Genomic DNA, 249,697 nt, shown 5'->3' with positions numbered 1-249,697 from the left:
CTCTCCTTTCTTCCCTTGGGGAACAGGTTCATGTGTGTGAGTTCACACGCCACCAGATTCAAGCACAGCTCTTTTTCTTGCTGCTATCACTCTCCAGAAAGAACATAATTCTGGTAAAATAATGTTGCCTTTTCTCTGTTTGAACTGATGTAACTTTGTTCTAACTCTGTAACTCTGGACTCTGTGCTGTGTTTTTAATTACGGTACTATGTCCAGGTTAAATGCTGGATTTCTCGCAACAAGAACATTCTCTCTCTACCATGGTACACATGACAATAAACTTGAACTTGATTTTCTTTGTTCTCAGCAACTGATTGGGGATGTCAGTTAGGAAAGGTATCTCAAGATAAAGAAACAAGTTGAAGTTAGACAAATGTTCACAAAGCACATATGCATAAAACCTATGTCTTTCTGGTACAGAATAATTCTAATTGGCTCATTGTGCTTTGGCCTGCTCTGATAGATCCATCCCGTCAGATAGTTTGGACTGAATGTTCCTATTTGTTTCATAGACCGGCACATTCATTTCTTTTTAAAGCATGTAATCTCATTTGCCTTTGCACTTAATTCCTGTCATGTTTCCTGTGGATTCTTATGGAAATACACTGAAGAATGGGGAAAAATGCAAGAAACATGAGAAGTCACAACAGGTGTTTCCTGTTTATTTGTAATTCTTCTTGGTCATGGTGATCAACTACATTGCAAGTGAAGCCACGCTTATTTTCATAAATGACATTGCTACCTTTTTTAAAAAGAGAGTGATACACGTTTAATAATATTTACAATTCGAGGGCAGGTGTCTTTTGCCACTAAGGTAATTGACAGTACAGAAATCTTGACACAGATCTTAATAAACAACAAGAGAGCAAAATTCCTTATTTTGTGATGAAATGTCTTCAGAGTCACAAAGCCATTTTAGGTCTGGCCTCCGCTTGGAGGCCGGCTACAGGGTGGATCGAAAATCTGGAACTTACCATTCAGACTGCACCCGGAAAAGGCTGCTCCAGCATCCCATTTAAAGGAGAAGCACCACGTAGCGCCCTCCAGATCCCACTGGAGGGCTGACTGGTGCCGTAGCACCACCCATCATCAATACGCGGCAGAGCAATGGCCGCCTTCCATACCCATAATCCCCCATGCAGCTGAAACTGCTCCCGCTGCCCGAGGAGGGACTTGGAGGGAGAGGGGTGAGTGGGGAGATGGGTCGCGGGGTGACGCATCATCAGCCCACCCCCAAACAGCAGCCTAACGCAGGTGTACATTCAGATTGATTGGCAGAGGTCTGCGCTGCGGAGACTATCCTTCTTGGAGAGGGGTTGGGTTATGTGGCTCGGAGACTGCCTCCCTACATTCAGAGAGGTAGGTCATTATGTGTTTTGGTGGAGTTTCTCTGCCTTTACATCCTGACTTTGAAATGGCCTAGAGAGTGACACAGCATGAAACAGGCTCTTTAGCCCACCTCATCCATACAGACCTCAATGACATTCTGGGCTCATCCTATTTGCTTACATTTTAGCCCATATCCTTCTATTTTCCTATCTGTCCAAGTGTCTTTTCAATGTCCAATCATACTAGCTTCTCTTGCTTCCTCCAGCAATTCATTTCAGAAACGGAAAGTTGTCCCCTTGTTTCCGTCTAAATCTCATACTGTCGTGTCGTCCAATTCTAGAATTTACTTGAGATTGAAAGATCATGGATGACACGGTGATGCCTTTCCATTTCCCTCCCTCCCACTGTACTTCAAGCCAAGGTCTGTATCAGTTGAAGAGGCATAACTTCTGGTCAGTGACCACATCCCACTTTCTGGAGTGTTGTATCCGCATGGCTGAGCAGTCTTCTGTTCGAAGGTAAAACCCAGCTATAATTGCAGCTTCCCCCTTTGATCTCGCACAGGAAGCAAGATTTCAGTTGTCTTTACCTCTCCCATCTATTTCAAGGAATTTAAAATATGCTGTAAAATCACATTTTTGAATTACACACCAGGTGGTCAAACACAATTTTATACGTTACAATGGGATTTCAGGTGGTAATGGAATTACGTAGATGGAGCTGGCTGCTACAAGCTATGGCTCTGCGGGGCCTATAGCACAGGAGAAGCTATAGCTGAATGCTGGTTAGCTCAGAAAGAACACGCTGTTCCCTGAAAGAATGACACAAATCCCAGTTGAGTGTAGTTTACACTGAGCTTTATTCTCAACCTGAGGGATGTGGTCAAAACCCTCTCAGCGCTGATTGGTGCGTTTGTGATCCGCTTTCTTTGATAGGCCAGTTAGGTTCCTTTAGTTGTGGCTAATTGGAGGGCAGCGCTGCGGGACTCGTGCAGCCTGCTGGATTGTCGTGTTCGTCATTCATTTTGAGAGGCAATCCTGGGGGCTGCGAGGGGTCGCCACACAGACACAATTATGTTTTATTTAGATAGGGAAAAAACCTTCAAAGTTCACTTGAGCCTCTGTTGCTAAATGCCTGCTAATTGTACCCTGACATGAAGAATCATGTGTAAACAAACAGTACCTCCAGACGCCCCTTTTATTTTTGTTTATTTAGCTTGAGTATTCATTTTGATGGTTAATTAGTCTACAGCCACTGATTATGGAATCTACATTTATAACCACATTGCAAATATTATAATTTTGTTGAGAGTCAAAAACCAGAAAGGAAGGGTCAGACATGACATGGTAAACAAGGATGGCACGGTTTGTGTAGAGGAAGGGCAGCACGGTTGGCATAGCAGTTAGCGCTACAGCTTTGCAGCGCCAGCAGTCGTGACCGGGATTCGAATACCTTGCGGTTTGTAAGGAGCTTGTATGTTCTCCCCGTGGCTGCATGGGTTTTCCCTGGGGGCTCCGGCCTCCTCCCACTGTTCGAAATGTTGTAGGTTAGTTGGGTGTAATTGGGCAGCCCGGGCTCATGGGCTGAAATGGGCTGTTACCGTGTCCTACATCTAAATTATTTTTAAAATTAAAAACTTCAGCGAATACAAGTCTGTCTGTGTCCAAATCCCTCCCTACCCCTTCGCCTTTCCCACTATCACCACACTAAACTTTACAGAGCCTTTGATTCTGTTACGAACAGTGGGATATTATAGTTTTGATCAATTTCTGGATAATGCAGATAAGCTGATGAACAAACTGAAGATCAATCTTCCAGAGATGTAGGGATGAGAAGGTTAATTGGTTGTATGCGTTTAATTGGGCAGGGTGGGTTGTGGGCTGGAAGGGCCTGGTAACCATGTTAAATAAAAATGAGGTGAACAACAGATTCAACAGATTTAGCACATACGTTCATTTTCAAAAGGCATTCAATAAGCTGCCACATAATGGTTATTGCACAACATAAAAGTGAGTGTGTGTTGGAAGCCATGCACAGGTATGGAGATGGGATTGGCTGACTCAGAGTTGTAATAAATGGGGTCATTTTTAGATTGGTAGGCCATTTGTTCTGGCCAGTGACTTTAACAGCATCACCCATACAGCTATATGATCTGGCAGTGTTGACAGCAGACCAGCCAGCTCCTGCAGATGCCCAATGGAGATGGTAAAGGATGTGCAGCAGTCTGACACCTTCAGCAACCCTGCAAATGGAGCGCAGCCTTAGCCCATCTGATCGTGATCAGACAGCTCAACTCATAGAAACATAGAAGATAGGAGCAGGAGTAGGTCATTCGACCCTTCGAGCCTGCTCCGCCATTCAACGAGATCAAGGCTGATCTTAAAGTTCAGTACCCCGTCCCCGCCTTCTCTCCGTAACCTTTAATACCCTTATACTGAAGAAATAGATCTAATTTCCTCTTAAGTATATTTAATGAACCTGCCTCTGCTGCCCTCTGTGGCAATGAATTCCACAGATTCACCACCCTCTGGGTAAAGAAATTCCCCTTCATCTTGGTCCTAAATGGTTTGCCTATTATCCTCAAACCATGGGCCCGGGTTCTGGATTTTCCCATCATTGGAAACATCCCATCTGCATCCATTCTGTCCAGTCCTTCCAGAATTTTATATGTCTCTATGAGATCCCCTCTCAATCTTCTAAACTCCAGGGAGTACAATCCCAAATTGCGCAATCTTTCCTCATAAGTCATTCCTGCCATTCCAGGTATCAGCCTGGTGAATCGCCTCTGCACTCCCTCCATTGCAAGAACATCCTTCCTTAGATAAGGTGACCAAAACTGCACACAATACTCCAGGTGGGGTCTCACCAAGGCCCTGTACAGCTGCAGTAAGGTATCCTTGTTCCTATACTCAAACCCTCTTGATATGAAGGCCAACATACCATTTGCCTTTTTAACCGCCTGTTGTACCTGCATGCTCGCCTTCAGAGACTGATGTACAAGTACCCCGAGGTCTCTCTGCACTTCCCCAAAGTGGATAACCTCACATTTATCCACATTGTAGTGCATTTGCCATGTATCTGCCCAGTCCCTCAATTTATCCAAATCACACTGGAGCTTCCTGACCCCCTCTTCCGTTCACACAACCCCTCCTAGCTTAGTGTCATCTGCAAATTTGGAGATATTACATCCAATCCCCTCATCCAGATCATTAATGTAAATTGTGAACAGCTGGGGTCTCAGTACAGATCCCTGTGGCACCCCACTGGTCACCGCCTGCCACTCAGAAAATGAGCCATTTATCCCAACTCTCTGTCTTCTACCTGCCAGCCAGTTCTCAATCCACATCAATACTTTGCCTTGATTTTGGAAGCCAGTCATTTATGCGGGACCTTATCGAAGGCCTTTTGGAAGTCCAGGTACACCACATCCACTGGCTCTCCCCCATCTATTTTACCTGTCACCATCTCAAAGAATTCCAATAGATTTGTCAAGCACGATTTACCTTTTGTAAATCCATGTTGACTCCGTCGGATCCCTTCTCTGCTAGTCATATGCTCCGCTATTCCATCCTTAATAATGGATTCCATCATTTTGCCCACTACTGATGTAAGGCTCACTGGCCTATGATTCCCCGCTTTTTCTCTACCCCCCTTTTTAAATTGTGGGGTAACATTAGCTATCCTCCAATCCATGGGTACTGATCCTGAGTCTATCGAGTTCTGGAAAATAATTCTTAAAGCATCTGCTATCTGAATGGCCACTTCCTTAAGTACCCTAGGATGTAGATTATCAGGCCCTTGGGATTTATCGGCCTTCAATCCCTTCAATTTCCCCAAGACCATGTTCTTAGAGATACTGATTTCTTTCAGCTCCTCCCTTGCATTAGTCTCTATGTTTCCCAACATCCTTGGGAGGTTATTTGTATCCTCTCTTGTAAAAACAGAACTAAAGTAAGAATTTAATTGGTCTGCCATTTCCTTATTCCCCATTATATATTCCCTTGATTCCGACTGCAAAGGACCTACTCTGGATTTCACCAATCTTTTCCTCTTGACATATTTATAAAAGCTTTTGCAGTCGGTTTTTATATTTGCCGCAAGCTTACTTTCGTAATTTATTTTTGCTCTCTTGATTAATCCCTTTGACCTCCTTTGGTGCTTCTTGAACTGCTCCCAGTCTTCGGTTGTGGTACTTTTTTTGGCCAATTGATATGCTCTCTCTTTGGACCTAATGCTGTCTCTAATTTCGTTATCCACGGTTGAGTCACCTTTTTTGGTTTATTTTTATGCCAAACCGGTATAAACGATTTTTGCAATTTCTCCATTAGATCTGTGAATGCTTTCCATTGTCTATCCACAGTCAACTCCCCCATAAACACCACCCAATCAATCTTACTGAACTCCTGTCTCATACCATCATAATTCCCTTTATTTAACCTGCTGCAACTCCTCTTTCTGCAGTCCAGAGAGGTGAATGTGACAGAGAAATGCCGAGAGGTGAAGAACTAGCAAGCAGCACTATTCCCCTTAAAGTCCTCCAGATCATCTTCCGGTCCAGAGTCTACACAGTGGAGCACGATGAGCTGTGTTCACATTTCTTCTTCCACAAGGCTAATGGAGGAAGCTCTGTGTTCAATAGCCTTAGGGGAGGATGGCTCAGTCACAACCTTGCATATGATTGATACAAAGGATCAACAAATCCTTTTTATATCAGTCTGTATGACACCAAGGCTATAGACATAATGGCCTCTCAGAACTTTCTGTCCTTTATCATAGAGACAGCAAGTGGGAGAGTCTGGACTAGCCAATTACCCTACGTTAGCTGACAGACACTCTGTCCTTCCTTTGGGTTAAGTAAAACACCCAGAAATGATGACTGATTGGCTGAGCTGGACACAGCTCTGGGATTTGGTGGGCCTGGATCTGCTGGAAGAATTTAGTGTTATGCTCCTGGCTGACAGCATGACAGACTCCATGGGGAATGACATCATCACCCTCATCTTCAAACAGAGGGGGAGAAGGAGGATACCAGGAAATGGAGACTATATCATTGTTAAACTTCGACTACAAAATCCTGCCCAAAGCCATTGTCAATTGAGTCAAGTCTGTCCAGGGGTAGAGAATCACTCCAGATCAAATTTAAACGATTCTGGCAGGGAAATCTCTGACAGCCTCACAGAGATACCATCACCTAAGTGCAGGACAGTGGTGTGGACACCTGCCTGGTCAGCTTAGACCAGGAGAAGGCTTTCCACCAGATATTGCACAAGTACAGATGGATGTGCTCTCCAAAATGGGCTTTGGGGAGAGAATCCAGAATTGGATTAAACTTCTCTACATGGACATCCATAGGACAGTCCAAATAGATGGACGGGAAACAGATAACTTCCCCATCAAGTCTGGAGTAAGGCAGCATTGCCTGTTCTTTCCAGTCTTATTTCTGTGCTGCATGGAGCCCTTTTCTGAATCCATCAGGAAGGATGATGGCATAAAAGGACTGACATTGCCAGGCAGTGGAGGCATTCATGTACTTGGATGTCCCCATTTTCTGCTCAGACTCAAGATCAATCCACAGACTTATCAGCTTCTGTGGCCAATTTGAGTCTCTGTTGGGAGACAAGGTAAATGGGAAGAAGAGCAAGTCAATGCTTTTTGGTAACTGGTCTGTTTGGTCCACTGTCCCTTTCACAGTAATATCTGACAACCTGAAAACATTGGGGATCTGATTCAGAAGGGCCAAGATGTATAACAAAAATTACTCCGAACAGATCACAAACATCCACTAGAAATTGGGTCTGTGGATATGGCACTCCCTCTCAATAACTGGGAAAAATCAGTGCACTTTGTGAGTGGCTATGTCAGGCTGTGTGTGGAAACTATGTATGAAGACACCAAGTACCACTGGGTGCTGAGGATTTACCTGTCTCAAGTGTTGCGGAGGATGGGCTTAGCAATATTCCAGTAAACTGGGGCCACAAATCCTTTGTGGAAAAGTGTTAACAAACATACACCTTTAATCACAAATCCATCAGTTATCAGACAGTGGTCAGCACAGAACATATTGGAGATACTGAGGGATAAGGTCTCGATAGACCTGTTTCCTGAGCAGACTATCCAGGTCATCTGGCAGAATGCCTCACTGCCAGTGCTCTCAAACATGCACCTGGATTTGGCCTGGCTGACGGTGAGAGGATCCCTTCCAGTCAGATTTTTCCTATACAACCAGAACATCACCCTCAATGCATGTAATCGCCAAGATTACTGCAGTGGAGAGGACACAGACACCTGCCTCTGCAAAATGCAGATGCGCTCATTGTGGATAGAGAAGGATGTAAGACTTCTTGTCATGGTTCATCCCCAGCAACAATGTGACAGAGGACGTTTTGATTTATGGGCTGTTCCCAGGGATGCACACAGAGACTGACATCCATAACTCCTGGAAGACCATCAACTCGGTGAAAGACGCACTTTAGTCTGCTCAAAATCTGTTGGTCTTTCAACACACACAGCTGCCAATGTGGGAATGCTGTCAACTGGCACATTCCAGGTGGCAGGAGTACGTGCTGAGGGACACATTGAAGCATAGTGCATCCATCATGAGGGTACTATGGGGAAGGACCACAGTCTAAAGTCCTTCCTTTACAAATCATTGAGGGGATGAAATCAAGGGGAAAGCCCCTCAAACAACAGAGGGGTGAATAATGACAAGGTGCCACGGTGGTGGCAATGCTGTTGAAATGAAAACGTATGTAACAATGTACAGTGATGGAAATGTACGGATATGACACAGAGGGTGGAGAGACTTTGAATGGTTTTGTTTGTAAATAATTTGTTGTGAATAAAGTCTACTTTTGGTTAACAAAATCTGTTGGGGGTGAGTAATTACAAGGTGCCTGTTGTGTGTGGAGGAAACATGGCCTCCTTGCTAATTGGGTATTGCAGGTGATCACATGTCCTCCCCGTCTTAAACTTATTCAGAAGTCACATCTGTCAATCAAGTTTGGACACCGGCTATACATTAGCTCACAACTGGCTGTTGGCTAATTTAAATCACCTAGGGTCATTATTGGTTGGAAGCATAGATCAGTACTGTATATAGTACCAGCACAAAGTAGATTCTCTCTCTCTCTGCCTCGTGGTCCAAACCCCAAACATCTCTCCGTGCCAGGTCACTACTGTGGACATCTCTGGAAGTGTCGCAGATAAAATGTGCACTACACTGAAGCTGAGCTGTAGTATTGCGATTGATCAATACTTGCTGAGAGCCACATCCCCATTGATACAGAGAGCTGGGTCTGTATAAGAGTCCCTGTTTGTAGTGTGTATAGGTTTACTGTTGTCTGAATCCAACCGAACTCCAAAGTCAATGTCTATACCATTGCTTAAGTGAAATAGTGATCGAGTACTGTTTAACGCTCTGCCATTTGTTTCCCATGTGTTAATAAAAGTTACATGTGATTGTAACACGTGTACAGACTCGTCTCCCTGTCAACCCACCAAATCTGATACTCTTCCCAGCACAACAGTGCCACAGTGGTGGCAATACTGCTGAATATAAAATGAATTTAACAACATACATTGATGGAAATGTATGGATACAGCACTAAGGGTATAAAGAGAGTTTGAATGGTTTTCATTTTGTAAATTATTTATTGTGAATAAAGTCTGTTTTTGATTAAGATTATTTTTGAATTGGCAATCAATAAGTAGTCACAAGGATTGATTCTGGGGCCCTCATCAATTTACAACCTACAGCAATGACATTTACTGGACCTTCACACTTGGCTGTTGTGTCTCAGCCCCTACTGCGTACAGATTTCCTTCGACCCCACTGCATCCTGGTGGACCTGTAAGAGTGCCGTCTGGTCAATTCCAGGATCTTCCTGATCTTCACCCTTTGAGAAGCCAAGTTCCTGGCCCCCCATCTTGATTTGATATCAGGAAATGGGTTTGCCAGAATCCTGGCAGGATTCCCGGACATTATAATACCACAATTCTCCATCGTGGTCCCAAAATATGGCATTCAGCACCCCATCCCCACGCAGGGATTGCCACGACGTGCCCAGGCATGCAGGCTTCCTCCCGACAAGCTGCGGGTTGCCAAGGAAGAAATCCGGAAGATGGAGGAGATGAGAACCATTTGGTACTCGAACAGCCCATGGGCCTCTCCTCTACATGTGGTGCCAAAGACTTCTGAGGGATGGAGACCTTCTGGGGACTACCGCCGGCTCAATGACACAACAGCCGACCAGCACCGGGTTCCCCACATTCAGGACTTCACGGCCAATCTACATGGAGCAAGGATCTTCTCAAAAATTGACCTGGTCTTGGGGTACCACCAGATCCCTGTGCACCCCAGTGATGTCCCCAAGAGCACTCTCATCACTCTGTTTGGCCTTTTCGAGTTCTTCCATATGCAATTCGGCCTCAGAAATGCAGCGCAGACTTTCCAAAGATTCATGGACTCGGTGGGGCACAGCCTGGATTTTGTTTTTATCTACCTAGACAACATACTCATTGCCAGTCATTCATGACAAGGGGACCTAACACACCTGCAACTACTCTGCCAGTGACAGAGTGACTATGGCCTAGCCATCAACCCAGCATAATGTTAGTTTGGCCTGACGGCCATCGATTTTCTTGGGCACTGTATCAATCAACACGGGGCAGTCCCTCTTCCATCAAAGGTCGAGGCCATTTGCAAGTTCACCCAGCCAACTAAGGTCAAAGGTTTGCAGGAGTTCATTGGGATGGTCAACTTCTCCCATTGGTTCCTGCCATCAGCTGCAAGGATCAAGTTGCTGTCCAATCAGACCAAAGAACTCAGCTGGAATGCGGAGTCTTTGGCAACTTTCAACCAGACCAAAGAAGCTTTGGCCAACGCCACCCTTCTAGTTCATCCACACGTTGATGCGCCCACCTCCCTTACAGTTGACGCATCTAACACAGCTGTCAGAGGTGTCCTGGAGCAGCTGATTGTCCTGTAGGCCCGGAGTAGAAATATAATGTATTAAACAGGGAGTTGCCAGCCCTATGCCATTTCCACTCATTTCTTGAAGGACGGGATTTCACAAGTCTTCACCGATCTCAAGCCCCTCACTTTTGCCTTTGCTAAGGTGTCAGACTCGAGGTCAGCAGGGCAGCTGCGACACTCTCTTATGTCTCAGAGTTCATGATGGCTATCAAGCACATTTCTGTCAAAGAACAATCTCGTGGCTGATGCTCGGTCCCATACATCCATCCTGTCTGTGTTCTCCCTGTTCCACGGAATTGACTATACAATGCTTGTAGCGGCCCAGCAGCAGGATGAAGAGATACCAGCCTAACACACTGCTGTCTCAGGGTTATAACTGAAAGACATGCGTTTGGGTCATCCAAAGCCACACCTCTCTGTGACGTGTCCACTGTCTGACCTGGGCCTATTGTTCCCACCGCATGGAGGCGTCACATTTTCAACACACTACATGGGTTGGCCCACTCCATCCATCCGGGCAACAACTCAACTGCTTGCAGGCAGATTCATGTGGCATAGATTGCATAAACAGGTTGGCCACTGGGCCAGAACTTGCCTGCACTGTTAGACATCCAAGGTGCAGGGGCACGTGAAAGTCCCTCTTCACTCCTTCCCGTCAACACGTGGACATCATTGGGCTGCTGCTGGTTTCCAGAGGTACCACGTACCTGTTCATGATGGTAGACAGGTTCACTAGATGGCCAGAAGCTGTCCTGCTCTCAGACACTTCCATGACATCTTGCATCAGAACCCTCATCACCAACTGGATAGTGCATTTCGGCCTTCCTTCCAATATCACATTAAACAGAGAGGCACAGTCCACATCCGACCTATGGACAGTGTTAACACAGTTCCTAAGGACCCAATTACATCACACCACACCTACCTCCCACAATCAAATGGCCTGGTGGAAAGGTTCCATTGGCATTTGAAGGTGGCCCTCATGGAGCTGCTCCGAGCCCCGATTTGGATGGATGAGCTGCCTTGGGCGCTGAAGGAGGATTTGGCTATGTCCTCCTCTGTGCTAGTGTATGGACCCCGCTGAGTACCAGGAGAGTTTGTGCCAGTGGCTCACGGCCAGGAGAAAACACCTACAGCACAGGAAGATGGGCACCCTGGCCACGGTGCAGCTCCATCCTACATCCCAAAGGATCTCGAAGACTGCAAATACATCTTCATAAAGTTAGGTGTGCACCAGATGCCCCTTTATCGCCCATATGAGGTGTTACAACACAACGGGACTATGTGCCTTTTGGACATTGGGGGTAGGCAGGAAATGTTCATGGTCGACTGCCTCCCACTGGCACACCTTGACCTCGACCAACCCCACAGTGGAGAGGTCGGCCTCCCAAATGAATGAACTGTTTAAAAACTAAGGACTCGGCACCTCTGAACACCAGATCTGGGAGCGGGGAGGGAGGGGTGGTAAAGGAGGGTTGTCATGTAGTGGGCTACACTGATCCACAAGCAAACCAGGTCACAGAGGTGCAGGCTCTCACTGGGCTGACATCACAATGGTCCCGGAGTGCAATGGATCATGGAAGTGGTGCTGATAAGTTCTCAGAGAGTTCCAGGAAAATCAGTTGGTGGTTCAGTTCACTCACAGCTTCCACATGATTTTTCTTTAATTCACTGCATAGCACACTGATCACACATATATGTTTTCTTTTGCAGTTTTAACAATGCCTTTCCATTTTTAAAGATTTATATATTTAAACCCTCTGCTGTCTTTATTTTTTATTTTTTTTTCCACCTTGGATTTACTTACCCTGCCAAAATAATTTCTATTCAAATAGATATGCATAATCTGCTAACATAAACTAGAAGTTCAGTTTGCTGTGTTGCCTTCCATTTATCTTCATATTGCATCTCCTTGAATCCATCTGCTCTCAGATTTCAGATTTCTTGACATCACATACTGCCCTGAGATTCCTTTTTTCTGCAGGCGCGGCAGAACTACCACTAATTGCTAGTGCAAAAAATAAACTGTACACAGTGTAAAACATGTAAACAAAGAAGTGTAAACAGATAACAAATGTAAACAAACTGACTGTGTAATACAGAGAGAACAAAAAGAAAATCAATAAAATGCACAAGAGAAGTAGCAGCTGTTCCTGAACCTGGTGGTGTGAGTCTTATGGCACTTCGACATCTTTCCTGATGGCAGCAGTGAGAACAGAGCGTGTGCTGGGTGGTGTGCAACTTTGATGATTGCTGCTGTGCTCTGGTGGCTCCGTTCCCTGTAGATGTACTCAATAGAGGGGAGGGTTTTTGCCTGTGACGTCCTGGGCTGTGTACACTATCTTTTGGAGGGCTTTATGTTCAGGAGTATTGGTGTTTCCATACCAGACTATGATGTAGCTGGTCAGCACACTTTCCACCACACCTCTGCAGAAATTTGCCAGGGTTTTAGATGTCATACCAAACCTCCGCAAACTCCTGAGGAAGTAGAGGTGCTGAAGTGCTTTCTTCATAAGCCTACTGGTGTGTTGGGTCCAGGAAAGATCCTCCAAGATAGTGACTCCCAAGAACTTCAATGTGCTCACCCTCTCCACCACTAATCCCCCAATGATCAGTGGATTGTACACCCCTGACTTTCATTTCCTGAAGTCTTTAGTTTTGGTGATGTTGAATGCAAGGTTGTGGTTGGTTTTCATTCTCCCTCCTGTAGTCTGACTCATCCTTTTCTTTTATACAACCCACTACTGTGATATCACCAGCAAAGTTGGAGATTGTATTATTGTCATACTGAGCCACACAGTCATAGGTGTAAAGTGAGTACATTAGGGGGCTAAGAACACAACCCTGTGGTGCTCTGGTACTGATGGAGATTGTGGAGGAGAAGTTCTTACCAATCCTCACTGATTATGGTCTTTTGTTGAGGAAATCCGCAGGATCCATTTATATAATGGAGAATTAACTCCCAGGTCTTGGAGTTTGCTGATTAGTTTTGAGGGGTAGATGGTGTTGAATGGTGAACTGTAGTCAATAAAGAGCATTTTAATGTATGAATCTTTGCTGTGCAGGTGTTCCAGGGCTTTATGTGGGCCAGTGAGATGTTATCTGTCCTAGACCTGTTACTATGATAGGCGAAATGGAATATATCCATGTCACCGCTCAAACAGGAGCTGATATGCATCATATCACCAGCCTCAACACATCTCAACATTGTTTGTCATGGGGCGGAGCGCAATGGGATAGGTGAAGGAGGTGGACGTCAGATCCTCCCAGGGGAATAAACTCTAAAGCCTGAATTAATCTTAATTTAAAAAAAGTTTAATTGAAGTCCCTGAAACCTACCTGTATCATGCTGATAGAGGAAGGAAGACAGCAAGAGACAAGAAAATCGTGAGTAAACATTCACGGAAAATGGAGAAGACATGGTCTATCTCAACCTTGGAGCCAGGGCCTCAAATTCCAAAGGACCATACCCGTGATGATCGCCTATTTGAAGCCGATAACAGTGACACCTCTCCGGAGAACCAAAGAAGATGGTGCTGCATCTGTACAGATCTCCCATGAAGAATATCAGAATGTAGTGCGCACGCTCAAAGGTTTATACCTGCTCAAGCTCAGATTGGATGAATTCAACCCTATTCAGAGACTCAACAGTGCCACCAGAGATCAAGATGATGGTGAAGAGGACATGGAAGAAGAGGAGGCTGAAGGAGGTCCAATGGAGGCTTGAGGTTGAGGTTCAACCTTCAAATCACCTTCTTCAGTGATGATGGGTCAATTCCAGATTTTAAAAGATGACATGCAGAATATTAAAAGAGATATGAAGGACATTAAAGTAATACGATGAAATATGCAACATAAGTTAATAAAGTCAAAGAAAAAGTTCAAAGAGAGAAATTGGATGTGCAAATTGTTAAAAATGATGCAGCTATCTGCATTGAAAGAATGGAGATGGTTGAAAGTTCAGAAACTGGTAGAAGCAGAGAAAATAAATGATGGAAAAGATGAACACGTTGGAAAATCAAAGTAGATGGAACAATGTTAAGATTGTTAGTCTTAAAGAAGATTTTGAAGGAAGTGGAGATCCTGTGGATTTTTGGCAAAACTGGATTCCTAAAGTTCTGGGAGAAGAACATTTTCCAAATAAACCCCTCACAGAGGAAGCCACAGCCAACTCGACCACCTAGAGCTGTATTAAATGTCTACGTTATCAAGACAAGGAGAACATTTTAAGACTAGCAGTTCAAAATATGGGACCTATGATTATTGATGGAAATAAAAAAAGTTTGAAAATTCTATTTAAAGCTTTTACAAAATGTTATATATAACAATAAAAGAAAAAAAAAAGGTTAATTTTTTTAAATGTGGTTTTAAGTAAGGCAATGGTGGACAGAGAAAAGAATTCAGCCCAGTTAAGACTATTCTTTGGAAGAAAGGTTATAAGTTTACTTTCAGATATCCAGATATATCAAAGGTTTTTCTGGACAATAGATGACTGTAGCGTGAATAAAAGCTCTCACGACAGGAGGGAGAACATACACTTTTATTTAGTTTATAACTGAGGGTAGGGTCTTACAGTGGTCTTCAGAGGGGCTCAAGGTTTAGGCGGGAAGCCAGGGTTATATATAGGTAGATGGGGGTGGAGCCAGCTATCAGTATAACACACCACCAGTGAATCTCAGTTCACTATACTGACCTAAGTTTTTCATGGAAGCAAGGGGTTTTGAAGAATCAATTCCTTCGATTAAGGAGGAACAACAAATCAGAATGGAAACTTCAAGTCCTCAGCAAAAAGTGCAAAGGGAAGTGCTGCAGATACAGCTGATACCAAAGAGAGTTGCACTGATGCAGACAGGAGATACAGGAGGACACGGAGGACCAAAGTGAAACAGTTGTAATTGATGAAGAGCAAGTTAATGCTGATCTTGATGCAGAGAGTGCCAGACTGTTTCTGTGAACTTTGTCATTAATTTTTCTCCCAGTTGGGGGAGGGGGTGGGGGGGGGCAGAGGTGTTTTATCCTTTTTTTTGCCTCATCCATTTTGTGGCAGGAGCTACCCATATAGTGGAGAGGAGTAATGCTGTTTGTTTTTCATTCAGCATTTTTTTGGGGGAGGGGGGGGGGTTTGAATTATTATTTTGATGTCCAATGTTAAAATGTGTATATTGTTCAATCTTTTTCTTTCTTTTCTATTTTCAGTGTTTTTCTTTGAGACCTTCACAGGATTCAATTGGGTTTGATGCAGGAGGCCTGAGAGAAGTGGACTGAAAGGGAGTTGGACTTAAGATAATCGATGGAAATAGATTAAATTTTCTTAGTTTTAATGTTAATGGAAAAATTAATGAAGGATTTAAATTTAAATTTAATAGATATTAGGAGAAAGCTGGAAAAAAACCATTGATTCCCATGAACATCATTGTTTCAAATCCTACAGTTGCAAAATAAAACATCCAAGTCCCTTTAACTAATTACCTATTTATTCAGCTATCATTTTTTTAAACATTGCAAGATCTCATTCAAAGTTTTGGAAAGACTATAGACATATATTTCATTTGTCAATACAATCTTGTCAGTTATCGTCAGAGAGGACGGCACAGTTGGCGTAACAGTCAGCACAATGCCTATAAAGCACCAGCAATCGGGATTGAACCTGGGTTTGAAGCACAAACTGTCTGTAAATAGTTTGTACATTCTCCCCATGTCCACATGGGTTTTCTCTGGGGGCTCTGGTTTCCTCCCACCCTTCAAAAGCATACCGGAGCTCCTGTGCCCCGACCCTGAGCCCCAGCCACATACTCTCAGCTAGGTCCCGACTGCCCATCCATCCCTACTCCTGATGTCCTCATCCCAGCTGCCTGCCCACTGGAGATTCTGTGCCCCAATCCTGAACCCTCACTCCAGCCGGGCCAGGCACATACTCTCAGCTAGGTCCCACCTCCTACCCATTCAAGCTTCTGACGTCTTAAACTTGGACTTACCACCCAGTACTGGCCATCCAAGCTCCCGATGCTTTGAACAACGTAGGTAATTAATGCGGTCAATGTAAGTACTTAACCTGTGTGAAAGTCGACCTACAAATTTGACCTGAAAAATTGGTTCAAAAACACTACTACTATTACACAAGTATATAGGGTAATTGCCTCTCCTCTTCTAATATTTTGCGTTCAATCATAGCCACTGTTAAAATCTCCTTGCTACACTCAGAGCACAAAAGAACTAGGCGGACTTTTGCCAAGACATTTTCTTTAGCCTTAGGATAACTGTGAATGTTTATTATCTATTTTTATGCATTTACTGCATTTTTTTTGTTGCTTTCTTCATTGTTTACTTTTACAAACTACCTGTCCAGTTGCAGCAAGAATCTCGGTGCTTAAGAACATTATACAATGTGTACAATAGTACACATTTTCATTAAAAATCTTCTGCTTTTCTTTGACATTCACTTTTAGTTTTTCCTTTTAACCCTGGTTTATTGCTTATCAACATACAAGTTATTTATTTATTATTTTTATTATCAAAGTCTTGGGAATTCTATCCACTTGAGTGCAACTTGGTCTGAATGGAATATTAGGACTGATAGAAAGATACTTTGAAAAACTAAGCCATCATAGTGCAATATAACCCAAAGTGAATAAAATTTTGGAATAATCTTGGATTCGTTTGTCACACTGTGGCTCAGTTTTAAGTGATCATTTTGTTTAATCTAGAATCATGCAAGATCATTTTGAAGTTACCTAGTTGAAAATAATCTACCTCTCTTCATTTCAGCCTTGACACTTTTAATTAAAAAAACAATCAACTTCAGTCTTGAAAACACCATCTCCCTAAATGAATTATAACTGTATGCTGACTAACTCCCTGACTGAGTTATAACCTGAGGCTAACCACTTCCTTAGCTGTAATCTGATTTGATCCCTAACTGAGTTATCACTGGAGGCTAACCAGCTCCCTAACTAACTTAACACTGCAGGCTGACCAGTTCCCAACTGAGTTATCACTGCAGACTGACCAGTTCCCTGAGTGATCACTGCAGCCTGACTACTTCTGTATCCAAGTTATAACTGTAGGCTGACCAGCAACTTAACTCAGTATTAATCTTACCCCTTCTGAACAACCTGCACAGAATCGAAGAATTGCTGCAGCACAAGAAGGACTAGGACTGTACTGTCTCAATGCAAGAGCAATCCTCCAGTTCTATTCCACTTAGTCCTGAAAATATTTCTTTTCAGTTATGCATCTAGTGATCTGTTGAACACTGCAACTGCGTGCATCAAAACGCTCCCTGGTGTGCATTCCAGGCCATAATCACTCACTGGTTAAAGTTTTCCTCAAATCACTTTTGGTCCTTTTGCTGACCACCTCATTCTGTGCATACTAGTTCTTCACCCTTATGTCAATCTACTCTGTTCATATTTTTGATGATTTGAAATCATGATATCTCTATCTGATCCTCTTGCAATGTCTTCTCTTCCATGGAAAACAACCCACACGTCTTTAGCCTTCTCACACAAATAACACCGCTCATTGCCTGGATTAATTTTAGTAAATCTCTCTTGCACTTTCTCACGAGTTTTTACATCTTTATCAAGATGTGATGCCCAGAATTGGACACAATCTTCCAGTTGTGGCCAAATCAGTGCTTTTATATAAGTGTAACTTATAGAAGTTCCATTGATCGTCCTGTATTTACAAAGCTAAGGACCCTGTATGTTTTATAACTACGTTCCCTGCCACTTTCAATAAATGATGCACTTTAGCCCCATGGGCATATGGGGACTCTTTGGTGGGGGGGGGGGGTTGATTTGCCCAAAATTTTACACGGATAAAAACACAAGTACTAATTTCTATTAAAAAGTCTTTTTTATCAATTGGCAATACACAGCATAAATCATACAACATGCAACTTAAAAAAAAATTTCTTCCTTTCTTAGCAGCAAAAATATCAATTATTTGCTCAACATTTTTGCCAACAGCGATGTTGGCATACTTTTGCTCAATATTTATTATCACCCCACTGTTTGGCCACATTTTGACCCACTATACTCCTCAGATAGGTCTTCATTTGCCTGAGGCAGCTGAAGGAGCACTCAGCAGAACACAATGTAGCAGGAAGTTGCCAAGATACAGCGATTTTGTTGAAGACTGGCAGTACGCCATTAAGATCGCTCTTGTAAACAATTTCAACTGCACTGGGCTGCAGTTGCCTGTGAACCTGATGGATGTGTATGGTCCATAATAAACTTTGTGTAGATTGCCTTTTGGAGAGCCAGATCAACACTATAATGTGATGTAACAAGTTGTTAGTGCTTATCTGATGCATCAGGATTGATGATAATGTAGCCAAGTGGACAAAGTAGGTCTCGGTTATTCCCATTAAATGTGATTCCATTTCCACAATATCCAGGCTGAAATAATAGGTAGATATGCATGGCAGTTTGATCCAGTGACACTTCTGTTACTGATTCACCAACCAGGACCTGCAATCGACAAGACATCTTTTCTCTCCATGGAACTCTTGCTCCCTTGAACGAGAATCGTGTGCATTGGATGATTTCCTTGGCAGTTTCACCTAACTGGTTAGCACATTTCCAAACACTTTCAAACACTAACACATTTCTGCAGTTAGAAAGAGTTTTGTTGGTTCTTGTAGCTGACTAGCTGTTCTAACATCTACAGTCTTTCCCTGGAGGTATTTGCTGAGGCGGTTTGTATTATTTTCATCATAACCAATCCAATTAAGAAGTCAAAATCACATATGGCATTCAATAATGCACTGCCATCCACATATGTTTTGGGGTCTTGATCATTTATCATGTCAAGCAATGCCTTTACAATAACAGGTCATTGCTTTACCACAGCCTTTACTGCTTCATATCTACAAGACCACCTTGTTGCACTTTGAGATTTAAAAGTCTGTGAGCTTTCTTCTCTGTTGACAGTGATGCTTTCACAGAGTGTGTGTCATTTGGGACTGGCCTCTAGAGAGTTGCGGAGGCTCTGAATAGTTCCTAAGGCATTGTGGAATGGTTCAGTATCTGTCATTGTATATTAGATCGCAAGATTTAGGAGGTGTCTATAACAGTGGTCATAGATGGCAAACGGAGAACACTCCTTCATTCTTGTTGCCAAACCTCTATGAACTCCGCTCATATTTGTTGCGCCATCAAAACATTCTTTAACTCTTTTGTCAAGTCTCAGCTCCAGCTTCCCGAGTACATTTTTGATTAACTCGTTGAGATCACTTCATTTAGTAGAAGGCATTGCTTAAAATCTGATGAAAGATTCCATGGTTTCTCCTTCAGTGATGAATTTGAGGCCTATTGTGACTTGTTCAACCTTGCTGATGTCTGATGTTTCATCAATGATAATGGAATATCCTGAACACATTTTCACATCATTTGCTATGTTGCCTAAAACAACCTCAGCCATGATATAAAGAATTTTGTTTTGGACAATAGATGAGGCCCATTGCATATATGCATCTAACTGACTTGTCATTGGTCCAAAGATGTAGAAGTTCCAAAAAGTTACCATGGTTAATATCAGAAACTTCACCTAAGTACAGCGGTCCTTTTCGTGACCTCATTGAGCTATGTTTTGAACAACAGAGTTTTGATAATAATTTTCAAGTTATCTCGGTTCCACCCTACTTGCTACTTGTATACATTATTTAGTTGACCTAACAGTGATGTTTTGTGCTTTGCATTCGCTCGATAGTCTATCCACTTCATTATGGCCTGCTGATGACAAGCATTTTTCTCATGCGTTGTGAGCCACCAGAGGTGGTTTTGTGGTGCACTGTTAGACAGAATCAGACACACACAAGGTAAAAACTGAACAGGCTTTAATCCACAAAAACCCCCACAGGAGATGTCACTGGCTGTGGCTGCAGCAACTCAGTCTGAGGCCTCGGGAGGCCGGTACAGGCTTATATCCCGGAGGCTGATTGACACCCGACCGGGTGGGGCTTGATCCATTCAGGCCGACTGATTGGCAGCTGGCCAGGAGTTGTCCTGTCCCCTTACACTTCTGCAGGTACAGAGGTTGCCCCCTGCAGTAGGCTGGTAATGTATCACCACAGGTTTATCTTTTTACAGTTTTCAAAAGTTAAAGTTTTACTATGCATGAACACTTTACAAGGGTAACACGAAGCTTGACAATTGTCAATGTCACAGGTAAGCCAAGGATAAAGTCTAAACCATTTAAATCTCTCAAACTAGTCTCCTTACCAAATTTCTTTGGTTTATTTTGTGTCAAAATTGGCTGATTTAGTCCAGTTTCAGTGATATTGTCCTGCGGAGTTAATGGAAATTTGTGGGTCCCCTTCACTTCATCGTCATTTTTGTCACTTAAAATATTTTCAGATTTGGAGGAGCCAGGCTCTGTCAAGACTCGTTTATTTCCCCGCGATATTCTGATAGTCACTGTCTACAAGCCAGTTGAATGGCAAATGGCTTACAGATGAAATGTAATGCTGAAATTTTCATTCAGGGTGGAAGAATAAGAGTTAATAGAAGCCAGGAGGATTTCCCAGAGTTGTCCAAAATGGAACAGATATGGGGCTAAAGCATGGGCGTACATCTCGGGGGGTGGGGGATGGGGGAACTGCCCTGCCAAATTTGGTCAAAACAGTGGGAAAAATTTGGTCAAAGCAAGAACATCTGTTCTTGGTGATAATTTGGGAAGTTGTGTGGGTTATAGATACATCACCTTTATCATTATCACTCCCTTTATCTGAAAGATTTGGCCCTGAATGTTTTTCAAAAGAAAAACCACTCAGCGCCTGTTTTGACTTTTCAGGGACTGGTGTAAAAGTTGCACTCTGCCGGGCATGAACCGTCCTAAATTGTTTTTCTTTGTAATCAGATTCTCTTTGCTTGCTGCATTCTGCACATTTGATGCATTGACAATAAATCTGTTTGCGTGTTTTTTGCCATGATGAGACTTGGTGTACACAATTTGGATTTGGTGTCCGACAAGAACAGAACACGCACTGGGGATAGTAACCGATATAGTGCTGACCGACGTTACTATAGATTTCAGAATGAGTGTCTTCAGCTTTCCATTCCTGGAAGTCGTACAAATATTATGATATTTCAGCTGGCTAGCTGTGACCAACTCCCGATTTCTAAACCTGAACAAACTTGGTTAACTCAGAGAAATAAGAGCATTGGTTAATTCCTGTACTCCTGAAAGAATTTAATGGAGATAAATTTAAGAAGGTTGTTTATCAAGAATTTTGGTAGACTATTAGCCGGCAATTAATTTGCCATCATTGTTAATTTGTTTATCTTTTTGCTTTCTCTGTCTGAATTTTTTCTTCTTCTTGCTTTGACCAAATTTTTCCCACTATTTTTACCAAATTTGGCAGGGCAGTTCCCCCATCCCCCGTCCCCCGAGTTGTACGCCCATGCTTTAGACCCATATCTGTTCCATTTTGGAGAACTCTGGGAAATCCTCCTGGTTTCTATTAACTCTTATTCTTCCTCCCTGAATGAAAATTTCCGCCTTACATTTCATCTGTAAGTCATTTGCCATTCAACTGGTTTGTATAAATCTACATTTAGACATCCTGCATCATAACAGGCCCTTTCTGCCCATGAGCCAGTGCCACCCAATTGACCTACAACACCTCACTATGTTTTGAACATTGGGAGGAAATCAAAGCCCCTAGCAAAAACCCATGGAGACACAGGGAGGACATAAAAAATCCTTACAGACAGCGTAGGATTCGAACCTAAGTCCTGATCGCTGACGCTGTTACAATATTGCACTAACTGCTGGGCCATGCTGCCTAAACATACTTAAAACAGAACAAAAAGCAGTACAGCACTCAAGCCCTTTGGCCCATGTGTCTGAGCAGAACATGATGCCTAAGTTAAAGTAAAACTCTGGTGCTTGCACACGAGCCATATCCCTCTATCCCCTGCATCACCACCATCATTCTGGTCGCAGTCTACATTCTACACTAGGCTAATATCAGGCTGGCATTGGAGGGTCTGAGCACTGTGATGAATAGCCATGAGGTAGGACATCCTGATGCCTTCCTGATCATTGTGGGAATCTTCAATCAGGCCAACCTGAAGAAGTCTCTAACAAACTACCACCAACATGTCACATTCGAGACCAGGGGAGCCAACACACTTGACCAGTGCTACTCCACCATGAAGAACCCATACTGAGCCATACCACAACTACAGTGGCAAGTCTGATTGCCTGGCTGTACTTCTATTCCTAGCATACAAGCAAAGACTGAAGACCACAGCACCAGTAGTGAAGATGGGTGAAGGTGTAGTCAAGGAAGGCAGAGGAACGACTGCAGGACTGCTTTGAATCGGTGGACTGGAACATGTTCGATAACTTATCCATAGACTTGAATGAACATGCAACAGGTGTCACCGATTTCATCTAGACCTGAGTGGATGAGTGTGTGTCCACGCACAAATACTGAGTGTTCCCCAACAAGAAGCCCTGGATGAATCAGAGAATCCGCAACCTGCTGAGGGCGAGAACAAGGGTGTTTAAGGCCAGGGATCTAGATCTTTACAAGAAGTCCAGGTACGGCCTACAAAAGGCCATCTCCGAAACAGTGGTAATTCTAGAGGAAGCTAGAGACAGAAACAGATACACGCCAGCTATGGTAGGGAGTGCAGGCCATTACAGCATACAAAGCGAGACCGAGAACACTATAGATGGCTGCGATGCACCCTAGCCAATGAGCTGAACACCTTCTATGCCTGCTTTGAGAAGAACCAAACAATGTCTACTTGAATCCCTGAAAAGGCTGAGGACCCAGTGATATCAGTCTCTGAGGTCGACATCAGAACAAGAGGATGAACCCTCGCAAGGTGTCAGGACCTGATGACGTACCTGGCAGGGTACTGAAAATCTGAGCCAACCAACTAGCTGGAGTGTTCATGGACATTTTCAACCTTTCATTGTGGCAGTCAGAGGTTCCCACCAGCTTCAAAAGGGCATCACTCATCCTGGTGCCCAAGAAGAGTAGTATGGGCTGCCTCAATGACGACCGCCCAGTGTCATTTACTTCTGTTGTGATGAAATGCTTCAAGAGGCTGGTTATGGCCAGAATTGACACGTACAGGTAGTCCTCGACTTCTGACCTACACGGGTTAAGCACATACAACACCAACATTTAAAAATCTTTATTAAAGCTACTGTACATATTTTATATTAAAAGTACAGTATACTCTGGTCCTCACTTCCACCAGCAGCCTGAACTCCCCACTCTCCATTGGCAGCATAAGGTCCCCATTAAAGGTTCATTTGTTGAATGTTGCATGATTTTGGACATGTGCAGTGAAGCGAATCCGACACAACCAACTCGAGTTGCAACCAATGCTTTGGTCCCCATTACGGTCATAAGTTGGGGACTACCTGTTCCTAAATAAAGATCTGGATCCACTGTACTTCGCCTATCGTCACAATCACTCCATAGCAGATGCAATATCGCTGGCTCTCCACTCAGCTCTGGATCACCTCAAAAACAGCACACATACGGCTGCTCTTCATAGACTACAGCTCGGCCTTCAATAACATTATTCCTTCAGTGCTGATCAAGAAGATACAAAACCCACTCTGCAACTAGATCCTTGACTTTCTCAATGGAAGATCAGTCAGTACGATTTGGAAACAACATCTCCTCTTCATTGATCAACAACACAGGCGTACCCCAAGCATTGCCCACTGCTCTACTTGTGATACACCCATGACTGTGTGGCCAAGTATAATTCCAAAGCCATTTACAAGTTTGCTGATGACACCACAGCAATGGGAAAGCATACAGGAGGGAGATAGATCAGCTCGTTGAATGGTGAAATCACAACAACCTTGTGCTCAATGTCAGCAAAACCAAGGAGATAATTGTGAACTTCAGGAGGAAGTCAGGGGAACACGGCCCAATCCTCATCGAGGTCTAGGTAGTGGAGAAGGTCAAGAACTTCAAATTCTTGGTGTCAACATCTCTGAGGATCTGTCCTGGAGCTTCCACATTAATGTAATCACAAAGAAGGCTCACCAGCGGCTATACTTTGTGAGGTGTCTGAGGAGATTCAGTATGTCACCGAAAACTCTCGTAAATTTCTACAGGTGTACCATGGACAGCATTCTGGCTGGTTGCATCACTGCCTGGTATGGAGGTGCAAACTCTCAGGTCAAGAATAAACTCCAGAGGGTTGTTAACACAGGCACCAGATTTCACTCCATCTACATGAAGTGGTGTTTTAAAAAAGCAGCCTCTATCCTCAAAGACCCCCACCACCCAGGCCATGCCCTTTTCACTCTGCTACCATTGGGGAAAAGGTACAAGAGCCTAAAGAGGAGCACTCAGTGGCACAAGTACCACTTCTTCCCCACTGCCATCAGATTCTTGAACAATCAGTTCACCACAGGGCAGGTGAACCAGCCCCACTTGTAAGCCATGCGGCGGGGCAGCCGGCCAATATGGCACAGTCGGGGGTTTCCTTTCCTTTCAGCTCAGGGCTTGGAAACCCGTGCTTGGGGACCACGTGACGCCCGGGTGACGTCAGCACCCTCCAGCACGGTTCTCAGCCAGGTCTGGGCTGGGAGTATAAGTGCAACCCAGCAGCCTGCAATAAACTAGTCTGTTCACTGAGCTCAACCTGTCTGGTTGCGTGTGTTATTGCAGGAGCAGTGTAGCCGCTGCTACAGAACTATTATCATTAATATTATTTTTCTTTTTTATAGTAATGTTGTAAGATGGTTATAAGATGTACGTTTTCAATAAGATGCTACTGCAAAACACCAAATTTCATGTCTTGTTCATGACAATAAATTGATTCTATTATTGTTGCCCTCCTGGGCACTGTGATGATGGTGGCGGTCTCGAAACCTGTGGGGATCATGGACCGCTGTAGTGAGATGTTGAAGATGTTTGTGAAGGCCTCCATCAATTGGTCTGTGCAGACCTTCAGTAACATTCCAGGTACATTGTTTGGTGTGGGTTCACCTTGGATAGGGCGACAGAGAGCAGCAGTAATTATCAAGGATCCACACCACCCAGCACTAGCTCTGTTGTCACTGCCACCATGAGGAACTAGGTATGGGTGTTGCAAGCCTCACACCACTAGGTACAGCAACAGCTGCTACCCCTCCACCATCAGACTACTGAACCAAAAAAACTCAGGGACTCATTTAGACCCTTACTTTAGCACTTTAATGTTTTTTTCCTATCTTTATTGCACAGTTTGTTTACATTTGTTTATTTATATGTGTACATGTCTAGTTTTTATTTCTACTGCCAATAATTGATAATTCTGCCTGACCCACAGGAAAAAGAATCTCAGGATTGTATGTGATGTTTGTACTCTGACAATAAATTTGAATCACCCGTCTTTGCTCCTCTTGGATTTATTGTCAGAATACATACATCACATTACATACAGCCAAGGTTCCTTTTTCTGCGAGCGTGGCAGAATTACCACTAATTGGAAGTGCAAAAAATAAACTGTACATAGTGTAGAATATGTAAACAAACAAAGAACTGTAAATAGATAAGGAATGTACACAAACTGACTGTGCAATACAGGGAAAACAAAAGAAAATCAATAAAGTGCACAAGAGGGGGAACAGCTGTTCCTGAAGCTGGTGGTGCGGGCCTTGTGTCACCTATACCCCTTTCCTGATGGCAGCAGTAAGAACAGAGCATGTGCTGGGTGGTGAGGATCTTTGTTGATCACTGCTGTTCTCTGATGGCAGCATTCTATGTTGATGTACTCAATAGTTGGGAGGGTTTTGCATGTGATGTCCTGGGCTATGTATGTTTACACTCTCTCCCTCCCTCCTTTCTTCCTTTTCCTCTCCTCTTGCCTTCCTCACCTCCTCCCCCTCCCTCCTAAACTTCTCCCCTCCCCACCTCCTCTTCCCCCACATCATCCTCGTTTCTCCTCCAGCACCTCCTGCTCCTCTTTACATCGACTTCCTCCTCTCCCAGCCTCCACACCCTCCCCTTCCAACCCCCCTCCCCTTTCCATCCCCCTCCTCTTTCCATCCCCCTCCTCCTCCTCCCCTTTCCATCCCCCCCTCCTCCTCCCCTTTCCATCCCCCCCCCCTCCCCTTTCCATCCCCCTCCTCCTCCTCACCTTTCCATCCCCCTCCTCCTCCTCCCCTTTCCATCCCCCTCCTCCCCTTTCCATCCCCCTCCTCCCCTTTCCATCCCCCTCCTCCCCTTTCCATCCCCCTCCTCCTCTTTCCATCCCCCTCCTCCTCTTTCCATCCCCCTCCTCCTCTTTCCATCCCCCTCCTCCTCTTTCCATCCCCCTCCTCCTCTTTCCATCCCCCTCCTCCTCTTTCCATCCCCCTCCTCCCCTTTCCATCCCCCCCTCCTCCTCCCCTTTCCATCCCCCTCCTCCTCCCCTTTCCACCCCCCTCCTCCTCCTCCCCTTTCCACCCCCCTCCTCCTCCTCCCCTTTCCACCCCCCTCCTCCTCCTCCCCTTTCCACCCCCCTCCTCCTCCCCTTTCCACCCCCCTCCTCCTCCTCCCCTTTCCACCCCCCTCCTCCTCCTCCCCTTTCCACCCCCCTCCTCCTCCTCCCCTTTCCACCCCCCTCCTCCTCCTCCCCTTTCCACCCCCCTCCTCCTCCTCCCCTTTCCACCCCCCTCCTCCTCCTCCCCTTTCCACCCCCCTCCTCCTCCTCCCCTTTCCACCCCCCTCCTCCTCCTCCCCTTTCCACCCCCCTCCTCCTCCTCCCCTTTCCACCCCCCTCCTCCTCCTCCCCTTTCAACCTCCTCCTCCTCCTCCCCTTTCAACCCCCCTCCTCCTCCTCCCCTTTCAACCCCCCTCCTCCTCCTCCCCTTTCAACCCCCCTCCTCCTCCTCCCCTTTCAACCCCCTCCTCCTCCTCCCCTTTCAACCCCCTCCTCCTCCTCCCCTTTCAACCCCCTCCTCCTCCTCCCCTTTCAACCCCCCTCCTCCTCCTCCCCTTTCAACCCCCCTCCTCCTCCTCCCCATTCAACCCCCCTCCTCCTCCTCCCCTTTCAACCCCCCTCCTCCTCCTCCCCTTTCAACCCCCCTCCTCCTCCTCCCCTTTCAACCCCCTCCTCCTCCCCTTTCAACCCCCCCTCCTCCTCCCCTTTCAACCCCCCTCCTCCTCCCCTTTCAACCCCCCTCCTCCTCCCCTTTCAATCCCCCTCCTCCTCCCCTTTCAACCCCCCTCCTCCTCCCCTTTCAACCCCCCCTCCTCCTCCCCTTTCAACCCCCTCCTCCTCCTCCCTTTCCATCCCCCTCCTCCTCTTTCCATCCCCCTCCTCCTCTTTCCATCCCCCTCCTCCTCTTTCCATCCCCCTCCTCCTCTTTCCATCCCCCTCCTCCTCTTTCCATCCCCCTCCTCCTCTTTCCATCCCCCTCCTCCCCTTTCCATCCCCCCCTCCTCCTCCCCTTTCCATCCCCCTCCTCCTCCCCTTTCCACCCCCCTCCTCCTCCTCCCCTTTCCACCCCCCTCCTCCTCCTCCCCTTTCCACCCCCCTCCTCCTCCTCCCCTTTCCACCCCCCTCCTCCTCCCCTTTTCACCCCCCTCCTCCTCCTCCCCTTTCCACCCCCCCTCCTCCTCCTCCCCTTTCCACCCCCCTCCTCCTCCTCCCCTTTCCACCCCCCTCCTCCTCCTCCCCTTTCCACCCCCCTCCTCCTCCTCCCCTTTCCACCCCCCTCCTCCTCCTCCCCTTTCCACCCCCCTCCTCCTCCTCCCCTTTCCACCCCCCTCCTCCTCCTCCCCTTTCAACCTCCTCCTCCTCCTCCCCTTTCAACCCCCCTCCTCCTCCTCCCCTTTCAACCCCCCTCCTCCTCCTCCCCTTTCAACCCCCCTCCTCCCCTTTCAACCCCCCTCCTCCTCCTCCCCTTTCAACCCCCTCCTCCTCCTCCCCTTTCAACCCCCTCCTCCTCCTCCCCTTTCAACCCCCTCCTCCTCCTCCCCTTTCAACCCCCTCCTCCTCCTCCCCTTTCAACCCCCCTCCTCCTCCTCCCCTTTCAACCCCCCCTCCTCCTCCTCCCCATTCAACCCCCCTCCTCCTCCTCCCCTTTCAACCCCCCCTCCTCCTCCTCCCCTTTCAACCCCCCTCCTCCTCCTCCCCTTTCAACCCCCTCCTCCTCCCCTTTCAAACCCCCCTCCTCCTCCCCTTTCAACCCCCCTCCTCCTCCCCTTTCAACCCCCCTCCTCCTCCCCTTTCAATCCCCCTCCTCCTCCCCTTTCAACCCCCCTCCTCCTCCCCTTTCAACCCCCCCTCCTCCTCCCCTTTCAACCCCCTCCTCCTCCTCCCCTTTCAACCCCCCTCCTCCTCCTCCCCTTTCAACCCCCCTCCTCCTCCTCCCCTTTCAACCCCCCCTCCTCCTCCTCCCCTTTCAACCCCTCCTCCTCCCCTTTCAACCCCTCCTCCTCCCCTTTCAACCCCCTCCTCCTCCCCTTTCAACCCCCCTCCTCCTCCCCATTCAACCCCTCCTCCTCCCCTTTCAACCCCCCTCCTCCTCCCCTTTCAACCCCCCTCCTCCTCCCCTTTCAACCCCCCTCCTCCTCCCCTTTCAACCCCCCTCCTCCTCCCCTTTCAACCCCCCTCCTCCTCCCCTTTCATCCCCCCTCCTCCTCCCCCTTTCAACCCCCCTCCTCCTCCCCTTTCAACCCCCCTCCTCCTCCCCTTTCGACCCCCCCTCCTCCTCCCCTTTCGACCCCCCCTCCTCCTCCCCTTTCAACCCCCTCCTCCTCCCCTTTCAACCCCCCTCCTCCTCCTCCCCTTTCAACCCCCCTCCTCCTCCTCCCCTTTCAACCCCCCTCCTCCTCCTCCCCTTTCAACCCCCCTCCTCCTCCTCCCCTTTCAACCCCCCTCCTCCTCCTCCCCTTTCAACCCCCCTCCTCCTCCTCCTCCGCTTTCAACCCCCCTCCTCCTCCTCCTCCCCTTTCAACCCCCCTCCTCCTCCTCCCCTTTCAACCCCCCTCCTCCTCCTCCCCTTTCAACCCCCCTCCTCCTCCTCCCCTTTCAACCCCCCTCCTCCTCCTCCTTTCAACCCCCCTCCTCCTCCTCCCCTTTCAACCCCCCTCCTCCTCCTCCCCTTTCAACCCCCCCCCTCCTCCTCCTCCCCTTTCAACCCCCCTCCTCCTCCTCCCCTTTCAACCCCCCTCCTCCTCCTCCACTTTCAACCCCCCTCCTCCTCCCCTTTCAACCCCCCTCCTCCTCCCCTTTCAACCCCCCTCCTCCTCCCCTTTCAATCCCCTCCACCTCCCCTCCTCCCCTTTCAACCCCCCTCCTCCTCCCCTTTCAACCCCCCTCCTCCTCCCCTTTCAATCCCCCTCCTCCCCTTTCAACCACCCTCCTCCTCCCCTTTCAACCCCCTCCTCCTCCTTTCAATCCCCCTCCTCCTCCCCTTTCAACCCCCCCTCCTCCTCCCCTTTCAACCCGCTCCTCCTCCTCCCCTTTCAACCCCCCTCCTCCTCCTCCCCTTTCAACCCCCCTCCTCCTCCTCCCCTTTCAACCCCCCTCCTCCTCCTCCCCTTTCAACCCCCCTCCTCCTCCTCCCCTTTCAACCCCCCTCCTCCTCCTCCTCCCCTTTCAACCCCCCTCCTCCTCCTCCTCCCCTTTCAACCCCCCTCCTCCTCCTCCCCTTTCAACCCCCCTCCTCCTCCCCTTTCAACCCCCCTCCTGCTCCTCCCCTTTCAACCCCCCTCCTCCTCCTCCCCTTTCAACCCCCCTCCTCCTCCTCCCCTTTCAACCCCCTCCTCCTCCTCCCCTTTCAACCCCCCTCCTCCTCCTCCCCTTTCCACCCCCCTCCTCCTCCTCCCCTTTCAACCCCCCTCCTCCTCCTCCCCTTTCAACCCCCCTCCTCCTCCTCCCCTTTCAACCCCCCTCCTCCTCCTCCCCTTTCAACCCCCCTCCTCCTCCTCCCCTTTCAACCCCCCTCCTCCTCCTCCTCCCCTTTCAACCCCCCTCCTCCTCCTCCCCTTTCAACCCCCCTCCTCCTCCTCCTCCCCTTTCAACCCCCCTCCTCCTCCTCCCCTTTCAACCCCCCTCCTCCTCCTCCCCTTTCAACCCCCCTCCTCCTCCTCCCCTTTCAACCCCCCTCCTCCTCCTCCCCTTTCAACCCCCCTCCTCCTCCTCCCCTTTCAACCCCCCTCCTCCTCCTCCCCTTTCAACCCCCCTCCTCCTCCTCCCCTTTCAACCCCCTCCTCCTCCTCCCCTTTCAACCCCCCTCCTCCTCCTCCCCTTTCAACCCCCCTCCTCCTCCTCCCCTTTCAACCCCCCTCCTCCTCCTCCCCTTTCAACCCCCCTCCTCCTCCTCCCCTTTCAACCCCCTCCTCCTCCTCCCCTTTCAACCCCCCTCCTCCTCCTCCCCTTTCAACCCCCCTCCTCCTCCTCCCCTTTCAACCCCCCTCCTCCTCCTCCCCTTTCAACCCCCCTCCTCCTCCTCCCCTTTCAACCCCCCTCCTCCTCCTCCCCTTTCAACCCCCCTCCTCCTCCTCCCCTTTCAACCCCCCTCCTCCTCCTCCCCTTTCAACCCCCCTCCTCCTCCTCCCCTTTCAACCCCCCTCCTCCTCCTCCCCTTTCAACCCCCCTCCTCCACCTCCCCTTTCAACCCCCCTCCTCCTCCTCCCCTTTCAACCCCCCTCCTCCTCCTCCCTTTCAACCCCCCTCCTCCTCCTCCCCTTTCAACCCCCCTCCTCCTCCTCCCCTTTCAACACCCTCCTGCATCCTTCCTCCTCCTGCTCCCCTCCTATCCCCCTCCTCCTCTTCCCTCTTCTTGCTTTTTCCCCAGCTTCCCGTCGCCCCTCGGACGCTGACACTAATTCATTCGCCGACGCCGTTGATGTATCAGGCAGACACTATTCCCTTACGAAGCCGAGCTCCCCGATCGCATTTCGACCAAGGAGAGCCGGCGACACGTCATCACAGGCGCGCGCAAAATGACGTCAGCCCGCCCCTCGGGTTTTTGTCAACCTCAACGGACGCAAGCGCAGTGACGTCGCTTCGCTGCCAATCGGAACGGCGCGTCAGGCCGACCAATGAGAGGTAGAGGGCAGGGAAGGGGCGGGGCGCGGCTGCGGACGACGATCGCCTCGCCAACAGCGGCGGGAGGACGGCGGCGGTGTCGGTGTCGGTGAGGTACAGAAGTGGTGGCTCGTGGTCGCGACGGGGAGGGGTGGATGGCTTCCAGCGGTTCCGGCCGTTATGTGTTCACTGGGGGCGAGCTGGGCCTGAGAGCGAGGTGCTGCAAGAGTTTGACAGGAGCCGGCCGAAGTGTCACCGCAAGCCCCAGGCCCGGCCCGCCTCGGCCCCAGTTAGTTCACTGGCAAGCATTCTGCACCCCCTGAGGGCGAGGGTGGCATTGAGACCTGCTTGGAGATGCCTTGCTTCCCGGTGTTAAATCCTTGCCGATAATAGTGCATGATGCACTATAGTAAAAGCAGGCTCTCTGCACCCAGCTGCCTTCCTCTATCCAACAGGCAGAAAGTTCATGCAACTTGCTGGAGAAGTCTTGTCGAGTCTCTCACTTCGTCGTGGGTTGTGTCAATTAGTTGTGACGATAGGAGAAGGAGAGCTTAGGGTTGGCATGGGAAGAGCAGGGGGTAGGCAAAGATTGTACATTCAATGAATCCGTCATCACCATATCCTTCCCCTTTGTCTTTCACTTGTCAGTTTCTCAAGTCAACGTATCACACTGCACTTAAGGTATCACAGCAGGGTCAGTGGTCTCCCCAATCTGCCAGACTAGCTGACTGTTTAGCCCCTTTCACATTTGCATCCCAGTAAATCGGCCGTTCAGCGTCCCGGGATAGGAATGGGGGTTTGGCCTTTCACACGAACTGGGACCCTGAACACTTTCACACCTGCAAGGGTCTATCCCTTTCATTTGGTTTGTTCTACCTTTAATAGGAAGTGCCTGCAATGGAATTGCCCGTTTCACACTTGCCCGATCTCAACGCCGGCGTCTGCAGATGCCCGGGGATTGTACTAGGGGACGAGGCCGTCAATCCCCGGCGTGAGATGACGTCATCTGATGCCGGCGTTGAGCAGATTTTGCTTTCACACTTGCCACTTTAAAGGCCGATTGGCATTTGATTCCTGGAATCACTGGCAAGTGTGAAAGCGGCTTTAGAGATTTAGACGTAACAATTTGTAGCGAAAGATATTCAAAAAGCCTGCAGTATTTTGTTTTCAGATCCGTTTATTTTGTAATTGAGAAAATGATGTTCTGTCACAAAGTTGGTGTTGAACAGTATGAAGATATCACAGCAATTACTGTTTTACAAACTAAGGACTATTTCTACAGTGATTAATGCAGTAAAAAGGAATAAAATCAGGCTCATGTTTTGGGAGAAATGCAATAAAGTAGAGCAAATACATAAGTGACCATTCGATTATGAAACATGATTTGTTGGGACAGATGTATTTGCCACATTTAAAGTCAGTTTTGATTTCAAAGAATTATCACAACTGTGTCAAAATTGGTAGGGGTGGCATGTGCATGGAAGAGGTGATGCGTAGAGGTGGCAAAGTCTGGCATTACCTCCATTGAATCAGTAATTTTAATTTGGTTCAGATTATCTTTTTGGTTGGTATAGGATTTTTGTTATTTGTGTGAGTATTATATACACGCTATGTTGCAGAAATGTGCTGTTTCATTCGGACAATTAGATAACAATAAACTTGAACTTGAAGCAGCCAATACCAGCTATGACAATTGAAGTAAATCAGTTATATCCCCTTCCTGGCCAGGTGAAACAAAAGGTACTGGAAACACTCAATAAATCATGCAACATCTGTGAAAAGAGAATCTGATTAATGTTTAATGTCCAGAATCTTCCTCAGAAGTTCTTCAAATCTGACAAGTATTGCAGATCTGAAATGTTGAGCCTGTTTCTCTTTCTGTGGATGCTGTTCAACCTTCTGAATGTTTCCAGCATTTTCTGTTTGCCTCATAGTTCCAGCATCTTGAGGGCACATGATACATTTTAATTATAATGCCTTCACTGCAGAAGAGGTGGCCAACCTTTTAATTTTTAATTTAGACATACAGCATGGGAACAGGCCATTTTGAGTACGTAACCGGGGCTGTGGGTTAATTGGATGCATGGACTTATGGGCTGAAATGGCCTGTTACTGTACTGTATGTCTAAATTAAAAATTAAAAAGTTAGCCACCCTCACTCTAGATCACACATGTCAAACTCAGGCAAATTTGGCCTGTGATATAATTATATTTGGCCTGCAAGATCATATCAAATATGTATTAGAGCTGGCCTGCTGGTCGCTGCGCCAGAATAGCGCATGCACAGCTAATACTACAAATCCCAGAATGCTTTGAAAATGCATTGGGGCCAGCCCGTCAGCTCGCTAATAGCCCCCACCTCCTCTCTTTACTTTCATGAGCATCTGCGACCTGTCGCCTAACTCACATGTAATAAACCCCTTACGAAAAATGGCCAAACGAAAGACAGAAAACAGGATCTTTCAAGACAGGTGGGAGGCAAACTCTGACCCCAGAGTTTGATGAACTTGCATCTAAGAAGAGATGCCAAGTATCTGGTTTAGACCCAGGTGCATCAGAGTAAATCACAGTGTAGCAAGCTAAGCTTGGATTAATATTTTCTTTGGTTAACTTTGGACTGTTCATAGTTGAAAGATTGGATTTTCATTGAAGCAAGTTGTTATTTTTTTGACTTATTGGCTTGTGAAAAAAATACATTTAAAAGGAGCTTAAAGGCTAGAGAGAAATATTATTTATTGAATATTTTATTTCTCATTTGTTAATGCTTCTTCTGGAAAGAGTTTAACCAAAACTATTATTAAACATTTATTTTAATAAGAAAAAGTTTAACATTACATATGTTGAAAGAAGAGAAAACATGCAGATGTTGTTGAAAATTTTCAATAAATATTTAGTTTGGCCCACGACTTAGTCGAAGTTTTTAATTTTGGCCCTCTGTGAATTTGAGCTTGACACCCCTGCTCTAGATGGTTGTGTCAGAGATCTTGTGATGAGTGCATAAAAGTTAAACAGATTTGATAGGTAAAAGAAAGGAGGAATCAGGAGTAAGGATGCTGAACATTATATCTCGACTGTTTAAGAGAACAATCTTGAAATACTTCAGATGAAGATTCGTATTAGTTGTTCAAGGTCCTGAATAAGTGAAAATTTCAAGATTTTGCTTGTAATTATATTGGGTATAAAAAGAAAAAGTAGTCCAATATAAACCATCTTCTAGTCAATTGATGGGACAGGCTGGAAGGATTTGATTCCTTCTCTTGTGTTTGCTTTGGATTGAGATCCCGTTCAAACATGAGATTCAGGCATAGGCTACTTCGCCCTTCAAGCCTATTCTGTCATCTAATAAAATCATGGCTCATCAGATTGTACCCCTAACTCCATCATCCTGTTCATCTGTAGTAATCATTTACTCGCTTATGAAGTATCTATCAACCGTCATCTTAAAAATATTCTGACTCTGCTTGAGTGACCATTTAAAAGGTATCAAACAGAAATGTTAAACACTGTGCCACCTTGTTGCTCTAAGATGTCATTTGATCTAATATATTTAAATCAGTTTTAAACTCTGGCAGATACAAGCCATAGCCTATCCAATCTTTCCTTGCAAGAGAATTCATCTATTCCTGGCAAAGGTCTGGTAAACCTTTTCTGAACTGTTTCCATCACATTGATATAATTGCATAAGGATACCTATATTGCAGATGAGGTCCACCAATGCCTTGTACCATTGAAGCATAAGCCTGGAGTTTTGTATTTAATTATTTTTGCAATAATTGATTACATTCTGGTAGCTTTATAATTGCTTACAAGTTTGTTTACCAGTAGATAGTAATGTTACACTTCTAGTTTTGATCTCAGGAAATATATTTGTGGTCTCTCTGTTTCCCTCCTTTTACAATGCTTCCCACCTCATTCTTCTTGCTTAATAAGGATCAACTGATCCACAGTTTCATGAACCTCATGCCCCTCCTAAATCTTGGTATCTGCTTTTATAAAGTTAAGATAAATATGAATATGATATTTAAATACAATGCAATTTTCCAGTGTCTATTTTGAAGTTTTTTGAATGACAGCAGAAAACAAAATTTATATTTAAGTCACTAAAATAAAAATTCAACATTGCTTAAATCTACCATAGTTTTTGCAATTTTACTTTTTTAAAGAAAGAATGTTTTTGAAAACTTTAACCATCCAAAATCTATCCAACTGGGAAAGATGACATGAATCTTCAGGCATAACGACATGTTTAGTTCTGTTCAATATCATTGCTGAGATGCTTGAATCTATTTTATGATTTAATGTCTGAATGTCTTGAAATTATTTTGCAATTTTGTCATCTGAGTTGTGGCAACCATGCACCCACAAGTGGTTGAGTTGTAGTATTGGCGTAAAACTTAGAGCTGCTCTAGATTTCAGATTTATTATCAGAGACATCACATTCTTTTTCCTGCGGGCGAGGCAGAATTACTAATTATTGGTAGTGCGAAAAAAAAATGTACAAAATGTACACATTAAATAAAAAAAAAAGAAATTTAAACAAACTGTGTAATACAGAGAGGGGAAAAAATCAATAAGGTGCACAAGGTCAATAAGGTCCTTAAATGGGTCCCTGATTGAGTCTGTTGTTGAGAAGTCTGATGGTGGAGGGGTAGCAGCTGTTCCTGAATCTGGTGGTGCAAGTTTTGTGACATACCTCTTTCTGGATAGTAGTAATGAGAACAGGGTATGTGCTGGGTGGTGTGGATTCTTGATTGCTGCCGCCCTTCATCGACAGCTTTCCTTGTAGATGTTCGTTTTTTTTTAAAATTTTTTATTTTTCACACCATAAATCACAATAGCCATGATATACACTTTTTCTTTTTCACACATTTACAGTCCTTGTAGATGTTCTTGATGGTGAAAAGGGTTCACTACATTTTGCAGGACTTTATGCATGGGTCTTGGTGTCACCATACCAGACAGTAATGCAGCCAGTCAGCACACTTTCCACCTCACATCTGTAGAAAGTGATTTTCTTCCTCTTTGAAATGCTTCAGGATTTTTCTCACTTACATTGAACTAATTTATCATTGTTCCTGAGCCCAAATTACACCAAGTAGCATTTGTATACTATTTTGCATGTTTGGAAAAAAAATCTTATCTGAGCAGTAATCTGATGGGGAAATTAAAGATTGAGAAGATATTTCAGGAAAGAGAAGTGGAAGAGTCGAGAAATTGATTTGCAGAATGTGGATCCACTTCTCAGTGGCCAGGTCGTTGGGCTGGAAGAAATTTAGGTACAGGATGAGGAATGGCTTTAAAGACTTAAAAGGCAAATAAATAAATAAATAAATAAATATGAGGAGACAAGAAGCTGTGCCACACTGATTCTCTGCCAATTTCCTTTGTCTGGTTTGAAGGGTATATATTATAGGGAGAAATTGAATAAATCGATTGTTTTCTCTGGAGTGAGGGAGAACTAGCTAGAGGTTTATAAGATGATGAGAAGCATGATTGGCCATTTAAGGTAAGAGAGAGGAAATTTAAGGGAAAATATCTTAGAGAATGGAAATTTCCTGGTTCAGGCTGCCAGAAGTACTGATGGAAACAGTCATAGTAGTAGCATTTAAGAGGCTTCGAGACAGACACATGAACATGAAGGGGATTAAGGGATATCTATCAAGTACAAGTAGTGGAGTTTTAGTTTGGTTTGGGCATCATGTTTGGCATACACATGGGCTGAAGTGTTTTGTGTAGAAGAAGACTACCTTCAATATCCCAGTGACATGAAGTTCTTCCGTTAATCTTTGATGTTCATAGATTGTAGAAACAAATGGCAAACAATATTATGGGATTATTTCACACATAATGACATGGGCGTATCATCTCAAAGAGTTAGAGTAATATAGGCACCATTGTTCTCCTGAGGTGAGAATCTGCTAAGCTAATTATTCAATGTACTTAACAAAGATCTTTACTCAAGATAAATTGTAATAATTGGAAGAGAAGGGAGTCTGCCAATTAAATACCTTTTTCATTTTTGAATGCATGCTACTGTCTGTTCCGATTTTTATCAGAAAATGCATTGACCAGAATCTGGGTGGTAATTGTAATTCCCTTGTAAAAAGCAACTTTTGGATGATCACAACTAATTGCATCCTGATTTGGCAAGAACTTGATATCTCTGCTCTATAATTCCAAATTTCAGATAAGATCTTCTAAAAATTTGTTCAAAGTGCAATACAAGTTGTATCCTTCTGTGTAATGCCAGTCATGATGTCTGCTTGCAGGTTGAATAGAGGGAGATACTGGATCCACTGTCTACAGTCTCAGTTATCTTAAATAAACTGTGCGGTGAATAATAGTTGTTAAGAAGAGAAAGATACTGATTTCTGCAACTCTTTCATAATCCTCAGATACATTGGTTATACTGTAGGGAACTTGCCTCTAATTAGTTCCACCAAAGAATAATGTGTTAATGATCAAATGTTTCATTTTAGTTTTGTAGTTCTAAATATTGACCAGAAATCAAATATATCATGCAGGTCATAAAATCTTGTCGTGGAGATAGTTAAGGAGCTTCTGAAAGAATGAAAGGGAACGAGAGAGCATTAATGATTAGAGTTTCCTGTGGGATTGATACATATGCACAAACAACTTCAATCAGTCTTTGAGTGGAATGGGACTGTTGTTGAGGAGACCAGTAAGCTTGTCATGAAGATAAGCTGATAGTCAATAACCTAATAGTTCCCCAGCCTTTAACTGCCTGCTTCTATCTCATACTTGATTCACAACCAGAACTGGCCAAACAGACCCATTGTTTCTGTTCTCTCCTGCCCCATCAAGCATCTTGTACCTCAACAATATCACGTCCCCCTTGTTTAGACCCTTCCTACCTAAATCCGTGACACTATTCACCCTCTCCACCTCTGAAAATGTCCAATTTCCCAGTCTCACTGCCTTATCTTCACCATGAATGTGCAATCTCTATACACTTTCCCCATTGGGAAAGCCTCAGGGCATCTTCTTTTTTGAACACAGCACTTCAGCTGATTTACTGACAGTTGTTAGACAAACAATTTGCACAAACAGAATCCCTTGAGGTATGTGACAAGGAATCTAGGTTAGGAGATGTTGAATTTTCAGTACTTTTACAGATTTCAAAATGTAATCGAGTTAAGGCTTTTTGAATTATAGTTTTGTCTTGTTTTTTCCAAGTACTGCAGTATCTAATTGCAGGCTTCACTCTTTAATGGAGAGGTTACTGACCCTCATGCACCAGGACTCACAGTGGCTTGGATTACTTGGAACCCAGTGATTGGGCACTTACTGATTCACTTTAGGCAGGAAGGTATGACATATTGTTTCAAACTGAGCTTGCAGAGCTTGTGGTTGTTGAAATGTGTAGTGTTGGATGAAGATTGCTGATTTGTTTAGCAGATCTTCTCTGTAAAAACACAGAAATGCAGGAGGAGCTCAGCAGGTCTCACTGCATCCCTAGAAGGTAAAGATATATAACTGATATTTCGGACCTGAGCCCTATTCAAGATATATTTTAGTGCCTGTATATACCTTAGGAGTTATATATCTTTATCTCTTATGAGTGCTGCAAGACCTGCTGAGTTCCTCCAGCATTTCTGTGTCTTTGTTTCACTTCATTCAATCTTCTCTGCTCATTTATTCTCAGATTACCATTGGTGTTTATCATACTCATTAAGGTACATTCAAGCACAGTTTTAGTCAGAATGTATGAATTAGGCCTTTTTTATTGTCAAGATGAACAAATAAGTCAGTGAAAAGACAATAAGACCCAGAGGCAGCACGGTTAGTATTGTGGTTCTAAGGAGTCACTATCTTGGAAGATCTTTCCTGGACCCAACACACTAATGGCATTGTGAAGAAGGCATGTCAGCGCCTCTACTTCCTCAGGAGTTTGCGGAGGTTTGGTATGACACCAGAAATCCTAGCAAATTTCTATGGATGTGTGGTGGAAAGTGGGCTGACCGGCTGCATCATGGTCTGGTATTGTGACACCAATACCCCTGAGTGTAAAACCCTGCAAAAGATGATGGATGCAGCCCAGGACATCACAGGCCACCCCCTCCCCATTATTGAGTACAGCTACCGTTGGAGAGCAGCAGCAATCATCAAAGATCCACACCATTCAGCACATGCTCTTTTCTCGCTGCTGCCATCAGGGAAGAGCTACAAGGTGCCACAAGACTCACCACCAGGTTCAGGAACAGCTGTTACCCCTCCACCATCGAATTCCTCAACAACAAACTCAATTAGGGACTCTTTAAGGACTTTTACTTGTGCATTTTATTGATTTTAAATTTTTTTTTCCTGTATTGCACAGTTTGCTTACATTCATTATCTGTTTACAGTTCTTTTATAATATTTTTATTAATTTTATATCCATAAATGTGCACACATAATACATTTACGGAATGTATAATAAAAATGGTAAATTACTTAGCTCTGAGAATTATAAAGGCATGTAAAGTGCATCCATAATATATAAAACATAGACACATCTAATAATTTTAACACGGATAGTCATGTCTTTAAACCCCATCCCCATACCATCATTGTCATAGCTAAAAAAAAGAAATCAAAGAAAAAAATGTAACTCATTCCTGGGGTTAAATAACAAAGTACTACAGTGTAGGATTTATATTATGTCTAAAGGTCCCCACAACATTTGAAACCTTATATTTGAGTTATTAATTGAGTAATTAATCTTTTCTAGGTTTAAACAGGACATAATGTCCCTTAACCACTGAGCATAGGTAGGTGCGGCAGCATCCATCCATGAAAGCAATATTGCATGCCTGGCTAAGAGAGAGGCAAAAGACAGAACACAACATTTGATTGGAGTTAAAAGAACCTCATTCTCTCCAGTTATACTGAAAAGAGCAACCAAAAGATTAGGCTCTAGATTTAAATTAAGGATTAAGGATAGATTTTGAAACACACCTCTCTAATATCCTTCAAGACTAGGACATGTCCAAAACATGCGGATTTAAGAAGCCTCTTCCCTCTTGTATTTATCGCAGCGAAGTTCTATATCTGAATAAATAAGAGATAATTTAACTTTAGACATCTGAGCCTCATGTACAACTTTAAATTGTAACAATGACACACATAAAGATGTGGTATTAACCAACTTAAAAACTGAATCCTAAACCTCGCTCAATATTGAAAGGCTTAAATCCTGTTTCCAGGCTTTTTTAATTTTAACTTAGGGAGCATGTCTTAAGCCTACCAACTTATCATAAATAATGGATATTAGACCTTAACAAGAAAGTTGTGAGCATATAAATAAGGTTTGCATCAGGTGCCCTAGGGAAATTAGGGATCTGAGATGCAAACATCTGAAAAAAATTTGGTAAGTTGAACTTTTCAGAAAAACTATTGTCAATAAAAAGATCTTTGAAATGTTCAATGCCCAATCTGTAGCAATCATGAAAAGCAAAATCATGTAAAGGTTGAAAAAGATGATTTGACAGAATAGAACTTGAAAGAAAAAAAAACATGAAATCCAAAATGTTTTCGAGCTGCACCCAAACTCTGAGTCTGCCTGACAATTGGATTGCCAATTGATTTATTTTAGGGAAAAGGCAGGAGAATGGGATTGAGATGGGATCTAAGAAGTGAGATAGAAAAGTTTTTAACAAAATTCAACTCTACGTCCAAAGTGGATGCCCAATCGATTATGAAAATGTAACCAAAACATTCTTCTTCTTTGGCTTGGCTTCGCGGACGAAGATTTATGGAGGGGGTAAATGTCCATGTCAGCTGCAGGCTCATTTGTGGCTGACAAGTCCGAAGCGGGACAGGCAGACACGGTTGCAGTGGTTGCAGGGGAAAATTGGTTGGTTGGGGTTGGGTGTTGGGTTTTTCCTCCTTTGTCTTTTGTCAGTGAGGTGGGCTATGTGGTCTTCTTCAAAGGAGGTTGCTGCCCGCCGAACTGTGAGGCGCCAAGATGAACGGTTTGAGGCGATATCAGCCCACTGGCGGTGGTCAATGTGGCAGGCACCAAGAGATTTCTTTAGGCAGTCCTTGTACCTCTTCTTTGGTGCACCTCTGTCACGGTGGCCAGTGGAGAGCTCGCCATATAACACGATCTTGGGAAGGCGATGGTCCTCGTTACCTATATTGACTGCCCAATAATAAAATCTGAAATTAGGTAGTGCCATATATCCTTTACTTTATTTGTTTACATTTATACACTGTGTACAGTTTTTTTGCATTACCAATAAATGATAATCCTGCTTTGCCTGCAGGAAAAACAATGTGATGTCACTCTGACAATAAATCTGAAATCTGGTTAGTGCAGCGCTGTTACAACACCAGTGACCTGGGTTTGCATCCAGCGCTGTCTATAACGAGATTGTACGTTCTGCCTGTGTCTGCTTGGGTTTTGTCAGAGTGCTCCAGTTTCCTCCCACCCTTCAAAACGTACATGGGTTGTAAGTTAATTGGTGTATTTTGGTTGCATGGGCTTGTGAGCCGGAAGGGCCTATTACCAAGCTGTGTTTTAAAAAAAATACATTTAAATAAAAAAAATTAAAAAGTAGAATTAGGCCATTCTGACCATAGAGTCTACTTTGCCATTTGAATCATGGCTGATATATTTTGCCTCTCAATCCCATTCTCCTGCCTTCTCCCATAATCTTTGATGCCCTTGCTAATCAAGAATCTATCAACCTCTGCTTTAAATGTCTCCAATGTCTTGGCCTCTACAGCAATCTGAGCCAATTAATTCCACAGACTTCATTTTATTTGGTATAACACATTCAAGAGATAAATTATTTTGACTTTTTTTGCAGTATTCGTTTTACTGTTCAGAAATTCAAAATTTTGTCATGGAATCAAAAGACTGTTTCCTGGAGGTTGTCACTTAAAAAAAAATGCTGTTTTACTGTTTGTCATAGGCTTTCTGGTAAATTTAGCAGAGGAGGTTCAGAAAATGGAACAATTTGCAGTTGATTTTTTAAAAAACTTTATTTATTCGTTCAAAATACAGATAATAAGTAGCATATATAACAATAAACTAAACATGAACATTTTATAAAGAAAAGAAAAAAAAGGAACCCCCACCTTTCAGCCAGCTCTCCTAAGGAGAGCCATAAAGAGAAAAAAAATTAAAGAAAAATTAAGCTTACATATTAAGATCTAATCAATGTAAATCAAAATGTAAATATTCTGAATATAACAACCACTTATTAATAAAGAAACTATAGTTATCACGTGAAACATATGTAATTTTTTCCATTATTAAACAATATTTCATCTAATTATGCCATCTTTTAATATCAATCATATTCATATCTTTCCACGTACTAGCAATACATTTTTTCGCTACAGATAAAGCTAAATATACAAAAGCAAGTTGAAATTTAGCTAAGCCCAAACCTTTCAGAGGTTGCAAACTACCAAATAAAAATACTGTCGGATCTAAGGGTATTTTAATCTTATATAGGTATTCCAGAAACAATTCTACTTTCTTCCAAAAAGATTGTATATATATATCTATACATCACCAAACCGCATGAAAAAATGTTCCAACAGCGTTACCACATCTAAACCACAAATCTGATTCATGTAAACCATACTTTTTTTATTTTTTCAGGTGTTAAGTATAATTGATGTAAAAAATTATAATTAATCATTGCATAGCGTGCATTTATCAGTCTAGTTACACTATCATAACAAATATCTGACCAATCATCCTCAGAAAAAATAAAACCGATCTCCACTTCCCATTTACCTTTGGATTTATCCCAACCCTTTTTATCCATACCATCCTGTAATAGTTGATACATAAATGAAATATAACCCTTCTCTGATACCTTCATAAGAAAAGTGTCAAATTTAATCATTTCAGGTAAAATCATATCTCGACCAAACATGTTTTACCAAAGATCAAATTTGATAATAAAGAAACAAAGAGTTCTGTCAAACTGTCCCTCATCTGATAAAAAGATAAAAAATTATCTTCTTTAAAACAATCTCCCAAATTTTCCACACCTTTAAATTTCCAATTATGCATTGAAAAAGAAATAAGTTGATTATTATACAACGGAGTCAAGGCCGATAATTCACCACTAGAGCCTATCATTTTCTTTTTCTTTGTCCATAACTTCATTAAATGTTTTAATATAGGCACATTATGTTGCTGAAACAAGTTTACATTCCATCCAAACAAAAATTGATGTATTTTAAATTCAGAGATATTTGCCATCTCAATTTTGGCCCAACTAGTGGGCTGATCCAAATCTATTAATGAACTAATAAATTTAAGTTGAGCTGCTTCATAATAATTTTGAAAATGTGGTAAATGTAGTCCCCCTAATTCATATTTCCAAGTTAATTTATTCAAGGCTACTCTTGAAAATTTACCTCTCCATAAAAACTCCCTAACCATTTTATCCAAATCTCGAAAAAAATAGTATCAAGTAAATACGGAATAGATTTAAATAAATATTGCATATGTGGAAAAATATTCATCTTAATTGTATTTATTCTACCCAATAAATTAATAGGTAAATCTTTCCATTTAATCAAATCAGTTTTAATTTTTTTATTAACGGAACATAATTTAATTTATATAAAGATTGATAATTAACATCCAAAATTATATCCAAATACTTAATTCGATCCGTCCATTTCAAATTAAGAATATTCTTATAAGATGAATAATCTCCTTCACTCACTGGTAATATTTCACTTTTTTCTCAATTAACTTTATATCCAGAAAGACGTCCATATTGCATCAGACATTCCTTCAAATGTAAAAGTGATTGAGCTGGATTTGTTAGATACACCAATACATCATCGGCAAATAAATTAATTTTATATTCCTCATCTAAAACTTTCGTACCTTGTATCTGTATATTTTTGTCTTATCAACTGTGCCAAAGGTTCGATCACTAACGCAAACAATGCTGGTGATAAAGGACAACCTTAACGAGTAGATCGGGTCAATTTAAACGGTTCCGAAATCAAAACATTCGTCAGTACTCTAGCTACCGGTTTACTATATAAAGCTTTAATTCAACCAATAAAAAAAGGACCAAACTTAAATTTCTCCAGAACTTTGAACAGAAAATTCCACTCATCTCTATCAAACGGCATCTAAAGATATCACCATCGGATGGTCTGAAGATTGTTGGAATCTATTAATCAACTAATCACACGTAAAATATTATCTGAGGCATATCTATTCTTTTTTTTTTTTTTTTTTTTTTTTTTTTAAATTTTTTATTTTTCACACCATAAATCACAATAGCCATGATATACACTTTTTCTTTTCCACACATTTACAGTGACTTTTTCTCCCTCCCCCCTCCCTCCTCCCAAGCCACCCCCCCATCCCTCCCCCCTCTCATCCATTTTAGTTATACAATCTAGGTTGCATTAATTCAGTTAGACAATGTTGTCATTCAACAAAAATACACCAGAAATTCTACTGAGTCCATTTTTTTCTTCTCTTCTCCTTCCATCAACTTAGGTAATGTTTGTTCCCGGTAGGTTTTCGCTATTGTATTTAATGTAAGGCTCCCATACTTGTTCGAATATTTCAATATTATTTCTTAAACTATATGTTATTTTTTCTAATGGAATACATTTATTCATTTCTATATACCATTGTTGTATTTTCAAATTATCTTCCAATTTCCAGGTTGACATAATACATTTTTTTGCTACAGCTAGGGCTATCTTAACAAATCTTTTTTGTGCATCCTCCAAGTCAATTCCAAATTCTTTATTTTTTATGTTACTTAGGAGAAAGATCTCTGGATTCTTTGGTATATTGTTTTCTGTTATTTTATTTAATATCTGATTGAGATCATCCCAAAATTTTTCTACTCTCTCACATGTCCAGATTGCATGAATTGTTGTTCCCCTTTCTTTTTTACATCGAAAACATCTATCAGATACTGTTGGGTCCCATTTATTTAACTTTTGCGGTGTAATGTATTCTTTATGAAACCTTTCTGATCCATATGAATCAGCTTAGGTAAAAATTTAGCCAATCTATTTGCTAAAATTTTAGCTATAATTTTATAATCTACATTTAACAACGAAATCGGCCTATATGAAGATACTTTCAAAGGATCTCTATCTTTCTTTGGAATTACTGTAATTAAAGCACTAGAACAAGACTCAGGTAATTCATAATATTCTCCAACTTGGCGTAATACATCTCCAAACACTAGAGAAGTCATCATAACATTTTTTATAAAATTTGACCGAAAATCCATCATCACCAGGTGATTTACCCATCCGCATTTCCATCATAGCCATTTGCAGTTGATTTTTCAAGGGCTCTACATTTATTTTAAGTTGGACTGAGGGATAGAAACCTTTTTTTTTCAGATGTTGAATTAAAATGCGTATCAACAGGAATTGTTTTTGCCTTGGTCATTGCATGTTTGTGATTGGATGTGTAACCCGTTAATTTTTTTGTATAAACCGTTTTGAGGTACAATCAGGTTGCCGTGCTATAATAGTGAGCATTGCTACTGTGATTTAAATTGCAAGGTCTTTGTTTACTAAATGAGTACAGGATTAAATATATAATCTTATTTGCTGGTGATGAACTTGAAACAGCACTGATATTTTGGCACTTGGATGGAAAATAGCACAATGTTCACTACAACTTTCAATTGCTGATTTTATTCCAAGAATTGCTATCTCAACAGAAAGAATCATTGTTTACTTTTCAGTTGTCCGTACTCTCATAAATCAGAGGCAATCATTCGTGCAAATGTAATCACAAAGAGAAATTGCTTTCACACAGAGAAAAGTGAATCTTTGGAATTCTAAAGAGGGGTCTAACTGAAGACCAAGGTTAATGGATTTTTAGGAAATTCAAATATAATAGATCATGACAGAATAATGGTGTTTAGTAGAACATTATTTTATTAAACAGCAGAGCCCAGGTAACGGGCCAAACGGTTTTCTCTATTTTTAAATAATCAATTTTTTTTTTACTGAATTCTTAGAATGTTGTTTGCAATCCTGAACTTTGAAATGTCATTTTGAAGGTGTTTTTATTGAACAACATAAATGCTTCCTTTATGCCACTGTGTTTTAATTAATGGTGGCAATATTGCAGCTGCTATAATGACTGCACTGACCAGGGAGGAGCAGAGATGTCTTCCGGTGCACCTCCATAGGGTCCTGCTGCTTAGCTATCCAATCCAACACCCAGAGAGTTCAAATTGCTTATAGAACAGGACCGTCAATTTTATTTTTACATAGAAAAGCACAGAAATCTGTGTCCAAGGTGAGGATGCCTAACATTCAGCAGCCCAGATATTGGATTGATGGCTCTGGGGAGCAATGGACTAGTTCAGCATTCCAGAGCAGGAGAACAACTCCTTCCCACCCATCCTCTTTCTTGCTGAGAACAAAATCTGACAGGTAGGGTCCAACAGCAGCAGACCAGTGCGAGGTTTAGTGGCTTAAGGCTTCAAAGCAAACTGCTGGCTTCTCACAACCAGTTTCTGGGAAGCAAGCACTGGAACCGAGATTCATGATGGAGCCAATGTCAAGCAGTGCTTCAGTAAAGCTTTGGGCACTGACATCTTAATCACATTAGGGATTTGGAACCAGAGACTGAGGACTTTGTGTGATTTTACAGGGCCCACAAAAGAAAACAAATTTTGTGTATTTTGTGAACATGACCAAAAAAGGAATCTTAAATAGTGGATTTTCTAATTATAATTATTGATCTTTGCTAAGTGTTATTTCTTAGAACTATAGACATTACAGCTAGGCCGAACTATTTTTCTGCCTAGTCCCACTGAACTGAACCCAGTCCATAGCCCTCCTTAACTCTCCCATCCATTGTACTTGTCCAAATTCTTCTTAAATATTAAAATTGAGGCCAAATTCACCACTTTAGCTGGCAGCTAGTTCCACACTCCCATCACTCTCTGTGTAAAGAAATTTGCCCTTATGTTCCCCCTAAACCTTTCCCCTTTCACCCTTAACCCATGTCCTCTGGTTGTATCTCACCTACCCTCAGTGGGAAAAAAACATGTACTCTGTCTATACCCCTCATAATATTAAATATATAGAGAGAGAGAGAGAGAGAGAGAGAGAGAGAGAGACCCACCCACACACACATACACCCCAACACTCCTTTCACCTTTTATCCAGAATTCCAAACAACACTGGCACATTTCTTGGTAGAAGACATTCTACATAAGTAATGTTAATTTCCTCTAATAAATTCTCAATTTTCAGGGGGGAGACCATCCCCCAGTCCCCACCCCACCCCCCCTGGTTGCCATCTTTTATCTTCGGTGAAAAGATGACTCTTGACCCCCAGCACCCGGTGGGAAAGAAGCAGGTGGCAGCTGGCTCAATGTGGGAGCAATGGCTGTCTTCCTACTATAATCCCTCACGCAGCGGGAACGGCAGAGCAGTTCCTGCTGCATGGGGGATTATGGATAATGAAGACAATCGTTGCTCCCACATTGAGTCATTGCCACAATCCAGTGCAGTTCTCCATAAACTCGGGCATGACAACACTGCACGCTTGCTGCCAATTTGGGAATTAGATTGAGGGGTGGGCAACGGATGATGCTGCACTGCCGGAGTGTGCCTGGGGGCTGTCCCGATGAGCTGGGGGGGGGTGCCTGAAAGCCATTCTGCAATTTGTGTCTGGCCTTCTGCCCCACTTGGCCACTGGCTCCAAACAGTTGATGCTGGCCACCACCTTTTTGACTGAACTCCCAAGCCACCCCACTGCCTCCAACCTCCACCTGACTGACATGTTGGTTGAGAGCCTCCTGTATGGTGCATGTTGTACAACAGCTTAGCCTGGTCAGCACCCCTCGCACCCCCCCCCCCCTCCCCACCACAATCAATCTGGCCTATGGTGCAAAATAGTTTGGCATCAGCCTTGGGTGTATGGGTGGGGGCGTCCGATGGACGGGTTGGGGGGATGTGACGGACAGCTGGGGGAGTGGTGATTGTCGATGGGGGCTAGGTGAAAGGCATTTGCTTAAAGAGACCAAAATAAAAATGATTCTGAAATCCAGAAGATTCCAAACAATGGCAGGTGTCTAGTCCCAACGATTCGGGATAAAAGGTTAGGTACCTGTACTTCAATTATATGGTTTTTATTAAAAACCCATTTTGAGTGCTATGTTTAGCTTTGGACACTAGGCTAACTTCCATTGTCCCTGCATATGCATACACAAAATGGTATTAGAATTGAAAAGAACATATTTTGAAGACAAATTTTATAAACCTAACTTGGATTTTCTTATTTATGGAAGTTTTGAAGGCTGATTAAATTGTTTAAAATGGCAGAAACTGCATAGTTTTGGTATTGCAGAAATTACTGCTGTTGTTGGTATTTTGAATTAATGGATATGCTCTCAAACACAGTTTGTTTAGGTAAAATGAGGAGGCACTTAGTCAAAGTTTACTGGCAAATTGATTCATTTTTATACTAAGGCAGTGGATTGACTGGAAATGTGCCCATTGGAATTGTGAATGAACACACGTGGCCTTTTCAATCACTGTCTGTTGTCAAGTTGCGTATGTATTTCCAACGGCATCATAAGTAATTCTGACACACTGTATTGGTAACATGACATGCAAAGTGTTAGGTCTGCTTTGTTCATGAATGAGTGAGTCAAACACCAGACTGAGTCGAAATCAAGGTTCTTTGTTCTTTATTGCCGGATTGTAACACTTGCAACTAACAGTGTTAGTTGGAGAAGGCGCATTCTGCTGTTATCAGAAAATGGTGTTTTTTATATAACTTAGGATACGTACTTAGTAAATTATCATACCATGACATTGTCCAATGAATAAACTGTTGCTGTCCCTCTCTGCTAGCCTCCTGCACATCAATTTGTCATCCCCACTCTTATCTTGAGAGTACAAGGTCACAACTGCATCTTGTTACGGCCCAGCATTGGGAGACTCCCTCTACATTCCCAGCTCATGATGTTTTTACCTAACAAAAGGAATGGAGAACTGAAAAATTGTAGCTTGGATTTTGGAGTTAGCACTGAACTGGATGTAATCACTATCGATTTCCAAGTTAAGCTTGTATTTGGTTTATTCATAACATTGAGGATACTTGAGCATTCACAGAAACACCCACAGATTGAAGCTCAAAAGGAAGATTTTTGACCTGTTTAGTTCCATATCTCATTCCTCTTTCCAAATGTTTCTTTTAGATAATTAATGTACTCCCTTTTCAAGCTACCCTTGAATATATCTCTACAACTACCTACTCATGTCTGTGTATTCAGAGTCAAACCATATGCTGCACCAAAAAAAAAGAACTTGTGCCTTGTCACTTTTGTTCTTTGGTCTTTATTCTACATTCCTTTGTTTCGTCTCTTCAGCCAATCGTTCTCAGACTATGCACTGCACATGTTCAGAATTTAGCCCTTTGGCCACCATATTTTTGCCAATCATGATGTCAGTCTAACGATCCCATCTGCTTACACATGCTTGGTATCCCTCTATTTATGTGTCTGTCTAAATGCCTCTTAAATGTTTCTATTGTATCATCTACCATTTTGTACTTAACACCTATCACTGTGTATGGGGAGAAAAAACTTGTTTTGAAAACTTCCTTTGTATATTTCCCCCTCTCATAGTAAACCTTTGCCCTCCAGTATTTGACATTTTTACCTGGGAAAATTGCTATCCTAATATTTGACTAAGCTCACATCATAGCTCATACTCTTCATTCCAGGCAACACCTTGGCAAACTTCTGCACCCTTGCCAAAGCCTCAACTTCCTTCTTGTAATGTGGTGACCAGAACTGCCTTACTCAAGTTTTATACAACTGCAACATGACTTGCTAACCTTTATGCTCAATGATGAAGGCAAACTTCCCATGCACATCCTTTCCACTATCCACATGTATTGCCACTTTCAATGAGCTGTAGACTTGTACCCCAATTTCCCTCTATACATCTGAACCTCAATGCTCCTAAGGGTCTGTCATTCCTTGTATACTTTGCTGTTGCATTTGTCCCCTCAAAATGCAATACCTCATACTTGTTCCATCTGTGATTTTGCTGTCCAAATTTCCAACATCCATATCCTGGCATATCCTTTGACAACTTTCTGCACTATTCCCCTCTCCACCTATCATTATATAATTTTAGATTGTTGTCTCCAGAAATGAGTGCAGGCCTCCACTTGTGATCATCCATTTGTTTTAGAGGTTTTTTGTCTTTTTTGTTCTGATACCCAATATGTCAATTTATAAAGTTCAAGATTCTATTTTCTTTTTAACTATTTTCTTTTCTTTGTCACTTTCAGTGAAGTCTTCATATAAATCTGCACACCTCTTTGTCCTTGTGCCCATTTCAGAATAATGCCTTCTGGTTATATTGTTACTTGTATTTTGGCTGGAGGAATAACTCTGCAGATTGCATTTCATCTGCTCAGGTTGCATTTTTCACCAAGCAACCCACATTTCTTTGAAGTCGATGCAAGAGCATCATAAAATTAAAAATAAATAGAAGCAGAAATAGAACATTAAGCTCTGTGCCTACTTTGCATACAAAGTATCATTACTGATCTTTTGCTTTAATGCCTCTTATTTACACTAACTCCATGTCCTTTTTCCATTAATGTCCGAAAATATATTGATCTCAGTCTTGAATATACTCAGCAATTGAACCTCCATCGACCTTCTTGGTTGATAATTCCACAGAAAGTTAACTTCAGGGTGAAGATATTCCTATTATCTATTTTAAATGGCCAAAGATTTATTTTGAAATACTAACCATTGGTTCTTGACATTGCACCCAGGGTAATTATAATTCCTGTACCCACCCAAATGTGCAAGGCTGTTGGAATAAAGAACAATTACAGGTGATTTGTGAGAGAAATATCCTAAAAACCTACAAAATTGTTTGAAGGCTCATCAGTATAGACGTGGGAGGGTGGGTGAAGGATTTTTTATTTGAAATGCTACTTCTCTTTACATAGATACCAGCTGACCTGCTGAGTATTCCTGAGCATAATTTTAATTTTAGATGTAAGAAGCCATTTTCTCTGGAATGGGATTGTAGAGCAAGATGTCACTATGTCCAGTTAGGACTGAATTAAGAGGATATTTCTTCATACAAAGGATGATTAATTTTTGGAATACCCTACCAAAGGGATTCATTGATTCTGTTACAAACAGATTGATAGATTGCTGGATCAGAGTAATTAGAAATTCTGGTGAAAGGGTAGGAAAATGCCATTGAGGTCGATGATTAGACATGATCTTGTTGAATGGCAGAGCAAGTCTAAGGGACAAATGGCTTAAGCATGCTCCAATTATATATGTAATGATGGAAGGACTGCAGCAGTTCAGAAAGGCAGCTCACTGCCACTGCTTCAAGGACATTTAAGGAAACAAAATAAACATTGGCCTTGCCTACTGACACCTTTGTCAGTATGGATGGGGTGGACAATTCCTTGAAAAATGGTTGAAAAATGAATCTAACCTTTGACCCTAATTTCTAATGAAAAACAAATAAATTGCATTTCATAAAAATGGGAATATAAGTTAGCATAAACTGGTTGAGGACAAGGTAAACCCCATTCTTGGAAGTGTAACAAGAAAATTTAAATATTTAATGAGGTGGGTGGCATCTATGCAAGGTTGGTGGTACAGTACAGGATTTGAATCAGTGGTTAATGGAGAGGTGTGGTATGTAACAAAGCCTTGAATGTAGTTACACCAAATGCAACTTGTACTTCCTGGCTGATACCCTTCCTGCTATTTTAACCACTACTTTCTAACTAAAAAGATGTTTGAAAGAGGCTCATTATTAGAAAAGAGAGGCAGAGGAAAAGAATAAGGCATGATCAAATGCAGCTGACAGACATAGATGGAAAGAGAGAGAGAATGTGTTCTATCAGCGTAGTTCAGATTTGGAGGAATAATTTATTTTTGGGTTCTATCCTTTAACAGTAGTTTTATAAGGAGACAACATGAGTAAAAACCTCTAGTTATTGACTAGACGTTAGCAACCACGATTAATACGAATGGAATGTAAGCAAACAAATTTTGATTTTGTGGCCTTGACTTGTTTCTGGCTGGGTTCTCAGCTAATTTTTAAAAATTTCCTGAATGTTTTTAAATGTAATAATTGTTTAATTTAAAAAAAAATGTATTTTTATATATTTCATTTTCCCACAATATTAAATCATTTTAAAGTATTTTAAATGTCTATCAGACATTGAAAACGGCAAAACAGACCTTTGAACGCACAAGGTGTTAAAAAGCATTCAGGCTTTGGGGCTTCTGAATACAATGTCAAGTGGTCTGGGCGCTATATTTAGGATGGTGCCAGAGCTTTAGACTTTGAAGCTATTGGGAACTATGAATGGGGAAATTTAGCAAGTGTAGTGAATCAGACTGAATGTGATTGAACCCATTGCTATAAATGGTGAATGGGATCCAAGGAACATTATTCATCATATCCTTGCAGGAAAGAGAAGGAACACTTCATTTCTGTAATTTGTCATCTCCTCCAAATCAATGAGAGATGTATTGTTTATTTCAATGCTTTCCAATGTTTCTTGCTTAATTTCAGACACTGATGGTAAATTCAATTTGTGTAAAACATTTGTGCTGAGCATTTTTGGAGTATGGCTGTATTTTTAAGTTTTAGGACATAATTCATATCTAGAATGCAGCTGTACTTGTGAATTCTTATCCATTCTGCTGACTTCCGGTTGCAAATTGCACCATTCAGCAAATGCAATTTATTTGTTGCTGCGGACATGTTGAAAACTTTGTTTTCATTTGACAAGATACAGCACTGATATTTAAATATAATTGTTGCACTATTTGGCTGCAGAATTTCCTGTACTGTAGTAGCGTGTGGATTTTGAGCTGACTTTAGAGTTGGAGTGGTACAGCATAAAGACAAGTCTTTCAGCCAATGAAGCCTCTTCTGAGCATTTTACTATTCTCCCCACACTCCCAGATTATGCCATTCATCATCACTCCAGGGGTATTTTACAGTGGACAATAATTGTACCCACCCTCACTATTTTTTATGATGTAGGACACCAGAGCTTTCAAATGGTTCACAGGGTGAAGGTGTTAAATCCAAGCACACACACAGAGGCAAACACACCTCTTCCCCCCCCCCCCACCCGCCGCTTCCCCCCCCCCCTTTAGGTAGATCCTAGCTGTGTCTTGTGTTCTGAGTTGTCCTGAAAGGCATAAAATGCAAGTTTTCCTTTTGAATGACTATCCACCAATGTAAAGTGACACCTGCTCACAGTTGACATTCATGTTTGTCGAGAAGTCTAATAAACGCTCAAGTCAAAATATGCTTTTCCTAATACTGGTAATATCGCTGAAAAATAAATTATTAATCTTATTGTTATGAAAGATCCTCTATGCAAATAAGTTTTATATCTGCCTATTTTACAACAGCTGCACGGCACTTTAAAATGAATTAGTTTGTTGAGTTTTTAAGACTTAATATGGTTGTGCTTGGAAGTATTATTGCAGGCTTTATTGAGATCAAATTTATCATCAAGTTTATTTGTTCCTTCTCTGTGCGAAATCAAAATTCTATGTTTGTCTGTAGCTATGCAGATGCGCAAGTTGTACTGTATCAGTAAGTGAAACATTATTTTACATTATTTTACTTGTTTTATTTTTGAAATATGGACTTAGAAATTAATCTGCCTTGTATCAGAATAAACAAGTGAAAATCCTATTAACCAGCTTGGTGCATTTTTCTCTGAGTGTTTATTCGATTATGATGCAAGAATTTTATGCACCCTGATGGTTATTTACTTCTGTCTGACTCACCCAGCTAAATTTGGTCAATAGTGGTTTAATGCCCAAAATGTAATTTCAATGAGATTTTGCATCTTGATGGTCTAAGACACACATGTCAAACTCAGGCCGCAGGCCAAATTTGGCCCGTGATATAATCATATTTGGCCCGCAAGATCATATCAAATATGTATTAGAGCTGGCCCGCTGGCCACCGCATTAGTATAGCACATGCACAGCTAATACTACAAATCCCAGAATGCTTTGCAAATGGGTTGGCGCCGGCCCGTCAGCCCGCTAATCGCCCCCACCTCCTCTCTTTACTTTCATTAGCATCTGCGACCTGTCGCCCAACTCACACGTAATAAACCCCTTACGAAAAATGGCCAAACGAAAGACAGAAAACAGGACCTTTCAAGACAGGTGGGAGGCAGACTATATGTTCATCATTTTAAAAGACAAACCTGTTTGTCATTGAAGCAAGTTGTTATTTTTTTGACTTGTTGGCTTGTGAAAAAAAATACATTTAAAAGGAGCTTAAAGGCTAGAGAGAAATATTATTTATTGAATATTTTATTTCTCATTTGTTAATGCTTCTTCTGGAAAGAGTTTAACCAAAACTATTATTAAACATTTATTTTAATAAGAAAAAGTTTAACATTACATATGTTGAAAGAAGAGAAAACATGCAGATGTTGAAAATTTTCAATAAATATTTAATTTGGCCCACGACTTAGTCGAAGTTTTTAATTTTGGCCCTCTGTGAATTTGAGTTTGACACCCCTGGTCTAAGATGACTAGCACTGTTCACTGCTGTTATAAGTCCAGGGACCCCAAAACCCAGCAGCAATAGAAATTCACTAAGACAAATGGTTACTTTTTTTTTTAAACTTTATTTAAAGATTTTATCACAGGAATAAAAAGAAAAATTACATTTAAAGAAAAAATATAAAATAAAATAATATAATTACAATACAAACATCAATAACCTAACTTAATTCAACCTAATCCCCCCCTACATATACAAGAACTAAAAAAAAATCTATATATATATATAAAAAAACCCCACCCTTCCCCTCCCCCAAAATAAAGAGTGAAGAATTAGTAAAATTAATAATATATATAAAAAAAAACACACAGAGAAAAAAAAATAACAAATAAAAATAATAAAAAAAAATATTTATCAAGTCTAAAATATCGTATCTAGGAACATACTTAAATCAAACTTAATTGCATATACTTAACAAATGGAGTCCACTTCAACTTATAAAAAGACATCTTATATTGAATTGAAAAAGATATCCTTTCCATAATTAAACAAGACTTCATCTCTAAATACCACCTATCCAAAGACAAATAGTTACTTAAACAAAAGTTGCTTTTAATTTTCTTTAAACATAAAAACAGAATCAAACTTCAAACTTATAACTATTTTTAACTTGACTTAACTTAACCCCCCCTTCTAATTCTAAGCGCACGTGTATATAATGTGTATATGTTCAGGAAAGTTCCTTGATTCACAGTCCAATCTCACTTCTCGCTTCTCCAAGTTCACTGTTATCAGGCAATTCTTATACTGTGCACAGAATTTCACATTTATGAATTTTCACCAGGCTCTAGTGCACAAGTAAATGGTTACCGCTCAGGAAGGTTCTATTTGGTTTCAGAGAGAGATTTGTTGCTCGTTGGACACACACAAACTGATTTCCCACGATCACCTACTTCAGTGTCTTGCTGAAGAAACTTGCCCCATTATGGATTTTCTAAATGATAACCTCTTCTTCCAGGTCACCACAGAGTTTCTCTTGTTTCCATTATTTTAGGAGAAATACTCTAGACAGCCATTTCGTCTTGTAGGACTACAAGGGTTTTTCAACAGGCTGAACTCAGAACTCACAACCCATCTTCAAAATGGGGTTTTCCACAAGCTTTCAAACGCCATTGCAGAAGTCAGTTCATTCTCTCCCTCTCCCTCTATAAGAGAGAAATCTTGTTTGGTCTTTTCCTCTCTCTCTGCTTGTAAAAACCAGAACCTCTTGCAGGGCTAACTGCACTCCTTGAAAGCTCTTTATCAGCGCTTTGAGCCTGGACTGTTTATTTGCACCTGCCTTTTAAAATTCCTTCCCAAACAATCCCATTGCATTTTGCAATGCCACTCATACCTGCATGACTGGCTTCAGCCAAGCTCTTTCATTTTAAATAGGATATGAAGTGTTACTCTGTTTATGAAGTGATCTACATGCTAAACCCCCACAATCTATCTTTTATAAAGACATATTAATATATAATATATAATATAAAATATAATATGCCCTGTAACACTGCCAAGAGTTTCAAGCAAATTGATCCAAACTGTGATTGTAGTCACCACACGGTCCAGTAGTTTCAGCAGATTCCCTTCAAATTTAAGGGAAATGCCAGAAGACGCTGCAAAATAAGAATTAGTTTCATGTTCAAAAGATGAGAAATGAGTGAGAAATATGAAAATATGAGATTGATATGGTGTTAGAAACTATTTCTACCCAAGTTTCACAGGGTACATCTTCAAATCAACTTCAGAGGAGCAAAGTCTTTTTAAGCTAACTATCTGCAAAATAGTCTTTGAAAACCTCAAATTCACGCCAGCATCAATTTTTGCAACCAGCGCACAAAGGAAATGAATATGTGCACAAAAGGTTAGTTACCTAAAAGAATGTAGTAATTAATAATTATACTTAATTAATGCAATTATACATGTATTCCCACCTCACTGACAAAAGGCAAAGGAGGAAAAACCCAACACCCAACCCCAACCAACCAATTTTCCCCTGCAACTGCTGCAACCGTGTCTGCCTGTCCCGCATCGGACTTGTCAGCCACAAACGAGCCTGCAGCTGACGTGGACTTATTACCCCCTCCATAAATCTTCGTCCGCGAAGCCAAGCCAAAGAAGAAGATTAAAAAATGCAGTTTTATTAGCCATGAAATAGGCTGTGCCAAAATTATCTTGAAATAATTTCAAGTTTACATTTGCACGAACATTCAGTGCGCAGATATTTTTGTCACAGGAAAAAAAGCCCACAACATAAGATTTTTGCATATATTGGAGCTTTGTTGTCCATTGCAGAAATCTAAAAATATCTCAAGTCACAGTGAGCAGCACTCTTGTTTAGTCAATGAAACCTCCATTACATTTCAGATCCCTGAAAAAGAGCATGCATCCCACAAGTATACATCCTCACAGGCACCTCTTCATCAACTTTGTGACATTTTCACGTGGAAATGTCTTTCTGGATGCAATGCTCTTTGGAAGCTTGTGCAGATTCCTCTGTTACTTCACTGCCATTATAGTTGCATTTCCTTGCTGGCTTCTCCTCTCCCCTGCTTCCCAAAAATCATGGTAATTTTAAGGGCTGCTTCTTGATGTCAGAATTGTGAGGAAAGTTGCTGCCAACATGGGAAACTTGACCTCATATTTTTATAGCTATACCGGTAATTGTTTAAAATACTGTTAGAGAGATGGCTAACTGCACTTTAATGCTGGAAAAAAATAGTAGAAGTGAATTTCTAGATCTTAATGTCCATTTTACATGCGATGAGAATGAATTTTGAACCCAGTGACATCCATTATGACATCATAGCTTGACAACAGAAAAGAACTTGCTGGGCTCCTCACATTGCAGCAGGTTTTTAATATGTATGTCAAATTATTAATGTATATGTATTTTTTATATATATCAAATTATTTTACTTTTGGAAGAGAATTGCTATCAGAAGAGCACATGGCAGCTTTCCCAACAGGTTGTAATTTTCATTAAGTAATTACATCCTAATTCTGGGCCCCACACTTTAGGATAAATGCTCGGCGGCAAAGGGAAATAGGATCAGGAAGGGCATTCATTGGTAGTGCTGGGAAACAAAAAAAAACTATGACTTTTGATGGTATGGAGAAGATTGTGGAAAGATTGGATAGTTTTCCTAAATTATGAAAAGCTGTTTCTACTGTCAAGTGAGCTAGTAACTGGAGGACATACCGTTCTGAAAAGAAACTGGATGGATTTGTGAAGGGAAATGTTTTGATTCAGTAAGATATTATATCTGGAGTGCACTCTCCAAAAGGTGGTAGATGCAGTTTCTATAACGATTTTCAAAAGAAAATTGATACATCTTTGAAAACGAATAATTCACTGTGATATTAGCAAGGAACAAACTAATCTTAGCTAATCTTTCTAAGTTAATTTAAATAGGATATAATCTGAAGGTTTCATTCCTAATGGAGACCTAGTCGATAATTCATGGATTGGAATATCAGGGCTGCAATTCTGTAGATTTATTTTTTTATTCTTTGATTATCCATTGGCCAAATTATGCATTTCTGGTCATTATTGCTTGTCACCCAAGTTGCAATTCCCCATTCTTTGACAAATGTCTGCTCTTGTGTAAGGATTTAGGTTGTGATGCCCAAGAAGACAAATGAAACTCCTAATTTATCCAATGTAATTTATCTTTTCCCTTTAGAAGTGACATTGGACATTGAAAGGGATTATAAATCACTCCAATCTTTAAAATATAAGACGAGTACAAGATCACTTTGATCTATGGAAGGTTTAAGTATTATATATTGCTCTGAACTTCTCAAAAAATGGTATCAGCAAAACCAAGATATCTTCTTAGTTTTGGAAGGAACAGAGCATCATATATTTAAATGGAATATAAAGAGGACCCTGGTGGATATAGAACTGGATTTAATGATTGGATAGAAATAGGATTTTGAAATAAGGTAGTATTTCTCAACCCATTTTTTTCACGGACCCTTTGTGATAAATGGTTTTATAAGTGATGCATCAAAGACAAATGTTTTTAGAAATCAAGAAAGATGTAAAACAAATTTATAAATGTGACAACAAAAATCAAACATTTCCCACCAAAACAAATCAAAAATTCTGTTTGGCATCTGGGAAAAGATTCAAGCTCTCTAGCAACATGCCTGCATCCCAGCCCACTGGTGGTCAGTAGGCTTGCTTTAGGTGGTCCACAGTAAGTAGAGGAATAATTTTTCCAAGGAAATATCTTAATAGTTTTTTTTTAAAAATTAGGTGTTTTTTAAAATACAATTTATACAATTCCCCTCTGGGGGAAAAATAAACAAGGAAAGTTAACATTTATTTAAAGACAATTAAAAGTTAGGGAGGGAAAAGGAATGAGAATGGTTTAATCAGATGCTGTTAACTTTGAAACTGAGGCAAGGTGTGAAAGGTAAGAGTTAATGGGGTTGATTTTGACTTTTGGGCGATCAACAGGCAAGAGCACAGAAGGAACTCATCCGTACTCACAGAGAAGAGGCAACCACGAATTTCAGTCACCGGCCTCATTAACATCGGGCCACAAGTTGTGGGGCACCAAGCAGACATCCTGATGCAGTTCGCAGGATTAAGGCTGGCCAATATCGGACCACCTCAACTGCCATCAAGGTATGTGTGGGTGAGGCTGGGTTCTCAGGGTAGCAGTGGCCTTGTCCTCTAGAGGAGAGCTTTTGAGTATTTATCTGTCTATTATTAAATAAGTCCATGAGGTTGAAATTGGATGATTGCCATGCTGAGTTAATTATATGACGAGACAAAATACGTCATGGTTTTGCTGCTCAGTTACTCAGAATCATGCCTGGGTTTTCCACTCTCAACCTTCTGTCCTATCAATGTACATCAGGTACCCTGGTAGGAAATGCATAGAATTCCCTTTCCATTGGACTTTCAACTACTTTGCTCTGCATCCTACCTTGTAGCTGGGGAAACTTGTAGAATTCCAAGCACTAATAGGAAGTTATCAGGAAATTAATTTCAAATGTTTGGTGATGTGAAATTCCTCCAGCTATTTCCTGACTCTAATCTTGTGAAATGTTGATTCCATAGGATGCTCATGCGAGGTAGTCATCCAAAGCAACTGGATAACTGGCTGATTTAAAGATGTGCCAGATATTAGATAAGACATACTGACTTCTTTTGATTTTCCTTTATTTTAAGACTAGTCTCTTGTTCCTGCAGTCCTACTTTTATCTGGTACTCTTGCATTATTATTATTAAGATCACCAGGTTTGCTTAAAGGAATGATATTGATTAAGAAGAAATGGAAGATCAATGATGGAATGCAAAGTAGATAGACTGTGATTATCCATGGGACCCTCTCATTTTTTTTTGCAGGTAAATGGTGAGCACATCTACATAAATATTGGACAGCTCATTTAATGATGCCACCATGATACTTGTTTGTCAAATATGATCATCAAACATTTAATCAGTATTGTTTTTCCTGTGTGACATTGATTTAGGATGCTAAAATTGTCATGTTTATGTCACATGGTATTAATTTGTGAATAGATTAATTTTATTGCATAAAAAGGAGATAAATTAGTTCATAATGAACTGTAATTTAGGTGGTAGAAAGGTCTATCTATTATGAAAAAAATGTGTATTGAATTGAACTTGAAGCAAGCCTGTTTCGATTGATTTAGTAGTTTTGCATAATGACATTCCAGTGATTTTCTCCTTCAACTCCATGTTTTTAATAGCTTACATAAAATCTATTGTATGTTTAAACAATAGCATTACATATCCCAAAGGATATTTTGCCGAAAGAAACTGCAGAGTCCAGATCAGGGATCAGGCAATTAAGCTGCAATATTTTGCATTTGTTCCAGTGTATGCTATAATAGTATGACTAAACTCTATGCAGTTTTGTAAGAAATGCAGACACATGATCAAGATTGTTTATGTATTTTTTTTAAATCGGTTCAAGATAAATAATAAGTTTGCTTTGAAAAAACCTGCATTTATGCAGGTCAGCTGCCAATTATTGTTACATCGACAACTTAGTGGTATTTTGTATGCAGTGAGATTTCATGGTTTCATATCGGCTTGTTTTAGTGTTGTTGATCTGGTTTAAAAGATGATTATTGGCCATTGTATCAAGGGGACCCTATTGGTCTTTTGAAATAGCCTAGTAATTTGTTACATCCACTATAATAAGCAGAGAGGTATCTGTTTGCATTTTTATTTGAATGACAGAACTTCAATCAATGTTTTGTTGCAGTGATGAAGGACCATGCACAACCAAAAGAGCACATTTGTAAAAGCTTCAAATGAGCTTCATGAGAAATAAAATTCATTTTTCTAAAAATTTTGCATCACACACATTTGTAGTGTGGCCAATGTTCATTGATTTATGAGGCTAATGTGGTATGATTTATATTTATCATTTGCTAGTTTGTCCCCGCTACTTGGAGGTTTTGTTTTCCAATTTTTCCTTTAGAACAGTGGTTTTCAAACTTTTTCTTTCCACTCACAAACTACCTTAAATAATCCTGGTGCCATAGGTGCTCTGTGATTAGTAAGGGATTACTTAAAGTGGTATGTGAGTGGGAAGGGAAGGTTGAAAACCGCTGCTCTAAATCTAATTGTTACTGAAATACTTTACTTGAGAAAAATGGTAATTTGTCCATTTACTTTGAAGTTATGAAACTGTGCACATGAGTCAAATAGGTACGATTATCCTTTACTAATCACAGAGCACCTATGGCATAGGGATTACTTGAAGGTGGTATGTGAGTGGAAAGATAAAATTTGAAAGCCACTGCTTTAGAAGGATGTAAACTGGCATGTGTCAGTTCTTCAATGATTGACAGGTTATTTGTGCATGAAGATGAATGCCTTGCTTTAATTTGAGCAAGGAATGGAAAAGTAACCATGAGTGCTGGTAAATAACTGGGGATTTAGATTGTCAAACTCCAGCAATCTGATAAGGGGTCCCTGAGGCCCATCTATTGCAAATTGCAACAGATCTAAGCAAGTTCAGCAGGCTTTAGAGCGGAGGCAACATGCCAGCCAAACCAAGTTGGTTTGAAAACACTAAAAAGATAGAAAATATATTTCATATTTCAACAAGTGATGATATTATTTTATAGTTTAATAGTTAGGCTGTTAGTATTGCGTTATCTGTTTTATTTGGATTTGCTACATCAATGATTATTTTTAATTTGTCCTTCAATAGCTCTAAATGAAATGGACATGTAAAGGTAACATTTACAACAATTTTAATTAGCGGGTGTGACATCGATTTTGTTCATAGTTTCAAAAGGAAATACGTTGCATAACTTTTAATTCAGGTGGTGGCCATGGTGGGCCACTGCTCTGGAGGATTGATGAAATTAAGTCAGCTATTTTGGGTGACAGTTATGAAGTGAACACAGAAGAATGGAAGTGGAAATCTGTAATGCCCATGCAGACAAGGAAGGCTAGTCTTCTTCCTTAAATGGGTTCATGAATTGTATTTAATGATATGACAGTTTCAAGGTCACATTGCCACTAACAATTTATTAAAAAAAAATATAGAGGAATGAAATTCCAGTGCTGCTGAGGTAATACAATAACTGATGCTCACCAAATTATTAGTGTGGGACTTATGTTATTATGTGTGTAAATAAGAACTACATTTCCCAGCATGCAATGTGTGTGTGTGTGTGTGTGTGTGTGTGTGTGTGTGTGTGATTGGCCGAAAACCGGAAGTGGTATATGTCAGCAGTTGTGGGTGTTGTCGCTGGAAGTTGGATGAAGCAGCTCAAGGAAAATAAAGTTGGTTAAGTGTTAAACCGACGTAAAGTCGTTCTTCTTGAAAGAACAAGCATAACATGGTGTCAGAATTGTTTGAATGAGTAAGAGAGGAGAATTGTTCCTAAGCATAGATAGTTAAGTCTTCCTACACTGATGCAGTTTACTGGCAATCTATCCGATAATTGGAAATGCTTCAAACAGTGTTTCAATATTTATTTAGAAGCTAATGGAATGGGAGAAACTGATGGAAAATAGAAGTGTTTATGTTTCTTCACCTGATGGATGAAGATGCCTTGGACATCTATAACAGTTTTCAAATTGATGAGACAGCTTTTACTTTGGACACTCTGATGACAAAATTTGAGGAATATTTTGTTCCAAGTAAAAATGCCAAGTTTGAGAGATTCAAGTTATTCTCCTGTGACCAGAAACAAATTATGAGGTTTGGCCAATACTTAACTGAGAAAGACCTATAAATTTGGAGATTTGAAAAATTCACTCATTAAAACAGAGTAGTTTGTGGAACACAAGATAATGGACTTGGAGAAAGACAGTTGTATGAAAAAGATTTGACTCTGAAAAAGTCTGTGAATATGTGTAGGGCAGCAGAGACCACAAGAGCACAAGGTAAGGAGCTGCACGAGATAGAACAGTTAAGGAGCTCCACAGGGTAGACTCAACAGTGCATGTGATGAAAACAGATAAGCAGAGCACCAGGAGTGTCCCAAAGCAATAACAAAGCAAATTGGTAAGCCCAAACAGCAAAAGCAACAGGGGCGGAGGTAGACATATTCCAAAAGATGTGTCCCGCCTATGGAAAGTCCTTGTAGAAATGTGGGAAGAACAATCATTTTACAAAGTCCTGCAAAGCAGGGGATACCAAGAGAAAGAAATGGAAGATTCACGACAGACTGATGCTGCTGCAAAATGGAATGGATCGTTCCAGTGACTGTGAATGAGACTGTAATTCCATTTAAGATCAACACCGAAGTCCAGATGAATCTATTATCCATGGACAATAACAAGACCCTCAATATAAAGAGCAAGATTTATCCTGTAAAACTAAAAGCTACAATAGAGAGAACGTCCCAGTAAAATGCAGCTATATGGTGACCTTCAAATACAAAGGCGACATCTAAGGTCACAGAAAGGAGATCGCAGCTAAAATTATATCTGTGTGCATCTGAGGAGCTCCTCCTGGTGAAAAGAGTTTTTATAATGGCTTCACAACAGATAAGTACACAGCACTCTTGGAAGAAAGGATAACTACATTAGAGAAGCAATACCTTATTGTACAGAAAGAATCAACCTCATTACATGACATGAATGACAAACTGGAAAATGAGTTGGCAAATAAGGATGCCTTCTTACACCAGCTCGAAGACAAAAATAGATAATTACAGGAACACCTGGAATTGACTGAACAGAAACCGCAGCAAACAATGAAACGAGCAGAAACATTACCAGAAGTAGAAGCTGAACTTGTCCAGCGAATTGCACCTCTGACAAAGGATGAATGAAGAGCAGCGTTGCAGCATATAAATGACTGTCAGACACAGTGGACAGATTGTTGACAGAGTCTAATGAGCGACTTCAGCTGTATCTAAAGAATGGCTGCATTAGAGGATAAGTGTATATCGATGCAAGAATCTGAACTCTTAAGAAAACAACTTGAAGAGTTTGTTCAAGATAAGAAATTGGAAAATGCAAACTATCTGCTTTCAACTACAAAGCTTAAAGGTGCCGTCACACTCAGAAGAGGAACTGGCAGCTCTGTTGCCCATTGCAGCAGCTGTGGCCAAGATTGTGAAGCCTGGAATGAAGCTCACAGAGATGTATAATGGATATGTTGAAGCCCAAGATCAATTGCTATTGGCAAAACAGGAAAATAAGAGGGTGAATAAATATTTGGATGAAGTTGTGAAAGAAGTCGAGATGAAGGCTTCGCTTCTGAAGCACCAGCATGAAGAATATGAGGGGGTCCAAATATCTGTGGCGCATCTCTCAGTTAAATTAGAAGATACCATGAAGGAAATTTGCCGTTTACAAAAATACACTGATGAGGCGAATTAACATCCTTCATTACTCAATAAGGAGAATCAGAGGTACAAAATGCAAGTGTCATATGTTTCACAACAGAATAGGGTGCCTTTGATGGAACTAGAAGATGCACGAGGAAATATTTGATGTGAAGATGAAGTTAGTTTTGCTGACATAACCAGTTCCTCTGATTTCTCAGCATCTGGTGACCAATCATAATGTTGAGGAACTGCAACAGGAAAATTAGCAGCTACTGGTGACTCTTGCTGATAAACAGAAACCTCTTCATGGATTTTTAAACTTCAGCTGGATCTTGCGAATGCCCTGAATGAACTAATGAACCCAGAAGTCATCAGATGCAACTGGTGAAAAAAGATTGACCATGGAATGTAGATATTTTTGTAATGTAGTCAGAAGCCCCTTTCACATGTGCATCCCACTAAATTGGCCGTTCATTGCCCTGGGATAGGAATGGGGGGGTTGGCTTTTCACACTTGACCACTCCTAACTGATGCACTGAACACTTTCACACTTTCAAGGAGCCATCCCAGGGGTTAGGACTGTTCTACCTTCTACTGGTGTCATCATGACACATCGAGTGATGGTGGGCCTGCCCTAAATCTTGATCAATGCATTATGATCTTACATCCCTAATTATAACATAATGAAGCTTTATGTACAGCACAGTATGAGGCCTTCAGCCCCTGTTGTTGTGCCGACCTATATAAACCTTTATAAAGGACCGTGGGAAAGTGCTAGCAATAAATAACAATAGCGGACAATTTCTAAACAGGGTGGGAAAGTTGGTAGTGCTATCATGTACAATTTATAAATACCAAGGGGGAAAAAGCGATTTCAAACCTGCCCTTCCAGAATTTCATGTAACAAAGAAAGGGCTGTATGCCCGACTGCATGCACAGAGCATTCATGGAGGGATTTCTCTGCTGCATGGCATTCTGGGAAGTCAGGTCCACCATTGCTTTTTCCCATTGTCTTTATAAATTGTGGGCTTTAGTGCTACCAATTTTCCCATGCTGTTTAAAAATTGTCTACTATTGCTATTGCAATCGTGTCTGCCTGTCCCGCATCGGACTTGTCAGCCACAAACAAGCCTGCAGCTGACGTGGACTTTTTACCCCCTCCATAAATCTTCGTCCGCGAAGCCAAGCCAAAGAAAAAAAAAACTATTGCTATTTATATCCTTCCATTCTCCCCCCCCCCCCACCACCCTACCGCCGCTGCATTTCCCACTGCAAAATTTATACCTTCATTTTAATCTTTTCTTCCTTCACATTCCTGCACTTAAGCAAAAATTTGGGTCATTTCAATCCCACAATGCAATTACCCATTTCACATCTGCTTGATTGCAATGCCGGTCGGTGTCTGCAGATGCCAGGAATTGTACTAGGAGTCGAGGCCATCAATCCCTGGCATGAGATGATGTAATCTGGCACCAGTGTTGAGTTGATTTTGCTTTCACACAAGGAACTTTAAAGGCCATTTGGTGGTTAATTCCTGGGATCACTTGCACGTGTGAAAGGGGCTATAGTATTGTGTTTTTTTTCAAGGGGAAAGATGTGTTATTATGTGTGTTAATAAGAACTACAATTCCCAGCATGCAATGTGTGCAGTTGAAATGGGTGGAAACAGCAAGTGGTATATTTCAGCAGTTGTGGGCATTGATGCTGGAAGTTGATCGAAGCAGCTCAAGGAAAATAAAGTCGATTAAGTGTTAAACCCACATAAAGTCGTTCTTCTTGAAAAAAAACAAACATAAAAGGACTCTGGTGCAGTGCTGGACCCATTTACTTCTAGTTCACTTGAAAGCAGATATAAATTTGTAACTAGCATTGGCATTCACCAGATAATTGAGATGTATCCAGTCGATGGCTATCAAACAGCAATACACGAAAGTGCTGGAGAAACTCAGCAGGTCACACAACATCCAGAGGAAATAAAAGGCAGTCAACGTTTCGGGCCTGAGCCCTTCATCACTCGCAGCTATCAGACTATTTGAATGTGTTCTACTGAAAAAGGTGTGGACATTAAGCAAACAAGAAATTGTTGGAGGAACTTAGCAGGCCAGAAAGCATCCATGAGTAGGAATGGCCAGTCAATATTTTTAGTGTGAACCATTTATCATGACTAATGCAGAATAGGTGAAATTACATGTGTAGTGGGAAAGAAGCTGGGAGAGGGGCTCAGAGGTGATATAGGACAGAATTGCGAGAGAGAGACCATTAGGAACAGGGGTGGGGATAAAAGTTAAGAGAGAGAAACAAATAAGTGCAAGAGTAGGTAGACAGATATGTGGACACTAAGTCAACTTCTCTCTCTCAACAGATTCAGATGAGATTTATTGTCAGAGTCATCAAATACAACCCTGAAATTCTTTTTTCCTCCGGGTGCTGCAGAATCGCCACTAATTGGTAGTGCAAAAAATACTGTACACAGCGTGAACATGTAAACAAACTAAGAACCTTAAACAGATAACAAATGTAAACAAACTGCAATACAGAGAGAACAAAAAGAAAATCAATAAAGTGTACAAGTAAGAGTCCTTAAATGAGTCTCTGATTGAGGAGTGGGTAGCAGCTGTTCCTGAACCTGGTGGTGTGAGTCTTGAATCATCTATACCTCTTTCCTGATGGCAACAGTGAGAACAGAGTATGTACTGGGTGGTGGGAATCTTTGATGATTGTTGCTGCTTTCTGATAGCAGTGTTCCCTGTAGATGTGCTCATTGATGGGGAGGGTTTTACGCTCAGGGGTATTGGCATCCCCATATCAGACCCTGATGTAGCCAGTCAGTACACTTTCTGCCACAACTCTGTCGAAATTTGCCAGGGTTTCAGGTGTCATATCAACCCTCCGCAAACTCCTAAGGAAGTCGGGAGGTGATGATGTGCTTTCTTCACAATGCCGTTGGTGTTAGGGTCCAGGAATGATCTTCCGAGATAGTGACTCCCAAGAAATTAAATTTTCTCACCCTCACCACCTCTGATTCTCCCAGTGATCTGGGTATGATCAGGGTACATGAACTGGCTATTTTCACTTGTTTCTCTTATTATCTACAGAATTAGTTGTTCAAACGTGTGAAGGCCATTAAAACTTTCAGATCAGATACTGTTTATTGTCATGTAATAAAATATTTGTCTTTATGTAGGCAATGATTCACCATTAGCATTTACATTACCCGATACCCGTTGCAGTCAAAGAGAAGCAAAAGAGAGTCCCTAGGTGTTTTTATGGAGGGGTGCTGTTTTGAGGCCGGTTCCATTGGTGGAGAAAAATCTGCACTTTTCTTTTTATAGAGAAGGCCTAAAAGCCTGCTCCAGCATCGCTTTCATGAAGAGTGGCGCCTCGTTTCATCCTCTGGAGCTGATGGAGGTGGGGCGACTGGTGCAGTAATGCCACCGCCAACGTGATGTCATACATACGTGCCAATTGGTAAAGAGCTCTATATGAAAAAATGGTGACCATAGATCTCCACAATTAAAACTAATTTTCTTACTGTGAATTTTAGGCTTGATGATAAGAATGTAACTCCAATGAGTTCCCACCGTCAGGGTTTTAAAATTCGCGCTCCTAAGTTTCAGGCTGTCGGTGTCATCGTGATGTCATCAGCCCACCCCTAGCTAGCCACTTGCAGCGGCAGCACATTTATGGAGCGAGGTGAAGTGCTCTGTTCCACCTGTGCGACCAGCGACCAGCCTGAGGCGGGATCAGATTTGGCGTCTTGGTGCCGCACACAGAAATTTATGGAAGTAGGATCAGCAATGTGAGGGTGGAGAATATCCGCTTTTACAGTCACAATCTTTTTTTCCATAAAAGGACCTCCTGAATGTCCTTGGATATGCCTCTAGCGATTCTGCAGCCACTCAAGACTCCAATTCAGTTCAAATGATCAGCAACCCAAGTCCAAATCCAAACTCCTGACATGATGAGGAAGCCTTCAGTGCCCAAGGCCCTTCAAGAGCTCTCCTTGCCTTCAGCATTCTCGCAAATCCTGGTTCTGATATCTAGTTCTCATGTGCCAGGCTCCAGTAGCCGGCAGCATCGTGTGAGTCCTTTGACCTCATCACCAACAGCCTGGAGCCTGTGTGGCCTCCTTGCCCATAAGTCGCCAACAGCTTGCTCCCTCTGTGTATCTTACACCCGCAGAGCACCTTGCTGGCCACCACTGTGGTTACTGTCCTTGGGGTCATCTCCTCTTCTCCATTTCAAGGTGTTCTCTTCATTACCAGTCCACTGGTCCCCTGGAGTCTGAAATCCTTCAAGGCTGCTACTGAACACAGGTGCCACTATCTTGGGTCCAGACCCCATGGTTGCATAATTTTAAATAAAACACCATTGGCTCCTTTTACAGGCCATTTAAAGCCTGTATGGAGCTGTCAGCAGGACGAGTGAGAGGTAGGATCTTGCTGGGGAATGTCATGACTGCTCTCTCTGGGTCCACACCTCCAGCAGCACCAGTATTTTTCTTTCCCATTGCCAAATCTACATCCAGTATCATTGAATAAATGTTTACTTCAATGTATTTGAGAGAAACAGCAATCTGCTGCTTTAGAATCGGATACTTGGCAGGAAATAGTTGTGTACCAACTCAATGTGGATTCCTTCAGTTTTCAGTAAGGGTGCAGGATTATTGATGATCCGGAATTCCTCTTGACTTGCTTTTTAGTGATCAGGGACTTTGAATTTCAGAATTTTGTTGGATGTCAGAAATTAGGAAAGTGGCACTTAACTCAGACAAATGTGAGATGTTAAATTTTGGTCAGTAAATGTTAGGACCCTGGCAAGTGTTGTTGAACAGAGGGACCCAGGACTATAGGTTTGTTGTTCCATGTAAGTGATGACACACATGGTGAAGGTATTTGGCATGCTTGCATTCATCGTTCAGGGCACCCAGTACAGGAATTAGGATGTCATGTAACAACTAAATAAGACATTGGTGAGAGCTACAGGAAGGTTATTATTAAGCTGGAAAGGGTGCAAAATTTTCATGAGAATGTTACCAGAACTGGTGGGCTTTTGAATTATAAAAAGAGGTGGATAGACTAGGATTTTTCTCCTTGGATCATATGAGGCTGAAGGGAGAACTTGTAGAGGCACAAATAAATCATAAGGGATATAGGAAACATAGTCATAGTCTTTTCCTTTGTGTGTAGGAATCTGAAACTGGAGACCATGCATTGAAGTATTAATATTTAAAAGGGACATGTGGCATCATTTTTCCTACACAGACAGTGGTGGGTATGTAGAATGAGCTTCCAGAGGCATTGGTGCAGATGGGTACGATTGTAACATTTAAAAAGGATTCATAGAGGTACAAGGGCAGAAAAGATTTGGAGGGAAATGGGCCAAATGTCGGCAGATGGGGTAGCTTAGGTAGACAGCTGAGTTCATATCGACAAGCTGGGTGAAAGGCGTGTCTGTGTTGTAAATCTCGCTAACTCAGTATTGAAATTAAGAGGAATAAAATATGAAGCCAATTAAATTATGTTTGATCTTTATACCAATGGGTTGGTGTCAGTCATTGAATTGTGGATGATTCTGGACACATGGCAATTCAGAAGATTTATAAAATGTGTGTATGATATACTTGTATGTTCTGAGACACTTTGTTATGTGGAGAGGTTGAAAGAATTAGACGATTGCTCTTCTGTAAAGAGAAATATGAGATGATTTCTGTTTTTAAAGTGATGAGAACTTTGTGTGGAAAGAGAAAGGCTGCACCCATGATTGATGCAGTTAATAAAAATCAGTAATAGTCAATTTGAAGAGTTAATAATCAGTAATCATAACATTTGAAAATGTAACTGACTTACAGTTGTTTGATCAAATGATGAAAACAGCCATTTGTCTCTTGTTTTCTCAACTTTAAGAAGAACTCAAGTTGTGTTCACTGTGTGATGTTAAGTTTGAGAAGATGAATCTAGAAAATAACTTTCAGAGCAGGATAAGGAAAGACATAACCAAATCAGCTGAAGCTGAATTTACCATCGATTGGTAAGCTTTTCGTATAAAGATTGATGATTATATGGAATTATATGGAAGTAAAACTTAAAATTCAAGAATTGAGTTTCAATGACATTTAGCAAAACTTGTAATGATGAAGAAATGCTGAAGTGCTCCTCTGCATGGTTTCTTAACTGCAAATCATTTTGAAATGAAGTACTCCAAATCAAAGTTTCTGCATTTGTAGATTCATTCATGATTAATTGAAATGATCTTAGAATTGGGATAGTTGGGATAGAACGTCAAAACACAGAGGCAAGGTTGGCGTAGCAGTTATTGGATTGCCTTTACAGCACCGACGATCAGGACTTGGGTTCAAATCCCGCACTGTCTGTAAGGAGTTTGTACGTTCTCCCCATGTCTGCGTGGGCTTTGGGACTCCAGTTTCATCCTCCCACCGTTCAAAACATACTAAGGGTGTAGGTTAATTGGGTTTAAATTGGGTGGACTCAATGCTATTACCATGCTGTTTTTCTAAATGTCTAAATTCAGTCTTAAGCCCATCAAAAGATTAAATGAAAAGTGAAGCCATTAATATTGTACAAAAATAATCTTTTTTGCCTTTTCACCCAATGATTTAGAGTCTGAGAACTCTCATCTCAAAACTAAAAAAAAACAATAGCAATAATTGTGGATAAAAACTGGAGTATCAGAAAAAAGGAACAACAGGAACAATTTATTGAAAGAGAGAAGAGGGAAAATACAAATAAAACCAAAGCGTAGGAAAGAGCAAATGAGATGGGGGGGGAGGGGAGAAACAAATTTGAGAATTAAAATCAGTGGGGTGAAATTGAAATGAAAATAATGAGGAATGGCAATAGAAATATATATATATATATATATACATCTTTCTAAACTGTACATATGGAGACTATTAGAATATACTAATTTGTCATTGTTGACATTTGTGTTTGTCTCTTGATTTATAATTTATTTGCTTGATCTTAACCTTCCTACCTTTGGTCATGAACTGCAATATCTCTTGTGAGTATCTTTAGTAGCTGCTTTATAATGCCCTTCTGCATTTTCACATTGAAGCTTGGTTCCAACTGTAAATTCCAAATAATATGGTTTTGTTGACCTGTAAATGGTACAGATCAACATTTCTCAACCAAATAACAAACAATTCCACTTCAAATATATATACTCTATTTGTTCATGTAAATTCAGGATCTAACCTCACTTTTCTTTATTGTGACAGAGGAGGTGCTGGCGATGAGAAAATGGATAACTCTCCACTTACCGGGGATCTAATGGTAACAGGACTCCTTGAGAGGTATGTACAATACATGTAGTTGCATATCATGTGGTTTGAAAATAACTTATTCACAATGAATTGTTTTTTTTAATGTTTCTTTAATTTTTTTAGTTGTAATGCCCATCTTTCATGGCTCCTTCATGTAGCAGTGACTGTCATGTTCACTGATAAAATACTTGGTTTTGGGCAATACTGGTTTTGAGGAACCAGTCTTGAATATTCACACATCAGTGCTTGGCTCAATGTTCCTGGTGATGTGGATGACATCAGTCTTGGAACAAAGAACAGCTAAATGACTTTGTCAGACATTTTGTAAACATGGAAGTTCTAACAAAAGATACACTCATGATAATAGGTTTTATTTACACAATGCCACACAGTATGCAAGTAGCTCACCAGTATAAACATCATCACCAATAAAAAACCTGCTCTAAAAGATAATTGGAACTTGTACATTGGAAATAATGTTTTAACTGGAGTCATGGAGTGTGTGCATTAATCATGGTTATAAATGAAAAGCAAAACAGAATAAAGAAGCATTGTAATGTTTATGTAATATATTGGGTGTCATCAGAATATCTGTACGTATAATTTTCAAAATACAATTAAAGATAGAAATCTATTTCACATACCAAATGGTATCTGTTATACATAATCTTGATAATGTTATATCATTCAGTGAAGGAAATCTGATCTGATTTCACCTTTATTGATAATGTCAATTTATACTTTTAGTATCGTCCTGAAGGTAATTTACTCCTTTTTGTCTGGAGATTTTTTTCAGTTGGATAATCAACTGCTTTAGATTGACACTTGAAACTAGAAATGCCAAGAGAGGACAAATAAAACTCTCTTTCTAGAACTGATTAAATTGAGAATTTTTTCTTGCTGATTTTTGACTCAGTTGTGAACTGTTAAATTCAAACCCACCCCTATTCATCCCACAACTTGTTCAAAAGCATGGGGTTTCCGTAATTTGGGTGCTTATAAACTATAGACCTATGCTCTGGTTTGTATTGAACAGTCTTCTAAAGACTCCCGGATCTTGCATAACCAAACATCTTGTTAGCTATTATGTTCATGTTTCTTGTTACCGTCAAAGGTATCCACTCTTCATGCTCTTCCTTTAAATTATGTAGTTTAACACGTTTGGTCTCAATCTTTCTGCTATATGATCCACTCCAATAGATCACACTTAACTGATTAAAGAAACGATTGAATTGTCTAAGCTGGATTCTCGAAAATTTTGAAGAATGAAATATTTAATTGAAACAAGTTTTTACAGTGTCAAAAGGCTTGATGCAACAAGGATGTAATCCCATATTAGAGCGTTGTGAACCAGAGGACACAGTTTCAAAATAACTGATATGAGGAGAAATTTCTTCAAATTAATGTCATTGCTAGCCTGTGTTGTTGCATGTTATGACAGTGAAATGTTGTCTAGGTGGCCCTTAAACAAGATTGTACCTCATTTTAATATAATCAATGGCATAATTCTAGTTCTCTACAGAATCCTTAGTTTGGATGTAACATTTTTCAATGTTTAACTATCACAAGTAATAATGGGCATGCAATTCCAAGAAAATGAAAACAACTGCAGATGCTGAAAATTTGGGACAAAACAGCAAATTGGTCACACTCAGCAAGTCAGATAGCATCTGTGAAAAGAGAAGTGAACAATGTTTGAGGTCTGCAGCTCTTTGTTAGAACTGGGAAAGAGGGGGCTGGTCTAGGGACACCAATGCCCCCAAGCGCAAAGCCCTGCAAAAAATAGTGAACACAGCCCAGGGAATCACAGGCAAAACCCTCCCTACCATCGAGAACATCTTCGGGGAACACTGCCGTCAGAGAGCAGCAGCAATCATCAAGGATCCAGAACACCCAGCACGCTCTGTTCTCGCTGCTTATACCACCAAGTTCAGGAACTGCTGCCACTCCACCATCAGTACACTCAATCAGGGACACATTTATGGAGTCTTACTTTTGCACTTCATTGTTTCTTTTCCCCCTCTCTGTATTGCATAGTCAGTTTGTTTACATTTCTTTACTTGTTTATATGTGTACATTTTTTTGCACTAATGTGAGGTCCTATTGATAGGTGTTGAAACTTCCGAATAGGTTTCAGACGGGGAGGACACTTGACCACCCACAATATACCCATTCCAAACAGGCAGAGAGACCATGTTTCCTCCACACACAATATATAACCAACAATATGTTCCTGAGCTCTTCTTCAAGGTATGGACAGGAGAGGAAAGGTGAAAATTGATGGGAATGGGGCAGGGAATTCCATAGGGCCAGGGCAGATGCACGGACAATGGAGGATCCCAAACCCCATTCCCATACTGACATGTCTGTCCATGGTCTCACGCACTGTTAGATAGGGACCACCACAAATTGGTGGAACCACATCTCGTTTTCCATCTGAGAACCCTCCAACTGGATGGCATTAATGTGGGACCACCACACATTGGTGGAACAACATCTCGTTTTCCATCTGGGAACCCTCCAACTAGATGGCAATTCTCCATTTTCCACTTCCCTGTTTCTCCCCTTCCCCATCCCTGTCTCCTTTCCTCCAGCTCTGTATTCAGAAAGTCACTCTCCTCTCCCTCAATAATTCTCACCTTTCCTCTTCAGTCCAATTCATGTCCAGTTATGACATTTTTCCCCTTTGCCTGTGCTCCTCCCCCTGTCCTTTCTTCCTCTCTCCCTCAGCCTTTTTGTTCAGGTGCCTGGCTGCTTTTTGTAACAAGCACAGATTATGTATCTTAACCTCTAATGGATGCTGAGTGATTTGCTGAGTTTCTCCAGCATTTTTTCTAAATCACAATAATTTCAATGCTCTGAGTAATATTGAGTGACAAGCTAGCTTTATGATTAGAAGTTCAAACTACCATTCAATTGTATGAGCATCTTTTGGGTTGTGGAGATATTATTGATTTATTAGAATAAAATCATAGAAATTTAATCCACAGGAGGAGACCATTTGATTTATTTTGTATCCATGTCCATAGAGCAAGAACTGCTCAGACCACTTTCCAGCTCTTGCATAGTGCCAGCTTGTAGGTTACACAAAATCATGTGCTCATTCCAGTACTTTTTAAATGTTAGAGCTCCATGTATTCACCGTACTATCAGGCTGGCAAATGTAAATCCTCACCCCTAAAATATTGTCCCTTGTAGCATGTGTGGTCAACTGTGGCGCTCTAGGCATCCGCTGCATGTGAGGCCTTGCAACTTGTTCCACCGCGACGCTGGTGTATCTCTTTGCCCCCCCAGAGCACGTCTGCTCATGCTGTAACCTTCCTGGGGTCACTGAAATTCACTTTGGTGAGCAGCATTCGGAGATCCTCTGGTAATCGCTCCAGGAAGATCTGCTCAAAGAGTAGGCAGAAGGGGCCCTGTTCCCCAAACTGTCCATGTGCAACAGTTGGGTCGCTTGCTCACACTTGGAGAGACCAAAAGTGCAGGTTAGCAGTTCTTTTAGAGCCCCATATTTGCCCTGATCCTGAGGCTGCCGGAGGAATTCGACAATCCTGGTGGCTGTGTCCTCGTTGAATGACCTTGTTGGCGTCAGCTGTGATCTGTCGTAGCTGGAACTGGGACTTGGGCTGCTCAAACTGCACCAGCAGCTGCAGAGGCCAGAATGTTGGCAGTTTCAGCGAATAGTATTGCTTGATCTTCCATCGTTGGAACCAAAATGCTGTTTGAACCGCCGGTGTCACCAATGTAGCACATGCTACGGCAGGGCACTGAAGTAAGACACACATATGAGGTAGGTATAGTCGGTACTCCTTTATTGAATGGTTTACCCTGCCTTATATACTTGTCCCGCTGCTTTCAGTGAAAATGATGTCATGGGCTTGCCAGCTGCTGATTGGTCATCGTTTCCTGCCGTGTGGCTTACGGCCCGGGGAGAAAGGCCATTTAGTTGCGTGGACCTTGTGGGATTGCCACGTTCGACTGCTATTGTGTGCTGGGTCACCTATCGGGTAGCGGGATGCCACACCCTTCTCACACTTGAATGAGGTCAGGATTCCAATTATCTGCAGTATTTTCTGCACATTAAATTGGAGTACCAGCTAACTGTCAATTAGTTAACTTAAATTTATGCTTCTCCTCCCACGTAATCATCTGTCTGTTAAAGTATTTCCTATTCACCCATTCTACACTTCTTAATGTCATGTACCTTGGATCAATATCCTATTTGCCTAAATTTTAGGGCAAATAAGCACCTTTACCAAATTCTCTTGAATTAAAGTTTCCAAACCAAAATATGGTGACTAATCAAATCGACATATTCAAGCGGTTATCAAATTTGTGTTTAACACAATTTTACTGTGAGCTCTTTTATTCTTGTATTTTCTGCATCAGCCATTAAAGAAAGGCATCCTGAATATCATTTTCACCACATTACCGTTACTATTCCTTTTTTAAGATCTGGATAGCAGTTCAAAATCCCATTCTTCCTCTGCTGTAATGTACATTGCTTGTAAACTACTTCACGTTCTGCTAATGTTAACTTTGTTCTTCCAGAAAAGATGCAAAAATAGCTGCATAAACATGTTCTATGTATGATATTTTGTGCAAAGGCACATATCATATCATCAAATGGCACTGGTGTGCAGTGGAAGCAAAGTCACTGTGGGACAGATTCATGAATGGGAAGGAAGTGAAAAGATAGAGTAAAAAGATGGAAATGTAAAGTTCAGCTTATAATCAGATGGACCATTATCTTATTGATTTTGTTACAAACACATGCGTTCAGATAAAAAATGTTCATAAATCTATCAAGAGAAATCAATGTGCACATGTGGCGGTTCTGTGACACTTGAACTTAATGAACATGTACAACATGTTGAACTTAAGGTGTTTTATTTTTCTGTGTTTACTGACCATGAATTGATTGACAAGTATAAGATATTATATAAGAAAATAGTCAATTTTAGAAAGGTAAAATATTAAATATGTAGCCAGTCTGGGATTAAAAAATGTCTCCTCTTTGACTTAAAAAGGTGTTGCCTAGTCTTTTAAACAGTGAAGCTTAGATCTGGATTCCCATAACACAGTAAACATCCTCTCCACATTCACCCTGTTAAAACCCCATTAGTCATTGATCATTCTTCATCAGACAACTTGCCTATTCTGGATACTCGTATCTAAACTCTCTCTGAACTGTTTGCAATAGATTAAAATCCTTCCTTAAACAAGGAGACTGACCCCATGCAGTGTACTCCATCATTGATTGCAGCTGATCTCCCTGATCATCTAAACCAGAACTATCTGTTATATTTAATTCCATTAGCAATATGCAAAAATGTTCTGATGCCTCCTATTTACTTGTTACACTCCACAAATTAATGTGTCACCATATGAACAACAAGCCTTGTTTTGAATTTTACCTCTACATTTATCAACATTATGCTTCTTTTCCAGAATTTTCCCCACTTATGTACCCAAAATTCCTTTGTAGCCTCATTGTATCCTCTTTATAACTGAGCTACGTGTCTTTGTTAACAGCAAATTTAGCTTCATATCTTTGGTTTCTTCATCCTGGTCATAGAGATAAATTATCTAATGTTGATGCTATGGCTCTGGTCTCTGGCACACAACTTGTAAAGTCTTGACAGTCAGAGATTTAAAATAAAGTGGCCTACTCTTTGTGCTGATGTCAGAAATTAGATCAAATTTAGCATTGATAGTGTTTTGGAATCATCATTATCAACTGATGTGGGAAGTAAAATAGAGCAAACCCCTTCATTTAAGTTTTGTTCCTGAGGAAATGTCAATTTTCTGAATCTTCTGTGACAGAGTATTTAGAGGCAGTTTGGGAGGAATTGTTAGAGCAGCTTGCACACACACATTGTAAAACACAGAATATTTGCAGGACTTTTGCAGGAGGCAACAAAGTATCCCCAGCAGTTTGCCTGGGAGAGCATGTGATCTTTGTAGGCAGGTGAGAAGAGTTTTGCTCTCAGAAAGGGAGGGTGTGAAACAGAGAGAGAGGAGACAGAAATCAGTTCCAGAAGGACAAGCTGGCAAATTTAATACTATAAATCCCAGAATGCATTGGCGTCAGCCCGCTAATCGCCCCCACCTCCTCTGTTTACGTTGCAGGGTCTCACCATGGACTCTGGTTTTGGGGCCTGGCCGGTGTCAGGGGAAGCCAAGGCCGCTTCCCAGCGCCCGGAACCGGAGGCCTCGGGCCTGACCTCGCCAGGACCGTTGCCCACTCCCCCTCCCTGCCGCAGGCCGACCTGCGACTCATGGTGACGTGACGTGATCCGCCGAGATGCAGCCCTGCAGCGAGAGCCGATACCCCCGCATTGTCGTTGTCCAACCCGATCGCCTGCAAACCCCGCCCTCCCGCACACAGGCCTGAGTAAGGATTATAAACTTTAATCTCAGGATAAAACGATCTTCCAATAGTTTCATGTCACAGTGATAAATATATTCCTGGTTAAAAATGGTCCTGCACCTGGATACAAGCTCATTAGGCATAAAACTTGAAAAGTGTGTAAATCAAAGGATATCTGTACCAATGGAAAAAGGGCATGGCAAATAACCCTGCTAGATAGAGTTCATGCCCAGAATCAGTCACCCATTTGATTGTTTCAGGAATCATGGTATTCTCCCACATTCTCAATAGCCCTCAGATTTTACTATTCGACAGCACACTAGCAACATTTGACAAATCCTCTATAGAGAAATATTATTTATTGAATATTTTATTTCTCATTTGTTAATGCTTCTGGAAAGAGTTTATCCAAAACTATTATTAAATATTTATTTTAATAAGAAAAAAGTTTAACATTACATATGTTGAAAGAAGAGAAAACATGCAGATGTTGTTGAAAATTTTCTATAAATATTTAGTTCGGCCCTTGACCTAGTCCAAGTTTTTAATTTTGGCCCTCCGTGAATTTGAGTTTGACACCCCTGCTTTAGGCAGTCCTTGTACCTCTTCTTTGGTGCACCTGGTGGCCAGGGAGCTCGCCATATAACACGATCTTGGGAAGGCGATGGTCCTCCATTCTGGAGACGTGACCTACCTATGATTATCATTATTATTATAATTAACCAGCAGCTTCAGATATCCTTCCTCACTGGCCTACAGCTGTTGCAGATTACATTTTTTTCAGTAAAAAAGAGAAGAAAAATGGGAACTTTCTTCTGTGCAGTAATGCAAAGGACTGAAATGTGCATGTGGTTAAATTACTGGATTAGTATCCAAATGGCCAGATCATTGATCTGGAGGCAAGAGTTCAACCTCATCATGACAGCCAAAGAATTTAAAAATGTGTATTTAAATAATTTGGTCTTCGAGAAAACATTTAGACATAGAAACAATGACAATGAAACTACTGACTTGTTGCAAAATCACCTGTCGTTAATCTTCTGACCCATGTGGATGACCCTAAACTGACTGAGTTTATGAAAGTACAATTAATGCTAGTGCCGCAAATCTAACACTGTTACTCAGTGTTAGATTACTTATGCTAGCGTAGCAGTATTACAGTGCCACGGCGACAGGGTTTAAATCTGTAAGGAGTTTATGTTTTACCCTTATCTGCATGGGTTTCCTCTGGCTGCTCCGATTTCCTCCCATCTTTCAAAAGGTACAGGGGTTTGTAGGTTAATTGAGGGTATTTGGGCAGCATTAACTCATGGGTGGAAGGGCCTGTTACTATGGTGTCTGACTAATTCAGGAGATTTTTTAAAATTTAAATTTCATGTGCAATTAAAGATTTAGAAAAAGGGATTAGGACTACTGATAAACCACCGTGGCTGGCTCAGGCTTCCTGTTTCTTAATTCTTGATCGTTTGCTTGTGTTTGAGGAATTTGAATTTCTGTAAATTCAATATTTATTTACATAATCTACCGTTTACATTTGCTGAAATTTTAATGGTACAAATCTTGCATGACAAATTTACTTGTGCAATGTTTGTTTTGAATATGTTTTTTTGAATGTTTATTAATTATTTTTCTCCTTCACCTCTTCCTGCTTGGGGTGTTCCGCTCCATACTTTGATGACCAGTTATAACTGCCACAGGACAGGATCCGGGTTTATTGAATCCCTCTTATATTTGAAAAGCAGTGAACTTCTCATTGAATTCCATTGGAACAGCTGAGGAAGTTGTGGGCAGAAAGGGAAGTGAGTTTAACACAGAAGGTAAAAGAAAGCTTAGATTCTTGCAGACTGGTGTGCTAGCAGAGCAAAGTTCAGCAAATCATCATCCAATCTGTTTGGCTGGGATCTACAGGATAGAAGAAATTGGATTATGAACACCACATATGATATAATACATTGAAAGTACAAGAGCTATTTTGGGAAAGTTTGTGTTGACTCTGGATTAGGAGATAAAAAAGGCAGATTTTGCATTTTCTGCCCTAGTGTAGAATATAGAAAGTGAAGCGGTGATGAAGGTTATAAGAAAAATGTTCCACAAAGTCACAGAGGGAATAGTTCCTAAGAATGCTGAGAGGGGTAGGAAAAGATGTATTCGGTGGAGAAACCTTTAATGATTGAATTGGTGGAAGGGGATCCTGCAAAAATGGCATCAATGTAGACCAGAGTCAGAATAACATGAAAACTGTCCTTTGTTAGAAACATACCACAGTATCTGGTCGAGTCTGAGTGCTACTGGTACCATGTAACCCCGTGGCATAGTCAGGTGGTCGGCGACTAAGCTGACACTCCCACCAGGGTTGACTGGCTATGCACCCTGCAGGATAAAAAACAAGACCTGTCAAAGGACGGGCAAACGCTCTTGTAGGGTTAGTGGCCATCTAGCAAACACGTGTCTTGAAGCGAGGAAAGGGCATCCCTTGCATTGAGGCTTGGTTTGGCCATTCACTGTAAAAGAACTTGCCCCAGCTGTCTTGGACCTCCCAATGGCACTGGATCCAGGAGGGGATGTCGAGAGGTGGGTCTGGACCTGTGCCACCCCTACTCAGCTAAATCCATTCACGCACATGCTGCTCCTTTCTGAGAAGTGTGATATCCTCGTACCAAACAAAGGAACCATCATCATTCTTTGGGAAGGATAACCAGAAGAACACCACAGTACAGGGAACAGGCTCTCCAGTCCATGTAGTCCACGCCAAACAATTATTCTTCCTAGTTCCATTTATCTGCACTAGACCATAGTCCACCATATCCTTCCCTTTCATATATGTATCCAAATTTTTTTTCATTGTCAAAATTGGGTCCGCATTAATCACTTCAACTGGCAATTTGTAACATAATCTCATCACTCTCTGTGTGAAAATGTTCCCCCTAAACATCACCTTTCACCCATAACTCATGTCCTGTAGTTCTTGCCTCACTTGATGAGAAATTATTATTGGAAATTCTGGTACAGAAAATATTATCAATACTGATGTTGTGGAGTGTATTTACGGATAAAATGCCTTGCAGAGGCATGGAAGAAAGAGTGGAAGCTAGGAAAGAAATTGTGGAGGCCCTTACAAAAATATTTATATAATTTTTGGTCCTTGTTAAAGTGCTGGAAAGCTGGGTGTTGTGCTGGTATTTTATAAAGAGCTCCAAGAAAGATAACCTGATTTGGTAAAGTTGCTGGATGGGATTATGAGAGATAGGATCAACTGGTATTTGGATAGGCAGAGGTAGTTAGAGGTAGTTAGTAGGCTTTGTGTGTGGGCAATTGTACCTCATGAATCAAAGAAGTGACCTAGAGGATTGATGAGGCTACTGTATATATGGACATTCCTTGTCAAGGACCTACGTGGAAGGTTTGATCACACAGGATCCAAGGTGAGCTTGGCCAATTAGGTTCAAAATTGGCTTAGTGGAAGGAGATAGAAATAGACAGCACAACATTAGACTATAATTACTTACAATACCCAGCACATAATAATTTTATGTGTGCACACCTTGGTCCAGAGAAATGCTGTTTCATTATGTTGAACATCAGGTGATAATAAACTTGAACTTTGGGAACTGAACAAAGGCTTTTTAACACTGAGGCAGAAATAGATTTCAGAATATAATTGATTTGAGGGGGTGGGCTTTAAGAATATTTTTAAAGGAAGAAAGGTAAATTTCGAGGTTTTGGCAGGAAATTTGAAAGTTAAGCGGACTCTGGTAGAGAGATGAGTTCTGGTGTGCTCAAGCAGCTTCACGCAGGGTGTTCAAATGAATGGATCTGTTATTAGCGAACACTTGGACAGCAGACTTTTGGATGACTTCTCATGAAATCAGAACAAAGGAGATCAATAATGAGAGCATAGGAAACATCGTGCACTGCCCACTATTGTTGTATCGTCAGCAAATTTGTAAATGGTATCATACCGAGCCATACGGTCATAGGTGTAAAGCGATCACAGCATGTTGACGCTCAGACAGGAGGTGATGTGTGCTACAATGTCAGGCTCTCAAAACAACTTGAGCAAGTTCTGCCATTTAATAACATACAGTTCAACTCCGATTATCCAAAATCAGATTCTCTGAAATCCTCGTTTATCCAAATTTAAAAAAAAAATATTTTGGATAAATGAGGATTTCTGAAACATATCGAAAATCTTCATTAATCCAAAGTTTTTCAGAGCCGAACTGATCTCACAGGTTGAAAAAGAATTCACTCAACATGACATTAGAACAATAGTCCTCGATTCCCCTCTCTCTTTCCATTTCTTCTTTACCTTCCCATTTTGAATTTTTTCTTCGACTCTCCCTCTCAAACTGTGTGCCACTGTCTCCCAGTCGCAGACAGTCAGAAGAATTCCTTGTCCTAGTCTCATCAAGGAGAGAAACCTCCCGGGCAGGAGCAGGACCCCAGGCTCAGAGGCATTCCCTCCCCTCACCTTCCCTCGGCACATCGGAGCTCCCGAAGCCAACTCCAAACCTTCTCCTTGACCTATTACCGCACATGCACACTAGACTCCCCAGTAGGTCTCAGGGATGATTCAGAGTCGGGAGTTCTGGTGACCAGGGAGAGAGGAGTCCGCCAACTCGCCAATGAGTGTTCCATCAGCCCAGAAAGCCTCCCCAGGGATCAGCGACAGTGGAGGGAATGTATCGGGGATCTGCGGTGGCGTTGGGGCCAGCATTCTTTTGGTGAGAATTAAACAGTTTTAATGGTTAAGAAGCATTCCCTTGTTGTTTGTGGCTGTTTAAACATAGGTAGGTGATTTGCTGTTGCTACTGGGCTGTTTTTTTAAAAATGGCCAGTTATCTGAAAAAACAGTTTATCCTGAACATTTTGGATAATTGAGAGTTGTACTGTACTGTCTAATTGTAATGTTGACTCCACATTCCTGTTGATCCCCTGGTCAAGTATCTTTGTCTCAAAAAAAAATTGCATCCACTCCCCTTTGTGGAAGAGAGTTCTGAAGATTTGCAACTCTTTACAACTTCAATTTTTGACTCCACTGGTTAGTGAATGGGGTTGATTAAGTGTGGTTCTTGGAGCATAGTTGCACCGTGACAGTGCCCTTGGAAAATAGGCCTGAGATTTCATGTTAGATTTATGAAGTAGATATCTTGTCTGACAAATCTCCATTTTTAAGATTAGAACTTGCTGGCTCGTAAAGTGTGTGTTATAAAAATCAGTCAAGCTGGTGCATTTGGACGTCTAACTACTTTACAAGAAAGGGAAAAATTATTGTCCTGATACCATATGACGAGACTGTCTAGTTCCTTCCTTTGTGCCATTGTTGTATGTGGAGGAAACCATCTGAAACTTATTTGGAAGTCACGTCACCTGTCAATCAAGGTTGGACACTGGCCACCCATTAGTGCACAATTGGCTGTTGGCTAATTTAAATCACCTAGGGTCATTTTTGGCTAGAAACACAGATTAGCATTGTGTATAACACCAACACAGAGCACATTCTTTCTCTCTTCCTTGTGGTTCAAGCCCCAGACATTGCTCCATGCCAGGTCGCTACTTTGGACATCGTTGGAAGTGTCGCAGGTGAGGTGAGCCGTTATATTACGATAGATCATTACTTGCAGAGAGCTGCATCGTAGTTAGTACTGGGAAGCGGGCGTGTAAGGGTCCCTGTTTGTAGTGTGTGACAGGTTGAGTATAGATTTATAATTGTCAGAGTTCAACAGAAGTCTGAGGTGAATATCTATATCATCACTTAAGTGAAATAGTGACGGAGTACCTTTTAACGTTCTCCCCTGTTTCTTTCCTGTGTGTTAATTAAAATTACATGTGATTGTAACACCTGCGTCCAAACTTGTCTGTCTGTGAACCCACCAAATCTGATAATTGGCACTACCAGCAGGGTTCAAAGAGTTTTGTCTGGACACACATGGAGTCAACCACGTGGAGTGGAAGATCATACTAGCAATGTGGGGGATTGAACGTGTTTGTCTGGGCATCCTGTCGGGTACATGGGTGATTGTGTGCCTGCACACCAACAGGGGCAGTAGGAGGCGACCCACAAATAGGGAAGGGACCCTGGTATTGGACTATAAGATCCTCGGGTGGGCAGATGACTATCAGGGCTTCAGCCATTTGGCAATGTAAGCCACGCCATGCCAGTCAGCTGGGTCAACAAGTTGGATCCCCCACAGAGAAAGGCACCACGTGATCTCCCTTCAGGCAGAATTGGGGTTTCCTGGGACCAGGGGGAGTGGTGGGGTAGCCCTATGGCTACTAGTATCCCTACTGGTGTCATTGGGATATCATGTTGGAGTTGAGCAGGCAGGGTGCTTAGAAAGATGAGCAGATAGAATCTCTGACAATCGAGAATGGGTCCCTGCAGCTGCTGCTAGGGCGCGCATAAGCTGTGTAGAAATGAAATACACTCAAGCTGGCTTCCAGCTGGTCAAAGTTTGGCAACTTCAGGCATCCCATTGATCTGGCTGCCTATCATCAACCCCTCTCCCATATCCTGGGGTCAGCTGTTCAACTCCTTCACTGAGGAAGAACAGCAATAAGCCTGGTTTATGGGTGGCTCCAGTTGGTGAAAGAACAGGAAGAGGCTATGGTGAGCGGTAGCACTATACCCAGGCATGGGTAAGACCCTTACTCAAGAGGGGGCTGGGGGGGGGGGGGTGGTGGTGGAATCCAGCCAGCTCACAGAATTGATTGCAGTAGCACTGGCAAACGGGATGGTGTTGTAGATGCCTCGCTGGCACAAGACAGGGGTGGGAACGTGGGCAGAAGGCTTAAGGGTGGCACTAAGCCAGGATCAGGTGTGGATGGCCATAGTTAATTAGCCTATGTGCCAGCAGATCAAACCACGGGGCTGGGTGACGGGGACACCGGGACACATTCGGTGCAGCATGGGAGCAGGCCAAGCCTGGTAAGTTGACTATGTCAGCCCTCTCCCATACCAAAAGAAAAAAAACATATATACAAATGATGGTGGATACCTACTCTGGTGTCCTGGTGGCGGTGCCCTGCGTGTGGGCTGACCAGGACAACACCATTCGGGAGCTGAAATACCTCTCTTCCATTTATGGAACACCATGGGAGCTACAGTCTGATCAAGGTTCACACTTTACAGGGGCTAATGTACAAAATTGGGTCTGTACAATCCCTATGATCCACTAGCATCTGTCAATAGAGCACATGAACAATCTCCAGATATGCATGCTGACACCTGACAACATGCTCAAGGGGTGGTTCACATGCTGCAAGAAGCAGTGGACCATCTCCATTCGACCTACTGCACAGAGTGGGGTCCCCGCTTTCTAGACATTTGGCTACATTGGCATATTAAAAATTGGATGAGGTTAACCTTCATGTCCTTGAGGAGTCTGGTAGGGCATGGTACAATAGCCACAAGGTCCCCCCAGAAAGAGGGAGGTAGTTGCTTGGGGACTAGGAAGCACTTGGTGTATTGCGTTCCTGGGACAAACTGCATTAATATGCTACCACACTAACAAACTCTCCAAAAGGGAGTGGAATTCCACACACTGATTTCAACAGATTGCTGCGATCCCATCACTGATTTCAACCAGCACCTTTACAGCAACCAGCAAGAACCAGTTTGACACTTATGTAAGGAGCTCTCTGCAAGATAGGCAAGACTGTTGACATGGAAACCTAAACCTCAACATTGGACATCCTTTGTTCTAAACCTTCCAAGTACAGCCTTTGTAATGGACCTTTTTTATTATTGCACCTGAAATATGGTATCTACAGTACTCTGCATGATGTCTCACAGCATACTCAGGAAATTATAGTTTCAGCTTTTAATTGCAATGCTACCGATCATAGTTACCATGTTACAGATCACACACTAGCAGGAAATATTACATATATTTTGTTACCACTTGGTAATGGCAGCGTCCCCACCAGCCCTCCCATTAACAGAAACAAATACCTTATGGGTGGGTGCTTCAGGAGCTTCTATTTAAAATCCTGACTCTTGGCTCTCATAACAGGGATCCAACATTGGCACTTGTTGCACCCTTTAAAAAGAATGCGAGCAGGAACGGCATTCTGGTGTCAGACGACAGCCCAGAAAAAAACGGGGAGCTCCAGGTACACCCTGGAGGTAGGTCTGCCCACTGCCTCACCATGGGATAGAACAGTGACAGCCATTTGGGCTCTGTGCTTGGGGTGTGCCCAAGTGTGAGGCAAAGGCTTGGGATGTGCAAGCTCTGGCACCTTGCACTGTCTGCTCACAGACGTTGGAGGTAAGAGTACTAACATTTGCCAGCAAAGCTGGAGAAACAAGGCACGTGAGTTGATGACCAAATTTCTTCGTCGACCCTCCACTCTGGCACTGGGGATCAGCTCTCACAAGCACCTTGCTCTATTGGAGACATAACGACCCTGTTTGGTCAGTGGTGGGGGAGGGAGATGGTGAGGCGCTGTCATTGAATTTGCTTATGTGTCTTTTCCAGCATATGTAAGGCACGTGTATATATTGATCCACTTGATTTGTATTTTTTTTAACATGCCTTTTTGCTCTTTTATTTTCTTTCCCTGTTTTTATAAGTCATAAGATGTACATAGAGTCATTCATTGCCATCATAATGAGTGCAGAGTAATGTGACTTCCGAGGGGTGGAACGTGGCAAGATAAGCAAGACTGTTGCCATGGAGGAAAGTGGCCTCCCTTCCTGTCTGGAATGTGTATATTGTGGGTGGACATGTGTCCTCCCTGACTGAAGGTGGGAGTCCACCCACCCATCAGTGCACACCTTGCCATTGGCTGATTTAAATCTCCTAGGGTAATTATTGGCTAGAAGCACAGATTAGCACTGTAAATAACACCAAAGCACAGCACATTCTTTCTCTCTGGCTCATGGCCCAAGCCCCAGGCATTGCTCTATGCCAGGTTGCTACTATGGACATTGCTGGAAGTATCGCAGGTAAGGTGTGCACAACACTGAAGCTGAGCCATTGTATTGTGGTAGATCAATACTTGCAGAGAGCTGCACGCCTGTTGCTCAGGGAACTGGGTGTGTGTGTAATATGTGAGCAAGAGGAGTCCAACCAAAGGTCTATAATCATCACTGAAATGAAATAGTGATTGAATATTGTGAACGTTCTCCCCTGTTTGTTTCCCGTGTGTTAATTAAAGTTTTGTGTGATTGTAACACTTGTGACCAGACACTTCTCTCTGTGAACCCACTGAACCTGATATTCTTCCCAACACGTCATCGAAGTCTGTCCTTTAACAGTGGTGCCATCCACAAACTTATTGTAAACAGGAGGAAATTCTTTAAGAAGTATGAAAACCAAGAACGTAGACTTGTAGGTCTTCATTGTTGGGGTCTTTCATGGCTTGGTTCAGCATCATGCTGAAGAAGATTGAAAAGAGGGTTGGTGCGAGAACACAGCCTTGCTTCACGCCATTGTTAATGGAGAAGGGTTCAGAGAGCTCATTGCTGTATCTGACCCGACCTTGTTGGTTTTCGTGCAGTTGGATAATCATGTTGAGGAACTTTGGGGGACATCCGATGCGCTCTAGTATTTGCCAAAGCCCTTTCCTGCTCACGGTGTCGAAGGCTTTGGTGAGGTCAACAAAGGTGATGTAGAGTCCTTTGTTTACATCCGGTACCGCACGGATGGCAGTCTCTTCAATCTGAGGCGCCTGCAAGCTCACACCAAGACACAAGAGAAACTTGTCCGTGAACTACTCTTTGCAGATGATGCCGCTTTAGTTGCCCATTCAGAGCCAGCTCTTCAGCGCTTGACGTCCTGCTTTGCGGAAACTGCCAAAATGTTTGGCCTGGAAGTCAGCCTGAAGAAAACTGAGGTCCTCCATCAGCCAGCTCCCCACCATGACTACCAGCCCCCCCACATCTCCATCGGGCACACAAAACTCAAAACGGTCAACCAGTTTACCTATCTCGGCTGCACCATTTCATCAGATGCAAGGATCGACAATGAGATAGACAACAGACTCGCCAAGGCAAATAGCGCCTTTGGAAGACTACACAAAAGAGTCTGGAAAAACAACCAACTGAAAAACCTCACAAAGATAAGCGTATACAGAGCCGTTGTCATACCCACACTCCTGTTCGGCTCCGAATCATGGGTCCTCTACCGGCACCACCTACGGCTCCTAGAACGCTTCCACCAGCGTTGTCTCCGCTCCATCCTCAACATCCATTGGAGCGCTCACACCCCTAACGTCGAGGTACTCGAGATGGCAGAGGTCGACAGCATCGAGTCCACGCTGCTGAAGATCCAGCTGCGCTGGATGGGTCACGTCTCCAGAATGGAGGACCATCGCCTTCCCAAGATCGTATTATATGGCGAGCTCTCCACTGGCCACCGTGACAGAGGTGCACCAAAGAAAAGGTACAAGGACTGCCTAAAGAAATCTCTTGGTGCCTGCCACATTGACCACCGCCAGTGGGCTGATAACGCCTCAAACCGTGCATCTTGGCGCCTCACAGTTTGGCGGGCAGCAGCCTCCTTTGAAGAAGACCGCAGAGCCCACCTCACTGACAAAAGGCAAAGGAGGAAAAACCCAACACCCAACCAACCAATTTTCCCTTGCAACCGCTGCAATCGTGTCTGCCTGTCCCGCATCGGACTGGTCAGCCACAAACGAGCCTGCAGCTGACGTGGACTTTTTACCCCCTCCATAAATCTTCGTCCGCGAAGCCAAGCCAAAGAAGACTTGTAGGTACATACTTGTCCAAGTTGGTAGAATATCTCACTTTTCAAGATGAGAAAGTGAATAGGTAATTATTCATAATCCGCTTACAGGCCTTCCTAGCTCCCAGTGAGTGCAATAGAAAATTAACAGTACTATATGTTATATAAAGTTATATAAAGTAGATAACTTCTACTTTTTTAACGTCTTAAACATTTTTTTAAGTTACAAATTTAACTTTATGTTTGGCATAGTGTAAAATTTAAGTACTAACCACAATTGCCAAGCACTGCTGAACAGAATTAGAAGTTATTGTCATGAACATATCACAAAATTTGTTGTTTTGTTACAGCATTACAGTGCAAAGGTTGCTATAAATTACATATTACAATAAATAAATTGGTGCAAAGAAGAGAAAGTAGTTCATTGACAATTCAGAAATCTGATGGTAGAGGGGAAGAAGGTCTCCTTGTGCCGCTGAGGATTCATCTTCAGGCTCCTGTACCTCCTTCCCGATCGTAGCAGTGTAAAGAGGGTATGACCTGGTTGGTGAGGGTTCTTGAGGATAGCAACTGCTTTCTTAAGATACTGCCTCTTGTAGATGTTCTCGATGGAGTGAAGATTAATGCCACTGATGGCACTGGCCAAGTTCACATCTCTAGTTTTTTGCTATTCTGTGGAACGGCACCTCCATATCAGACAGTGATGCAACCAGTTAGAATATTCTCCAGGTATACCTGTAGAAATTTGCAAGAGTTTATGGTGACAAGCTAAATCTCCTTAAATTCCTCACGAATTATAGCAACTGGTGAGCCTTTTTCCTGATTGCATCAAAAGGAAGGCCCCAGGACAGATCTTTGTTGACACCCAGGAATTTGAAAGGTCTTATCGAGGAGTCAGCAGTGGAAAGTGTTGAGGATTGGTTCATGTTCTCCTGATTTCCCCACTCATGAAGTCTACAAACAGTTTGCTAACATTAATGTCAGGTTGTTATCACACCACTCAACTAACTGTACTATCTCCCACTTGAACGCTTCATTGCCATCTGTGTTTCAACCAATGACCGTGGCATTGTCAGCAAATATGTAGACTGAATTTGAAATATGCCTAGTCACACAGTCATGGGTGTATATTGAGTAGAACAGTGGTTAAACACACAACCTGGACATGCGCCTGTGTTGATCATCAGTGAGGAGGAGACATTTCTGATTCGTACTGATTGTGGTCTTTTATTAAGGATCCCAGTTGCAGAGGGAGATGCAGAGACTCAGGTCTTGGAGCTTGTAGACCAGCACTGATGGTATTGAAAGCTAAGCTGTAGTTGAAGAGTAACCTGATGTATGTCTTGCTGCTTTCTAGGTGATTCCGATCTAAATGGAGAGCCAGCGATATTGCATCTGCATTGGAGCAATGGTGGGGGTAGTCAATTGCAGTGGATCCAGATCTTTACTTGGGTACAAATTAATCTGGCCATGACCAACCTCAAAGCATTTCATCGCAGTAGATGTAAATGGTACTGGGTGATAGTCATTGAGGCAACACACTGCTCTTCCTGGGGACCAGGATGATCGATGCTCTTTTGAAGCAGGTGGCACCTCCAATTCCAGCAATGAGAGATTGAAAATGTCCATGAACTTTCCGGCTAGTTATTTGGCACACAGTTTCAGTACCCTGCCAGGTACACCATCAGGGCCAACACCTTGCGAGTGTTCACCCTCTTGAAGGATGCTCTGAATTTGCCCTCAGAGAGAGATATCACAGGGTTGTCAACTTCTGCAGGAATTCACATGGATACTGTTGAGTTCTATTTTTCAAAGCAAGCATAAACAGTTGGCTTTGGAGAAATAACAGATCAGCCTGTACTCTTCTTTTTCTTTGGCTTGGCTTCGCGGACGAAGATTTATGGAGGGGGTAAAAAGTCCACGTCAGCTGCAGGCTCGTTTGTGGCTGACAAGTCCGATGCGGGACAGGCAGACACGATTGCAGCGGTTGCAGGGGAAAATTGGTTGGTTGGGGTTGGGTGTTGGGTTTTTCCTCCTTTGCCTTTTGTCAGTGAGGTGGGCTCTGCGGTCTTCTTCAAAGGAGGTTGCTGCCCGCCAAACTGTGAGGCGCCAAGATGCACGGTTTGAGGCGTTATCAGCCCAGTGGCGGTGGTCAATGTGGCAGGCACCAAGAGATTTCTTTAGGCAGTCCTTGTACCTTTTCTTTGGTGCACCTCTGTCACGGTGGCCAGTGGAGAGCTCGTCATATAACACGATCTTGGGAAGGCGATGGTCCTCCATTCTGGAGACGTGACCCATCCAGCGCAGCTGGATCTTCAGCAGCGTGGACTCGATGCTGTCGACCTCTGCCATCTCGAGTACTTCGACGTTAGGGATGTAAGCGCTCCAATGGATGTTGAGGATGGAGCGGAGACAACGCTGGTGGAAGCGTTCTAGGAGCCGTAGGTGGTGCCGGTAGAGGACCCATGATTCGGAGCCGAACAGGAGTGTGGGTATGACAACGGCTCTGTATACGCTTATCTTTGTGAGGTTTTTCAGTTGGTTGTTTTTCATCACCTTTGTTGACCTCACCAAAGCCTTCGACACCGTGAGCAGGAAAGGGCTTTGGCAAATACTAGAGCGCATCGGATGTCCCCCAAAGTTCCTCAACATGATTATCCAACTGCACGAAAACCAACAAGGTCGGGTCAGATACAGCAATGAGCTCTCTGAACCCTTCTCCATTAACAATGGCGTGAAGCAAGGCTGTGTTCTCGCACCAACCCTCTTTTCAATCTTCTTCAGCATGATGCTGAACCAAGCCATGAAAGACCCCAACAATGAAGACGCTGTTTACATCCGGTACCGCACGGATGGCAGTCTCTTCAATCTGAGGCGCCTGCAAGCTCACACCAAGACACAAGAGAAACTTGTCCGTGAACTACTCTTTGCAGACGATGCCGCTTTAGTTGCCCATTCAGAGCCAGCTCTTCAGCGCTTGACGTCCTGCTTTGCGGAAACTGCCAAAATGTTTGGCCTGGAAGTCAGCCTGAAGAAAACTGAGGTCCTCCATCAGCCAGCTCCCCACCATGATTACCAGCCCCCCCACATCTCCATCGGGCACACAAAACTCAAAACGGTCAACCAGTTTACCTATCTCGGCTGCACCATTTCATCAGATGCAAGGATCGACAGCCTGTACTAATATCAGGCAAAATACACTTGTGATATGTAAAAGTACAGTATGCAAAATGGCTGCACTATGGTTCCTGAGGTCATGTACACTACTTGAATAACTTAGCAGCTTGTTAGTGAGTCCAGAGCAACAGTGGTTACTGCAGGAAGTGAAAAAGAATCTAGACACACTCCTTATGCACATAAACTGGTTCCACGGAATGTTAGAAAATTTGTGAATCTTGAGGCTATTTGGCCCATCATATTCATGACTTTTGAAAAAGAATTTAGGCTGCTTTAATTCATTATTCAGTACTGGATATGTAGCCTTGAAGTCATGGCTCTTCAAGTGCACGTCTGAGTACATTTACATGCGATAAGGGTTTCTGCTTCTGTCACTATTTCTGGCAGTGTTTGTGACCCATACTATGCTCATGATGAAATCTTTCTCTGTATCACCACTGTGGTAATTCTACCAATTATTTCAAATTTATGCCATTAATTTTTTTACCGCTCTTGAGGAAGTTCGGTTTTCCTGTTTATCAAGGTCCCTCATAACTTCATATACCTTGATTAAATATCTCTCAACCTCTGCTGTTTCAAAGGAATCAGCCATAGCTTATTCAATTTCCTGATGGTTAAAAGTTTCCTGTCATGCAAGATCCTCCCAGGTTGATTGCAGAGATGAGGGTTGTTAGCCTATAAGAAGAGACTATAGCCCCTTTCATACTTGCATCCCAGTAAATCAGCTGTTCAGTGTCCCAGGATAGGAATGGAGGTTTGGCCTTTCACACGAGACCACTCCTAACTGGGACACTGAAAGCTTTCACACTTGCAAGGGTTTATCCCCTGCATTTGTCTGTTCTACCTTTAATAGGAAGTGCCTGCATTGCAATTGCCCATTTCACACTTGCCTGATCTCAATGCGTGATTGTACTAGGGGTCTAGGCTGGCAATCCCCGGTACGAGATGATGTCATCTGAAGTCGGCGCTGAGCAGATTTTGCTTTCACATTTGGCCCTTTAAAGGCTGATTGCCGTTTGATTCCTGGGATTATTGGCAAGTGTGAAAGGGGCTTATGATCGCCAGAACTAAACATTGGAATTTAAAAGAATGAGAGGGGATTTTATAGAAATGCGTACAATTATGAAAAGCATAGATGTGGAAACAGGAAAGTTGTTTACACGGGTAGATGAGACTAGAATTAGGGGAATTCAGAGGAGTAGGATTGGAGTGCCACTGAGGGTAGTAAGGCTAATGGAGAGAATGTGGGGCGATGCAGTGGAAAATCAGCACAAAATATGAATAATTACATTTGTGACTTTACTATTTGGTCAGCTGGTTGGTAAATGAGCACAAATGTAATGAATGAACAAGACCTTGATGTGTAATGACACAAATGTGTAAGGCTGGGTGATAAAACAGCAGCTGAGTTGAGAAATAGTAAAAGCCTGCACATAAACAAAAATTGGGATGTGTCAGAGCAGAGATAAGGAGGCTGAGGGATGGAAGTGGGTGGTTTTTTGAGATTGGAATTTCAGCTTGGGGTGAAATAGCAACAAAACTGAAGGCCATGCTGTTGTTGAAACCTATTCTGCCATTTTGTTAAATCATGCTCGATTGTTGCCTCCTCCCCAGTTGCCTGTCTTTCTGCTGCATTTTGTGAATTGATATGTTTTATCCTTGTATCCTATGGCTTATTCCCAGACAGTGATGTGGAATTGTGGGAAGGGAATAGAATTTGAGATGTCACTAACAGTGCCTTTGGCCTCTCTAATATTTAATCGGAAGAGATTTAGACCATATGACATAGGAGTGGAATTAGACCATTTGACCTATCACGTTTTCCCTGCCATTTCATCATGGCTTATTTACTATTATTTCCAACTCCATTCTCCTTCCTTCTCTCCATTATTCTTGATCCCCTTTTGAATCAAGAACCTCTCTACCTCTGTCTTAAATATACCCAATGACTTGGCCTGCACATTGTCTATAGCATTGAATTCCACAGATTCACCACCCTCTGGTAAATAAATTTCTCCTTATTTCTGTATAGATGAAGTGGAACTAATCCAAGACCTGTGCTAGCAGGTTGTTTGACCACAATTTTCCACAAGGCAGGTTTGATAATAATGTTTGGAAAATCAAGAGAACATTTGTTAAAGTGAATTCTACAGTTAACAGAGCAGAAATGTTTATGTCTCATATGTGATTCTAGGATGGTATGTTATCTCTATGATACTGGAAGTAGAATAAACTGAATAGTAACTTGTGAAGAATCCAAGTCAAAAGAGCTGCTGATTTACTAGAGGTAGTTAACACTAGTGCTCAGATAATGTCATTTGGTAAGATGGATGTGGAGCTGCAGAAGTAATGGAATGAGAAAGAAATGCTGTCAGAACTAATATGTATAAATCTCATCAGAAATCTTGCTCCATTTTTAATTAATGCTATAATTCAAACCAATGTCATATTGTAGGACTGATTCCTGAAATCTTGCACATGATTGATGGGACATCAATCTGCTCCAGTCTCCACATACGTGAATCATGGCACTGGGGCAGTTTCCAACTGGAGCTTCACTACTTCCCCACGAGTAATGTAGAAATTGGATGACATTTCCCTATTATGTTAATCTAAGTTTTAATATTTCTGTTAATTTGAGATGTGTGTACAAAGCTACAGAAAGCAGAAATGGAGCTTAAGTGATGACAAAGAATCAGATTTGCTTCATTTTCTGTGATGAAGCCCTCATATGAAGCTCCATGGTCATGCCATTTTTCTAAATCTTATTGCCTCCAAAGATATGCTTTGTTCTAATCATGTCTGTCTTGTGGAGTGGGATTTGCATTGAACCACATATTGATTTCAGCTCTGTGGTGGGGTGTTGTAATTTGAAGCTCCTTTGTTTGATGCCAACTATTGGTCCTGCAGCAGTGCTTGACATTCTTGAATTTACAAGATTAATTTGCAGTTATTAATGAGGCTCTTATTTGATTACATTTACTCTTGATGAGTTATCAATAGTGTTAATGGTCAAATAAGGAGGAAGTGTGTTTTGCATTTTGTTGCAGGAGTTACGTTATTTTTTTCCTTTTTGTGTAGCATCAAAAGCCTTATTATTCACTTATGGATGGAAGACAGTTGATTTTAATCAACGTTGATGTATAACTTTTCAGTGATGCTATTATGTAATGGCATTGGAAAAAAAATCAGTATTTGGGTGAGGGTTACAAAGAATATTAAACAATTTATACCTTTCAGTCTATATGTTGTGTTGCATTAACAGTTGGCATTAAATAATATCAGAATATATTCTATCAAAGAACATTTGCTTATCTGGTGTTAAGTTAGGTGGTTTGTTTTCAGTATTGAATAAATAGTGTAGACTGTTTTCATTGTTTAGTTTTGTTAGGCAAGACAACAAACGAACAGATGAACCAGAAAGATAAGAAGTGTTAATGCATTTGTTTAACTGTTTTTCATGCAAATTAAATCTTGTTCCAGAATTGGAATCCTACTGGCAGTTAGCAAAGTTAGCAAATAAAGTGAATATTATCAAAATGCAAAAATAATATGTTTAGCAAGTTTAAGGATTAAATTTTAAAAAAGGAAATGAAGACAAAAAGAGGAAATGAGAAAATAATGTGGTTAATATTGAGAAAAGTTATATTTCACAAGGTAGCATGAGTCAGGAGGTAACAGATATAGATGTGGTGCTAAAGGAATCCTTTTGCAAAAGCAAAAGTTTAAAAAAACATTCAAATTTTGCAACTGTGTGAAATTATGATGAATATTTCTGTATTTTAGTTAAACCGTTAACCATGGGCAATTGTTTCTGTTATCAAAACCTTTATTTGTTCTAAAAGTAAAAACGCAGTGCTGGAGAAACTCAGTAGGTCAAGCAGTGCCCTTTATATAGCAAAGGTAAAAATACATCGGACTTCAGCCCTTCATTGAGGTATGGAAAAATATTGGTAGGTGTCCAAACAATAGAAATCGGGAGAGGAGTGGTCTCAAAGGCAGTAGGTCATAGGTGCAGAAGGGAGAGAGGGGGGACAGCAGCAATCAAGGGAAGGATGGATGGCTAGGTGAAGGGAGGGAGGAGAACTGGAAAGGGGAAGGGAGGGAGGTTGAAAAGGGAGAGAGGTTAGCAGAAACTGGAAAAGTCAAAACAGATGGCATTAACATTGGAGGATTGTGTCTAATCTTTGATTTGATTTTAGGGAATAAGGTTTAGGGAATGAGAGGACTTTTGTAGTAATCATAATTGGTTTGATTTTGGATGACGATGAAAAGAACAAAGATGGAAAAGGAGATCCTGAAATGGGGTAAGATGAACTTGGCAAGGCTGAGAAATGATTTAGAGAATGTACTGGAATCTATGATTGAATAGTTGAATCAATCTCAGAACAATGGGAATCTTTGAGGAATGAGATTCAGTCTGGAATTCCACAGAAAAACGGGGTGGTCCTGTCAAATCTAGAGCCCCCATTTAACAAAGTTCATAGAAGATATGAGCTAAAAAGAGAAGTTTATGTCAGATTATTAAAGCCAAATTCATCATGAAGCCATAAAGTGTACGGAAGGAGTGGAGGTTAAAATGAAAATTAGCAAAATGAGTCGGGATGCAAAAAACAGGCAAGTAAAATCAAAAATATTTTGTATATATCAAAAGCGCATGAGGGTAACTAGAGAAAGAATAGTTAGGAACTATTGCAAGCAATGGATTTTGGATGGGCTCTTAGCATTCTTTACAACTATTGTTACAAAAGAGGAGGGTGAAGGTGATGTAATTAAATATGAAATGTGTGAAATATTAGCTGGGATAAAAATAGTAAAGAAAAAGCCATGTGAAGTGGCTTCAGCATCTTTGAAACTGAATGAATTACTTGACCTGATGAAATTATCCCAACCTGTAAGGGAAAGCATTGGAGAAATTACAGGGACTCTTAAACTGTCATTTTCTTTTAAATAATCCCTGGCTACAGGAATTCTGATAATGTACTATTGTTTATAAAGCAAGATGGAGTAAAACTGCATAATGGAACATTAAATGAGCACTTCTCTGTGCAAAATGTTGATGATTATTATTCGAGCAATGGGAATTGGTGAGTCAACGTGAGATCCCAACCGTGCATACGCAGTCATTCTTTTACAGTCCGGAGGGGAGAAGCCACTGAATCTAAATGCGTTAAACTGGATGAACCTGTGACTGAACATTATGTATTACATAACAAACATCTTTATCTGTAATCAAAAAAGGGAGGGAGAGGTGGGCACATTGACTCACCAACTCCCACTGCTGAAATAATAATGATCAAACTTTGCACAGGTAAGTGCTTGTCTAATATTCCATTATTCTTTGCAATGTACATTGCTTTGCCAAAAATGAGAGTTTGTAGCCCAGTGGCTTATCCCCTTTGTGTGGTCTGACAGTCCATAAGCAGTTCAGCCTGTAGCCCTTGTCATTTTGCTGCATGTAGGATGGAAGCTGTGAAACTCTGCCCCTCTGAATTTAAAAGCTTATTGTAGAACCTATTAAAGGTTCTCTCATTACTCCATCCCACTTGATGGAGGATATCCCATATTGGGACCTATTGGCAGTTGAGGTTGCCACCGCTCTTGTTGAGTGGGACCCAAATGGAGTAATATCCACTCCAGCCACTATTGTGACATCCCCTAGCAATCTGGCCTATGTCTGGGAGGTAGCTCGCTGATGCGGTTTTTTATAACTTATAAAAAGGTATTTCTCATTTAGCCTAATATGTTTTGTACATACAATGTATCTTTTTAAACAAACCAACATTTATAACCATTCGTCTTCTCCGTATGTATGCAATGAGAATTTTGTCCCAATTCTCATTTGCCTGTTTGGTTTCAAAATGTCTGTAATTTGAATGCTTACACAGTCCTCCTCCCAACAGATATAGTCAATATGAATACAAGACAAAGTATGTACCCTCTGGGCCAATGTCAAGGCCACTAACTTAATCAACTTATGAGACAGGCTACGCAAATCCAAGCTGGAAGTTGGCGGCAATAGTCTTAAATAGTCCAAAACAATCTTTATGTCACATATTTCTTTATATCTGGGAACCGGAGGGCACAAGGAAAACACTCATGAATCTTTTGATCAGGGAGTGGTTCATCATCGCATGCCCAGAGTCCTGGAGCATCAAGAAAGCAGCCAGTGCACTCTTAGCTGTATTCACCATGTTGTAACTGGCCCCCTGCACATAAAATATATTGGTTAGGAAACTCAATATGTCTCCAATAGAGGCTGACTGTTCATTCAGTCTGTTTTGGGCACAGTACTTTCTCCATTTCCCCACATAGGAGGCGTACTGTTTTTGTATAGACTTTCTCCAAGATGCCCACAGACTGTCCAGAGTTCTAGGCTGCAGAGCATTTATATCGATCCTCGCTCTCTGATCCTGCAATCTAACAAACTTAAGTGAGACAATGGGTGAGATACCTTTGACGCCGGTTGGATTAACAGATCTTTGTTTTTTGTGAATACTAATAGACTCCCCACCATAAGTCTTAGGAGTATGGGGAACCAACATTGGGAAGGCCAATTTGGTACTACTAGCAGTCCCGAGGCCCCATCCTCCTGTATCTTATTCAGACATTTCACCACCAAGATGAACGGGGGGAACGCATAAAAGTTATATTTAGCCCAATCGAGGGTAAAGGCGTCAATGGCCTCCACTTGGGGATCCGGCAGCCAGGATACATACTTCGGACCCTGACCATTCAACTGGGACGTGAACAAATCTATCACTGGCATGCCAAGGTTATCTGCTAGCAGTTAAAAATATTTAAATAATAATTAAAATATCCACTCAGCGCTATCATTGAATTTCCTGGGCATCAGGTTTGCCTGGGTGTTTATCTGACCCGGCAGGTAGGCGACTGTATCCCAAATATTTTTCTGAATGCTAGCTTGTTACAAGAGGCAGATTTAAGACCTCCCATATTATTGAGCTAGGCTACTGCTGAAGTGTTATCCAGCCTAAGCAATACATGAATGTCAGCTTCCCTTGCACAGAATGACTTTAGTACTAATAAGCCCGCCAGCATTTCCAAATAATTGATATCGGATTTTGAGGCCTCCCTGAGCTCTCTGACCATCCATCTCCCACCTGCAGAGACCTTTAGATTTGTGGCTTCCCAACTTTCGCCACTAGCTTCTGACCTGATCTCCAGGTCCACCTTTCTGAGCTCGATCCTCGCGTAAGCCAGTGAGACATTGTCAATCCACCGTGCAAGATTGGATCTGGTCTCTCTGGTTAATCTCATGGGTCTATTAAAATGTCCCCTAGCTGCCTTAACAGCTGAGATTTTGTCCCTTTCCAGGAACCTGTAATTTAGCAGGCCATATTGTAGTGCCGGAAAGCCACCATCAGTTTCCCAATCAACCTGACCACCTTTCTTTTGGAGGGACGAGACTCTGTCATGAGGCCTCTGCAGGCTGTCCAAATCTCTGCCACTTTATCCTCAGGCAGGGTAACTTTCATGGCTTCTGTATCAATAATGAAGCCGAGGAATTTTAGCTTCTTTGTAGGTATTAGCACTGTTTTCTCGGGGTGAGTAAGAAACCCCACATGGCTTAATAATCTCAAGGTGTCCCGTTAGAAAACAGAAATATATGCTTGTAATCCCTTGGAGAAAATTACTTACAATCTCAGGAAAAAATATGATGTTTTTCTAAAAGTTTGGAATCCATATCTTCAAAACATAGGTGCTGATTCTTAATGATGCTCCTCTGTGTCCTCTGCTCTCTGCATCTGGGAACTACCTAGGATTCCAGGTAAGTCAGGATATTTGTCCCTTGGCAGAAGTTTGATGAATCCAATTAAACCTTTTCCTTTTTTTTTTCTTTTTTGTCTCTTTTTCTTTTCTCTCTTCAATTCTATTTACTATTTCTCTCCTTTTTTTTCCCCTGAGTGGATGGAAAGGAGGAGGGTTAGGGCTTGTTCTTTTTTTTTCTTACTCAAAATCCACATCGAATGATAAGATTATGTTTATTTTATGTAATTGATGAATTTCATGTTTTTATGTTGATTTGAAAATATAAATAAAATAATGCAAGGACCATGACACTTCAAATGGAGATGGAGCATTCAAGGTGGGATTAAAAATTCTAAATCCACTCATCAGGAGAACACAGAAGCTCTCTTGCACTACCAATGGCAGGTCCTACATAGACAGGATCAAGTAGAAGGTTGCTCACTTCTCAAAACATTTCAAATAATTTCAATTGATAATATGCAAAAATTGTATTATTATATATATTGTATTTATCTTTTAATTGATCAAAAGTTAAGAAAAAAGATCAGAAGAAACAATCTTTTCTCCTCTGTAAACCTTTACTGAACCAATGATCAAATAAAGAATTAATCAAAGTAAAAGGAAGAAGTTGATATTGTTTTAACAACATTGTTGGTAATTGATCATTTTTAATTCCTCTCTCCATATGTTTAAAATATATTTCAATATGGAAAAATCTTCAGTTCCTTTAATCGACTCACTATTCCATTTATACAAAATTAACTCCTGAATAGTTTCACTAATTTTATTCATTTCTATTTGAATCTAAGCTGGTTTTTCATCCCATTTATAACAGGACAAAAACCTCAATTGAGGTTTTAAAATAATTCTTACCAATAACGTTAATAGGATGAGTGAATTGTATTAAATTGAATTGTATTAAAATGAATATTTTTCCAGGAATATAATATTTGTTTCAATCATTGCCCATTCAAGTACCAGAATTTTTCTTTTGAAACTTGAAAAAAATAGTAAATAACCATTTGTCTTGGTGAATTTCTATTGCTTCTGGGTTTTGGGGTCCCCTAGGCGCATATCAGTAGTCAAGCGATAAGATCCCGCAGAGGTGTGCTGTGTCTCCACTACCCCCCCAAAACCAGATCCAGTGCGCCAGTGGCAGCACTATCATTTTTTTAAAAACTTTTTTTTACCCTTGGGTAAATTGAGTACATTGCTATCAAAGAAGACTTTTATTTAATGTGCGTGAACAGACATTTATGGTGCAAACAAAGGAAGACAATCTAAACTTATCCTTGTATTGACACAACTCTCAAATACTTGCAGCTATCTTAATTTCACATTGTTTGGTCTCAGTGGTTGCACCATACCTTGTCACTATAACAAAATGCTTGTGTATCTCGAGTATTCATTGTGATTGTCTCATTCAAAGATGCACTGTTTTTCTGGCATTTTTGTTGCTGTTTTGATGAAGACAGCTGACTAAAACAATTAATCCTTGTTTCTCTTTTGTAAAACGTACAATGATGTAAAAAGCAACATCTATTTCAAATTCATTATCTCATCCATATCTATGCTAAATTGGAAAACTGTTTTATGTTAATAATGAAGGGCATTGGCATAGTTCATCACCAGCCTGTGGCTGGTTATAATATTTGGTCGTTAACATCTTTTGCTATTTTACCTCTTTCCCATCCCAGCCAATATAGTTCACTCAGATATAATTGTACATTCTTCAGAGGACTAGATGAAATAGAAACAGAGTAGATGAAATTGAATGACCTAAATGCTTTTCAATTTGATGATATTAGATATCATCAAAAGAGAACCTCAAATAAAATGTAATGTATGATTAAGGTGGAGCACCCATTTTTTTGGGACTACCAATAAAGCACTATACAGTATTTTGAATTATAATTTTACTTCAGTCGATATATTTAAAACAAAATGAAGTTAAATATAGTTGAATCACAATAGATTTCAAATTGTAAAAACTCTGCTATTTTGTTTTTAACTTTTAGCTCGACTCTTTGCTTTAAATGTTCTTTGGAAACAGTCCAGCGATTAAAAATTGGAAATGTTTTAAAGCTTTTGGACTTGCAGATTTTGGGCATTGCGTTCTCTGCGAATTTCATTGCCTATGTTTAATTATTTTAAGGAAAGAACATCCATTTAGATAACACAAGCATGCTAATCCTATTGGATGCAAGGTAATTAATTGAGAAATTTCGTTCCATTAACATAGTTCATTTGTTTATAGCAAAGTCTTGTAAGCAGCAAATAAAATAAATGGTAAATATTTTTATCAGGTTAGTTGAGGTATAACTAGGGGCCAGTACACACAGAAATATTTTGAATAGTGCCAGGGGCTTGGTCACATCCGAGAGTGCAGGTGTGGCATTGGTTTAACACCTCATTTGAAAGACGCCATCTCCATCACTGCTCCATTCCTTCACTACAACGTAGAATAGTTGGTCAATACGATTGAATTACATTATGGAGAAGAGACTGAATGTAGCCCTCTGAATCAGCAATCAGAGTTCTGATGCTGAGCCAAGCCCTGTGCTTATGTTTAGCTTGGCAAAATTAAGAATTAAAGTTTGATCCTTTCCCAGACAGGCCTGTCAGTCCCAGGAATGAAATGGCCATCTTTCATTACTTTATATTCAAGGTGCTAATGAATCCTGTTACATACTGACTCCTATCTTTAAGTGATGTTCTACAAAGGGAATAGTTTGAGATCTTAATGTACATGCTCAGTATGCTATTGAAATAGAGAAGAGGGGGATTTCTGGGGCTTGAAAAAGTTATTTGTCCTTACTAACAATAGACAAGGTCTTGGAAGACTGGAGAGGAGCCATTGTTATTCCTTTGTTGAAGTACAGAAATGGAGATAATCCAGGAAATTATAGACTGGTGAATCTCACATCAGTGCAAGGGAAGATATCAGTTAGGGATAGGATTTATGCACATTTAAAAAGGGATGGTCAGATTAGGGACAGAGAGGCTTTGTGTAAGGCAGCTCATAGTTTACAAATCTGATTGTTTTTTTATGGAAGTGGCAAAAGTGGTTGGATTTTAGTATGACATTTATCAAGGTACCTCATGGTAGGTTAATTCAAGTGCCTGCTTCAAACATTTTATGATTTTACACCAACACCTCCACTTTCTAAGGAGTCTGAGGAGATTTGGCATGTTTTCGGACACTCTCATGTGCACTGAGGAAAAAGTATACTGACTGGTTGCATCAGAGCCTGGAATGGTAATTCAAATGCTCAGGAATGCAGAATGTATCAAACATTGCCAGGTCCATTACAGGCTCCAACCTCCCATTCACTGCAGACTTCTATATGAGGTGCTGCCTCAAGAAGGCAGCCAACATCATAAAATGCCTCATCATCCAGGTTACAACCTCTTCTCAGTGCTACCTTTCGGAGGAGGTATAGAAGCCTAAAAACTCGCACCTCTAGATTCAAGAACATTCTTTCTGACAGCTGTCAGTCTCTTTCCTTTGTTACAATAATCAAATACTGCTTTAACAGCAAAAAAAGGACTCTGCACTATTGCCAGTTGTTTTTTGCATGATGAATACTTTGAATATCTATTATCTATCTTCAGCATTTATTGTCTCTTTTAATTCAAATATACTATGTTTACTAATATAGTTTTTTTAAACAAGGACCTGTTCAGATGCAGCAAGTAAGGATTTTAGTGCATATGCACAATGTATGTGACAATAAACATTATAATATAGATCATGTACAAACAGCAGATATTTAGTTTAAATGTGGCTCTGTATTTGGTGTAGACATCACAGACTGATGCATTGTTGCATATCTTTACATAAACTATATTTTAATTACAGTTTAAATTTACTGACCTCAGTGTGAATTATGCGAGGTCATTTCAGGCCTCCGTTCTAAGAAACAGAATTAGTCCTCATTTGAAAGAATTCATTGTCATATCAAGAACCTGATGTCTTTGTCACAGGTCCAATGTATACTGGGGAAAAGAACCACCACCAATTATCCAACATATTCTGTGCCTTATGATTTTTTTTTTTACCATTGATTCTTCCAAACTTTATTCCATCTGTTCCAGAATGTGTTCTTACCATCAAACACTATTTTCTCAGCATTGTTTTGCTGCCCTAATTTACTGCTGTCAGCATTGTTGGGTTTTAGAGTGCAGAGAAGATATGACACTAACCTCTTGCTAATACTCTATTGAGCAAAAATCTTAAAAAAAAAATCAAAGAGCACATTTATTGCAAAACATTTGGTCCTGATTCCATTGTTGGAAAATTTGTCTTAATGAAGTCTCAGCTTCAAGTGACAAATAGAAATAGAAAACTGGCTTTAAGCATGGTAAAGGTACTTGGCTGTTTGATGGACTCAGCAATAAAAGGGGAAGATAAATGCAAATAAATGTATAGAACGGTACCAAAAGTGAGTATTCAAATATGACTATTAATTGAATCCTCTTGCAATCCAGATGTGCTTGTACTAAGGAATATAAACTGTATAACCTTAGGGCCTTGGTATGACTCATTTCTGGCCCCCAGAATTGCATGGCTGACAACAAATCAACCTTACAATTAGTCAATGATATATCGCATGATCTATGAAGCTCATTCATGTCAATAATGTTGTCAGGAAGAAAGCAAATTTGGCTATAGACAGATTTTTTCCAAGTAAGGTTTTTGAAAAAATCGTTATGCCATTGACTCAAATATTGAAAAACATTCAGAAGGTGGTTTAAAATAATAGACTCTTTAGATTTGAATTCCTTTCCCCTTTTGATAATCTGGTGCTCATTGAACATCTGGAAAATTTCCCTTAAAATTCAGATAGAAAGTTCTGTTTTAAATGTGTACACAAGCTCACAAAACACCAAATTTTGTGGCTTGTTAATGACAATAAATTCTGCTTCAAGATGTCCAAAATAAAAAAAAGCTTCAACAGTGATCACTGTATAGCAATAATAAATATTCACTTAAAAACGAGAAGGATGATTTTATTTTTTGCACAATAGCGACCACTTTCCAAGATAAATGAGAAGACACAGGATACAAAAGCTGCACAAAGGATCAAATAAGTGTGAACATCCCCTCTTAACGCTGCAAACAAATTTCTTCTCAATAAAATGAATACAAGTATTTTGTGTAAAACTACCCAAAATCCAATTTAATGTATTTACATTCTGATCACTTTCAGGGCATGCAGTACATTTGTGGCTGACATGGTTCAATTGTTCGTGTTCTTGTCAAGTATTTATCAGTAAGCTGTACAAGTCTCACTTCAGAGACATGCGCACGTAATGAATGATGCCCTAGTGCAATTCTCAGGAAGTGTTCTGGGAGCACTAAGGAACTGAAGGTTGACTTCAGGAAGGGAAAGGCAGAGGTATACAATCCAGTGATCACTGGGGGATCAGAGGTGGAGAGGGTGAGCAAATTTAAGTTCTTGGGATTCACTCTCTTGGAGGTTCTTTTCTAGACCCAACACACCAATGGCATCATGAAGAATGAACGTCAGCATCTCTTCTGCCCCAGGAATTTGTGGAGGTTTGGTATGACATAAGAAACCCTGGCAAATTTCTACAGATGTGTAGTAGAAAGTGTGCTGCATCACAGCCTGGTAGCGGAAATACCAATATCCCTGGGCATAAAGTACTCCAAAAGGTAGTGGACACAGCCCAGGACCCTCCATACTATTGAGTACATCTACAGGGAACGTTGCTGTTGGAGAGCAATAGCAATCATCAGAGACCCTCACCATCCAGCACACGCTCTGTTCTCGCTGGTGCCATCAGGAAAGAGGTATAGGTCCCACAAGACTCGCACCAGCTTTAGGAACAGCTGCTATCCTTCCACCATCAGACTCAATGACAAACTCAATAAGAGACTCATTTAAGAACTCTTACTTTATACTTTATTAATTTTCTTTTTGTTCTCTCTTGCACAGTCAGTTTGTTTACATGTTTTACACCATGTACAGTTTTTTTGCATTACCAATTAGTGGTAATTCTGCCACACCCACGGCAAAATGAATCTCAGGGTTGTATGTGATGTCATGTATATACTCTGACAATAAACACTCCTGTTCGGCTCCGAATCATGGGTCCTCTACCGGCACCACCTACGGCTCCTAGAACGCTTCCACCAGCGTTGTCTCTGCTCCATCCTCAACATCCATTGGAGCGCTTACATCCCTAACGTCGAAGTACTCGAGATGGCAGAGGTCGACAGCATCGAGTCCACGCTGCTGAAGATCCAGCTGCGCTGGATGGGTCACGTCTCCAGAATGGAGGACCATCGCCTTCCCAAGATCGTGTTATATGGCGAGCTCTCCACTGGCCACCGTGACAGAGGTGCACCAAAGAAAAGGTACAAGGACTGCCTAAAGAAATCTCTTGGTGCCTGCCACATTGACCACCGCCAGTGGGCTGATATCGCCTCAAACCGTGCATCTTGGCGCCTCACAGTTTGGCGGGCAGCAACCTCCTTTGAAGAAGACCGCAGAGCCCACCTCACTGACAAAAGGCAAAGGAGGAAAAACCCAACCTCAACCAACCAATTTTCCCCTGCAACCGCTGCAATCGTGTCTGCCTGTCCCGCATCGGACTTGTCAGCCACAAACGAGCCTGCAGCTGACGTGGACTTTTTACCCCCTCCATAAATCTTCGTCCGCGAAGCCAAGCCAAAGAAGAAAAAATCTGAAATCTAGACTGTCTTGTTTTATGAGCCATCATTGTGGTGAATGTCTGCCAAGCTGCCTGTCTCCCCCTCCCCTCTGGCAAGCCTTGCTGTACTAACATTGGCTGTGCATTATCTCTACTGTTAAGGACACTCCCCTTGGATATAACTGTATATGCATCTCTTGTCTTTCATTATTGTACCATGAGTTTCTCCTAATAAAAGCCATGATTATTGTTTGACCACACAGTCTTTGTCTACTTCATCAACTTGGACTTCAATGTTATTAGCAGAGAGTTCAAGTCCACGTAACGTGCGGGAGAAGAATGCCACAGGTCTGCCCTTATGTAGTGGAAGAATCTCGTGACTCCTGGGTGGCACAGTCTGCTATGGATCTCTTTTAGCCCCTCCAGCTGAGCACCAGCAGCAGATCGTGACAATGCGTCAGAGGGATCATTTAACCTGCCCGGTCTGTACTGGATCTCATAATTATAAATTGAGAGTTCTATTCGCCAGCGTGCCATCTTATCGTTCTTGATTTTACTTTTGTGTTTAGTACTGAACATGTAGACTACAGATTTCTGATCAGTGACGAGAGTAAATTTTCTGCCAGCTAGAAAGTGTCTCCAGTAGCAGACTGTGCCACCCAGGAGTCACGAGATTCTTCCACTACGTAAGGGCAGACCTGTGGCATTCTTCTTCCGCACGTTACGCGGACCTGAACTCTCTGCTAATAACATTGAAGTCCAAGTTGATGAAGTCGACAAAGACGGTATGGTCAAACAATAACCATGGCTTTTATTAGCAGAAACGTAATCAGAATTTTTTTGTAAGTCAGAAATGGTCAAGAAAACGTGTGGTTGAATATTGCAGAAACAGCTATGATGGGAGTGGTGAGTAGACATGGGAAAAGAAGTTGCTAGTTGATCTCACTGACTTAATTGAGCCAGTGAATCTGTTCAGTGCTCCCAGTTCTACTCTGCTTGATCCAGCTCCCAGTTGTTGCAGCTGTCGTATATGCACAAGTTGGGCATTGTTGGGAGGGCCTGTAAGTTGTTACAAATGTCATATTTCAGATGAAATGCAAAACCATAAGCCCATTTATTCTCAAATAGATAGAATAGATATCTTGGTCTGTCTTGGAGCAAGAGGATTTTTCCTTTGCATTATGGTCATTGTTTGCATCTGGGCTAAAAAATAGATGATTTAATCACAATCATGGAACTGTCATGGGAGCATGGAGTGTAACTTACCTACTGGATTATGTATATTACAAAAATAACTACATTCAAATGTGTCTTTGGATCATTCTGAAAGTCAAAAGTTACCTTTAAAGTCCTTTTTTATTTTTTGGTGCAATGGGCACATGCATTCCATTTGACTGCCTGTGGGTGGAGACAGAGCCACAGAGGTTCTAACACCGAAGCTGCTTCTCTGAGAACTTTCTAACGTATAACATTTTAAGAAAAATGAGCAATGTTGAGAGGCTGTTTTTCCTGGCACATGAATCAAGAAAAAGAAGACTTTGTCCCTGGAAGGAATAATTTAGGTTTGGGACGAATAGAAAATTCTTCATTCCCCAAGATGATGGAATCAGAGAGGGATACAGCAGAAGAAGGATCACAGCCTGTCCGGGTTATCAGCAAAACCTCAAGCCCCATCAAACTGAGTACTGATGCACCTCAGGGCTGCATGCTCAGCCCATTACTGATCCTGTACTGCCAGGTTCAGTTCCACAGAATCAAAGTTTGTGGATGATGTAATGGTAGTTGGCCTCATTGTTGACTTGGCTTACAGAGTGGAGGTTGATAGGCTTGTACAGTGCTGCAAGAGCAACAACTGGAGTCTCAATGTGGACAACACAAAGGAGATTGTCAATTTCAGGAGGACACTATATATCCATATATCTCCATCATAGAGAGAGTAAGGAATACAAAATTCCTTGGTGGCGGATTTAAAGGATGACTTCTCCTGGACTCACAACTCCTTTCTGACAGGAAGGCGCAGTAGTGACTGCACTTCCTAAGGAGGTTGAGGAGGCCAAAGCTCCCATCCTAACAATGTTCTACAGGAGCACAGTAGAGTGTGTCCTGGCTGGTGTGGTAGCTACAAAGCATCAGATCAGAGGTCAGAACATAGGATGATTAAAACTGATGAGAAGATCACTGGGATCTTTCTTCCCTCAATTGACGATATCTACAGGGAGCAGTGCTTAAAGAGGGCTCGGAGAATCATTGAGGACCCTTACCATCCATCCATCCACAGTGCCTTTGAGACGCTACACAGGAGCGTGAAAAAACAGGACTACCAGGCTGGGAAACAGCTTTTCTCCCAGGTGGCGAGACTGTTGAACAATACTAGAAACCCGTAAATTATTTTTATTTATATTTATTTTGGATCGCTATGTATATGTGCCATTTGTGTGTACGGTGTGTGGTTGTTTATTCACTATGGTCTGGTGATGCACCATTTCGTTGTGTTGTATATATATGTACAATAAGATGACAATACACTTGACTTGAAGCATGCCCTTTGAACCTTTGAATCTCTGCAACCATCAAGCACCTGTTTTAACACATTTTAACTAGAACAATTTTATTCTGCTCACATTTTCAACAACACTACATCCTGACCGCACCACACCTCCCCCCCCCCCCCCTCACCTCTCATCCCATGCACAACAGGTTGACTCCTTATCAACATACTATGGAAAATTTATAGTGACAGTTTAACCTACCAATCTGCCCATCTTTGGGATGTTGGAGGAAACTGGAGCATCAGGTTTCACCCTGAGAACCCCAAACACCAGGATTGAACCTGGAACTATGTGGCCACAACTCGACTAGATGTGCCTCTAGGCTACCCATAACTTTGGTAATTATTTATTCACTATGGTTGTCAATGCTTAGTTTTTGAGCATATTTATCATTCAGGTCTATAGATTTTGGATTCATGTCAGTGCTTTTTAATAAAGAGTCTAAAATCAGTTTTAATATCTTTGAACTAGTGAAGGAAGTATAGGGCTCTCTTATTTCTGGTACTTTTTATGTTCCTAAGTGTCTTCTTTGGCTTGGCTTCGCGGACGAAGATTTATGGAGGGGGTAAAATGTCCACGTCAGCTGCAGGCTCGTTGGTGGCTGACGTCCGATGCGGGACAGGCAGACACGGTTGCAGCGGTAAATTGGTTGGTTGGGGTTGGGTGTTGGGTTTTTCCTCCTTTGCCTTTTGTCAGTGAGGTGGGCTCTGCGGTCTTCTTCAAAGGAGGTTGCTGCCCGCCAAACTGTGAGGCGCCAAGATGCACGGTTTGAAGCGATATCAGCCCACTGGCGGTGGTCAATGTGGCAGGCACCAAGAGATTGAAGGAGGTTGCTGCCCGCAAAACTGTGAGGCGCCAAGATGCACGGTTTGAGGCGATATCAGCCCACTGGCGGTGGTCAATGTGGCAGGCACCAAGAGATTTCTTTAAGCAATCCTTGTATCTTTTTGGTGCACCTCTGTCACGGTGGCCAGTGGAGAGCTCGCCATATAACACGATCTTGGGAAGGCGATGGTCCTCCATTCTGGAGACGTGACCCACCCAGCGCAGCTGGATCTTCAGCAGCGTGGACTCGATGCTGTCGACCTCTGCCATCTCGAGTACTTCGACGTTAGGGATGAAAGCGCTCCAATGGATGTTGAGGATGGAGCGGAGACAACGCTAGTGGAAGCGTAGGTGATGCCGGTAGAGGACCCATGATTCCGAGCCGAACAGGAGTGTGGGTATGACAACGGCTCTGTATACGCTTATCTTTATGAGGTTTTTCAGTTGGTTGTTTTTCCAGACTCTTTTGTGTAGTCTTCCAAAGGCGCTATTTGCCTTGGCGAGTCTGTTGTCTATCTCGTTGTCGATCCTTGCATCTGATGAAATGGTGCAGCCGAGATAGGTAAACTGGTTGACCGTTTTGAGTTTTGTGTGCCCAATGGGGATGTGGGGGGGCTGGCTGATGGAGGACCTCAGTTTTCTTCAGGCTGACTTCCAGGCCAAACATTTTGGCAGTTTCTGCAAAACACGACGTCAAGCGCTGAAGAGCTGGCTCTGAATGGGAAACTAAAGCGGATCGTCTGCAAAGAGTAGTTCACGGACAAGTTTCTCTTGTGTCTTGGTGTGAGCTTGCAGGCGCCTCAGATTGAAGAGACTGCCATCCGTGCGGTACCGGATGTAAACAGCGTCTTCATTGTTGAGGTCTTTCATGGCTTGGTTCAGCATCATGCTGAAGAAGATTGAAAAGAGGGTTGGTGCGAGAACACAGCCTTGCTTCACGCCATTGTTAATGGAGAAGGGTTCAGAGAGCTCATTGCTGTATCTGACCCGACCTTGTTGGTTTTCGTGCAGTTGGATAACTATATATGGATAAATAACCTGTTATGACGGTTTATCTACCTTTTCCAGGATTTTGTGTGGAACTATCTTTTGCTTTGTTGTTTCTTGTGTAAATTATAATCAATAAAAAATACATACATTTTCTGCTTGGGTGTTATTAAATTTGGATTGAATATTAACCAGGAGAACAAAGAAATTTATCAGGGCAATTCAGAAACAAAACTTCAAAACATGTATTTCTAGTACCAGATTGCAATGCTACCATGAGCAAGGGTGAAAGTATTTTAAATTTCTTACCAGTATGGTCAATCACATATACAATGTTGAGGACTTTCTTATTGTACCAGCTGGGTTTATGTATAAACTTTCTGGAGGCTGAATGAACCAGTAATGTGACTCAAAGGCAAGAGTGGTATCGTCTGTTGTCGATGCTCCTAGTCCAGAATTCAATTTCGTAAGTGTTAGGAAACCATTGCCCACCTCTCTGCTCTGCTTCCTAGTCCTAGTCAAAAAGATGATTTACTGTGGCTTGTGAATTTGAGAATGAGCTTGGTCTGCATATGATAACATCAATGTGAATTGAATTTACTTTGCATCAGAATGAATAAGATGTAAATTCAGATCTGGTTAAAGTACAACAGAGCCATGTTGGTTGAATTGTTTTCATATAATTATTGGTTGTCCTTCGGTTTGAAGAAGACACGTTGTTATGTAGGTCAACTGTGGACACAAGGGTGATGTTTCAGTCCCAGTCTGGAAGCGCAGAGTCTAGCACAATGGGGGCACTGGAAGTCCGTTGTTGTAATAAATGTAGCTGCTGCCCTGCAACACCGTTCACGGCCTTCCACCAGTTTTTGGCAGTGCCTATCTTCAAAACTGGTTTAGCCTTCATAGCATAGGGCTTGCCAACATGATCTGTCAGCAGCCGCAGCTTCTAGTTTTCTTGGCTAGAAGTAGCATAGTGTTTCCTTCATAGTGTCTTTATAGTGCTTGCATGGATGACCGTGTTCTTCAGTTCACTATAGAGCAGCTGGCGAGGCATACAATGGTCATCCATTCTGATGACTTATCCCACCCACTGCATCAGGGCTCTGATGATCAGGGCTCAATGCTGGTGGACTTTGCATGACCTAAGACCTCCAGGTTGAAAACACAGTCTTGCCAACGAATGCCAAAGGTGGAATTTCTTTAGTTCTTTGCTGTGATATTGGTAAAGAGTCACATCCATATAGGAGAGAAGGGATGACCACAGCTCTATAGGCTTTAAGGCTTGTGGAGATGTGGACATTGTGTTGATTGAGCACTCTGGTATGCAGCCTCCCCAGAGCCTGGCTGGCCTTGCTGATCCTCGAGTCAATTTTTTTGTCCAAAGACCCAATATTCGAGATAATTCTCCCCAAGTATTTGAAGCTGTTTACATTTGCCAGCTGGATGTCATCAACAGTCATAATTAATTTTCATTTACATAACATCCCTAAATTTAAAAATAATGGAATAGAAGTAATCAAAAAGTAAAATCAAGAAGGGAAATAAATATTGAGTGGTGTGTTATTGATTGGGGAGGAGGGGGGTAAATGATGAGCAAAATAATCTTTGTGAAGTGGGCATAAAGACATTAAAGAATGCTAGCAAAGTGGAATCAGCTTTAGAGGTGACATTTCAGAATAAGTAAAATGAAACACCTCAGCACTAGTGTCAACATGTAAATGGAACCCATCCACTTATTTGTTTTGTATCTGCCAGTATTTGAAAATGCATTTTAATTATTTAGGCGCAGCATTAGTAACATGGCCCTTCCAGCCCAAGAGCCTGTGCTGGCCAATTCCATGTCATTAACCTACAATCCCCGTACGTTTTATTTCTTTGAAGGGTGGGAGGAAACCAGAGCACCTAGAGGAAACCCATGTGAACACGGGGAGTATGTACAAACTCCTTACAGATAATGCTGGATTCAAACCTCAATCGCTGATCCTGTAACAGTGTTGCACTCACCACTGAGCTAGCCATAAATATATATTTTTAAATGAATTTACTTGATGTCACATTTGAATCAGTGAGACCTAATGCAGACTTGATCATTTTGTTAAATGCTTATGTTCTGCTGTCATATGTCAGCTATATCTCCTTGTTGCAAGCTGTTTTAATTCCTTTCCCCATTGCCACATGGGGTGAGGCTCAACAAAAACTTGAAGGTCACTTTATCTTATTCCTCGATAAAGAATACTGATTCAAAATGGTGCCTGACTATTTGTACTCACTGAGCTCCTCCAGCATTGTTTGCTCAAGATTCCAGCATCTGTGCAGTTTTTGTGTTTCTCTTGCTTATCATATTTCACTGAGGTAGCCTAAAACCCAACAACATAACCATTGAATTTTTCATTTTCAGGTAACCCCCCCAATGCTGGTTCCATTCTTACCGTCTGTTCTCTATCAGTATTTATTTTGCTAGCCATTCCAGTACTTGCTTTTCCTTCAACCCCATCCTGGTGGTCTCCTCTACTAACAGTCTTCCCTCTTCACCTCTTTCACCTTCATTCGTCATATCCTATTACCTCCTGGCCTTTTTATGCTTTCTATCTCCTTTATCTCAAAAACCAGAAAAGTTGACTGCTCATTTCTCTCCTTGGATGCTGCCTGACTCCAGGTCTCTGAAGCTTCTCTTTGCTGGCAGCTTTCTATATTGACCACCTTTTTGACCAAGCTTTGTTACCTTCCAGGACACTTGCAGGTCATTTAGTGTTGTACCATTAATTATGAATATTCTTGATGTTTGAACCCAGATTAATAAAGACATGAATGCTATTGTGAGGTGAACAGAAATGGCCAGTAGTTGAGGTGTAGTTCACAAGATTAGATCAGGAGAGAGTTGAGGAGCTGGAATTATGGTTGGTCAAAGTGTGGTCCAACATGATTTCTTTTGACAAGGTGAATGATGAATTGACTGATGAAAGGGCACAAGTGGAAATGAAAGAAATTTGCATTCTGTTGACAAAATCAGGTATTATTATAGAGCCCACAAGTGATTGCACATTGTGGATTTTCAGAAGTCTTTCAAATTGTGTCCCTCATTAACATGCATTTTTTGATGAAGTAGCAGCGGGGTTTGATGAGGGAAATGTTGATTTGGCATATATGGATTTCCAAGAGATATTGGTTAACATGACACACAACATGAACACTGAAATAAAAATGTCAGTAGCAGCATCTACAGGAAGTTGGCTAAGTAACCGGAAACTATTTTAGGTGCTGTAGAATTATTTATTTTCCCTTGAAGAAAGGTGAATCTGCAATTCAAGGACATCCCTAATTTGCACTTAATTAGCTTTTAGATCTGGTGCACTTTCTATCTCGTTTCACTAAAGTGTACAACTTCAATATTTTTGTATTTAATTTTTCTGCCACTCAACCAACCATGGCTTGTTTCTTTTACCATTCTTCTTTCTGTTTACTACACTTGCAAGCTTTATGTGATCTGCACATTCAGAAATTTAAAATTTTATACATTTCATAAAATTTCACATTTTATACATCCATATTTAATAGAAATTGAAAAAAAATGACAATGGTCTCATCATTGATCTTTGGGAACATGATGTTTGATATTCTTCAGTTTTCAAACGTCCTCTGAATATCCTTACAGCTAACATTAAATGTATTCTCTACATTGATATTTGCATGAGGAAACAAAGAAAGTCAATCAGGTTTGTCAAACTTGAATTAGTTGAACTGGAATTCTTAATTTGTCTGCATATGGCATAAAGTTGATGGATAGATACTTGCCCGTCATAATTTTGCACTGTTTTATATTTGCTAATCCTCTTGCACTTCCTGATACGATTACAACAAATCGTTGGTATTCTCTATTTCTACCTTTCTCAGTAGCTGTAAAAGGTTCTGCTTTGGGCAAAAACTGGGTGTCAGAATGAGCTTTGAGAATATTCAGAGTTTCAGGAAGATATGAAGAAGCAATGGAATGGGTAAAGACTTATCCAATAGAATGGATTATAGAAAAGTGTGAAGTCATGCACACAGAAAAGCAGAAAGGAAGAATGTTTTCTAAATGGTGACATGTTGAGGGGTGATGATGTTCAGAATGATATGTTGGCCTTTCTTGGAGGAAGATTTAAGTGCAAAAGAAGATGTATTGCTCTGATTAGGCAAGTCTGTGGTAAATGTATATCTGGATTATTTGGTGCAAATCTAGTCTTGATATAAAGAAGGCTACACTTGTGGTAGGGGGAGTACAGTGATGGTTTACTAGATTCATTCCTGGAATGACGGGTTTGTCACATGTGAAGAAAATAAGCAGTATGGACTGATGTTCCATCGAGTTCCAGAGAGTTGATAGTGATGGAGAGCAGGCATCCTGCCAAACCAGTTTCAGGGTATTGGGACAAAGGATCGAACAGGTGCAATTGAGAACAGGCAACTGAACATAGGGGCTCAAGCTTGGTATCTTTGGATCCCCACCAGTGATTGACATGCAAGAACGACAGGCAAGTCATAGTGGCTTTGGCATGGTCTTCAGCCACTCGCTGTCTGAAAGAAATTTCTTTTTGTTTTCTTTCCTTTATTCTCCTTTTTTGAAAAGTGGTACAAGAGTGTGGTGATACTCTAGAGGGTTGTTAATGGCCTGCAACATCACAGGCACAAGACATCACTCCATCGAGGAAACCTACATGAGGCGGTGTCTTAAAAAAGCAGTCTCTATCCTCAAAGACCCCCATCATCCAGGCCATGCCCTCTTCACTCTGCTACCATTTGGAAAATGGTACAGGAGCCTAAAGTTGAGAACTCAACGGCACAAGGACAGCCATCAGATTCCTGAACAATCAATGAATCAAGACACTGCCTTACTTTTCATGCAGTATTATTTTTTAAATTTTTATTTGTAGTAATGTTGCAAGATAGTTGTAATATGAATGTTTGCTCTTTGATGCTGCCACAAAACACTGAATTTCATGTATTGTTCTTGACAAAAAATCCTGGTTATGAAGGAGCTAAATCTACTTTTGTTCTTGTGTTCTTTTACTATGGTAACTTTCAGCATTTTTGTTGAATGATTTCATGCTAATTGAGCACCGTGAAGAAGAAATCTTTGGTGGGTTTTCCAAGAAATTAAATGATAGCCGTAGATTACGGCTTGGGCAGCACGGTTACCAGAATGCTGCTACAACACCCAAGTCTGGGACTGGGGTTCGAATCCCACTCTCTCTATAAGGAGTTTAGAAGTTCTCCCTGTGTCTGTGCAGAAACTGGGGGCTCCAGTTTCCTCCAACCTTTCAAAAATGTACACAGAATGTAGGTCAATTGAGTGTAATTAGGGCAACAAGGGCTTGTGGGCTTAAAGGGCCTGTTACCATTTTGTATGTCTAAATTTTAAAAAATATAAATATTAAATAGGCTTGAGAATAAATAGATTTTTGTAATTTAACTTGGCTTGGAGTAAAGATGATGGAGGTCAGGGGGAAGGGCGCAGAGTAGAGAAACATGTAAAAGGAAGTGATTTTGTGCTTGTGGCCATACCTGTAGCATTATAAATAATAGCAGCTCTTGATCAATGGTGAAGTAAATCAAATCCAAAAGTTTAATTTGAGTTAACCAACTAAACAGTTTATAGATCAAGTGCACATGTTTGGCACAGTCACATAATTTGGAAGGAATATGACCAGAAGTGAATAATGCTCCATTTATTATGCTCCTCTGTTCCCTTAAATAATTGTGGTCCTTGTTCTTTTTGTGATTCCACAGAGGTGGAGGAGGGGAATTCCAAGATTGACTATGTTGATTGAGAACTCAGCATGCCTTGGATTTGTTGGTACATATAGCTTTTAATAATTTTTATGGTTATGAACTACATTGAGATTCACACAGTCTTACAAATAAACATAGAACACTGCAGTGCAATACAGACCCTTGGATCCTCAATGTTGTGCTGACCCATATATCCCTAAAAAAAAGTACTAAACCCACCTTACCCCGTAACCCTCTATTCTTCCTTCATCCATGCACCTGTCCAAGAGTCTTTTAAATGCCCCTAATGTTTCAGCCTCCACCACCACCTAGACAAGGCATTCCAGGCACCCACAACTCTCTGTGTAAATACAGTGCAGAAAGGAAATTCCTTGGCCTATCATGTCCCCTTTGGATGAACACGTATTGCCAACTATTTCAGTTCATCGCATTTCTCAGCAATCGACATAGCGCTTTGCAGGTTATAACTTTTGGATCAGGTAATGGTTTCACATATGTTTAGATTTCTTGTCTTTACCACAGGCAATGAGCTTTGGACATCACATGTCGCTTTGGGTTAAAATGATTACAGAGTTTGGGTGATGCTGTTGCGTATGCTAATCTAGTTCTAGTTTCCATTGAGCCTTTGAAATAATATCTGATGTTTCAGTTCAACTTGTGTTGTACGGACTCCTTTCGACAACTATATTTAGGCATCCTCCGCCCCACACGATGGAAGAACTCTTGAATCTGCTTGTCTTGTGCCAGTTCTCTTCAAATGAAGTATGCGCACAATCATTTAAAAATAGAAAATGCAGGGGATCTGAAATAAAAATAGAAAATGCCATGAATGCTCAGCAAGACAGACAGTATCTCTGGAGAAAGAAACAAGTAGCATTTCAGGTCAAAACTGAGTAGCCCCAGGATTTTCTGTTTGTCTTACATAATGTCATTGTGAACCCCTTTTTAAAAGTAGTAACAAATCCATATGTTTTCAGCATTTTCTTGAATTTGTGTTTTGACTTGATAATTGATCTTCAATATGCGGTTCTATAATGTCATTAGCAAGATTGGAACATTCGTTAGCTCTTCATCTGTGAACAGAGGAGAGCAGAGCTTACAGTTCTCATTCAGCATGTAACTCGTTCAGAACCCAAGAGCTTAAAAATAATCACTTTGGTAGTAGTTGAAAAATTAACATCCACCTCACCTGTCATTTCAGGACATTAGTTTTTTTTTGCCCAATATCAGCAAGATTTTCAAGTAATATTACCTTCTGCATTTCCAGCACTGAATTTCACCTGATATGATTATGTGAGCAATTTTATGCCCAAAATCATAATGGGTGTCATGCCCATATACCTCCAAAGTTGGACGCAGCACAGCACTTCCACAGAGGAACAGAAATACTAGAAGTACACTGCACCATCATCAACATTGTTCATCAATCTTTCTAAGTGTTTTAATCCATACCTTGAGATTGAGACCCCTTATTCTATGCACCTGAGTCACTGAAAAGCTCCTTGCATCCAATCTGCAGAGTTTCATTTCTTCAAAAACCAAGTGTGAGAAAACTTGGTCAACTCATCTCTTCATACTGTATGACAATGCTGAGAATCTGTCTGATGAGCCAATTTGCCTTACCTTCTTTCTCTTCAAAAGGAAGTCGCATTCAGTAAAACACATCTTTTCCTTACAAATCCTATAAAAGCCTTGGGGAATGTTATGTATTTATCATGATTAGGCAACGTGATGTGAATTTGCAACTAGTTTGGTACAAAGTAAAAGATACTTGATTGTACTGAATTGTGGAAGAAGTTTATTTTTGTGTGGATTATTGAGCTACTGTTAGTTTTTAGTTTTGTTTCCTCTCCTCTGGTTTGAATCTTCAGTTGATGCATACAGATTGAGCAATTTTCATTGTCTGTGCCAGGACCTAATTTAAAATAAGCCTTGTCTCATTACTTACAATATGTTCTCATTCTTAAGGTCATGAGTACAGGACCTACTGCTGAGACTCCATGTCGAATCCTAATGCAAAGCAGAATGTACAGTAGCCTACATCCTCTGGTTAGCTTGGCTCGTGCGAGTAAAAATGAATTCTCCTTATTTTCCCTTATATAACTTAATAGTTTGAACCATCTGCAATAAATATTTTAATGTTATCGAGTGTAAAACCACAAACCCAACCCCAGTTCTGCAGTAAATGAAGCTATCGAGAGCCAGGGTCTGTGTTATTATTAACTTTTCTTATCTTTTTAATATTTATTTTTGCTTGTGCAAGTTACACAAAATCTCCACTCAAAAATGCATTGAGTAAGTTAGACTATGACATAATTGCTATTAAAGTCAGCACAGAATTGAGTTTTGCAGTTTTTAACATTATCGTAGGAAGGAAATAATAGATTGGGTAAAAATAATTATTTTAGCATTGATATGTTTGGATGGAGATTTTATGAGAGAAAATCAGACTGTTGAATTATTCTGCTATGATGGAGAAAATGTATTTGCAACATGACACCCATGTCAAGTGGTTTTAGCAGTACATGTTCAGATCATAATTGACTTTGATTTCAGTTCATAATTGATACCAGATTTGAGGCACACTGATTCAGAAGGTATAATGTTTGACTGGAGTTACAGTTGTAGTACAAGTATGATTTTTTTAAATGCATTGCTAAAACTAATTTGTTTTCATGTTATATCACATCTTATATTGGCCCTAGTTAATATAAATATTTCTCTTGGGACCAATTTTTGATTTAAAAAAAAGAGCCTGTTTTATTTGCAATTTTTATTTCACTGCAGATAGAGAAGTAAATTGCTAGAAATTGGTGGCACATGATTGCTTATTAGATCATTATATTCAGCTCTACTTTATGGGAAAACATTATATAATGAAGTAAATGTTTAGCAAATATTTGAAAAATAGTATGAAACATTCTGAGGTATGTTTCAATAATTTTCAAAGAAAAAGATTCAGTATTCATTTTCTTATAAAAAATGAGGCAGGTCAAATATTAATATGTAGCTCTTTGAGCTCTTACTTAAGAAGCCACATGCCTTGACGGTTTTCATTCGGAATTCACCAGCTTCTGGGATCACAACAGACCACGGAGCAGCAGCGTGGTCCCAGGTGACCCACCTGCTTGACCAACTGCTCCCCCACAACTTCAAGTGCTCGATGAGGTATTGGAGAGCCGTTGAATCGGATCGTGAGGTGCACTGCTGGAACACACTGCAAGCAATCCATGTTCCCCGCAGGATGAGAGTCATACAATACAGTATGTTTGAGGATGGTGCTCAGCAAGCAATAAGGGGAAAATAAGAGCAAACTGAACAGTTACTAGAAGGCATCCAGGAAATTGCATCAATTCTGATTTTTTTTTTGACATCTTGGACGCTACATTGTGGCTGTGTGAAGAATGGGGGAAGGCTTTTTATCTTAATAGCTGTGTTTGGATGGAGCTTTCACGGGAGAAAATCAGGCTACTGAATTTGCTCCCTGATGTCTATTAGTAGTGGCCCAGGGCTATGTTGAAATTTATATCCCATTTGTATTGTTGCAGTCCAAAAGAAGAATTTACAGAGGATGACAAGTGTATTTTGAGTAGGTATGTTGATGACTCAGATATATCACATGATCCTTTTGTGTTTTCTTTAATCTTCTATAGAGGTATTAAAAAAAATCTTACTTAAGTGATCGCTGTAACCGAGAATAATTTACTGCTTCATTGCAGAGCGTTGTGCAGGTAGTATTGCTATTGCAGCCCTTGTCTTATTCTGGCTGTGTGCCGGTAAACAAAGCCCCGGTGTGTGCTCTCGAGAATCGGTCTGCGTGTTGCATCGGAGCTTGTCTTGAACACAGGCACTGTTGTTGAGTTAACACGATCGAAACCACATCTTGTACGTTCGCGGAGACAAAGGGATTGGTAAAAGAAAATGCCTTGCACTCCTCTTTGAATAAATACAGCAATCAAAAATATAAGCTTAAGAGCCGTTCCAGAATTATTCACGTGTTCCAAGCAGCAGCCACGGTGACCAGTCTTGTCTGGTATGGAGCTCGTCGCTGTACGTCTGTTGTGGAAATGCTTGTCGCTGGTCTCGTAGTCCCTTGTATTGCAACATGCCATTGAAATGGAAAACGAGCAACACCACTAACTGGAAATTCCCAGTCTCTATGCTTAAGGCATCGAGGACGACGACACTGACTCCGGCATACATGTAAGTTCTTCGTGCCTGCTTCAGAACATGTAGGGATTTGCAACTGGGTGCTCTCTGGGGTAACGTGAATTATTCATAAATGCAGTTTCTAGCCTTAATTACTGGGTTGACGGATCAGTACTGACAACGAAAATGTAGTGGTTTGCATGTCGTGCCTGCACTTAATGCTTATTTGTGAGGATATACGCTACCGAATACCATTCAAGGTTAAGGCCAAGTGTATCGAATGACTGCATTTGAAGCGTGCTGCGGTCTCCGATGCGCGCTCATTTATCGCCACGACGCCTTCAATCCATGCACTCTTTGTATCATTTTCCCACCAAATGCCACCAGGTGTCCTGTTTGAATTGTTGATCCTTCCTCATCTCCTGACACGTTGCGCCTTGCTGCTTTGGCTCCGAATTTAGGCATTTGAACCAGTTCCCCGAAACCAACTCCAAATTGGGGGTTATGTCTGCGCCTTTAAAATATAGTTGGCGTTCTTGTACGTTCACAACGTATTTAAGGATAGAGATGTCATGGCGTCACGATAAAATGTCCCGCAGTCTTTGGGTCACCTTTCCTTTCCAACTTTCAGTGGATAAGCTGAGAGTTCTAGTCAAATTCGGCGACTTTGCTTGGAGTTGGTATATTCAGTTTGGGAAGCCAGTTTCCCTGATGATTAATTTTGTGGTTTGGTACCTCAAATTCAAAACTAATTAGAAAAATTTGGAAAACAAATTTTAATGAGAGTGTGCAACACAGGATTTGCCCGTGACTTGTGGTGAGAATTATTTATGAATGTGGGGTGCCAGGAAAGCAAGCATGCCCAGATATCACACCAATGCATCAATGTACAATTGCATTCATACCACTTCAGTCTGGCCTTTTTCCTTCCATAAATCCAATTTGAGCCCACGTTTCCCGAGAGAAAATTGTTTGAATAAAAACTGTAAAGGTATCAACACATCAATGATTGCTTATTGAAATAAAATTGATGAGAGTGTGCAACAACCTGACTTGTGGTGAGAACGATGTGTGCCAGGAAAGCAAGCATGCAATTGACCTTTGAGGGTCAGGATAGAAGTCTCAGATTCTACAAGAACATCTGATCGAATTCAGAAACCCGGTCAAAACACAGTTGGAAACAGAGATCTAATATTACATTGGTGCAATTAACAAAACTAATTAGTGATGCCTGAGGATAGTGAATGACTTTTGTATTATATTTATTGAAATAGAATATCTAAAATGTTTACATGTAGCTATCGCTGTTACATTATAGAGGTGATGCATGAACTGTCGTGGCAATTTATTAACTGCACATTTTATACCTAGGTTCAAATCCACATCATGTTCCCTTGCACGTTCTCTTCCCTTTATAAGTTGTCAAACTAAGTAAGATCATTCACGAATGCTCCCAATTACCCATTGCTATCAGTTTTCATATTCAACAATTAGTTACTCTTGTGGCCTGATTGTTGAATAAATTAGTGGTGTAAATTTGAAAACTTGAAATAGAGAAAAGTGGGAATGCTGTTCATTGAGTTTATTGTGTTGCAAACTGCAAATCGTTTGTACATCATGCCTTTTCTGCATAAGCTTAATTAGAAACTGGGGAGCTGAGTTTTGATAATGACCCTTTTCCGACATTTGTAGAAGTCTTGATGTGAAAGGTTAAGATGATGTCCCTTATTTTAATTTTCTGAATGGCACTGCAGCAGCCTCAGTTTGCTGTGTGTGGGAAGCGCAAGGAAAAGCAGCAGAACAAGTTCAGGAGGTAGTAGATCAGTGGAATAATGGAAGTTGAACCGCTCTTCAGATAGGCTGTTATTTTCAAAACTGCTACTCCAGCTGATGACTTTTGATGATGCAGGATATGCATTTTTTATAATAAATTTTTGTCGAGCTTATGCACAGAATGGGAGAGGATTCTTTGATGTTTATTATTTCAATATTCATATCATATTTGCAAACAAAACAGCTCTGCTTATTGTAAAATTTTATGAAACCTTAGTTTCTTAATCATTGTGGTTTTTGTTTAATCATTTTGTGGTGAATGAAATTTCACACTTAGAAAATCTTCTGACACATTTTGAATTTCCTGGATAAAATGCCTCTCTATATTGAAGCAGCAATTGCACAAATTCATTAGATCCATTGTGTTGCTGAGTTCCTCATTCAGGACATGTATTAGGAAAGCAGACTCTGAAATGTTCACGGCTACAACAAAGATGATTTCCCATGATAGCTGCAATCCAAACTGGAAAAGAAAACTGTTGTATTACTGCTGATCATTTTACTTGAAAGCTCACTGAGTATGTGCTGATTGAGAACAAGGCACGGGATTGCTTGTGATGTCCTCCAGTCCAATCACGAGCAAACTACAGAAGGAACTCAGCAGGTCAGGCAACCTCTGCAGACAGTTGACAGGCTGAAAGATGGGAGGAAGATAGGCAGTATTGCAGAGAGGAGTGGAAGTCTTAAGGTGATGAGGGAACCCTGGAAGGGATGAAGGTTGAAAACAACCAAGAGGATCACTGGCTTATCCCTTTCCTTGAAATATGACGACTACTGGAAGCACTGTTTAAATAGGGATCAAGGAATTATAGAAGACCCTTTCCATCAGCGCACAGCATCTTCAACCCACTATCAACAAGAAGAAGGTATAGGAGCTTCAAAATCAGGATTGCTAGGCTGTGGAATAGCTTATTCCCATAGGCTGTGAGATTGATGAACAATATCCTGTAACCATGGGCATCATCCCAAATATTTATATATGTTTATTTTGATTCTTAATATGATCTTTATGTACTGTGCATTGTGTGTTTTTGTGTGTGCTTCATGGTCTGGAGAGACGCTGTTTTGGCGGGTTGTATATGTACAGTCAGATGATAATAAACTTGAATTTGATGAACAGATGCAGCCATTTGGGGTAGATTTGGGAGACAATGATGCGGAAACAAACAGAGGGGGAAATGTATGGGACAGATGGAGCTAGGAGGGTTAAGGTGACCACAGCTGATGAAGGTAGGTGGATCCATACAAGGGGGGTATAATGACCTCATGGGTCAATGGGTTGGGGGGAATGTCTTGGTTGAGATGGGAAGGGTAAGGGAACTGGATAAGGGGACTGGAAGGGAGGATTGGGAAAAAAGGAGGGTGTGAGATGATGGCTGATGAGAAGAGAGGAGAGAAGGGATCCCTGTTTATGTCTCCTTATCCACCACCCCATTTGGCCCCATCTGTCCATCATCCTTCTCAGGCTATGAATCCCCCACCAACCCCTTTCACCACTCCCTGTTTAATACTTTCCCTCTCCTTTTTCAGTGCTGCGGGCTAGTCCTTGACCTGAAATGTTACCTGTCCATTTCCTTCCATGAATTCCAAATTCCTCCAGCAGTTTTTTTTAATATAGATTCCAGAATTTTGTATCTATACCCAGCCCGCCTTAGAACATTTACCATTTGGATGCAGTCAGAAGATGTACAGGATTCACATAATGCCATGTTAGTGAGGGAGAAAGGTGAACTTTGTCATGTGGCTTTAATGTAGAAATGAATGTTTCAACAATTCAGAGCTAGACACAAAAGAAAAATATATAGTAATCTGATCTAGATTAAATAATTTTAGGGATGGGCTTGAAGGAAGTGAGTGAGGTAATATGTGTTGGTGCTTGGTTGAGGAATGGGAAGCAAAATATAGATGTAGGAAATAAAATTTGGCAGGATATGATGCATAGTTGAGAAGAGTAAGTCCTTCTTCCTGAAGATTACTTTTTTCAAACTTGATAAATATTAATATCTAGGAAATATCAAAGTCCTTCAGTATGCTTATTTCACTGTAGTACAGTACTTCCATTATGTGCTGAACTCCTCATGAGACAAAATAGTTATGGAATTGTAACTTTATCATAGTGACATGTTCCATTCTGTTGAAAATCATAGCAGAAAAGAAGATGCTCACATAGGTCTTTTCATTTGTACTTTATTCTTGAAGCCTAGATTCTGCTGTGCCATACCTGGAAGACCATGTGAGTCAACACTCAGTTATCCATCAGTATCCACAGGGAGTAAGTCATTTATGTTTGGTGACTGAGATTCCATCATCTTTATGTATTTTTCTAATTCATCTTTTATGTCTATTTTTGCAAGAGCAGGTGTTTCAGACGGAGGAAGTGATGACTCATTTGCACATTCAGTTAAGACAAGTGGAACATAGATTCACACAAGTTATATCATGGGCTCCTGTACTGCTAAATTGCTAAGACCACTTGTGCAAGTGTGAATTGCCTTTTGTTTGGACAGTTGAGTGATCTAATGGTCGTTTTAAAAATGATGAAAGAATAAGATAAACAGGATCTATTTTCTCTGATGAAATGTCTTGAACAGAGGTTCATCAACTTAAAATTAGATCTAGCGTATTGTGGGTGAAACCAGGAACTGCCACAAATAAGATTGTAAAACGGGGGCATGCTGGTCCAAAAAAAGCTTTTGGCTGCTGATTTGTTTGGCTCAGACCACAATTGATAGAGTTTGTTGCACAAGATCAAAAACAGATATGTAGAGCTGAAAAAGGAATCAGCTGTGATCTGTTTGAATGAAGGAGGAAGTGATCTGGAGAGCAGAATGGGCCAATTTTGTTCCTTTTGTAAGAGGTAGGTTTTTTAAAAAAAATATAGCAGCCACATTTGAAATATCGTTCTTCAATTCATAACATCTTTGGTTTGTGCTAGTGTTTTCTGAGCGTGTTGCTTACTGAAATTCATGAGTTCACAAACACTTCATATATCCATATTTCATTCAGGTGCCTTGCCATTCGGCATGGGCGATCATGTCTCTCCATCCGTCATGACCTCTGACCCTCTGAATTGTAGTTGTTGCTTCCCCTGTTCTCCTTCGATGAAGGCTCCTTCTTTGAACTGAGACTGTAGTCGATGTTGAGTTCATGATTATACATGGGAAAAATACTGAAGTGGTTTCCTGTTGTCTTCTTCAGTTGCATTGTCCATACTGGACAGGTAACCCTGGCCACTGATCAACAGATTCATCTGCCCAGCGTTTTTAATTTTACAACAATAGACAATAGGAGCTGGAGTAGGCCCTTCGGCCCGTCGAGCCAGCACCGCCATTTTACAGATCATGGCTGATCACTACCATCAGTACCCCTTTCCAGCCTTATCCCCATAACCCTTAACTCCTTTGCCCACTAGAGTCTTATCTAACTCTCTTTTGAACATAATCAGCGAATCTGCCTCTACCACCCTCTGTGGCAGAGCATTCCACAGATTCACACTTCTCTGGGTAAATTCCAATTTGTAGAATCTGCTTGTAAAAACCATCCACCACCTGCATGCAGTCCATGGCTTCACATGACCCTGATTGGGAGGCTGAACGGGTACTACACCTTAGTAGGCTATCGGATGGAAGGTATGCCTTGCACCTCCCTTTACTGAGCAATTGCACAGCACCGATACAGATACCCATATTTATTGTACTTTTAAAAAATGGTAAAGAATGATTAAGTTTTACACATTCGAATGAGTTGGATGAATACCTAACACCAAAAGAAGCAAAAAAAATTCTTTATCTCTTCTGCTATTTCCAGCCTATCAATTTCTGCCAAATATCATTGTATTTTTATATCTGCCTGCTCCTTAATATAATTCAATCAATATTACTTTTGTATGGTAGCGCAATTTAGTCATATTTGTGTTTGGAGATCCTTATTCTCGCAAATCCTTCAATTTATGTGCAGTGACAGATTGTAAAAAATTATCCGATTTCTTTTAAATTAGTTTTCCTGTTTTGTTTTTGTATTCGTTAAGTCCAGAGGGGTTCCCATTTTTTTGTTTCTCATTTTGATTCTTTACTATTTTAAACATTTTCTAAATGAGTTGAAACCTGCTTTCCTGTTCTTCATCGGTGTATTATTTTTCCTTTTTTAGATTCTTATAAGTTCCTTTTCTTGTCAGCTGGTGACTTTTGTCAGCTTTGGAAATTTCTTAGGAAGTTCAGTTCTTCCATGTTTCACTATACAATTCTATCAACTACCTACATTTCTGTATTTAATGAGGTTGATTGCAAATATGTTTTGAATCTTTATTTGATAAAAATAAACAAATGGAAAAGTAAAATTGTCCACATGATACGTGAGGATTTCGGGACAATGTGGGGACATCCGAATTCACGTATGATATTTGAGATAATCTTGATGAGAAATAGATGAACCTGTATATGTAATGGAGAATCTTCTCCAAGAAATGGCTCACAGGACTGCCTTGAAATCAAATTTGCATAAATTAATAGGATATTCAGCAAAAGCAGTAAATTATTGTGCTTTGCAAGTGTCTTCACTAGTACTTGATAAATGTGATTCATAGTACTGTAGTTTATAACCCATGTAACTTGATTGCATATGGTACCTTCATTGGCTCAGTTTGACTTATGTTATCAGAAAATTTATGGCAATTCTGACATCAAAGTGAAGTCATGACAATTAACTCCTTTTCAATGAGGTTACAGTTGTTAAAATGTTGAAGTAACAGTTTGAAATAATGTTTATGGCAAGACTAAGAAGGTTTAAAAAGGTGCTTTAGAGAGAGGAAGAAGGCATTCTAACCTCAAACAGCCACACTGGAATAAACTTTATGTTTGTTTTTTGTACAGAGAATTTTGTACAGAGTAATTGAAATCTTTGGGAGCGAAGGAGTGAGAGAGAAACCTGTATTTGAATGAGCTTGAGCGGGATCATGATTAGGTGGAAAAATGACTCTAATTAGTAAAGTAAATCCACTGACAGTGAATGTTTCCTCATGGGTATGTCAGATGTGAACCATTTTGTCACCTTTCCGCTGAGGATCTTCATCATTTTTCATAAAAGCAGCATATGACATTGGAGTATTTGAACTATGCAGAAAGTGGCATGTTTCATGAGGTCCGTTGGAAATCCAAGCCACTCAGAATGATAGCATATCTAGAGCTGGTGTGTCTTATCTAGTTTATTGGCCTGATGGAAGGAAAGTGATCAAACCGACATACATTTTCTTGAGGAAATCTCACTTAATGTTACATAATTTAGCTGTGCATAAAAGTAGTATGATTATTGATTATTGCTTTTTTGAACGATTACTCTTTCCACTGTTTCAATTTCATCTCATGTTAGCACAGCTGTGTAATTGTTTTTTTTTAACCATAGACTGATTATTACTGAACAATACTTTGCCATAAGACCTTAATGAATCTTCTTGAATGACTGCACTTGCTATGAGCTAGTGACTTATTTTATTGCTGGTTCAGTGAATATCAGCAACTTACCTTGAGATTTGTACACCTTGTAGAATCTGAACCAAGTTGTCAAGAATTTGGGAAAATGTAATGAAATTAGTGTAACTAGGGTGTGGACCTGATGTGTGGTAAAGCCTGCTTTTATGCTGCATCGCTCTCAGGATACTGTACCTTTGGAAGTCCTTGCATAATTTGTATTTCTCATGCATGTGCTTTTCTGGTCTCGACGCCTAGCAGGTACAAGATCAGAGAATACAATGAAAAAATCATAATAAAATACAATATTATCCATTTCTGTCAACACTCTTGGCCTGTGTAAACTTTGAAGACATAACAAATTGTTAACATCGCCAATCCAATATAAATGATGTGTGTGTATTTAAGTATTCATATTATCTCATGCTGAATGATAATGGGTGGTATTATCACTCTTTTTTCCCCCAAAGATGATTGAGTACATCGCTAATCACCCAGTGTCAGGAAAAACAAAAATAATAATTCATTAATCAACAGTGAGTGCAACACCTAAAAAGTATTTTTCCTCTCCCAATTTTAGGAAAGTGTGGTGTCTACATCATCTCTGTTAAAAGAGTTATCTTCAGACAAAATTGTTTTCATGAAACAGTTCTGGATTGTTTCTTGCATCTCACGAGCTTTCTCCAGGATATTCATGACTCGCAGAAAATCTGTATTGAAGTTTTTACTGGATTTCAGACAGGTGATTTTCATATGGCTGAGCTTCTTGTTGGAAAAAAGGATAATTTTTTATTTGTACCTCAGTCCATCAATGTGAATTAGGTGACAAAAATAAACAATCATGTGACTTTTAGTCCTTGAACATTTGCTGAACTTGGATGAGCTGAGTAATTACCTTCATGCAAAAGGATTTTGAGTTTCTAAAATAGCACACGGAAGTCACGTTACTGAATCCATTACCTCATCATGCATTGATGGAAGCGTTTTGAAAGGCTGATGATGAAGCAGATCAGCTCCTGTTTGAGCAGTGACATGGATTCATTCCAGTTCACCTATTGTAGTAACAGGTCAATGGTGGATGCCGTCTCACTAACTCTACACAAAGCCCTGGAACACCTGGACAGTAAAGATGCATACATCAGGATACTCTTTATTGACTACAGTTCAGCATTTAACACCATCATCCCCTCAAAATTGATCAGTAAACTCCAAGACCTGGAGTTAACACCCCGCTATATAATTGAATCATGGATTTCCTCACCTCCAGACCATAGTCAGTGAAGATTGGTTAAAAACCTCCTCCACACTTTCCATCAGTACTGGACCACCACAGAGCTGTGTACATAGGCCCTGACTCTACTCACTTTACACCTACAACTCTGTAGCTTGGTACAACAATAACTCCACCTACAAATTTGCCGATTATACCTCAATAGTGGGTTGTATAAAGGAAGGGGATGAGTCAGCACAAAGAAGGGAGATTGTTGGTGCACCATTCAGCCAAGTTTTCAACCTTGCACTCAATGTCACCAAAACTAAGGAGCTGATTATACACCTCTGGCTTTCCTTTCCTGAAGTCAACAATCTAGTGATCATTGGGGGATCAGAGGTGGAGAGCGTGAGCAAATTTAAGTTCCTGGGAGTCATTATCCTGGAAGATCTTTCTGGACCCAACACACTAATGGCATCATGAAGAAAGCACGTCAGCGTCTCTACTTCCTCAGAAGTTTGCAGAGGTTTCATATGACATCAGAAACTCTGGCAAATTTCTACAGAGGTATGGAAGAAAGTGTGCTGATTGGCTGCATCATGGTTTGGTGTGGAAACACCGATAGCTCTGAGCATAAAGCCCTCCAAAATGTAGTGGACACAGCCCAGGACATCACAGGCAAAGCCCTCCCCGCTATTTGAGTACATCTACAGGGAACACTGCTGGCGGAGAGCAGCAGCAATGATCAAAGACCGACACCACCCAGCACATGCTCTGTTCTCGCTGATGCCATCAGGAAAGAGGTATAGAATGCCACAAGACTCGCACCACCAGGTTCAGGAACAGCTTCTCCCCCTCCACCATCAGACTCCTCAACAACAAATGCAAACAGAAACTCATTTAAGGACTCTTAATTGTGCACTTTATGGATTTTCTTTTCGTTCTCTCTGTATTGCACAGTCAGTTTGTTTACATTCATTATCTGTTTACAGTTCATGCTCTGTACAGATTATTTTCACACTACCAATTAGTAGTAATTCTGCCATGCAGGTAAAGGGAATCTCAGGGTTGTATATGATGTCATGCATGTACTCTGACAATAACTCTAAAATCTAAGCCTGTGGCTTTCTGTATAAATGGTTGACATAGTTAAAGTATCTTGTCTTTTGAATGTGTTGATACAGTAAACTTGTAAAGGAAATAGGTGCGGCAACAAGAAGTGAAACACAATCTTTAAGTTGCTTCCTAACATAAGCATGGCCTTTCACCATCTTATCTGGTGTGCATTTGTGGAAGAGGGCAAGTTTTTTTTCATCTGCATTTTAAGTATCAATTCTGATATCTTCCGAAAGTAAATTAGCCTTAGAAATTGGAAGTGACATTCATGTGTTCCATTGACTGTACTCTCCACACCCAAGCATATTCTCTCTATCTTGTTACATCTAATGTAATGATAGTAACTGAAATGAGTACTTCCCAATCTAATTAATGTGGATGGAACTCCTAAGATGTCATTCCAAGTGGGAACAAAGACTGCTTGTTAACTTACTAGTTCCCCCTTTATTGATGCCAAAATAGCAATGAGAAAATTGCACTGACAAGCAGAAATGGATTAGAACTTTGTGTGGTCGACAAAGGTGAGATGTTGTTTCATGCTCTGTAAATATTTGTTCATTTTTATCTTTTATAAAGGTATTTGAAGCAAAACTTTCACTCATCCCTGCAATCAACTGGATCACATCAAAATCATTAGTGCATTGGTTCTCATTTCACTCACAGACCACCCTTCTTTAACACGAATAAAGTATTTCTTTGGACTACTAATAACAAGCCCACAGAACACTAGTACAGGGGGTGTAAAACATGAAAGTCTGTAGACACTGAATGTAGTAAAAACACGGATGCTGGAGGACCTCTGCTGTCTCTCAACAGCTATAAGGGGTAAAGATAGTATTACTAATGTTTTGGGCCTGAGCTTTTAAGTGAGCAAAAAGTAGGCAAGGGGCCCCTATTAAAAAGCAGTTGAAAAGGGAAGCATGGGAGGAGTACAGACCAACAGACTAAAGGTGTTAATTGGATATGCTAAGAGGATAGGAGAGGAAAGGTGAAAATTGATGGGGGGGGGGTAGTTTTTGGCTCTGTGAAGGGAAACAGGGAAAAGGGAAGAGAGAGACAGAGCTAGAGGAAAGGAGACAAGGAAAAGATGGGGGAGTGGGGAGCTGTTGGAAACAGGAGAAGTTGATGCTAATGCCATCTGGTTGGAGGTGCCTGATGGAATATGAGGTGTTGTTTCTCCAATTTGCAGGTGGTCTCAGTCTCTAATTTGCAAGTGATCTCAGTCTGGTAGAACATGAGTCCATGGACCGACATGTCGACAAGGGAATGGGGCAGGGAATTGAAATTAGCTGGCACTGGGAGATCCATACTTTTGTGGCAGAATATCGGAGAGACTGGATGTAGTCTGGGAGATCGTTCCTTTGAGCACCTCAGCTCTGTCCACCACAATAGTGTGGATATCCCAATTTCAATTCCCTGCCCCAGTTCCTTGTGTTCATGCCTGTCCATGACCTCCTGCACCACCAGAATGAGACCACTTGCAAATTGGAAGTAAAACATTTTCTATTCTGGCTGGATGCCCTCCAACCATATGGCATTAATGTCAAACTCCAACTTCTGTTAAATCCTCCCCTCCCCCACCCCTGCCTATCTTTTTCTTACCTCCTTTCCTTTAGCTCTGTCTCTCTCTCTCTTCCTTTTTTCCTCTGTCTCCTTTCACAGAGCCAAAAACTATCTCCCTTCCCCCAATCAGTTAACGTTTCCTCTTCTGTCCTCATTATATTATTATATTCCCACCTCTGTATGGCCTGGCACAATTCCAATGCTATCTCCAAGTTGACACCTCATTTGTCAGCTGAATCACAAAAGCCAATGAGGAAGCATATAGGAGAGAGAGAGAGAGATCGGCTCGTTGAGTAGTGTCACAACAACAACCTTGCGCTCAACATTAGCAAAACCAAGTAGAGGATTGTGGACTGAAGTCAGGGGAACACAACCCAGTCCTCATTGATGGTTCAGTAGTGGAGAGTGTCAAGAACTTCAAATTCCTGGGTGCCAATATCTCTGAGGATCTGTCCTGGAGCCTCTACATTGATGCAATTAATCATTAAGAAGGCCTGCCAGCAGCTATAATTTGTGAGGTGCTTGAGGAGATTCGGTAGGTCACCAAAGACTTTCAAACTTCTACAGGTGTACCGTAGAGAGCATGCTAGCTGGTTGCATCACTGTCTGGTATGGAGGCACCAAATCTCAGAGCAAGGAAAAACTCCAGAGGGTTGTTAACTCGGCCTGTGACATCATAGGTACCAGACTCCACTCCATCGAGGACATCCACATGAGGCGGTGTCTTTATAAAAAAAAAAAGCAGCCTCTGTCCTCAAAGACTCCCACCACCCAGACCATGTCCTCTTCACTCTGGTACTATTGAGGAAAAGGTACAGGACCTGAAAGACTAGCAGTTAGTGGCACAAGGACAGATTCTTCCTCGCTGTCATCAGATTCCTGAATAATCAATGAACCTAAGACACTGCCTCACTTTTCTGCAATATTATTTGTATTTTTTATATTATTATTGTAAGATGGTTCATAATACGAATATTTTCACTATGATGCAACTACAAAACACCGAATTTTGTGACTGGTACATAACAATAAGTTCTAATTCTGATTCATGTCCAATAAGCACTTTTGACCTGTACTCCACCTCCTCCCATTCTTCCCTTTTCACAAAATTTTTAACAGGCCCCTTGTCTGCTTTATGCTCAGGCCCGAAACGTCAGTAATATTGCTTTACCTCCTATGGGTGCTATGAGACTGGCTGAGCTCCTCTAGCGTCCCTGAGCTTTTACCAATATAGTAGGAAGGTCTGGCAAGCTCGAACCCTTACCCAGATCACTGAGGAATTCTCGTTTCAATGGGATTTTTTTTGGAGAAATTTTGTTTTTTGTTGGTATTTTATAAATTTGTTTTACATGTTGTTTATTATATCAGTAATATTTGTCTTCACTGCATCGCTGTGGACCACCTACAGCAAACCCATGGAGTACCAGTAGTTTGTGGACTACGGGTGATAAATGTGTTTGGAGAAAGGAAGTGTTTGACATGCAGGCCAATACAGATTTAGAAATGGCAATAGGTAATCTATAAGGGCCAGAAAGATGTTCATAGTGGAAACAAATAAAAAATAATAGATTGTTCTCAGGGGTCAGCTACAGAAAAATCACTTACTTATTTTGTCCTTGAGCTAAATAACAATATATAAAATAAAAAGGAAGAAACCTTGTTTTCTATTCAGAGAAACTGCATTTTTTCACAAAGCACATTTAGTGCAATAACTGTGACAGCAAATATTAAATTATCTTATTTTCAGTTATTTTAAAATGGTATAGTGCAGGATTATATGCAAATTTCTGTTATTCACTGAAGTAACCTAGCCATTGTAAAAGTGGCTAATTGCATCCACTGCATCGTATTATACGTAACAACTTAAATGCTGTAATCCTATAGTGTCCACAAAAGCATTATGATAAGGAAATGCATTCATATATTTCCTGTCAATGTGTATAGAGCACTTTTTTTCAGGAAATGGATTTGGAGTTTGAAAATTTGTTATTTATATAATGACTATCTTGGTGCTCTAATGGATGTTTCTGTAATCTGAGAACAATTTTTCATTGGTGGAGATTATATTCCTTCACTGAGCTGTGGATAAGCAATACTGGAGCTGAATTGTCTGCACATCTCTAAAGCAATACTTTGAATCGTTTGTATTTACTTTCATTGCTTCTTCAAATTAAATGCTCAAGATAGACATCACCATGAGATTTTTTGGAAGACATCTAATCCCCTATATTTTTGTTGAAGTTGTCAACCAGCTGCCAGATGCAAGACATCTAGTTGACTTTAGATGCTTCTGGGATTTGCATGGCCTCATGAAGTAGATCTAAGAATTCAAAACATTTATGACACCAGTTGAATCATTTTTTTGATGTGCACTGTGTTGCACCAAGATTTGGATTCCCAGAATCCTTCATTCCTTGTCGTTAACAGATCCAGACCAGCTTCAACATAAAGTGCTGTGCTACCTACCTTATTACTACTGGCAACGTAATGTGTTTAGTGTCCTAAACACTTCAGTGTTTCAAGTAAATATCCCATTTTGATATCAAAACCAGTGAACCTGATCACCATTGGAGGAATTGGTCAGGGCTTTTGATGAAAGATGTACACATTGACCGATTTCTGTGGACTCCAGCAGAACCTACCTCCTTCTCAAACCTCAAAATAAAGAAAAAATAACACAGGTTACAGTTTTCATGGATCTTTGCTTTCTGTGATTATAATGGTAATCCCATAATGTCATTTATCTTTTTGGAGGCAGTTGTGGAAAACCATTCGCTGAGTTGTGACGGATTGATTATTTGGCTGCAGCTCGTTCAATGAGTTTTTGAGGTGAGCGCCCACCTCTGGTAGAATGACCGACCAATTCAAAGTCAAGAATCACTCTGACATTCTGTTCGGATAATTTGCAATATGGTGTGTTAATTATAATACTGCTGCCCAATAGCAATTGCCTTTTGTAGCATCTGCATTGCTCTTGCTATTTTTTCTTGTGGGCTTAAATGTAGGAAGCTTAATTAGATTCAATGTAAGTTGACTTTCTTGGTCCACTCTTGAAATTTGGAATTCATGTATTTGAGGAATTATTATTTTATCTTTACATCAAGCCAGAAAATTTATATTAGAGCAAGGGCAATACTGAAGCAATGTGTTTGGTGCCACCATTGAGGTCACGATGAATCAAATGATAGAAAATGCTTAAAGATTTGCTGAAAATCATGGAAAATTCTTCTTCTTTAACCCTACCAGTATCAATTGTTTCAATGCCTCAGAATTCATTCTTTTCCATCTAACTCTGATGACATGTGATCTATCCCCTTTGCCAAGCATCTGGGCATCTACAGTATCTTACTATCTCTTTATCTGTCTCCATGCTGAATTTTGTCAAGTTAACTACGATGGATTGAGATAATTCATTAGATTAAATATGGTAAACAAATTGAATTTTTTTTTGTATTTCCACATGAGAAAAATAGATGCATTTTGTGGCCTAAATGTTAGAGTTGGAATTTTAATGAAAAACAGAAAATGCTGGAAAGATGCAGCAGGCCAAGCAGCATCAACAGAAACAGGAGAAAAGAATGGAGCAATGACCATTCCTCAGAACAGTCCTGACAGATCACCAAATTCACTTGTCAGGAAGGCTTAACAGTGACTACACTTCCTGAGAAGACAATAGAGCCACCCTTCTACAGGAGCTCTATTGAGAGTGTCCCGGCTGGCTGTATCACAGTGTGCTGCAGAGAAGTGGATTGGAGGACATTCCACGGGACCATAAGAGTGGCAGAAACACTGGAGTCTCCCTCTCTGCCATCCACATGATCTACTGGGATTGTTGTCTGAAGAGGGCGTGCAAAGTCATTGAGGACCCTTTCCACCCCGCACGCAGCACCTTTCAGCTGCTCACATAAGCATCAGAACCACGACCACCAGGCTGAGGAACAGCTTCTTCCCACGGACAGAGAGAATGCTGAACGATTGAAGTAACTGCTTGCAGTAACCATCCAAGACTCATATTCATGAAACAATATTTATTTATTTGTTTGTATATATGAATACTTGTCCTGCATATGTATTGTTTGTCTTTATCTGTGTTATATCTGGTTGTGTGTCAGCACTGAGGATTGGAGAATGCTGTTCCATTGGGTTGTACTTGTACAATCAGATGACAATAAACTTGACCACTTATTTCTCACTAGGTGCAGAATATGGTAGCATTCTAGATTATCTTTCACATTTTATTCACACCTTGTGTGTTTGTAAATTGACAAACCGACATATTACCATATTAAGCAATAAACTCCATTAAGGCTGAAATTACGTTTTTTTAAATGTGGGCCCTGGTCCTTTCCATGGAGAAATTATTTAAAAAAATACCTAAGCCATGATACAATACTTGAACTACTAATTTGCTGTGGTGAATGTGAAGAGATTGTCATTGTTTATTTGAGACAATTATTTTACTGGTACATTTATTATGTCTTCAAGATTGCTGTGAGATTAAAAATTGATTTGCTTGGTTGAACTTACAGCTATCCAGAAAAGTAAATCATGGGGATGTGTTTCTTAGTTATTTTTCATCCATTTGCTTTATGCACTTTTGTTACTTTAGTTTAAGAAAAATGTTGGCGATTGAAAGGCTGTTTGACTGTCGAGAGTTATCTGGCTTCGTCATAGAGCACTGTGATTATAAGTCTGCTGGATAAATCGTGGCAAGGAAGGAGGTGAATGCCAGTGGGATGATACTTATAAAAATGTGCAAAGTTGGTAATGCTATGCTATTTGTTTAACATAATTACATAGTATGTTTCCTCAGAGATAACATCACTTGTCATTTCAGATTTGAGGTGGTGTTAGTTTCGCATAGATATAAAGGTTTTTATTTCTTTATAGCTGTTTACTTAGTGCCCCTGAAATTCAAATCTACACTGGGTTGTTCATTCTTTTTGTCTCAAGGTAACTTGCTGCAGAGGGAGTCATGCTTGACCAGCAACTTGACCTGATGAGGACAGAAATGTTTGGTAAAAAGGCTATATTAGTGGGAAGAACTTTTAACTTTGAAATTTGAAGACAAAAATTCCTTCATAGCCTATAAAATCCCAGAAGTTGCTTCCCTGCTGCTTATTTCTGGAGTAACTTGGGATGCAAGGAAATGAAGCTTCGTTCATTAAAAACATGAGAGGTGACTTAATAGAGGTCTACAAATTTATGAGGGGTATAGATATGGTGGACAGCCAGCACCTCTTTCCTGGGGAGAGAGTAGCAAATGCCAGAAGACATTTGTATAAGGTGAGAAGAGAAAAGTTTAGTGTAGAAGTTGGGGGTAAGTTTTTTTAATTTCAGGGTTAGTGGGTGTCTGGAATGCAATTCAGGGGTAGTGGTGAAGGCTGGTACAATAAGGACATTTAAAAGACTCGTAGGCGGGCCACATCGATGAAAGGAAAATAAGAGGTTTATGATTGTGAGGGAGGAAAGGTGTGCTCGAATTTGTTTGTTCTAAAATGGTTCTGAATATCTGGCCATTGTATTTTTGTCAGGTTTAGTATCTGCAGTAATCATCACAGCAGAATTGAAAGCATGAAACAGTTAACTTTTGGAAGTGCTTGCATCTGAATGCAGTGAGCAACCGTGGATCATTAAACATCAGAAAAACTACTGTATATTTCGACATATGTCGACAAGCATGTAGGTCGAACCCCATTTTTTTAAACCTCATTTTAATGATCTTATCGTATATCTGATGTATAAGTCGACTTCCATTTTTAGGCTGTCCAGTCCTCCCAGCAGCAACCCAGAATTTTAAAAAACTCTCTAGTTGCCAAGTAACAAAGCTGTAAATTACTGTAAGCAAGTTTTTTAAAAAAAACCTCAGTCTACTGAGCAGGACCAGGAACCTCAGCCTGCGGGGCAGGAGCAGCGACATCGTTCTCCTGGCGGGAGTGGGAAGCTTGGACCTATGTGGCAGGAGCGATGACCTCGTTCTCTGGAGCAGGAGCGGTGACCTTGTTCACCCAGTGGGAGTAGGGACCTCTTGCTGGGAGAATGAGGTTACCGCTCCTGCTCCCGAGAATGAGGTTGCCGCTTCTGCCATGTTCTCTCATCAGGGGCGGTGACCTTGGTTTACGTGGCAGAAGTGGTGACCTCGTTCTCCCAGCAGGAATGGTGACCCGGGTAGGAGCGGAGACCTTAGGCTCTATAATTGTAGAATGTCTGGGTGGGTTATGATGGTGCCCGACGGTGGGGAGGTGTCAGGGAATGGTGGCACCAGAGGTGGGTAGTTGCTTCTGGGTCGACTAATATCCCACTTCTTGGGTCAAGTTATTCGCCAAATCAATGTCAAAAAGTTTTTGACCTGAATTTGAGGTCTCAAAAGTATATCTGGCATATGTTCACCCCAATTTCTTGAGTGATTTTCTTTTGGGTTTTACGACTTGACTTATGTGCCAAAACATATGGTTCTTCAAGCTTTGTCTAATGACATTTCTTTAGAAGCAGTTCTGCTAAATAAAATTAGATGTACACAAGTAAACCAAAGAATGCGCTGCATCATCCTACTTTTAAAAACCATCTGTATATGTAATTTGGTTGAAATTCGCAGAAGTAGCTTTGTTTAGGTAAAATAAGATGCCTTGTGTAAGATTTCAAAATTTGATGTCAGTCGCCATTCATAGTTAATCCAATTTATAAATACTGCAGCTTGCTTCGTGATGAAATTATCCATAGCTCCCTATTTTGTTCTAATATGCTCTTTAATAGGTTCAATGATGTCTTGGGCTTGAATATTCATCTTAGGATGGTATATTTCTCTAAATTTGGTAGAACATTCATAGAGTACATGTTGATATTCACCAACTCATAACAACTTCAGCAAGAACCTGTTGTCACGTGGACCTATACAGCTAACAAGTAGAAGTTAGTGTCTCTAAAAGCTTGAGAATGGAGGAGCTGGATTGAATAATAACCATAGTTTTGAACAATATACTTTTAAGAAATGAGCTCATATCTCTTTTATTTTGTGACCCAATTAGCTCCTAAATTGAGTAAGTGGTTTGGACCTACTTACTATTAAATCCTTATTTATTGGCTAAATGGTTTGCTCTCACCCAAGCTCTTCTCATTTGTGATACCCAGATAACTAAGACACCTGACCAAACTTGTCAGTAAGGAGGAAGAAAAAGTTTCTGTGTCAGTGCATTTGATTTTTGCTTCTACCAGGTCAGAATGTGACACATTGGAGAGAAGTGGGAATTATTTGTGGTATATAACCAGCCTAGAGCAGGAAAGGAAAAGGGGCATGTTAGACAGTACTTGTGATGACAAGGTTGCTCACGGTGGACAAAATGAGGACGATGATGATATACTGTATATTGACAACATGAACTTTGTCTTGATTAGGGCATCTTCTTGTGATTGAAATCTTCAAGAGCTTTAACCTCTCATGTGATCTTGCAGAGGTGCGAGTCGAATTTTTTCCCAGCATTAAATGATGAATGGCTTCATTTTAACACTCACAGATCCATCCATCATGCAGTGGTACTGTTAACATAGTGATTAGTACATCATTATTATAAGTGCTAGTGACCAAGGTTCTAATCTGGCATGCCAGTAACGAGCTTGGACATTGGCCCCATGACCTGAGTGCTTTTTTTTTTCTCTGGGTACGCTGGTTTCCTCCCATCTCACAAAATGTACAGGTTGGTTGGTTAATTGGATGTAGTTAGATGGCATGCGTTTTATGGACCAGAAGGGCCTTCTAATGTGTTGTATCTTTAAAATGAAAATAATAACAAAATATGATGCAAGTTGCCAGAAGAATACAGATGGAAGAGCCACAACATTTGACTGATGCACCAGAATGTCTGGTCGCTGCCATCCAAATTTGCTGCCATATTGATTGTGTAACAACTCATCAGAGGCAGAGCTGAGACATTTCTCTTTGAACCGTTGAAGGATGAGAGGAAACGTGATAGACAACTACAAGATTATGAGAGGCATAGATAGGGTGGACAGCAGCACCTCTTTCCCAGGGAAGGATCAGCAAACACCAGAGAACATGCATACAAAGTTAAGGGAGGAAGTTTAGGGGAGACATCAGGGGTAAATCTTTTACACAGAGAGTTGTGAGTGCCTGGGTGGTGGGGATGGTGGTGGAGGCTGAAACATTGGGGGCATTTAAGAGACTCTTTAGCCTCTTTTCCACTGACATCCCAGTGTCCTGGGAAAGGAAGCACTTTGTGCCGTTTTCACTGGGCCACTCTTAACAGGGACACTAATTGCTTTTCCACTGAACACACTCATCTCCAGGGATTGGAATGTTCTACCTTTTGTTGGAAAAGGGTGACTGTATGCTGTCCCTTTTCTATGGGTTTTTATCAGCAAATGCCGGAGATATGAGCAGGAGCAAAGGTGGTTAATCTCCGACATGAAAGGATGTCATTTGACACTGGCGTTCAGACAATGTTCCTTTTCCACTGAACCCTGACTCAGTAAATTCCTAGTTAATTCCTGGGACAGGGTGCCAGTGGAAAAGGGGCTTTAGCCAGACATAAGAATGAAAAGAAAATAGAGGGTTACAGGGTAGAGTGGGTTTAGTACTTTTTTTGAGGAAGGAGCGTAAGGGTCGTCACAGCATCGAGGGTCAAAGGGCCTGTATTTGTGCTGTATGTTCTGTTATTTCCAATTACTTTTGAGTGTGATGACACTGAAGTGATTGGGTCTTCATCAAATTGCTGGCCACTTGGTACCCTGATTCAAGTGCTCTGTGAAGGAAAACAAGCTTATCCTCTTCCATTTTAACTATGCCCTTATAACTGCCTGTCATCTGGTCTCTCCTCCAAATGATTTCACAAAAACTGCAAGTATTGATCTTTTAGAAGGATTAGTGCTGTGCTTAAACTCTTTATTAATGTGTGTGGTCATTAGACTATTAAATAGTAAACATGTTTCTCTCTCCATGGATGTTGGTTGATTTTCTGTTTTAAGTGGAAGAATTTCATGCATATTTCACCCTGGATATGAATTGCGTATCCATTTTCTCAAGAGAGATATCCATTGACTGATGCTGATGGATTGACATCATCCATGCATTATCTCCATCATCCATGCATTATCTCCATCATCCATGCATTATCTCCATCATCCATGCATTATCTCCATCATCCATGCATTATCTCCATCATCCATGCATTATCTCCATCATCCCTGCATTATCTCCATCATCCCTGCATTATCTCCATCATCCCTGCATTATCTCCATCATCCCTGCATTTATCTCCATCATCCCTGCATTTATCTCCATCATCCCTGCATTTATCTCCATCATCCCTGCATTTATCTCCATCATCCCTGCATTTATCTCCATCATCCCTGCACTTATCTCCATCATCCCTGCATTTATCTCCATCATCCTTGCATTATCTCCATCATCCCTGCATTATTTCCATGCTTAGTGTGTAGGAACAATGACCACACAAAGTGCACAATTCAAAGATGCTTTATATTCTGTGATTTGGGACCAATTTTACAGCTTGTAGAGCATAATAATCATGTGTAAAATTAATGAATTTCCAATGTTTTGATTTTCCTTCTGAGCAAAAAGTTGGTCTGCAGCTAGATTTTTAAAAAATGTCAATAAAGTTGATTCTCTGCGACACTTGAGTCGGGGAAATGTTGTTGAAGAGATCAAGTTGAAATATGAACACGATGCTTGCAAAGAATTTCCATCCTTTATGCTGACTGATGGAGTAGAATTATTTATTATTTTCAAGATGCTAATAATGACTTTTTCCCCTCTCTCGCAGTAGTTTTCGATGGACTTATCCAAACGTGTGGGGGATAAAAGATTAGTGATGACAAATAAATTAAAAATTGAAGGGTTAAGCTAAAACAGTTTGTTTTAATTTTTGTTTGCTCATAAGTTAAATAAAACTGAACAATTCAGATTGAAGGAAGTAAAATTAATATAATAATCCTACAAATACCCTAGAAACAATTTAGTTATGGCCATGCTGGCTCCAAAGTAAGCAATCCCATTAATCCTCTTTCCTTATTTCCCTGATGTGTGTCCATCAACTCCCCTATGATTATTCCTGCATTTGTTTACACTGAGGGTTAATTTACAGTGGCCAATTAACCTACCAGCATGTCTTTTGGATATGGAATGAAACAGTAGCATGGGGGGAGAAGAGAAGTGTAGTTATGGAGAGTATGCAAAAGCCTCATGTAGAACCCAAGTCATGATCAATCTGAGTCCAGGAGATGTAATATAGCAGTAGTAACATATTTCAATAATTGATGTGTATAATGTTCAAGTTGCTTTTGGATCAATTGTTATATTTAAAATCTTGTTTCATGATTCCCCTCATTATTAATTACATCTGCATTGTGATTCCAATGAGCCAGTCCGTGCATGTTTCAGAATTAAATAAAACAAATGCTGTCAATGTAGAGCACAAATCTTAAAGAAAGACATGAAATTTTCACAAACCCGATTGCTCATCTGTATGCTTAATGCAATGTGATCCGCTGTGCTGCAGGCTGAGATGGTGCTACTATAAAATGTTTTGAAATATCAGTTTTTATAAAAGTTTTCTGACGTATAAAATTCAAATTCATAAAATTTAAATCTTCAATATTTTGAAGGGCTGTAATTTATATTGGTGTCTTTCTTTCTAAAATAATTCACGAACAAGGGTGAGATCATGGATGGCTTGATGGTAGACAGTTTGACAGAACTTTGAAGATTTGGAAACTGCGTAGTTACATTTTGCAGGAATTTAAGTAAGAAATCAGAAGTTTTAAATGAAATCAACAAAATTCACAATATCTGGATTAGCACGTAATTTATAAGTAATATATATTGTTACGGGCCCAGAGGACCCCAAAACCCAGCAGCAACAGAAATTCCCCAAGACAAATGGTTACTTAAACAAAGTTGCTTTTAATTATCTTTAAACATGAAAGCAGGATCAAACTTTAACTTATTACTATTAACTTACTTAACCTAACTTAATCCCCTTCTAATTCTAAGTGCACATGTATGTAATGTGTGAGTAAGTTTAGAAAAGTTCTTTAATTCACAGTCCAATCTCACTTTTCATTCCTCCAAATTCACTGGTTGCAGACAATTCTTGTGCTGTGCACAGAAGTTAACATTTGTGCTGTTCACCAGGCTTTGGTGCTTGAAAGGTAAATGGTTACCATTCAGCAAGGTTCTTGTCAGTTATCAGAGAGATTTATTGTTCACTGGACACAAACTGATCCCTTCTAATTAGCCACATCAATGTCTTGGCGAAGAAACTTGCCCTTTCAGGGTTTTCCAGATAATAACCTCTTTCTTTCAGGTCACCACAGAGTTCTTTTTTGTTTCTCTTATTTCAAGTGAAACATTAGGAGGCCAGTCCTCTTGTATGGACCACGAGGGCGTTGACCAGACTGAACTAAGCACTCACAACCTGTCTTCAAAATGGGGTTTTTCCACAAGCTTGCCAGCTTGTCCTGTTCCAGTCCCAGTTACTGCTGCTGAACTGCAAAAACTGCAGAACTGAATTTTCTCTCTCTCTCTCTCTCTCTCTCTCTCTCTCTCTCTCTCTCTCTCTCTCTCTCTCTCTCTCTCTCTCTGAGAAAAGCCTTTTTGACTCTCGCTGCTTGCAAAACCATATGACCTCCTTAGAATAGCAAACTGCACTCAGACAGTCTGCGGCTGTGAGCCTAATCATCGGTTGCTTTTGAAAACAACAATCTATTAGTGAAGTCTCTATGGGCACAACCCAAAAATTTTGGAAAGGCTCTCAGAGCCGGCTTGTCTGGCTTGAGCAGAGCTCCAGTACTTTAAATGAGATCTGTTCTGAAATGTTTGTATGTGACCTACACTAAAAATCCTGCCACCATTTATTTCCTTTAAAACATATCTGTATACAATACAATATATAACATAATCTGATAAGATAGAAATTGCAAATATATTTCTGTAACTGTGAGCTTTAATACATATATTGGACATATCTTGCTTGCAATGATCCTAATTGGTACTGTACTCCCTTAACTTACAGAACTTCTGAGCTACTTCTTCTTCTTTCTTTGGCTTGGCTTCGCGGACGAAGATTTATGGAGGGGGTAAAAAGTCCACGTCAGCTGCAGGCTCGTTTGTGGCTGACAAGTCCGATGCGGGACAGGCAGACACGGTTGCAGCGGTTGCAGGGGAAAATTGGTTGGTTGGGGTTGGGTGTTGGGTTTTTCCTCCTTTGCCTTTTGTCAGTGAGGTGGGCTCTGCGGTCTTCTTCAAAGGAGGTTGCTGCCCGCCAAACTGTGAGGCGCCAAGATGCACGGTTTGAGGCGTTATCAGCCCACTGGCGGTGGTCAATGTGGCAGGCACCAAGAGATTTCTTTAGGCAGTCCTTGTACCTTTTCTTTGGTGCACCTCTGTCACGGTGGCCAGTGGAGAGCTTGCCATATAACACGATCTTGGGAAGGCGATGGTCCTCCATTCTGGAGACGTGACCCATCCAGCGCAGCTGGATCTTCAGCAGCGTGGACTCGATGCTGTCGACCTCTGCCATCTCGAGTACTTCGACGTTAGGGATGAAAGCGCTCCAATGGATGTTGAGGATGGAGCGGAGACAACGCTGGTGGAAGCGTTCTAGGAGCCGTAGGTGATGCCGGTAGAGGACCCATGATTCGGAGCCGAACAGGAGTGTGGGTATGACAACGGCTCTGTATACGCTTATCTTTGTGAGGTTTTTCAGTTGGTTGTTTTTCCAGACTCTTTTGTGTAGTCTTCCAAAGGCGCTATTTGCCTTGGCGAGTCTGTTGTCTATCTCATTGTCGATCCTTGCATCTGATGAAATGGTGCAGCCGAGATAGGTAAACTGGTTGACCGTTTTGAGTTTTGTGTGCCCGATGGAGATGTGGGGGGGCTGGGAGTCATGGTGGGGAGCTGGCTGATGGAGGACCTCAGTTTTCTTCAGGCTGACTTCCAGACCAAACATTTTGGCAGTTTCCGCAAAGCAGGACGTCAAGCGCTGAAGAGCTGGCTCTGAATGGGCAACTAAAGCGGCATCGTCTGCAAAGAGTAGTTCACGGACAAGTTTCTCTTGTGTCTTGGTGTGAGCTTGCAGGCGCCTCAGATTGAAGAGACTGCCATCCGTGCGGTACCGGATGTAAACAGCGTCTTCATTGTTGGGGTCTTTCATGGCTTGGTTCAGCATCATGCTGAAGAAGATTGAAAAGAGGGTTGGTGCGAGAACACAGCCTTGCTTCACGCCATTGTTAATGGAGAAGGGATCAGAGAGCTCATTGCTGTATCTGACCCGACCTTGTTGGTTTTCGTGCAGTTGGATAATCATGTTGAGGAACTTTGGGGGACATCCGATGCGCTCTAGTATTTGCCAAAGCCCTTTCCTGCTCACGGTGACGAAGGCTTTGGAGAGGTCAACAAAGGTGATGTAGAGTCCTTTGTTTTGTTCTCTGCACTTTTCTTGGAGCTGTCTGAGGGCAAAGACCATGTCAGTAGTTCCTCTGTTTCCTTCTGAGCTACATGGTGTAGTTAAATGAGTGTAGACTCCCTTATGCACATTGATTGGCCTCTTACTTATTCACCAGGAGTTTTGGGTCTGAAAATATCTCCGTAGAACTCACTGTAACTGCCTCAGTGAAATAATTTGGTCCTGTATCTGCATAGGTGTCTGGCTATTGATGAGTCTTGTGCTCGTGCATCTGGATATTTGGAGTTGGCCATCAGACCCAGACTACTTAAGCCTTAACTATGGGTCTTGGAGCTGGATAACAGGAGCAATTTGTTTTTGTGTGATCCGAGAGGTTCTTCTGCATAAAATGATAATGGGAACACATGTCTGGAAAGGGAATAATTGGAAGTGCTTTGTTTGAAAGATCCATCAGTAATCATAGTGGTGATCTGTGCAACAGAGGTCTGCAGCAGAGAAGTTGAATATACTTAGGAAACTAAAAGAGTAATACACTAAGGAGTCCAGCATAAGATCATAGTGATAGCTGGCAAATAAATAGACTTGGTATCTAGGACTTTCGGAGTTGGGACTATTTTATTACAGACAGAAAGGTGCTGACTCTTCTGGTCTTACTGATCACGGGGCTAGCCTCTCTGTGGAAGAATGTGCCTGGGAAGACCACCTTGACCCATTATCCAGAGATGCTCTCTGATCTGCTGATGCTTTCCAACATTTTGTTTGTATTTACTTTTACTTAGTCCCATTCCCTTGCTAATTTCTTTCAACCCTCCTGCCTATCCCTGCCTTCAATTCTCCCACTTCCAAGCATCATCTGTTTAAGGATGTTGGATCTTTCTGGTTCATGCATCATCTCCACATTGTACAGAACCCATCTTATCCAGAAATGGTCCCAGTGATCGAGAAGTCTAATTCCCTCCCCCTTATACCATTACAACCATGCATCTGACCTATCCTTTATTCATCTCGCTCCTCGATTTCTATACTTAACACAAAGGTGTTTGTGATCTGACATTCAGTTACACAAGAAAATCTACCGATGCTAGGATCAAGTGCAATACACAAAAAAATGTTGAACTTAATATTTTTTCTTTGTATTGCACAGTCAGTTTGTTATATTTCTTTCTTTGTTTACATTGCTCTCTTTTGTATACATTTCTTTTCTCTAGTGCAGTTTTTTGTAGAAGTTCTGCATGGCCCACAGGAAGAAGAATCTCAGGGTTAAGAGGTGACGTTATGTGACGTTATGTATGTACTCTGTCAAAAAATCCTGAATGTTGAACTTTGAGTTCTCCGGCACTTTTGTGTATTGTTCTCTCAATCTACCTATGCCAGAACTTCAAAACATGAAAGTTCAGTTGGTAGATATGTTTAAATGCTACAGTTTCAGGAGTTTCACCAGGCACTGATTCTAACAGTAATTGTCATTTGTTATAACAAGCATGTTTGAGCAAAGTACAATTTCACTAATATAAACTCTACATTTGTGCTTGATGCAAATACAGCACTGTTTAATTTTATTTGGAATAAATAAAGCTTGTGTTTTGGTAATGAACCATTAAATGAACTTACTTTTGAATTAATGAGGTAGGTGTTATGTTTTATTCAGAACATTTTAATCTGAAATGTATTGTTTGAATGGTGGTGGGAACAGATTCAACTGTTTACAGAAGGAAATTAGACACCTTGAAAAATTTTAAGTCAATGCAGAAGCTGTTATAAGTATGTAAGGAAATTTATGTGGAAAGGGAAAATGGCAAGAGTTGCATTAGAAAAATTAAGATGGAAATATGAATTAGGAGACCTACAATTAGCAAATTAAAAAATTATTATAGAGCAGCACAGTTGAAGTTTCTCTCTACTTTTTTTTTGAGAGAGCGAGAAGCCAGCATGGATTCATGTAGAAATGAGTAAAATAGGAGAAGATAAATCAAAGAATTTTATATATAAATGGAATGATAAGATTTTTTGATTAGAAATAGAGATATTCCTTTGTTAAAACATGGAGTAAAATACATACAGAAATGGGAATAAGAATATTTCAGATACGAGGAATGATATTGAGTCAGAATCAACTTATTCCTTTTACAATAAATAATAAACTTATTGATATTTGGTTTAACAAAGGAATTAAGACAATAAAAGATTGTTTTCAAGGTTCAACTTTAATGACATTTGAGCAATTGAAAAGTAAGTATGGAGTACAAAACAATACAATATTCTCTTATCAGTTAAAGGCATATTTAAGAGAAAATTTAGGTCCAGATTTGCTATTACCTGAACAAAGTTATTTGGAACAATTGATCACAGGTATAAATATTAAAATGTTAATTTCAATTATGTACACAATTTTGACAAAAGGAATGAATAAACAAGGAGTTCATAAGTCAAGACAGGATGGGAGAAAGATTTAAAAGTAAATATTCAAGAGTAAACTTGGTTAGAACTTTGTCAGGATAGTATGACTAATTTAATTACTGTCCAGTATAGAATGGTACCATATAATTTTTTTACATCAACTATATCTTACCCTACAGAAATTAAATGGATTAAATTCTAATTTTTCAGATAAATGTTTTGGATACAATAAAGAAATGGGTACTTTTCTACACTCTACGTGGGAATGTTCAAAATTAAGACCATTTTGGACTGAATTAGGTTTATTTTTGGAAAGAGTTATAAAAGTTAAGTTTCCTCAAGATCCAATTTTTTTAAAACTTGGAAATATTTTTGACACAGAAATGAAATTGCAATTAAATAAATATCAAAATGAACTTTTTAAAATAGCCCTAGCAGTGTGGCAGTAACATGGAAATCAGATGAGTATTTGGGAATGGATGGATAGCATACTGAAATAGGTCATTGTACACCACTTGAAAAGATTACATATGATTTACGTAACAAATTTGAATTTAAAAAAAAATTTGGCAATCATGTTTACAAATTGTAGGAATTAAGTTGTAATTGCCCAACCTGAATCTTACGACTCCTAAAATCAAGAAAATTAAGAAATTAAGATATTTGATAGCTTTAGTAAGTTTTTATAATTACTATCCAGATGTTTTCTTTCTTTTTTTTCCCTTTTTTATTCAAATTGGCTGTATTCCTACTGCAACACTGTCCTTATTGATGAACATGGTGCCTTCAAATGCAGAGCATTGTTAGGTTGAGACAATTAGTCATTGTACATGAGGTTTGATTTCAGCAAAATCTTTTGGGATGCAAGGAAAGCTGAGGAATCAGTCTGCAGAGTAAGCTGTGAATGTGTAAAGAGTGGTAGAAAACAGTTTGGCTATAAATGTAGGTTTAGTGCGACTGACACTTCAAGTCAGGTTGCATTTGAGTCTCTATGATCTACGGCTGAACAGCAACTGTTCTTTTTCAGCTCTTTATGTTTACAAATTTCGCTGATGACGAATTTTGGCATTGCACTGTTGTTGACATTATTTGAATGAATTTGACAGTAGAAAAACCGCAAACATGAAAATCTTGTCTAAAGATTAACATAAAATGCCAGTAATTGGTATTTAGACATCAAATAGCAGGTGAAAAATTGCTTCCGTGTATAATAATGCTCTTTTCAAATTTGCAATGTCTTGGCATTGCTCAAGCAGATTTCTCAGCTTTATATGGCATTAAATGGGGCTTTGGCAGAAGTTATGCAGATCTCTCAGTTCTCCCCTATAGTGCCAGCCTGGAATGGAGCTTGAACTAATTTGTTGATTCTGAGCCAAATTAGTGCTACATTTGTCCGTATCTCAAATATATTTGCCAAGAAACCACATAGAAGCAAAAATCAGCATTATGCATGGTTTTCATTTGAGAAAGAAATGAGATTTTGCAGCTTTATATTTATCTTAAATATCAAATATATTTATATTATTGGTGAATACCATTATAACAAATGAATACAGTGGCTATTTTTTGTAACTGCATCAGTAACAGTGTAGTTTGGCTTTTAATAAGACATTGGACAGATGTCTTGGGGAACCACATTTTGATTTCTAAAATAACTTTTTTTATGCAGTCGAGGTCCAAATTAGCTAGTTGTTGTTCATGATCCCTCATCCTGACTAGAATTCCTCCCTTATAGAAAGCACTATAACCACTGTTTGTGGTTCATCACTGCATCTGTTTTCACCAGTAACTCCTTCCAAGCATTTCACTGTGTAGGTCTTCCTTGGTTAACAAAGCTATTAATTCCTAAAGAGCTTTTGTTTTTTTAAAAAAAACATTAATGTTACAAAATGTACAGTAAATCCTTTTTACTTTTGTGTAGGATACTAGTTGCCATGGAAAGAAGTTGGAAGCTTATCAGTCTCCTCCCAGTAAAGAAGTAGTAAAAGTGAATTTGCGTAAAGTGAATATTCGGAAATTCCTTTAATCCAGCATGAGCGGGACTTTGACAGTGCAGGTATTGTGGAATTTTTGGGCTGTTCCAGTATTGCTTTTTAAAAACTGTTATACAGTAACATTTCAGTGAACCTGGGAATTCTAAAGGTATTATGAGAAACAGAACCATGTATGTCAGAAAGTGAAAGGACTAGAGTCAAGCGAGTGGAAATTGCAAACATTGTTTGGCGAGTGAGATGCCGAACTCTCAGGATTGATGAATGTTCAGATAACAAATTATCAGAGTTTTACTATAAACCAAAACCAACATACTTCTTTTGACTACTTGAAAATTCCAAGCCTTTCATCCAATGACTTTGTTACCAGAAGGCAGAGCACAGGTAAATGATAAATATTTATTTTCGTTGTGATTTGTTTAATGAATGTTTGCTAGTCAGGGAAATTTGTATCAGAGAAAGATGGATAAGATGCTGTTATAAGTGCATATTCTTTTTTCTCGCTTTGCCTTTGATATACAACTTGTAGTTGAGGATACTGGCCACTTTTTAATTATTTTCTATTTTCATAAACAAATGAACCACTGACAAAGTTATTGTAGGATTTGGATACAAATAACCCATCAATCAGATGTGTTAACCGTGAGGAGTGGTCATCTACATTGCTGTGACGTATGCATGATGCACAGCATTTTCCTGTATTAGGAATCACAAGTCCTGTTGAGAATTTGTGGGAGGATTGGCTTTGTATGGATAAACCATGCTAAAAAAATCTTGATGTGTGCAAACAGAATTTTCACTTGGTTTGAGCTTAAAACTAACCAGAAAATTTCCATTTATGCCTTCCACCAAGTTACCTTGGTGTCCAGGTGGTCTTGAGCAAAGCATTAGTACAAAGGAGCATATGGTTCAGAGCACTTAAAAAAATCAGTGCTAGTAAACCAGCTTGCATTTAAAGCACAGCTGATTCAGTCCTAGAGCTATGAGAGGATATTGGAAGTCATAAGGTATAATCAGATTGTTTATGCCTGATTTAAATAGCCTCTTGCCCCACATTCTGTTGTCATGTACAGTTGTGATTTTATAGCAACAGGATGTACCGGAAATTACTTGGACAAAAATTGAACACATTAAAGAACACAAAGACAGACTCAAGTTCAAGCTGTGCCAATTACTTTACACAGATCTTCCCACCATGTGAGAACAGATAATCTCCCGAGACCCTCAGAGAAATTAAATCAGTATGCTGTGGAGCAGACGCTCGAATGAAAATGCAGCATTTGGGCTAGGTCAGGAAGGATAGGGAAGTTGGAATGAGCAATAGTGGGTTCAGTAATTTTGATATTGCTGGGAGGAAATTAGGCTACGGAAATTAAGTCTGCTGATACCTGAGGTCTCAGTGAAGCCTTATATAGATGTCTGGGGAGGGGTGGTTGAGTGGTGACATCAGTGGTCTGTTTTGGGCATGAATCAGGTGTCAGGTGTAGAGACCTAAATGGGGATTAGAGTGGTATTCCGGTTGCCAAATGAGTCCTAATTGGAGCATGGGAGAAGTGATGATGGGTGCTGGCATGAGAGGCTGCTCATGCTGACATTAGAGATCACAGAGAGCTTTTTGGAATGAGGACAGTCAATAGAGGTTTCCAGCACAAACACAGGCTTTTCAGCCCAACTTTTCCTTGCTGATTAAGTTCTCTACCTAAAAACATTTCCCTTGTTTTAAGTCAATTTCATTCAAAACCTTCCCTGCCCATATATCTGTCTAAATGTTTTGAACATTACAATTGTACCTGCTTCTACCATTTATTCTGACAGTTCATTCCATATGCCCTTTCCTCTGTGTGGAAAAGGTCACCTTGCTTCCCTTTTTAAATCTTTCCCTTCCCACATTAAATCTATATTCTCTGATAAAGACAATACCTCTTAGCTTCTCTGTGCCCTTTATGATTTTATAGACCTTTATAAGTCACCCATGTTCCAGAGAGAAAAGTCCCAGCATTTTCTTATAATTCTAGCTTGTCCGACCCAGTAACATTCTTATAATTCTTTTTTATTGCACCTTTTCTATCCTATCTATGGTTAGGTATCTCGAATTATGCACAATACCCAAGTGTGGTCTCACCCAGCATCTTGTACAATTGAAGCATAACATCCCAGACTTCTGGGACATTTATTAACTGGACAGACAGGCAGGCTGTGGCATGCTCCTGGAGTAAGATTGGTGGGTCGGGAAATGGGAGGGTGGTTCTGTTGTTTGGGGGATGTGGCATTCTATGTATTTGTTCCTAACGATGGTGGAAGCAAAATAATGTGGCATAGTTATCATGAGCTTACAATGTCAGCATGGTTGTTTTGGGACTTAACAATAATTGTTCTGATTTCCTCCACAGTTATAGGAGTGTTGAATGGAACTGATGTCATCTGATAATGTGCGTTTGATTAGATGAAATTGAGTGGCTAGTTATAGTGAGCACACAGCCGACTGCAGCATGGAACTGTGTCAGAAGGCAGACACTTCCTAATCCTCTACTCATCGTAAGAGACTATATTCACAAAATACTGAGCAGGATATAGACTTCATCAAGGGCCTCTCACCTTTGTGTCAGCCATAGTTCTGAATCAAATGCACTTGGAAAAAGTCACAAATTGTAAATAGAATTCAGAGAACGTTTTACTTTTCTTTGGACAGAATATTTCTCTTTTCAATCAATTACACAGGACAATGAAGATTTTGCTTCTTGACATCTTAGGGTGTATTTTATGGATTTTGAGCTGTTCATAATGAAAATTACCTTAAGAATTTTAGTGATTTCCTATCATATTTTAAGCCTACTTTAAGCATAGAAAACTATGAAGTGCAACATGTCATTTAAAATTCATTTTCCGTGTTTGCACTTGGACGTCTTCCCTGTTGATCTTGGTGCAGTCAGTAACAAACATGGTGAAAGGTTTCACCAGGACATTGCGACCATGGAAAAGCAGTATCAGGGCAACTGGAATCTATCTACTCTGGGAAACTTTAGTTGGTCACTGCCATGAGAGGCATCAGGTGCCAAGTACAAATGAAAAGCAGTGGCAAAACATTTTTAGATCACTTGAACTAATGCAATGAGTCAATATCATTATGCGATTAAACACGATAAATTCAATAAAAGTTAATGTTTTTCCAAATTCCTATGTCATACTGCAAATCTGAAACTATCTTTGTGTTCTTCAACCTGTCTATCAAAATCCCCTATTTTTTTTTTCAGGAAGCAAACCTTTTGAGGAAAAAAAGTGTCCCCTGTTGTGAGCAGCTTCATGTTAGTTTTTAATTTATTTAAATTTAAAAAAATTTTCAAAACCACTTGTTCTTAAACATTCAATAACTTTGATCAAAAAGCCATTATGAGAATGAGACCCAAAGTTGCACTGAATGAGATGCCTTTGTCATGAGACACTGCAGTTCACTGTAACCGTGGTGATAAAGGCATTTGAATATTCCAAAAGTCAATGCAGCGAGCACTCGATGTTGATTGGGCTCCGAGAATCGGGAAAACTGTGGTCTGAAGTGCGCTGGGAATCGGGAAAATTGTGGTCTGAAGTGCGCTGGGAATCGGGAAAATTGTGGTCTGAAGTGCGCTGGGAATCGGGAAAATTGTGGTCTGAAGTGCGCTGGGAATCGGGAAAATTGTGGTCTGAAGTGCGCTGCTTGAAAGGGATACGGTTCAAGGGAATTGGGAAAATTGTGGTCTGCGGTACGCTGCTTGAAACGGATACGGTTCAAGGGAATCGGGAAAATTGTGGTCTGAAGAGTGCTGCTTGAAACGGGTACGGTTCAAGGGAATCGGGAAAATTGTGGTCTGAAGTGCGCTGCTTGAAACGGGTATGGTTCAAGGGAATTGGGAAAATTGTGGTCTGAAGTGTGCTGCTTGAAACGGGTACGGTTCAAGGGAATCGGGAAAATTGTGGTCTGAAGTGCGCTGCTTGAAATGGGTACGGTTCAAGGGAATTGGGAAAATTGTAGTCTGAAGTGCGCTGCTTGAAATGGGTACGGTTCAAGGGAATCGGGAAAATTGTGGTCTGAAGTGCGCTGCTTGAAACGGGTACAATTCGAGGGAATTGGGAAAATTGTAGTCTGAAGTGCGCTGCTTGAAATGGGTACGGTTCAAGGGAATCGGGAAAATTGTGGTCTGAAGTGCGCTGGGAATTGGAAAAATTGTGGTCTGAAGTGCGCTGGGAATCGGGAAAATTGTGGTCTGAAGTGCGCTGCTTGAAACGGGTACGGTTCAAGGGAATTGGGAAAATTGTAGTCTGAAGTGCGCTGCTTGAAATGGGTACGGTTCAAGGGAATCGGGAAAATTGTGGTCTGAAGTGCGCTGGGAATTGGAAAAATTGTGGTCTGAAGTGCGCTGGGAATCGGGAAAATTGTGGTCTGAAGTGCGCTGCTTGAAACGGATATGGTTCAAGGGAATTGGGAAAATTGTGGTCTGCGGTGCGCTGCTTGAAACGGATACGGTTCAAGGGAATTGGGAAAATTGTGGTCTGAAGTGTGCTGCTTGAAACGGATACGGTTCAAGGGAATCGGGAAAATTGTGGTCTGAAGTGCGCTGCTTGAAACGGGTACAATTCGAGGGAATCGGGAAAATTGTAGTCTGAAGTGCGCTGCTTGAAATGGGTACGGTTCAAGGGAATCGGGAAAATTGTGGTCTGAAGTGCGCTGCTTGAAACGGGTACGGTTCAAGGGAATCGGGAAAATTGTGGTCTGAAGTGCGCTGCTTGAAACGGGTACGGTTCAAGGGAATCGGGAAAATTGTGGTCTGAAGTGCGCTGCTTGAAACGGGTACAATTCGAGGGAATTGGGAAAATTGTAGTCTGAAGTGCGCTGCTTGAAATGGGTACGGTTCAAGGGAATCGGGAAAATTGTGGTCTGAAGTGCGCTGGGAATTGGAAAAATTGTGGTCTGAAGTGCGCTGGGAATCGGGAAAATTGTGGTCTGAAGTGCGCTGCTTGAAACGGGTATGGTTCAAGGGAATCGGGAAAATTGTGGTCTGAAGTGCGCTGCTTGAAACGGGTACGGTTCAAGGGAATTGGGAAAATTGTAGTCTGAAGTGCGCTGCTTGAAATGGGTACGGTTCAAGGGAATCGGGAAAATTGTGGTCTGAAGTGCGCTGGGAATTGGAAAAATTGTGGTCTGAAGTGCGCTGGGAATCGGGAAAATTGTGGTCTGAAGTGCGCTGCTTGAAACGGGTACGGTTCAAGGGAATTGGGAAAATTGTAGTCTGAAGTGCGCTGCTTGAAATGGGTACGGTTCAAGGGAATCGGGAAAATTGTGGTCTGAGGTGCGCTGGGAATTGGAAAAATTGTGGTCTGAAGTGCGCTGGGAATCGGGAAAATTGTGGTCTGAAGTGCGCTGGGAATTGGAAAAATTGTGGTCTGAAGTGCGCTGGGAATCGGGAAAATTGTGGTCTGAAGTGCGCTGCTTGAAACGGATATGGTTCAAGGGAATTGGGAAAATTGTGGTCTGCGGTGCGCTGCTTGAAACGGATACGGTTCAAGGGAATTGGGAAAATTGTGGTCTGAAGTGTGCTGCTTGAAACGGATACGGTTCAAGGGAATCGGGAAAATTGTGGTCTGAAGTGCGCTGGGAATCGGGAAAATTGTGGTCTGAAGTGCGCTGCTTGAAAGGGATACGGTTCAAGGGAATTGGGAAAATTGTGGTCTGCGGTACGCTGCTTGAAACGGATACGGTTCAAGGGAATCGGGAAAATTGTGGTCTGAAGAGTGCTGCTTGAAACGGGTACGGTTCAAGGGAATCGGGAAAATTGTGGTCTGAAGTGCGCTGCTTGAAACGGGTATGGTTCAAGGGAATTGGGAAAATTGTGGTCTGAAGTGTGCTGCTTGAAACGGGTACGGTTCAAGGGAATCGGGAAAATTGTGGTCTGAAGTGCGCTGCTTGAAATGGGTACGGTTCAAGGGAATTGGGAAAATTGTAGTCTGAAGTGCGCTGCTTGAAATGGGTACGGTTCAAGGGAATCGGGAAAATTGTGGTCTGAAGTGCGCTGCTTGAAACGGGTACAATTCGAGGGAATTGGGAAAATTGTAGTCTGAAGTGCGCTGCTTGAAATGGGTACGGTTCAAGGGAATCGGGAAAATTGTGGTCTGAAGTGCGCTGGGAATTGGAAAAATTGTGGTCTGAAGTGCGCTGGGAATCGGGAAAATTGTGGTCTGAAGTGCGCTGCTTGAAACGGATATGGTTCAAGCGAATTGGGAAAATTGTGGTCTGCGGTGCGCTGCTTGAAACGGATACGGTTCAAGGGAATTGGGAAAATTGTGGTCTGAAGTGCGCTGGGAATCGGGAAAATTGTGGTCTGAAGTGCGCTGGGAATCGGGAAAATTGTGGTCTGAAGTGCGCTGCTTGAAACGGATATGGTTCAAGGGAATTGGGAAAATTGTGGTCTGCGGTGCGCTGCTTGAAACGGATACGGTTCAAGGGAATCGGGAAAATTGTGGTCTGAAGTGCGCTGCTTGAAATGGGTACGGTTCAAGGGAATCGGGAAAATTGTGGTCTGAAGTGCGCTGGGAATTGGAAAAATTGTGGTCTGAAGTGCGCTGGGAATCGGGAAAATTGTGGTCTGAAGTGCGCTGCTTGAAATGGGTACGGTTCAAGGGAATCGGGAAAATTGTGGTCTGAAGTGCTCTGCTTTAAACGGGTATGGTTCAAGGGAATCGGGAAAATTGTGGTCTGAAGTGCGCTGCTTGAAACGGGTACAATTCGAGGGAATTGGGAAAATTGTAGTCTGAAGTGCGCTGCTTGAAATGGGTACGGTTCAAGGGAATCGGGAAAATTGTGGTCTGAAGTGCGCTGGGAATGGGAAAAATTGTGGTCTGAAGTGCGCTGGGAATCGGGAAAATTGTGGTCTGAAGTGCGCTGCTTGAAACGGGTATGGTTCAAGGGAATCGGGAAAATTGTGGTCTGAAGTGCGCTGCTTGAAACGGGTACGGTTCAAGGGAATTGGGAAAATTGTAGTCTGAAGTGCGCTGCTTGAAATGGGTACGGTTCAAGGGAATCGGGAAAATTGTGGTCTGAAGTGCGCTGCTTGAAACGGGTACAATTCGAGGGAATTGGGAAAATTGTAGTCTGAAGTGCGCTGCTTGAAATGGGTACGGTTCAAGGGAATCGGGAAAATTGTGGTCTGAAGTGCGCTGGGAATTGGAAAAATTGTGGTCTGAAGTGCGCTGGGAATCGGGAAAATTGTGGTCTGAAGTGCGCTGCTTGAAACGGGTACGGTTCAAGGGAATTGGGAAAATTGTAGTCTGAAGTGCGCTGCTTGAAATGGGTACGGTTCAAGGGAATCGGGAAAATTGTGGTCTGAAGTGCGCTGGGAATTGGAAAAATTGTGGTCTGAAGTGCGCTGGGAATCGGGAAAATTGTGGTCTGAAGTGCGCTGCTTGAAACGGATATGGTTCAAGGGAATTGGGAAAATTGTGGTCTGCGGTGCGCTGCCTGAAACGGATACGGTTCAAGGAAATTGGGAAAATTGTGGTCTGAAGTGTGCTGCTTGAAACGGATACGGTTCAAGGGAATCGGGAAAATTGTGGTCTGAAGTGCGCTGCTTGAAACGGGTACAATTCGAGGGAATCGGGAAAATTGTAGTCTGAAGTGCGCTGCTTGAAATGGGTACGGTTCAAGGGAATCGGGAAAATTGTGGTCTGAAGTGTGCTGCTTGAAACGGGTACGGTTCAAGGGAATCGGGAAAATTGTGGTCTGAAGTGCGCTGCTTGAAACGGGTACGGTTCAAGGGAATTGGGAAAATTGTGGTCTGCGGTACGCTGCTTGAAACGGATACGGTTCAAGGGAATCGGGAAAATTGTGGTCTGAAGAGTGCTGCTTGAAACAGGTACGGTTCAAGGGAATCGGGAAAATTGTGGTCTGAAGTGCGCTGCTTGAAACGGGTACGGTTCAAGGGAATCGGGAAAATTGTGGTCTGAAGTGCGCTGCTTGAAACGGGTACGGTTCAAGGGAATCGAGCAAATTGTGGTCTGAAGTGCGCTGCTTGAAACGGATATGGTTCAAGGGTATCGGGAAAATTGTGGTCTGAAGTGCACTGCTTTTTTTTTGTTTTGTTTTTAAAACAGTCAACTTTCAATACTGATTATTTTCAATACCAAAATCAACTTCAATTTCAAAATCACAGTATTTTCCTGGATTATTTACAAAACACAAATTTCCAAACTCCCCCCCCCTCCCCACCCACCAAATACAATTTGAAATCGCCTAGGTGGTCGTCGCTGATGTTGCGGTCTCTCTCCTCGTATTTTCTGGACCGCTGACTGAGATGTCCCACTCAGTTTGTTCTACCGCATTGATGCTGGTTTCCAGGAGTTTCTCGTTCCAGCTGGTTCATTTCAGGTCCATCAAGTTGGTCATCTCTGTTCTGCTCTCTCGCAGTTTCGTCTGGCGTTGATAATACTTTTTCATGTGATGTGTTTCTGTCATAAGTAACCCAATTTCCTTCTCTGGACACCACAATATATGGTTTGGGAATAAAAGGTGTGTCCATTTTATTCTGACTTTCTTTCCTCACCAGTACCTCATCCCCTGGTATTAGATCTGAAGGTCTGGCATTCCTTTTCATGTCCGCTTACAGTTTTGTTGCCCTTTTTTTCCAGCATCATGATCTTCCACTTCCTGATCATTCACTATGTCAACAACCAGTGGTATTTTGGTTCTGATCTTTCTTCGGAACAAGAGTTCTGCTGGACTTTTTCCTGTGGTGCAATATGGTGTCACTATGGATGCTGCTACGTAGTTTAAAAGAGCTTCTTTCCAGTCTTTGCCTTCTGCTTGATCGATTCTTATTCTATTCTCAGTGACTGATTCTGACATACAACTTCCTCATTGGCCTTTGGCCATTTTGGTGAACCTTGTGGTGATGTACACCAATGGTTCTCATGAATTCTCGAAATATTTCTGATATGAATTGAGGTTCATTATCTGAATACAAAGTCACTGGTAAGTTATGTCTGGCGAAGATCTCCATCAGTGCTATGATAGTCTTTTTTGCTATTGTTTTTTTTTTAAATTTTTTATTTTTCACACCATAAATCACAATAGCCATGATATACCCTTTTTCTTTTCCACACATTTACAGTGACTTTTTCTCCCTCCCCCCTCCCTCCTCCCAAGCCACCCCCCCACCCCCCCCCCCTCTCATCCATTTTAGGTATACAATCTAGGTTGCATTAATTCAGTTAGACAATGTTGTCATTCAACAAAAATACACCAGAAATTCTACTGAGTCCATTCTTTTCTTTTCTTCTCCTTCCATCAACTTAGGTAATGTTTGTTCCCGGTAGGTTTTCGCTATTGTATTTAATGTAAGGCTCCCATACTTGTTCGAATATTTCAATATTATTTCTTAAACTATATGTTATTTTTTCTAATGGAATACATTTATTCATTTCTATATACCATTGTTGTATTTTCAAATTATCTTCCATTTTCCAGGTTGACATAATACATTTTTTTGCTACGGCTAGGGCTATCTTGACAAATCTTTTTTGTGCATCTTCCAAGTCAATTCCAAATTCTTTATTTTTTATGTTACTTAGGAGAAAGATCTCTGGATTCTTTGGTATATTGTTTTCTGTTATTTTATTTAATATCTGATTGAGATCATCCCAAAATTTTTCTACTCTCTCACATGTCCAGATTGCATGAATTGTTGTTCCCCTTTCTTTTTTACATCGAAAACATCTATCAGATACTGTTGGGTCCCATTTATTTAACTTTTGCGGTGTAATGTATAGTCTGTGTAACCAATTATATTGTATCATACGCAGCCTCGTATTTATTGTATTTCTCATCGTTCCAGAGCATAACTTCTCCCATGTTTCCTTTTTTATCTTTATATTTAAATCTTGTTCCCATTTTTGTTTAGTTTTACCATTTGTTTCCTCATTCTCCTTTTCTTGCAGTTTAATATACATATTTTTTATAAATCTTTTGATTAACATTGTATCTGTAATCACATATTCAAGGTTACTTCCCTCTGGTAAACTCAAGTTGCTTCCTAATTTATCTTTCAAGTAGGATCTCAGTTGGTAATATGCCAGCGCTGTATCTCCAGTTATGGTGGGCAGCTCGCTTCTTTGCCAGCAGCTCCTGGATTTCCTGGCTGTTTTCGTCAAACCAGTCCTTGTTTTTCCTGGAGGAGAAGCCCAGTACCTCTTCAGTGGATTGCAGTATGGTAGTCTTCAACTGATCCCAGAGGGTTTCAGGGGACGGGTCCGTGAGGCGGGTTGCAACGTCGAGCTTTGCTTTGAGGTTTGCCTGGAAGTTTCCTCTCGCTTCGTCTGACTGCAGTTTTCCAACATTGAACCTCTTTCTGGGGGCTTTATTGTTCCTGGGCTTTGGCTTGAAGTGAAGGTTGAGCTTGCAGCGAACCAGCCGGTGGTCAGTGTGGCATTCCGCGCTAGGCATGACCCTGGTGTGGAGCACATCTTGTTTGTCACTTTCTCGCACCAGGATGTAGTCCAGGAGGTGCCAGTGTTTGGATCGGGGATGCATCCAGGTGGTCTTAAGGCTGTCCCTCTGCTGAAAAAGGGTGTTTGTAATGACAAGCCGCTGTTCTGCGCAGAGCTCCAACAGGAGGCGCCCATTGTCGTTGCACTTGCCGACGCCATGCTTGCCCAGGATTCCTGGCCAGGTTTCTGAGTCTTTGCCGACACGAGCGTTGAAGTCGCCCAGGATGACAACCTTGTCGGCTGTAGGGGTACGTTGGATGAGGTTGCGCAGGTCGGTGTAGAACTTGTTCTTTTCTGCTGGTTCCGCCTGGAGGGTTGGAGCATAGACACTGATGAGGGTGATGTGACGCTTGTTTTGAAGTGGGAGTCGCATGGACATGATTCGGTCCAAGAGGCCTGTCGGAAGGTTTTCGAGTTTGGAGGCAATGAAGCTCTTGACCATGAAGCCTACACCAGATAGGCGTCGTTCATCCGAAGGCTTGCCAGACCAGTAGAGTGTGTAGACTCGCCAAGGCAAATAGCGCCTTTGGAAGACTACACAAAAGAGTCTGGAAAAACAACCAACTGAAAAACCTCACAAAGATAAGCGTATACAGAGCCGTTGTCAGACCCACACTCCTGTTCGGCTCCGAATCATGGGTCCTCTACCGGCACCACCTACGGCTCCTAGAACGCTTCCACCAGCGTTGTCTCCGCTCCATCCTCAACATCCATTGGAGCGCTCACACCCCTAACGTCGAGGTACTCGAGATGGCAGAGGTCGACAGCATCGAGTCCACGCTGCTGAAGATCCAGCTGCGCTGGATGGGTCACGTCTCCAGAATGGAGGACCATCGCCTTCCCAAGATCGTATTATATGGCGAGCTCTCCACTGGCCACCGTGACAGAGGTGCACCAAAGAAAAGGTACAAGGACTGCCTAAAGAAATCTCTTGGTGCCTGCCACATTGACCACCGCCAGTGGGCTGATAACGCCTCAAACCGTGCATCTTGGCGCCTCACAGTTTGGCGGGCAGCAGCCTCCTTTGAAGAAGACCGCAGAGCCCACCTCACTGACAAAAGGCAAAGGAGGAAAAACCCAACACCCAACCCCAACCAACCAATTTTCCCTTGCAACCGCCGCAATCGTGTCTGCCTGTCCCGCATCGGACTGGTCAGCCACAAACGAGCCTGCAGCTGACGTGGACTTTTTACCCCCTCCATAAATCTTCGTCCGCGAAGCCAAGCCAAAGAATCTCCAGTTATATTGTACTTATCTCTCATTTGTTCAAAGGATAAGAATCTACTTCCTGAAAAACAATTTTCTATTCTTTTAATCCCTTTTTTTTCCCATTTTCTAAAGGCAAGGTTGTCTATTGTAAAAGGGAGTAGCTTATTTTGCGTCAATATTAGTTTTGGTATTTGGTAATTTATTTTATTTCTTTCTACATGAATCTTCTTCCATATATTGAGGAGATGGTGTAATACTGGAGAAGTTCTATGTTGTACCAATTTTTCGTCCCATTTATATAATATGTGTTCAGGTATCTTTTCCCCTATTTTATCTAATTCTAGTCTCGTCCAGTCTGGTTTTTCCCTTGTTTGATAAAAATCTGATAGGCACCTTAATTGTGCGGCTCTATAATAATTTTTGAAGTTTGGCAATTGTAAGCCTCCTTGTTTATACCATTCTGTTAATTTATCTAGTGCTATCCTCGGTTTCCCCCCTCTCCATAAAAATCTCCTTATTATTTTCTTTAACTCTTTGAAGAATTTTTCTGTCAGTTGTATTGGCAATGCCTGAAATAAGTATAGTATCCTTGGAAAAATGTTCATTTTAATACAGTTTATCCTTCCTATCAGTGTTAGTGGTAGCTCTTTCCAATGCTCTAAATCGTCCTGTAATTTTTTCATTAGTGGATTGTAATTGAGTTTATATAATTGGCCTAGATTTTTGTTTATTTGCACACCTAGGTATCTTATTGCCTGCGTTTGCCATCTGAATGGGGATTCCTCCTTAAATTTTGAGAAATCCGCGTTATTCATAGGCATTGCTTCACTTTTATTTACGTTTATCTTGTATCCCGACACTTCTCCATATTCCTTCAATTTCTTATATAGTTCTTTTATTGATAGTTCTGGTTCTGTTAAGTACACTATCACATCATCCGCAAACAGACTGATTTTATATTCCCTGTCTTTTATTTTTATTCCTTTTATATTATTATCTCTTCTTATCGATTCTGCTAGTGGTTCTATAGCTAGCGCAAACAATAATGGTGATAGTGGGCATCCCTGCTGCGTTGACCTGCTTAAGTTAAATTGCTTTGATACATGTCCATTTACTGTCACTTTCGCTAACGGTCCCTTATATAATGCTTTAATCCAATTAATATACTTCTCCGGTAAACTGAATTTTTGCAATACTTTGAACAAGTAATTCCATTCTACTCTGTCGAAGGCCTTCTCTGCGTCTAAAGCAACTGCTACTGCCGGTGCTTTATTTCCTTCTACTGCATGAATTAAGTTAATAAATTTACAAATATTGTCTGTTGTGCGTCTTTTTTTGATAAATCCAGTTTTGAAGTGCGCTGCTTGAAACGGATACGGTTCAAGGGTATCAGGAAAATTGTGGTCTGAAGTACGCTGCTTGAAATGGATACGGTTCAAGGGAATCCGGAAAATTGATGGGAATGTGTGGAGTAAGAGTGAGTTAGGGTAGGATTAGTGTAAGAATGGGTACTTGATGACTGTCATAGACTTAATGTGCTAAATTGCCTGTTTTCTGCCTTTACCTCTCAATGACTATGTAAAAGAACCATGGGAAAGAGCTGGGAAAGTAAATTAATTGGATGGCTTCCAATATATAGTAGTCGCCTCTTATCAGCAGGAGATATGTTCCAAGACTCCCAGCAGATGCCTGAAACTGCAGAGAGTTCTGAATCCTATGTATATTATGTTTTTTCGTGTACATACAGACATACCTATGTACAGATGAGATTAAATTCAATTTTATTGTCATTGATCAAGTAAAATACAAAGCCAATGAAATACAAATTAGCATCCAACCAGGAGTTTAAAAAAAAGTACTATATAAAAATACAATTAACTATGTGAGAATAAAAACAAGCGCATACATCAAGCAACAATTATAAAAGTACTGACAGTACAATGTGAGTGCTCTCAGTGCTGTGATTTAGAGTTCAACAGGGTCAGAGCCTTGAGGGGGAAAAAGCTCTTCTTGAGACTGCTGGTTTGAGAGCGAAGGCTCCTGTAGCACCAATCGGATGGGAGAAGATTAAAAAGTCCATAGTTAGGGTGAGGTGCATCCTTGATGATACTCTTCGCCTTACCCAGATGCATTCCTGATGGATGTTCTCAATGGTGGGCAATTGGATGTCGAGAATCTGCTGGGCAGTTTTCACCACCCACTGAAGTGCTTTACAGTCTGATATAAGACAATTGCCATACCGCACTGAGATTCCACAGGTAAGTATGCTCTCAATGGTACAGCAGTAAAAATTCATCAATATCCTGGGACAGAGGTGTACTTTCTTCATGGTCCACAGAAAACAAAGTCGCTGCTGCGCCGTTTTGATCAGGGCAACCACCATGCTGTCATCTGCAAACTTGATTATGGTATTAGAACCATGGACAGGAACACAGTTATAGGTGAAAAGGAAATACAGGAGAGGGTACAATTCACAGTGTTCAAGGTGAGAATGGAAGGGAAGAAATTGCCTCACTTAACAGATTGGAATCTTAGTCAGAAAGTACAAGATCCCATTACAGAGAGATGAGCTGATACCAAGCTGACAAAGTTTTCCAAACAGTTTGGAGGGTATCACAGTATTGAATGCTGAACTAAAGTGGGTCAAGGCAGTGAAATGCTGGAGAAATGGCATCCTCAGTCGACCTTGTTGGTACAGTAGGTAAATTGATGAGAGTCCAACATGATGGGCAGAGCTTTGAATGTGATAAAACCAATCTCTCAAAGCACTTTGCATGATGGGGCTGAGTGCAGCTGGACAGAAGTCATTCAAACTCATGGTGGTGGGATGCTTCAGCACTGACACGATGGTGGCAATCTTGAAACTCATGGGAACAACAGCCTGGGCCAGGGTCAGATTGAAAATGTCCGTGAAGACCTCAGCACAGACTTTAAGCACACAGCCAGGTAGGTATACCATACAGCGTGGATACACTGGACAAAGGGATCATTCACGCCCTGAGTGGATGGCACAAGATTTCATCATGCTACTCAGAATGGCGCACAATTTAAAATGTATGAATTGTTTATTTCTGGAATTTTCCATTCCACAGTTGATTGGGTGGGGGGGGGGGGGGTCACTGAAACTGTAGATAAGGGGGGACCACTGTACTAGTTTTTCAGAGATTCTGCAAATGCTAGTGAAATTGGTTAACTCGTCATTCATATCTTCAGCTATTTATAATTGAATATAAAATTACACCATTATTTTTTGTATGTTCATTTAAACAACTCAGATTCATTGTCAGTTTTTGGGTGAGGCTGGTTTATTGTTCTTTTATACTGGAGAGTCATTTCCTTTGTTCAGGAAGTAGTAAATCTAACCTTTCCAAATAATACCATTGATTGAGCAAAAATGTCCAATTTTCTAATTTGGCAAGTTATTTAACTGCATTTGGAAATCTTGTTAATTCAAAACTTATGGTGTTCAAGCTTTCCCTGTAAGGGAAGCTTTCAAACCTCTCTAAGTTCTCAAAACTGAAAGAAGGTAAGTCTGTGTCTGGCAGATTGCAATGACCTCATAAACAGTAAACAGGTATAAAACCTTAGTTTACACATCTCTGAACTGAATTCATTGTTTATCAGAGAGAAGTTAAAAATGAGTTCAATTTTATAAGATTTTATTTTCCTTTTCAGTCCTTTTGAGCTGGATAAATTCTCTATTCAGCAGTTTTCTTTATGGCTAATTACCTAAAGTCTTTTGGTACAAATCATCTGTCTTGCCTTTATTCTCAACACATCATTCCAGCTACTGTGAACATTATTTTGCAATAATTGGAAAAAGACTTGCTTAATGTACATACTTTATGATTTACACATAATGCAGTAACCTTTTTGAGCTGAATCATGGAAAAGTGTAAATGATGAGTTGTTGAAATAGTGGTTAGATTGTTTTACTGCTATCTGTAGTATGGAGGAATTTAATTCAATCCCATTGAATTATTTTCTGCATTTTATCTATCTATCTATATATATATATATATGTGTGTATTTTTTTTAGATCTTTAGTTGAAGAGGAAGATCCTCACCTGAAAGTGTCCTTGGCAAGTGGCGACATGGGTGTGACAACCCATTTGCAGTCTTCAAAGACGGGCAATACTCGCTTCTTCACCAGCAATACCCATAGTTCTGCAGTATTACAGGTATGCCATTTAATCCTAATTTTTTTATCAGTGACAAATTAATATTTATTACTTTGTATTTCTGCTTAACGGAATCAAAAATTGGAAAACTCTCTATTCCTGGATACTCAGACTATCCCATTTTCATTAAGCTAATAGGTAATCAGATAAATAAAATTATTTCCAATGTGTTTATGAAATACTCTGTCAACCTTTTTAAGCTCCCTGAAATTATTATAACGTCAATGTTTGCTTCTGGTGCTTTGAGGCTGCAGTCTATCACTTTCCATGTAACTGGGCCATGCTTGACTTGATCTTTGTGTTTCTGAGGTAATTATGGCAATTCTGCTTACATCAACTAATTTCTTCATTTCATTTTGTGTTCTAAATGAGAAGTACAACTGGGATGACCTAGCACATGGGAATATCTGTAATTTAGAGGGAAAGCAACAACTGTCTTCACATTTGCAGAGACTTTTATTAAAGTCATAAATAATACTGTATAGGTGTGACATTAAATTTGCAAACTGGACAGTATGTTGATACACATTTTAAAACTTGTCAGTTGGTAATAGATGGAACTGAAGCACACTGTGTTTGTGAAATCATATTCCCAATTTAATCACGATGTGGAACAGATCATTTTTGGTCGTCATGGATCAAAATGCACAATGTCAAGGTGAATTTCTATTTAAAGTAATGATGCTTAATATTGCCTCAATAAAATTCCCCAAACCTACTGTACATTGATGGGATGTATTATTTCAGTGATGGAACTGGTGGAAGTTGTTGACCAAGAATATGGTTAGAGCCTATTTTCAATTCTGCCCTGTTGCTCTATTTTTCAGTTGAAGGCTGGAGGTATTTCTGACCTATCAGCCACATTATAACTAAATCACTCTGCCAGTCAAATAATTTGAATTTTAATGTTCCATCAAGCAGTGGATAAGCTGCAAGGCAAGGTTAAAACTTTTATAGCATGTGTTGGAAATTGCTTCTTTTGGTCCAAGGTTCACCTCAATTTAACTTAATTCAGGAATTGAATGGGCACAGTGCCAGAGCAAGATCAGATTGGAATTTTGTATAATTTTAAATTACCACTGCCAAAAATGGTGATGACACCAAAACAATTGCATGTCATCATCTCCATAATGGCTTTTCTTTTCTCCTTAAGCTAATTTTGAATCTTGTGGATCTGTCCAATGCCGAGGCTGAGCATACATGCAAGTCAGTAAGATGGTGGCGCTGCTGGAGCTGCTGTAGACGCAGCGCTGCTGCTGGTGCAGACCCATGGGGAGCGAGGGACCGGAGATGCAGCACTCCCTCAGGTTCTAGCCACCCGGTTGACTGCTGTCGGCTCTGGTGGTTTTAGTTGAAATCACACGACCATGGGTCTGCGCCCAAGATGGCGGTGCCTATTAATTGACAACAGCCATGGGGGGCTGCAGATTCTGAGGAAGCGGAGGACTGAAGCAGGGCAACAGAGGACGGGAAGATCACACACTGTCTGAGAAGGAGAAGCGGAGGAGACAACCCGAGGGGAAGGTGACCACGGCGGCAGACCAATGATAGGGCTCTGTGGCTGAGGGACCAGTGCATGAGGCAGGCTGCTGGTGACTCAAGGTGAGGAATCCATAGAAGCTGTTGGCTGCTGGAGACTGCTGTAGGGAGACGCGCCAGGCTGTGGACTGTTAGAGACTGACTCAAGCTAACTGGAAGGGTACCAGGTATCGGAACTGGGATGCGGTGAGGTGCTGAAGGATTCCTGACCATGTTGGAGGTTTGGACCTGGAGCTCAGGTTGCCAATGGTATGGACTGGACTCTGTGTGACTGATGGGACTGCAGAAGTGCTGGAGATAAATCTACAGACACTCGATTACTCTGGGGATCTCCCTTTTGCTTTTCTCTCTCTCTCTGACTGTAAGAGGTGCTTAGGCAATTCGTGCCGGTGGCGAATCTGTCTGCCTTGCAGTGGGCAAAAGAAATTTCATGTAATAGGACACTGTTTTATTACTATAATAATAATTGAATCTTGAATCAACATGTAGAGAGAGAGAGGGAAATAGATAGTGAGTGAATACATATATGGGAAGTGACCTGCAAGTTCACCCACCAACATTCATGCTTGCCTCCTGCAGCCATTGAATCAATATCTTGTTTTAAAAAAAAATTGTCGTCTGCTTCCCTACACCTCTATTAACAAAACACACCTTGAGTTCTCAGATATTACTTAGTGCACTCTAGAGGTTAAAAACTCATATATATTCTACTCATGACAATATTAAACTGCAGAGCAGGCAAATAAATTTTATGGCTGAGTCACAACTAGGTCTAACAGCGAACGACTTGGACCATCAAGAAACTCAAGTACTATCCCAACACAAAATTTACAAATCACTCAACCATCATTGCTTGGGAACTCTGATAGTTCATTATCAAAGTTCAAGAATTTCAAAATTTAGATTTATTTTTAGACGCCATACATGGCATTATATACAGGTACTCGCCGACTTGCAACCTGTGCAACTTACATCCATCCATGTGTATGACTTAATTTAAAAAAATATATATAAAATTTATGCAGTTTATGTTGTATTGATGAACTATAACAAGTAAGAGCCAAAATGCGCATACTTACCTTGTTAGTTGGGATCCCAGGGTCCTAAGGCTGGGCACAGCCATCTTGATTCCTTTGTGCATGCACAAGTTTTTGGTTGACACTTGAGCAGTGAGTTTGCATATTGGAGTTCAGTTGGCATGTTTTTAAAAATATTTTATTTATGAATTTTAAACCACAATAATAGTTGTTACATTCAATTCCAGAAATTATTTAAAAAATTTATATATCATCCCACCCTCCAACCTCCCAACCCCAAAAAAAGATTTTAAAAAAAGAAGAAAGAAAAACTGCAGAATGCCAAGAAAATAAATCATTTATACAATAAAGTCTATTGGAGGTTACCAAGAAGTGAGGTCTTCAGAGAGCCTATTAAACATTCAAACCAAAATTTTTAAAATATGAGTGCCATATTTTTTTTTAAAACATGATATTTATCTCGCAGATTATAAGTAATCATCTCTAATGGTATACAGCTGCAAAGTTCTGCTTGCCATCTTTCCATACCTCAATCTATTTCTGACTTCCATGATATTGCTATTCATTTCTGAGAAACTGCTAAAGCAATTAACACAAATTAAGTTTTTGATCGACAATTAATTTTAATTTTGGCCTTGTAGCCTCAATGTTACTCAACAAAAATAACATCAGATCTTGTGTGAATTTGACCCCTGTGATTCATTCCAAAAAATGACCTACCCCTCATCAAAAATGTCTAATTTTAGGACATTTGCCAAGTTGAACGCAAAAAATATATCTGATATGTCAGGATTTAATCTATTTAATTTTTGTGGAGTCAAATATAATTGATGTAAAAAAAAATTATTTTGAACAAACTTCGGTTGGTATATGTGTTAAGCGTACAAATTCAATATCATCAGGGTACTTAAATCTTGCCAACCGAACTCCAGTATGCAAACTCACTGTGCATGCTCTAACCAAAGAGTTGCACATGTGCCAACCGAAGACTCACATATGTGCACAGTAATCAAAATCCTGCACCCAGCCTACGGACCCCAGGACGTTGGCTAATAATGTAAGTTTGGACTAGAATGTGCAAAAATTTTCCATGGTTGATGAACACATTCAGGAAGCTTTAAGTTGTTATTGTCAAATCTACGATGAAAAAAATTATTTGATTAAAAGTTTGTTTAAGACTTCGGAACTCCACACGCGGGGGCAAAATTCTGACTTACAGCCATTTCAAGATATGATTGATCCTTCAGTCCTAATTATGGTCATAAGTTGGGGAGTACCTTTAATAATCCTGAGAGTCTTTTCCCACAGACTAGGCAGAATTTCTACTTATCGGTCGGGCGATCAAATGTACTCGAGAAAAGATACATGTACAAAAGAGAGAAATGTAGACAAAAAGGAAGTGCAAGCAAACAGTGTATTACAGAAAATAAATATTCAATAATAAATAATGTCCTTAAATGAGACTCTGCTTGGGTTTGTTATTGAGTCTGATGGTGAAAGGTAGCAACTGTTCCTGAACATGGTGGTAGGATTCTTGTGGCTTGACCTCATTCTTCATGGCAGCAGTGAGAAAATGCTGCTGCTCTGTGATGGCAGCATTCCATGTAGATTTTCTCGACGATGAGAAAATGCCTGTGATATAACATAATCCACAATCTCCTGAGTCATTATACAATAGAAAAGTCAATTTAGGAGTATGGCTTCCTGTACCCTCACTGGTCATGTCTGAAGTATCTTTGATGACTGCCTTGGAGCTCGAGCTCCCTACCCAATAGGATCATTGAAGAAATACCTCTGAAAATAGCCTTTCACTGACAGTAGCAGGAATACTCCTTTTGGGCAGCACCAATAGCATCCATGGTATTTAATATGCCATGTATCAGTTAAGACAAGGGATCTTTCTAGAATGCTGTCTGAAGAAAAAGTGGTGTCTGGAAATTTTCATGTGGCATTTCCTTTCTCTGTGCAACGCTGTCTTTTTCCAATGCAACACTTTTGAACATTATTGTTTTCCACAGTGGAATGCTACAGTGTTTTTTTTTCTGTCTGAAGGACAATTAAATAGTGCACTTCCTAAAGCAAAAGAATTCCAGGAATACTCTTTAACATGTGGCAGGTGCAAAGATTGAAAGCAGTCCACATGAAATGACTGTTTTGAGCATTGGTTTGAGAAATTGGATTTGCATTGTTCTTGATCGGAACAGTTGGTTGTTCCATGTTTCAGCATTTTATGCAGCAATTTAGTTGAAAGAGGCATTTGTGCATTTTGTTCAAGCTTTCTGTGAGCTGTTGCAGAACACCAATGATTAAAAGATGATTTTGAATGCACTTCTGTTTAGTGCTACTGTCAGTGAAAGGCTATTTTCTTCAATGATCCTATTGGGTAGGGAGCTCGAGCTCCAAGGCTGTCATCAAAGACACTTCAGAGATGACCAGCTAGGGTACAGGAAGCCATACTCCTAAATTGACTTTTCTATTGTACGATGACTCAGGAGATTGTGGATTATGTTATTTTATATTGTATAATATTTTATATTGTATATTATATTTTATGTTTTAAAAGGAGATCAATTATGGCAGGTTTTTTTAGTGTAGGTCACATACAAACACTTCAAAACAGATCTCATTTAAAATGCCAGAGCTCTGCTCAAGCCAGACAGTCCAGGCTCCAGGTGCCTTTGCAAAAGCTTTGAAGAATGCCCATAAGGACTTCACAAGTAGGTGTTAATTGGACATGCTGTGGAGTAATTAATTATTGTTTTGGAAAGCAACAGATGAACAAGGTCAGAAGATTACGTTCAGTGCCACAGGCTGTCTGAATGCCGTTGGCTGTTCTAAGATGGTCATGTGGTTTTTCTCAGAGAGAGAGAAAGAGAGAATTCAGTTCTACAGTTCAATAGTTCAGCAGTAGCAGTGTGGTCTGGAATATGATGACAAGCTGGCAAGCTTGTGGAAAAACCATATTTTGAAGACTTGTTATGAGTTTGTGGTTCAGCTTGGTCAAACCCTTGTGGTTCCTACAAGAGGACATGGCTGGCTGTATAATGTTTCTCTTGAAAGAAGGGAAACAGAAGAGGAACTCTGTGATGACCTGAAAGAAAGAGGTTATCATCTGGAAAACCCTGATAGGTAAGCTTCTTCAGCAAGACACTGAAGTGGCTGATCGGAAGGGATAAGTTGTGGGTGTCAATGAGCAACAAATGTCTCTCTGAAAACCGTCAAGAACCTTCCTGCATCAAAGCCTAGTGAAATTCATAAATGTTAAATTCTGTGCACAGTATAAGAATTGCCTGCAACCAGTGAACTTGGAGGAGTGAGATCTCAAAAGAACTTTTCTGAACTTATATACACATTACATACACGTGGGCTTAGAATTAGAATTAGAAGGTTAAGTAAGTTAATAGTAATAAGTTTGATCCTGTTTTCGTGTTTAGAGATAATTAAAAGTAACTTTTCCATTTGTCTTGGAGAATTTCTATTACTGCTAGGTTTTTGGGACCTCTGGGCCCATAACAAGGTCATTAATGACATTATGACCTCTGGGGACACAGGGGTACTTGGTTTCCTTTGCCATCAAGGTCAAGCCTCCTAATTCTTTTAACTGGTAGCCGATCTCTTGTCATAAAGGACAGTTTTCCACTTACTGGAGCATCAGGAAAACCACTGTTGTTCTCTGCTCAAGAACAGAAGATATTGGAAGCTACTTCATAGTTCAGGTGGTGACTTGCATTTGAGCCTCCCGACACAACCTGGTGTTCTTCATGAATTGTAAAGGATGTTGCTCCTTGATCGTATACAAAGTAATTGATGATGAGAAGAATTTTATTTTCCAATCAATGCCTTTTATATTTTGGCATTCTTTACTGCCTTCCGTCTTTCAAAAACCATACATCCTGAAAACTGGATCATATGAAGTCAGGGCTATCTCCTTGTACCTTGGTTTCACATTTACCTTTGTGCATTTGAGTGCTGCTATAATGAAACCCATGGGACCACCAAGAATTAGCTGAAGGAAATGATCTATTGGCCTTAATCACAATAGGTTTGGAGTGCAGGAATATTTTCCTCAATTAAACAGGTTCCTGCACATGAACTGTGTTCAGTTTGACCTCCATACTGAAGAAAGAAAGTACGTGCCATAAAGGAAATAATTCTTGAGGAGTTTCTATTGTAAACCATGGCAGTATTGGGTTCCAACTATAGTGCAGTTTGGATGGGAAAGGGATCTGTACTGAACTAAGCTTCTCTCAAATTTTTTTGAGGTTAGTTTGTAATGGTTCATCATATGCAATAACCACATGTTCTCCTTTTGTTTTATCGCTTGATTGACCTTGGAAAACAGTGGATTTATCCTTTGTAAGCATTTAGTTCTATTAAGGATTCCCACAGGTTTCAAATGTATTCAATAAGAATCATTTCTGGCATCTTCAGTGACTGATGTCAACTCTTGTAAATTCCATGGCATCAATATAATTGGCCATAATGAATTTTGTAAAAATTTTCTGAGCTTTTTTGAATTACAGCCAATTCTCAGCATTCTGTTCATTTGCTTGACTCAGTAATTGGGAAAGATTTAGAGGAACTAGAATCAATGAGGTCATTGGGGCTGAGGGACTCAAAACTAAATATATTGAGGCATTCACACTACTGTCAATCTGGTAACTCATTTCAAACCTTGGTTTGAGGTATTCGTCCTATGGCTGTGGGTCGGAAAGGCCTATGTTTACTGCTTTTTAAAATGTGAATGTGTGACTGTTTAATGTCCACGTGTCATTTTTCCCCTGTCAGTGATCAGTTTTTCAAAGGTTAAGGCAGGGCAAAACTAGTGATGGGAGCATCAGACAAATACAATGCAAATAATGAAGCAACAATCATCAATGTCTCTGGAGACTGTCTACACCCTTGCAAGTTAACGTTCTGGCCATAGGCAGGTTTTGGAGGCACTAATGATCATCATATGGGGAAGGAGAAAAAGATATAAATTAGGAGGGAAATCCAATACATCCAATATACATTGAGATCATTCATCTCTCTCTGTATGTATTGGCTTGAGATTCAGTGGCATGGCTTTGAGTTCTTAGAATGACATTATCAGAGGTTGAGCACACCTAATAGGTCATCAAAAGCGAGATATCATACTGACCAATTCAAGAGAAGTCCTCAGTGATGATTCAGGCAGGTGCTAATCAATGAATTATTAATTTCTAATGACGCGCAAGGATGTCTCTTCACCTCTCAAGTCAATGCTAGATCTTAGCCCAATCTGATTACTTCCCCATAACATCTCTCACACGTGCCCATGAAAACTCCTGCTTTTTTTCACCAGCCACCCACACTTGGGAAGTGATCAGTAGCCAATTAACCCCCCCCCCTCACCCCCCCAGCCTTCATATCTTTGGGATTGGGAGGAACCTGGAACAATAGAACATAGAACACTGCAGCCCAGTACAAGGCCTTCACCCTCGATATTGTGACAACCCATATATTCCTTAAAAAAATTACTAAACCCACTATCCCATAACTGTCTATTTTTCTTTCATCCATATGCCTGTCTAAGAGTCTCTTAAATGTCCCTAATGTTTCAGCCTCCACCACCATCACTGGCAAGGCATTTCAGACACCTAAACTTTTTGCATTAAAAACATTCCCCTGATGTCTCCCCTAAACTTCCTTCCCTTCACTTTGTACATGTGTTCTATGATGTTTGCTATTCCTGCTTTGGGAAACAGGGGTGCTGGCTGTTCACTCAATTTATGCCTCTCATAGTCTTGTAGTCCTCAATCAAGTCTCCTCTCATCTTTTTATGATCCAAAAAGAAAAGTCCCAGCTCTGCTAACCTTGCCTCATAAGACTTGTTTTCCAATCCAGGTAACATCCTGGTAAATCCCTCTGCACCTTCCACATCCTTCTATAATAAGGTAACCAGAACTGACCTAAGTGTGGTCTTACCAAAGATTTGTAGAGTTGCAACATGACTTCTTGCTCCTGAACTCCTCCTATTAATGAAGCCCAACATCCCATGAGCCTTCTTAACTATCCTATCAACCTGTGCAGTGACCTTGAGGGGTGTATGGTTCATGTCATCTGCAAACTTACTGACCCATCCTTCCGCCTCTTCATCCAGATCATTTATAAAAAATCACAAGTGCAAGGGTCCCAGAACCACTAGTCACAGACCTCCAGGCAGAATACTTTCCTTCCACTACTACCCTCTGCTTTCTACCTGCAAGCCAATTTTTTTTTATCTATACAGCTAAGATTTTGCTGATCTCATGACTTTCTGGATGAGTCTCTCTCATGGGGGACCTTGTCAAATGCCATGCTAAAATCCACGTACACCACATCTACTGCTCTACCCTCATCAATTTCTTTTGTTACCTCCTCAAAGAACTCAATTAGGTTTGTGAGGTTTGTGCAGCCAAAGAGGACTCAAAGATCATAGCTACTGCCCCAGCTATCTCTTCTCTCACTTCCCACAGCAATCTGGGATGTATCACATCTGGCCCCAGGGACTTATCAATCTTTATGTTATTAAGAAGATCCAACACTTCCTCTTCCTTAATCTCCACATTGTCCAAAACACAGATCTGATTTATTTTGACCTCACCCTGATCAATGTTTTTTTTTCTCTTGTGAATACTAAAGCAAAATATTCATTTAGGACATCCAGCCTCCATTATCCTTTAGCGGCCCCATGTTCATTCTTGTCATCCTTCTGTTCTTCACATACACATAGAACACCTTGGGGTTCTCCTTAATCCTAAACGCCAAGGCCTTCTTGTGCCCCCTTCGACCTCTCCTAAGTCTTTTCTTAAGCTCCTTCCTGGCTATCATATACTTCTCACAAGCTCTTCCTGTTTCCTATTTCCTGTATCTAACATCTGCTTCCTTTTTCCTCTTGACTAGTTGCCTCACCTGTTTTGTCAGCCACAGTTCCCTTTTCCTATCATTTTTTCTTTGTCCCAGTGAGACAAACCTATTCTGAACCCAGAACAATTGGCCCCTAAACTTCCTCCATGTTACTTCTGTGCTTTCATCCTTGAACATCTGTTTCCAATTTACTCTTGAAAGTTCCTGCCTCATCCCTTCATAATTATCTCTTCCCAGTGAAGCAGTTTCCCATCTTGTCTATTTTTATCCTTTTCCATAGGTATGCTGAAGCTAAGCGAGTTGTGGTCACTCACCAAAATACTCCCCCACTGAGAGGTCAGCAACCTGACCAGGTTCATTATCCAGAACTATATCCAGTATGGCCTCTCCTCTCATCTAAGGGAAATCCACACAGCCAGAGAGCAAATGTGCAAACTCCACACAAAAAGCCCTGATGCCACTGGACTCAGAATTTTCCTCCTGCAAAATTTGCTTTATAATGGCTTCCCCATGCAGAGTGGAATACATTTGGGCTTCCTGCACTGGATTTAACTGCTTCAAATTCAATTAAGTACCATGGACTATGGGACCTTCTACTATGGGTGCATTCATTGGTCTCATGATGGTCATTTTAACCTCGGAACGGGACAGAAGATAATCTGGCATCTTTATAGCCATGGTCAAACTGCCTACTCCAAATGGAATGAAGGATGGATAAGATATCCAAAGCAAGATGTCCCACTGAAGTTGATCTGGCTGGATAATTGAGACCAGAGAAATCGCTCAAACTGTGCCATCAAGACACCTGTATTCTGATTTTTTCCAGCAGCCATCATTTGATGCAGAATGCACAGATTGAGGATAATTTTTGACTGCCTACAGACCCACCTACATATCCCTTTTATATTGGGCCAGACTTGATGGGCTGAATAGCCTATTTCTGCTCATGTCTTGTGTTCTTTCTGTGATCCATGGAGAAGATTTTTTTTGACCATGAAGACTCACTGCCAGTGACTTGTGCAGAATGAATGGTGTCTTCATTTGGGCAGTGACTCTGACCTGAAGCTTCTCCTTATAGATCACTGTTTCTAAACCAGACTTTTAAATTGGATTGCCAGCAACCAAAGTATCATCATTGATTTGGGTTTCATCATTTGATGTGCATTTTGACTTCAAATGGTTTCAACATGATGCCTTATGGCTACAGTGAACCAGTTCTTTCTGGCGATAGGAGAGAATTTGCTCCATAGGATAGGAGAAGCAATTTGCATTTCCTTAACACTGGGCTTGTTAGAGATATCTACAGCATAACATTTGATAACACTAGAAAAATGTACATATTCTTAATGTACAGGAGTGAAAAGAGCTCTAATTACTTATTTCCAATGATTTTACAGGGCCATCTATTGTGTTTATAAGGAACACTGTTTACTTTTATGGTCAAAATACACAAAAGATCATTTATTTTCCCTGTCAAAGTTGTTGGTTGTAAGGATCCTTATAAAATTGATGTATACTCTAAAAAGGGAAAACACTGTAGAATACATCAATCCAACTTTCATGAATATCCTATTGTATCTATTTTAGATCCTTAGTAATTAAGTTTTTAAAATGTGTGAGCAAGTCATAAATGTAAATGAACCTTGGCACCCTCATTCCTGTCCTTTATGAATGCCTTCCATTTTGATTCAATTGCCCAAGCAGTTGAGGTGAAGTGTGTTCATCAAGGAAAAGTTGAATGAAATTTTTCCCTGATAAAAGCAACTTTTGATAGCATCATCCCACTGAGGGCTTTGATTTTTTGGCTGCTTGACATTGAGATAGAACTGAGGTCATTGCCTCAAATTCATTGACAGGTGTTTATATTCTGAAGTCAGGCAGAACTTTCCTATTACATAGTGCCAGTGGAAGCAGGACCAGGCAGAGCCCAGGATTAAGTCTTCTGTGACACAAATTAAAACTCGTGCCAATATCAACAATTGTATCTCAAAATACAGCTGCCGACTCTGAGGATAGTGATTATCCATTTTTTTCTGTTCAACATAATCATGATCTGCTGGCCCTACCAAAAACCTGTTTCTATGCAGCTTTTCTCTGTTTCCTTGTTATAACAACCAGTCCCCAGGTGACGCAGAATAGTTCTGACTAGATCACCCAGAGAAAACTCGAGGTCTGTGAAAATCAGATGTTTGCTCTGGCAGAAGAATAGCTTCCAGAATGTAATGGTAAGCTCCTGGATCCATGGAAGTTGCAAAGATTGTAGATGGACTCATTTATGTATCTTACCATCTGTCAGACAGGCCAGGCAATTGGTCATGCATTCATAGTGACCTTGTATATGCTGCTTCTCTGAGTTCTCCAAGGCCATCCTTCTGGGAATACTAGCTTCCTTTTGGGCTACGATAACTGGAGTTCCAAGCAGAATTGTCTCTCCAGATAAAATACCTCTGATCGGAGCTGTTCTGCAGTATCAGTCTCGAACTGGTACCCTAATGGCATCAGGTGCGTGAATGTGTATATACTTCTTCATCGTTGCATTCCATTTTCTTTGTGGCTCTGTGAGTGCTGGGTGGACACCTATTTCTTTTTACTGCAAGGCCTGTAATGATCAAGAATGGGTGGAAAGGCCATGGTATATGCATATGAAGCTATTTGCAAATGTGACCATCATACATGCAAAATATGATGACACCTTTATTATAATGATCAAGGGATGGTGTATGCAATAGGATATTTGGCTGCCAGAGAAATTCAGGCCCACAAGACACTGCCCATCATGAGGAAAACTGATTACAATATAAAACCTGGGTGCATCCTCCTATTTGTTCATGCAATCTTCTATTGTTGCACATAGCCTGGAAAAGAAAGGGCAAACATTTCAAAACACGTCAATGACATGATGACATAATTTTTCCTGTCTCTGACTGTATGTGTGTGTGTCTGCGTGTGTGTAGAAGTTTCCTTTTGAGCATTACAACTAAACGTGTGATGTGGTTTCATGTGTCTGATTCTTGTATCTTACAATGACCTGATACCATTATTATTCTTTTGTATGACCCTGCTCCGTCTGGTGTCCTAAGAAAGTCACAAAGAAAGTTTACCATCCGCCTCCTCTGCAATCTAACCTAGACTCCATGGCACATAACACAGCTACCTCCTCACCAAAATATGGAGGCCATGGCCTGAAAGGCAATCTTCACCCTCCATCCTGTCACTTACTTCTTTCTCAACCAGTTCTATGAAACCATTTGGGCATAGTGGTTAGTGCAATGCTATTGCAGTGTCAGCGTTCAGGACGGGGGTTCGAATCCCATGCTTTCTGTAAGGAATTGGTACATTCTCCCCATGTCTACATGGGTTTTTCCCGGGGGCTCATGATTCCTCCCACCATTTGAAACAAAATCAGGGTTGTAGGTTAATTGGATGGCATGGGCTCATGGTCTGAAATGGCCTGTTACTGTGCTGTATGTCTAAATTTTAAAAAAAAGCACTAGTGTACAACATTTGTATTTGTCAAACCACTGTCTTTTGCACTATCTCTGATCTCATCACTTCTGGTCATCACCCTTCCACTCCTTCTGACTTCATTTCCCAACCTCCTACCCAAAATCGGCAAATCCTTTTGTCCTAGTAGACTCGTTATTTCTCTGTGCTCCTGCCCCAGTAAACTGGTATCTGCTTGCTTACCCTGACTCCTTTTTGTTTCCCTCACACACACCCCTTCCCCCCACCCTTCCCCCGGGCCAGTCCATCCCCACTTGCATTCATGATATTTCACATCTTCTCCATCTCAAGAACTTCCAGTTTACTGAACACAACTGCCACATCTTCATCATGGATATTCAGTAAAATGACTATGCACTTCCATCCCCATTGCCAAAGGCCTTAAAGTACTTGCCTTTTTTCGCAAAATAGATCCAACCAATTCCTCTCCACCACCACCATCTTCTGGCTAGCTGAACTTGTCCTCACTCTCAATAACTTATCCTTTGACTCATACCACTTCCTCCATGTCAAAGGGGTAGCCGTGGGTACACTCATGGGTCCAAACTACGTGGAACAATTCCTGTTAGAAACCTTCACAGGCAAGGCTCCTCAACTCTTTCTCTACTTCACTGATGACTACATTGGTACTGTCTCATGAACCCATGATAAGCTCATCAACTTTATCCATGTTGCTGCCAACTTCCACCCTAAGCTTAAATTCACTTGGTGCATCTCCAACAACACTCTCCTCTTTCTTGATTTCTCTGCTTCCATCTTGGGAGAACAACTCTCGATAGACATTTTCTACACACCCACTAACTCCCACAGTTACCTTGACTATACCTGCTAACAGCCTGTCCCCTGTAAGGATTCTATTCCTTTCTCTCAATTCCTCCCTCTCCATCACATCTGCTCCCAGGAAAGATCTTCCATGCGAGAACATCCAAGATGTTGTCCTCCTTCAAAAAAAAAGTAGGGCTTCCTCTCTTATCTTTGGCTTGGCTTCGCGGACGAAGATTTATGGAGGGGGTAAAAAGTCCACGTCAGCTGCAGGCTCGTTTGTGGCTGACCAGTCCGATGCGGGACAGGCAGACACGATTGCAGCGGTTGCAAGGGAAAATTGGTTGGTTGGGGTTGGGTGTTGGGTTTTTCCTCCTTTGCCTTTTGTCAGTGAGGTGGGCTCTGCGGTCTTCTTCAAAGGAGGCTGCTGCCCGCCAAACTGTGAGGCGCCAAGATGCACGGTTTGAGGCGTTATCAGCCCACTGGCGGTGGTCAATGTGGCAGGCACCAAGAGATTTCTTTAGGCAGTCCTTGTACCTTTTCTTTGGTGCACCTCTGTCACGGTGGCCAGTGGAGAGCTCGCCATATAATACGATCTTGGGAAGGCGATGGTCCTCCATTCTGGAGACGTGACCCATCCAGCGCAGCTGGATCTTCAGCAGCGTGGACTCGATGCTGTCGACCTCTGCCATCTCGAGTACCTCGACGTTAGGGGTGTGAGCGCTCCAATGGATGTTGAGGATGGAGCAGAGACAACGCTGGTGGAAGCGTTCTAGGAGCCGTAGGTGGTGCCGGTAGAGGACCCATGATTCGGAGCCGAACAGGAGTGTGGGTATGACAACGGCTCTGTATACGCTTATCTTTGTGAGGTTTTTCAGTTGGTTGTTTTTCCAGACTCTTTTGTGTAGTCTTCCAAAGGCGCTATTTGCCTTGGCGAGTCTGTTGTCTATCTCATTGTCGATCCTTGCATCTGATGAAATGGTGCAGCCGAGATAGGTAAACTGGTTGACCGTTTTGAGTTTTGTGTGCCCGATGGAGATGTGGGGGGGCTGGTAGTCATGGTGGGGAGCTGGCTGATGGAGGACCTCAGTTTTCTTCAGGCTGACCTCAGTTTTCTTCAGGCTGACTTCCAAGCCAAACATTTTGGCAGTTTCCGCAAAGCAGGACGTCAAGCGCTGAAGAGCTGGCTCTGAATGGGCAACTAAAGCGGCATCATCTGCAAAGAGTAGTTCACGGACAAGTTTCTCTTGTGTCTTGGTGTGAGCTTGCAGGCGCCTCAGATTGAAGAGACTGCCATCCGTGCGGTACCGGATGTAAACAGCGTCTTCATTGTTGGGGTCTTTCATGGCTTGGTTCAGCATCATGCTGAAGAAGATTGAAAAGAGGGTTGGTGCGAGAACACAGCCTTGCTTCACGCCATTGTTAATGGAGAAGGGTTCAGAGAGCTCATTGCTGTATCTGACCCGACCTTGTTGGTTTTCGTGCAGTTGGATAATCATGTTGAGGAACTTTGGGGGACATCCGATGCGCTCTAGTATTTGCCAAAGCCCTTTCCTGCTCACGGTGTCGAAGGCTTTGGTGAGGTCAACAAAGGTGATGTAGAGTCCTTTGTTTTGTTCTCTGCACTTTTCTTGGAGCTGTCTGAGGGCTTCCTCTCTATGACCATCAATTCAGCCTAGTGGTCACCCATTTCAATTCCCTGCTCTATTCCCATGCTGACATGATAGTCCATGATCTCGTAAATTGCCAGATGAGACCACCTGCAAATTGGAGGAACAACACCTCATATTCCATTTGGGCACCCTCCAACCAGATGTCATTAACACTGACTCCTCTGATTTCCATTAGGCCCCACTCTCCTCAATCTCTCCTCTTCCCCTAAAAAGAGGTAGCGCTGCCGGAGCTGCTGTAACGGCAGTGCTGGAGTGGACCCTGGAGAACAGAGACACATTACTTCTCCACAGGGTTCCACTTTGTGGCCCTGATGCTGATGGCTCCATATAGGCTTTAAACAGCCTTTTAAAGGAGGCATCCAGTTTTTTAAAATATCTTGCAACTACAGAGGTCTGTACCCAGGATGGCGGTGCCTGTGCTGGGCAGCATACCACAAGGGGTTGCAGGGTTGGGGGGAGCAGCAGATTGGCTCAGGGTATTAGAAACTGGGAGAATGCCCCATATTGAGAAAGAGAAGGATGGGAGATGATCTACAGGGAAGGTGACAATGGCAACAGACTAGTGAGAGGCTCAGCAGCTGAAGGACCCACACAGGCTGCGGGTGGTTGATGGCATGTTTAAAGGACCCACACAGGCTGCTGGACACTGGCTCATGGGAACTTTGTATCAGATCCAGGATTCAAGAGGGTGCTGAGGATGTAGGGCTCCTGAAGGGCCTTGGGCACTGAAGGGTTCCTGATCGTATCAGAGGTTTGAATCTGAAGCTCGGGCATTAGTGGTTTGTACAGGATTCTTTGTGGCTACAGAGGTTGCAGGAGAGCTGGAGGCAAATCTGTGGGCACTAAGTATCTCTGAAGGGACTCTCTTTTACTTTGCGTTCTCTTATTGTTAGAGGGGTCAAACAATGCTCATCATGACTTTTTATTTGCCTTATCAGTTAAATATGTCTTGTATATTACATTTTAATGTATTACTTCATGACAATAAAAAAAACGAACCTCCTTTCCTCCAGCTCTGCCTCATTCTCTCTCTCCCTTTCCTTCTGTCTTCTTACTTCCAACTCTGCATTCACAGAGCCAACACCTCCCCTGATCAATTCTCACCTTTCCTCTCCTGCCCTCAATCCATGTCCAGTTATGGGTTTTTGCCTGTTCTCTTCCCCACTGCCCTTCTTTCTCTCCTAGGCACCAGTCTGCATTTTGCTCATACCTTGAAGGGCTCAGGCCTGAAATGTTGGCCACCTATCTTTACCTCCTATGGGCTCTGCGTGACCTGCTGAGTTCCTCCACAATTTTTATGTTTTTACTTGGAGCGAGGATGAAGTCTTCACGTTAACACGACAAATTATCAGCAGCCAACACTAAAGGGTTTGTTACAGTCTAAACTGCCTGACTTAGCTCTGCCAGGTGAGAACACGTCTGTTCTCTGAAAGAAGCACCATGATCTAAAATGATGTGCATGCTGCTCTAGCATCATTCTGAAGAATGGAACCACTGACTGCTCAAATTGAAGAGTAAAAGAACTTTTGAGCATTGGTGTTTAGCTGAATGGTAAGTCTGCAGGAACATTATACTCTTTAGTTGTTTTAATGGTCCACTTCATACTCTTCATGGACATCAAGTGTCAAAATCCCATGTTCTAACTACCACTGGACATTGTATCTGCGCTGACTTTTATTTTAAGCCTCTGCCAAAAGCAAGTCACTTCAGTTAAATTCAGGAAAATCTCTTCACCTTTGTGATTTTAGATGTACAAAATACATATGTTTTAAGACCAATATTGAGGTGGAACTGACTGTTACTGAAATCTAACATGAAATTGGCAGACCAGTTACAGAATGAACATGAACTTGTTTTTAAGCTCTGATGCAAAATGCAAAAGCATTTTTAGAAAGTATTATCCTAAATTATTTTTGGTTCAAGCATGATGTAAGGATACAATTAAGCAAAAATTGACACTGCTCAGCATAGTTGTGGTTTTGAACTTGACCATATTACCTCGAATATATGATCCCACCTGTTCTCTCTGTTTCTTACTTCTGATGTAGTTGTTGAAATTGAAACATAAATGCATTAGTGGAAGGATAAAGATCATGTATGGAACAAAGGATGACCTGTTCTTGCAAAGTTTTCTTGAAAAATCTTGAAGTTATTAATTAATTGATAAACCTCTTGTGTTTTGATGACAGACCATCAGCAATTAGCTCTGTATGCCTGCTGAGAATGGATAGAAAGCAAGTTCATTTCTGTTGTGCTTTTAAGTAGGATCTCATTTCCCCAGGCTTAGCCAGATAAATGATTAACATGAGATAAAGGAAGTTCATTGGCCATAAACATTACCATAAAAGCATAAATTAAGTATAAAGTTGCTTTAATATTTGTCTGGGTTTTTAGACACACTTTACTATTTAAATTGAAAAATTTCAGGTACCAGAATGACAATTGCCGAATAAAAAAAAAGCTCTAAAAGATTTTGTATTGAAAAAATAAAATCCTTCCCTTGTACACATCCTTGTGGAAGAGAGATAATAATAGATCTGATTATCCTACTAATGGATATTGGACTAACTGCTGGTATTGATCAGAAGATGGATAGATTTGCAATTTGCATTCCCTTCTGTGAAACTAGTCCTTACTACACTGGTTGGGTGGTGGAAATTCCCAGCCTTTGTTGACAGGAAACTCCGCAAATTTAGCAATTCTGTTCCACAAGACTTTTCGATGCAATTGGACAACTGGCTGGCAAAAGAGTCCTCTCGCTGAGTTGCTGCTTGACTTTTCTTAGAGTCACTTGCTTGGTCTGGGGCTCCAGGGTGAAGCATGGGAAGAGAAGTGGATTAATTTGCCCAGAATATGAGCCATTGAGGCAGATATCATGATCAAACCATAAAACAATAAAATAAAGACATGCTGATAATTTTTGTTTTATGTAATTTTTCACCCCCCCCCCCCCCCCCACTCACAAACCCCACCAAAGATGTTTCTCAGAATGAGGTCATCTGCCCCTTCCCCACCCCCTGCCATCCCCATCCCCAGGAAAGAATCAGAAAAAGGATGTCACTAAGAGTTTATCAATCATAATGGAATTAAGAGTGATGTCATCAACATGTGTGGGAGCTGGTCAGATGTGCATTGATTGACATTGTGACTCTGGCCTACTCTAATGACTTGATGTTCTGCAGACTCACTGTACGACGGAGCAGCATAGTTATAATCATAAAGTGTTGAGGAATCATGGGCAGGCATCCAGTCAGACAGTATGGTCCAGTTGCGAGTGATAAACTTGTGTCTGTAAGTAGCATCTTGATGTCTTGAAAGTTAGAGAGAAATGTAAGGATGGGAGTAGGTGAAGAGGAGGTGGAAACCATGAAACCACATAGAGGTCTATCTGGTATCTACCAGACATCTCTTATCTGTTTCTGTCTCTTCTTTACCTATTCCCATCCTTATTTTTCTCTCTAACCTTTCCCCCATCCAACCTTCCTAGTGGTCTCTCAATCTTCCTGTTTCTCCACCTCTCCAACTTCTTTCCAATAATTAGGCCCTCCCAGCTCCCTCCCCCTGTCTTTTTTCCCTCTTGATATCCTTGATTTTCACTCCTTCATCGAGTAGTCTTGATAAAGTGACACAATTCAAAACGTTGATTGATCATCTTTGCTTGTGGATGCTGTGTTACCTGCTGAGTCCTTCCAGCTCTGGTCATTTGCTCGTCTGCATGGAATATTTTTGTCCATTGGAGAGGAAGGATAGAACCTCAGTTTAACATGTTGTCCAGAGCATCAGTAACGTAGTAAGTTCCATTTTCTTTCCTGAAGCACTGAAATCTACTTTGTGCAAGTCTTTGCAAAAGTTGAAACTAATACTTTCATGTTCAAAGTGTTGTGGGATAACTGACATTTGCATATTGTTTTCAGAGAGTATTGATGGTGACAATTATTTTTTTTAAATGTTTTGCTTGTTACCTGATTTTGAAATGCCTATATTTTGTAGGGATTTGACCAACTTCGAATGGAAGGTTTACTTTGTGATGTTACCTTGGTGCCAGGGGATGGTGATGAAGTATTTCCAGTGCATAGAGCAATGATGGCCTCAGCAAGTGACTATTTTAAGGCAATGTTCACAGGTAAAGTGGAAAAAATAAATCATTTTTTATGAAAATTACGTGATATAATCACTTGATAACTTGTTCATGCTTGGAGCACTTGAAATATTTGAAAATATTCACACCTACATTTGCCTCCAGAATCGTTTCTCCCACTGCCCTAGTTGCAGTGTATTTTCTCTAAAAACATTTTTATTGTAACACAACTGCTTATAGGATTGTCAAACTTCCAGGATTGTCCTGAAGTCAGTAGAAATTGGAAGACCAATTTCCAGACGACTGCAGCAAGCAAATCTGCAAGAAGCAAGATCACAGAACAGGGTCAACCTACCTTTGCCTCCACAGGTGCTGTCTGACCCTCTGAGTTCCTCCAGAAGTTTGTTATTTTTATTGCAAGAAACTTCACTTGGACTTTTAAGGGAAATGTTTGGGATGTGTTTCAACTTGCCTGAGGCAAAAATGTGGAAGACAGAAGAGGGGGTGACCAATTCACAATCTTTCCCAAATCAAACAGTGATTTGTTTATATCCACTTATTGTGAGTCACTGATCAACATGTGGTTTTACAGTTGTCAACACTGAACTGTAACTTCAGAGGCTCTTTAGAAATATATCTTTTACATATTTTTCAACTATTTCTTCCAAAATGGCGCCAGAGTCCCATGGTGACTTTCTGTGAGCTGCCAAACGTCTTACTCCCTTTACTGTTAAATTTACTGTTAAATGTTCACCTTCTGTGCTTCTTTCACTGAAATCAGCACCAAACAGTCTTGTCCTCAATGCAGAGCTGCTGAACAGAGTTAATGATCTACAAATCTCTTGGGTAATGGCTGAGTCAGGATCAGGCTGGCTGGGAATGCAGAGACTTTAAAGAGAGGCTGGAGACATGGAGTGAGGGCTGGGATCCAAATAAGACTGAAGTGCAGAGGACCGAGACCTACCCTACCGTTCATATTACTGGTGAATGTCCAGTGTGACAGAGTATATAGAAATGTTTTTGGGAGATAAATTGGGAAAGGTTTGTTAGAGTAGGCCGCATACAAACATTTTAAAACAGATCTTATTTGAAATACTGGAGCTCTGCTAATGCTAGACATAGTGGCTTTTCACATCTTTTGCAAGAGCTTTGAAGAGTGCTCAAAGGGACTTCACTAATGGATTGTTGTTTACCAAAGGCAACAGATGAAAGAGAATGCTGGAGCCACTGCTGTCTGGAAGGAGAGCTTGCTGTTGTAAGAGGATCATGTGGTTTTGTAAACAGAGAGAGTCAAACAGGCTTTCTCTCAGAGAGAGAGAGAGACAGAAATCACTGCAATAGCAGCTGGAACTGAAACAGGACAAATTGGCAAAAAGCCCCATTTTGGAAGACAGTCTGGCCAAAGCCCTTGTGGTCCATGCAAGAGGAGAGGACTGGCTGTCTAATGTTTCACTTGGAATCAGAGAAACAAAAAGGAACTCTGAGGTGACCTGAAAGAAAGAGGTTATCATCTGGAGAACCCTGAAAGGGCAAATGTTGTCAGCAAGACATTGGAGTGGCTGATGGAAGTATATCAGTTGTGGGTGTCTAGCGAACAACAAATCTCTCTGAAAACCGACAAGTATCTTCCTGAGCAGTAACCATTTACTTTTCAAGCACCAAAGCCTGGTGAACTTTATAAATGTTAAATTCTGTGCACAGTATAAGAATTGCCTGCAACCAGTGAACTTGAAGGAATGAGAAGTGAGATTGGACTGTGAACCAAGGAACTTTTCTGAACTTGCACACACACACATGACGTATACGTGCGCTTAGAATTAGAAGAAGGTTAAGTTAGGTTAAGTAAGTTAGTGATAGGTTAAAGTTTGATCCTGTTTTCATGTTTAAAGTTAATTAAAAGCAACTTTTGTTTAAGTAACCATTTGTCTTGGTGAATATCTATTGCTGCTGGGTTTTGGGGTCCTCTAGGCTTGTAACACCAGTCATTAAAGAATAAAATCGATGAGCTGCAGGCAAGGCTCCTTTATCAGAGACACGCAAGACAAATCTTAGTTGTTTGCTGCATCCAGACCTGGCTAACAGAACACATCAGACACCGCAATCTAACCAGATGGTTTCACCATTCACGGACTAGATCGGAACTCTGATTCTGGAGAAGGAGATGAATGATGTGTGCTTTTTCATTAATACTGGGTGGTACATGGACATAGGGGTTATGTTGACCTCCTGTTCCACTGCCTTAGAGCAAATCTCGATTAAATGCAGACCCTTCTATCTACTCCGAGAGTTCTCATCAGTGATTCTCACCGGAGTTTATATCCTCACGTCAATTACAAACTAGTACTTACGGAACTGCATGATGTGGTCAGTAAACAAGAGATGGCCTACCCTATTGCACTACAAATCTTAGTCGGGGACTTTAACCAGGCCTGTTTCAAAAAAAGCTTGACAATCTACTAGCAGCATGTACCTGCTGCAACTGAGGTCCCAGCACATTTGATCACTGCTACACCAAGATAGGGAAGGCCTACCATTTTTTCCCAAGACTGCATTTTGGCAAATCAGATCATCTGGCTATGCTCATTCTGCCTTCATGCCTAAAAAGAGAGGCTCTGGAGATCAGGACAGCTAGAAGGTGGTCGCAGGAGGCTGAGGGACAGTTACAGGACTTGCTCAAGTCAGTAGATTGAGCAGTTTTCAAGGACTCAGCTGAGAATCTGAACGATAGCACTAGGCCTGTCATAGACTTTACCAAAACAGCTCTGGACGAGTGTATCCCCACCAAATCATTCAGGTTTTTCCCCAACCAGAAGCCATGGATGAACAATGAAATCTGGAACTGCTGAGACCCAGATCACAAGCATTTAAGTTGGGAGATCCAGATCATTACAGAAGGAGCAGGTGTGACCTGTGGAAGGCCATCTATCAAGTCGTTACCTTTATTTATCATTCAAACCATGCAAGCACAGTAAAGACGAGGTATTGTTTGTCCAGGACCAAAGAGCATATATACATAAATATAAGTTAGAAGTTAAACACACTGAAATATTAAAATATTAAGACATAAACAGTAAAAATCTACAGTACACTATTCACATATGTTCTGGGCCTTCAGGAACCTGATGGCTTGGGGGGGAGGGTTAAAAAATAAACTGTTGCCCAATCTGGACATAATGATCTGAGTGCTATGGTACCTTCTACCAGATGGCAAAAGGAAGAACAGTTTGAGTGAGGGCATGTGGCAATGCTTATTACCATGATGTCCTTCATGGTAAGAAGAGAGCCCCCAATGATCTTTTACATTGACTTCACTATCCTCTGCAGCGCCTTGTGGTCCAAGGATGTGCTGCTTCCAAATCAGGCAATGATGCAATTATATAGGATGCTTTCAATGAATGTTGTGAGAATGGAGGGTGGGAGACAAACTTTCCTCAGCCTTCGCAGAATCTACTGGGCAAAGTGGAGTTTCTGGATGAAAATGGAAACAACAAGGGATACCCGATGCCTGTAGCAGGGCCTAAATGTCATAACCTGCTACAAAACCAAATCCAGTGCAATAAAAGACAGAAAAGCTTCACTCCCTGATGAACTTAATGCCTCTACATTCGATTCAACCACAGTTACAGGGAAGAACCACCACTCCACACCCCCTTGTCCACTCATGATCCTCTTCTGTCTGTATCCAAGAATGTATGGGCTGCCTTTGGGAGAGTGAATCTGCGTAAAGTATCTGGTCCAGACAGAGGACCTGACCAAGTATTAAAAATCTGTGCTGACCAACTTGCCAACAAATTCATGGATATCTTCAGCATCTCACTCCTGCAGGGTGTAGTACCCACCTGATTCAAACAGGCATCAATTGTACCTGTGCCCACAAAGAGTGTGGTAGCCTGCCAAAATGACTTGACCAATGGCACTCATATCAACATGAAGTATTTTGAAAGGCTGGTGTAGAAGCATATCAGCTCCTGTCTGAGCAGCGGCATGGATCTGTTCCAATTCATCAATTGTAGCAACAGGTCTACAGCGGATGTCATCTCACTGGCTCTACATAAAGCCCTAGAACACCTGAACAGCAAAGATGCATATGTCAGGAAACTCTTTATCAACTTCAGTTCGGCATTTAACACATCATTCCCTCAAAAGTGATCAGCAAACTCCATGGCCAGGTTTCCTCCCACTGTGTAATTGGATCCTTGATTTAAAATAATTTAAAAAAATTTAAATTAAATTTTAAATTTAAATTTAGACATACAGCATGGTAATAGGCCATTTCGGCCCACAAGTACATGCTGCCTAATTTACACCCAATTAATCTACATCTCCAGTATGTTTAGAACAGTGGGAGGAAACCTGAGCCCCAGAGAAAACCAACACAGACATGTGGAGAACGTACAAACTCCTTATAGAGAGTGTGGGGTTCTAACCCCGCTCCCGATAACTATGCCAACAGTTAACTGCTCCATCTCCTCACCTACAGGCAATAATCAGTGAGGATTGGTGAGGATACCTTATCCCCAATCTCCATCAGTACCAGAGAACTACAGGGTTACGTTCCCTGCTCTACTTGCTTTACATCAATGATTGAGTTGCTTGATATGACAATAGCACCATCTATAAATTTGCTGGTGATACCATGGTAGTGGGCTGTCAGCAGACAGGAGGGAAATTGAAAACTTGTCTGAATGGTGCACCAACAACAACCTTGCACTCAATGTCACCAAAATCAGGGAGCTCATTGTTGACTTCAGGAAGAGAAAACTAGATGTTTACGATCCAGTGATCGTTGGGGATCAGGGGTGGAGAGGACAAGCAAATTTAAGTTCTTGGCGGGTCACTCTCTTGGAGGACCTTTCTTGGATCTATCACACTAATAGCATAGTTAAGAAAGCATGTCAGCGCCTCTACTTCCTCAAGAGTTTGCAGAGGTTTGGTATGACGTCGGGAACCCTGGCAAATTTCTACAGATATGGTGAAAAGTGTGCTGCATCAAGGTCTGGAATGGGACACCATTACCCCTGAGCATAAAGTCCTCCAGGACATCACAGACAAAACCCTCCCCTCCATTGTGCTACCGTAGGAGAGTAGCAGCAGTTATCAAGGATCCACACTACTCGCACGCTCTGGTCTGCTGCTACCATCAGGAAAGAGGTATTGGTGCCACAAGACTATCACTACCTGGTAGAGGAACCGCTGCTTCCCCTCCATCATCACACTCCTCAACAATAAACTCAATCAGGGACTCTTATTTCTGCATTTTATTGGTTTTTTTTTCCCCCCTGTATTACACAGTCAGTTGTTTACATTTCTTTATTCGTTTAAATTTTAAATTTAATTTTAAAAATAATTTAGACATACAGCATGGTTACAGGCCATTTCGGCCCACGAGTCCATGCCACCCAATTAACCTAACCCCACCCCAGTACATTTCGAACAGTGGGAGAAAACTGGAGCCTCCAAGAAAAACCCATGTAGGCATGAGGAGAAAGCACAAACTCCTTACAGACAGCGTGGGATTCGAACCATAGTCCCAATCGTTAGCGCTGTAAATGTGTTGTGCGAACCACTACGCCAACCATGCTGCCCACAATGTTTACACCTGTACATTGTGTACAGTTTTTTTTGCATTAGCAATAAGTGGTAATTCTGCCTTGCCCACAGGAAAAAGAATCTCACGTGTATCATTTATGTACTCTGACAATAAATCTGAGATCTTCATTTTTTCATAATGTTTCCTGAACTCTACTGCAAATATGCTCATAGGGAGGTGACAGTCTGTAATGTTTTGCCAATAATTTTATAAATAAATTTAATACAGGTACATAATCTTTTATTCGAAATTCTGAGAACCAAGCTATTTTTAATTGCATGTACAGGTTATTATTTTCAGGTGTTTAGCTTAGGTCGAGCCAGTTTAAGTTTGCACTGCACTTAAAAATGCAGTGATTGTCCTCCAGCAGAATTTTAGCAACCCCACTGAAAGGGTATTTGACAGAGGGAGCAGCTCGGGGAGAGAGCAGCAATGTGACTCGGGCGGGCAGAGAGAGGGCAGCTGCGCAGTTCGGGCGGGCGGGAAGAGGGCAGCAGCATGGCTCGGGCGAGTGAGTGGGGAGGGAACCGCAGTGTGACTCAGATGGGCGAGGAGAGGGTGGCAGCGCAGCTCAGGTGGGCGGGAGGGGGGAGAGTGGCAATTTGACTCGGGTGGGAGAGTGGGGAGAGAGCAGTCTATCTCATTGCATTTACCACCCCAATCCCCATCCAACGTTGCCGCGACCCCCTCCCCATCCCGCAATTACTTCAAAGTACTGCCGGTTTAATATTATTCCATTATCTGAAAAATTGCTAAATCTGAAGTGTCTGGTCCCAAAGATTTTGTTTAAAAGATTAAACACCTGTGATTCAGTATTTCATACATTTAAAATAGTTAATCACTCATTTTTGTCTACTTTTACTTGTTAACTTTTGAAATTAGATATAAATTGAAATTATTTCTTGTAATCAGGTGGAATGAAAGAGCAGGATTTGATGTGTATTAAACTTCATGGAGTGAATCGAATAGGGCTTAAGAAAATCATTGATTTTATTTATACGGCAAAACTCTCCCTGAACATGGACAATCTTCAAGATACTCTGGAAGCAGCTAGCTTTCTGCAAATTTTGCCAGTCCTGGATTTCTGTAAAGTATTCCTTATATCAGGGGTAAGTTTTATTTTTTTCATTGTTAAATCATCCAGTGTGCATTCGCTTAATTTTAATATTGATTATTAAGATATATACTGCAAAAATATTTCACTTTGATTTAAGAGGAAGTGCAATTGGTAAACTTTTGATGTTAATAATTTGTATTTGGATGCCACTTGTCATTTTGCCACTTTAAGACCTGGCAAATCAAATATCTACGTGATTTTCTGGCCAATGAAGCAGTGGAGCTGCTTCATTAAATTTCAGACACCGTTAAATAGATTTTTGCAAAGTAGGACAGTTGGGGGTTATTGGTGAAAGGCAAGTAGCTGGAACTGAGCCCATGCCCAGATTAGTCATGATTAATTTGCCAAGAATTAGCAATCTCAGCCACGTATTTGCTCCATTGCCCTTACCAATCTTGTACCCATGATATTTTGCCAATGTAAAGAGTATTGCATGTATTATTCAGAAAAATTCTCGTGGACAGTTTTTAATAAATGTCTCCTCCAATCCTGAAGAAAGTGGATAAGTATTTCTGTTCAATTAAAATTGAACTCCACAGCTTCTCAAAAGCTGAGGTTTACTGTGTCTATACCTGGAAAATTAAAGAATGGAACAGGAAGTGTTTTCATTTCTTGGCACCTCTCCTTCACTTTGAGAATTTTTATAAAAGTACACAAAAACTAACTTTCAAATCAGAGATACAAGGCATAATGTATTTGATTTTTTCCCCCCCCAGGTTTCACTTGAAAATTGTGTTGAGGTTGGACGAATCGCTAATACCTATAACTTGACAGAAGTAGATAAATACGTAAATAACTTCATTCTGAAGAATTTTCCAGCACTGCTAAGTACTGGTGAATTCATGAAACTCCCTTTTGAGCGACTTGCCTTTGTGCTCTCGAGCAACAGCCTCAAAAATTGCACTGAACTTGAACTTTTCAAGTCCGCCTGCCGTTGGTTGAGATATGAGGACACACGGATGGATTTTGCCTCAAAGATAATGAAGAATGTTAGGTTTCCGCTCATGTCACCGCAGGAACTAATTAATCACATCCAAACAGTGGATTTCATGAGAACGGACAACATTTGTGTCAATCTATTGCTAGAAGCCAGTAACTATCAGATGATGCCCTACATGCAGCCTGTAATGCAGTCTGAGAGAACCTGTATTCGTTCAGACAACACACACTTGGTCACCTTGGGTGGAGTGCTGAGACAACAGCTGGTTGTGAGCAAAGAGCTAAGATTGTATGATGAAAAGGCCCACGAGTGGAAATCATTAGCACCTATGGATGCACCGAGGTACCAGCATGGCATTGCAGTCATTGGAAACTTCCTTTACGTTGTAGGTGGGCAGAGCAATTATGACACAAAAGGAAAGACTGCAGTTGACACTGTCTTCAGATATGACCCTCGGTACAACAAGTGGATGCAAGTAGCATCTTTAAATGAAAAACGTACTTTCTTCCACCTAAGTGCTCTGAAAGGACACCTATATGCAGTTGGTGGTAGAAATGCAGCTGGAGAATTGGGTAAGTATGTATTCAATTGATATTTTGAGGTTCCCCAAATCAAACAGTGTGTGGGTGAACACTAAATCCATTAGATTGGTATTGCTATAAAGATCTTTGATCCCTAATCTAATTTCAAAAGGCTAAATTGATCAAAAATCTGGTAACCATTTATTTTGCAGTCATAAATTTAGCAAAGAGCAAAGAGATAATTTCCAAAATTTATATCAGATAATGTTAACAAGGGCATTCAGAAACTGGACAAAAAGGTAGACTTTTTTTAAAAAAAGCACAGATAAGAGGGTTGGGTAGAGGATATAACTGTTTAATCAGGCTCTGCAGACTTAAAAAAGTTAATGAATTATTAAAAGTAATCAATGTGCATAATGGGTACTATAAATGGCACTTCATAAATAAATTCATTAAGAATAGCAAAACTCCCCATAATAAGTATGGGTAGTATAACTTGATAGCCTTTATTGGCTGAAATAACCAAAAGATCAAGGAATAGGAAAATATGCTAGCAGTGTTTCAGTGTAATGGTTTGATCATATGGTTTCTTCTCAGACTAGAAATTATACATTGCTGCAATTTACTCAAAGTCTCTCATGGTTCTTTATAGATATGTCCCATTTAAGATTTGATATCCTTTCATAAATCAATTGTAAGGACTATTACTAACTTCTGATGTTCCCAAAAGCTTCATATGACAGATTACATTGCAGAGTATTTTGAGATTTGTTTAATAGATTTGACTCTTAACTATGACAGAACAGGAATCATTAAAAGGCAACATAAAGTGAACTATGCAGTAAAGTCAGTAGAAGTTAAAGGAAGCCATGAAGAAACAGTACCATTCCCTGCTCTGTCAATTATTTCAATTCTGGTGTTTAGAGACATGAGGCTGATCTTTGACTTGAATCTGATTTTTGTGTTTTGTGAAGCTTAAAGTATCTGAGATACGATAATACAGAGTGATATGAGATTCTAAATAATACAATAGTGGGAAAATCACAGTGTTGATTTAAAACAAAATACAGAATTAGCATAAAGGGCATTTTAGTTATGTACAGTATACATGAATTTGATATGCTGTCAAGGCCAGTATTTGAAATCTATCTGTAATTCTTGAAGAAAGATATTTTGAACTACCATAGCATGAGCTGTGAAGGTATTTGGACAGACGATATCTAATGAAAACATACAGCCATCACACCCTGATGTTCAATAGCATTATTGTCACTGAATTCTGCCCCCTCCCCACTATCAATATCCTTGGGGGGGGCCGGTTACCATTTACCAAATTACCCATACACACAATGTGACTATAAGAGCAGGTTAGAGGCTAGGAATCTGTAGCAAGTAACTCATCTCTTAACTTCCCAAAGCCTGTCAACTATCTGCAAAGCTCAAGTCAGTCATGTGATGGGTGCACCTTCAACAGCATTCAAGAAACTTGATACCATGCAGGACCCAGCAGCCCACTTGATAGGCACCCCCTCCACTCTTAACACCAATGCCCAGTAGCAACAGTGAGTACTATCTTCAGGATGCACTGCAATAACTCATTGAGATTCCTTAGACAGCACCTTCCAAACCAATGGCCTCTATAAGCTGGAAGAACAAGGGCAACAAAGGCATGAGAATACCATCACCTAGAAGTTGCCCTTCAAGCCACACATCAACTGGACATGGAAATAGATCACTGTTACTTACTGGGACAAAATCCTGAAACTCCAACCTGACAACATTGTGGGTATTAGGGTTCAAGAAAGCAGTTCACTACCTTATTTCAAAAATAAATGGGGATGGGCAATTAAATGCTGGCGGCTTATCCTATGAAGCTGACATCTCTTGAATTAATTTTTAAAAAAGTTGTTTGATAGAGAGTTCAGGAGTTTTCACCTTCATGTAGATATTTGGAGTCAATTAAGTAGTCTGTTTTGACCTGGATGGTGTTAACTTCTTGAAAGTTACTGGAACCCAGGTTGAGAATAGTCCATCACATTTCTATTATTTATAGATAGTGGGGATTGGGAAGTGAATAACTTGCTGCAGAATACCCCACCTCCAACCTGCCCTTGTAACCTCAATAACTATATTGCAGGGCTGACTACCTTTCCAGACAATATTGACCTTTTTCCCTTCTCAACCTTAATGATGACAATGCAACTCCACATTGTGTCCTTGGGAAACCCAAGTGAAGAGTCAGTGAGCAAGTCATTGATGAATGATTGCAATTTATTGGCACCATCACAAACTCTTGCATCACTTAATTGGTAATCATCTGGTTGAAAGAGTGATACATTGCAATATTGCCTTTTTATGAATGAAAGATATCTGGACAATATTCCATTTCAGAGGTAGAGAGAGCAAGAGAAATAAACTGAGCTAGAGCTATGTCTTATTCTGGAACACAGATTGTCAACATAGATACTTTGAGGGATTTTACTGTTGCTATAATCAATATGCTTAGTGTGTTCTTGATATCTGGTAGAGTGAATCAAATTGGATGAAGAATTCCTCCTGTGATGCAATGTCCTCAGGAAGGAAGCAGAAATGATTCATGACACCCTTCAGTGCCATGGAGAAAAACCTCAGTTTTTCCAATTTACAGATATAAGTTTCTGTTCCTCCTCTTTGGAATGATTCTCGTAAGTTTCTTGTGTATGCTCACTAAAACCTCCTAAAGAATGTGTTACAAGATCAAACCAGCAACCACAAAGAAGGCATATCACACAGGGGAAAAGATGAACAATTACTTTATTAACAAAAAAAATTCACCTTCAAACTTTAATTCAAAATCCCCCCTTTAATAACAATGCCCACTGGTTACTATGCAAATTTCTATAACAGTGTAAAACTAAAATTCCCCAGCCTAAATATAACATGTTGTTAAAGTCTTAAGTTATATTTCCAACCAGCCCACAGAAAAACTTAGACACAAAACACACAAGACTTACAAAATTTCGATCTCAACTGAAGCAAAGATCATAAACAAAATTCAGTTTGTTTGGTAAACTGAAGCCAGAAGATCTTTGAGAGAGAGAGAGAGAGCACAAAATTCAAAGTTGTCTTGTGTTGCTGCAGAGAGAGGAACAATGGCTTTGTCGGGATCCTTCTGGCTGCCTTCAGAATGTTCATTCCTTTTGAAATCCCAACATTCTAACCTGTCCTTCAGACCATGACTCATGCTCTGGGCCTTCTTCCACTCCACAGCACCCCCCCCCCCCCAGTGGTGGTTTATCGTCCAAGTCCAGAAATTTTTAGATCATTTTCTGCACATGCCCAGTCCGTCTCCCACTCTCTCAGTAGACCACCTTCACCTTGGCTCTCTGAGGAAAACTGTCTCTTTTTAACATAAAACCACACAACACATAGACCAATATACAACTCTGTAACAAATGGCACTGATGGAAAATAAGCAAGTAGCATAATACTAGATATGAATAGATTAAGAGAGATTCTCTAGGACTATGACTAAAAAATCTTTGGGCTCAGAATGAATGTATCTAAGTGGATAATAAACTTGGTGAGCTACTTGTGGGAATGTAATGTTAAGTTAACTAAAATGAAAGCAACATGCCAAAAATACTCAGCAGGCAGTATCTGTGAAGAGAGGAACAGGGCTATTGATCCTTCAAAACAAGGAAGGAGAGACAGAAGTGATAAATTGAGATGAGATGGGGAGAGTGATATATTGGACAAGGGGAATAGATTAGAGCCAGGATTGTTGTGAGTTGGGCTGTCAATGGAGCAGTTAAATAATAATGCCAAGGATGATGTGTTGCAACTAGCAGATCAAGGATTACCATGGAAGAAGGAAATATAACTGAGCTAATATCACATGGAGATGTTGAAGCAAAAATGGTGGTTCTGATAGAGAGAAATTATTGGAATTTGAAAAATTCATTGTTGAGACTAGAAGGCTGCAGTGTGCTTGGACTGAAACTGAGGTGCTGTTCTTTAAACCTGTGGATGTGGATTGAGCAAAGATGATCCACAAAGTGATCCCCTAATCTGTGTTTGGTTTCTTCAGTGTCGAGGAGATCATGTTATTTGGTTGGTTTTGATTTATATTTTGTGACATGGCTTCACAAAAAAAGGAATGTAATGTTCTAGAACAGCAAACAAAAGATAAGGAAGTAAGCAAAGGAGGTGGTATGACGGTTGTAATTGAAGGAAGTCATAGAGAATCTATTTGGTTAAGTGTTGAAAACAAGACGAAAGTATTCACACCAATGGAGGTATTCTAGAGTAAACAAAATACTAACAAAAGTACAGGAGCTGGAATTACCAAAAGAACTATATTGTTGGATAATTTTGGTTGAAGAGGGGCTGAGAAGGAACCTAGCCAGCGTGACATTTGACTAAATATTAGTAGGTAAAACTGTAAAGGAACAGTGGGTCACCACTGAAGGTGCAGACTAAGTTCCCACAAGAGGTATGAGAAACAAAGCTAGTATTTTCTCTTCTCCTTTATCTTAATTCTATTTACACTTAAAAACATTTTTTTTTAATTTTTCACACTATGAACCATATTAATCAAAATACCCACAAGCATTTCCCTCTTGAATATACCCCTTTTCCCCCCCTCCCTTCCCTCCCTCCTTCCCACCCCCCTCCAAACCCATTAAACATTCAACATATACAATACAATAAACCCATTAAACAATGTCATCACACAATGAAAATAAGCAAGAAAATTGTGTCATCTACTTTTAAACACTGGGTCAGTTCATTTCATCTACTTCTCACTCTATCATTTTACGGGGTGGAGGTCCATGGTAAGCCCACTCTGTTGTGTTCCATGTACGATTCCCAAATTTGTTCAAATAATGTGTCTTTATTTCTTAAATTATATGTTATTTTTTCCAATGGAATACATTTATTCATTTCTATGTACCATTGCTTTACTCTCAGGCTCTCTTCTGATTTCCAAGTTGACATTATACATTTTTTTGCTACAGCTAAGGCTATCATAATAAATCTTTTTTGCGCTTCATCCAGTTTGAGGCCTATTTCTTTACTTCTTATATTACTTAGAAGAAAGATCTCTGGATTTTTTGGTATGTTGCTTTGTGTGATTCATCGCCTTCCCAAGATCATGTTATATGGCGAGCTCTCCACTGGCCACCGTGACAGAGGTGCACCAAAGAAAAGGTACAAGGACTGCCTAAAGAAATCTCTTGGTGCCTGCCACATTGACCACCGCCAGTGGGCTGATAATGCCTCAAACCGTGCATCTTGGCGCCTCACAGTTTGGCAGGCAGCAACCTCCTTTGAAGAAGACCGCAGAGCCCACCTCACTGACAAAAGGCAAAGGAGGAAAAACCCAACACCCAACCCCAACCAACCAATTTTCCCCTGCAACCGCTGCAACCGTGTCTGCCTGTCCCGCATCGGACTTGTCAGCCACAAACGAGCCTGCAGCTGACGTGGACTTTTTACCCCCTCCATAAATCTTCGTCCGCGAAGCCAAGCCAAAGAAGAAGATTTAATACCTGATTTAGATCTTCCCAAAACTTTTTCACTTTCTCACATGCCCAAATTGCATGTACTGTTGTTCCCGTTTCCTTCTTACAACGAAAACATCTATCTGATGATGTTGGATCCCATTTATTTAACTTTTGAGGTGTGATATATAGCCTGTGTAACCAATTATATTGTATCATGTGTAACCTCCTGTTTATTATATTTCTCATAGTTCCAGAACATAGCTTTTCCCATATTATTTTTTATCTTTACGTTTAGATCTTGTTCCCACTTTTGTTTGGGTTTATAGCTTATTTCATCATTTTCTTTCTCTTGCAGCTTGTTGTACACGTTTGTTATAAATCTTTTAATTATCATTGTGTCTGTAATCATATATTCAAAGCTGCTTCCTTCTGGTAACCTCAGTCTGCTTCCCAGTTTGTCCTTTAAGTAGGTTTTCAGTTGGTGGTATGCAAACATTGTACCGTGAGTTATTCCATATTTGTACTTCATTTGTTCAAATGATAATAAATTATTTCCCAAAAAACAATTTTCTATTCTTTTAATCCCTTTTCTCTCCCATTCTCTAAAGGAAAGGTTATCTATTATGAAAGGGATTAGTTGATTTTGCATCAATAATAATTTTGGTAGTTGGTAATTTGTTTTTTTCCTTTCTACGTGAATCTTCTTCCAAATGTTGAGTACTGGTGAATTTCTATATTGCACCAGTTTTTCATCCCACTTATAAAGTATATGTTCAGGTACCTTCTCCCCTATTTTATCTAGCTTTATCCTTGTCCAATCTGGTTTTTCCCTTGTTTGATAAAAATCTGATAGATATCTTAATTGTGCTGCTCTATGATAATTCTTAAAGTTTGGTAGCTGCAAACCACCTTGTTTGTACCATTCTGTTAATTTATCTCGTGCCATCCTTGGTTTCCCCCCTTTCCATAAGAATTTCCTTATTATTTTCTTTAGCTCATTGAAGAATTTCTCTGTTAAGGGAATTGGTAATGATTGAAATAGGTATTGTATCCTTGGGAAGATATTCATCTTAATGCAATTTACCCTTCCTATCAGTGTTAGTGGTAAACCTTTCCAAATGGCTGGGGAGGATGGACTCCCAATAAAATTCTATAAAACATTTAAAGAGTTACTAATTCCTCCTTTCCTGGAAGTAATGAACCAGATAGAAGAAATACAAAACATGTCAGATTCATGTAAAACAGCAATAATTACAGTAATACCAAAGATGGGGAAAGATCCACTAACACCATCATCGTATAGACCAATATCTCTATTTAACTCAGATTATAAGATAATAGCAAAACTATTAGCAAACAGATTGGCCGACTGAGTACCAAAAATTGTAAAACTAGATCAAACTGGATTTATTAAGAAAAGATGAACAACGGACAATATCTGTAAGTTCATTAACTTAATCCATGCAGTACAAGGAAATAAGACACCAACAGTGGCTGTTGCTTTAGACGCAGAGAAAGCCTTTGACAGGGTAGAATGGAATTATTAATTCAAATTATTACAGAGGTTCAACCTACCAGAGAAATATATTAATTGGATTAAAGCATTATATACGGGTCCAATGGCAGTAAATGGTGACAGTAAATGGATATATATCGAACCAATTTAAATTAAACAGGTCAACTAGGCAGGGATGTCCACTATTTCCCTCACTGTTCGCTTTAGCAATAGAACCATTGGCAGAACTGATAAGAACAGAAAATAAAATAAGAGATAAAAATAAAAGAGAAGGAATATAAAATCAGTCTATTTGCAGATGACATCATAGAATACTTAACAGAACCCAGAATTATCAATAAAAGAATTACATAAGAAATTGAAGGAATATGGAGGAATATCGGGGTACAAGATCAACGCAAATAAAAGTGAAGCGATGCCAATAAATAATGCAGATTTCACAAAGTTTAAAAAAGAATCACCATTTAAATGGCAAACACAAGTAATCCGATACCTAGGTATTAGACTAGATCATAAACTAGGCCATCTATACAAATTAAATTATCAGCCATTAATGAAGAAATTACAAGAGGACTTAGAATATTTACACTTTCTTCAGGCAGATCAAATGTGAATAACTAGATTTTACAACCTCATTGGCCTTTTGTGATTCAGAGTTCATGTACTCTACCCTATCACAAATGTCCTTTGTTCTCTTCATTGCCCCATTCACTGAAATTTAAAATATATGTTTCCAAATTTTCTTGGATTATTGACTTTAAACATCATTTCTGGGTTCCTGTCTGCAAATGATGTCTGACCTGATGCAAATTTCTAGCACTCTCTGTTTTTGTTTCAGAATTTCAGCATGAGCTATTTATTTTTTGTTTGAAGAGAAATCTATTATCAGTACTGAGCAAGAAAGAGTATTTCTATTTCTATTGCACCAAGATCTTAAATTATTTCTGTAGCTGTGGTATCCCTCTGAGAGTGTCAACCATTTGATATCTCTCACGGGCCCATCTAGTTTGAAATGAAACCATTTAATAATTGAACTAGGGTACCGTATAATCATTAGCGCTTTTAGTACATTTACTTTTGCAAAACTCTTGGAATCAAGCCACCGTGTCATTAAACAATGGAAAAGCCATTTAATTTACTATTTTAATTGAATGTATTGGGGCTCTTAATGAAGTATACAATGTTGAAATGACTGTGTGTTGCATTAATATTGAGTAATGTTTCCCTAAGGTGTATTCTTCGACAATCGGTTCAGCTTTCTGTTGGGAATATGGGATGGTATACTGTTGAATACATCTAGAGACATTTTATTTTTTAACATTCACTCAAACCTGGATAGGGGTATACCAATGTAAACGAATCAAATTAATTAAGCATCACAAAGTCTACTTACCGCAATGCTCAAAATGGTGTTCAGTTTGACATTAAACTTTATTACATTTGAAATGTAAGACTTCAGGAGTAGGCAATCATGATGAGATTTAATATTGAACTTTTTGTTTCTAGCAATACTGTAATAGGTCACAGTGGAGTAATAGCTGAGGAAAATGGCATAATGATGCAAGAGAGGCTTGTACAAATATTTATCAAAGTCTGTTTCTTGTTTTATTCATCCATTTTATATTGATGAGTGGAACTATATTTCCTTCCTTAAAATTAAACTTGTAAAACCTGTGTACACCTTACCAAAATGTTCTGTGTCGGACTTGTCAGCCACAAACGAGCCTGCAGCTGACGTGGACATTTACCCCCTCCATAAATCTTCGTCCGCGAAGCCAAGCCAAAAAGAAGACAGAGCACAGTTCTTGTAAAAAAATAAACTCTTTGGATGACACGTCAATAGGGCTCATGTGAAAGTTTCTAAATGATGTTGAAAGTATTTTTTTCTCACAAACATTCAATTCATTCTTTAGTATTTCAAGGGATTTCAGAGTTTATAGGTTGAAATTAAACAAAATGGAATACCATAAAAAATTGTTTACTTTTCACGGTTGAAAGGGAAGGCAGAGAGTGTCGTGAAAATTATTGGTAGCCACAAGATTGTGAAATATTTAAAAACACACAAAAGGTTGTTGAATATATGAAGATGCCTTTATTATCATATATATTTAAATACACATTTTTTATGAAAAGAATGAAGATAGAATATAAAAGAAAGCTAGAAAATACTGTAATTTATAAATAGATTGTAAGAGCTGTTATAGGTGTGTAAAAGGAAACTGAGTAGCTTAATTAAACTTTGGGTTGTTATAGTGCGAACCGGCATAAAATCTATCACATTATTTTGGCTTGGTTCTATTAGTAATAGACTAGGGCTAATGGGAAGATAGGAAACTCAAAATTATCCTTTTTGCTAAAGATCTAGATTTAGAAAAACTAATGGGAATAAAGGCTTAACTAACTCTTAAACCCAACAGCCTGCATCCCAGGATATTAATGAAGTGGATGCATAAGTAGAGGGTACATTGATTTTAATTTGTAGGATTCGGTGAAATCCTAAAAATTAAAATACTGCAATGTTGCACTACTGTTAAGAGAGTGATAAAAAGACAGAAAACTATGGGTAGTGTGAACAGTCATTTATTATTGAGAAAATAACTGGAATCCATTATTAAAAAGGTAATAGGGCATTTATAAAATTCAAAGGTAGCTAAGCAGAGTCAATATTGTTTTTTTATTTTGGATATATGTTTGACAAATTTTCTAGAGTCAGTTGAGGACATAACAAACGGTGGTTTTGAGGGAGCTAGTCGGTATGGTGTATTTGGATTTCTGGAAGCTAATCAATATGATGCCACATTAAAAGTTAAAGTGCAAAGCGAAAATGCTTGGGTTAGGAAGGGGGGGTAATATAGAGGCATGGATGGGGATTAGCATAATTGAATAATTTTGATTGACAATCATGAAGGGATTGAGTGCACTCCAGACCAATTTGCTGATAATATGATAAAGAGACAAGAACCTGTTAAAGGATGTAGACAGGTTAATCAAATTAGCAAAATATTGACCGATGGAATATAATGCAGGAAAAATGTTATGATAACCTCTTTGGAAGAAAGATTGGAAAAGCAAATTATTATTTGAACCAGATGAGTGTACAAAGAGATCAGGGAATGCTGGTACATGAAACACAAGAAGTGTGCAGGTAAAGCAGGTGATTAAGATGTATGGGAATATTGGCCTTTATTTAAGGGGTATAAACACAGGGAAGTATTGATGTAGCCTGACGAGGAATAGTATAAAGTTTTGGTCTCCATATCTAGGCAAGAATATATTTGTATTTTGAGCAAAGCAGAGAAGGATGTTAAGTTGATTCCCGAAATGAAAGGTTTGAAGAACGAAGAAAGGTTGAGCAGCCTGAATCTATACATTGGCTTCATCGGTGCTATCTACGTGGACTTGGTATGTTCTCCCTGTGGTCATATTGGTCTTCTTCTGGTGCACAAGTTTCCAGAAGTTGTACTAATTTGTATATTAATTGACTTATAAATGATCTCTTAATGTGATTGCTTAGAGGGGAATTGAGGTGAAATTGAGAGGCAAGTCGGTAGCCAGGAGAACTATGTACCAATGGGATATAATATTAACAATGAATAACTTTTAATATCACTAATATTGATTTAATGGTTGGATATGTCCATGAAAATTATTAATTATTGGAAATCAGAATACCTCCAAAATGAGTACCTACTGATAAAAGCACAACAATGAACCTTTACAATGAATAATTCTTCCTGCCTTTTGTAATATTATAATCATTCTTGTTTCTTTACAACAGCCACCGTAGAATGCTATAATCCAAGAACCAATGAATGGAACTATGTGGCTAAAATGAATGAACCTCACTATGGACATGCTGGGACTGTTTATGGCAGCTTTATGTATATTTCAGGTAGTTAATAGCTCCTGTTACTATTTGAACTTATTTGTAAACTATTGAAGCAAAACATATTCATGAGTTTTCAATATTTCTTGACTCAATATTAAATAATATAGGATGTAAGGTTTTCATTCTGCTATGTTACAAGTTAGTATCTTTGAACTATATCCCTGATGTGCTGTAGATTTTGGCGGCTCTTATCGATGGATCTTATGTTCTTTCTGAATTTGTCTCAATCTAACTATTAGCTTAAGTAAATGTAGTAAGATCCCAGGGTAGAGAAGTAAAACAATTGTCACTGTACTCTGGTTCTTTGGAATAAATCACATCTTTTCCTTGGCATTGGTTAAAGAATGGTAAGTATGACCTTGGTGATGTAAAACAGTTCAAAATTAATTTGATTAGACCTTCAATAAGCAATACCTGTACTAAGTATTTAGTTATATTCCTATTGAAACAATAAAAGGCTTTTGTTACCTGGTGTTTCAAGATTACACATTCTTATGTGATGTAACAATCAAGTCGGTCGTTGTGCTGAACTTTTGAATGTGCTCTTTTCATCATCACGTGCTTTCCATCCTACACACCTGATTCACCTTTTATTTGTGGCAAGTTTGTCAGTCAGATCCACAACGTTGGATTATCATTCAGATTGATTTTGTGTTCCACTGCACCCACCTGGCTGCAGAGGCCGATGACTCAATACTTGGAAATGAGCATAGTCAGAATTGCCAAATCTGAAGATGTCTCAATATACTTCACAGTTTGAAATATAGTAATTGTTATGATGGAAGAAATATGCAGCTGACCAAACTCAAAACCAAGAGATAATTTATAATATGCCTTCAAGAATTATTTAATATAAAGTGACGTATTAAACCTCCCTTTGTTAAATCATTTGGATTGATCTAAAATACGGTCTCTTTTTCTCTCTATAGATGTTGCCTGACCTGAGCATTTTCTATTTTTACTTTGTTCAACAGGCTTCTGACTCATTGTGTTAGTGAATTTATATTATCGTGTCCAATATTTATCTCTTCTGAATTTGCAGCAGTTTGGTTTGATATTTGTGAAAGTCTGCCATCTAAATTAGCTGTTCTATTTCTTTCATTGTACCTATTTTCTTCAAAATTACTTTGTGACTTTCAAATTATTTCCGATATCATTTGATTGTGAAAGATAAAAATCTCTTTCAAATGTTCAGCGACCTAAGTACTTTTTTCAATTCAGCCCTTTTGTTATCTATTAAGGAAGAGAAACTGAAGTGTTGTTGCAGGCATATAAATGCACATAAATTACATTCTACACCATCAAATCAGCTCTCACCTGTATCCCCTCTATTTCCCGCTCATCAGCCCAGACCTTTCCTGCCCCAGACACAACAGATTTCCCCTTGTCTTCACCTACCACCCCACCAGACTCTGCATCCAACAAATTATCCTCTGCAATTTCTGTCATCTACAAAATGTGCCCATTACCAGGCACATCTTACCCTCTCCACGTACTGTAGGGACCACTCCCTCTGTGACTCTCTCTTCCACTAATCCTTTCCCACTAATTGCCCCTTTGGCACTTTCTCCTGTGACCACAGAAAGTGCCACACTTGCACCCATATCTCTTTCATCACCACTCAAGGCCCCAAACAATCTTTCCAAGTGAAGCAATACTTCACGTGTATCCACAGGAATTATCTATTCAATCAAGTGCTCCTGATGTGGCCTTATCTATATTGGAGAGTCTGGACGCAGTCTGGGAGATCACTAAGCAACTTCACTCTGTCGGCATCAATGACTGGGATCTTCCAGCAGCCAACCATTTTAATTCTGTGCCCCACTCCTGCCCCGACATTGCCCTTGCCCTCATGCACTGCCAAACCAAGGTCATCTGTAAGTTAGAGGAGCAACACCTAATATTCTGTCAGGGCATTTTCCAGCTGGATGGCATTAACATCAACTTCTCTGGTCTTTGCTAGACCATTCCCTGTTCTCCCTCTCTTCCCTAGCCCTCTATCTTTTTTTCCTACAGCTCTTTACCCTCTTTCCTCTCCATTCACAGAGCCATCCCCCTGTTTGCCGTTGTGCCCTCCCTCCCTTATCCACCTTTTGCCTGTGTTCCTCCCCTTGTCTATCGTCCCTCCCCCTACCATTTTATTCAGGCTTCTGTCTATATTTCAATCATACCTTGATGAAGGGCTCAGGTCTAAAATGTTGGTTATGTATCTTAATCTTTACTATATAAAGTGCACTGTTTGATGGGCCAAGTTTCTCCTGCATTGTGATTTTACACAGGATATCTTGAAGCAAAAGATGCATTCTGGGTAACAATATATTTTCCTATTTGCATCTGCAATTGGAGCCATAGGTTTCTAATCCAATGGTATTATTCAGTCTGCTGTCCTAAAACTGATCCATTTGTGTTAAGACATTGTAGCCACCATACATGCTAGGTCCCCTTTCTCACAATTTTATACAATCGTTATTCACCACATTATTCAGGCTGAAGCAGTTTTCAATGCCAGAAGCATGTCTACAATCTGATTTGTTCTGCTCATTAGTAAAATCTTGATTGTTACAGTTTAACATTAATCTTGGTTTTGTTTCAGAAGAGAGTTTGAAATCATTACTCAGAATAGTTCAGCTATTATTAATGGGGGCCATAGCCACCCGCCCCCCACCCCAACTGGAGGCCATAACATATTTAAAGGGGTTCGCGGTCTGAAATCATAATTTTTCTTTTTGTTTTTATTTTATGCAGGAGAGAAGTATGGAAGAAATCAACTGAACTTGACTGCTTCACAAGGAAGGGGGGGGGGTGGCATAAACTTTGAGCAGAGTCCTAAGGGGACCATAGCCAAAAATCAGATAACTATCATGGATCAAACACCAACTCATGTGGCATCACATTGGTCACATGCTTTTAATCAGAAAAGCAGCCCTCTCTTTCCACCAAGTCAGTTTTGAATCCCAATTGTTCAGCTCGCCTTAGATCCCATGTGATTCAACCTTTCAGACAGATGTGCAAAACCTTGTCAAATACCCTGCTAAAGTCCAATCCCCATAATCCTGCCCCCATTAATCCTCTTGGTCAACACTTCATCAAACTTTCTCAGATTCTTGAGACACAATCTCCCACACACAAAGTTAGAATGACCTTCTTGTCATTCCGTGCCTATCCAAATGCTGGTAGATCTGTCCTTCAGCATTCTCCCTGTTACTGATGTCAGGCTTGTCCTTGCTGCCCCTTTTAAAGAGCAGCACAACATCAGGTATGCTCCAGTCTTGTGGCCTTTAGTCCAAGCCCAAATGTGATGTAATGGTTCCTTGCTCCTCATTTTTACATCCTAACCAATTCCTTCTCTCTCAACTCTTTTGGAAAATGGATTTTCTTGTGACTTTGATTCTTATATATTGGAGAGGTATATACAAGGTCATCTAATAATAACAAACACATAATGTAAATCAAAAACATCTATAATTGTTTATTTGACTTGTTTCTTTAAGGATTCAAATTCTAAAAATATGGTAATTAACACTTATTCCTTATAATATATCCCAGTATAATTTTGGATAGAAAATAGATGAGACAAAATTAAACACTCCCTTTATATCAGTGGTTTTCAAACCACCCTACCCCAGCTCACATTGCACCTTAAGCAATCCCGATGCCAAAAGTACTCTATGATTATTAAGAGATAACTTAAGGTGATATGTGAGTGGAAAGAAAGAGCTTGAAAACCATTGTTTTAATCATACCTAATTGACTCAAGTGTACGGTTTCATCACTCCAAAAGAAATAGGCCAATGACAATTTTTGTCAAGCAATTGGGTCTAGAGCAGTGGTTCTCAACCTTCCCTTCCCACTCACACACCACCTTAAGCAATCTCTTACCAATCACAGAGCACTGATGGCATAGGGAATACTTAAGGTGATATGCGAGTGAAAAGAAAAAGTTTGAAAACCACTGGTCTAACATAATTGCAATCAAGAATAGACAGCAGAAATTATAAGTAGAACAAAGGCAATGAGCAGTAGGAGCTGAATAAAAGTGGTTGTCAACAAAACAAAGGAACTCTGTCGAGGGGAATAACAAACAGAGGGACAGTTGACCTGCTGCTTGCAAAGTAAAATCCAGCATTTATTTAATTGATATTTGTGATTGTTACTGGATGTCAAAGGTACTTCCTTGGATGTAGAACACTTTGGGAGAATCTTTTTCTTTTTCAATCTTTTTTATTAATCATATTATAGGTAAATAATACATGAGGAGTACATAATCAAAAAGGGGAAAATATCACCATATGATATCATATAATAAAACATATTGCATTACACCATAATTAACAAATATGTTCTTGTCTCCTTAAACTGAAATCTTCAAAACAAAAAGAAACATTTTTATTATATAAAACTTCACCTAATCTAAAAAAGAAAGAAAAAGACTGGGCAGTCTATCCTGACAACTTATTAATAAAATTTAATTGTGTGGTTTTCACCAACAAAGAGAAAAGAAATAAAATATACCCCAGAAGGGAAAATAATTATACTACTAAATCACATGGAAATAATTTATGAAAGGTCGCTGTCTGCAAATTTAACAGAAGAATCATATATACAGCTCCTAACTTTCTCTAGACTTAAACATTACATAATTTGAGAAAGCCACTGAATAGGCATTAATATCAATTCGTTATGTGGAAGTGGGAACACTTCCCACTTCTGGGGTATAATTCCAAAAAGAGCAGTCAATGGGTAAGGTTGCAAACTAATATCTAGTGTTGCTGGTAAAGTCTAAAACATATCTATCTAATACCTCCCCAATATAGACATGACCAAAACATATGAGTTAGAGAAGCCACTTCTCATTTACATCTATCACATCTAGAGCTAAAAACGTGAGAAAAAATACGAGCCAATTTGTCTTTTGACATATAAGCCCGATGTACCACCTTAAACTGAATCAAAGAATGACGAGCATATATTGGAGAGGTATTCTCTAAACCAAAAATCTTCTCCCATAATTCCTCTGGAAGATGTAACTGAAGTTCCTCTTCCTAGGCCCTTTTAATTTTGTCATTAGAATTTGATTGTCATCTTAATAATGGTTTAAATAGATAACATTTATAATAAGTTATGAGAAGGGTTGAAATGAAAAAAGTATCAACTAAATCCGGTTGATACAATGTTGGAAAGTTAGGCAGCAAAGTATTCATAAAATTTCTAATTTGGAAGTATCTAAAAAATGTGACTTAGGTAGATTATATTTATTAGATAATTGTTCAAAAGACATTAAGCTACCATCTACAAATAAATCCAAAAAAGAAACGATTCCTTTAACTTTCTAAAAGGATCAATTGTAGCCTGTTGAAAAAATATAATTAAGAGAAATGATGATCGATAAAATAAATTTTTTTCAAGTGTAAGAACATCCAAAATTGAAACCAAATCCATGATAATTGTTTAAGTATTGGGTTGAAGTTCTGTCTACTAATCTTAGAAAGTGTAAAAGGAAGAGCTGCTCCCAATAAAGAGGCTAATGATACCTCTGCAAGGAAGTCAATTCCAAATCTACCCAATAAGGGCATTCAAATTTATCAGAATAGTAGATCCAGAAAATAATATAGTGGATGTTAAAAGCCCAATAATTGAATCTAAGGTAAAGCAATACCACCACCTTTCTTTAATTTATGCAAGAGGAATTTACTAAATCTGGGGTTCTTTTTATTCCAAATAAAAGATATTTTAGTTAATATTATCAAAAACAGATTTTGGAATAAGAACTGCTTGAAATAAATACAAAAAATTAGATAAGATTATTATTTTAATAACATTAATATAACCTATTAAAGATAAAGCCAATGGAGACCATTTGGAAAGGGATTGTTTCATGTAATCTATCAAAGGAAGAAAGTTAAATTTATATAGATCTTTAAATGTTTTGGTAATTTTAACCCCAAGATAGGTAAAATGGTCTTTAACCACTCTAAAAGGTGTATGATTATAAACATGTTTATTGGGAATAATTTGCTCTTATAAAGAGTTAATTTATATCCAGAGAAGCAACCAAATTGGGAAAGCAAAGACAACATTGGAGGAATAGATGTTAGAGGATCTGAAATATATACTAAAAGATCATCTTCATATAAACATACTTTGTGAATTACATATCCTCTATTAATTCCCCAATTATCAGTGGAATCCCAAATTGCTAGGGGTTCCAAAGCTACATTAAATAAAGGGCTAAGAGGACAACCTTGTCTAGTTCCTTGAAATAACCTAAAAAGTGAAGCTTTTTGATTATCAAAGCAGTGTTGAATCAATGCCAATCTTTGTATTTCCACTTTGATAATGTTTGTTACCTTTATTCAGCCTGATCTTTGAATAGCTAAATTCATCTGTTATTATCGTTCTCACATTCCCCTTGTGAATCACCGGTACATATAAAGCTCTCTTTCATCTGCACATGTTGGGAAGCTGTCATTCACAGTGAAACTGTGTAAACGATCTCAGAGACGCTATCCTTTACAAATACTATTACTGCCTCTTAATGATAATGAGCTTATTGTCATATGTTGTACAATTACATATGCAATAAAAATCTGACTTGCTCTACCTGCAATAAAACAACTAAAAATGCTTAGTGTTCTTAATTGATATGAAGAGATAAAATAAATGCAAAAATGATAAATAAATATTCATACTCATTCTTCTGCAAAAAAAGTGACTCAGCAATAATGCAGACAATCCTATTGTGCTGTCTGAACAATGCATCAAGAGAAGGTTTAAAAGCCTGAGAGCTGTTGAAAAGAAACTGTTCTTGAACCTAGACATGCTGGTCTTCCGGCCTCTGTAGCTCCTGCCCAAAGGTAACAGTGAGAAAAGGTTGTGAGCTGAGTGATGGTGTTCCTTTATTATGTTAGTTCTCTTCTTAAGGCTACGTCACCAGTGTCCCTACTCCTATCCTTCATATCTAGTATTGAGGTTAAACAAGAATATCTGTGCCCGCTGTGATTGTAATTTACCTAAAAATGGAGAAACTCAGCAAGTCACACAATGTTTTTTGTGCAGCAAAGAAGAGCCCTTCATCAAAGTAAGCAAAGAGCAGGCAGATGCCTGAGTAAAATGATGGGGGGAGAGGCATGGGAAGGAGCACAGGATAGAGGTCATGGGTGGGAGGCCACAAGAGGAAATAAAGCTGAGGTGATAGGATGTGGATAGCTCTTTGAGTGAGGGGTAAATATCTGGAGGAAAGAAGGGATGGGGGAGACGGGAGTAGCCTTACAGAAACTGGACAAGTCAATGTTACCAAGGGAAGGGATGAGTGGATGAGGAGGGAGTCACAGAGGGAGCAGTCTCTGTGTAGAGGGGAAGATGTGTCTGTTGGTGGGATCGTGCACATGGAGAAACAACACCTAATATTTCCATCAGGGCACTCTCCAACCAGATGGCATTAACATTGACTTGGTTGGTTTCCATTAGGAATTGAGGTAGGCACTTGAAATACAGATAAACATGATATAGTAGAGTGGTGTAGTTGACAGGCTGAATAACCTGGAGCCCATTCACATGGACTACGTTGTTATATGATGCAGTTGTCCACCCTTAAAGGGAAAAGTATTAACTGCATTTACACTTTCAGTTTTACAGCCAGGTTGTTATTTAACATCATATTGAGTGTAGGATCTTGTATCACTGCCATCAATTTAACTGACTTTTCCACATTGCTGCAACATTGCTCATTTCCCCTTCTAAGCTTATCTGCTGCTGAAGTTTCTTCAATGTCTTGTCACATCTTTGCAGTTCCAATGCACTTATGATTGGTTTTCCTTGATCTGCTCTTTCTCCACTGGAAGTCTGCCACCTGCTACTCACTATCTAATCTAGATCAAGAAGTGTTCCACCTTGAATTTATTGTTTTAAACATGCTATCTATTAGACAGAGCCATAATTTTACAATTCCTAATAATTTCAAATCCATCCATGGTTCTGTTCCTCAATCTCCTTCAGCTCTGATTTTTTTTCTCCAAATTTTCTCTGCCACCATACTCTTTTTTTTGATGCTCTTGAAGTCAATTTTTTAAGCAGTTTTTTTTTGTTATCTGGCTTAATTACAATATAGTAGGCATAGCATCAATGTTCTTTGTTTGACATTGCTTCTGTGAAGTGTCTTGGTAATTGTTTTAATGTTTAAGTTTCTCAAAAATAGAGTTATTGGACTTTTTATTTTACTTGGTGAGGAAAGTAGAGGAGGGGGTGGAAATTTTGCAAAAGAAACTTTCCTAATTATTTTAGGTGTGTTCTTGCTCCACAGGAGGGATTACCCATGATACTTTTCAAAAAGAACTCATGTGCTTCGATCCTGACACAGACAAATGGACCCAAAAAGCTCCCATGACTACTGTTCGTGGATTGCACTGCATGTGTACTGTTGGAGATCGACTTTATGTCATTGGAGGGAATCACTTCAGAGGAACCAGTGATTATGACGATGTCTTGAGCTGCGAGTTCTACACCCCTGCTTTGGACCACTGGACCCCAATTGCGGCCATGTTGCGTGGGCAGAGTGATGTAGGTGTGGCGGTCTTTGAAAACAAGATTTATGTGGTGGGAGGGTATTCCTGGAACAACCGTTGCATGGTAGAGATAGTTCAGAAGTATGACCCTGAGAAGGATGAATGGCAGAAGGTCTTTGACCTGCCTGAGTCGCTGGGAGGAATCAGAGCATGCACTCTTACAGTCTTTCCACCGGATGAAAATACTGGGTCACCTTCCCGAGAATTGCCACTATCTGCACCTTAGAAGAGAGATGCAACTGCTCTAACTTCAGCTCTTATAAAGAACTCATTTGCACAGCATCATAATTAATATCAAAGATTTTCTGCCTACTTTGCTCTGTGGTAACTATTGTAGGCAGTGACTTGAATATAACAGAAATGGTGGATCGAGTTATTTGTGCGATACAGTTGGCGTTGGTTGTCTGCCTGTTACAAGAGAGACATAACAAAATGTATACGTCCAGGATTGAACTTTGTCTGAAAACATTCACCAATTTAACTGTTATACAGTGTGATTTCCCCCCCCCCCCCTTTTGACAGTTGCAATACAGTGGTGGGGAGGGGGGGGGGTGAGGGAAGGGGTACATTTAAAGCAGTCCAATAACTAACCCACACTTGCATATTCATTATCTTGGACTTCAAGATTTGAGAACTAATTTAATTCATTTCAAATAGATGCAGAAATATAGCCTGTCGTATGGCTGTTTTCCATTAAAATGTTGACCTACCTGACTAATCAGTTGTCACAATGTTGAAGTTATAAAACATAACTTGTCTTTTTCGTATCTTAAGTTAAAAAAGCTCTGATGGTTTGGATTCTAGTGTGTATTTGTGCTCCTGTCACTTCACTTCTGCTGAATTTGAAGAGCTGACCAGATTGATTTTAACCCTGGTTAGCTAGAGCCTTCTCCTTTGTTCTACGGGCCACTTGTGTGCTGCATCTTTCCTCCGTACATCTTAGTTGATGAAGTTATTTAACACACTTTACAGCCACAGGAGGAGAGCTGCTGCAGTTCAGCGAACATGAACTATGGGCTCAACATCTTTTGTTCAATAAAAGTTTAACTGAAATTATCGGACCATCATGCTTTCTAAATTGCATCCTTTTGAATTGTTTTAGTTTGATTTTTGTCTTTAAAGTTATTAATTGACCTCACATATGTTTTTAAAGGAGTGATTTGATATCATGAGCACCAAGAGAGGGAAGTAAGAAAAGATAGATGCTTCATATGTTTTTGTATTTTCTGAGACGCTTACATGTTATATCTGCTCTGTTGGGGGTACTTTCTCATGAGCAGAAGGACATTCTTAAAGTGCATTTTGGAGGAAGTTAATGTTCGAGTTTTCACTTTTAATGGATGTACTTTTCTCAATCTTTCCCATTTTTATTTTGCTTCATGAAGTCCCATGAGCCTTTTCTACCTGTGTCGTCACAGGTAACTATGTACCTGTACCCTTAGGTCTTTCTTTTCAACACTCCTGGAGCCCTGCCATTTACTGTGTAAATCCTGCTCTCGTTTAGCTTGCCAAAATGTAATACCTTGTATTGTCCATCCTATCCTTGGCCTACTTGCCTATTTGAACTAGGCCCTGTTGTAATTTTATATAACCATAATCACTATCCACTATACAACCAATTTTGATGTTATTGGCAAACATGTTCATCAAACCAACAACATTCTCATTAGATTGTTAATATAGATAATGAACAAAAATGGACTCATCACCAATCCCTACAGCAAAGCAATGGTGTAGGCCTCCACTGTGAAAAGTAACCCTCCACCTCCACCCTCAGACTCCAAACATTAAGTCAATTCTGTACCCAGTTGACTGGCTGGGTATTTATGCCATGTCACCAGCCTACTATGTGGAACCCATTTGGGATCCCCAAAAGAGTTATTAATAATTTTATGAGATTCCCCAGGAGTGTGTTAGTATTTTGGATTGGTGCCATTATTTACAGAGGACCTAGACGCATATCCATCTTTACATGTGGTTCCTGGAATCGTGCTGCTAATAGTTGAAATATTATGTTATCAATATTTGCTGGAAGTCCACAGAAGAATGTCAGTATTTACAAAGGTATCCTCTGTGTTGGTATTTACAAGTTTCCTTCAAAACCATATGAACTTTTGCAAGTAATACACAAGTGTAATAATGTTCATGGGAGTGCTCTAATATCTGCAGTAATCTCTGGGAGGATGTCAAAATTTGCAGATGGTTCCCATTTAAAACAAAACAAGACTTACGGCTAACATCTGAAAATCGTGGGATCATCTGGTTTATTTCTTTTCTCTTAAAGTCATGGATGGGAATGCAATACCAAGGATTGTTATAGCTCCCATAGTTCATTTATATGTTTTCCATGAGCTTAAAGATTGGTCCCAAAAGAAGAATAAACTGGCTATTTTACTGTTTTAATGTAATTCACATGGCCAAGAGTTTGCCCAAGAGAAGCATTAATCTTTTGTATATGTTTGATCATCTTCCAGCAATAGCATAAGTTAGGGGTCTAATTAATTGGTTTGCTTTTATCTGAAATGACCCAGTGGGAATTGTGACTTTATTTATTAACTTTAATGGAATGAATCTAAGTATTCTGAAGTTGGATCTCAGGGAGATCTAGCTTGTAGTCAGGCAAGATGTGGGAATACTCTAAAGACAACGGATGGAGAATGTGACCAAAGAAGAACATGGGCAGAGAATGAATGAGGCATTGACAGTACAATGATGTGAAAATGATGTTAATAATTGGAAAAGTAAGGAGCCCTGCAAAAAGGATCACAAGCTGTATGATAAAAGGATGATTAATTTTTAAAATAGTCCACGTGGGTTTTCAATTTTCCATGTGACAGACTTGATTTATTATAACAAAGTAGCAGTCTCTAATTTTAGAGCATTGAAAATAATTGCTCAATTATTTAATGTCTCTTAATTTTGCTTTAAAAAATCCATTCCATTAGATGATGGCTTATTGTGACTTAACTCCATTTCCATGCTGGAGCTCTATTACCCTGAATAAAATTATTCCTGTCTTGATCTAAAGGCTTCAGCCATATCCCAGGATTATCAGTCTTGTAACGAAAGAAGCTCCAAATTTCTGTACCCTTTGCATAAAACTTGCTTCTTAATGTCAGTGTTGAACTTCTTGTCTCTAATTTTTTGATTATGATACCTTGTGGATTTTACTATCAGGAAATTATTTCTGTGCATCTATCTCAATCTAATAATTTTAAACACATTGATTAGGTGAACCTATAACCTCTGAAGCTCAGAGGGTCCACATTTGTTGATGCACCCTTTTCATATCCTTCAATACCTTGAACTCCATTCATTATCAACCTATCATTCCTGATATATCCAAAACTGAAAACAGTTTTGGATAAAAGGTCTGACCAAGGCACTTCCCATTGTTATCTGTTTCAGGCAACTTCATTAGCCTTTAACAGAACTTTTTTATACCTGCTCGTTAATTTTCAATGTATGCTCCCTCACAAACCATTTCAATGCCTTATTGACACGTTTTGGTTAATCTTAGCACTGTAATTGATTGAATGTTAATCGTGTATGCCTGTCCCGCATCGGACTTGTCAGCCACAAACGAGCCTGCAGCTGACGTGGACTTTTTACCCCCTCCATAAATCTTCGTCCGCGAAGCCAAGCCAAAGAAGTATTAAATACCATAAAATAGGTTCTCTCTGCTGAAGAATGTAAATTGCAGCTTAAATGTTAATGACAAAATATTGGGATGGAAATTTGTTAATGTTTGCTGCCATTATATTACAGTGTATGCACATTATACTCTGTTTACATATTTGATTCCTTTGTAATCAGTTACATAGCACATTTGCATACTTCACATTTTACTCTGTGTTTGCAGACATCCATGGATAAATTTCTGTCCCATTTACTTACAATTCAAATGGTATAGTTGTCTCATGAAGAGTATTCAAAATGAGTGTTTTTGTGGGACAGGAGCAGTTGTACAATAGTGAAGGCATCAAAGTATACCATTTTGGATATTGTTGGTGAGAGGGAGAATGATCTACCAGGGACAAGTCTTGGTGGTAACATCTCTGGCACAGAGTCTGGGCTCTTCAGCTCAGAAGGGAATGGGGGAGAAGAGAAGAGCTATAGTGATTAGGGATTTGTTAGTTAGGTGAACGAATAGGAGGTTCTGTGAACAAGATGGGTGTTCCTGGATGGGTTGTTGCCTCCCAAGTGCCATGGTCAGGGATGTCCCTGATTGAGTCCACAGCATTCTCAGACGAGAGGGTGAGTAGCCACATGTCATGGTCCACTTGGGGACCAATGACATTGATAAGATTAGAGATGAGATCCTGAGGATGGAATATAGGGATTTATGAAGGAAGTTAAAAAGTAGGACCTCAAGGGTGATAATCTCTGGATTGCTGCCTGTGTCATGTGCCAGTGAGGGTAGAAATAGGAAATTGTGGCAGATGAATCCATGGCTAAAGAGTTGGAGCGGGGGCAGGGGTACAGATTTGTGGATCATTGAGATCACTTCTGGGGAAGGTCTGACCTATACAAAAAGTATGGGCTGCACCAGCATTGCAAAGGGACCAATATCCTGGTGGGCAGGTTTGCAGGAGCGATGGGGTGGTGGGAATCAGAATGTGAGTGCAGAGAATAGAGTAGAAGATCAAAAGCATGATGCAATGTGCTCTGAGTCTGTAAGGAAGGACAGGCAAGGGAGGAAACATAAATGTAATCAGAGGGTTTGAAATGTGTCTTAATGCTAGGAGTATTAGGAATAAAGGAAATGAACTTTGAACAGCATGGATAAATATGTGGTTACAGACTCTTGTCTGGCAGAAAGGCAGGATTGGCTGATGCAAATAGTAGGGTTTAGGTGTCTTAAAAGGAAAAGGATGGGAGGTAAGAGGGGGGAGTAGCATTACTGGTCAGGGATAGTATCAAAGTTATAGAAAGGAAAGACTGCAGAGGGAGTGTCTACTGAGTCGATGTGGCTGGAAGTCAGAAATAGGAAGAGAGCAATCACTATACTTGGAGAAGTCTTTCAGCCCCCAAATAGCCCTCAGGACACCGAGGAACAGATAAGCAGGCCGATTTTGGAATGATGCAGGAATTACAGGGTTGTTTTGGGAGACTTCAACTTCCCTAATGTCTGGCAGATCCTGGCTGCAAGTGGGAAGATGGGGCTAAATGTGTCAAGTATGTACAAGAAGGATCCCTGACAGTATGTAGACCAACCGACAAGAAAAGAGGCCACACTAGATCTAGTACAGTATGTTTTCCCAATTCATCTGATCAGGTGGGGGAGCATTTCGGTGAGAGTGACCACAACTCCCTGAACTTTAACGTACCTATGGCCAAGGATAAAAGCAGATGAAATTGAGGTGTTTAATTGGGAAAGGATTAATGATGGGATGAGGCAGGAACTAGCAAGAGTAAAGCCCAGAACTAATGTGGAGGAAGTTTAGGGACCACTTATGCTGGGACAGGGAAAAGATTGTAGGAAAAGAGAACTGTGGTTAACAAAACAGGCGAAGTAAAAACACAATGCAGGAGAAACTCAACATGTTTATCAGTGTCCTTCACATAGCAAAGCTACCTTCATCAAGGTATCAAAACAGGTGAGACAGCTAGTTAAGAGGATGAAAGAAGCTACATTAGATTTAGGAAGCAGGAAGGGCTCAGGAGAATTATATGGTAGCCAAGAAGGAACTTGAGCAAGGACTTAAGAGAGCACATGAAGAGGATAGAAAGCTTTAAAAAGTAGGATTAAGGAGAAACACATTCTATGCATATGTGAAGTGCAGAAGGATGACGAGAATGAAGGTGGGGCTGATTTTTTTAAGAAAAGGAGGCAACGTGTGCCTAGAGGTTGGGGGAGATTCTTAATATTTGCTTCAGTATTCACAAGAGAAAAGGACCTTGATCAGGGTGAGGTCAGAATAGAACAGGCATGTGTGCTGGATGAAATTGAGATTAAGGAAGAGGAAGTGTTGGACATTCTTAAAAACAATGAGAATGGTGTCCCCAGAGGAGATGTCGGAGGATGGAGAACAATAAATGTGGTCCCCTTATTTAGAAAAAGGTATAGGTAGATTCCTGGAAATTGTAGCCTGGCGAATCTTTCTATTGAATAGGATTTTTAAGGATAGGGATGTATGATGGGATGCATTTGAAGAAGTCCAGTCTACTCAAGGATAGACCGCATGGTTTTGTGAAGGGAAGGTTGTGCCTCAGAAGCCTAATTGAGTTTTTTGAGGAGGTAAACAAAATAATAAATTGATAAAGCTATGGCGGTAGATGTGGACTATTTGAATTCAAGGTCCCCCATGACAGACTCATTCAGAAAGTCACGAAACCTTGGTTGTGTGGATAAAAAAAAAAGTAATCAGCGAGTACTAGTGGAAGGACAGTATTCTGCCGGAGGTCAGTGACTAGTGGAGTAACACAGCGATCTGTTCTGGGACCCCTGCTCTTTGTGATTTTTATAATTGACCTAGATGAAGAAGTGGAAGGATGGGTCAGTAAGTTTGAAAATGATACAAAGGTTGGAGGAGTAGTGGATAATGCTGAAAGTTTGTATAGGTTACAAAAGAACATAGACAGTGGCAGATGGAGTTCAATCTGGATAAATACGAGGTGATGCATTTTGAAAGGTCCAACCAGAAGGCTGAGGACACAGTTAATGGTTGGATACTTGACAGTGCAGAGGAAAGGAGGGACCTTTGGGTCCAAATCCATCCATCTCTCAAGGTTGTTGAGAAGGTTGATAGGATAGTTAAGAAGGCCTGTGGAATGTTGGGGGATTGAGCTCAAGAGTTGAGAGATCATGTTGCAGCTCTACAAATCTTTGGTGAGCCCACACCTAAAAAGTATTATATTCAGTTTTGGTCACCAGTTTTGGAAGGATGTGGAAGCCATGGAGAGGGTGCAGAGGATGTGGCCTGGATTGGAAAAATGAGCCTTATGGGGCAAGGTTAGCAAAGCAGGGACTTTTCTCTTTGGAGCGAAGAATAATGAGACCAGACTTAATAGAGGTCTACAAGATTGTGAGAGAATAGACAAAGTGGCAGCCAGCACCATTTCCCCAGGGCAGGAGTGGTAAACCTCTAAAAAGTGTGGTCATGTTGCAACTTTACCTCAGGAATGGCCCACAGGAACACATTGAGAAGCAGGGAAAGTGGACAAAATATTTTTTTTTAAATTAGTTCTCAAATACTATCTTGACTCAGGAAAAAAAAAAGGGGGTTAGGAACAGAATTATGTCGAATAGGTTCTTGGCAATTGGGAGTGAAGTGCTGAAGTTAGAACTGTTGAAGTTGGGTGTGACAAATGGCAGAATTGGAGGAACATAGAACAGTGCAGCTTAGGAACAGGACCTGTCACCCACAATGTCTGTGCCAAACAAGATTTTCAAATTTAACATTCTCTTCTGCCTGCACATGATCGATATCCCACTTCTGTGAGGACTTCCTCTGAATCCAGAGGAAAGCCAACTACCTAAGGAATCACATAGGAAGAAGAGATTATGCAGTCAGTGGAATATGAAGACTTGGAAAAATTAAATTGTGATGTCCCTTCACTGGGACACATTGTGCAAATGGTAATACATTTAAAGCAAATCAGATAAGGGTCTCTGGGCAGTCCGTCCATTCCAGATGTGGAATAGCTGGGCTTGGATCTAATGGAGTGTAGAACAGTGAGTGGAAATTGGATCAAAACTTGCAAGATCCTAGGTGACTTGACAGTGTGGATGTGAATAGGATTTCCCCAACTAGGGTGTCAATGTGCATCTTTGGAGCACTTTATCCTCCACAGGAATCGAAAGTAGGGAAAAGTGAAACTGATACTGGAAAGTTACTGTGAGTGAATAGGAATGTAGAATGAGATGTGATTCATTAAACATGAAGCCTAGCAGATTGGCCAAGTGGCCGAATTCCTCTAATTAATACATAAAGAAGGGATGATCTCAGTGTGAGCTGGGACAGAGAGTTTTGGAGTTTAGTTCTGATATTGGGGTAGTCAGCCTACTCCTTTGGTGAAGTGAAATTATCAGGTAACAAATAGAATGAATGGGGAAGGTGCTCAATGGCAGTCAAGCTGAGTCTTAAGATGAAGCTGGGCGGTGGTAGTAGGATGGAAATAGATCATCTAAATTTGATGCCACAAATATTAAGGATAGTTCTATGGTGAATAGGTTAAGAAGGAGATAATGCCAAGGATTGGGGTGGAATTTTTGATTAGGGAGCAGAAGTATATGAATTATTTTTGGCCAGTCCGAACCAAGCAGGTGCTTGTGAAGAAATGTGGGTTTGGATGATGTTCCAAGGGCAGAATGTCAGTGAGAAATACTGGGGATGCATCATTATTGAGCAGCAAAGCTTACTGGACAGGAGAAATGAAGTCATTGGGATGAATGTGTCCAGGACTGGAACAAGAAGAATGAGGGCCATTCTATTCAGCTGGACAATGGTCAACCACATGAAGGGTCATTACCAGCACAAAGGTGAGGAGGGGCTGTCCCAAGTGAAATTCTGCTAGTCCCCCTCCCCAAGGACAGAAACCTGCTGAGAGTGGTTCAAATGAGTTCAGAGGTGGAGGAGAGTGGATAATTGGATTACTCGTTTTGAGCTGGCACAGACACAATGAGTCGCCTCCAATTTTATTTGCTGCTGTGATTCATCTCCATAAATTCAGTCCTTATTTTCTACTTGAATAATGCCTTTGTTTTGCTTTGAATAATCACGAATGTGATCACTGTAAATACAACATGCCCTCTTTAACCTTTCACTTCCCAGATCTCTGCAAGGTTTTCCTTATTCCCTGCCGATGTTCTTTCACCTTCATTTTATTAGGTACCATTCCCCTTTCAACATCCTGGAACTCATTGTGACAGATGCAGCATGTGCTACATGGCAACAAACTGTGTTCTTCAATCAAACACACTACTTCCCACACAAAAAAAGACCTTGACATCATTTAGGATAGAGACACATCAAGTACTCGAAACCTTTCTTCTTCAAACTGAGTCGTGTCACAACTTTGCATTGATGAGAACCCCACAGTTAATATTGTGCACAGTTCTGGTCACCCAGCTACAAGGAAGATATCATTGAGCTGAAAAGGGTGCAGAAAAGATTCACGAAGATGTCACTGGGACTGAAGAACTTGACTGGATAGTTTGGGATTATTCTCCCTGAAACATAGGAGTCTGAAGGCTGACCTTATAGAGGTTTACAAATCATGAGGAACACAGGTAAAATGAAAAGGTGGGGAATCTAAAAATAGAGGACATAGATTTAAGGTGAGAGGGGGGAAATTTAAAAGGGACCCGAATGGCTACTCTTTCATACAGAATGTGATGAGTATATGGAATGAGCTGCTGAGGAAGTGGTAGAGGTGGGTAGAATTACAACAGTTAAAAGATATTCAGACTAGTTCATGGATAAGAAAGGTTTAGAGATTTTAAGGGCTGAATGCAGACAAATGGGACTAGCATGGGTAGGAGTTGGCCAGTATGGATGATTTGGTTACAGAATGTTTTTAATTCTGTGACTATTCAGGTTTCTTCTCTATCTGTAATACCAAACAGTTCTTATCAAAGTTATCAATTTCAAGCTGATTCTGACCATGGGTGATCTAACCTCAAGCCTCCTCCACCCCCTTTCCAGCAATAAAAGAGGCTTCCACTAATATTTGCAATGTTACCAGCGTGGTACATTCTTGTAGTGTGTAATAGGGAACCCAGTCAACCTCTGGACAACAAGTTCACACAAAGAAATGTATTATCTTCCGCCATTATTTTTGGTGACCAACCAAGAATCTAATCCTGGCTCTCTTATTTGTTTGATATATGAGCAGTACAACTTGAGAACAGGCCTGACGTGTCTGCACCGAACAGGATGTCCTTGTACTTGAGAGATATCTGACCCCTTCATATTCATGTGTGTCTAAATTATTACTGATGTATCTGCTTCTGCCAGGACTCCAGGCATCTCATTCCAGCCACCTACCACTCTCTGTGTAAAACAAAAAGGCCCTGCACATCTCCTTCAATATCATCTCTCTCACCTTAAAATCATCTCTTCTACTGTGTGACACTTTATTCCTGGAGAATAGATTCTGATCAGAAACCATAGAACACTACAGCACATCAAACTGGCCATTTGGTCCTTCTAGTCTGTGCTGAAACATCATTCCTCTAGTCCCACTGACTTGCACCCATTCCATAACCCTGCAGACCTGCCACTCCATGTATCTATCCAATTTATTCTTAAAACTTGAGTGAGCCCTGATTTACGAAATCAGGTGACAGCTCATTCCAAACTCCCACCACTCCTTGAGTAAAACACTTTCCCCTAAACCTTTCACCCTAAAACCATGACCTCTCATATTTATCTCTCCTAATCTAAACAACCCACTCACATTTACTCTGCCTATACCCCTCAAAATTTTGCAAACCTCTATCAAATCTCCCCTCATTCTTCAACGGTCCAAGGAATAAGTTCCTAGCCTGTTGAATCTTTCCCTGTAACTCAACTCCTGAAGACCCAGCAACACCCTAGTAAATTTTCTCTGCACTCTTTCAAACTTACTGATATTTTTCCTGTAATTTGGTGACCAGAACTGCACACTATACTCTAAATTTGGCCTCATCAATGTCTTATACAACCTCATTATAACATCAATACTTTGATTTATGAAGCTCAAGATGTCAAAAGCTTTCTCTACCTGTGACACCCACTTTAAGGGCATTATGTACCTGTATTCCCAGATCCTTTTGTTCCTCCGCACTCCTCAGTGCCCTACCATTTACTATGTATGTCCTACCTTGGTTTGTCCTTCCAAAATTCAATACCTTGCACATGTCTGCATTATATTCCATCTGCCATTTTCTGTCCCATTTTTCCAGTTTGTCCATATCCTTCTGCAAGCTTTGAAAGTCTTCCTCACTATCCATGCCTCCAATCTCAGGGTCATCAGCAAACTTGCTGATCCAATTTCCCACATTATCATCCAGATCATGGTATAGACAACAAACAACAATGGTCCCAGCACTGATCCCTGAGGCCCTCCATTAATCACAGGCCTCCAGTCTGAGAAGCAATCATCCACCACTACTTCTGTCTTCTTCCATTCAGCCAATTTTGAATCCAGTTTATAACCTCTCCATGGATACCTTGTGTCTGATTCTTCTGAACTAACCTCCCATGTGGGACCTTGTCAAAGGCCTTTTTTAAACTCCATGTAGACATTGACAGCCTTTACTTCATCTACTTTCTAGTAACCTCGAAAAAGTCTATGATTCGTTACACGATCTATTAGACACAAAGCCATGCTGTCTATTTATAATCAGCCCTTGGCTGTCCAAATATCTGTATATCCAATCTCTCAAAATACCCTCCAATAATTTACCTACTACTGATGTCAGGCTCACTGTCTGTAATTTCCTGGTTGACTTTTGAAGCCTTTTTTTAAACAACGGAACAACATGAGCTACGCTCCAATCTTCTGGCACCTAACCCGTGGCTAAAGATATTTTAAATATTTCTGCCAGGGGGCCCTGTAGTTTCTACACTTGTCTCCTTCAAGGTCCGAGGGAATATCATTTAAGGCCCGGGGGTTCATCTACCTTTATTCACTGTAAGGCAGCAAGCACCTTCTCCTCTTTAATCTCTATATGTTCCATGACCCTCCTGCTTGTTTCCCTTCCTTCCTTATGCACTGTGCCAGCTTCATGAGGAAATATTGATACAAAAAAGAACGTTTAAGATCTCCCCCATCTTGTTAGGCTCCACACATAGACAACCACTCTGTTCTTAAACGTAGGTAATATATCTTTACCTCCTATGGACATTGTGACGTCGGCTGAGTTTCTCCAGCATTTATGCATGTTTTTAATAGACTCTGACTGTCCACCCTATCAATACCTCCCATGATTTTATAAACTAGCAAGTCATCCTTCGGCCTGCACTCCAGAGAAAACAACCCATATTTGTCCAAACTATCTTCATGACGTGCTCTAAACCAGCCAACATCTTGGTAAATGTCTTCTGTACTCCCCTCAGAGCCTCCATGTTCTTCCTGTAATGGGGAGACCAGAATTCCAAGGGCAGCCTAACTAAAGATTTGACTTCCTTATTTTTGTACTCAAAACATGTCTTTCTTACCTCAAAACATCTCTTGATGTGCAGTTCCTTGTCTGGGCTCCTTGAAAATACTCTAAATTTCCATACTTGTATCTCACCATTTTCTCTTCACTCTATTTGAAATCAGACTGACAGTCTTGAGCCCAATACCATTCCAGAAATTTCTGGAGTTGCCATTTGCTGCAGAGGGAAATGTTCAACCCATCAAATCTATGCTGGCTCTCAGCAGACCATACCATTCCCCACACTTCCTACAACTGTTTTTCCTGCCCATCAACTGCCTTTGGCTCTCTTACCTATTCTATAATGGTCAATGTACAGTGACTAATGAACCAACTGCCACATTTTTAGGATTGGGAAGAAACCAGAGAAACCCATACAGTCATGGGAAGAGTGTGAAAACTCTACAAAGGTAGCATCAAGCCCAGATCCCAACAGCTGACAGGCAAATAAGGGCAAACTGTTGAGATTGTGGAATTTTCAAGAGAAAGAAATGTTTGAAAGATCCCAAGTTGAATTGGTTGAATTTCTTTCTCAAGATGTCCAACTATTTCTTTGGACATAATCCACCATTTACAAACATGCTTCCTCAGATGAGTTAGAATTGTTCTTGTCAGTCCTTCTGTTCTCAGTGAGATATAGAATTTTCACAAGATGAGAATCACAACTGCCTCTAAATCTGCTTGTCTTTCTGTTTCTTCTCTTGATTGTGTTCCCAGTGGACTGGTCACTGCCCTCCAATTCACCATGGCCAAACTGTTCAGCCTTTCTGTCTTCTTCCATTTAGACAGATGGCTGAGATCTGGTGCAATAGTTTGGCCTTTACAGTTTTAAATCATGACCTCAAGTGATTAAAAAGTTTTACTAATCTTTATAATTACGGTGGACAACAAAGATTTTGCTTCATGAACACTTTTGGGAGTATTTTATAGATTTTGGGCTGCTGATCACAAAAATCATCTTCAAATTCTCCTATCACGTACCTTTTTTTAGACCTATTTTTGTCACTTCCTATTTTAAGTCTACTTCAAGCATACAAAATCACAAAGTGCAACATGCCATTGAAAATTCATGTTCTGCATTCTCACATGGACTTCTTCCCAGCTGACGAACTTGGTGAAAGGTTTCACCAGGACATTGTGACGATGGAAAAACAGTATCAGGACTACTGGAATCCATCAATGCTGGCAGGCTATTGTTGGGCATTGTCACAAGAGGCATCAGATGCTGAGTACAAATGAAAATCAGCCTCAAAACATTTTTAGGTCAGTTGAACTAATGTGATGTATCAGTATCACTGCAATGAAACATGCAAAATTTGATGGAAGATCATTTAATGTTTCTCCAACTTCCTATGAAATTATCTTGAAGTTGCCTATCATAGGCCCCAATTTTTTTTTGGGGGGAAGAGCAAACTTTTTGACAAAATCTGTTGTCCAGTGTTATTTGTTAGATGGATTTTTTTGTTTCATAAGTCATATTTAAATTCATGACGTCCATTTGGAGTAACTCATCAAAGGCTTTGTTTGCAGGTCATTTCAGACAAGGTTTGGGTTTAACAAATGAGATCCATGTGCACATTGTCCAAATATATTCCGGCTGCTTTTGATGAATTGCTTGTTCTATTCTTGCTTCCATTAAAAAAACATTGCACCTCCTGGCAATACTGAAATAACCTACCTTTATTCTTCCTGTTGATTACTAATAACAAGATCAGTGCAAATCTTTGAGAAATGCTGTCAAAATCCAGAGAGTTCATCTGTTGCTGACAACATCATGCAGGAAATAAATTTCTGAAGCTGCTCCTTTAATCCATATTCAAATCGTGGCTACTGATGTCATCTGGATATTTTCGAAGCAGACATATAATGATTTATTTTGAGAGGTTTAACTCCAACACAAAGAGGAGCAAGAAGTTTTAGCCAAACACCTCACATTCTTTCTCTCACACTCACACTCACACACAGTCTTTCTCTCCCCCACACACACACTCTCTCTCCCATATACGCATGCACCCACACACTTTCTCTCCCAGACACACACACTCTCTTTCTCCCATGCACGCACTCTCTCTCCCACACACACGCACTCTCTCCCACACACACATTCTTTCTCTCCAATACACACACACCACAATGAGAAATCACTGCTCACTTCCTACACTTTTCCACAATATCTGATTTTCTTTCCTTTTTTAATGCATTCAAGCAAGCATTGATTGGTATGTTGACACTCTTCTAAAACTAGAATCCAACATAATATTCATAATTTATCATCACTACCTCTGACTCCAACACTGGAAGAGTCTGCAGTTTTAGTCGTCGACTGGCCTCTGGATTTTAAATTTATAGAAGGACTGATCCTCAGCAGGATTGAGTGACTCGTCTCTTCTCCCCGAACCCCTTTCTTGTCATTGCCGCGCAAAGGAAACAAGATTCACCTTTGTTATTGTAAGTAGGAATCTGGGATTAACTTAATCAAGAATAAATGGATTCCAAATATTGAAATAGGATGGCTTCTTTCAATGTGCAAATGTAACAAGTTTATTGTTACATGCAATAAGGTACAATGAAAAAGTTTGTTTTGCAGACAGTCCAGCTTGTCAACCACTACACAGTTCAGGGCAGCTTGTCAACCATTACACAGTACAGGGCAGTTTGTCAGCCACTACACAGCACAGGGCAGCTTGTCAACCACTACACAGTACAGGGCAGCTTGTCAACCACTACACAGCACAGGGCAGCTTGTCAACCACTACACAGTACAGGGCATCTTGTCAACCACTACACTGTACAGTCCAGCTTGTCAACCACTACACAGTTCAGGGCAGCTTGTCAATCACTACACAGTACAGGGCAGCTTGCAGAGTTCCTGAGAGATCAGTTCGAACAGAAGGAACACAACATTCTACGAGCATGAGCTTCATGCAAGAGTTTGATAACAGTGATGAATTGGTCCCTGAGACTTGCCAGATCATTGGTAATTCCTTGTAGAGTTTGATACCCATTTTAGAAACAAGCCAACTAACAGTTCTTAAGTGCGGAAGAAAGTAATGTTGGGGCCACAACCCTTTCTTGAGACACGATACAGTTAAATACAGTTAAACATAACAAAAAAAGTAAAGAACAAATTTTTATATATATATTAAAAAAAACCCACCCACCCTCCCACCCTTTCTCCCCTTAAGGGGAGCCAAATATAACAACAGTACAGTTAATATAAAAAATATTTCAAAGTATTTCCAAATTCATATACTCCAAATAAGGAGACCACACTTTTACAAAGATGAATAATTGTCATGTAAATTACATGTAATTTGTTCCATAAAAATACAATTTCTCAACTCATTATCCCAGCATGTTATATTAACCTCCACATTATCTTTCCAAGTACTTGCTACACATTTTCGTGCTACAGACAGCACTAGATGTACAAATGCAATTTAAAATTTATCCAACCATAGTCCTTTCAAAGAAACCATATATCCCAACAAAAAAATCAATGGGTCTAATGGCAATTTAATATTAAATAATTTTTCCAAAACCAATCTAATTCATTCCCAAAATGGTACTTTAACACAAGACCAGACAGCATATAAAAAAGTTCCAGTACATAATCCACATCTAAAACAAGAATCCGAATTACTAAATCCACATTTTTAAAATTTCTCTGGAGTCAAATATAACTGATGCAAAAAATTATAATTAACCATTCCATATCGTACATTTGTCACTTTAGTTACACTATCATGGCACATAGCCTCCAAATGATCTTCGGGAAAAATATAAGTTAAATCACTTTCCTATTTAAGTCTAGATTTCTCCCAATCTGGTTTATCCATCACATCTTGTAACAATTGATACGTACCCGAAATATAACCTTTCTTCGGTACAAAGGAAATCAAAGACTCAAATTTCATCAACATGGGTAGATTCTCATCTCTTTATCATAATTATCTTTTAATCAAAGCTTTAAGTTGATAATACACAAATAAAGAGTTTACAGATATATCAAATTTCTCCCTCAGTCAATTAAAGGAAAGAAACTGGCCTTCTTCAAAATAGTCCTGTACTATCTAAATACCCTTAGAATTCCATCTCTTTAAATGATTATTAAACATTGAGAAAGGAATAAGCTGATTATGATATAATGGGGTTTGGATTGATAATTTATCCTTTGATCCTAAAACCATATTTCATTTAACCCATATCCTTAGCAAATGTTTTAGTACTGGCATATTACATTCCCGCAATAAATTCCCATTCCACTTAAATATAAACTGGTGTATCTCAACTTCAAATATACAAGCCATTTCCACCTTTGCCCAAATCGGAGATTGGTCCATATCCATCAATCTACTAACAAATTTCAACTGAGCTGCTTCATAATAATTTTGAAAACGAGGTAGCTGCAATCCAGCTAATGCATATTTCCATGTAAGTTTATGCAAAGCTACTCATGCTAATTTTCCCTTCCACAAAACTCCTGCACTGCTCTATTCAAATCCCGAAAAAACCCATTGAAAGTAAACATGGTATTGACTGAAACAAATATTGAATTGAAGGAAAAATATTCATTTTAATACAATTTACTCGACCAATTAATGTTAACAGCGAATCTTTCCATTTAGTCAAATCCATTTTAATCCTTTTTAATAAAGGAACATAATTTAATTTATTTAAAGATTGATAATCTGCATTTACTACCACCCCAAAATATTTAATTCTATCTAACCACTTTAATTTTATAATACTTTTTCTGAAAAATCTCCATCCCCAACTGGCAATATTTCACTCTTATTCCAATTTACTTTATATCCAGACTACTCCTCAATTTTAACAAACAATATTGTAAATATTTCAAAGATTGTTCCGGTTCTGTCAAATATACCAACACATCATCTGCAAACAAATTAATCTTATATTCATCATCCACAATTTTCATTTCTTTAATCTTATCATTCTTTCATATTGTCTGAACTAATGATTTGATAGCCAATGCAAATAAGGCTGGTGACAATGGACAACCTTGTCGAGTCAATTGCATTAATTTAAATGGTAAAGAAATTTGGCCATTTGTCACCACCTTAGCAATTCGATTTGTATAAAAAGCCTTAACCCAACCAATAAAATAAGGGCCAAAATTAAACTTCTCTAACACCTTAAATAAAAAATTCCACTCAACCCTATCAAAGGCTTTTTCCGCATCCAGCACAGGTTGGGTTGGGTTGGGTTGCTGTCTAAATGCATTGACCAATGTTATCAATCTGAAGATATTATCAGAATCATTTCTATTTTTAATAAAACCTGTTTGATCTGTATGTATCATCTGAGGTAAATATTTGGCAAGTCTATTCACTAACACCTTCACAATAATTTTATAATCTACATTTAATAAGGAAATGGGCCTAGATGAAGACACTTTCAATGGGTCCCTATCTTTCTTAGGAATCACACTTGAACTAGATTCTGGTAACAACTGTTCCTCAGTTACTTGCTGCAATACGTCTCCAAATACAGAAGATAAATCTTTATAAAATTCAACTGAGAATCCATCATCTCCTGGCAACTTTCCATTCGGTTTATAGGTAACTGTTGAATTATTTTTCACAGCATTAATAATCCAAGATGTCTGTTCTGTTTTTAACTGCCATGCTAGTACCTTATGAGTTCTCTCACCCAATTCATAATAATGTTGCTTGGATCAATAAATTAAACGTTCACACTGATAAGTTTGTAATTTCAACTTTGTTGAAGCAGCTTTTTTTAATCTTCTGCAACATCTTTCTGAAATTCCTTTTCCAACTCAGTAATTTGTTTCTCCAATGTTAAACTTTCCGCCACACATTTCTTTTTAACTTTTGTAGTATAGCTAATAATTTGCCCTCGTAAATATGCTTTCAAAACATCCCACAGTGTAAAATTACTATGTACTGAATTGACATTCTCAGCCAGAAACAGAGTGATCTACACCTTAACAAAAGTAATAAACTCTGGTTTCTTCAAAAACATTGTATTGAACCTCCATCTATTAGACAATTGCACCACTTCTGGACTTACACAGGAGCAAAATAACATGGAATGAATGGTCCAATATAATACGACTAATGAATATCAGCCTGTAGTGTTCTACCTTGTAAATGCGCCGAAACCAAGAAAAAGTCTATTCTAGAAAATGAATCATATCTAGATGAATGAAAAGTCTTTCTCTGTTGGGTTTACTCTCCGCCAAACATCAACCAAATTCAGATCTTTCATCAAAGCTCCTATTTGTACTGCCACCTTTGATTTCCTCATAATTTTCAGAGATCTATCCAGTAAAGGATTCAAAACACAGTTAAAATCTCCCCCAACCAGAATATTATTATTGGCCTGATTTAACAATAAAAAAAAACCCTCTGACATGAAGCATTCATCGTCTACATTAGGTGCATAAGCATTTAACAAAGTACATGATTCAGCAAAAATTTTACAGGTAACCATCAAAACCCTCCCAGCATTTCCCTCAAATGATTCCAATTCAAATGGTAATTTCTTATAAATTAAATCGCAACATCCCTTGCCTTAGAATTAAAAGAAGAAGAGAACTCATGACCACTCTCTCTTCAATTTCAAATGCTCTTTTTCGGTCAAGCGTGTTTCTTGCAAGAAAGCAATATCAACTTTCATTTTTCTTATATAAGCCAAAACTCGTTTGCGCTTAATTGGGTTATTCAGACCCTGAACATTAAAAGTTGCAAAGTTCAAATTAGACATTTCTTAATCTAATAATATATTCCACTAATATAAAATAATTCTCCCCTTCTAATTCCCTTAATATTCTAATCCCCCTATATAAAAACTCCAAAAAAAAAGTAAAAAAAAACAATCCCCAAAGCAAACTACTAAAATGTAGTAGCCCCCTAAAAATCTGGGTGTGGTAAAACCCACTAGTGGTAGGTGACTAAAAGTCTCAGTGTCATCCAATGCTCCCCCCCCCCCACCCCGTCAGACTTTCACAAAGTAATTAAATAAAAACAGTCAACCCAGTGATTTCAGTCCCAATGATTGTTTCGGGTCCTCAATATCAAGAAGACTTTCCGTCAATTCAACTTTTTTCCCATTCTTTCCAAGTTTTCCATTCTTCCTATTTCCATTGCCATTTACCCTCTTCTTAGGTGACGACAGTGGCGATCGTCCATTTCCTCATAGATCTGGCAATAAATTAGCAAAGATTGATACATCATGATCATTTTCAAAAAAATTGAAATTGAAAATTCCCATTAAAAACTTACAACACTGCCGGATAACGAAAGGCAAATTTATATCCCTTTCACCACAATATTTCTTTAGCTGAATTAAATTCTCGGTGCCTTCTCATAATTTCTTGACTCAAATCTGCATTAAAAAACACCCTGTTATTCTGAACCATAATTGGGGCCTGGTTTTGCCGCGCCTTCTGCACCGCCATTCACAATATCATTTCTTTATCCTGATATTTTAAACAGCGAATCAGAACTGCTCATGGTGATTGGTCTGGAAATGGTTTCTTCCTTAATGTTCTGTGTGCCCAATCTAACTCCAGACCATCTGGAAAGAATTTCTTGCCCAAGACCTCAGGAATCCATTTCTTAAAAAACTTTACCGGATCAGAACCTCTATATCTTCTGGAAGACCTACTATTTTTACATTATTTCTTCGACTTTGATTTTCTAATGAATTAATCTTCTTCAATAATTCCTTCTGAATCCCCCAATCAATGAAATAATCCTCCACTTTTTCCATTTTTTTCTCTATTACACTCCACTTGATTCTTACATTCAAAAAAAGCTTCTTCAATCTATTTAAAATTATCTTTTACGGTATCCACTGATTTTATGCATCTACTATCATCACTTTTAACTACAGTAATATCTTGCTTCTTAAAATAATTTCTTTGCACATATTATTTATTTTAGTTTTCACTTACATAAATCCTTGAGACATCTGAGTAGATATTTGCATTGACATTGTTTCCATTTGATGAGCAATCCCTTCCAAGATTGTAAACACAGAATCCAGTCCAGGTTCCATTACCTCCCTTTGAGGCCTACCTTCTCTGATGTCAGTCCCCATTTCTTTCTGTGTAAATTCCAATAAAGTTGAGCTCTCTTCCTCCTCAAACACAATAGGTCCTCTTCTGGTGCGGCTGCGAGTTTGGACACCTAATGACAGCGAGCTGACCTTGTCAGCCCGCCATCGCTTGGGCTCCCCCACAGCCCACACCTTAACCAGTAATTCATGGACTCGTGATGCACCGCACATGCCCGGCAGAACCACTGACCGTGCAGGTGCATCTTCCAACGCTACACTGCGTGCCCCTGCACCACCAGGCAATGTTGCGGGCTCGCAGGTCTGTCCTCACTCGGCCGATCCGCCTGCACGCCCGGACTCATGGGTGCACAAGTCAGAACCGGCCGAGCTCGTTGCTGAACTGGCACCATCTTGCGGTTGCACGATTGGAGCCGCCGTAATACTTAACCGAGCAGGAGTCCTCTGAGGCTTGGGGGCTCCAGTCGACGACTCCATGGCTTCAACTTGATAGGTAGGCCTCAACTCTTCAACACTTTTGTAAGGTAGTTTCTTTTGCAATTGAGCTTTTGATTTTTTCACATTTGCAGCCATTTCAATCCTTCACCATTCCAAAATCTGTACATACTATTTTTAACCACTTTTACAAATTTTAAAGTCGGGTATTTAGAAGTCTAACTTGGGGAAGGTGGAACCACACATCTTCCCTCTACGCCATCTTGCCACGCTCCCCCCCCCCCCCCCCCCCGCCATCAGGTTCCTGAATGATCAATGAACGAAAGACACAGCCTTACTTTGACTTTTGTATTTTTTGCACTATTTTTAATTTGTTTTGTAAGATGGTTTATATAAATGCTGCTGCTGCTAAACAATAAATTTTTTGACATGGTCATGACAAAAAATTCTGATCTGACTACATGTACAACCCAACAAAACTGCTTTTCTCCAGATCACGGTGCAAAAACATACTCTTACAATACACAGCACATAATAGTCAAATATTTGTATAAAGATATAATTTAAAATAAATATTTTGGGATGATTTGCTCAGCTACAGGATACTGTGTATCAATCTCACAGCCTGGGGGAGTAGCTATTTCCTGGCCTCGCACCTCTGATTTTGATGCTCTTGCCCCTCTTTCTTGCTGAGGCAGTGGGTCAAAGTTACTGTGCACTGGGTGGAAAGGGTCTTCTAAAATTCTTTGAGCTCTATTTAAGCAACGATCCCAGTCAATAGATATCCACAGCATGAAACTACAGGTTCGTAATTGGCACAGGGAGGGATATAAACTCTGGTGAGAATTGCTGACGAGAACTCCAGGGGTAGATAGAAGGGTCTGCATTTAATTGAGATTTGCTCTAAGGCAGTGGAGCAGGAGGTCGAAATAACCCCAACATCCGTGCACCACCTCTTTCTGAAGCATTGTTTCTCGCTTCACAGATCCTGCTTGACCTGCTGGGTATTTCAAACATTTTCTGTTTTTATTTCAGGTTTCCAGATGCACTGCATCTTTTTAATGATTTCTGTTCAGGGTTGCACGCATTAAAGTTCTGCTCACCTTAGTCTTCTTGTGACTAATTTGTTGTTTCAGTAGACGTGAGTTAACCTTCAAATAAGAGCAATGTGTTAAGTTTCTATATTTAGTTCACTGATACAGGTAAGACTCCCCCATCTCTTATTGTCATAAAGAAAGCAATTCTTTCCCAGTTCCTCTAACCTTTGAAGATATGCATATTTTAACAGCACAGACTATCCAAGTTCCTGGGGCATTGGATCATTAACCCAAAGGCTATATCAGTGCTTTTTGCCATCGTTCTAAAAGTGACCAAGGTTAAATGATGAGCATTTTGTTAAAGTTGAAGCATCTTGAAATAATACAGTGATAAAGTCTTGAAGCCAGATTCATGGAGATTCTTTTCTTCACAAATACATTTCTTGCTGAAAAATCAATGATGACTTCTATCTTATTCCAGGCAAAGATTGATTGGCAAGAAATACATCAAGCACAGCACAATATGAACCCTTGTGAAACATGAAAATCTGCAGATCCTGAGACTGCATAAAAACACTCCAAAATCCTGGACAAACTCAGCCAGTCTCACAGCGTCCAGAAAATGCAAAGATATAATGTCGACGTTTCGGGCCTGAGCCCTTCATCAAGGAAGAAGCACAATGAGCCAGAAGCACGTAATCTCAGAAAGTCCCAGAATTCAGACGAGGGAGGAATCCAGACCAACAAATGGTGCTCATTGGATATGATAAGGGATGAGGTAAGAATTGATCATGTGAGACAGGGAAGGGAGAGAGAGAGAGAGCTGGGGGAAAGTGATGGGGAAAAAGTGAGGAGGGGAGGGGTTAACCAAAATATATCAATATAGACCCTTTTCCATGATGTTGGGCTGACTTAAAAAAAACTACTCCACGCCAATCTAAAAGTCTTCCCAGCCTCACACCCGTAAGACCTGATAGTGGTGTGCAAGATGATGAGTGCCATTGATCATGTGAATGGCTAAAGGTCTTTTTTCCTCTCCCTAGGGCTGAAATAGCTCACACGAGGAGGCATGGCTTTAAGGTGCTTGGGACTAAGTGCAGTGAGATGTAAGAGGTATGTTTTTTCTCACAGAGTGGTGGATGCATGGAATGTGCTCACAGCAACAGTGATGAGGCAGGTACAATAGGATCTTTTGAAAGACTATTCAATTGGTACAAAATGAAGGGTTGCACAGTTAGGAAATTCTACAAGCTATTAGAGTTGTTCGAGTAGGTTATTGGGTCAGCATGGCACTGTGGGCTGAGGGCCTGTACTGTGCTGTAGATTTCTATATTCTATGACCCTCCATTTTTCTCAGTTCCATGTGGCTATTTTTTCTTTTGTTTTTAAAATACTTTTATTGATTTTAATAAAGAATTTATACAGACAAAAAAGGTGCAATTCAATAAGATGATATGGACAGTTCCCCAAACTAAATAAGACATTCCATACAACACTAACATACTAATGAATTTTAAATCATATCCATAATTCATATTCTAGATAATATATACCTTTTTCAAAAAAACTCCAATAATACTTTCTTTTTAAGATATTTTTATTGAAGTTTGCAATAATAAAAAAATCAATCAATAAAATTATATATTGAAATACAAATTGCAAGAAAAAGTAAAAACACCCTGTGCATATCAAGTGGCAACAACCTAGAAACAGGCAGCTCAGCATCGAAAGGTGTGAAAACCCTAAAACTTTAGATTGTAGTAATGCTCCATAAAAGGGCCCCATGTCTTTAGGAAATTAGAATATTTAATTGCATATCTATTTTTTTATAAACTTGAACGAGACATAATATTATTTAACCATTGTGTATGTGTAGGTGGAGCGCTATCTTTCCATTTGATCAATACTGCACGTCTGGCCATCAATGAAGTAAATGATAAAATTCAGTTTTGACTTGAAGTCAGTAAAACGTCATCATCTTGGAATGATCCGAAAAGAGCAATTAAAGGGCAAGTTCTAATTTAATCTTAACAGTCACCGATTATGTTTGAAGAAAATCTATCCAAAATTTTTCTAAATCAGGACAAGTTTAAAACATGTGTACCAAAGAAGCCCAGCAATTTTATATTTGTCACATAGAGGATTTATAGCTGAATAAAAATGAGACAATTGAACTTTAGACCTATGTACTCTATGGACCACTTTAAATTGCAATAAGCAATGTCGTGCACAAAGGGAGGTCATATTAATCAGATGGCAAATGGAGTCCCAAACCTCATCAGAGAATGAAAGATACAAATCCTATTCCCATTCTCTCTTGATCTTAACTAACAAGGCCATCCTTAAACCAAAACTCTTCATAATACAAAAAAAGAATAAAAAGTAAAGGAAAAAAGCTCAAACTCCTTACCCAACTGAATTGCCGGATTCTATATAAGATTAATATTCAAAGAAAAATGTAAGTAGAAAAAAAATTCTATAAGGAACGTGAAAAAGATACATTGGAGTAAAATTATAAAGTAAGATAATGAGTCATAAATGACCCCATCATTTCTGGAATCTTACATCTGAATTATTAATTGAATAATGAATCTTTTCCATATTCAAACAGGACATGATGTCACACAACCACTGGTAGGCGGGGCAGCATCCTTTAATTTAAGTAAAATCGCACATCTCACCAAAAGAATAGCACGACTCTGAATCAGAGACAAAGAAGAATCATTCCCTCTCGTTGTACCGAAGAGGGCCACCAAAGGGTTCTGTGTTAAATCTATATGTAAAAAATTTGATAAAGTAAGGAAAACCTCTCTCCAGTATTTTTCTAGACTTTGACAAGTTGAGAACATATGAATTAATGATTCTTCTCCGCTCTTACACCTGTTACAGCAGGGACTCATATCGGAATAAAAGGGAAACAATTTAGTCTTAGACAAATGCACCTATGTACCACCTTGAATTGTAATAGACAATGTTAAGCACATAATGAAGAGCTATTAACCAACTTAAGAATGGTATTCCAATCCATATCCAACATAGTCAAATTTAAATCCTGTTCTAACCATTTTTGATTTAATTAATGAAGTCTGATTTAAACAACAATTTCTCATAAATAATAGATATTAAACCTTTACAAGAAGGCATTAAGCTTAAAAAAAATCTCGTCCATAAAATTTGATTCAAACTCTCTTGGGAAATTAGAAACTTGTGATTCAAGAAAATGCCAGACTTGCAGATATCTGAAAAATTGTGATTTGGGCAAATGAAGCAAAATATTCATCAATGAACAGATCCTTAAAGCTTCAAATACTTTCTCTCTCTCTACCCTCTCTGAAAAATATGGTCACGTAAAGAGAGAGAGAAAAGTTATGAAATCCAAAATGTTTTGAAAATTGTGCCCAAATTGGATTATCTATTAATTTAGTTGAGAATGAAAGTAAAGAGCCCAAAAGCATGAAGTAGAAAAATTTTGGGGGAAATTCACCTTTATTGATATCCATAAATGACATCAGAATGACTGTCCAAGAGCCAATCTACAATCTTTCTTAGATTTCTGTAGAAGAACTTTATTAAGGTGAGGATGCTTACCCTTCCATATGTAAGACAATATGGCTGAGTCAAGTAAATTTTAAAAAATATTATTTAGGAACAAATATTGGAACAGATTGAAAAATATATAAAAATTTAGGCAAAATATTCATTTTAATAGAAGTTAAGCGGCCAACTAGAGTTGTAGACAAAGGTGACCATTAGGTCAGGGAATGTTTTATTTGTTAAGCAGAGCTAGATAATTCTCCTTAAAAAGATGCTTATAATTCTTTACATTAGTAATAAGCAAGGTAGGTAAAGTGGTTTTTAACAACCTTAAAAGGAAACCACCACACATTCAATGGAAGAAGTTAACTTTTATGCACATTTAATTTATAGCCTTAGAATTGACTAAATTGTGAAAGCAATTACATCATATGGGGGATGGAAGTGACTGGATCCAAAATGTAAATAAGGAGATCATCTGCATAAAGAGAGACCTTATGTTCAATCCCTTTCCACCATATCCCCAAAATATCCTTGTACTCTTGAAATTCAATTTCCAATGGTTCAATCACTTGATCAAATAATAAAGGGCTTAAAGATCATCCTTGATTAGGGCTACGTTGCAGATTAAAAGGTTAAGATTGCTGTAAATTAGTAAGAATTGTGGCAGATAATCATGAATACAGTAGTTTAACCATGTAATAAAATCAGAACCAAAATTAAAATTTTCAAGGGTTGTAAACAAATATATCTATTCTATCTGATCAAAAGCTTTTTCAGCATCCAATGAAGAATACACTCAGGTGTTTTCCTCCAAGGCAACCTCATACAGTATTCATTAAGCAACATATATTAAAATAGGAATATCATTTTTTAATAAATCCCATTTGAACTTCAGAAATAACTGATGGTAAATTGTTCTCCATCCTATTGACTAAAATCTTAGCATCGACAATCAATAGGGACATCGGTCTACAGGAGGAATTTTTGGTTGTGTCTTTACCTTTCTTCACAATTAAAGATATGCAAGCCTCATTAAATGAGTCTGGGTTTACATTGTTCAAACGAAGCTGCAAACACTACCTTTAAGTAAGGTGTGACCCATTGAGAAAATAATTTGAAAAATTCCACTGGGAGCACAACAGGTCCAGGGGCCTTTCCAGGATGCAAGATAGATTCATCCAGTCTGACTTGATTATCTGAAGAAATCTCATGGATATTCAATGAATCTAAAAAAAAATCATCAAATTACCTTCATTCATACATTCAGAATAATATAGTTGGGAGTAGAATCTTTTAAATGCATAATTCATCCCCAAATGATCTGAAGTTTTAATACTATTATCTTTACAAACTTTTATGATGTGATGTTTAGCAAAAAATCCTCTCAATTGGTTGGCCAAAAACTTACGAGATTTATCAACATGATTGTAAAATTGACTTTTAGATTTCAAAAGTGGCATTTTGCTGGGGTTGCTGAGAGAAGATCAAATTTAGTTTTAAGTTCAATCCATTTTTTATATACATCTGGGAGTTTTTAAATTGAGCTTATTATTGATCTAATTGTTTAATTAACTCTGATTTTTCTTTATTAGACTTCCTTTTATTAACAGTGTATGAAATAATTTGCCATTCAAGAAAAGCCTTCAAGGTATCTCAGATAACTAAACTAGAGGTCTCCAAAGAGAGATTAGTATCAAAAATGAAAACTATCTGTTCTTCCATAAATTTAACTAAGTCCTTATCTGATAATAACATTGAATTAAAGCGCCAGTGTCTTTTATCATAAGGAAAATTAGGAAGATTTATGGCACTGTAACAGGAGCATGTTCATGTATTAAAATACTGTGGTATTCACAAGAATGAGTTAATGAAATTAGATGATTATCAAAAAAAAATCAATTTAGTAATTGTGATGAACAGGGGAAGAAAGAATACTCTTTATTGGTGGGATAAAAGAAATGGCAAACATCAGAAATCCCATAATCTGATCAAAAAAATGTATTTATCGGGAAGATTTGTTTAATGTAGCCAGATTAGAAAATGAACGATCTAGGATAGGGTCCAAAGAAGTGTTGAAATTCCCACCTAGAATAAATGAGTATAAACTTAAATCCAGCAAGAAAGTAAAAAAATTTTCAAAAGAACATGGATCTTCAACTTTGGGAGCAAAAACTTTTGCAAAAACCACCATCTTATTGTGTAATTTCCCTGAAACAGTACAAAATGTCCAAATCTGAAATAAAACTTTGTATACTGTTATGTGCCAGACAGCAACAATAGAAATTAGTCCAAATGATGTTATATTTAAAATAATTTTTTAATTATTAATTAACAATGATATAACACCTTATCTAACTTATTTACACTTATCTAAACGTATCAAACATAACCCCCAACTAATATGCGCATATATACTGGTGTGTGTGTGTGTGTGTGTGTGTGTGTGTGTGTGTGTGTGTGTGTGTGTGTGTGTGTGTGTGTGTGTGTGTGTGTGTGTGTGTGTGTGTGCGTGTGTATGTGTGTGTGTATGTGTGTGCAAAACCCCACTACAGTTCGAGGCCCAATTCTCGGAAGACAGTTCAAAGTTCAGTTTCGGAAATTCACTGTTGACACATAGGCCTTAGATGGATGCGACATGCAGGTTCTAGTTGAAATTAGCAGTTCATGAAGTGGATGATAGAGACTGAGGTGACAGATTATTTACAAACTCACAAAATCCTTGTTGAGATGCTTCCAGTAAAATGTCCTCTTTGGACGAGTGACAACCAAAACTCCCCTCTTCTTTGGCATAGGGGACATAAATTGAGTGATGCTCTCAAAACTTCTAAAACCATTTTTGTGGGTCAACTGAATTCAAGTAACCTTCACAATGGTCACAATCCGAATATAGTATTTCTTCTGCCTCCAGAATCCTTTATGTGGATCAACTGAACAAAGTGACCTTCACTTTTTGGTCACAGAGTGGTATTCTCATTCCTCTATAATCTGGAGAAATCAGATAGTTTATCTATAACCACACATGAGGCCACAGTCAGAACAGTATCCCTTCAAAGGATACTTCTCCAAGTACTGACTCCCCCATATGGCCACACTCATTCCCATATGACATGCGGAAATTAGATAGATTGTCCTTAAAATGGCCCCTGAGCAAAACTGTATACTCAGTCTTGAAACTGTTGGTCACATCGTCTCTGCACCATGGTTTCCTCTCTCTTCAAGATGTATCCAATTTAGGAACATGCTGTCTTCAAACCTGCTGTCATTTCACAGTCACTCCAGAACCTGCAGGGTTTTTTTAAAATCTGTTTTCTTAAAGTTACAAATGAAAATGGACTGAAAAATGGGAGTGCATAATAATACTAAAAGGAATATTCTGATTAATGAGAATGAATACCTCTTTAGATTTAGCTTGAAAGGAAGAATGATGTTGTTGCCCTTTCCACCATAACATCAGACATGAAACATCACTGCCATGTATACGTATCACCTGTAAAAATATAATCGCAGCTTTAATTTGTTTTAAATGTGAAGCCACTTTCCTTTGTTTTACTGGATGATTTAAACCTCTCACATTTCAACACAGGAACATAGTAAGATAAGCCATGATCACTCAATTATAGAAAATATACACTAAAACTAAAACTAGTTTCAGAAATCCCAATGCACGTGTGCAAAGCTGAATTTGTGCAGTATGCACAATGACCTCCAGTCTGCAGAAGGGTTTATTAAATCAGAGAGAACAACTCCATAAGTTGGAACCAGAAAGATCTAAGCAATTAATCAGCATGGCAATGCAAAACACCCATGATCTCTCCGTTTTTCTCCAATTCCACCCCCCCTTAAGGTTGACGGAAAGACCGACAACGGGTTAATTAATTCTAAGAACCCACTATCTTCCAGTGTAGATTAAATACTGTTGCTCAGAAGCAAAATGATAACATTCCCCTGCAGATGTTCATAACAAACTAAAATAACCCATGTTTAGTCTAAATACAGCAGGTTGGCACCAAGGGGGGGGGGGGCATCTGCAGGCATTGCTGCCCCCAAATGAGGTGCTGTGCTCCTCATGCCCATCACTGGCCCCTGCCCCACTGCCTCCCGTGTCAGTAGCATCTAGGTTGATACATGCTAGTGATTCTCCACCTGCCCCCGACCATGTTACTAGTGTGCTTCAAGGGTCACTAGTGTCCGACACAATAAAAAGAGCATCCTCGTGCCCCATGTCAGGGGACGGATGGTGTTAAAGACAGGCAAGTCCCTGCCAGCAACCACCCCCTCCTCATTGACAGGTCCCTGCTAGCACCCCTCAAAATCACTAATGCCCCCCTCTAACATACGTTGTGGCGCTGACCCTGAAATACAGTAAACATTCTCATGAGAATATTTTTAAAAATTTGTTACAAGATTTTTTAAAATCCTGTTTTAATAAAATAGACTTCATTGTAAATACAATCAAAATGTGTCAATTTTTTTCCTAACCACTCGAGATTAATTCAACTCACAATAACAATGCTTTCTTTATAGAAACTCTAAAACTAAATGAGTGAACCTTTAACATAATAAACTCAATCCTTGGTTCAGAGCAGTTATTCAACAGAAAAATAAAGAATGTCATTCAGAAGTTGGAGTGGGAAGGTTGCGAATGAAGCCCCCAATCATCCTCCACCAAGCCAAACCTTTCTTGCTCCCGTTGGAGAGAGAGATTCTAAGGCATGCTGGGAACAGCAGAGAAGGCTTCCACCCACGCTGATACAACTTCGACATCACTTCCCTGTAGCTGGCCCTCTTTCTCATAACTTCAGGAGAATAATCTTCCAAGGTTCTAAATTTTTTGCCTTTACGACGGGCTTCATGAATCAGTAGTTCCTTTATTTGATAATGATGAGTGTGCACAACCACAGAACATGGTTTTTGACCTGATTTAGGCTTAGGCAATAATGTTCTATCAAGCTCCAGTAGTGTCAGAAATAACACATCTCCAAACAAATCAGAGAAAAATTTAGTCAGTATACCAGTCTCAGTATCTTCAGCCAAGCCTACAATGTGCACTCTCTCGTTATTGTAGCAGACCCGATTGTTCATTTCTTTAAAGTAGATTCCGTTAAGGTCAAATGCTCACCTTGTTCTTCTATACTTTCGAAAGGCAGATTTGTGGAAATTGGGTTTCCAGTGTCAAAAGTCTTTCATCTAGATGTTTAAATCTTGCATCAATAGATGCTTTAATTTGTTCCAGTACATCAGAAGAGCCCTCAATAGTCAGATTTGCTGGAGGAATAGGAGGAGTTTCTTGTTTCTTTCATTTTTTTTCCACTTTTAGCAATATTTCCAGCTCTTGTATCGATTTCAAATATAGAATATACAATTCGACCTAATTTGAGAGTTTCAAGAAAAGTAAATGGGGAAAAAGTATACTGAAGGTGTCGAGCTATGATATGGACGTCTACTCCATATCACAGCCTATCCGGAAGTGTGTCTATTTTTTAAGATACTTTAAAGTGTTCCTATTTTACCCGCTTCCACCACCACCCCAGTAATGAATTCCAGACACTCACCACTCCCTGTGTAAAATAAAGCCTACCCTCTGACAATTCCCCTAAACTTTTCTCCACCTATCTAAAAAGGATTTCCATTGATATGCCCTGGCTGTAAACTCTATGCCTCTCATAATCTTATGAACTTCTATTAAGTCATCCTCTCTAAAGCTTCCTCATCCTTCTTATAATGATGCAACCAGAGTTTTATAGAGCTGAATCATTATATCACAGCCTGTGGCCTCATTCCCCTGACTAATGAAGGCCAGCATTCCATAAGCCTTCTCAACCACCTACATAGTGGTTAAGGGATCTATGGATTTGGGCCCCATTTCTCTCTGTTCCTTCATTCTGCACATAATCCTGTCATTACCGATGTACTCTACTTTAGTTGGATTTTTCAAAGTCCATCACTTTCAACTTATCCAGATTGAATTCCATCTGCCACTTCTCTGCCCTACTCTGCATAACAGATATCTATTATCTGTTGGGAAAAGGTAACCATCTGCACTATTCATAACACCTCCAACTTTTGTGTCCTCTGCAAATTTACTGATCCATCTCTTCACTTCCCCATCCAAGTCATTTATAAAAAGCAGAAAGACCTGGGGTCCCTACGGAATACCACTAGTCACCGACATCCCATCAGGATTGGTTCCACCTACTATCACCATCTTCCTCTGTCGGCAAGGCAACTGCAAATTCACACAGCCAAGTTTCCATGGATCCCATACCTCAGGCCCATTTTGGTTCACCATCCGGTCCATTTCCCGCTGGAAAACCACGACGCCATTTGTGACCCCAAAGGGTACCCTGAGGAATTGATATATCTGTCCATTCACTTCGAAGGCCGTGAAAGGTCAGTCTTCTCAGTGGATCGGGAGCTGATGATAGACCGAACGCAAGTCAATGGTGGAAAATACGTGGTATTGGGCAATCTAATTCACCAGAAGCATCCAGAAGCGTGAAGTGGTTGATTGTCTGGCTGTAGTCAACCACCATCCGCGGCTTCTCCCCGTTTTTAACAACCACCACCCTCCAGGGACTCGAGCTAGGTTCGATAATGCCCTCGTCCAGCAGTCTGCACACCTCACTTGTGATAAATTTCCTGTGTTCATAACTATATTGGCGGCTTTTGGTGGCCACAGGTTTCCAGCCAGGGGTGAGGTTTGCGAAGAGCACTGGTGGAGGAACTCGGAGGGTGGAGAGGCTACAGGTGAGGCCCCGGGGCACGGGGGCAGGTGGCTCAGGCTGCTACTGGCAGGAGTGGTTACAGACAGAGAGTGGAACATGAGACCCCCCAAAGTGCAGGCGAGAAACTGGCACTGAAAATCAAGTCCCAGAAGAGCAGGGGTGCACAATTGTGGAAGGACTAATAGTTTGAAGTCTTTGAACTTTCAGGGTCACCACGCAATACCCCTTTACCCCAGTCGAATGTGATCTGGTCGCCAATGAAATCCTCTGGGCGGTGGGGAGAATAGCCAGTCCACAACGATGGGCCATGTCTGGGCAGATAAAACTGTCAGTTGACCCTAAGTCAAATAAGCAATTGGTTTAGTGTCCATGCACTTTAATCAGTTCCATTGCTTTTGTGAAGGGATGGGGAAAATTCTGGTCTAGGGTTATTGATGCAGAGACTTGTAATGGGGACAGTGGAGTCCTGCGTGATGACGACACGCAAACAGTTGGGCCTGAAGAGACAGCGTCGAGGAGTTGGTGTTGCTGCCTGCAGCCTGCTGGGGGTGTCAGCCAGCCAACAGTAAGTGCTGGGAGTTGCTGCTTGCTGTCAGCAGTGGGGCAGTCAGTCTGGCAGACGTCGGCGGTGGTTATCGGGTCTGTAGCGTCAGGTCCTCAGTCGGCAGCGTTGGTGGGTACCGGGTCAGTAGCATTGGTCGTGGCGGCATATCCCCGGTTGGCAGCGTTGGTGGGTACCAGGTCAGTAGTGTTGGTCACAGCTGCGGGAACTTGGTCAGTCGGTAGCGGCGGTGGGTGTGGCATGTCCCTGGTTGGCAGTGGCGGCGGGTCCTTGATTGGCAGCAGCGGTGGCCGTTGAGTTCGGGGCTGGGACCTGGTCGGATGTTGCTTCATGAGGGAGGGTGGATGTCATTGCGGTGAGGGTGGGTTGTACCTTCCACGCTTGGCGTCTGCTCCGTGACATCAGGCACTGCCACGCAGTGGTGACCTCGCTCTCATTGGACGAGAGCTCTGAGGAAGAAGTGTTTGAATGGGAGGGTGGCGATTGGGCTTCACATGAGGCATTGTGTTTGACGGTGACCATTTTGCAGTGACAGACTACAGCAAAGTGGCTGTTTTTAAAGCACTTCTGTCACCTGGCTTTTCTCACCGGGCACTGGGACCTGCTATGCTTGTTCCTCCCACTGAAATAACACTTCGGGGTTGCATTGGGCAGCGTAGCGGCAGCTGACAGGCCGTCGGAGTGCCGATGGTTAGTAGGGTAGACGGAGGGCATCCTACTCATATCAGAGTGTGGGGTCCAGACCCGAGAGTACATGTCCATACTTAAGACCGCAGCCTCCATTTTCTCTGCAATCTGGATCACGTCCTCTAGGTTTTCTCGCCTGTGCTCTAGCAGGTGCTCCCTCACCTCATTCGATCAAACCCCGGCCACATAGGCATCTTAGTGCCTGAATATAAGCTCTACAGGATTCACTGGGCTGCTGCCTCCTTGATTCAAGTTTGACCCTGTTCACTGGATACTCATAGAGCCCTTTCAGACCTTCATGGCTGCGGCGCAAGTGGTCACGTCCTGGACGCTCTGGTAAACTCTCGGGGACACCATAGTCATCAATATTGGTAGTCGATGGCTGTCCTCTATCACGGCAGGGTCAGAGAGCTGTAAGTATGTTTCGAAGCATCTCACCCAGTGCTTAAAGTCATTCAAGGCTGTAGCTGACTGTGGGTCAATGTCAAGGCCTTCCAGCAGAGCTCCATCCCTTCAAAACCTTTTTAGTTAATAAAATTGTAGAGCGCGTCGAAAGAACCAAAGACTTGTTGATCCAAACCAAGGCTTTTATTAACTAAAAGACTGGAGCATATCACAAGTAGGTCGACCAGCCCAGAATGACCTGGTCTGGCTAGGAGCAATCCTTTAAGACCTGCCAGTCGGTGTGGCTGCACTCTCAGCCAATCACAGTCATCCTACACTACCATCTGTACATCGACACATTGGCGATAGAATTTGTACTATCACAGAGAGGTGACCTGATAGAGTGGTTTCAGATGATGACAGGCATTGATCGTGTTGATAGTCTGAGGCTTTTCCCCAGCACTGAAATGGTTGCCACAAGAGTACATCTGGGGAGGAGGTACAGAGGAGATGTCAGGGGTAATTTATTTAAACAGAGAGTGGTGAATGTGTGGAAGGGGCTGCCGGCAACGCTAGTGGAGGCGGAAGCGATAGAGTCTTTTAAGAGGTTTTTGAATATGTGCATGGAGCTTATGAAAAATAAAGGGCTATGGGTAAGCCTAGTAATTTTTAAGGAAGGGACATAGTCAGCACAACTTTGTGGGCTGAAGGGCCTGTATTGTGCTGTAGGTTTCCTATGTTTTGATGTTTCCAACCCCTGTTCAGTCTCTTAGGTAGGCACATGGATGGAAGGAAAGTAGAGTGTTACCAGGTGTGAGGTAGGGAAGGGTCAGATTTCTGTGGAGGAGTAAGTTGCACATAGATCAGCACCACCTCTCTGCTGCTATGCTCCATCAGTGTGGTCAGATCCAGCCAGAAATGCACGCCCAGCCCTGCCTTGTGAGTGAGCTTCCCTCACAGGTCTCTGGGCTCGCCTGAGGGTTTCTGCCTCCCACAGCATGACGAGCGATCTGAGGTTGCAGATGGAGAGACTCGGGTAGGGATGGGGCTGGCGGTGGGGGTAGGGCTCCCTCCCCGGAAAAGAATAAGGGACAGCAGAGACTTGAACATTTGAGGGAATTTGGAACCGTAGGTCTAATTCACCAACTCTGAAACACGGGAGTCTGCAAGCACTGCAATTGTAGTGAACACACAGCGAAATGGTGTAGGAACTCAGCCGGTCTTTTCAGTGTCCATAGGAGACAAAGATATATTGCTGACATTTTGGGCATGAACCCTTCTTCAAGTTCCATATCCCCAGTATTCTTGATATGAAATTAGGTTTAATTAGGAAGGTCGTGGTTGATGTGCCACACACAGGTGTGCTGGAGAAACTCAGCAGCCGTGCAGTGTCTCACTGAAGCAAAGTGATAGAACCAATGTTTTTGGCCCGAGTCATTAGTATGAGAGAAAAAGGGGCAAGATTCTGAATGAAAATGGGGGGGGGGGGGTGGGTGGGGAGAAAGGAGGGAGCAGAGAAGAGGGAGGAAGGAGCACAGGCTCTCTTTTTTCCTCCAGCCGCCCACCTCCTTCCCTCTCCATTCTGAGAGTCACCCCCTTCCCCTACCACCTCAACCTTTTTCTCTTCTAACCCCCCCCACTCATTTCCACCTATTGTCTGTTGGTCTGTAGTCCTCCCCCCAGCCCTAACCTTCTTATTTAGGTGCTTGCCTGCTTTTTGCTCATATCTGGACAAAGGGCTCAGGTCTGAAATGTTGGTTACAACCTTTTGCTTCCCATAGACTCTGCGTGACCTGGTGAGTTTCTCCAGCACGTGTCTTGCTTTCTATATGAAACTTATTTTCCCCATTTTCTCTTCAGTGTACATTTATACAACCACAAAAGGTTTTTTTTTCTGATTTATAAATGCAAAGATCAGCTTTCAATAGTGAAAGGCACGTGTAACTGGCAGATGAAAAGGTCAGGTTAATATCAGTGCCATTTAAAAATATCCAAGTCAATATCTGTATGGCAGCTCGGACGGCATAGCGGTTAGTGCAACACTGTTACAGCATCAGCGATTGGGACCGGGGTTCGAATCCCACGCTGTCTGTAAGGAGTTTGTATGTTCTCCCTGTCGGTTTTCTCTGGGAGCTCCAGTTTCTCCCCCACCCTTTGAAACGTGCCAGAAGGTAGGTTAATTGGGTGTAAATTGGGCGGCACAGACTCATGGGATGAAAGGGCTTGTTACCATGTGGTATGTCTAAATTTAAAATTTAAATTAAATATTTTAAAATATTGATAAAATGTAAACTTACGAACAACACATCCCGTTCCTCCTGGGCTGCCTTAAACCTAATGGCATAAGCACTGATTTTTCTAGTGTTAGATAACTCCCCACCTCTATCTGGTTGCACTATTTCCATCTTCCTTACCTAGTTTTGTCCTTAATTTTCTTTCTAATTTATACCCTATGCTCCCAGTGGTCTCTCCCTCTCCCAGTGGTCTCTCCCTCTCCCTGTCTCTCACCTCTTCCACCTTCTTCAATACCCTATCACTTCTTAAGCTCTTCCCCAGATTCCCCCACCCCACCTCATCCCTTGATGCCATCTCTTCCTACTTTACTCTTGACCTGAAACACTGACGATGTTTTCTATCCATCATTGTTGCCAGATCCAGGGAGTCCCTCCAGCATCTCATTGTTTCTTTGCATGTGACAGTAATTAAATGATTCAACGATTCAAAGGTTTATGGTGAGAGGAAGGAACTTCAAAAGAGAATCGGAGTGGTAAATGTTTCACCCACAGAGTGGATGATATCTGAAACACATTGCCAGAGGAAGTGGTAGAATCAGATATATTTATGAGGCATCCAGTTAAATAGACGGATGAAAGATATGGTCCTGAATTTTAAATTTAATTTTTAAAAATTTATACAAGTGGCACACTAATAGGCCCTTTCGGCCCATGAGCCAGTGCCACCCAATTACACCCTGTTACATTTTGAAGGGTGGGAAAAAACTGGAGCGCCCAGAGGAAACCCACGCAGATATGGAGCGAACGTACAAACTCCTTATCGATAGCACGGGATTTGAACCCTGGACCCAATCGCTGGTGCTGTAACAATGTTGCACTAACCACTACGCTAACGGTGCTGCCCTGACGTGGGCAAATGGGATTTATGTAGAGGGGCAATGAGTTCAGCATGGAGATG

The 249,697-nt window shown here is 40.6% G+C and overlaps 1 protein-coding gene and 2 long non-coding RNA genes across 15 annotated transcripts; 1 reads left to right on the top strand and 2 right to left on the bottom strand.

The window, feature by feature from the left end:
- Positions 1-31,021: 31,021 nt before the first annotated feature.
- On the top strand, positions 31,022-213,994 carry klhl13 (kelch-like family member 13). 12 transcript variants are annotated; one of them, XM_069893676.1, is made up of 9 exons: positions 31,022-31,323; positions 59,366-59,536; positions 71,930-72,004; positions 165,714-165,855; positions 185,231-185,363; positions 191,821-192,017; positions 192,742-193,537; positions 204,270-204,383; positions 212,680-213,994. In XM_069893676.1, exons 1-9 carry the CDS (start codon positions 31,121-31,123, stop codon positions 213,165-213,167), a joined length of 2,319 nt encoding a protein of 772 aa, XP_069749777.1. In that variant the 5' UTR covers positions 31,022-31,120; the 3' UTR covers positions 213,168-213,994. The 12 variants fall into 12 exon arrangements, with proteins under 12 accessions (XP_069749777.1, XP_069749778.1, XP_069749780.1 ...); XM_069893677.1 differs by lacking the exon at positions 31,022-31,323 and adding an exon at positions 31,330-31,416; XM_069893682.1 differs by lacking the exons at positions 31,022-31,323; positions 59,366-59,536 and adding exons at positions 31,374-31,416; positions 68,022-68,157.
- On the bottom strand, positions 116,854-121,273 carry LOC138740687 (uncharacterized). Of its 2 annotated transcripts, none has more exons than XR_011343116.1 (2): positions 119,823-121,273; positions 116,854-117,598 (listed from the first exon to the last, which is right to left on the bottom strand). It is a non-coding gene; the product is annotated as an uncharacterized lncRNA (long non-coding RNA). The 2 variants fall into 2 exon arrangements; XR_011343117.1 differs by having other exon boundaries at positions 120,471-121,273.
- Positions 177,997-196,633, bottom strand: LOC138740688 (uncharacterized). The gene is made up of 3 exons (XR_011343118.1): positions 196,480-196,633; positions 189,158-189,386; positions 177,997-178,156 (listed from the first exon to the last, which is right to left on the bottom strand). It is a non-coding gene; the product is annotated as an uncharacterized lncRNA (long non-coding RNA).
- Positions 213,995-249,697: the final 35,703 nt, after the last annotated feature.

The sequence above is a fragment of the Narcine bancroftii genome, chromosome 8 (genome assembly GCF_036971445.1).
Source record: "Narcine bancroftii isolate sNarBan1 chromosome 8, sNarBan1.hap1, whole genome shotgun sequence".
NCBI lineage: Eukaryota > Metazoa > Chordata > Chondrichthyes > Torpediniformes > Narcinidae > Narcine > Narcine bancroftii.
Note: the sequence above shows the minus strand (reverse complement) of the source record. Positions and strands in the feature narration are given on the sequence as shown.

Coding starts and splice junctions, on each gene's coding strand:
- klhl13 (XM_069893676.1), top strand. CDS start 31,121: ATGTATCAGGCAGACACTATTCCCTTACGAAGCCGAGCTCCCCGATCG. Junction 59,537..71,929: donor CCACCTCAACTGCCATCAAG/GTATGTGTGGGT, acceptor TTATTGTGACAG/AGGAGGTGCTGGCGATGAGA. Junction 192,018..192,741: donor AAGTATTCCTTATATCAGGG/GTAAGTTTTATT, acceptor TTCCCCCCCCAG/GTTTCACTTGAAAATTGTGT.